Genomic DNA, 284,052 nt, shown 5'->3' on the forward strand with positions numbered 1-284,052 from the left:
GGTATTAGGAGTGGACTGGCTGCAGAATGGTACTTCAAAGCTACAGTGGCTAAGTGGGACGATAGTGTGGATTTCACTGGAACTGCTCAAGCACTGCCATTTTCTGCACATATTAGGGGTCTCCTGACTCAGATAATGGGCTGGATCTTCAGCTGGTGTAGATCAGCAAGGCTAATGTCCCTGGAGCTGCACCAAATTACCCAGCTGGCAATGTGTCCCTCTACGTTTTCAGGCAAGTTTCCTCCAGGACCTTCGCCCCCTCAGCAACGTCCCTGCGCTCTCATTCCTGCAGCGTGTTTGTTTGTATCAGCCCCCAAACACCGGGCAGCATGTGAAAGCCTATTTTTAAACCTTGAAAATAATCTTCTGGTGCTGACAAGGACCAAGGATTTCCCTCCTGACAAAGCCCCGAGCTGTGCCCACAGACAGACACGAAAGGGGGCTGGAACAAGCCTGGCATTAGGTTCAAATCCCTCATTCGATGGTGGGTATTTATTAGGAAAATCATGGACAAGGCTCCATCTGAAAGCAAAACGCTGGAGGGACTCAGACCTTTCTAAAGTAGCGTTGAAACACAAAGGCCTTGTCTCCTGTAGTACAATAGTGCTGCTCCCCAGAGCTGCCCCCATCAGGAAAGCTTGAAGGGCATTCCTCAGAGCTGGGATTCAGCTTCATTAGCAGCCCTCTGCAGCAAAATCTATAGCCAAGGTTAACATCCTCACCTCCTCCCCACGTTGAAGCTTCCTCCGGAGAGGCAGGCAGCACTGTGTGCTGAAGCTCTACAAGTGATGCCGTGGAGGAGGTGATGCACGGGGTGATCCATTCAAATGGGGTCTGTGAATTGGTGGGAGTCTCTCTTGGAGGAAGGGTGGGGCTGGGGCTGTGTTTCCTAGCTCCAGGATCACCTCACCCTGTGACAGTATCCATCCCTTCAGGCGTGTCTAGTTCAACGCATGGCTCTGGGCTCCAAGGCTGTTTTTATACGCACAGACCCAGGACCGCTCCAGCACAGCTCATAGCAGGTTTGGAGCCAAGAGTCTTGGGTCCTCAGAACCAAACTCCCAGCCCTTTGAGGGGGGAGCTACTCATCACTCTCAGAAATGTACCATCTTTCTTACAATGCCCTTATCAACAAGCTACTCTTAGGCAGTCACATCTGATTTAATTATGGTAATTGTGATTTTACATTATAATCTTTTATTAATGTCAATCTTAAATGTGAAACATCTGCATTTTTCAGTGCACGTATTGATTTTTTTCTGTTAATCAAAGATCTGGGGTAAATATAAATGAACATGGTGCTAATGAAAGCCTTGCCCAGTAACACGGCTGCAGTTAATGTTGATAAGCATTTCTCTTAAAATCTTGCTGTTTTCTGACCATTAAAATGTGCCTGAACCCGAAGCTCAATGTAGAAGGCCTAAGTGTGACAACACTTTTAATTCTTTTTTCCCTCCCAAATTGAAAATCGAAGAGTCCTGTGCTTCCCCTGTGCAGGTAACAGGCAAGGGTCCAGCCTAGCATGCAGGCAATCCCAACATGCCCTGATGCTACAAAACCTTATCCATGTGCTTCAAATTCCTCCATTGGCCCACCCTGGACTGCCCATATGAACCAGACTGAGCTTGTATGTAAGTGTTGGCATGATCAGTGCCTACAAGAGTGCCATGGCACCAGGAGGGCAGTCAGGACCCCCACTACCATGCATGCTGAGATGAGAGGCACCTTCTCAAGAAGGTGCACGCTCCATCTGAGAGCTGCAGTCAGGTGTCCCCAGCAGCACATCACTTTTGCTGCCGGTATGAGCCGAATGGCTCTGGTGTCATTCGTGCCTGGCACCACTCCACTCCCCCTCACCAGTGTGGCCTCAGTTCTGAAGAGCAGGATTGTGTAAACAGCTGTGAATGTGGTTTCCAGTGGCCTTTGGCTTCCCTGCCAAACAAGTCACAAATGGTCTTAGGCCAAGGCTACACTGGCACTTTACAGCGCTGCAACTTTCGCGTTCAGTGGTGTGAAAAAACACCCCCCTGAGTGCTGCAAGATACAGCGCTGTAAAGCCTCAGTGTAATCAGTGCCGCAGCGCTGGGAGCGCGGCTCCCAGCGCTGCAAGCTACACCCGTAGAGGATGTGGAGTACGTGCAGCGCTGGGAGAGCTCTCTCCCAGCGCTGGCGCTCCGACCACACTCACACTTCAAAGTGCGGGAGCGCTGCCGCGGCAGCGCTTTGAAATTTCAAGTGTAGCCATACCCTCAGTCTTTCAAACTGAAATTTCACAGGCCATTACATTAAGCCACGGTGTTGGCTGGCTGTTGCACAGGGAGACTTACGGAGGAAAAAAAATTAAATAATTCTGATAGATAATGTTTATCTGTGCAAAGGGACTTTCTCAGTATAATGTCATTCATAGTCTCATCCTACAGGCTCAGCCCTGCTTCTAAGCTTACATACAGATCCTATGGATTCCCAGGCCAGAAGAGACCATTGAGTTTGTGTAGTCTGATCTCCACTATAGAACAGGCCAGAGACTGTCCCCCATAATGCTTAGAGCAGAGCTTTTAGGAAAAATACATCCAATCTTGATTTTAAAATTGCCAATGATGGAGAATCCACCACAACCCTTGGCCAATTGTTCCAGTGGTTAATTACCCTCACTGTTAAAAAGGTACACCTTATATTCAGCATGAATTTGTCTAGCTTCAACTGCCATTGGATCATGTTGTACCTTGACCTGCTAGACTGAAGAGCTCATTATCAAATTTTAGTTCCCTGAAGTACTTAGATACTGTAATCAAGTCATACCTTAACCGTCTCTTTGTTAAGCTAAATAGATTGCGCTACGACTAAAAAGCATCTTTAATATCTCGTGGCTCTTCTTTGAACTCTCTCCAATTCATCAACATCCTTTTTGAATTATGGGCACCGGAGCTGGACACAGTATTCCAGCATCAGTCGCACCACTGCCAGATACAGAGGTAAAATAACCTGATCCTGAGAATTAGCAAAGGAATGGGGAGTGGGGCACACTAAGTCCGTTGCATGAAGTGTGCGGTGGTTAGGTCAACCAGATGCCCTAAGCAGCACCATCCATACCAGATGTGCATATGCTCACCCCATGGGAATGGGCACCACCAATGTATAAAAAGTAAATTCAAACAGGTCATTGGCCTGATCCTCTTGAAGCCAATGGCAAAACACCCATTGATATCAAAGGTGAAAGACAGGACTGATGCACAGCTGAGGCCATTTCCAACCCCTCAGAGAGCAGGGGGCTGTTTATTATGATCACTAATCCAGGTCAACTTGCTGAGATTTTAACCTAATGCTGCTTATCTCCATAGACAACAGATTGTGCAGTTTTGTGGACATTTTAACATAACAAATAAACAAGTTGTTCTTCCCCTCCCTCCTGTTACCATGGCAGTGATGTTATTATCTCCATATCTTAGGAGTGTCTACAATGCAAATGAAGACAATAAAAATCACTCAAGGAAAACTGCTAAATGAAAGACAACTTTGATCTTTAACAACTGCAGTTTGGGAGCCAAAGTGGGAGACAGGAGCAAGTCCTAAATGAAGCAGCTAGTACAAACTTGCCTTGAATGTATTTGTCAGGCCAAAAGCAATCTGTGAGCAAGTGAGTCCTGCCTTTTCTTCCAAACTGAGGATGTTATAATACATTTTGTGCCTCTCATTGGTTTATTTTCCTTTCTTAATTCTTCCTTCTCTCTTCTGCTTTCCAACCACTCCTGGCTGCATCAGCACAGAGGGCTACAAAGAATGCAAATAACCCTGCTGTGCACACGGGGCTGCTTCAGACTCCTAAAAAATTGGGCCTGTTTCTCCTTTCACTTAGGCCAGTGTCAGCCAGAAGTAACTCCATGAAAGACAACAGTGCACATGAGAACAGAATCGGACCGTGCAGTTGGAAACTATTACATTGGTTCGTGACTTCATGTGGTCTTTGTATTGATGTTTTTCATGAAGCTGATTTGTGATTATTGTTGCTGAGGTAACCAAATCACACTTCCTTTTTTCAAGGTAATACAGCTGTGTTGGAGGGTAGCACCAGCCCCGCCGATATGATGATGAAATTCTGGTCCTGGTGTGATATTCAGCAGAGTATCACGTTTAACTGCATTGCTCATGCAGCTGGGTTTCCCAGCCAGAAAGGACGGGGTGGATCAGCATGGTTAGCGAAAGATGACTTACAGGAAAATCTCAGGCTCTGAATTTGTAATTTCAAAAGAACAAAGGCCTCCTTCCTGTTCTTACTGAAGCCAGTGAGAATTTCTCCACTCACTTCAATGGGATTAAGATTGGCCTCCAAAAGCTCTACTGCTGATTTCACCTACCAGCTAACTTTGGGAAAGCAGATTGTGGGCCCTGACCCTGTGTAGTCTGGAATTCCCTCTTCTCCGGGACCTGCATTGCATATGGTGTTTTCAGTTTTAACCTGTGTGTACAGAAGTCAATGGGAGATAGTTGCTTTCGGTGAGGAGCAAAGTCTGGCCCTGTGGCATGCCTTACCTTTATAAACACTGTGAGTTACACATGTACCACCAGCTTCCACGCTCCAGTCACAGCATCATGCCCAGACACACAGTGATGGGTGGGAACAAGGGATATGGATAGGAGAGGCTGGGGATAGGATGGGGAGGTTGGGGGAGGTGATTATTTGGGGAGTCTGGGTGGGGGCTGAGAGAGAGGATGAGGGCTGGAGGAGGGGTTATTTGGGGGTCTATGGCAAGAGTTGGATGGGAGATAGGATGAGGATGCAGGAAGTTGTGGGAGGGCAGGGAGTGGGGGTGGTGGGAGCACAGGGCTGTGGGGAGGCTGAGAGTGCAGGGCTCTGGGGGAGCAGGGAGCTGGAGGGGCAGAGCTCTGTAGGGGGAACTGGGAGTGCAGGACTGTGGAGGGATGGGGGCAAAGCACTGTGGAGGGAGCTGGGGGCTGGAAGTGCAGGGCTGTGTGGGGCAGGGCTCTGTGTGGGTGGAGCCGTGGGGGGACAAGAATCTGTATGAGGGGGGCTGGGACGCAGGGCTTCATGTGTGGGGGGCAGGGCTGTGGGGGAAATTGGGGGGCAGGGCTCTGTGGAGGAGAGTGGGGGTGGGGGCTGCTAGCACTGGACTGGGGGCAAGGCTCTGTGTGGAGGGGGCTGGAGGAAAATGGGGGCAGAGATCAGTAGAAGGGAGCTGGGCACACAGGGTTGGGAGGGCAAGGAGCTGGGGGGCAGAGCTCTGTTGGGGGGAGCTGTGGTGGGATAGGAGCCTGTGTGAGGGGGACTGGGAGCGCCGGGCATGGGGGGCAGGGGACTGGGTGGCAGAGCTCTGTGGAGAGGGGCTGTGGGGCGGGGAGCACAGGACTTTGTGGAGGGTGCGGGGGCAGGTCTCCACACGGGGACAGGAGTCTGGCTGGGAGCGCAGGGCTGGGGGCAGGGAACTGGGGGTTGGGAGCTGGGGGGCAGAGCTCTGGGAGGCGGGGAGCACAGGGATGAGGGGCAGAGCTCTGGGGGGCTCTGGAAAGGTGGGAGAGTGGGAGCTGGGGGGTCAGGGCTCTGGGGGTGCCGGGATCACAGGGCTGTAGGGGACAGGAGCTGTGGGGGCAGAGCTCTGTGGGAGGCTGGGCTTTGGAGGGGGTGAGAGCTGGTGGGGCTCTGGGGGGCGTGCGCAGGGCTTTGGGGGAGCTCTGGGGAGCGGGAGCTGAGGGGCAGGGCTATGGAGGGGCTATGGGGGCTGGGAGAGCAGGAAGTACAGGGAGCTCAGGGGGTTATGGGGGTGGGAGCTCGGTGGGCTATGGGGGTCAGGGAGTGCAGGGATCTGGGGGGGCTATGGAGGGTGGGGGGGCAGAGAGCACAGGGTGCTGGGGGAGTTATGGGGGATGGGAGCTGGAGGGCTATGGTGGGGCGGGGAGTGCAGAGCATTGGGGGGTGGGGAGTGCAGGGCTGTGGGGGGGCTATAGGGGGCAGGGAGTGCAGGGCTCAGGGGGCTCTGGGGGGCAGAGAGTGCAGGGAAATGGGGGGCTGGGGGCAGGGAGCGCAGGGCTGTGGGAGCTATGGGGGGTGGTGGGCAGGGCTGCAGGGACTCTGGGAGGGCTGGGGGCAAGGCTATGGAGAGCTCGGGGTGGGGCAAGTGCAGGGCTCTGGGGGTCTCTGGGGGTGGGGGCAGGGCTTGGGGGGTTCTGGTAGGCTTTGGGGGTGGGGTTCTGGGGGGAGCACAGGGCTCTGGGACAGCTCTGGGGCGGGGGGCAGGGTTGGGAGAGTAGGGTTCTGGGGGGGCTGAGGGAGAGCGCAGGGCTCTGGGAGGGATATGGGGGGCTGGGGAGTGCAGGGCTGTGGGGAAGCTATGGGGGGTGGGGTGTGAGGCTATGGGGTGGAGGTGGGGCTATGGCGGGTCTGGGGGGGTGGGAAGCGGAGGGCTGGGGAGGCTAGGGGGTGGGGAGAGCGCAGGGCTATGGGGAGTCTCTGGGAGGGATATGTGGGGGCCTGGGGGGGCAGGGCTCGGGGGGGCTGTGGGGAATGCAGGGCTCTGGGAGGGATATGGGGGGCTCGGGGGGGTGGGGAGCAAGGGGCTGTGGGGAGGCTATGGGGAGCGGGGGGTGGGGCTATGGGGGATCTGGGGGGTGGGGAATGAAGGGCTGTGGGGGCTAGGCGGGGGGGGAGCGCAGGGCTATGAGAGGTCTCTGGGAGGGATATGTGGGGGGCTGGGGGTGGGGGAAGTGCAGGGACATGGGGGGCTGGGAACATGGGGGGCGGGGGGAGCACAGGGCTCTGGGAGGCCTGGGGGTGGGGAGCGCAGGGCTGTGGGGGATCTCTGGGAGGGATATGTGGGGGGCTGCGGGTGGGGAATGCAGGGCTCTGGGAGGGATATGGGGGGTAGGGCTCGGGGGGGCTGGGGAGAGCGCAGGGCTCTGGGAGGGATATGGGGGGCTTGAGGGCGGGCTGGGGGGAGTGCAGGGCTCTGGGAGGGATATGGGGGGCTCGGGGGCAGACTGGGGGGAGCGCAGGGCTCTGGGAGGGATATGAGGGCTGGGGGGCAGGGCTCAGGGGGGTCCTGGGGGCGGGGAGCACAGGGCTATTGGGAGGCAGGGCTCAGGGGCAGCGCAGGGCTCTGGGAGGGGTATGGGGGGCTGGGGGGGAAAGGCTATGGGGGGCAGGGATCGGGGGGACTTGGGGGAGCGCAGGGCTCTGGGAAGGATATGAGGGCTGGGGGGCAGGGCTCGGGGGGGTCCTGGGGGTGGGGAGTGCAGGGCTATGGGGGGCAGGGCTCTGGGAGGGATATGGGGAGCTCGGGGGGGCTGGGGGAGTGCAGGGCTCTGGGAGGGATATGGGGGGCTGGGGGGCAAGGCTATGGGGGGCAGGGCTCGGGGGGGCTGGGGAGAGCGCAGGGCTCTTGGAGGGATATGGGGGACTGGGGGGGAAAGGCTATGGGGGGCAGGGATCGGGGGGACTTGGGGGAGCGCAGGGCTCTGGGAAGGATATGAGGGCTGGGAGGCAGGGCTCGGGGGGGTCCTGGGGGCGGGGAGCGCAGGGCTATGGGGGGCAGGGCTCTGGGAGGGATATGGGGAGCTCGGGGGGGCTGGGGGAGTGTAGGGCTCTGGGAGGGATATGGGGGGCTGGGGGGCAAGGCTATGGGGGGCAGGGCTCGGGGGGGCTGGGGAGAGCGCAGGGCTCTTGGAGGGATATGGGGGGCTGGGGGGAAAGGCTATGGGGGGCAGGGATCGGGGGGACCTGGGGGAGCGCAGGGCTCTGGGAAGGATATGAGGGCTGGGGGGCAGGGCTCGGGGGGGTCCTGGGGGCGGGGAGCGCAGGGCTATGGGGGCAGGGCTCTGGGAGGGATATGGGGGGCTCGGGGGGGCTGGGGGAGTGCAGGGCTCTGGGAGGGATATGGGGGGCTGGGGGGCAAGGCTATGGGGGGGCAAGGCTCGGGCGGGCTGGGGGGAGCGCAGGGCTCTGGGAGGGATATGGGGGGCTGGGGGGCAAGGCTATGGGGGGCCAGGGCTCGGGCGGGCTGGGGGGAGCGCAGGGCTCTGGGAGGGATATGAGGGCTGTGGGGCAGGGCTCGGGGGGGTCCTGGGGGCGGGGAGCGCAGGGCTCTGGGGGGTAGGGCTCTGGGGGGGCGCAGGGCTCTGGGAGGGATATGGGGGGCTTGGGGGGGCTGGGGGGAGTGCAGGGCTCTGGGAGGGATATGGGGGGCTGGGGGGCAAGGCTATGGGGGGGCAAGGCTCGGGCGGGCTGGGGGGAGCGCAGGGCTCTGGGAGGGATATGAGGGCTGTGGGGCAGGGCTCGAGGGGGTCCTGGGGGCGGGGAGCGCAGGGCTCTGGGGGGCAGGGCTCTGGGGGGGCGCAGGGCTCTGGGAGGGATATGGGGGTCTCGGGGGGGCTGGGGGGAGTGCAGGGCTCTGGGAGGGATATGGGGGGCTGGAGGGCAAGGCTATGGGGGGCCAGGGCTCGGGCGGGCTGGGGGGAGCGCAGGGCTCTGGGAGGGATATGGGGGGCTGGGGGGCAAGGCTATGGGGGGGCAAGGCTCGGGGGGGGCTGGGGAGAGCGCAGGGCTCTGGGAGGGATATGGGGGTTCGGGGGGGCTGGGGGAGCGCAGGGCTCTGGGAGGGATATGAGGGCTGGGGGGCAGGGCTCGGGGGGGTCCTGGGGGCGGGGAGCGCAGGGCTCTGTGGGGCAGGGCTCTGGGGGGGCGCAGGGCTCTGGGAGGGATATGGGGGGCTCGGGGGGGCTGAGGGGAGCGCAGGGCTCTGGGAGGGATATGGGGGGCTGGGGGGCAAGGCTCGGGGGGGTCCGGGGGGCGGGGAGCGCAGGGCTCGGGCGGGCTGGGGGGAGCGCAGGGCTCCGTGCGGCGGGGCCGGTGGCCGCAGCCGGCTCTGGCGGTGTTTGGCTCCCTCCCCTCCCCGCTCGGCTCCGCTCCCCGCCCCGCCCTCGCTGCGCCCGCCCAGCCCCGCTCGCTGCACCGCCGGGGACCGACTCGCCGCCGCGCCAGGGCCGGGCTGGCCGCACCGGGGACGGACTCTGCCCGCAGCGCCATGCGGGGGCCCCGCGCTCTGCCCGCGCCGCCCGCCGGGCTCCGGGGACTCTCGCTGCTGGTGCTGCTGCTGGGCAGCCAGGCGGCGCGGCGCCCAGGTAGGAGCGGGCGGCGGGGCGGGGGCCGGGGGCGCCGCGATCCCGGGGGGCCGGGGCCCCGCTCGCTCTGCCCGCAGGGGCCGGTCGCGGACCTCTACCCAGCCGGGCGCGTCTCGCCCCGGGGCGCTGCCTCAGCCCGGGCGGGCTCGGGTCCCGGAGCTTTGGCTGAGTTGGATGCGCTGGGCGGGGAAGCCCCCGGGCTGGGGGTGCCATGGGGCGCTTCTCTCCCCTCCACCGGGCCCGGGCTGGGGGTGCCATGGGGCGCTGCCCCCCCCGGCCCGGGCTGGGGGTGCCATGGGGCCCTGCCCCCCCGCCCAGGATAGGGGTGCCATGGGGCGCTTCTCTCCCCCGACCGGGCCCGGGCTGGGGGTGCCATGGGGCGCTGCCCCCCCCGGGCTGGGGGTGCCGTGGGGCGCTGCCCCCCACACTCTTGGGCACCCAACGGCCCGGCCCTTGCGAGCGCAGCTCCCCGCTGAGCGCTCGGGCACAGCTCGCGGGGCAGCCGGGGAACTGGCCCCTGACGTGTGGGCCCCCCAGCCTGAGCCGAGCCATTGTCGGGGACTGCGGGACCAGCCTCTGCTTTGCCCGGTGGGGCCGGGGTGGGTCCAGGTCCCGGCCCAGTCTCCCGGGAGCCTTTGTTCTCTGCTGCCCGGTGCGGGTCCCGGGGCGCTGGGGAACCAGCGGGTTTCTGGCCGGCTGCGTCCGTCCCGTAGTGTCCGGGGCTGAGCCTGTCTCGCTGGGGAGCGGGGGCTGCAGTGTCCATGTGCCGCGTGTGGCCCCGGGAGGGAGCCCGGTGCCGGCGTGTGGACAGGGCACAGGTGGCTCCCAATAGATCCAGGGCTGCAGTTTGGCTCGGTGGCTCTAGGCAGCCCCTGTACACAGACTGTCCCAGCAGCCCGGCCGGCAGGGACCCGGGGAGAACGCGGGGCCGCCGAGAAGCTACTGGGTTTGGTTTGGGCAGACGGGACCGTGCACTTGCAGCCGCGCTAAGCAGCCAGTCCCCTCCGCTCATCACACTTCGCTTATGAGCATGGAGTAGTTTTAAGAAAGAGGTGAGGGGCAGGGAGCCTTCAGCAGCCCCCGACTCTGCCCTGCCTCGCTTACCCGCGCCCCCTCCGCTCCTGGCCTGAGAGGCGCCTCTTGCTACCTGTATAACGCACCAGCAAAGCGCAGGAGGTGTGCGGGGAACCCGGCTCCCAGAGCGGCCGGGCAGCCACGGGGCGCGGGCTGGCAGCAGGTACAGCCTGAGGCTGGGGCGCTCACGCTGATCCTTCCCAAAATCACCTGTTTGTGCTGGGGCAGCCTAGCGGCCCGGCCAGAGCCGCCGCCAGCCCCCTGGGCAGTACCAGGCTTGTCATTTCAGCACCGACTCTGGGAACAGCTCCCGGAGCAGAACAGATGCCTCCTGGCTTCTGGCACAGGCCCTTGCCCCCTTTTGTGGGTCTCCAGACTGCATTGTCAATGCCCCTGGGGGTACATGGCCACTTGCAAAGGGAGGGCCCGATCCTGCTCAATTTACTCCGGGGCGTCTGTATGACTCAGACCCTTTATTTTATAGCTGGATGATATTCAGAGTAAAGAAAATAACTTCCAACCCCTTGTTTAACAAAGCTTATCATTAAACAGTGAGCGTTCCAGTCAGTAATGTTCCCCATTTACACCTAACCTGGACAAAATAATGAAACCCTGTATTTAAATGAATGGCTCCTTCCTACACCCTGCCCTTTCTTAATGAGCCTCCCTTAAAAAATACCCCGGAGAGGGTCCCTGGCTTCCTGTAGATTGGCTTCTGTTATACACATATGGCAAAGAAAAACAGTACAAGGCTGCAGAATGTCAGATGCTGGAATTGCATTAAGGACTTGGGGGATGTCAGACTGATGATATTTCAGTGTTGCTGGTCAGGCATGGGACATGGGCTGAAATGACAGTTGTTGTGATTTACCAAAAGGCTGCATTTAATTGTGTGTGTTTGTTAAACATTTTCACACTGAATGGCTCTCTTCTTTTCTCATCACACTAATACCATAGTGAATAATATGCTTTGCAATTCATTTGAGGGTGACATAACAAAGTCATAGCAAATTAATACAGTTAGGGCCAAAAGCCACTCTCTGAACTCTAGCAAGTGTCCCACAGATTGTAATGGGAAATCTCTTGCGGGCAAGGCAGTCAGGATTTGACCCCCAACTTAAAATCAATTAATAACCATCAGGGAGAGAACAGGAGTGGCCAATAGGTGTTTCTGTTGTGACAGCTGTAAAAGGGATGGGCTGGAAAATTGACCTTCAATACTGCCCTTGTATTTTTATCAAAGATTAACAGCTATTGTTGGCAGGATGGTGGTATAATGGAAAAATAAGCTTGTAGCTGCACTCTTGATACTTTCTTCTGCCCATATTCCTATAGAAAACTGCATTAAAGAATCTTGTTTTACATTTTAAATTCAAATCCATGTCTTCTTAGACAGTTTATTTTTTGTTTCACAGCAAGAAGGGTTAGATTTCCTTTCTAAAGAGAAAAGACTAGTGGATATATATAGCCACAGATATATGAGATAAGAAGTGCATGTACATATGGGGATGAGCATAATAAAAGACGATGTATTGATGAGGTCTCCATGGGCAGATGACTAACTGTAACTTCAGCATCAGGCACAACATGTCAAGAGGAAGTTGCTCCATTCCTTCACTGTTTTATACAACTGACTGCTGTCCCCTATTCTGCTCATTGGCTAGCCACACCTTGGGACCTGTGGAAGGGCCAAAACCCAGCCATGACTGTGCTCTGTGTTCTCCGTGTCCCTGTACAGATGGGTTTGGAGGACATGGCCAGTGGATCCATAACTGTGTGAAAATACTGGCCAATCCCAGGGTGGAATGCAGGGACCACGGGAGTTTCTGAAGCTCTTCTGCTTCCCCTCTGCCTGGGGGAACAACTTGCTTTATCTCCAGCCCCTTTAGGGAGCACTGGTGTGCAGCCCCTTTCCTCAGGATCAGGATTTAGCCCTCAGTGCAAGAGTGACAGGTAATCAATCAAGAGAGGGAACACACTGTACGGAACTCCTCTTGGTTGGCAGAGTGGGAGCTGATAATTAGTTGACCCTTTACAAGGCTCAGTGAATTATTGCTGTAAAATCCCAAAGTTGTGCACACAAGAGCCATGAAGCCAGGGACAGTTTGGCAGTTTCCATTGCTTATAGGATGAGGTTCTTTGCCATGTGTCATGAATTGGGCCTTCTGGCCTTAATCTATGAGTGGGAGCAGGCCTGGGCCACGCACAAAAAATCGTTTGCTTCTGTCTGCTTCAGTTTTCAGTTCACTTTTGCAAAGTAACAGCTGGTTTTAAGTCAGCTGCACCAACCAATCACTAGTCTGCACGAGTCCCGGTAGCTTTGCCCCTTGTGGTGTCCTTTACACTGAGGAAGAATGGGGGTGAAGTTCTGCCATACTGATCCGTAGGAACCGTTCTGTTCCTGAGGTACCAGTACTGGGTGCAGGGCAATGGAGAATCATGTCCTCTGTTTGAAAATCTTCCATGAGAAAACTCTGGATGCCAGAATGCAAAGAGCATGTGAATCAAAATCCAGTTCATTGCAGCACTGTGTGTCTGGTATGCAAATAAGGAGACAAGACAACAGTGACAGGTATTGTTAGCACTAATAATGTTCAGTCCTAGATGACAGTCAGAGCTTGGAGCCTTATCTTGCGGTCTTTCCACCTGCAGAGCTCTCACTGCAGTTGGTCCTTGTGGTGCCAACATACATCTATTCCAGGGATGCTCGGAGCCGCATACAACGATCTTCAGAAGTTCAAGAACTGGGGCAGGAGATGCCTGCCGGGGCTCCTGGCTTCAGCCAGGGTTTGCTGGCCTCACTTGGTCACATGATGCTGCTGGGCCCCCTCCCAGCACAGGAGCTGCTGGAGCCAGCAAGCTGGGAGCTGCAGCCACAGGGAGAGGCAGCAGCCCTTCTGTGCAGCTCCCAGCTGTTTGCCACTGCCTCTCCAGGTGGAACTAACACCTGGGAGCTGCAGGGAGGGGCTGTTGAGGGGTGTGTGACTCAAGCTATTCGGGGGGTGGGTGAACCTTACATTGTGCCCCCTCAGTCTTAGCAGGCACCAGTCATCTCTGGCAGATGACCCACCACCCCGACACATGGCAGAAGCCCCGAGCTCCCCCTCCTCCCAGTCTGGCTGAGAATGGGATGAGGATGGGGGTCTCTGCCAGCCACATTTTAACTGTAAAAGAGCTGTGGTTTGGCCACCCCTGCTCTATTCCCTGTAGTCGTATAGTGGGAACTAATATTGAGACGGATAAGTCATTCTGTTTTGTTCAGAGAAATCCTACAAGTTACTGAGCCCCCCCAAGCCCCTTTTAGTCAATGGGAGTAGCGTACCTCAAAGGATTTGGCCCACCAAAAACGAAATGTGTAAATACATCATCTGTTGAACCACTGTGGCAATGTGGACTGTTGTCCGCTAGAGGTTGTGATGAGACCACTAAATACTTCTTATAGCCTCATGAATCTATAACACGAATGAGATGGAGGTATTGTGGAGCTGTTGACTGACTCTGCATTTAATCAAAAATATTGTATTCTTTGGCGTCTCTACATTTACCCCAGTGACTTGTTCAAGCAGTGTAATATGCCGCAGGGAATGCTCTACTCATAAAACTATAGGAGACTTTTTAAAAAATAAATTGAGTGTGTCACCCAAAAGGCTAAACTGTGTATGAACTTAGCAAGATATGCAAAACGTTGCCATTGTGTCCCCTCTGGAATCAGCAGCAATCCCAGTGGTATCATCTCAAGAAATTAGATCCGCATAAATGCTTCGTTTGTCAGCAGCCTGTGCAGCCTGTGATAACAATGGAATGGAACTTGCCTTATCAAAAGATATCAGAGGCCACATTAAACATCTATTTTTCTCCTTCATAGAAAGAACCAGTCGGACCATGTTCAGAAGCTATACAATGAAATGAGCAACACAGTATTATTATTATTATTATTGGTGTTTATGTAGCACTAAGGAGCTTCAGTCATGGCCCAGGGTTCCATAGCACCAGGCGCTGTACAGACACCCTACTTCTTTGAAATTATTGCCTCATAATGTACAAATATGGTATCTGACATTTAAACTTCCCATGCAGTTGACAATGTGTGATGATGCTTCTTTCTTTATCCCTGCTTGTTTGTGTTCCAAAGGACAGTGTTGCAGGAAGCTACACAACTGAATATGCAGTTAGGTACCTTGTATATATTCCTGAATGACACTATATGCACAAATGTTGTAAGATTAGCTGCAGAAGAAGATGAATTAAGTTCTTATACAGGCAAATGATGTAAACAAGGAAGATGCATAGATATATTATCCATCCATTGTTCCACTGATAGTTGAAAGTCAAGCGGCTACTGGGGGCAATACATCAATATGTAAACAAATAGCAGGTGAGCTAATTTATATAGAGGGTGGGGCAGCATCATTCTGCATGAGCAGGCACAGAACACCTTTGCTGTGACTATGTCAGTTTGTCCTGGAAGGGCAGAATTGTTTGTGCAGGTATTTCAGTTCAGAGCCCAGGTTGTATGTATTGTGTGTGTCAGTCTTTGCAATTCTTTTTTACAAACAGACAATTTTGAAAAGTTAATGTTATCTATATGATTAAATATTGTGTAGCTTTCAAACGAGAATGGCTACAGCTTAAGGTATCAATTTATTTTACTCCTTGTGCCGGGGCAACATGTATTTTCAGTTCCAGTGGCTTTTTTCAATTATGTTGCATTCACAATCCAAAAGTTGTTTACCAGTGTGTTTGTATTTGTCAAGTGTATACATGAGATTTATTATTGAACAGTAAAGGGAAAAATTTCAGGACAATCCTGTTACAAAATACCAGCTATATTCTTATTAACAATGTGCGGCTCATGTCTGGGGGTGAAAACTGCCAGCAAAGTATCTTTGTGGGATTTAGATGCATGTTTAAAGAAAAGGAAAATACTGTGTAAGTGGCAGGATTAGTCACCTTCCAATTCTCCAGTCTATCAAGTTAGTTTTACAGACTTACAAGAGTCAGAAATTGTTGATTTGAGGAGTGACGTAGTTCTCCATGTTTAACTGCTTGAATTGCAAGATATAGCAGCTGAAAGCTTCTGTGCATCACAAACACATCTGACTTTGGTCCAAAATCCCCAGCATGTCTCTGTAGTAAGTCAGAAGAGCAGACTGGATATTGGCATGCAAATGAGGATGCTAGCCTCCCACTTTTCTTCTGAGCTTCTGCAAAACAAGTAGCTTTGTAAGTGGGGCAGGGATTGTATAAAATGTACATTATACTGTGTGATGTAATCCACAGTGCAACACCATTGGAGCAAACCCTCCCCCCAAAGATAACTTTGCACATTAATACTAATCAGTAGCATTGTGTGTGCAGCCAAAGCACAAGGGCTGGCATTTCTTCAGAGACAGAAATTCCATAGTGTATCTGAACACAATGTTTGTACTTATGCGATTGGAATGAAGACAAAGACAAGCCTGGAGAGAGAGATGCATTAACCTTTCCAGGTGCATGACAGATGCCGCTAGTGCACTGGACTAGCAATTTGCGTAGGCTGTTCCCAGGGGGCACAGCGCTAAATTGGTTCCATATAATTCTAGGGCCTTTTATCACCCATGCAGCCAGACACAAGGATGAGATACTTTAATATCACATATCCAAGGGGTAGCCGTGTTAGTCTGGATCTGTAAAAGCAGCAAAGAGTCCTGTGGCACCTTATAGACTAACAGACGTTTTGGAGCATCTGACGAAGTGGGTATTCACCCACGAAAGCGCATGCTCCAAAACGTCTGTTAGTCTATAAGGTGCCACAGGACTCTTTGCTGCTTGAATATCACATATTGTCCATATTCCTATGTGGAAAGTTACTGTCATGAATTGCATAACATTGGGGTTAAATAATAACTGAACTCTCCAAGCTGTGGCCACAGGGGTGATCTCTTAAATTTTTCTGGTGTTTTGTCTCATTGACTAGAATAGGACTGCACTTTAATGCCAGTATTCCTGAAAGGGAGAGGCCAGGTTTGCAGCCTTGCCATAACTTTCAAACCAAATGTGGTTTGTTTACAAGTGCAAAGATGTGTTTTCTAACTGCTGGCCTTGCAAACTCAGCCTGGGATCTGAAAGCTGAGATAGACTTTCTGTTCTTCACATTGCCCAAAAGGTCCTCCAAGCCAAATGAGGTCCAGTGAGACACTTGTACAGCCCCATTGTCTGCAAATTAAGTGCTCATTGGCACCTGTGCCTACCCCTGTGCCTTCAGAGGTCTGAGTTGGCACTGCTGCATAACTGATTGGCATTCTGCTAATCATTCTGTTCCTGAGGCACCAGCCAAAATAGAATCCAGCTCACTCTCTCTTAGCTCTGCTGGCCCTGCAGCATTAGCAGGAGGGAGAAAACCACATAGATGCATGTTTTTCATGCTCAACAGCACATCTTAATGCATCCATAGGGAGAGAACAGGTCTGCTGTTATACATTGTCATTTTTCACAAAAGACCCTCCCTTCTGGGCTCTCACCCTCGCAGGGGACCCATGTGTTCATTCAGAAAACACATTCAGCACTTGCCAGGCTTACATACCCCTCAATCCAGCTACACACTGTAAAGTGCACGGGTGTGACATGTGCCTTTGCCCCTTTGAGCTGAGCATCTCCGTGGTTGAGTTTGTCAGCAGTTCACTTTCCCACAACAGCACTTCCGTGCAAGGTGCTGGCTGGCTAAACCTTTGTGCAGTGTATATTTTGAGACAGGTTTCCCAGGCAACTTCAGCAACACAACTTGCCTCTCTGGCAATGACACATTCATGCGCAATTGCCAATATGCTTCATTTTTGGCTCAGAGGTGTTAACTAGTGTAAAGAAGCAATAGTTCCACAGAAAAGGAACTGCTCACAGGAGGGCAAACACTTGAAGCAACTGATGTCTGTTCTAAACCCCTATTTGCTCAGCAAACATGCATGCACATGGGCACACATACACACATTGGAGCCACTGGGCCATCTTGGGAACAGTGCCCTTCAATGGCGGGCCAGAGCACAAGCAGGCAGGGAGGAGTGCATACGAGCACCACGCATAGTTTTCAGAGTTGGGTTCTGAGCCAGGGATGTCAAAACAGGCATCTGTCCAGAGCTTGCTCTTCTCCAGTTAAGACAATGTACCCCTGCTACGGCAGCTATGGCTGCAGACAGAGAATAGTTGTGAGCACCCTGTTTCTTGCTCTCATGAGCCAGGACTCGGTCCCTCGGGGCATTAAGAGAAGGATTCCAATGAAGTCCTTACTCCACTGCTGCTTTCAGAGGAAGTTCACACCTCTGCCCCTGAACTGGCTAAAACAAATTCTGTGTGACAGTCAGATTGCTGCCAAGTAGATGTGAAGGGGCAACGAACCCTACTTTGTGGCCTCAGGCAGGTTCTGTATGTGGAACTATCATGTCTTATTTCTGCTGACTAGGACTTAAGTGGCACTGGCAAACACCACTCTTTAAAGAGCTCCGGGGTGGAGGACAAACCCTGTAGTCATTCAGAGAGGAGTCACCCTACGATCCCATTGAGGGTTCGGTCTTGCTGCCATGCTAGGGTAGAATACGGAGTTTTCAGCTGAGCTCATGGAGCAATACCACGGTCCAGTTTATTCCAGCACTGAGAGTTTTCCGATTCAGAAACAAGAAAGCTGTCGGCTGATACACACCAGCATTGGTGCCACCACAGAAATGCAAAGCCTAGTTGTCACTATCATTCCCACATCAAATCTTCTCTGAACTGAGCAGCTCAAGCTTTATGTGTTATCAGATGTAGCACCGATGAAAACAACTATTTCTATCTAAAGGACATGGTGGTGAGATCCCTGCAAGAGTGAAGGAGCACACAGCACATGTCAGGGACGGAGGTGGTGGAAAGCTGACATTTGCGTCCCCTGGACCACTTTGTACAGGGCTGGTCCCACCATGCTGTGAGAGAGCAGCCTATGGGCTGCTCTAACTTACATCAGCTCAAACCATCCCACTGGGCTGAAACTACAGCTGGGGAATGATGGGGCACAGTGATGTCCCTGTCAAACCTCTACATTGGGTGTGTGGCATAGGAGCTCCTGCACAACTGTACATCAAGCATTGGGGTGATCCTCCCAGACCCAGTATGCCAGCCTGGAGACTCACATTCTGGTGGTGGTGCAGCAAAGCAGCTACACCACAGCCCAGGATCCAGCCTGTCATTCTGAGTCAGCAGAGACTAGGCGTGTGAGCAGGAAAGCTTTTAACACAATTTTTCCACCATTTCAAACCTTGATGTCCCACCACAGGCTTTAGCACACTGCAGTAGCTTAACAAACCTTTACTATTTCAGTAATGGTCTATCATAATGGCAACAGGAATTCTCAGCACAGTGTCACTAGTTCATAAAGCATATTTGTGTCTGAAAATGTTGTAGAGGGAGCAACAGTGTATAATACAATTATAGAGCTACAGAAACCACTGGCTGGGATAGAAAGAAAGGGAGGGCGTAAACCAGGGGAAAGGGGAGCACATTCGGCAGAGATTACAGGCAGGAAGGAGAGCTGAGGGTGGAGAATAGAGAGGAAGAAGTGCCACAGGAGAGGCTGGAGGCAGAGAGGATTTAAAACCCAGTATGAATCCAGTGCCAATAACCCTTCTACTATTTACATCCAGCTTACACGGCTTTGATAAAGTTCACCCATTGCTTTCAGTGCCCAGCACTTCATGAGTGTCAAGGTTTTCACCCTCATTAGCACATCCTTTGGTAAGTGATCTGCATTTGAGTCCTTGAGGAGGAATGGCCAGTAACTGCTGTTTGGAGAGAATAAAGGAAGCATCTGCTCCCAGTCTCTAGTAAGGGCTGATCTGAGTTAGGGATATTTGTACCTACTGGGTTTCTGGGAAGTGGGCGGACGGAAGCCCACCCACTGCTAAAGGATCCCCCGCAGCCTAAGGAGAGAATCTACAGGACCTCAAAACCCAACTGAGTTCAGGGGACAACTAATAAAAGAACAGGGACAGGAGTGCGGTCAGAGGGTCAAAAGAAGGGAGCCTGATGGGGACACCGAGCAGAGAACCCCGGACAGCGCCCACTGTGCCTTGAAGGCGTCAAGGGAGCCAGTGGACGCCGCCCAGAGGAACTCTGCCCGGATACGTGAACGGACAGAGGATCGGAAACAAGCCCTACAGTCACAGGAGTCTCCATTGGCCAACCTCCTCTCCCTGGTTTTTTAGATGGTTCTTTTAGCCAGGGCTAAGAGGAGGTTGACCAGGAGGTCCCATGACTTTGTGGGGCCACGGATAGGGACATTTGTACTGAGGTAGCTACCCTGAAACCACCAACCCTATCCCACTGCTATGACTGAGTAAGCAAGCCCCGAGGCGCTCCATTCACCTGGTGTCTCTGCCATCCCGAGTTTGAACTCAGCAGCCAAATAACGGGTACTATGCACGTTCCAGTACAAAAACAATTAATTAAAATGCTTTCCTGAATATAGCTCTTTTCCACTTCCATGCTAGTAAACAAGGAAACACCTCCAAATGTCTTTCTCCTTTCACAGCTTGTTAACAAGTAAGTTGTTAAAAATGGTCTTGTAAAGCCCCTTGGGGCCACTCTACTGGCTTTTGCTTCTGGGGGCCGAGCCATCCATTTTAACTGCTCATGTTAAGTAAGCAGAGCCTACTCCATTAGGCTGGTTCAAAAACATGCAGCCATTTATCTGGGGTGATTGCTACTGGACTGCATCATGGGGATGATTAACAGAAGGTATAAATAATTCTGTTACTCAGATCCCCTTCTCTCCCAGCCCACCATCCTTCCCTGCCCTCGCACACTTTAGTCATAAGGATTTTAGAAATTTGACAAGACCTACAATGTTCAGCAGTCAGAGATGGCAGGACACTGAGCCAGGAAAGTGTTATAAAATAGAGAATGAGGCCTTGTCATTATTACTATTGTCTTATGTTTATAGACTATCAGCACCTTCCAGCCTGGAGAATCCCAGTGCATCTCAGAGAGACTTCACACTGAGACTACATCTCCTAGAGTCTGACCCTGTATCCCTAGGAAGTTGCTGGCAATTTTGGAATCATGGGGGTGCAGAATTTGGTCTGACATATTACGAAGTTGTTGAGATGGCCCTCTAGGTAAGAGGACCACACACAGCATTGCAAAGGTTACAAAAGCCCAGAACAAGAGCACAACTTGAATACCCTTACAAAAAGTGCCATATGACATTTAATGTCTATGCAGAGCAGACACAACCTTATTTTTTAAGGTCTCTGACAGCCCCATTCAGAGTCACTTAGTTCATCTGCATTGGAGGTTGAAGTGGTGTAATAATAAAAAGTGAATCATCCAACTGACAACTGAGGGGAATTTTTAAATAAACTACTTGGAAGCGTGAGGTAGTGTTGTAGCCGTGTTGGTCCCAGGATATGAGAAACAAAGAGGATGAAGTAATATATTTTACTAGACCAACTTCTGCTGGTGAACGAGATGAGCTTTTGAGTTCCACAGAGCTCGTCCCCAGACCTGAGAAACTGAATCATCAGTCCTGAAGAACAGCTCCATAGAACATGGTAGCTTCTCTGTTTCACCATCAGAAGTTGGTCTGATAAAAGATATGACCTCACCCAACTAGCCTCTCTGGAAAAAATGAAGTCACACTGGAACTTCAGCCCATGGTTATGCTCTCCCTCCCCCCTCCAGTTTAATAACTAGAACCCATTGAAAAATCAAATTTCTGTCCCATGGGAAATTCTGATATTTCAGCATTTGGTTATTCATCCTAATTCCAGGTGCAGTCAAAATATCAAAATATCAAAATGTTCCATTGACCTGGGCATCCATCTGAACTGCTGGCTTGCCTCATGGGAAATTGTAGTTCCATGTCCTTCCCATGTCCATGCTACCCTTTGGCCTGCACTTCAGCTCCCATAATGCACCATGGTCCTTCCCTGAGGCTGAGCCACTGTGATTCCTCATGGGAGTTGTAGTTTCTTGTCCCATGAGGCACTACAGTGACTCAACTAGAGGGAGAGACTGGGGTGAGAAATGGAGTCTGGCTCCGTCGTTGGGCCATGGGGACATGAAGGACCAGGAACTACAAATTCCGTGAGGCACCTTGGATGCAAGTGGATGCAGAGCTTCCTGTCAATTTAAAATTAAATGTTTTGTTTCCTTCACAAAGGAAAATTGAGATGAAATCAATCTTTTCTGAGAAAATTTTTGGCTCTGATGAAATCCCATTTTCCATCAGGAAAATGTTTCATTTGAAATTTTTCAACCAGCCCTATTGCTAACCCATCTTTCATTTCTCTTTGTCTTATAAAGCAGAAAGGGTCTGACATCCTCTGGAGTCTGTGTCCCCCCCACAGAGAGATGAGATGTGCCACTGAGTCAAACCTTGCCCACTATCATTTGCATGTCAGCCCCATTCACGATATTCCAACGGTTGGATAAAGATGTTAATGTGACATAATCCTAATAAACTAGGGGCCTGGAAATGAGACGAAAAAGCCAACTCTTAAGTAGTGGTGATGTCTAAAGTGCTGGCATCTGTGAATGTCCTTCTCCTGGGTGTCTGCGTCACAGCGGGTGACGTTTCTGCCGTGCTGCTTCATAAGAACTTGAGACAGAGGAGAAAGGAATGTCCAGCCTTAGACAACATGTAAACTGCACAGCCTGCACTTTCTGTGGCATAGCAGGACCACACGTCTCTGCGTTATTATTCACCTTGCCCTTGGAATATCAGCAGGCCTGTATTTTCTAGCAACTGTGCCTGTTTATTTTTTCCAAAGGGAAAAACTGGGCAGAGTCACATTGTCCAAGGTTTCCGTGATGAGGAATTGTCCTTAGCAATTAAGTTTCCCTAATCCAATAATAAAATAATTCCCACAGACAAACCGGAGAAGAAGCTACAGGTGTATGTATATTAGCGAGCGCTGTTTAGTATGGGAAAAGGCTTGCTTTCCAGCATCCGAATGGACCTTCCCTATCTATGCCTCTGGGCCACTTGCTCACCCTCTAACTTTATGTAGAAAAGCAGGACGATGGGGAGCTTTGCTAAAGAAACCTGGGCACACAAAAGGAGAGAAAGAGAAACAACATACTTTTAGAAAGCTGTTAGAGAATGAGCATAAGCTAATTTCCAAGGGCCCAGGTGAAACATGGCAGGTTTTTAAGAGAGTTTAGAATTTGGGTCTGATACTCAGGTACAAGTGTTTATTTATTTACCTGAGAGTTTAAACATATATATAATTTCTAAGACCTAGCTCATATTCTAGCAACTGCATTCAATGTATTCAATCCTTGAGAACTATTCTATCAAGTCTTCTCAGAACATCATGCCCATAGGAACACACTCCCCACGCTGCTCGTTGGAGGCAGCATTCCTTACTCTACTTCCTCCTCTCTCACGGAAATGGCCTTTCCACATGCCAGAGCTGTTTTGTGCTCTGCATACTATTTAATTTGTGTTTTGCCTCAGAGGTGCCTGGAGGATACTAGGAAATTGGATATTAGGGTGACCTGAAAGAAACCTACTAAATCCTCCTCATCTTACTAAATCCTTATTTCTCAGCTAGCACAGAATATAGAGGGAGATTGTTCTTCCAGATATTTCATCCTTTGCCCTAAATCTTTTCCCAGACTGCTTGCACCACAGCAGGCCAGGTTCTTAGATGATGTAAATTGGCATCACACCATTAAAGTAGATGGGGCTACACTGATTTACACCAGCTAAGAATCTGGCCTAGTGGCCCCAATCCATGGCTGTGACCAAAGAGCTCACAGCCCAAATAACCAGAGAATCACAAAAGAGGCTTTAAATTACCTCTGTACTCTCAAGATCCTGGGCCAGTTGTGCACTGGGGTGGTCACTCAGTATAAATTAGAACCACCTAAAAGCAGCTCTAAATTACACTGGCTGCCAGTGGCCTGAAGGATCCATTATGGCAGCTGGGGATTGCTGAGGTGCAGAGAAGGGCTGCCCATGTTCCCTATGCTGGTCACAAAGGATGTGGGGGGGGTGATGTAAGAGTAGTTGTATCAACTCTATGTCACCTGAGGAGATTTCCACCATGGAGCGATCCTCCCATGCTAGGCCATGCTGGTGCGGAGACAACTCTGGTGCAACATTGTCCTAATGCAGCTAAGGACTGGGGCCAACACCTCGATGATAAATTAGTTTGCAGACTCCTCAGGGCAGGGCCTGTGTTTGTGAAGCACTGAGTACAATGTGGCTCTGATCCTGACTCTAAAGTCTGGGGACTACCACCGTACAAACAATAAAAATAGACATTTTCATGTCTAACCTGAGCTCATTCCGGATCTCCAGCTGCATTTGCATAATCAGCCCAAAGTGCAGTGCACTTTAAACTGAGATATTCAGTATGTAGGTGAGACATCAGAGCCCAGAGTTTATAAATCCCTTGTTTGCTTGGCATAAATCAGAAAAGCAAAGCCACTGGCAGCAGAGAAAGAGCACCTGAAACAGTACTAAACCGATTCTTTGAATTTCTGAGGGGTTTTGCATCCCATAAAGAAAAGCACATATTACCCCAACTCCTGATCTCAACTTACTCCAGCTCTCCCAGTGTCTGCAGTAAGGGCCTGATCCAAAGTCTAGTGAAGTCAGTGGAAAGACTCCTACCAACTGTAGTGAAAGTGGGCTCAGGAACTTGGCTTACTGCGTTTTCTAAGAGGAAAAGTAAAAGAGAGAGCAAACCAAGCCCTAACCAGCCAGAAAGGAAGGCGAAGCTAGCAAGGTAGGATTAAAGCCTGAGTAACGAAAGCCATGCTCCTGACAGTGTGAAAAGGGCAAATATCTGACAGCGGCACTGTACTCAACGTAGACAGCATTCCCATCTGAAATCAGAACTAAGAGCATTTCTAATATCGACTACCTATTAAAACTGGCTCTGGGGTGTAATTTGCCACAGAGTCATAGCCATGAAGAGAACTTTGGATCCATATTTAAAGGCCTCCAAAACAATTAAAATTTGAGTGGTTTTAATGGAAGGAAAACAAGTGGGACTGAACACCTGAGAACCATAATCAGATCAGCAAGAAAAGATTTTCATTTTCCAATTCATATAACCCTGCCTCACATTATTTCACATTATATGCACCAGCAAGTACCATGATGCTTCAGGAGGGTGTTAGTACAGGATTTAGGCCTATGGATTAACAAACCTATTAAAGGGCTCCATCATGCCACTTAGGCCCAGAATTTAGGAAGTGAGAGCCCCAGGAGGAATTCTTTCTACGTAGGCAGTGATATTCCTGCCATGTCGTTTAGAACATGGGCACTCCAAGGAGGACTGGCCATTTCACATAAAGGACTCTGGCTTTCCCCGATGGGGAGTGTTTTCAAGAGTAGAGAAGAGCCCAAAGTTACGTGGCAGGGAATAGGTTGGAATAATCACTGTGAGCTGTAACTAAAAATCTGAGCTGGCACCATGGATGTCAATGGGAGTTTTGCCACTCAAGTCAAAGAGCACAGGATGGAGACCCTACCCTGCAAATGGTGGCATTGATTATAACAAGGTTACTTGCAGAATAAATAACTGTGCGTTGCAGGTAAGGGTGGCAGAACTTGGCCCTAAGTTGGTAGCGAGGCCTTTAAATATTGCAAGGCCATAAGGGGGGGGCCCAAAGAATGGCTAACAGAGGACTGTTGGGGTAACATCAAATTCTCACATCGCAATTTCTGAGGCAACCTCTGACCCCTTCATGGCCTCCTTGAGGGCATCTCACTCAGGTCTTGAGCTCTAGCTGTCACCTTTCTCAGAGCAGGAACTTGCCTCCCTCTCCCTCCAGACTGGGTACTAGGCTGCCAGACTCCTGAAGTTCACTGTGATTACCTCAGCAGGTCTGACTTTAATTCTTCTCCAGATCTGGGGTTCCGGGTAAGTTACACACAGATCAAGGGAGAAACTTTGAATCCAAAGTGTTTCAGCAGGTTTGTGAGATTCTAGGGATCCACAAAAAATCTCCCCACATCAGCACACCCACAGTCCGACAGGGTGGTGGAAAGCTTCGGTAGGACTTTTGAGGGTTCAGCTGGCTCCTTATGTAGAACAGCACCAAAGAGACGGGTGTTATCAAATGTTCGGCTGTGTGTGAGTGTGTTCTTCCTGCACAGATAGCTGGCACAGCAGATCTCGAGCGAACCACCCAATGACCACAAAATCTGTTAAGGTGCGAAGGCGTTTGGTCAGGTTTATTGTCAGTAAAGCATGGTCCTAGCTCCCCGGATCAATGTCTACAGCTACACTAGCACCTGGATGCCCGTGACAATGGATGCAGCTCAGTCAGTGGCAGGACTTTCCACTGTCCCCTCGGCTGGACAAAGACACTCCCTCTGAGATACATCTTTATACACCAATACAAACAAGTGACATATCACCCTTGACATATCAAGGTGCCCCCCATTGCCTTGTAGCTGGAGGTTTAATCAAATCATCTCCATTCATCATGTTGTCATCCTGACCTTATCCTTAAGATGAGTCAACATGTTCCTGTTATCTTTGGGGAATGTGTTTATCGGGGTGTTCTGGTACCACTCTTTTGGAATGTGCTTGTGTGAGTGTTTTGTGCCTACCATCTCTTAGGAATATGTGTTTTTACAGTATCAACCCTATGCTTGCCAAATTCTGTGAGCAGGGCCTGCCTCTTGGTCACAGCTTAACTTTGCTTTATGTCAGCAAGGTTTTGACTACTTTAGCCCAGGCCTCAGGCCTCATACCAGGCCTCTGATACATGGGCTTATGTTTCAGACCCTCTTCTTACTATAACGAGGACCAGAATATCCCATTGCCCTTAACAGCTTATAGAACAGCAGCCAATGAGAGCACAAAGTGCATCCCAGCACTCCTTATGGTTGGTTATGAGCTAAGACCCCAACAACCCTCCTGCATGCAATTCCTGAAAAGGAACAAAGCGGTCTGAACCATTTTGGACTATGTGAGGATAGCCTCTGATAAAATGAAAAGACTCTCAGATGTAAGGTCAGATGGGGAAACTTTTGAAGAGGGACCTCGTCTGGTTTGACAATTCTAAGAGAAAGAAGAGTAGGAGTCCTAGGCTTGATAAACCTTGGGAGGGACCCTGTACAGTACTGACCCAAATCAGTGAAGTGATGTACAGGATACATACAGTTGGATCCCAGGACTAAACCAAAAGTTATCCATAAGGTCCATCTGAGGTTGTGTCAGGAGGACAGGATTTCAGCATGGCTGCCCCTCAAATCTGAGAATGCTGCTGTGGATACTGAGGCTGGGAAAGTTGTGACAGTAATGAGTCCCCCATTCAAACATACTGGGCAGGACCGGTCACAGCTGGCAAGTGCCACAGAAACAACAGGCACATCTCAGGAGCACATTGAAAGGAAATCCAGGGAGAAAAGAACCCCAAAGATACTTGGGTGAAGATAAAATTCTTGTATGTCAGTGATGTGAAGCTATCCTGACAGATAGGCACTATACATATTATGGCAGTGTACTCCATAAGGCTTTATGGGGTGAGGGTGCTCATAAATGTATGTATGATATAACTGGAATAGGGTTTTGCTACATATGTCATGTAACATATCTATGTAAAAGTTATGATCTATTGGTTATGTTCATCCTAGTTGTATGCAGGCACCATTTGTGTGTTCAAAGTTATGAACATTGGCTGTATAATTGCTTGATTTCTAAGTAGTCTTAGTTAGAACATTTGGTCACTTCTTGGGAAAGGAATGTGCAAATTAGGTGCTCAGTCAAGCAACACTTAACAGACAAAAGAGCTTGGAAGGCTCCAATCCACATAAGAAGTCTTCCTGGAGACATACAGAGACATACAAGATACCATGTGGACAATGGAGTTCTGGAGTCACCTGGAGTCACCTGGGCAAGTCACATGTCCATGCATGACTCAGTCTTTACAAGCAGAAGAACATACAGAAACTGAGAGCAGACAGGAATAGAGAGTCAAAGAATGGAAGAGGCAAGAAGGAGCCTGTGAACACACTATGACTCGTTGGACCTGGTATTGGCTGAAGAGGCTTGAGGCTGTAAACCAAGAAACTGCTCCATTTGTTCTAGATTCCGACTGCTGGGTTCAGAAACTTGGGACTTTCTACATTCCTTGTAAGTAAATAAGATTGCATCAAAGAAAATACCCAACTCTATCCACTACCATTTCCAGCTGGAACACCCAATCGTTGACTAGCCACTTGGGTCGAAAAGGGGCAACACTGATGTCTCAGGAACGTTAGGGCTAACCAGTGACCAAACAACCTTCACAGAGCAAAGTACTGTTTATTCAGAACAAAAGCACTACCACAAAAACATATCATGAAAACAATGAACAGCTTATCCTTATGTCTAGTTTACCGGCAATCATCCATTTTGCACCTGGAGAGCCTGACTGGGCTAAAATACTTCAGGTCCTTTCTGCAGGTCTGTCTCTTTTGGTCACAGTTTCATGTCGATTCTTGTAGCGAGGATGCATGACCTCTCTCCCTAGGTCAGGGAAGTCAATTTATACAGTTTTAGCTTCTGGTTCTTTGTCTGTCAGGTTTCTAACCCAGGTCAAACCAGCACATGCTATTTCCTCAGAGGTGAAACTTCCATAGACTTGTTACTTGCCTTGTTTCAGGATTAAGAATTTGCATTAATTAGTCTCTTCCGCTCTCCCCCGAGTGAATTGAATTCCTGGCAGATACCGTTAGCTCCTCCACTGAGCCAGGCATATAGTCACTAGCCTGCCCATAAAGATACATGTAATATTTATTAAGTCAGTATAGTACTCTGAATAGTCCATATTTCCAAAGTATTGCACCTGTCACACCTCCCTCTCACTAAGTTCTCTCTGATACTCCCACCACTGTCACTCCTGATAGCCCCGTTATCACTCAGAATGGCACCATGTATTGACACCTCTCTGATTTCAAAGGAGAGTAAAACTCACCAGTTTAGAAACAAGTGGTCATGGAAGATGGGGTTCAGAAACAATAACATATGGGCCTGGGCAGGAGGCATGAGTCACTGGGGGAGGAGCCAAAGGAAGAAAATGTTAAAATATAGAAAAGAACTTTCATTGTGGAGCTCTGGGGTGAATCCTACCAGCTCCACAATGGTGATTTGAGTGTACAGAGAAAAGGGGATGGCTAGGTCAGAGTTGGGTATTACAGCCTGCTGCTGCTCAGGACAGAGGGTAGTTTATGTGAGATCACTAAAGAAATGTAAGAGGAGGGATTAGAAATTCTGTCCGAAGGGGATTTTGCAGAAGAAACTTGTAAAAGAGGGGTTGCATGTGGGGCTGAGTAAAAACTTCAGAATCAGACCTGAGCTCTTTCAGAAAATTTAGCCTAGGTCTTACTGCTCTTCCATCCAGCCCAGCGTCCTGCCCCCAGCTATGGCTAACAACTGCTTCACAAGGAGGGTAAGGAAAAGCCCATCATGCACCACGCCAACTGAGTGGTGATAGGAGAGAGGATCCTACAGCAATTCCCATGTCATCCTAATTCGCAGAGCTGAGGATGTTCCTAATGGTCATTAAAAACGATCCAGTTCTTTAAAACAGCCAGCCAGTGTCTGGCCCGGAAGGCAGCTGGATGGATGGGGCGTGGTGCTGATTTTCATGACAAATTGTACCAGAATAGTGTAGGGTTGGGTGTCCTGCTGCAATCTGGGTATAGGTGTATAGTGCCCTTTGCTGGTTGGAATGTATATTACACCCACTCCACTGTGTATCACACCCCAAGCACATGCCATGACTAGCCCCGTCCCATAGCTGGATCGGGCCAGTGAGCTCAGCACCTTGCAGGACTGAACCCTAAACTGCTCCACTGTTTAGTGAATAGCCATGGGGTGGAGACCCCAGACAGACTGAGCCGCTTTGTCAATCTATAATTAGAAAATTATGGACAAAGGGGACACAGTGGATGCAATAGCTCTGGAATTCTATGTGATTTGAAACTAGCTGCAAACCAAAGGTGAGCAGCACGTGCCTGGCTTTGGAGGGGAGCTGTCAAATGGGGTCCCACAGAAATCGGGATTAGGCCCAGTTTAACCCTTGCTGTTAATGAGCTAGTAAATCAACAAATTGATGACATTTGTTCGTGATTCTAAATTGGGCAGAGTTGCTAAATACTATTGAGGACAGAGAAATAATCCAGAGGGATCTAGGTAGATTTGGACTGTGCTCAGGAAAAGGATAATTCCAGACTATTAGAGCTGGTCAGAATGTTCTAGAATTTTTAAATTTCAATGAACATTTGCATCAAAATTTCAATAACAAACGAAAAGGGAACATTTCAACATTTCTTCCTTTTGCTTTTTCAACCAGTTGAACTGATAATTAAGTGAGGGTCCTTTATACACTGTAGAATCATGTTTGTGGGGGATGGAATCTATGATTTCTGAGTCTCCTCCTTCTCTAAGCTCTGTGAGTCTCTCCACTCATCATCTCTCTAAATGTCAACAGAGAGACAATTAAAATAAGCATATTTTCAGATGGGAATTTAAATGAAATCTTAATAAAAATGCTACATTTCCATTTTTAAAGATATTGAAATCCCAAATGGAAAGAACAATCCCATATGAATGATAAAGGCATTTCAGAACTCTTCTGATAAATTGGAATAAGGACTGACTGCAGTCAGAAGCTTCTCTATTAACTGGAAAACATTAAGTAGCAGATCTCTCTGCTTGAATATATCAGCTCCATATTTTTCCAAATAAAGAGGGATACAAAATAGAGAAGAGTTTAAAACAATGTAAATTGCTCTTTCAACCATTTGAGAATGTGAGCAATATGTTTCTTCTTTAACATACAAAAGTGATCTGTCCCTGTATATATCAACTCTGCACAGCCATTAAGAGAGCCAGACAATTGCCATGTAGCTGGGCTCAGACTCCAGATAGGTAAAAACTGTTTTTACAACTTATTGTAAACAAGTTCTTCTGTGTTGTTTTAGGTCACTGAGCTATTTCCTTGCTTTGGAAAATGTTCAGCTGGCTTTTTTTTTAAATCAAACTTTGATTATTCATATTATTGCATCTAAATCCTTTCATTGTTGCCATTAAATTCTGTCTGGGATGAGTTAAATTTAAGAACATAAGAATGGTCTCAGTGGTTCATTTAGCTCAGTATCCTGTCTCTGGCAATGGCCAGTGCTGCATGCTTCAGAGAGAATGAAGAGAAAACGACAATAATCAAGTGATCCATCCCCTGTCATCCAGTCCCAGCTTCTGGCAGACACTAGCAATGGAATTTAGACTTAGCGGGCTGTTTTGCCCACCCCACTGCCAGTGCAGGCTTGTTCTCTGTTAAATAATTCTACAGTGATCTGTCCAGGCCAGTTTTCAGCTAAGGTTTGAAACTATGCTCCTGACTTCTAATGGTCATTAAAGATCCCAGATTGAAGTGTTCACAAGAGAAGAAGGGTTGGCTTTGGTGTCCTTCTAAAATTTTAGTGCCTTACATTCTGCCCATTTGAAATTCCATCCATAGTTTCAAATGGGGAGCATTCTCTCTATCCAACATGAGTAACAGGATTGGAATCAGGTCCTCTATGACTTACAGAAGTCAGCCAGCCTCCATTAGGTCTGGTGGATGGGATCAGTTTGATTCAGAATAGAGAGGGCAAAACAGACAAGCATGACGAGCCAGGTCATAAAGGACTGCCACCAGATGAACCTCTGGCTGGAAGGCCAATGTTTCAGGGGTATCTGCCACCCCCAAATGAAGTGAAGGGGAGCTCTGAGAGCTCAGTGCCTCTAGAATTCAGGCCCTGGATATCTCGAGCAATATCATGTCTGGGAGAGGAAAGAATCTTCAAAACCACAGGTACCACAGGCGCCCCTTCCCAATTAAAATAAGAACCCAAACCATATTACAAGCATCTGAGGGGTTTTCCCTCAAAACAAATGTGTGTGTATGTGTGTGTGTATACGTGTGTGCGTCTGTGTGCACACGCACTCGCCTGTGCATGTCTCCCCGTTCCCGAGGAAGAGGGATTGATCAGAAGAAGAAATGCTGTTGTCTCCCTCCCGGCTTCCCTGGCTGCCTCTCAAAGTGAATGTCTGGAGCCCACAGCGGAATGTCACTCTCCTGCTCTGAGGTGCTGATTGCTCTTTATCTCTTAGGGCCCTAACGAGTGCACAGCCAGCCCCGAAAGACAAGGCAGGACGAGAACTCCCAGAGAAGGCAGGTCCAGGGAGCCACTGGGGTTCTGGTCATTTCCTCTAGGGCAGCCAGGTGCACAAGGGGCTGACTGACTGTCTCCCTCAGGTTACAAAGGGCTGATTCTGCTTCAGCACGAGTGGGCAAAACTGCAGTGATTCAATGGAGACGGATCTGATTGCGCTGGGGCCAGGTTTGGCACAAACACGCCCTGGGCTAACCCATCTGGCAGCCCCTAGCCACCGTGTCTGTGAAAGTGGCCAAAGAATGATTTCAAAATAGCTCTGCAGCAAGCTGGTAAAACTGCATGCCAGGAGCTTGTGTTTGGTGGACTGCGCCCTCTGAGAGGCCGACAAGTCCTGCCGGCTACAGGCAGGCATGGCTCACAGGACCATTTAATGCCTACAGGCCTCGCCAAAAAATCATCTGACAAAAGCAGCAAGACCCCTGCAGCCTGGCAATGCCCCAGATTCCTCGCCCTCCCCTCAGGTTCAAGGGGCTCTGAGTGATGCCTCATCCTGGGGCTGGCCCTCTGCCCAGAACTGAATTTCACCCCTAGTGTCTACATTCCTTTCGGACCTCCTGCATCTGCAGGGCAGATAGGCCTGGTCTGGCTGACGCTGGGGACAGCAAACAGCCATTTCAGGCCTTGGCTCTTTCTTTCTGCAGGATCACGGCAACAGGGTGGAGGGTCGCTGCACCAGTCAACCCTCTCTGATGAACTAATTCCATTTCCAGCTCTCTGCGTAAATAGAGAAAGCCCTCAGGCCCAGAGCTGCTCTCTGTGTGATGCAGCAGGGCCATTTGCAGTTCCCTGTTCTGCAGTAGGGCAGCTCAGTTGTCACTTCTCTCTCTTTAAGATGATGCAGGAGCAAAGTCCGGTGACATCCCCGAGTTGGATTCATTGATGGCTATAGAGCCCTGCCTATCTGCACCAGCTGAGGAGCTGGCCAGGTGTCGTGCACCTGTATCTCCATTGAGTCCATCTCTGATGGCTGTGATTGGAACCCTAGGGTCAGGCTGTTCCTTCCCAGGGAGGAATTTGTCAAGGGCGGCAGCACTCTGGGGAGGGTCCCAGACCTTTCTGCGGGGAGGAGTGCAGGATACACAGCTAAATGAGCAGGCCCCGTTCTCCAGGTTCTGAGCAACTTGGAGGATTGCTTGGGTTTCTCCTTCCTTTCCACAGCTCCCTGAGGGCTACAACACTGCCCGGAGGCCACAGCGATGCTTCTCAGAGCTTCGTCTCCCTCAGTTCTGCCCCAAGCAGGCAGAGGTGCGGAGTGATTTGTCAAGACAATGCCATCATCTGAACAACCAGCTCAGAGAAGCCAGGTCTGATTAAAGCCATTCACAGTCTACAAATAAATGAAATGACATTTTTTTCACAAGGTTATTTGTCAGATTGGCCAAGCAGTTCTGTGATGTTTCATTATCCACATGGAGAGTCACAGCACACCCATTGTTCCACCAAGTCTTTTCTCCCTGGCTGTGGATTTTAGGAGAACTCAGATGTTTGCATGGTTAGTGGTGCAGGGAAATCCAAAACGGCTTGGGCAACCAAAACATTGTGCAGATCCTGTTCTGTGCAGCTGTAAGAACACCCCACCTTGAGTCCCTCTTCCGACATTAGAGAGCAGGGGAAGTTCCCTTTAGGAGGAAGTGCACTTAGAAAATGAACAGACTGGCATTCAGGTGTTCATCTTCATGCTGCCTTTGTAAAACCAGTGGCACAGCATGAGGTTTTGAAAGGATTCTGTGTTCCTCTATAAATGTCACCGAGACCTCAAAATATGAAAACATGTCAAATGGAAACCCCACTCTCTTTAATACAAGCCTGAGTCAGATAAATTAGTTCCCCTCGTTTCTTATCACCCTCTCTCCATCCCATTCATGCAGCACTTTTTAAATTGCTGTTGGACAATATATTTACGTAAATATGTGACCCAAAGAGGTTTAAAGCCCTGGTGAGTTCTAAACGGCATATTAGATTGGGGAAAGAGGATTTTATCAATTTACTGAGAGTACAAATCAGTGGAGCAGAATTTACAAACCCAACAAAAAACGAAGTGACAGTCTGGAATTAATCTCCTGCCTTGGGCATACAGTGTACCTTTGCAAACATTTTACAGCAAAAGAAAATGTAACTTCTTATCATGCTTTTGTGTCGTGTCTACTAAATGGCTGTACCATTCCAAACAGGATCAGAGAGAGGACTGGAACTAATGTAATTGGAAAGATGCTTTGGCACCCTGTTTAATTTTTGTTTCCCAGTCCCCTAACTTGTGTTGTTACAGTAAAACATTTAAACATGTTTATAATCATGGTTGAACTTTCCCCAGGATAAAGTTTTGCCCATAATCTTCACTCCTTGTTCTTTCTTCCAGCAACACTAAATCTAGTTTCTTGGCGTGCTTAGAATAGATACACAGGCAGCAGGTGCAGCGCAAGCTTCTTCTGAACACCAACCTACTGGATGACAGATGAGAATCTGGTCACTGTCAAGCCCATCCAGGGCCTGATCCAAAGCCCACCCAAGTCAGTGGGAATCTTTCCACTGACTTCAATGGTTTTGGAAGGGCTCGACATCCTTAGCTTCTCTACAGACAGGGCCAATTGTAATAATTCTTAGTGCTGGGCTTTAAATGCATATTTTATTGGATTACCACTGTAGTACTGGGATCAAGGCAAGAACAGGCAGGAATGAGCTAATAGGGAAAAGTGGAGTTCAGTTGGCGGGGGGGCGGGGGTGTCACAGATCAGCAGGGGAGACCTTTGGGATAGGCTCAGGGTGTTCCTTGGGTAGCGTAGGATGTGCCATGTACTGTATACTGTGAATCAAACCACACCTGGACGTGTCCTGCCTTTAGTTTCCATATGCTGAGCAACATTAGCATTAAACAGTCTCTTCGCACAGGGTGGTCATGGTACACTCATTCCTCCTTTGGACTTCAATCTCATTTTGTAAACATGAATGTGTCTAGAATTCACTCCAGAATGGAGTGGGTGTCAGTGACCAAGCCATGGCCAACACGTTGTTGAACTAGTTTTGGCAATGGGATTAGTCTCATTTCATAACATGTGTAATTGCATCTGATGGTAGGAACTGCAGAATATCCAAGTGCCAGTAGAGTGATGATACAATGAGGTCCTGGCCATGTCCTCAACCCAGCTGAATCTTGTCCTATCCCGGACAGATTAGTGATTGGTCTCCCTTTGCTAACCTTGGATGCAAGCTGGTGGCAAGGAGCTATACACAGCCATTCAGCTTTAACTCCTGGCTTTTGTCTGTGTGATGGGCAATAACAGTGCTCACTGCATGAAGGCAAAGCCCTTTGCTTATCCCCAACTGAGCCCAGAACCCCGGCAGTGCCAGAGGCACATAAACCGCCTTTTCCCCATCCCCCAGGAGCTGCATCTCCAGAGACGACAGAGACAAATTTGGGCCTTCATCTCTAGCAGCCGGTCTCATTTGTGATAAGCCAGAGCTGCTACCCATGTGGGGGTTTTATAGCTCACACTTAGCTAAAATCACTGAGCCAATTTCAATTAAAAACAAACTTTTCCAGCTATCTAATCAAAAACATAAAGCCTTCTCTTGTGTCTTTGTTCTCTGCGCACAGGGGAGACCATGGCTGCCGGGGTGAAATGGCTGTCTCTAGTGTGTTGATGACTGTGAAGGATGTAACATTGTGTTTTCCTTTTAAGAACACACTCAGGCTTTCTTGGAATTCATTAGGAAACTTCGGAGTGCAATGAACAACAAAACAAGAAACTCTTACAGCTGCATTTAGTGTCCTCCTTGTGACAGCGACACATGGGAGGATTAGCCCATTTCCCTGGGACCAGTCCTTTGTATTTGGCTATTTCCAGCACACAATGTCTTTTACAGGCTTTAATGTCAACATGATTTTCATCTCTGTGACCCAGCCTATCAAAAGTGTCTGAGGTGAAGGACAAGTTGCTACAGTCAGTAATGCAGAGACTTGCTCTCCCTGGATGGCTTTGTTTTGCATTGCGTGTGGAATCCATCTTCCCTTCTAGTTACGATTTGTCTGCTGTAAGGCTTTTGAAGGGATCTGCTCTATCTCGCCAGGGCACGTTCTGACATTTGAAAGACTCTTTCTCTCTCTCTCTCTCTCTCACACACACACACACACACACACACTTTTGTTAACTTGGAGTTGAGGTTGCTAGGCTGCATAGCCCACTGATGTGAGGTGTAAAAATGAGGGAAATGAGCAGTAGAGTCATTTAACACCCTCTCCACACTCCACTTGTCAGGACCCCCCCTCAGCCTCATCTGCTTGCTTTCCAGCAGCCCTCGCTCACATACCTCCACCTGCATTCAGGAGTGAGGAACACATGAGGGACCATGTCGCCGTGACACACCAGCAGAATATCTGGGGGCAAGTAGGTAGGTGCCAAATGAAAGTTGCACATACCGTAATACCACAGGAGCAGCACTGACTCAGATCAGCCCACTGGGCTCAGCTGGCAGACTCTGAAGGAGACAGGAGTCAAATCCTGCTCTCATTTACACTGGTGTACATCCAGACCAACTCCACGGTGTTCCTAGTCTGGAGTTATACTGGGATATCCGGGGTGCTGGAACAATTCTCAAAGTGGGGCTGCTGCTGATGGAAACCACGTATTGGGTGCCTGTTATTACTACTTCAAGCCAGGTGGTACATCAGCACCCCAGCAGCAGCCCTAGTTCTAGCATCATGGGGGATATCTCGGATCAAAATCAAATTCCCATGTATTTACAGTGACAAGGTCATTCCCCACCAAACTGTAACAATTTTTAGGAAGGTCAAACCACGGACCTGAACTATTTGACAATGAACTTCTGACTCCAGCTGAGTTCAACGAGCATTGGACCAGGCCCTTAGCGATGGGATTTCGAACAGTGCTCAGCATGGCCCTTACCCCGTTGCACTGAAGTCAGGTGCTAAATCTCCCATTGACTTCAGTGTGAGTAGAATTAGGCCGTACTCCCGAAAATCCCACCCTCTGCTCCAAGGACCAAGGACTTGGATTCTAGAGATTTTCTTCCAGGCTTCTAGCACTCCTTTTTCCCCACCGGAAAGGAATATGCTTTTGTTAATCCTTAGGCTCCCTACTTGGAATTGCATTTAACTGAGCTGTGTTGCTCATGCACAGAAGGGATGTATGTTCTGTATATATTTTTCAAGTAGTCCCTGAGTAGTACCAACATGTATACATCATATACATAAGGTTCCAGAAGATTTAATAGAAGTTGCCCAGAAACTAGTTCATTTTTGTTGGTCTTTTGAAAGAGGTCTTCTAACTCTTGGGTAGTGTAAAATGAGTGCTAAGTGCTGCGTGGGTGAAATGGACAAGCTAGGTAAGCTGAAAGACTGTCCTACAAATTCCTGGTTCTTACCAGTAGCCTCTTGTGAGTGGGGTGTGATAAAAGAGGCATAGCAGAAGAGTGGACTTTTTGATGACAAGAGGGTGAGATCAGAGCTAATGCTGAGTGCTTCTCATCTCATCAGCTGACGTCTGCCAGACGACAGTAGCTAAATGCATTACAAAATGCTACGGCTTTCTGTATTCTGAACCTGCTCTGACTTCTTGCTGACAGGAGGCAAAGCAAGGGTGACTGCAATTAATTATCGCTCATAGGTAGAGCATCAGTGGACCATACAAACTGAATTTGAGGAATGGCAAATATCATCTACTCCAACGATTCAGATTATCCCAGCTAGTTTAAATGGGCAGCGTTTGTATTTTTCCACATTTTTGCTCCACGTGCATTACACCACACACACAAGCTTAGTCCCTCTCGAATTATATGGCCGTGTGTTCTCAGAAACATCACTAAAGGCAAAGCTCTGCTCAGGGACACTGGTGTGAACCCAGAGTAATTCCTTTACAGTCAACAGGAAAAAATGGTACCCCGCCCCCCGGTGCTTTCCTACAGCTGCCCAGGGTGCTGACAGGCAAAGACAGTGCACACGGATAAGAAGAAGATTCCTACCCATGAGCCTGAATTTACTGCCACTTTACTGCTCATTTCTCCTGAAATCGAGCTGAATCTGATTCTCAGTTAATGCATGCCTGTCTCTGCCTCCATGCAGAATGAGGCCTGACTCTGGTCCATCATTCCTTTGAGAGGCCATTCCTAGAAATGCTCCATTTCAGTGCCAAGGAATCAGCCAATCCTGCCCAGAGTGCCGTGGTTAGGAAAGCCACCAGGAAATGTGTGTCCGTCCCTCCTGGGCAAGAACAGTGGCCCATCCACCTCCCTGAGGATTTGTGAGGTTCTTTATTTCCATCACAAAGAGACATAAACAAGGAAGCCCAGAATAGTGGGTAAAATCTACACAGTGCCTGTGCGTGAATCAGAAACCAGGACAAACGGGTGAAGACAAAGACAAACTTCTAACAAGCCTAGTCTTATTGAGCTGGACCTTCCCTGTGCCACAGCAGACCAGACTCATGGCCTAGCTAGTCCAGTCTCCTTCCTCAGGTAAAATGGCTTTATTAAGCCTTTCAGATGCAGGCAAAAGCCTCTCAATAATACACCTGACCCTGCAACGTCATGGCAGGGGAGAAACTTCTCCCTAGTGCCAAGTGTAGCGATGAGTCTTGTCACTATAATCACTTGGGGTTTCTACACACACAGAGATAATGGTGCAATATTTGCTACTAGCATTTTTATGTGTCGTTTACACAACCTTTAGCCTGGAATATAGGTTGCAGAGAATGCAGTCTGCTGTTGCGTTGGGAAAGCCAGCCCAAGGGAGATATTGACGAGGAGTTTGTCATTATCAGTCCTAGCAATCAGAGATGCCATAGCCTGCCGCAGTGGACTAAGAAATGAGTAAGAGAAATGTTTACTGCAAATCTCTGGCTGTGGCGGGGGTGGGTCAGAACACCTTCCCCCAAGCATCATTACCGGACACCACTGAGAAAGTCCAGGTCTGTGAGTGAACTTGTCAATAGTGGCTCACTGGAATTGTCATCGACAGAGGCACTTCTCCAGACGGAGTTTTTTCAGGCGAGCCAGTTCTTTCATTTGGCTTGTGATTTTTTTCCAGTTTTGCTCATTCCAAATGCGCTTTTATCTCATGGACTCCCAGAAATGTTCTTATGCTTGTCAGTCAAATTCTGCATTGTTTACATTCCTTTTTTGCTTTTTAGAGCTTTGATTGAAGCTGTCTCTGCCACTGCACACACTAATTTATCCTAGCCTCACTGCTTTGTTCAGAGATATACCTGTAAATATTAATCTCAACCTCTGGGATAAACTCCTCGTTTCTCTATACCCAGAGATATTAATCTCAACCTTCTGGGATAAATACCCCAAATGCATCTATTTTAATCACTGCATGACGGCTACAAAAAGTACATAAAAAAACTTTTATTGCCCTATGGGAACATAAACAATATCAACAGTGAAAAAAAGTGACTCAAGACAGACCCCATGCTGTTCGTCATAATTTGCTGATTATTCACCTGCTGGGAAGAACAGAGACAGGTACTTTTTCACCGCATCTCTCAATCAGCAGGGTCTATCAGAAACAATTATATGGCCAGAAAACATGCACAAACCCTAAGGAAATGACATGTTTTTTACAAGAATAAGTCAGGAAAGTCTGATAAAGCCTCCTCTGCATGTTGGTTCCAATATCAAAACATTTCTAGATTGGCTTGTTTTGTAGTATTCTTTCCGGAAGCAATAATAGAGAGGGGATGGCACAACTCCTCTTTTAATGGGACCAACTGCCTTAAGTCACAAAGGGCCCAGTCCTTTCACCCCCTCGGTACACACCTAATCCAGACTCAGGTGAGCAGTCTCTTTGATCTCCCTGGGATGAGTCTCTTGAATAGGGCCTCCTTGGGTGAGGGAGAGTTTACAGTGGAAAGGGGTCTCAAGATATGGGAGTTTAATGGATTCTTCAGTTCAATCAATCCAGCTGTAATTAATACACAGAAACACACAAATATTTAAATGATTTTTTTTTCTGATTTTCTCTTGAAAAAAATCTTCAGAGATTTATTGGGAGGGGAAATGCTTCCAAATCCTGTAGCGTATTCTAAGGTGAATCGTGTTCCCCTGACAGTCTTAACCACACGCAACGCATCAGACCAAAGTGAAGGAGAAATAGCAATCTCATTTGGTTCTCTACTTTCACATTAGGGTGGAACCTCTTCTAGATGTGGGTGTCTACATGTTACCATGATAAACATGGTGGTTTTTCTGGGTGTGAAATACTCCTAGCTTGCATCTGTCTCTCAGTCCAGGCGTAATTTTTACTTTTGTTTTTACAAAAAAGAAGTGTACTACTGTACTGAGCTTGTATCAAAGCGGGTATATAATTATAGTCATTACCTAGAGGCCTGCTAAAACTAGCTACAAATGAACCAGAAAACTACTTGAGAGCCTACTTCTGTTCCCACTGCCATCAACAGCAAGACTCTCATTGACTTAAATGGTGCAGGATCAATCCCTGGGAGAAACAGTAGCATCCTGGCTACTAATGTTATTTTACAAGCAAAAGCACTTTCCTGCCTGACATGTGTATCTAACAGGATGAGAGAGGGAGAAGGGATGGGGCGGTTATTTCTGGCAGAGGGAATATTAAGTCAGATCAAGAAAGGATCAGATAATCCTGAATCTGATATTAACAATTCTGAATTTCTGAAACAGTGACACCCTGGGAGATGGTGAAAAGGGATTTTTAATGTGCAGCACAACTGGTGAGTCAACAAACTCTTGCTGCTCCAGATTCACACAGGGACAGGACCAGACTAAGCAATCCAGAGGCTTGGTGTCAGCTGAGGGCAGACCAGAGGTACAAAGCATTACCAACGTTAATGGGAGCAAAGAGAAAGCTGTTTTGAGAGTAGGGTTTCCTCTGTTCACTAGAACCTCCCCCCTACTGTCTCTCAGGGCCCATACAGCCGCTGATGAGCTGAAGACTAAAGGAAAGAAAGAACAGTTGCCCTGTGATGGTAGCTCGGCTCTGTGGCTGCACCGAGGAAGCGCATTAAGGGGACGTGTCTGAGGGGAGATTAATGGCATTGGATGTGACAGCTCTTCTGGGTACAGTGAGTCCAAAGGTGAATTCCCTTCACAACCAAAACTCCCATTTGCTTCTGAGAGGCTTCAGTGAAGGCAGGAGGCAAGGTGTGGGGTCTAGGACCCTGATACAGCACAGTAAAATATTCATGCATCAGCATAAACTCCTTTTCTTAACTACTGCTCCCATTCACCTGTCCCCAACACTAGTACGTTCGCACAGCCAAATCCCCTGCCAGCCTAGGAGAATGTTAATTACAATTGTAATGTTGCTTAAAGGGACTTTGGTGAAACACAAATTCAGCATGAATCCAGATATGCTGGTATGTTTCTAATGAGACAAACTGAGGGGGGAAGCTAGGGACCAAATCCTGCAGCCCTGTGGGAGGGCTCAGTAAATTGCTGTTCGAGGGCGACTGGGCAGCATAGGAAAACAGAGGCAGATGTTTATGAGCAGTGGAGGCAAAAGTCCTGCTATCTGTATGGGTCAGATTGGGTGGCCCAAATTCCCTTTGCTTGCTTTAGTATCTGTATTTTATCCTCTGCCATTTAGACATTTTCATAGGCTCTCTGATTTCCAGAGGGATAGAGAATTCGAATTTGGAGGATGCTTCTTGCCATGTGTTGCCTGTGGCATTAAAGGCAGCGTGTTGAATTGAATAGGGCCATTCCTGCAGATTGTTCACATTAGCCCGCTGTATGGTAAACATACCATACTGGTAGAGCCGCATGCCTTGGTGGGGGTAGGGGGTTTTCTCTAAAGTTGATTCCCAGAAATGCTCGATATCGTTAACTCTGGATAGCCTACTAATAGGTTGCAGATGCCATGCAAAATACCAGCGATGCTGGGTCACATTAGCCTAGCCCAGATTTAACCCCTGAGAAGGGCTGGTGGCTACTAACAAGGCTCATGTTTAGGGGGTAGGAGTTTCTCATGCAGGAGCAGCTGATTCTTCTCCTTCCCTAGCTATACATGTTGCAGACCTTAGCTTCGGAGTCTCATATCTACAGTAGTTTCTACTTCGCCAGTGGAGGGATATGAAATATTTGTAGCTAAGAGGCAAATCACAGCATTTCCAGGGGCTGAATGAGTCTCTTGAGTACAATAGAAAGGGGCCCAGCTAGGAGTAGTGGCTGCACACATACGCATGTTAAACAAAACGGCCCCTTTCTATGCCAGAGAGGGCACATGCCTGAGCCTCTGTGGGCAAGGTGAGCAGCTGTGCTCTGTGAAGGGAAAAGGGTGTAACGATGCACAGACCTTGTGCCGGGCTCTGAAGAGACGTGAATGTCACCCAACGTGGAAGTGGGGGTGCTTGCACATATGTGTGCGCGCACACACATGTGCACGTACCCACACACGTACATACTATCACATGAAAAGAAGCAATCATATGTACTCACAAAATGAAAGCAGTAAAGTTTGCTCATTCTTACTCCTCATCTAATGAATAGCAACGTGCAGAGAAGCTGTATTTTACGAGAATGAGCTATTTAGCCTGCTGTTGTCATTACACCCCCTTCATTTTACTGGCTATGCTCAACAAAGAGTCTTCATCATTTTCATTCCAAATGTACTTGTACCCTATAAAGACTTGTCATTATCCTTTCTAACATAATTGAGATTGGTTGAATGGAATAATAAAGCATAGGTCATAAAGGCTATTACTTCCATGGGGAATTTGGGGCTGCATTCATCAGAGAAATAACAGGAAGCTGGTTTGATTATTTTAACTTTCAGAAACTACTGGCATGACTGATAATTGTATCTGGGTTTTTGAGTCTTACCAAAGAGGTGTAGTGAGAAATCCTTTGTTTTACGTAACTGTCACTTTTGAGTCCCACATCCAGGACCTTGGATTTCTTGTGCAAGTTGATCACAGCGACCAGCTTAGACTGACTGTGCTGAGTGAACTCCCACAGCACCTTTAAGCTCATACACAATACTGGAAATTGTTACTATGGAAAAGCTGCATCGGTAGGTGGATCTGCTGCTTCGTTCCCAGGAAACGACCCTTTTGGTTTGTAGAATGCAAGGCCTCTGTGCACAGCAGATGCACGACCTCCTCCACTGTTAGTAGCTGAGAAAACAGGATCTCTCAGTCACGTGGCCCACTGTGATATTCTCTCCCTTTGCTTTAAATGCACTTGGCAGAACAATGAATGGAAGCTGATGGCCTCTTACTAGTAGGGAGGTGAGAAAAAAGCTGCTGCAACATGGTTCTAAATGTTGACAGCACAGCTCTGCACTGCAGAGTGACAGTAGAAACGCACAGTGGCACCCCATGCGTATTGCTTCGCAGGGGCTGCCATTGCAAATCTGCTTTGTTTACAAGAAAGACACAAGAGTCTGGTCTAACCACCCGCTCTGCACATCACACTGGGCCCTAAGCATACGTCTACCCAGGGATAAAAACTGTGGCTGCTCTGTCAGGCTCGCTCGGACTGCAGGGCTGAAAATGGCTGGAGCCCAGACTCTGGGGCCCTCTTCTTGCTGGGGCCAGCTGCAGGTTTTTATCCCTGTTTAGACATAACTACACATTGACTCTCAGGGGAAGTGTAGATTCGCAGTCCTCTAGTTATTTCACGCTGCTCTGGAAGGAAGTCCAAGGGTCATGTGCCTTTTGGAAAAGGAGCTTTTAAAAGCTGGACTTGAAAGCGCACACCTCATTGTAATTGCTGCAGTCTGCCATGAAGATACGTTTAAATTCTCTGTTAGTGCCTGTAGTGTTTCCGACATGGCTGGCTCTGTGAAGCTGCCCTCTTTGTCTGGGGTCTCCTGGGTAGAATCTCTTGGGTTACTGGCCACATTTCTAGCAAATTTGTGCCATTCTTGTAAACTGAGCAAAGAATCCTGTGGCACCTTATAGACTAACAGACGTTTTGGAGCATGAGCTTTCATGGGTGAATACCCACTTCCTCAGATGCATGACACCCATGAAAGCTCATGCTCCAAAACGTCTGTTAGTCTATAAGGTGCCACAGGATTCTTTGCTGATTTTACAGATCCATACTAACATGGCTACCCCTCTGATACTTGTAAACTGAGCAGATTTGCAATGGCAGCCCCTGCGAAGCAATGCACATGGGACCCCACTGTGCATTTCTACAGTCACTCTGCAGTGTAGAACCGGACTGTAAAAGTTTCTCGTTTATAATTATTGGGCTGAGTCTCCCCCCGCCCCAACCTCCCCAGCCTTTGCAGCTTGAAAACCTGGAAACATTAATTCCACCATCAAACTAAAGAGACAGAATTGGCATGGGGCCCACTGACCTATGCCAGGTCCTGGAGGCGTGTGAGGATTAACTAGACCATGTGACAACCAAAAGGCTGGAGGGATCCTGCTGTTCACAATTCAGAGAGGCCTGTGCTGCTCCCATGATATTGGGGTGATTAATGACAATACAGTCACTATCCACGTTAAATCAAATCAAGTGCCACGACTCGTCATGATGTTCTCTGGGATAAATGGTACCTAGGAGGATCATTATCTAGCAAGACACTGCAGAAATGGAATTCCTTCTGCCAGCCTAGGTTCTACACACAAATCGCTGACGATTGACACTGTTGACAATTCAGTAGAAAAAATGGTGTCACTATAAATTGGATGAGGAGTGATAGAAATGCCAGGCTAGAGCCAGTCTCTCCCATAACACTGATCCCTGTACACAGCCCCGAGTTCTCTGCATGAGGGCCAGAAAATGGGCGATAGCCAATAATAGTGACTGAAAAATAAGCCTGTATGCTGCAGGGAACAGGGTCAGCAGACTGTTCTCCACCGCTGGAAAGCCAGAACAAGAACGCTCGAGTTTCAGTGCCCAAAACACAGACCTCTGCCACTTAAGCAAAAGGAGATTGCAAACAGAGGTCAGGATTAGTAGTTGTCATACGCTCCCTGTGGGAGAGGACTAGAGGGCAACATTACACACACATGCTCTGGAGCTAGGTGAGCAATTTATATTGTGTAATTTACACATGACATTGAGCTCTTTTTTCTGTTGGAGAGTTATCCATAAACAGAGTTTTGTGGACTCATTTTTAAAAAATGTTTATGCAGCTGATGCAAACAGGGTTCAGCCCAGGGACTGTTCTGTGTGGCTATCCAGTAGCCACGGTGATTTCAGGATGGGCAGGCGAACACGTCCATTGGAGTGAAGGATGCTGGTGTTTGTAGAACCCCGGCTCATTGGTGCAGAGATTGGAAGTTGTGTAATGAAGGGAGCTGGGGATAGCCAGAAGAGAAAGGCCGGTCTCAGGACTAAGGCAGTTGAATACCACGCTGGAGAACTGGATTCTATCCCTGCCTCTGCCACTGTGTAGTCCTCGTTTTCTGGGTGCCTGACTTGAGACCTTGATTTGCAGAAATGCTGAGCTCTCTCAGCCACAGCTGAGGCCATGGGGTGTGCTCTGACCGGGTAAAGGGCTATATAACGCTAAGTACAGTGAAAGGGGTTGGAAATATTTTTGTCCATGTGTGTGTGTGTGTGTGTGCGCAGTGAAATACACATTAAACAACATTTAATTATAAAAATCTAATCCTTCCAAAGCTATAGGTAGCTGAGGGATTCTGTTCTAGAGAAAGATTGGATTTCTCATATGGTGAAAATAAAAGGTTTCTCTGTTAAATTTCCCCCAGGACAATGATTGTATAGACATGGCTGTGCAACCAGGGCAGTGCTGTCTGCTACACACGTGAGCAGGCAGACACGCGCAAGCTAGGTTTCGGATTGAAAAAAAAGAAAAGAAAAGCCTGCTGAGGCCATAACTGTCAAGCAGAAAAATCAAATATTTTCTTTATTTTTCCATCCCTACCTTACCAAATGAGCTTGCTACCAGTAGACTTGGTGACTGAGGGGAGATTTACCTGTTGACCACTCTGGCAGTGTTGTTTTAGACTCTCTTGATCGAGGGGAGCAACCCATCTAGCATGAGGAAACTCACACAGCAATTTGCCACCTCCTGCCTAGAGCTGGGCAGGAAATGGTTTTCCTAGGAAATTTTTTTTGAGATTTCAAAAATAATTTCCTTTCCCATTTTGGGACAAAAAGTTGAAATCTCAAAATTATTCATGAACCAACAATCCAAAAAAGTTCAGGCTGAGTCCAACTGAAACATTTTGTTTCAAGATTTTCCAAATGTTTCATCTTTATTTTGCCTGTTTGTTTGTTTTACTATAAGTAGCTTAAATTTTGAAATAAAATCTAGGTGCAAACCAAAATAATGGCATGATTTAGTTAGAAATGTCCCATTCTGACATTTCTGAAACTTTTTCCTCAAGCATTTTTCAAACTGAGAATTTTATTGAAACCAACCCTGTGCAGTGAACAACTTCAGTTTTGACAAATGGCCATTTTCTAATGCAAAATCTGTTGGTGAAAAATTCCCACTCAGCTCTGTTCCAGCCTTTGTAGCCCTCAGCGTGCATGCTCCTACATGAAGCTGGAGACAAAGGATGTTTTTCACAGCCCAAACCTTGGAGAGCTTTTTGCTTTCCACAGAAACTAGAGTTCCCTCCATCCTCTTCTAGCCAAGCTCCAGTTATGCTAAAGCTCTCAGGAACGTTCAAGATTTTTCACAGTTTGAGGTTGAAATAAGAACATGTTGCATCTGTTAATCTCGCTGCACAGCTGCATATGGCAGGGCTGGACTCACACAAGTGACATATTGGTGCTGCGTTTCCTGTAATGAGTTTAGTAACAGGCTGTACTGTGTGGCACAAGGAAATTGTTGTGCTGCCAAATCTGAAGTTGTTTTGACATAATGAGCATCAGGCAGCTGAAGTAGAGTTTTTTACTTTCTTTTGAAGGAAAATATTATGTAATGAAGGAGGTGACTCGCTGCCGAAGTGATTCACACTGTCTAGCAGTATTTTAGACTATTAAATGATGTATGTGAACAGAACAAATTCTGTCCTCCAGCCACATGTAATTCAAATTTCCCTGGTTTGCTGAGAGTTTGCCAAACATGCAGGTAGTCAACACATAACTAGGGAATAGCAGGCCTTGGCTGGGTTACCAACAGCAGCCATTTCCCCCCATCATCAAAGATGTCCAATAACTGTAATAACCCCAAACATCAGCAAGGCAATACTTCCCTTGCTTTCTCATTGCTAGCAGCAGGACCATTCACAATCTGTCAGAAATCATCAGATTCCAGAGCTACATCATTTGAGAGCGATACAACAGAGGGTTTTTGAAGGACAAACTTGTATGAGAGAGTAGGCCAGGAGGTTTCTGCCCAGTCTCGGTGCCAGAGGAAAGCGTGAAGGAAAACGCTTTATGAGAAAGTTTGAGCATTCAGAACAGTTCCTTCAGGGAAAAGCATATGGTAAAATCTACACAGCACACCTGGAAACATGGGCAGGAAATACCTAACTTGAGATTCAGCCTGAAAAAATGCAAACAAGTTAATTGGAGGGGAATATCATCTGAAACACAGAGATGTTTGGGGAGCAGCAGTGCTGATAGGACCTAGGGGTGAAAGCAGAGAGCAAACGGAATGGGAGCTGGAAATGTGTGATGGAAGGCGGGGTGTTAAAAGCCCTTGCAGTTTGGAGCTGCTGACAGAAGGGCACTGAGGACATAGCACAGGTGAGATTGCATTGACTATACCCCATATGCCTGAACTCCTGAAAGAGGTTGACTAGTTGAAGGGAGTTTACAGCAAAGCAACAGAACTGACCAAAGAGTGGGATGTTGGAGGTTATCAAACAATACCAATAACTCGCTCTTACCTCGTGTTTTCCATCTGCATCTCTCAGTGAAGTAAGCGGTAAATATTGCTGGGATGAACAAGGCCTGATGAGAGGGAGGAACACGCAGTAATGCAGCAACTAGATACCGAACAATGAACGAAGGGCCTGGTTTTCAAAAGCACTTAGCATTGGCCTAACACTGTTTCCATTGAAGTCAGTCGTAAAATGCCCTGAAGTTGTTTGGGCCTCTGATTCTAATCACCCAAATTTTAGTTTCCTTTTATTCCCAGTGGGGTTTGGGCAATAAACCACTCTCTGCTCTTCCCTGGGGCAAACTCCGAGTAACTAGGGCAAATTACATTAACCATCTTCTGTGCAATATCTGGAGCTATAGGCTTCTCCTGAAAAGAGGATTTACTTATGCTGTGCAGACTGACACTTCATGGATGATGAGTTGTGCACTGGAAGGAAGAAAAACACCTTCATCCCCTGCCTACCTGGCCCGTGTGTTGAGAAGGACCTGCCCTTTGCTGAGACAATTCCGTTAACCTCTAAGACGAATTAAATCTTTTTAATAGTGTAGACACAGAACATTTAATTTAACACAAAGAGCTGCTCTCGTCCTCTGCTCCCAGATGAGTCTCAGAGACAGACTCACGTCCTGCCTCCTGAAGAGACAGACAGAACCAAGGTGCCCAATTAGAACTCATGGACATGGTGAATATGGACAAAGGAAGCAGGCAGCAAGTCAGAAGTGGAACGACTGGAGGTGCTGGGTATCCCTAATAGCCTTTAGGTACAGTAAACTGGCTGCTTCAGTCCTTTCGGAGAGCTCAGGATTTCATTCTTGTTACTGCAGAGGGATGCGGAATGTCTCGCGTGTGATTCTAATGTTTTATTTTCAAAAAAATTATGGTAATGCAACAAACTACAGAAGATAGAATGTTGCCCATGTACCCATTAAATAAGGGCATAGCCTCAGAAACCCTAGGGACAGAGCACAGAGGAACAGAATGTGGTGGCAAACTATGTATTTAATTGGGTCACACAATCGATGGAATTTAACTAGTTTACATGAGCCGAGTACTGGGCTATTGGTCAGTGACCTAGAGAGAGAAACCAGCAACCCATCAACAGAGCAAATTCCCTTTTGCACCAGCAGAGAATCTGGCCCCTCTTGGCTAGTGTTTTGGGAAGGGGATTTATGGGACTTTCAAGGAATTGCTGTCACATTTGTGGGAAGAGTTTTTAATTATCAAGTGCCATGGAAATACTCCTCAGCGGTGATGTTAAATATGTTTGTCTGCATTAGTTCAACAGCAAACTACAGCATGTATAGACACACTCTGCTGCAGTGCTGAAATGGGTGGTGCTGGCTATGAACTTGTGAGTTTGTATCTGCCTTAGAACAAACTCCTTCCCTCAGAAGTGATCCAGAATTATGGTTTGGTTTAATTGATAAGTTCCCTCCATCCTCTTCTCTCTCTACCCCCCCACCTCCCACCCTCAGTCCCTCTCATTCTCCAGCTCCTACCCACCCCCTACTTGCCCTGTCACAGATTCCGGATTCATTTCCCACTTGCTGTTCCCTGTGTTTCCAGTATTGCTAGGGCAGTCTCAGCTGGGGAGCAGCAGAAAATAGTAATGGAAGATGCTGCAGACCCACAGCACAAGGCTTTATCTGCAGCGTCTTTGTTCTTCTCCACTCTGCTTCATGTGGTGCCATGTAAACCCTTAGCAGATGCCAAGGGAATAATGGACTTTAATTACTTTAATGGGCCTCTCTGTGGTGCTGGGATTCTCGTGCCTGTTGTTCTCGGCACTGGGCATGGAGCTGTGTCAGCAAAGTGCCGGAACTGAACGCACAGCAGGTGGCAAAATGCACGTGTGTGCTGAGGGGGAGATGGTGTCACAGGGATTGAAGTGGAAGGTGGAAGCTGTCTCTGCCAGGGCGCCGGGTTCCATTCACGTAGTGCCGATTGGCAGTCTTAGCAGAGAGGCAGAGGACTGATTGAGTGAGCCAGGGTTGTTGTGAATATGCCCTCTGGGGGTGCCTGTTCCTTGAAGGGAAGTCTCTCTTCTCAAAGTCTCAGTGATCACTGCCTCCTAGTGGCATGCATGGCTGAAAGGGGTTAGGCCTAGTGCAGCCTGCAGCAGAGGACATGTTCTCTCGTGCTGCATGGTGCAATGTGACTGTATCCTGGACTCCCTGCACCCAGGGGGGCACACTCTGGTGAACCTTCCCCTGCTGCTGCAAGAACCAGAAAGTAAAGGAGAGCGACTCCTTCTGGCGCGACTGTCCAGGAAGCCCACTCCCACAATGAACGGGTGGAGACCAGCTCTCTGCTCCCCCTGGATGGACTGAACGCTCCACCTCAGACTGGTCTCTCTGGGCAGGATGGAATCTCACTCACAGAGCAGCAGAGGAGATGCTTGCAGTGCTGCTGCCTGTGTGTTTACCTGCTTGGTGGTTTCACAGAGACGCTTCCCACCACTACAGTCAGTCCAGCACTGAACACAAACACGGAAAGGCCGTGGAGCACAGTATGTTTTATGCCTAGCCACTGATCGTGTGCAGCAGGGTTATGGGACTTCAAGGTGGAACTGGTATCTCTGGCATGTTGTACAGCACCCATGACTGAGCCAGTCTGATTCACTGAGCAGCTGAGCTATCCCTGGAATAGGTTTAGTTTATCCTGTGAAAGGGAATTCACCATGGTTTCATTTTCAGACCTGCTGTTGGGGCCCAGATTTGATTGCCTTAGGCAGGTCGTTCCTCCTCCACCCACTCGTGGAAGCAGGTGATGCAATGGACAAGAGTGCTGCAGTTATAATCCTTGGTGTTTCCTTGGCAAAGCCCTACAGCACATCCTAACGCTGCCATTCCTCCTTCACTGTTCCAAAGGCCGAGCTGAGCAGCACAGGCAGAGCTCAGACAGGAGCAGCCATGGACAAGGAGGAGCAGAAGAACCATTTTCTATAATGGTGTCATCCAGGACCCATGGGGAGAGCGCTGCATTGCTCTGATGGTTCCAGCTTAGGGGACTTTAATGAAAAAGGAGTCCTTTAGACTGTCACTGGAGAATAGAACAGCCCACCAGCTATGGCACCACCGCTATTTGTTACTTGTGTCTAGGATGGGAGACCAGAATTATCTGGGCTACATCTCTCATTCCTTAACGTGACCTCATGACTTTCCCAGCTGCCCACTCACTTCTCTGGGCCTGTGTAGTCAGCCAGCACCGCCTGGCCAGCGGTAGGCCCAGACTCCCGAGAACAGATTCCGAGGGGCTTCGGTGACTGTTCTGAGGAGCAGCACAGGAGCAGAAGCAGCAAATAATTGTCAAGACTCCTGGCTCCCGCTGTCTCTAGATGCCAGGGCACTAGGAAACCTTTATTTTAATCCTGCTAGAGTCCAGCTGAGCTCTGAGCTCGTTTTTCACGCAGTCACATTGCTCAGCACTGTACTGTGCGTTCCCTTAGAAGAAAGACCTAGAAACCACACATTGCTTCCTACACCTACCACAGAGGAGATTATACGGCATCCCCAAAAGCCGTTTCAATGTCTCCACTTGGCCCATGGCAACAAGGTGTTAAATGAAATGTAGCGGCTGTGCAGCTGGCTGGGACAGAAATCTAATCCTCTGTGACACACACCGTGCAGGGTGTGTGTACTGCAAGCCATAGATGCACTCTGGTCACACAGCACTTCAATGCAATATATTGTAATTTCATATTTTCAATTCCAGAACAGAAATCAAATCAAACCAAGCAGCAGAACACACTCCAGACAGTTAGAGCAAACTCGGGAGATTTGGAATAGTCAGATAAACCAGGGATCTAATTGTCTGAAATGAGGACAGGAATGATTTACAGCTGGGCAAGGAAACATTCATCCATTACATTTCACTGAAACCTCACTCCCCAGGCTGTTTTAGAGGGTTACCTCTCTTCATGGCTCTCCAGCATCCCCTAGAAGCAGCCTGCGGCAGCTCAGTTAAATTAACATTTGTTTATTTTATTCTGAGGCATAGAGAACAAAATCTCAACTGCCCTGTGCTCTGGGCTCCGGAGCCACAAGAACCACAAGCCATAGCTACAACTCCAGCTGCCTGTCTCCACAGCCTGCAACAATAAAAGCAGTGAAACAGAACTGCACTCCCCAGAGCCTCAGGACACACGCCAAGGAGCTCTGCAGCAGGGCCTGAAGGTCAACAGGTTTGGGCTCTTCACAACCCCGGAGAGTTGTGCATTCCCGGTCCCCGCCATGGGCCCCCATGGCAAACAGTTCCTTCAGAGTCACGCCCAAGGGAGCCCAGCTCAAGTGCTTCTCCTGGTCTCCATTCCAGCCACATGTCGCCAGGAAAGATGTGTTTCCCAAATAGGCAGGTCCCAAGCCATGGAGGGCATCATCTGTCACAACCAACATCTTCAGCTCAACCCAGAAGTAGACAGACAGCCAGCACAGGTCCCAGGGCATTGGGGTCATGCACTTCTGCAAGCTACGCCATTTGCAAGGCACTGCAGCTGCTGGAGTTTCTGGATTTAAGGTGCAGCCCCAGCTAGGGGTGTATTACAGCCATCTAATCTCAGAGGGAGCGAGATGTGAAAACACAGCAGCGATGTCTCCATAGAGGGTCCTGTTGTAGAAGGACCCAGCCCCATTGAAGTAAGGGGAGGTTGCCTGAGGAAGGACAAGAAGACTGAGACACAAGTCTGACCTTCTCCTGACACTTTCACGTGATCCATCACACGGGCAAACTCACTTCATCACGTGCCAAATTCTGCCAAGCTTCTTCCCCTCGCTCTGACCTGTATTGTCCTCCATTCCCCCATCCCTCCTCAAACACCTCCTCAATGAGATGTACTAACACTTGACTTCCTGTCCTAAGAGGAGCATTATCCAGCTAAAGAGTGGGGAATCTTTACCCGAAGCAGACGAAGCCAGCGATACAAAAATCACACAACTTCTCAGCTACACCTGGGGCTGCTAAAACTCAGGCTGCATTTGTGCTTCCTTCAGCATTCCTGTGCTCCCGCATCCTCTGTCTGGATAGCTCCGTGGCAGGGTCCATGTCTTCACATGTGTCTCAACAGCACCTACCACTGCGCAGAAGACAATGGAGGAAACTCAAATGACTTACTCAACACACAGGGTTACTTTAATACTCACCTCCCTGGTTCTTTGGACAAAGAATTGCTTTGTTGTAGGTCCCAGCCAAAACCTCTCTTGTGTAGTGGGGACACAGATGTACACTACGAGCATCTCTCTGCAGGTCCTTTCCTGAGTTTTGAGCGGGCCCCCGGCTTCCTCACTGATGCTCTGTGCTACATGGCCTTTGCCTCATTCCACCCCATTGCTTGATGCAACCGTCTGTGACAGACTGAAAACACCCCAGCTGCCATGTCAGTTGGTACAATGAATCAGGAAGAGAGCATTTCTGGGGAACTGCAGGAACTGGTGGAAAAATTATCTTCAAAAAACAAACCAACCAACCCAACCTCAGCTAATGCAAGAGTTTTAATTTAAACACTAAAGGGCGAGTAATCCTCTCCCACAATCTGAGAGGCCAAAAGCAACAGCTCCATGGCAGTTAGAAGCCCAGCGCTGAGCTAATTCACACATAAGGATGTTAAGGGTTGAACGTTGAACGTTTATTTTCTATGTCAGAAGAAAGGTCAGCAGAGAAAAAAAACATGGAGAAGGGTCAATTTTGGTGACAAATGTGATCTCCCGGAGTCACTCCTGTTCCAAGCATTGAGGGATATTAACCCGCATACAGACCTGGCTGTCCAACAAGACAACCCCACCTGCAGAGCTAGTGAAAAAATTCAACACAACTGTTCTCCATTGGAAAGTGCTGTTTCATAAACACAGAAAAATTCACGGGAACTTGGTGATTTTGAGGAAATTTCCGCTGGGGACATTTCTCAGGGCCAGGTTGGGGGTTGGGAGGGAAAAAAGAGAGAGTGGGAGAACCCAAGGACAGCTTGGTGGTAAGGGCACGATGTTGGGATGTGGGAGACCCAGGGTTGGGCCCACCTCCAAATCACACATAAACATGTTGAGGGTTGAATGTTTATTTCCTGTCAAGAGAAATGTCAGCAAAGAAAAAACATTGAGAACATCAGGTTGGCATATTTGATATTCTGGAGCGTCCTCTCTCTTCTTCTCATGAAAACATTTGAAAATTCCCAGGCTCGTGACACAACAGAAGAAAAACAGAATTCCCCAGTGACATTATTTGCATAATGACAGTGTTTTCCTGCTCACCTGTGTGTCCAGGTTAACTCAGCCAGGGTGACAACATCCCCTTGCAATGAAAACCTCGGGGCATTTCTCCATGTGCTGTGTGCAAGGCCCACACCATCCCACCCAGCGCAGTCTGACAGCTGGGCTGAGCAGCAGAGAGCTCTGCGGGCAGGTGAGCTGGACCGTTCCTACACCTCACACTGCACAGTGGCTCTCCCACAACTGCAGCACTGGGGCTGAAATGTGCCCGGACCCTAAGGCCCCTCCCCTCCTCCAGGTGTGGGTGTGCACTAGGGGACAGGAGGATCCTGAGGGCAGTGTGATCTCCAGTCCCAGCCCACCTGTCCCATGCACTGGCACACAGCTGAGCTCAGTCTGGGGGCTGCCCCTCCCTGGAATTCTGCTCCTCGACTTGTGCAGCAGAACAGTGCCAGTCCCACTTCTGGGGGCATCTGCACCCTGCGGGGGAAGGGGCTGGGCTTGCCCCAGTTCGAAGACTATTACAGGAAACAGTCCAGAGAAGGTCACTTTAATCTCAGTCAAGTCCTGGATGAGTCAGGGATCTTTTCATGGGCCGAGACTAAGGACTGGGAGCCAGGACTCCTGGGTTCTAATTCCAGTTCTGCCACTAACTCCTTGTGCCACTATGGTCTAGTCACTTGACTTCTCTGGGACTCAGCTCAGCTGTTTGTAACATGGCATGATTAGAGGGACCTCACAAATGTTTGGTGGTTTAATTAATCTGTGTGAAGCACTTCCCAGGTTTAGAGGGAAATGCAGGAGCTCAGCCCTGCCAAGGGGCTGCCTGTGCTCTGGACCCCATCCAGCTGAGTTCCTTGGCGTGTGCCTGGCGGAAGCTAAGCTAAGCATCTGCTTGTGTGTGGTGCCATTTGGGGGCAGAGTGCTCAGCACCTCGCAAGACTGAGCTCGATGCAGCCTGAGGTTTTTGTGGGTACAACTCCCATGTCAACAGGCCCAGTCGCCGCCCAAAGAAAGAATTCCCCATCTCCCGAGATCTGCACAGTGCATTTCAATTGGGATGGGAGACTGCCATTCCCCAGGGTGCAGTCTGGACTGCCAAACATCTCCAAGCTGGGCCTTGGACACTGCTCTGCTGTGAGATCAACCACTCCTGGTCTGCTCACACCCAGCCTCCAGCATGTAAATCACCCCCAGCCATAGGTGCTTCCACACCCCCTGGCTTGAAGTGGTTTCCATTGTATACAGGGTTTACAGTTTGATTCAATAGCTCTCAGCAATGCCACTATAAAAATTGTTCCAGCACCCCTTGCCACAGCTACACAGTATGAGTGCTATTAGCCAGCCATTCCTGAATTACATTGTAGAGCGACACCAGCAAACTCTCCAGTTCCAGACTTTCCCCAGAAATGTGCATCTTGTTCTGCCCAGCACTGCACTGGACAACGCAAGCTGATGGAAAGTCCGTCATTTGATCAGTGGAAAATGATATGCACAAGCCTTGTTATCCCAAATGGAGTTTCCCTACACACTTTAATCCAAACACACTGATTAGGTAAAACAATAAAATAAGTTTATTAACTACAGAAAGAAAAGATTTGAAGTGACTTCAAGTTAACGAGGCATAAAAGAAAGAATTGGTTACAAAACAAATAAAGGATCAGTCACAGCTAGAATCTAACTTAACAAGCTACAATTGATTCAAAGCAAATGTCTCTCCCTCACCAGAGGGCTGCAACACTTCACAGGCTGGATTTCCATTCAGCTCAGGACTCCTCCCCCACTTCAGTCTTTCTTTGTTGTTCGAGTGCTGTTGAAGCAGTGAGCAGAGAAGAACAGAGACGCGATTTGTGGGATTTGTTCTCTATTCTTATACCTTTCTCCTCTCCTTGAGGGTCATCTCCCGCTGGGGTTCAGGCAACAGGAGCTCTGTAGGATGGGAACCCCCAGCTGTGTCTTTGCCAAAATGTAAATTTCTCACTTATTTCCTTCTTCCTGCCACTTACCCAAGTGATAGCCCACTTGATTATGTTGACACCTGGCTGAAGTGTCTGTTTGCCTGTCGTTTCTAAGGAACTCATCTATGCCTGCTTTTCTAAACTTAGTAATTCCATACAGTAGAATCATATAACTTAACATACAATGTAACCACACACATTTACCAGGACAATAATGTTCAGCAGATTATGAATTTTCAAATGATACCTGTCAAGACATACTTTGTACAAGATTTATCACAGTCTTGTGAAAAGAGTGAACACAAGAGTACAGACTGTCACAGGAGACTAATTATTTTAGTCTCAGGAGCTGCCTACCATGGGCTTTTAATATCAAAATATAGGCTACATCTCCATTACGATCTAGGGGGTGAGTCCCAGCTCACATACACATACTCACACCAGTGTGAGTATAAATAGTAGTGCAGCCACAGTCCATGAGCAGCTATGCTGAGTGTAAACCTGCCTGAACCCTGTGGGAACATACTTGGCACTGCTGAGCCACGCTACCATTGCCACTACCATGGCTGCACAGCTGTCATGCTAGTTCTTATCAAGATGCTGAAAGTAGGTGTACATGAGCTGGGAATCGTACCCCTCTCTTGTAGTGTAGACACAGACATACTCTTCCATGGAATTTTATAGCCCAGTATAGTTGACTGGGTCAGATGATTGGCTGAGATGTAAGGAGCTTCTGCTACCCCTGGTTCAACTGGTATCCTGAAAAGCTGCCAAAACATTCAATCTCCTGTATCAAGGCAGGATTACACATCAGCGAGGTGGAGAGTGATAGTGATGGGCAGAGGCTCACAGGGATAAGAACGATTTCTCCTTTACTGTATTGCCCTGGTTGACAGTCAAAACTTTAACCCTACATATGGATAGTTTATGTTTTCCAAAGTAAAGGTGGTTGGGGCCAGGATCGGGATGGCAGAAGACTGGGCATATGACTATTCTAGAGCGTGCTGATTTCATAGGGGGTTTGGGCAGTGGGCAAAAGGAAGGACACAGTCTGCAGCACTTTGTTTATGCAGGTTTCTAGTGACTCGTATTTGCATGATGTGGGAATGTGGGATCTGCTTGGCCCAAGCCCAGTGGTTCATGTTTTGTAGTTTACAAAGAAAAACAGACTAACTTGTATGCGTTGGTTTTGCATCTGAGTGAGACTGGACTTTCAAGGTTGGTTGGCAACATCCTGAGGTATTTTCAAGGTCACAGTGTTAAGTTTTCCAGAAGGGGCTTATCTGATCCTTATATGGTAGAAACAATTCCCTGCTTATATGCCTGAAATAAAAATAATAAGACATGTTGAGATTAAGTTGATATGTCTGTGTCAATGGAACGTTACCTATGTCACAGAGTCACTTACCCGCTCTGTGATCTGGACCAGCTTATTGTATTTTCACAGAAATATCAGGATAATTAATTTCACTGATTAATTGGGGAAATGTCTCCTATGGATATGGACACTGATGGAACTGGATGATTCAGCTCACAGAGATCTGGAGGTCTTTGCTGCGGTGCTTGGGATCTGTTTGAATACGACGTGTCAGCAGAGCGTAGGTTGGGTGTTACAGCACCGTTCTGTCACCATCAGTTATGCCAGGCCTGGTGTTGTGGTATTGAAGCACAGATATGTGTCAGATCACACTCAAAGCTCAGACCTCTACAATAACTGGGGCAAACTGGGTTAGAAACACAAGTGTAGCTGTCTGCTGCTCTCAGGCCACAGACATTGACAAATCCATGACCTGGAGCCCCAGCAAACACCACTAAAGCCATGGGAGCTGCCGCCGGCCAGGCTGGCTTTTGCCAGAGTTGGGCTGACATGGCTGATGTGAATCCATGAGAAAGAGTCAGAGGCATGTTCATTTGGGCTTCATTTAGCAACACGGGGGAAAGAATCTATGATCCCAATTGTAATGGTGGTGCGGGAGGAGAACTGGAAGGGAAGTGTATCATTTTCAGGCATCTGTCAGGCTGCAGCCCAGCAGTGGAACACAGACCTGAGACGTGTATCCGAGAGCATTCCGTGAAGATGAAGATTGGAAGGATCCTGTATTCCTGAAAACTCCTCCTGTGTCTCAGGAGGGCAACGCTAATGCTGCAGGTTACACCAAAAAACAGCAAAGTGGCATGAAAGGGGAGTGCACAGTGAATGTTTACTCAAGATAGAGGTAAGACGAGGGACAAAGAGGAGCCTGGCTGCACGTTTCAGTCTCTGAGATGTGACTGTTTGGCACAGAGCATTTGAGAGAGCTAAACTCTTCCTTTAAGACCATTTCACTAGTCTCCCTAGACCAGTTGTTTCCATTTCCAGTCTGGGTCGATAATTCCTCTAATCCCTTGTGAAGAGGTTTGTTCCCTTCCAGTTCTTTCACATCTTCATTTATTCTCAGCATCAGCTCTCAAAAACTTTGGCCAGTAACACCATTCCTCCCCCAGTTTTCTTCTTGAAAATCCTCGGGTGTCATTTATTTGCACCTGGCGCGCTGCTGGCTTTGAAGAGTTCCAGCTTTCTCACTGCTCTGCGGTGATCAGGAAGCATTTCACTTCCCTGCCTAGGAAATTGTAGCCCAGTCTTTAGGATACGAGCAGAGAAGCCAAGAATTCATTCATCTCCACTGTCACTTTCTTCCTATTGCTTTCTTCTTAATGGCTCCAGTGACTCCTTGCCTGCCCTCTGGCTTTATACGCTCTCCTACACTGCATACAATGCATTCCGATTCATTGAGTCTCTTTCTATTGTTAGCCTTTTAACTTGTAAACATGTTCCCATGGTCTTTTTAAATGAGCCTGTCAAGGTTTCTTTCCCCACTCTGAACTTTAGGGTACAGATGTGGGGGACCTGCATGGACACTTCTAAGTTTAATTACTAGCTTAGATCTGGTAACCCTGCCACCACCCAGAATTTCAGTGTCTGGGGCACTTTTTGTTTCCCTCTGGGTTGCCTTGAGGGACTTCACCAATTCACTGGTGAACACAGATCCAAATCCCTTGGATCTTAAAACAAGGAGAAATTAACCATCTCCCTCCTTTCCCCCCACCAATCCCTGGTGAGTCCAGATCCAATCCCTTTGGATCTTAAAACAAGGAAAAATCAATCAGGTTCTTAAAAAGAAAGCTTTTAATTTTAAAAAAAGAAAAGGTAAAAATTATCTCTGTAAAATCAGGATGGAAAACGCTTTACAGGGTAATCAGATTCCTATAGACCAGAGGGCCCCCCCGCTAGCCTTAGGTTCAAAGTTACAGCAAACAGAGGTAAAATCCTTCCAGCAAAAAGAAACATTTACAAGTTGAGAAAACAAACATAAGACTAACATGCCTTGCCTGGCTAATTACTTACAAGTTTGAAACATGAGAGACTGATTCAGAAAGATTTGGAGAGCCTGGATTGATGTCCCGTCCCTCTCAGTCCTGAGAGCGAACAACAACAACACAAAGAGCACAAACAAAGACTTCCTTCCACCAAGATTTGAAAGTATCTTGTCCCTTTATTGGTCCTCTGGTCAGGTGTCAGCCAGGTTTACTGAGCTTCTTAACCCTTTACAGGCAAAAGAGACGTTAACCCTTAACTATCTGTTTATGACAGAGCCATTCCAAAATAATGATGTGCTTGCTGGTCAGATGCCTCTAACGCAATCCAATTATTATTTCTGTGGGCCACAAGGAAAGTGGATCTGAGATGTGCAAAGATGTTGGGATTCTGCTCTTTTTCCAGGACTGGGTAGCAAGGAGGGTCATTGTGAAAATGGCTCTCTCTTCATACTTCCTCCTTCTCTAAAGATATAAATGTATTTGTCTTACTAGTACAGTAATAGCGTTGGCAATCTCACCAAGGAGCCATCTCTGATTAAGTACAGAAGATATGGGAGAAAATTTATTTCCTCTTGTATTTCTCTGCAGATAACTAGAAACAAGAGATACAGATCAGATAAAACCCAACCCACATTACATCCCTCTCCTATACATAGTGTTTGATGTAATCTCCTTAATACACTGTAATTACCCAATGCTTTATTGCCATTAATAGGAAACTGAAATGCAAGGGAACAGGTTTCCCAAAATGCCAGGCACTCAACTCCAGAGGAAAACAATGGAAACTGCCGGTGCTCAGGCCCCAGAAAACCTACTTTCTGCAATGAACATTAATCCCGTTGGGTGCGTTAGGACCCCATTTACAGATCCACATTGCTGGTCTTATACAAACAGATCCCAGCCCTTTAATCAAATGATCAGGATAGCAACATGTCAGTGGGAGAAATGCCTAGAGAGGCACCCTGACTGCACCTCTCTTCTTCTCTGCTAGACATTGCCCTGTACTATGTCCCTCTGCCCTGTAGGTAAGTGCAAGCCCGCACCCAGATTATCTTGTTGACAGCAGAGGTCACTAGACAGCAGGCAGGAGGATGAACTTCGGGGAACATTTATTCTCTCTTGCCTTGCCGTTGTCCATCTCAGTCCTTTTGTGTGTGGTTAACTTGACGTCATTAGTGAGGGTAAGACAATGGCCTGCTTTGTGCATAGCATAAATGTATTCTTTAAATTAATCATAGTTGGGGACTGTGACAGTCTGTATCCCTATGTTCACCCTTTATACAAGACTATAATAGATTTTGTACAAAGTGTGCCTTCTAGGGTATCATCTGAAAACTCATAATTTGTTGATCATTATTGTCCCGGTAAAAATGTTTGGCAGCATTGTATGTAAAGTTATAAGCTTCTATTGTATGACATATTCCAAGTCTGCAAACACAGACACAAACCAATTCCTCAGAAACAAAAGCAAACTGACATCTCAGCCAGGTGTCAACAAAATCAAATGGACTATCATCTGGTTAAGGGGTAATTTTTTGGCAGGAAAAAGAGTATAAGCAAGAAACTTACACATTGGTAAAGAAACAGTTGGAGGGTCCTGTCCCCACAGCCTTTCAGTCCCCTGAACCCCAGCTGGAGATGATTCTCAAAGAAAAGGAAATGTGATAAAAATGAGGAACAGATGCCCCAAAACGTATCTCCCTTCACCTCTACTCACGGTATTGACAACACTTGAAGGACAAAGGAAGCACCATTGGACTAAGGAGGGATCCTGGCCGAAAGATTCATCAAGTCAGACAGGTAGAACATGTGGTGAGAGAGACCTTTTGTTTTAAATTCATTTAGCTTGTTAGGTTAGGGCTTGTCTACATTGGCACTTTACAGCACTGCAACTTTTTCATTCAAGGGTGTGAAAAAACACCCCCCAGAGCACTGCAAGTTTTAGCACTGTAAAGTGGCAGTGTAGACAGTGCACCAGTGCTGGGAACTACTCCCCTAGTGTTTTTTTATAGTGCTAATAGAGCTGTGGTGTCACGGCAGCGCTTTAACGTTGCTAGCGAAGAAGACATGCCTTTAGATATTAATGTGATTTACCTTTTATTTTCTTCTAACCAGTTCTGACTCTTATGCCTCATTACTTGTAATCACTTAAAATCTGTCCCTTTGCAGTTAATAACTTGGTTTTATCTAAACCAGTGTGTTTGGACTGATGTGTTTGGGAAACTTCAATTGGGGTAATGAGATTTGTGCGTATCATTTTCTATTACTGAAATGACGGGCTTTCTATGAGCTTGTATTGTCCAGGAAGGTGCTGGGCAGTACAAGATGCACGTTTCTGGGGGAAGTCTGAGACTGGAAGTTTGCTGGTCTTGCTGTGCAGTGTAATTCCTGGGGGGGCTGGCCATGGCACTCATATCGTATAGCTGGGAGAGATTTACATGCTGGAGGCTGGGTGTGAGCAGACCAGGAGTGGATGCTCGCACAACAAAGCAGTGTAGAAGGCACCCCTGGCTACAGAATTGAGGGGACACAGCTGTTGAGTGGTCCAGATGGTACTCTGGGGAATGTCACAGAGACATTAGGCTGATCGCCCAGAGCGAGGCAGGTGAGGTTTTACATGTTCTGTCACTAGCACAGGTGTCTCAGCCACGCCTGACAGGCTGTGGGGAAAGAACATGCATTCGCCTCCCATTAGTCAAGGGGCTTCCATTCTACACATTTCTGAACTTGCTGCTAGCATCCTTGCCATGTAATGGGGGGTTTCTATGGCAACCTTAGTTGAGTGTTGCTAGTGACACAGATGTAAATTTTAAAATAAAATATTCAGGCAACAATAGTTTGAGCATAAAAACCCTGCACCTGGCCAATTTAACAGCATTTAAAAATATTTCAGATTGCCTCTGGGGAGTCATGATGGTCCCTTCTGGCCTTAAAGTCTATGAATCTATGTAGGTCTTTGTGCTATTTGAAAATTCATGGGGAAGTTGGAGGGAGAAGTGGGAGAGAGAGAGAGAGAGAGACTGAAGAACACAAGATCCTGCTCTTTTATTCCTTTAAATGTTGATTATCGAGTAAGCTTCCTTACTGATAGCCCTCTTAACACAGCACCAGCACTACAGACTCTTCTCGGCCACGCTGCTGTGCAGAGATTTCGCTTGGCTGTAAAATAAACTGTAGGAGAATTATTTTGGAGTGCCTAATGTTGTGCACGGAGACACTGCCTCCTCCTTCAGCAAAGAAACCTACTGTACCTCCCATGCTGGCTACAGGCTGCAGGAGCAACCTTCACTGATGACAATGGGTCACAAATTCAGCAACCCAGAGGCAGACATGCACCTGGCTGAACTGCTCTGTGTGCCCCATGTGTGCAGATTGGGAACATAATCAGCCCCTGCACGATCACTGTTTTACCTGTTCATAATGAGAGCTGGTCAGGAATGTTAAACAATGTGTTTTTTCATTGGAGAATGCTGACTTGTCAAAACCAAAACTATTCACAGAAAGGGCCAGTTTAGACAAATTTCCCATTTCAAAAACATCTTGAAAAAAGTTTTTCAAAATGCCTTGTTCTGACATTTTCAAAAGGAAGAATTTCCTCTTTATTTTTTATTATTATTATTTGGCGCAAACTAACTTTTTTATTTGAAAATTTTTAAGGTTAAAAAACTAAAATCAATGAAAAAGGTGCCTGCGACCCTAATCAGTGTGGAGGCATTTTGGTGTGGTTTTCGGTGTCAGTGGGGTTGGTGTGTGGTGTTAATCACACTACTGACTTGCTGTGGAGTGTAGAGAGTCAGGAGGAATTCTGGTTACCAGACAGTGTGTTTCAGCAGAGGCTAAGAGCACCATCTCTCATTGTGCAGGATAACGGAGCAAAGGGCATCCCACGTGCTCCTGGAGTGATAGTGTCAACAGGCCCCTAAGTCAGTTTTTAGATAGGAAAAAAAGTATCCTTGTTAACCATCTCTGTTTACAGTAGGTTATGTATTGTAGCAATGCACAGCACTCCGTGTGCAAGTACTGACGTCTTCCCGTGCACATATGATCTGATCTCTTCCCTGGCTGGAAGTGATGGTGCGCGTGTACACTCATTCATTGTCCTGGCAGTAACTGCTAGTTCTGTGCCGTCAGCCAGCGCATTCATCTGCTCTAATGTTATTGCAGACTTTAGATTAGCTCTGTGTCCAGACACACTGGAGGCTCTGCGGCGATAAGGGAAGAAAACACTGTCTTTGAGAAGAGTGAGTCAGTCTCATTAAAAGTGGCCGCAGTATTCCAACCAGCCAGGCCTCTCCTGAGGCCACTTGGTCTTTTTCAGCCCCTGTCATCAGGCTCTCAAGTAGAATTACAGTAACCGCTGAAAACAGCTGTGCAGGGGGCTGGTCGTAACACAGCCGTGACACACGGGAGGTCAGCTTAGAATGCTGACAGTATTTAAATGTAATAAATCCGTGGCTTTGAACTAACACCTCTCTCAAGTCACACATATGGGCCAGCAGGGGTAAAGTTCAGAGGGTCATTTCTTATTACATTGTTTTGTGGCTTCACGCAGAGGAAGACTGTTGTAATGTGTAAAGATGAACCATCATTGAACTGGCCTGGACTACCATTCCCATAGCTGTCAGCCTCCAGCTCCTGGCCCTGGGTAGTTTATCTGTCTAGACAGCACCCTGCACCCAGCCCAAGGAGCCCGTTACTGGCCTTGCTGCGATTGATTCCTGTATCCCCCTGCCAGTGCTGCACACAGCTAGGCTCAGCTGGGAGCTTTGTGACTGGCCATCCTCTCCTCCCTCCACCAGGACCAGCTGCTCTTTTGACCTGTAAATCTGTGAGAGCAGGGCCTGGCAGCTGTGTCTGTGTCTCTACAGCACCTCGGACAATGGGGACAAACAGGTGGGAGGCCCTTAGGGTCTCTTGCAATAATAATTAAATCAAACCCCCATCCCAGTCAGACCATCCATTTATTTTGGGTCCCCGCACAGTTTACGTGACTGGCCCAGCCAGTGCAAAATGCTCATGTAGTGCAGCTGGACTTCTCCAGGGAGCTTTGCACATAGCAACGCATGGCTGAGTTCTGGACAGCACCCCAGCCAGCTCTTCGCTTCCTGTCTTGCACTCCGGGGGTAGCTGGGGTGGAGAGAAGGCCCAGAGACACTCGGCTCAGTCCGAGTCTGCTCAGGATTCTGGAAACGGGCTTCTTTAAGACTGGCTCATGGTGCCGCCTCCTTTAGAAGGGTGCTAGGAAGAATGCGGGGTGGGGTGTTGCCATCCACCCAAAACAACATCCCATGTTAAAGCAGGGCGGGGCGGGTGGGACAGTATTCTGTGTGTAGCCCTCAGAACTGTCCTAGCAAACTGTGGAGTTCTGTGTTTCATCCACAGCCTCCCGCTTGTTCACGACAGCCACAGAGGCTCACTTCACGTTAAAGATGCATATAACCAGGGTGTCTTCTTTGTTGTCTTCTGTTTGTAGTGTGGACTCTGGGAAGAGATTCACTCTCTTCCAGAGCATTTTCGGGGCATTGCTTTTGTGACTCTGACCTGCCTCCCTCCGAGGGCCAGGCTGAATGGATGCAGCCCATGTGCATCTGGAGCAGGGTGGAGGGAATGGAGCATTGCTCACAGCACAGCCTCATGCCTCCTTTCTGATGATTATTTGTGCTCACACGGGCACTGTTTGAGAGCAGAGCCCACAGAGCACTGGGCGCCACAGAAACACATGGTAAAGAGACAGTCCCTGCCCCCAGGAGCTTACAATGTAACTAGACCAGGCAGGCAAAAGGGATGTAATATACAAGCTCAAGAACCACCTCCTAGTGGCGGTGTCTCCCAGTCGTGGTACTTCAGCATGCAACTGGCTTAGTGTGCCCATTGATCTTAGCAAACAGGAGCCGTTTTGAAGCCATTCAACATTCCCCTCCTTCCAGTGGAAACCATGAAAATCCTGAAAAGGTATCTCTGCTAGTAGCCACGAATGGTCCGCTACGTGTTGGGAATCAAGAATTCGAAATGGAAGGTGCAGAAGCTGTGCAGAAAAATGGTCCTGCAGCATTTGCTGAGAGTCAGTCTCCTAGAACAGGCATCAAGGCCACCCTAACAAATGGCAAAGAGTCATTACAATCATTATCAGGATGACAGGTCTAGCTGGGTGTGCAGCATGATGCCAGGCTGATCCATCTGGGATGCAGCCCATAAACCAGCCACCCAGCTAGAGCGTAGGCCCCCACTACAGGGCTAAACTTTGCCATTAAGTGTCACACATTTAAGCAAGATTTAGGCATCTCAAGCTCTGAATGAAACTGCTAAAAAAGGATTGTAGCCATTTAACTCGAACCAGCACATCCAGAATCCTGCAGCAGCCACGGAGACATTTGTTAGTGCCTAGGAACTTGATAGCATCTGTATTAGTAATGGGAATCCAGCAAGGTGGCTACTTAATTAGATTTAGTTCTTTCAGGAGGATGGCTTGGAATGGATGCTTTATGATGCTGTCACTACCCTTTTATCAAGAGTTTGCAGCTCTATTTCTTTGTAATTTCTACACATTCATCTGAGCAGATCTCTGCAGCAATCCGAATTATGTCGCTCTGCCCCAGGCCAGTGCCTTTGGAGTAGGCTGTGAAATGTGAGGATGGTTCTTAGTCTGGGAATGACCCTCCAACCTTTAGTATTTCAAGGCTAAAATAACCGGGGGTCAAATCTACGGGTTGGGAATGTTTCCCAGCCAATTCTGCTTTAAAATCTGTTGGGCTGTCGAGTTGCCCAAGGCATTCCTTCTGAGCGTCTGGGGAAGGAAGGATTTGTTATTTCCTAACACTAGTGGTTACTTCAGGTCTGATTTGAGGCGATGTGTGTGGAAGTTTATCCTTTTGTGCATCATACCCAGCTAATGGTCAGGGAGGATGTGAGGACCATGTTTCATTGGGTCTTTAACTTTCACCACTCATAATATTAATACCCCAGAGGTTAAAAATAAGACAGTAGCTAAATTATGCATTTTTCTGCTTGCAGTGCAAAATAATCTACTTCCATCGTTGCGAATGAGAGAATCCACCATCATTAATTAGCAAGTGGACCTCCAAAGAGAATGCATCATACATGAAGGGCAGTGCATTAACTCATGTCACCTGGGTTCCTGAAAACACCACGCTCTGATGAGGAAGGATGTACTGCACACAGATCGCTCCATCCTGTCCCAGCCCAATAATTAAAATAAGTATCTAATACTCCTATGCAGGGAAGGTGATATTGCAAAAATAACAGCTGCTGGGATTCTTCTTGAGAAACTACCAGCTTGGAATCATAGAAGATAAGGGTTGGAAGAGACCTCAGGAGGTCATCTAGTCCAACCCCCTGCTCAAAGCAGGCCCAATACCTTGGTGGGAGAGATAGCTCAGTGGTTTGAGCATTAGCCTGCTAAGCTCAGGGTTGTGAATTCAGTCCTTAAAGGGGGGCATTTAGGGATCTGGGGCAAAAATCTGTTGGGGGATTGGCCCTGCTTTGAGCAGGGGGTTGGACTAGATACCTCCTGAGGTCCCTTCCAACCCTGACATTCTATGATTAACACCAAATCATTCAAGCCAGGGCTCTGTCAAGGTGGGCCTTAAAAACCTCTAAGGAAGGAGATTCCACCACCTCCATAGGTAACCCATCCCAGTGCATCACCACCCTCCTAGTGAAATAGTTTTTCTAGACCTCACCCACTGCAACTTGAGACCATTGCTCCTTGTTCTGTCAACAACTTGTACCTTTGCAGGGCTCGGTGGTGAGGTTCAGCCGAGTGTAATGGGACATCATTCCCTCCCCAGGTGATCTAAGGAGATTGGTGGTTATAAATGAGGACTCATGCATTGCAATGCTGTGTATGCTGCTGCCTGCTGAGAGGCAGCCAATGTGGACAATGCCCTGGTGAGTTAAATAAAGTACCAGAAAACGTGGCTCATTTCTAGGAGTGCAGAGAGGTGTTTTAGGGACTCGGGGGATACCAATCCAAGGTGGGGGGTGCAGTTTGGATTCCTTAGACCAACCAACCACCTCTCTCTCCTAACTCTAGTGCAGCGGCAGGGCCCAGGAAAGCCTCAGGACCTGTTTACTGAGCCCCAAACTGAAGCATTTCCTGCACTAGTCCATTCTATAGCTCCTCTGCAGCTCTGGGTGCTGAGGGTTTGGGCACCTGTCAGGGCAGCAATAAGGAACTAATGCCCAGCAATAGAGACAGGGCAGCTAGGTGCGGAGACCCAGCCACAGCACACTCAGGTTCCAGGCTAGTTAACCCAACCTCATGATAATGATACAGGGTCAAGTCTCCGTTACACCAGGTCCCCTTTATGCAGCTCTGGGAAGGGTGGGGGGATGTCTTAGAGCAAGTGGAAATGGCCCTCTGCCAACACCTGCTGCACCTGGGGTCCCCACTTGGTGGGGAAGTGGAGTAAGGGCTCCTTGCCTCACCTGTGCCCAACATAGGGGGTGCATTCAGGGAGAAGCTGATATGACCAAGCCCCCTGCTCTGCAGTGACTGTCCCACAGGCCACAGAACCACAGCATGTTGTAGCTGCCACCCCAGCGCCTTCCTCCCCATAGTCCAGGGCAGGCTAAGATGAAAGTAAAAATCTCTCCCAGCTCCAGCCCCATTCAGTGGGGAGCAGCTCTAGCCTTCCCTGACTGGGCCCCTAGTGCTCTCCAATGGAGACCAGAGCAGGAGACCTCACAGGACCTCCCCTCCCTCTGGCAGGCCCTGACTTAGGACACTGATGGACATGCCTTTCTCCTGAGCATCCTGCTATAACTCCAGCAGTGACCCTGGGGAGCCACAGCCCTTCCCACAGGCAGCCAGAGCTCACTTGTCTGCTCCTGCCTCAGCTCTTTCCAAACCCACCAGCCCTTTCCTCTGGTCACAAATTTAGCTTCAGTTCCCCCACAAACAGCACTTCTGCTGCTGCACCAAGGCAGGGGACTCTCATAAGTGCTGCTAAAGCACCAACCTGCACCCTGTTTGCTTTCACTCCCTGCTAACACTCTTCCCCTCCCATTAAATCCCCAACAGCACAGGGCTAGTTAGCCCTGCTGCCAGCCCTCCCTATTAAACTGAGCAGCTCCTCGCTCGTTAGACTCGCCCCTTCCCCAGAGCCAGTCAGGTGGCTCGTTAGGCTCAGCTGGGAGAAGCCAGGCTGCTCACAGTAGTGAGGCCAGTTGGCAGCAGCCTCATCCCATCTCCTAGTAATAGCTGCAGAACCTGTTCCCAACACCAGCCCCAGGCGTTGGGAAATGGAGCCAGGCTCTGCTCTGATTTGCACAACCAGCTCCCATGAAAGCTGCTGGGTGTTGTTCCTGTGCACAAGTGGGCACCATTTGGCCACAGTAAAAATCTGTTACGTGCATTTCTCCAGTGCCCTTTTCCTGTGTGTTGGGGGTGTATTAGATTGTGCTGCAGGCTCAGCTTGTTGTGTCCCAGTGCTCACATTGTCTGCCCTTCACTGCACATTTCTTTCCTGGCTGTGGGTCTAAGCAGAAGCATTGGCAGGGGAAAGAGAAAAGCCTGTTTAACTCCTGAGTTTCACTCAGTGTCTCAGTGTGCCTGGGTAGCAGCCCTGTTACTGCCCTGCATGGGACCAGCTGATTCTGGCTGTGTTCCTAAAGTGAGTTAAATGCTGAATCCTTTGGGAAAAAACAAAACAAGAACCTTAGGGCCAGCTCAGTGACATCAATCGGAGTTTTGCTTCTGACTTGGGCGAGACTCTTTTCAAGTTGTGCATCAGCATGTTAGAAAATAGATCCTAGGCAAACAGTGTATCCACAGGGTTCTGACCAGCGGTTTTGAGAATGGTTTGGTTCCAGTGCTTGAAATACTTTCCCCTTAGCCCTCGTGCTGTTCCTCAAAGAATTTCTGAGATAAAACAAGCTCTTCATTGCACTTCTAATTCAAAAGCTGTCCTACTTGCTAAGGGTTCATTCCGTATTTCAATAACTTCCTTAGATACAAGGAACTCTCCAGCACCAGACGTGCTAGAAAAGAGAATTAAATATGTTGGTGGCATCACTCAGAGAAGATGCAAAACACTTTGGTACTTATCTCTATGAAGTGGAACTGTTTGCACAGTGACATAGCGCACAGGTGAGAAACGGCACCTTCTGTTCTGCAAGGTGAACAGACAGGTGAGAGGGCTCCCTTCGGCTGCCGGGGCTGAATATAACGTTCAGGATCAGTGCCTGGCACGTGGGAGGTGTTGCCAGAAACAAATAAGCAATAACAGGAAGAGAAGGAGGTTTGAAGTCCAGTAGAGAATATCATGTAGAATCTGCACAGTGAGTCAGACAAAAAGGATAACAAAGCGATGATTAACTGTCAGGAACACCATCTCCTTGTGCTAATAATGTGGTTAAAGGTGAGAAGTCAGCTCCATTGCACACAGCTTTCTGGGGGGAGGGGGGAGTCTGATGAGGAGAATGACTATACTGATGCATTGCCTTTACTGAGCCCACCCTGCCACAGTGATCTTGTCCAGCAGTAACTGAGCAATGTGTCGGTCACGTTCAAGGCAGCTACATGGCTAGAAGGACCCTCTGCATCGGTGGCAGTGGGGATTTCAGACTGGGCTGGCTGGACAGGTTCCAGCATATCTGAAATGTCACAGAGTGAAGAGGGTTCTTCACCTGAAGAACATGCAAAAATAACAAAACATCATTATCAACAACTAAGGTACCAAACAATACCATGTGCCGGGCATTGCCTCACCTGGCCATGGCACCGGCTAGCTCTCACCAGCTCTGCAGGTTTGAATCTGTTCTAGCACCTGGACGGGAGGAGACCACAAAGAAAATCCCAGACTGGTCCAGGATTTGGGGTTGGCATCCACCCCTTGGAGGCCCTATTCCTGCAAACACTGGCACAGATGAGAGCAACGGAGATTCCTGGGTGCATATCGTCACCCTCTTGTGTGTTTGAAAGGATCAGGCCCCAGGGGTAGGTGTTGCTTTGTTGTTGGGGTTGCAGGGCCAGAGGCTCAGCTGGTGTACAGCAGTATCTATGTGGCGCTACACTGATTTACACCAGCTGAGAATTTGCCCCATTGTCTTTGGAATGAGCTCTGAAGCCCATGGAAAGGTGCAGTCGTATTATTTGCATCCTTTGCGCTTATCGCCAGAACAATGGCAGCAAAGCAGGCCATGCTATGGGCCCAGCACATCTGAGTACCTTGAATCCTGTGAGTATAATACCAGTCCCTCGCTTGTCCTTAGCCCACAAAGTGCTTTGCAAAGGACAGAACCATTGTCCCCATGCTACAGAGGGGGAAACTAAGGCACAAAGCGGGGCAGTGATTTGCCCATAGTCACTTAGCAGCCTAGTTGCTGAGCCAGGACTCCTCCTCTAGGCCACTCTAGATGGTGGTCAGGGCGCTCCTCGGCGGCCAGTCCCCCTGGTCCAGCCACTCTCCCAACCACAGCCCAGCACTGGGCTGAGAGCGAGAAGTGAGAGCGCCTCCTCCTCTGGCTGACTCATTCCTCCAAAGGGGGCTCAGGCTCCTGGCTCCCAGCACCAGGTTCCCATTCATGGATCACTCACTGACTTGGGCACTTGGATCCGAGAGGGGCAGGGCTGTGCGCACACCCCTGTGGTCAGTGTCTCCCACTGGCTAGCTCAGGCAGCTCCCCGCCTATCATGCTGGCATTTGGGGATATCACTCTTAGCACCCATCTCTCCCCCCTATGCCCAGCGCAGGGAGCCTGGGCGCTTAACTCAGCCTGGGGGATCGCAGCGCTGTTCTGGGATTGTCGCAGCAGCAGGACACTCACCCGTGCAATGCCTGAGTCCCTTCGCCGCTCCCACCCACTGCCTCCTCCAGTTTACTGAGCCTGCACCCAGCAGTAGTCACTGCGCCTGAGGAGTTGTGTCTGTAGGACCGAGTCCTGGGGTCCCCAGTCCAGTAATGCACCTACTCAGCTCTACACGAGCATGTCATCCTACTCACATGTTTGAACTTCAACACGTGGGAAAGGGTTGGAAGGACTGGGGCCTAGGACTGCACCACACTCCCGGGCAGGGTCATGCTGGGAGCAGAGCATCAGGGCAGGAAAGGGCATTTCAAAAAATGATTTTTTCCATAGCACTAAGAGATCATCAGAGCTGGTTGGAATAATACGGTGCAGGGATTTTTTTATTTTATTTTATTTTTAGATTCTTTACTAGCTTTTCAAAATGTCAAAGTTTTGAAAAATGTTGAAATTTCATTGAATTTCTTTTTTTATAGTTAATGAAAAAGTTTGACCTGTTCAGTTGCTGTCTGGAAACCTGATCTGCAGTGGAAATTCCTGAGGTGGGGCTGGGGTGCTGAATCAAAATGTTGAGGGGAAAAATCAAAAACTCAAAATCCAGGAAATTTCAACCAGCTGTAGATATTCCTATGGAGAGTGTGACACAGTGCCCTCTTGTGGCTCCAGCAGGAATCTAAAATGAAGTAGGCTAGAGAGAAAGTGAAGGATAAAGAGATTTGGCAGTAGGACATTGAATGTGTCGTCATTCACTATGTTCATCATCTGACAGCTAAATAAAAGCCTGTTATTGATACCTGAGACTCCCTGATGCCTCGGGAATATTACAAAGGTGCTACAGCAGCTCCTTAGTTAATGTTGTGTTGACATTTGCACTTAAAGCAGGGATTAAATCACTCTGTCAGGTCTGAATAATACAGCGTCTTCTCACCTGCCAGCATTTACTCTGAGTTCAGAATTAATTTTCTAGGCATTTTCAAGAAAATACGTTAGTTTTTAAGTTGCAATTATTTCAAAATGGGTCTGCTAGAGGCCCCCTCCCATCTCTAACTCTCTTTTCCAGCTCCCACTAACATAGAACACCCTGATTTTGTTTAGCTAGTATGAAAACTGACACAATTCCCAGACTGGAGGCAGAGACTATGTTTTTAAAGTGCTGATGTGTTCATTGGTGATCTATTAACACTGTTGATTTAGAATTTCTATGTCACTGATGAATAGCTCTGTCATCAGATAGACGCTCCAGACTCTAAGCTTTGTGATTTTCTGTTCTGTGACATGCGTGCTGAGGAGGTTGCATTAAAGTGAGCATGTTAGAAAGCAGTAATGTATTGGTCTCGTTGCATGTCATGGAGGTCAGGGGGCAAATGCTTGGAAATTGGGAAGGTGTTGGTGTAAAAAGTGCTTTAATTTAGGATTTCTCTGGTTTTTAGTGTTTTGTGTTGAGAGGGGGAAAAAACCCTGAGCTGTTTTTTTGTGTGAGAATATAAATTAAAGCCTATTGCCTTGTTGCTAAGAATAAGAGTATTAACTTGTGGCAAAGAGGGCAGCCTTTGCTTCCATTTAATTAGTTCTCTTTTAGTCACTCCACTTTGTAATCTCATTCGTGGTTCTCGCTTTATAGGTTTAATTTCATAAAGTTAATATATCTGCATCATACCAAAAAATTCCAGGTCATAACCTGAAAATTGTTGCTACGTGTACATAAGGCAGACACTGCACGCAGATTCCTCAGAGAAAAAGCCCAAGATCTTCTAATTTGGTATTAGGTAAAGACTCTGCCTAAAGAACATGAGGCCAGACTGTTTCGTTTCATTCTTTTTATGTACAGAGTTCCCTCAAGAAGAGATTTTCAATTATTCTTGTAAGTAGCAACATTTCCCCTCTTTAACAGGTGCACAAAGGATTTTGTTTTTAAGAGGCACTGAGAGGAAGGATGGTCATGTTGTTAAGACACAGGACATGGATTCTGATCAGGTCCCATCTCTACTACTGATTCACTATGTGATCTGGGGAAAGTCACTTAATGGCAGTGACTCAGTTATCCCAGCTGTAAAATGGGAAAAGTAATTGTGCCCTACACCACATTGGGTGCTGCAAGGTTTAGTTAGTGAATTAATGATTCTGAGGTGCTCAGACCCAGCAGGGATAGGAACCATCACTAACCAAGTCAGGTAATAGCAGAACCTAATCTGGGCTAAATATGTACTTATCAGCCCATAAAGTGCAAAGATTGTTCTGGGTTGGGATTTTTCCTTTTCTTGTGTTTCCTTTAGGAATGCTCCAAAACTGGTCTAGGGCTGGCTGCTGGTGATTTCTTCCCTCACACCCACACACTCAGCTGTTGCCTGCCTGCCATCTCAGCAGCTGATCTCAGCCCACCATGGGTCCCCAAAGCAAAAGACATCTGCATCCCCTTCTACCCCGCCCCCATGTGCTTCTATTCAGAGGCCATGCCTATGCCTCACTCCTTATGGCTTCAAAACAACCTGCTTATTGAGATGCCAGAATATGGGATGAAAGACACCGTAAAAATATATTGTATCCTGAGCTCCATTATGTCCAGATCCATCACTAGTCCAGTCCTCCTCCCACTGAGGTCAGTGGCATTTGGGCCAGGGCATTACAATACCCAATGTTACTCATCATGTCAGAGACAGAGCGATCTAGGGAAAGAGCCCTTGGCACAAAAAGAACGAGGTGGTTTAGACCGGTGACTTGACCCGTCTGAATGATACTTATTGACCAATGGTATTCCAGTCTGACACTCGGTGCACAGGAATTACCTTCAAAAGCCCTTGATTGGCTCTCACCTTCTGACCTTTGAGTTCTCAGCACAGGGTCCAAATCCATCACCACCAGTTGTGAACTCTTATAGACAAGTTTTTAAGCTACCTTTTCTGCTCTGGATTTGCTGAGTATCAGACTCCCTAATGCTAACATTTGATTTCTAAATTGTCGAAACTGGCCACTGCTGCATACTCAAGAAACACAACAGAGAAATCTCATTGTCCCAGGCATAGGGAACAATCTGCATGGAAAGCGGCTCTCTTCATTCTGAGTCTTGTTCTCCTGCTCACTGAGATATCCTATGGCATTTCTTCAAAATGGGAAAAGGAGCCAGAGTGAAACAGAGGGAGAACTGTAGAAACCTGCAGAAATCAGTTGGAAAACATCAATTATACTTTCAATTCACCATAGCACCTATTGTCCATCTGAATACACTCTGTTGTGCACGTTAATGGTTAGAAAATATGGTCTCTTTGGGGAATCCTCAGGCTGCTTAAAACATGGCTATTTAATCTCTCAGAATGGAACTGCCTATCAAACATGTCCTTGAGAAGTGTAGAGGGGTGCTATTGCTGGTCGTTAATGAAGAAAAGCAGTTCTGCAAAATTATTTATAAACCACCACTGCCGCTCAGAAGATTAGTGGGAGAGGAACAATAAGAATGTTACATCTTCAAAACTCAGAATCAATCAAACAGATCTCTCAGGTCCAAATTACCAAAGATCTTGTCTACGTGGTGAAACTGACCAGCATAACTATTCTGAAATTCCTCCCAGTGTGGACACTGTATTTCAGAATAAAAGTGATTTTATTCCACAATAATTACTCTGCTTTGGAAACACATCAGGTGACTTTTATTCTGGAACACAGTGTCCATACGCAGAGCTACTCCAGTCGTTTTCCCTGTGAAGATAAGCACTTAGATGTTGAGCTAGTTGAGAAATATTTTAGAAAAAATGTTGCCAAAAATGCTGATTTGTCAAAAACAAAACTGTTTATGTGAAAGGGTCGGTTTTGATGAATTTTCCAACTCAAAAAATGTTTGAAATTTTTTTTGATTGTCAAAACAGCCTGTCTTGACATTTTGGAAATGAAGAGTTTTGTTTTTCAGTTCAAAATGACTTTTTGTTTAGACATTTAACTTAATTTATACTAAAAATGTTTTTAAAAGGGAAAAAGGTCAACATCAAAATGAAATGTTTCAAAATTATCAAAACAAAATGTTTTGATTGACCTGAACTGATTTTTTTCCATGAATTTTTTCAACTTTTCATCCTGATTTAGGACAGGAAAAATGTTGAGTGTCAAAAAATTCTTGTGGGAGAGGAAAAGCGTTTCCTGCTCTGCTCTGCTTAGATGCTTCCTGCACAGATGTCCATACTGCACAGCTCTCCGGATAAATCCTGTGTTGTCTGGGGCTACTTTAGTGGCATTTGTTACTAGAGACAACTTCATGAAAGTAAAAGTTCTGCTGAGGAGTTCAGGAATGACAATATTTATTTGTTTGGGCTTTTTTGCACATGACTTCAGAACTTTCTCAGTCACTCATTCTGTGACATACTAATCTGCATTCAGACAGTGAGTGCTGATCAAAAGGTTATTAATTAGGAGACCTCAGATCATTTCTCCCAACCCATTTTTGGAAGTTTTATGGAAACTTACAGCAGAGATGGAAATAAGTGTACAGGCTGGCACTGAACACAATGGGCTCTGGCAGCTCCCAGCAGCAGACCTGGAATAACAATAAAAAACTGAGACAAACACATGACTAATGGTCTTTCAAGCAAACTTAAATTAGAAACAGAAAAGTGTGGCTGCAGAGAACCATAGGTCTGTGCAGTCCATCCTTCCGGCCTTCCAGAGGGAAGGCCTATATTTCAGCAGGTACACAATGCCTAGGAATATTATTGCTAATGGGATGCCAGTGCCAATCCATCACCAATGGGCCTTTACTCACCCCAGTAGCCCATCCTCTGTCACTAGGCTGCCTGGGGCATACACTAAGTGTCACCTGCTCTTTGCATATTTCACATTAGTGAGCCTGGAGGAGAGAAAGCGCTGTCTGATTGTACCTAAGCAGCATAAGATGTGGAGGAGTGACAGTTCTTTAGAGTCTTCCTCCCCGGCACCTAGCTCTCTCTGTCTGTTTTCAGTAGATCGCAGGATGGCAGAGAGAGTGTGTGTGTGTGTGTGTGTGTGTGTGTGTGCGTGTGTGTAAGTAAAATAGGCTCACTTTTGCTCTGATCTTGCCCTAAAATTTCCAGCCCACTATAATAAATGTCTTATGTGAGCATTTCCTCTTACTAGAGTTTGATAAATGTCCTGCCTGCTTTGTATCAGCTCAACAGGGAAGTTTACAGCTGAACTGTAGCCAACACAGAGAGAGTTAATGCTTTTTCTGTCATCTGCACGAAATGAAATGTGTTACATTTTGAGTAGAGAGCCTGATGATTTCCCATTGGTTTAATTGCTAAGCAATCCTCTAGGTTACCAATGAGTTGCTGTGCACACTTCCACGAATTGCAATAATCCCTTTAGTAGCCAAACATGTATAACAAATGTAACTGATTCAGTTACAAGATAAATTGATTGTAGCATCTTGATGACATTTCCTGTACTTTACCCAGAGCTAGTTTAGCAGATAGGGTTGCGCTAGCGGTTGATCTTTCTCCTCCCTTTGCTCAGTATCTCTTACCAATTCTGGGGAACAGAGATTTAGCAAAGTAGAAACATGTTTATTCCTCTTAGCTCCTCTCCCCCACCCCAGCCCGTCACACACCACTGTAGAGGCATCATACTGCAGGCCAAAAGAGACGTTAGGAAACCTGCACCTTGCTGGTCTAACCTCTTTCATGTAATTTCTGATTTGACACCAGATACTTTGCATCGTCGCGCACTGGGCTTTGGGAGAGTGCCCCCTGCTGGAGAGTATGTGATAGAAACAGCTCTGCCTGGCACATTCTGGCATAAACATGCTGGCTGATCTATCTGGCTCTTCTCTTTGGACAGAATGGGAGGAGAATGTCCTTTTCTTCACTGGAAAGATAACTTCGCCCTATGAGTGATTTTTACATGATATCGCACTAGATATTGCTCAGAGTTTCAGGATGACGGGGGGACTGAGTCATGTCTTTGCTTCATGATTGCTGAACACTATTCATGTGCCTCTAGCATAATTCTGCAAGGAGCCTTTCACATCTAGCTTGGCCTACATGCTCGTCTTGGCTTGGTACGTTACTGAGCAAGGTTATTCCTCTCCCTTTCAGACACCATCTAGCCTGAGAATACAGGGCCAAGATTCTAACACGTTCAATAGCGAACAGGTATCCTGTTCTACAGCGCCTCCTGCGTGGGCTGGATCTTGGCACCCTCACAGTTGTGCAGGCCTGAGGCCTCAATGCGCCGCTAAGAATGTCACAGATGCTTGCAAGAAACAAAATCCTGTCTGAATCCCTGTTGTCCTCAGTCAGTTGGGGACACGTTCTTCTGAAGGACTCTGCTTCACTGCCAAGTCCTCGGTCTTGTTATTGCACCATCAAGCTAAAAATCCAATCACCCAGGAAGTGCAGCTGGAGGGGAGCTCGAGTGACCATGGACGTCTCTAGTTTGCTTTTCAGTCCATTGACATTAGTGATGCATATTGCCTTCTCCTGTGCACATTCATTGCTTGTACAGTGGGACTTTGGCAAATTGAAGTTAACTTTAATCTCTGATCTGCCAGGCTCTGTTACAGATTTTATTTTTCACTTACTCCTTAAGCAGCACTGTTTGCACCAAAATACGTTTTGATGCTAAAATTGCCCAGCCTGTGATGGAAAAAGGTTGTGAAACATAGTGTGATCATAAAACTAATAAAGCATGTTATCTCCTCGTCTGGCAGCTAACACGCTGCAGATGCTGTCTGCCTATACAATGGGCCTCAGTTTTCCTCTTCCTTTTACTAGCTGACGAGGAATAGAGCTGGCTCTGGAATCTCTCTGAGAGACAGAGCCATGCAGTTATGGAATGATGAGAGAGAATTTTCCATACCTTCCAGCTGTGCCTGAGCCGAAGGTACCTTCACCACTATCTGGTTGTGTCATTTGTGTCCTTCTTCTGCTTCCTATTGAAACGATGGAATTCAAAGCTGCTTTGGAACAAAGGAAATGTTAGCGAACCCCAAGCAAGGCTGAGATTTGGTTCTAAGATTAGGCAGAGGTTTGGGCAGGATTTTATCTACATCAGTTCACCTTGCTGACAGCAGGACATTCCAACTTGTCACTGGTAGACGTGTAGGGACATAGGGTACCCTGCTTTGTTCCAAGCGCAGCCCCAGTGGCAGGTTGTTCCACAACTGCCTGCTGCCTGGCTCCTTCCACGGCCAGACACAGGACACTGGACTTGCTGTTTAATCCAGCCGGGCTTCACTGAAATGCAAGTGACTTTCAATCATTTGTTTACTTCCACCTTCATACCATTCCCTTCTGCACTTTGTATTTTCTTCCCAGCCGCTAACACACCTCCCCCAAACCTCACTCAGCCTAAGCTGAAAAGTTCCCTGTAGCGATTTTGCTCATTACAAATCAAAGGCCATTACTGCTACTGATTACAAAGACGTCTCGGAGTTTCTTAAGGAGTAACTGACTCACTGGGTGACGTGGATCCTTGCAGCAGGTGCTCTGTTTTTCCCTGTAATAGAACCCAAATCTGCACAGCAACAAACTTGCCATCTTGAATGTGTTTTGCAAGTGAACTAAACATTTGTATCCTTCTATGGGTACACCTTAGTGCCTGGGCCCAGACTCAGGGTTCATGTCCATGGACGGATTAGGAATAAGTCCAGTTCAGGACTGGGTTCCCTCATTCTGGTTTGGGGTCTCTGGGAATTGTTGGGCCACATCTTGGTCTCAGGATGCATTTTGATACCAGCTGCCAAACCCCTGGTAAAGGTGCTTATCAGCATTGTGGTAAACCAAAGAAAACAGCTAAAGCTGAGAACAATCCTCAAGACTAGAGGTCAGAGACCAGCATGAGACCTGTGTGGGCCAGATGATCCCACGTCTGCTGAATATGAGGTACTTAAACCTGCCTCTGAAGCATCTGGCACTGGCCACTGGCTGAGGCAGGACACTGGGCTAGACAGATCTGGGCTCTGATCCAGTCTGGCAGTTCCTGTGTTTTTATGTTCCTAGGATTTTTTTAAGAGATTTCTTTCCATGCCCTCTCCTCTTTTTTTAACCGTAAAGCCCAGGTTGTTCCTGCCCCAGGTGACAGGAGGGCTAGTGACTTGGTGACATCACAAGAGGCAATAGCGAGGTCACAGCAGCGGCAGAGGGGCAGAACTGCCACTCAAACTGTTCCAAACTCTGTTTTCATTCCCATGACTTCTATCTCAATGACCAATTAACATTTTGGAGATGGACCGTTTTGTTAAAGGTTCCCCATCCCCATCTCTTCAGTTAAGGTGTGAGAACTCCAGCAAAAGTAGGCCAGAGCAGCAGCGACATTCCTGAGGAGGAAAAAAACTAGCAGGAAGGTAACTTCTATCCCCACTGCCCCTGCATACTCCTGAAGACCTGGTCAGGCCTGCAGAAAGAAGCTGCAAAGGGCACAGGCCCAATTTTTGAAAAGTCTTTCAGGCAAACTCTAAGCCATATGACAACAAAGCAAGGGCCAGTGTATGCTTGCCCAGACCCTGTGCACTTCAGAGCCACAGCTCCAGTTTCAGCACTTGACCCCCATCCCCAGGTGTGATTCCAGTACCTGGGCTGGTGTAGCCCTAGGCCTGGTCTACACTACGCTGTTAAACCGATTTTAACAGCGTTAAATCGAGGTAACGCTGCACCCGTCCACACTACACTGCCCTTTATATCAATTTAAAGGGCTCTTTAAATCAATTTCTGTACTCCTACAAAATTAGAGGAGTAACGCTAAAATCGATATTACTATATCGGATTAGGGTTAGTGTGGACGCAAATCAACGTTATTGGCCTCATTATTTTACAGTAGCTACCCACAGTGCACCGCTCCAGAAATCGACGCTAGCCTCGGACCATGGACGCACACCACCGAATTAATGTGCCTAGTGTGGACGCGCACAATCAACTTTATAATATCTGTTTTATAAAATCGGTTTAAGCTCATTCGAATTTATCCTGTAGTGTAGACGTAGCCCTAGACCGAGAGATGTTTCCATCAGATCACCTAGTCTGACCTCCTGCCAACCCCGAGCACAGGCTCCAGAGAACCTTGCCCATTGCCCCTGCAATCCACTGCTCACTCATCCCCTCAGCCAAGTGCCTGTAAAGGTTCCTTACCGCCCAGCAAAAGAAAGTCAGTTTCTCTGCTGAGCAGAGCCGTTATGTGCTGTCAGTGGCATGTCATTGAAGTGATCTCACAGACTCTGGGGTCTGGCTATAAACATATTCCCATTCATTTCTCCTGCACTGCTAACACTGCAGCCCCATGTCGTAATATTTTTTACTAGTACAATTCAAAGTAAATCTCCAAAACAAATTATAAATAATTCACGGTGAGTGTAGTGCTCCGTGGACACTAGCCCCGTGCACTGGGTGGCCAGTCTCGGAGGACATAGGGAGTCTTTCACAATTTTTAATTGACAAACGCAAGCTGTGAAAATCCCCCAGCTCCCGTTTTACCTCTTTGATGAAATGTTCCATGTGAAGTCTTGAAATTTCAGACCCCAGATCCAGGCGTGTTTAGGTTTGTCAGCAACAGCCAGCCACTGCCCCATGCAGCTCGGAGATGAAAGAATTGGTGCTTGGATTCAGAGTACTCAGAAAAAACGTCTTTGAAAGCCTTCATTAGCCTGACACCACTATTGAAATCTTCTTGCAATGAAGAACAGGCTGCCTTTGGTTTAGCCTTGTTATTTATTTATTTTTTAATGCCCTGCTCAGGGTACAGACAAGATGAATGCAGGGTGAAATGCATTCCTGTGCAGAAACCCGGCACTACTTCAGGACTGCTTCAGCTCAAGCGTGCACACACCCATTCCTCCCAGGTTACTGCCATCCAATACAAAATAATCACTGTCTTGCTTGTCACTTGTATTCCTCCCCCGCCCACCACACACATTCTGTAAGCTTTTTGGGGTAGAGACTGTCTCGTACTATATGTTACTATAATGTCCAGTTCATTGGGCCTCTATGCACTACAAATAATACATAAAGCAATAATCTTCTATTGCACTCTGTGTGCTGACAGCACTATGCAGACACTAGCCAATTAATCACCTTTCACAGATAGGGAAACTGAGGCAGAGAGGCATGTTTATGGGCACATAACACATCAGTGACAGAGCTGGGATTAGAACTCAGAGATTTCTGGCTTCTGTTCTTTGATGCCCCCTACCCCTGAGATCTCTCTAGCACAGAGGGGATGCAGAACTTGCCCCTATGCACTGTCATCGAGGTAGGACAAGAAGTCCAGAAAGGGGTGTGGAAATTTCTTTCCTGGCAACATGTCAGGAACAGCAGCATGACCATTGCTTAGTGCTTCTGGCATGACTTTGTGGGCTTGCCGTACCAGGGCACCAGTTTGCTGGGTGGTTGATTCAGTTCTGAGCTCAGATCATTAATCACTTTTTAAATTGTAGAAAATTCCTTTGTGGATTGTAGCAGCCGGAGCCGGTACTGTGCTTGTATCTCCCAGCCCAGACCTGGGAAATCTGCATTTCACTGAGGGAACCATTTGCCCTTTAGACATTAAGGCATTTTAAATATCTCATTACGGAGTCACAATACTGTGTTTCGTTTCATGCTTTGTTAAGGGAAGAAGCATTTCAATGCATTCTTGTGGAGGAGCTAATGGGAAACTAGTCAATGTTCCGGAAACACAAAATGTAGTTTAATAGCAACAACCATTTTAAAAACTAAGGTATAAATTACAATACAAATGACCTTGGGATGCTCCTTCTTTAATATACTATGTTAAATGCTAGACACTCGGTACTAATTTCCCAGCCATCCCTAGTGAACAACAAATACAGAGGTGACGGGATAGCAAGTCTTTTCTTCCTCCCTGGACGTTACTGTCTCTTATGTGTCTAATATATTGTTTTTGTTCCCTGAAGGAGGAACCCGTGTAGAACATTAAAATAGAGCAAACAAACAGGTGCCTAGTCACCGACAGGGTGCGTGGGAGTGGGACTGTCACCAGCCTGTCCTGGGAATGGAGGAGGAAACAAGTTAGCAGGCAAAGAGCCAGTGAAACTTTGCAGCTCAGACAGAAAAGCAGCTGTTGACACCGCCAAAGGGGGAAAGGGGCCGAATCCTCATTTCAGTCAAGTCAAAGGCAAAATTCCCAGTGACACCAACAGGGCCTGGATTTGGCCCAGTAAGAGGGGCGTTAGAGAGAAAGTAGAGCCATTAATAAACGAGTGTGAGATTAAAATCCGTGATAAATCTACAAGAGCTGAGCAACTGAGCCACTTCTTTCTAACGTGTCTCAACAAGAAACAAGTCCTGGGCAGCCAGGAGGCGACAGTGACCCTGCTGGGAAGAAGCAGGAAAAAGAACCTTTGGAGACTGACCAAATTACTCCATCCAGATGACGTGTGAAATGTGCTAAGGGAATTGGCTAATGAATTTACTGAACTGTGGCTAATTCAGGGATTCATCTTTAAAAGTTGTGGAAAACTAACCTGTGATGCTAAGTTGAGCCCAATGACCTCTCCACAGTATAGGGACTGGCAGGTTAGTCTGCTGCTAGTTTGCATATTAGTGACCTGTCCTGTTCAGCAGAGCTGGCGAGGCAATGCTGTTCCCACCCCATGAGAATTCGAGATCTGTCCCATCCCAAATCGGGACAAAAGTTGAAACCTCGATGTTTTTGTGAAGATTGGGTCAGTCGAAGCATTTCCATTTCACCTTTAAAAAACCCCACCTAAAATTAACTTAGATTGTGAATGAAAAGTCATTTCAACTGAAAGATGAAACTTTCAATAATTTCAAAACTTTTCAATTTTTTTCCCATCTGAAAAGGCAACAAGAACAGCGGGTTTTCAATCTTCACAAAGCGAGTTGAATGGACAGCAAATGTGTCACTGCTCTAAAATGACACAACTCAACAAAGACATCATCCTGCAACTTGATCTCACCCCGACGCCCAATGCTCCCGCCTTACTCATGCTGCATGGTACCATATTCTGATTTCAGTTTGACTCCTCTCGGAGTAAGGCACTGCTCAGTGTGAGTAAGGAAAGCAAAACCTATGGCCCGATCGTGGTGGGAACATCAGAAACCATTAGAGGCAGATCTTTAGCTGAGACAATTCAGCTCTCAGTTCACATAGTCACTCAGTTCATGCAGCAGAGAGGCATGTACCACAATTGTTCTTAGTATCGGCATTTCCTCACATTATTCTAGAATAGAGCCAGTGCATTAGCTGCTGTCCCCTTGGGCTGAGCTATGAGGCTCAGGAAAAGCAATTTAACATTCTCTGCAGCTTGAATCTAAATGAACAAAGTCTCTGTTTAGATTAATCTCCTCTAAAGCTGGACTAAATTCATTTTTTCACATTAGCTATTCAAACAGGTTGAAAAGAAAACAAACAGCAACAATCTTACCGCAGTGCCAGCCCAGACTGTATTTTTCTTATTGAAAGATCGGGTCAAACAACAGCAGAACCGAAGTTTGTCCCGAGTACACAAAAAACATTTACTGCACTAAATATAGGGGGTAAAGAAATTTTAACTGACACAGATTTATGACATTTCTAAGAGCCTGTTCAGCTTCAGAAAAGCAGTTGCGTGTAACTCTCTCCTCTCTGGCTAGGTCCTGGGCTTTGCCTTTTGCGTTGTACTGTCTCTTGTTCTGCTGAGACTTCCCAGAGGGCTAAGATGAGTAAGAAGTGCGAACCCTTTATCTCCCCTGTGCAGTGGGATATTCAGCCCTTGTCTCCATGAGCTAGGACGCACCTGCCTTCTGCTTTGCCTTTTCCAGTGATATTCGTGCTGTCGAGTGGTTATTATGTGCATGGGAACACCAGGGTTTTTTTAACTGAGTGATTGCTTGAAGCATGGATCCCCTATGTGAGTCAGAGAGCAACGACTGCCTGGAATCACAAAAGCCTGGCTAGAAGGGCACTCTTCCATCTGTCCCCAGTGCTGGTCTGCTCTGTGCCCTGTCTCCCCGAGCACATCAGCTAAGCCTATGCCCCAGCACTGTGGTTATTGTCATTTGAACTATGGCAGAGCTTAAGGGATGTCCGCTGCCTCTTCCAGTCCCAGGCCTTGAGCCTGCAAACTGTTATGCACCTGCTTAATTTAAAAACACATGCCGTTAATCTCCAAATGCGGCCATTCGCTTGCAGAAATCTAAGCACATGCATGACTCTTTCCTAAGCATCCAGCGAGAGACAATAGAGGGATATGGCAAATAGAGCGGGGAAGTGGAAGTAACAGCAAGATGATCCTGAGCTGTGTAACGAGCAGCACTTGCAGCACACCAGCATCTCAGCCATTGTTAATTGTTCTGTGGACATTTTAAAGTTCATAGTTTCTCCACAACTTCTCTTGGGGTCAGGGCTTCTCCTTGTTCAAAACAAATTCAGAGAAGCACATTCTACATCTCGGCATGCAAATACACTCCAGCAGGGCTTTGGAGGGGAAGAGAGTTTAATTGTAGTCCTGGTCTTTAATGCCAAATAAATCCTTTACTGCACTGCCTAAAAGCTGGGCTGCCAATCTTGTCAACATTTGCCTGGATTCTGATGATCTGTCCAATTCTCATTGCAACTAATTGCATAAACAGCAGGATAGATTATGATTCAGTGCTTAAGAGTAATGAGATAAAGCAGCTTTTACACAACACACAGCAAAATGTCCCTTCTGCTCCCAGTGGGTAAATCCTGAGTACCTGCAATTTTATAGGAGCGTGTACAAAATGCATGAGAGAAAATATTTCATGGAGCCAAAATTGCCTTTTTGCACAATGCTTAAGATCATGTATGACAGTGAGATCAATGATTAAGTTAGGCCTTGGATGTAAACAGTCATGTGCCTTGAAACCACCTAAGCTCCCTTTTCTTGATTCTTAGTGGTCCTGCTTGCAGGTTAGGGGACTGTGGGGCAGAGACAATCCAGAAAGAGCCAGCTTACAGCAAGGTGGAGTGAGTTGTGCCCCATTGCCTTAGGGAGCAGCCTGTTTTCTCAGTCTCTGTTTCTGGGGTTTTATGTGTCGTGGCTCTGAATTCTAACTAGTGTTACGTTGCAACCTTCCAGCAAGAGTATTTATGTTTTTTATTTAACGTCTCTGCATGTGTGCTGTGAACGTAACAGGTCACACTCACATGACACGGGACTGTATCCTGGAATGCAGCAACTCTGAAAAAGACTCAAGGGTCCTGTGGAAATCAACCAATCATGAGCTCCCAGTCAGATGTGGTGGCTAAGAGGGTAATTCAGTGTTGATGCAGGTAAATAGAGTGAAAATAGGGAAGAATTATCACTAAACAGAGTTAGTGAGACTGTTCCTGGGAGAGCTTGTCCAGTGCTGGTGTCTGCACTGTAAAAAGATGTTGGCAAACTAAAGAGTTCAGAAAAGAGCCATGAGAACGAGTCAAGGTTGGGAAAAGCTGTTTTACAATGAGAGGCTAAAGAAGCTCCATGTGTGTAGTTTATCTTAGAGAAAGTTCAGAGGTGACTTGGTTGCAGTCTGTCAGCACCTCCATGGGGCGCTTTCATCCAGCAGATAAAGGCAGAGCAAGAGCCAGTGGTTGGAACCTGACGCTGCAAAAATTCAGCCTGGCATTAAGGTGCAAATTTCTAATGGTGAGGGGTAGTTAACTAACGGATCAACTCCCCGAGGGGTGGAGGAAAGTTCTCCAGCACTCGGGGTGTTTAAATCAAGAGTAGAGGTCTTTTCAAAAGCAATGGAATAGCTCAATACTGGCAGCAATCCCTGGGTGAAGTCTCTGGCCCATGCTGTGAAAGAAGTCAGAACACATGAGTGTCTCTGGGCTCCGTGGCCTTGATATGGAATCTTGTCATGAGGCTTTTGCAATCTTTTATCAGTGCTCGTGGTGTTGTTTTTATTTATCACCATCATAGGCTAACAATTGTCACACATTTCTGGCCACTACGCTACCCAGCTAGTTAGAAAGCCTTTCAGCTGGTTTCCTCTGGCTGTCGATACCATCAGACCCTGCCAATTTCTTGCCTTTATCCTCTGCCAGTTTTGATTGTGCAGGCAGCATCTTTAGTTCCATGCAGAAATCCCCAGGGCTAACATTTGAAATAATCACAACCAGCGTCCAGGGGAAGAGAAAGGACAGCGAGCTGGGGAAAACGGAAGGAAGTGCACAGTTGTTAGCATGGAGCACCTAGCTTCTCAGCCAGCCCCTTCCTCGGAGCTTTTGTGTTAGTCCTAAGCAGCTCCAAGCCCTCTGGGAGCATTCGGAAGGATGCGATTTACATTCAGTGTCATTCCCCTTTACTGTCTCTCTAAGTACGAACTCCCCCTTTTAGTGCTCAGGAGTGACTGACGTAATAGGCATGGAATTAAAAAAAGGGACAAGTCCCAGATCCTGCACTTCTTGTCTGTTCATTCCTCCCCCGCCAAGTGATGGGCTGCCTCACCCCTCTCCTCCCCATGAGGAGCTGTTACCCTCTGGCACTCCCTTAGCTAGCTCACAGCACATGGCCTCCTGGCTTCCTTGTGCCCACGGACGCACTTGTGTTAACCAATCAAAAACAATCTCCCTATTGTCCCATGCCCTGAGAAAAAGCCACCATATTCTCTGTCCTCTGTACAGTGTAGAAGGCACAGCGCTATGTCCTCAAGTGATCGCTAATCCACGGTTCCTCTACTTCTGTCTGTCTGACTGTATCAGCCTCAGGAACTCATGACCATGGGATCTAAGCACCAAGCTAGCTGATACTTCAAACAGAAGTGAATTGACAGTTCTCCTCCACCTATAACATCTCCCAGTCTAGCGGATTGTCTTGATAGGTGGGTCCCTCTGAACTGGCAGAAAGATTCCAGACCAATTTCATGGCAAGGCAAGTTGTTCAGTAATATGTGGCTCTAAGAAATCTGGGAATGTGTCTGAATCCATTCCAGACCCATGTCTGTTCATCTGGCCAAACTGCAGCGCTGGTGTTTTCCTTCCCGAGCTGTCAGCTTGTTATTTACTTGGGACTTTCTTGGGGTGCTTATGAGTGACTCACCCCACACAAAGGTCAATTTTCCATACCAATAAGCCTTGCTGTGTCACTCTCCCACGCCACTGCTGTGCAATCAGTCACTCTCCAACCTCGGATGAGAGGAGAGAGAGGAGCTTAAAGTGCTAACAGGGGGAGCTGCTGCTAGCCTCACTTCATCAGATTGTTAAATATACACAGAGGAGACTAGCGCCTCCACTGAGATGATGGGCAGAGAAGAGAGGCCAGGAGTGGAGGAGATTTAACCAGACCCAGAAGAATCCTAAAGAATATTCTACCAAAGTCAGCATGCGCTGCAGGATAACTTGTTAGTGAGTGAGAACATGATGCACCAGAACAAGTACTCTTATGTCTTTGCATTTAAATACAACATAAAAGTGTGTTTGTCTGACACTGCTGACACCCTCTCCTTGAGCAAAAGCCACAGTACAAAGTCATTGCAAAGTCAAAACAGCAGCACATTTCTCTGCCCAGCCTCTGCCCCCATGCAATGACTTCCAGATGGCAGCACATGGGTCGAAATCTCCCACCCAGCAGAAACAGAAATCCCACCCCAGCTGCCTCGGCCCTCCCCAAATGCCCACTCAAACAGTTGGGCTCCTCCAGTGTGCAACAGATCGAGGCTGCATCAGGGTCAGGAGGGTTTGAAAGAGCAGCCCTTGCAGACAATGCGCTGTCTGCAGCTGCCTGGCTCTTGTGGGGAGGCGGAGGGTGACCAGACAGCATATGTGAAAAATCAGGACAGGGGGTGGGGAGTAATAGGAGCCTATATAAGAAAAATACCCCCAAATCGGGACTGTCCCTATAAAATCGGGACATCTGGTCACCCTGGGGTGGGAGTGGGGGCAGGACTGGCTCCAGGCACCAGCTCAGCAAGCAGGTGCTTGGGGCGGCCACGGGGAGGGGGCTGCAGGTCCGGCTTTTCGGCAGCAATTTGGCAGCAGGTCCCTCAGTCCCTCTCAGAGCAAAGGACCTGCCGCCGAAGACTGAAGCAGCAGCGGTAGTGCCGCAGATCGCGACCACGGCGTGTTTTTGTTTTTGTTTTTGTTTTTTTGCTGCTTGGGGCCACAAAAACCCTGGAGCTGGCCCGTGGGGTTGGGCGGGGGTCTCTTGGGAACCTCCACTGATCTCACCTGCAGCAGCACGGCCTGGGGGCAGAGGAGGAATCCAGGCCGTGCAGGCCTTGTCTTTACTAGGGAAAAAGGGGGATGTTACCACATTAGTGAACACATGGTAAAGTCCTAGTGAAGACGGGGCAGTTTGCAGTCTTGGTGTAGTATCAGGTAAACACTAGGGGCAGCCTTGTCCACACTAGGCATTTACCACAGTGCCAGGTTGTAAAAGCCTGGTGTGGATGCACCCTTAGAACCCTTAATGCTCTTGTGTTTCTACGTCACCTTTCATCCAAACGTATCCCAAATCGCTTTCCAAACTTTGCTAAATGATTGTCAGCAACTCCGTATTGCAAAAAAACAAAACAAAACCCCAGCACTGGGGCCACTAACACAATGTAGAGGGAATTCAGGTCAATGTAAAATCTTTAAGCCAACTGAAATCTGGCCAAGACACCACAGATAGCTTCCCAGGTCTTTCAGAAGAGCCAGGGGGTCTTGAATGACCACAAATAGTCATAATTACATGCATGCTCTTCAGTATGGAAACTGAACAAGTCACGAAGAATTACATTTCATTTCCTGTCATCCTTTATTTTGATTGCTCCAAGCCTTCAAAACAAAAACAACGACTTTATATTTCAAATCCCTGATTATAGATTGAAAGAAAAGAAGGTGGCACATCTCCAGCAAACACTCCTGCACTTATCAGCCATCTCTTACGTCTGATGGTAACAGAAACCTAAAACTACTGTCAATCAGAACAGGGTTGTCAGCTTTTGATTTAAAGTGACAGATGTTGGTAAACGTCAATTTCAGCTGCCACATTGAAACCAGTGAAAAGACGCATTGATCAGTGACAGTCAGAAGGAAAGCAGCCTCCCCCAACATAACGGAGCAAATCAGGTGTCACCTGCCCTGCAGCCATGCAGGGAGCCCTCTGCTACCCCTCAGTCATGGTCCCACTCGTCAACCAGGAGTGTGGGAGCCCTTCTCGGGCAAGAGCTGTTCAGCAGCACCACCCCGCCGGGGGGGGGGTCCTCCTCCCTGCAGTCCTGGCTCGGGGTCTCTACTTCAGTGGGCCAGGACCACACCCTCCTGTGCATCTTGCACCTCAGCGTCTGGGGCAGAAGACCCCAACAGCCCTACTATCAGTGCTGGGAGCCCTCTGCAACCTCGCTGTCAGCGCTGCCCTAACCCCAGCCCCAAACCTACTCCCTCCTTAAATTTCCAGCATCTGTAAAAATAAAAATAGTTAAAAATAAAAAATATTCTTAAATAAAAATCAATATTAATCATCAAAATTAGAAAAAATTGAATTCTGCCAGCCCGAAGTTAGAGACCAACTAAGACCCCAGTCGTGCAGACGTGGTTAACATGACAGTGGGTGAACAGTGCCACTGACGTCCATAGAACTACTCAGAGTGCAGAATGTTAATACTCGCATACGTCTTGGCAGCCTCAAGGCCTAAGAGTTCGATCCCACAAGGTGCTGAGTGCTGCCCAAGGAGAGTTGAGGGAGTTTCGCACTTCAAATGAACATCCCTAGGAACACAGAATGCTGCTAACTAGGCAGTCTCTGTATTCAAGTCCACTAGCCCCCAGTTTCCCTAGGAACCTGTCCCTCTTGAGCTGGGAAGCTAAATGTCTGACATCCCCTGCTGCTCCATCTGTTGGCTGTTGATCAGATGGTGTGTGGGAAGATTAACCAGCTGAGCACTTGGTCGCTGTGGGCTGGTATACGTGGCAGGTGGGAGACTGTGTCTGAGGAGACTGCATATAGAGATCAGGCCTTGGATAAAGATGCGTATCCCCCATTGTATAATTCAGGAGCTGTTGCATGAATTGCTGGATTCACCATCAGCTCTGAAACATACCAGAGTTTTAACAGTTATCTGATATTTCCATCAGCTATGAAATTCATCAATGTCGTTAGGCTTCATCCTGCTGCCCTGAGTTTTACCCTAGTTATTCCTATTCCACCAGCTAGATGAGCACACCCAGGGTGAAACCGCCTCTGCAGAGGCCTGTACAAAGTTTCTGCACCACATAAATCCTGTAAGGGTTTGGAGCGGTGTGTGAACCTTGTGCAGAGGTGATTGTCACCCTGGGAGCATAGTTTCACCCAAGCAGCAGTCATGTGGCCATAGGGCACATGAGGTCCATTCTCCATGGCCACTGGCTGACTCACTGGAGGGGGCGTTTGGATGGATATAGCTGGAGGGTTGCCTGAGGAAGTGGTGCTGGGTGTGGCTTAGTTTTCCATATTTCAGTTATGGAGTCACTTGTTTTTAGTGCACCAGCCACAGACATAAATAATCCCTGGGCACCATGCAAAGCGAGTGTGGATGAGACGTTAAAGCAAATACAGGACAAAACTCCCTTCACCTCTTCTTCTGTAATGAATACCTTGGCTGCTGATAACCTTGCACCGTCTCTATTGTTACCAGCTATGCTGCAGAGTCCAGGACTGGCAGATCCGCTTTTTAGCTTGCCCAGTCTTCCACCCATCTGTCCATCACCCCTCACCCTTCTTTCCGCTGCCTGCTGGCCAAGTACCAGACAGTGACCAGCAACGAACCAGGCCTTTCTCCTTGGGGTTTAGGGTTTCTGTAGTTGTCACGGAGTGTGGGGGAGTCCGGCCCTGCACCCCTCTTCCTGGGACCCACAGTGACTCTTAGCCAGCCAGTAAAACAGAAGGTTTATTGGACAACAGGAACACAGGTTACAGCAGAGCTTGCAGGCACAGTCAGGACCCCTCCACCGAGTCCTTCTGGGCTTTCAGGGTGCTTGGATCCTAGCTAGGATACCCTGAATTCCACCCACACAGCCCCAAGCCCAAACTCAAACTGCTTCCCTCCTGCCACTCCCTTCCTTTGACCCCCTTCCCGGGCAAAGGTGTTGACCTTTCCCCTCCCTTACCTAGCTCAGGTTACAGGCCCTGGCATCGTCCATCCCTAAAGTCCTCCCCTGCTCTCCCGCTCCCCACACAGATAGCCCCTACTGCATCACATCTCTCCCCCCTTCGAGACTGAACTGAGCGGGGTCACTCTGCCCAGTGACCTGGGGAAGTTCAGGGCCCCCTCTCCGGGACAACGCATCCGCTGTCAGGTTGGCACTTCCCTTCACATGGACCACGTCCATGTCATAGTCCTGCAGGAGCAGGCTCCACCTCAGGAGCTTGGCGTTGGCTCCTTTCATCTGGTGCAGCCAGGTCAGGGGAGAGTGGTCGGTGTACACGGTGAAGTGTCGCCCAAAGAGATATGGCTCTAGCTTCTTAAGGGCCCACACATGGCCAGCCATTCCTTCTCGATGGCCGCGTAGCTTTGTTCCCGGGGTAGCAGCTTCTTACTCAGGTACACGATGGGGTGTCTCTCCCCCTTTTCATCCTCCTGCATTAACACCGCCCCCAGTCCCGTGTCTGAGGCATCGGTGAACACCATAAAGGGTTTGTCAAAATCTGGGTTTGCCAGAACTGGGCCACTAACCAGAGCCTCCTTCAGCGCCCGGAAAGCCTTCTGGCACTGCTCAGTCCAGATCACCTTGTCTGGCTTCCCCTTTTTGCACAGTTCAGTGATGGGGCCGGCTATGGCACTGAAGTGGGGCACGAACCTTCGATAGTACCCCGCCATCCCAATAAAGGCCTGGACCTGTTTTTTGGTTTGGGGAGCAGGCCAGTCTCTGATCACCTCCACCTTGGCTGGTTCCGGCTTCAGGCAGCCGCTCCCCACCCGATGGCCCAGGTAAGATACTTCAGCCATCCCCACCTTGCACTTCTCAGCCTTTACTGTTAACCCAGCCTTTCGGAGTCGGTCCAGGACTTGTTTAACCTGGGACACGTGGTCCTCCCAGGTCTGGCTGAAGACTCAGATGTCGTCAATATACGCCACGGCAAAACTCTCCATCCCCCTCAGTAGCTGATCCACCAGGCGCTGGAAGGTGGCCGGCACTCCCTTGAGGCCGAAGGGCAGGGTCAAAAACTCATAGAGCCCCAGAGGGGTGATAAAGGCCGATTTCAACCTGGCATCTGCGTCCAGTGGCACTTGCCAGTAGCCTTTGGTAAGATCCATAGTGGTGAGGTACCGAGCACCTCCCAGCTTGTCTAGGAGCTCGTCAGGCCTGGGCATAGGGTAGGCATCAGATACGGTGATGGCATTGAGCTTTCGATAGTCCACACAGAACCGGATTGACCCATCCTTCTTGGGAACCAGCACTACTGGCGAGGCCCAAGGGCTGGAAGACGGCTGGATCACCCCCAAAGCCAGCATGTCCCTGACCTCTCTTTCAAGATCCTGGGCAGTTTTACCAGTGACCCGAAAAGGGGAGCATCTTATAGGGGGGTGTGCCCCGGTCTCCACCCGGTGGACAGTCAAATTAGTGCGTCCAGGCTGGTTGGAAAACAGCTGTCGGTATAGATGCAGCACCCCTCTGATCTCAGCGTGCTGGCCCGGGGTCAGTTGCTCAGAGAGGGGAATCGCCTCCAGGGGGGAACCAGCTTTTGTCCCAGGGAATAGATCCACTAAGGGGTCATCTCCCTGCCCCTCCCAATGTCCACACACGGCCAACACCACATTCCCCCTGTCATAGTATGGTTTCATCATGTTCACATGGTACACCCGACGGTGATGTGCCCGGTTTGACAGCTCCACCACATAGTTTACCTCATTCAGTTGCTTGATAACCTTGAAGGGCCCTTCCCAGGCGGCCTGGAGTTTGTTTCTCCTCACGGGGATAAGAACCATCACCTGATCCCCGGTGGCGAAGGCACGGGCTCGTGCCGTGCGGTCATACCAGACCTTCTGCCTCCTCTGGGCTCGGGTCAGATTCTCCCTGGCCAGGCCCATGAGCTCGGCCAGTCTTTCCCGGAAGGTCAGGACATACTCCACCACTGACTCTCCCTCGGGAGCGGCCTTCCCCTCCCATTCGTCCCTCATCAGGTCTAGGGGCCCCCTCACCCGCCTTCCATACAACAGTTTGAAAGGTGAAAACCCGGTAGATTCCTGGGGTACCTCCCTGTACGCAAACAGCAGGTGAGGTAAGTACTTGTCCCAATCTTGCGGATGCTGGTTCATAAATGTTTTTAGCATCATCTTCAGCGTCCCGTTGAACCTTTCTACCAGCCCGTTGGACTGGGGGTGATACGCTGAGGCCCAGTTGTGCTGGACCCCACATTTCTGCCATAAGGACCGGAGCAGGGCCGACATGAAGTTGGACCCCTGGTCCGTTAAGACCTCCTTGGGGAACCCCACCCGGCTGAAAATTGTCAGCAGCGCATCTGCCACTGTGTCTGCTTCGATAGAGGACAAGGCCACCGCCTCGGGGTAGCGAGTGGCAAAATCCACCACCACCAGGATGTATTTCTTCCCTGACCGGGTCGTCTTGCTGAGGGGTCCCACTATGTCCATGGCCACCTTCTGGAAAGGTTCTTCTATGATGGGTAAAGGCCTCAAAGCCGCTTTCCCCTTGTCCCAGGCCTTCCCCACCCTCTGGCAGGGGTCACAGGATTGTCAGTACTGTCGGACATGGGTAAAGACCCCAGGCCAGTAAAAGTTCTGTAGCAGCCTCTGCCTGGTGCGCCGGATTCCCTGGTGCCCTGCGAGAGGGATGTCATGGGCCAGGTACAACAGCTTGTGACGGAACTTCTGGGGAACCACCAGCTGCCTCCTGATCCCCCATGACTCTACTTCCCCTGGGGGAGCCCATTCTCGGTACAGGAACCCCTTCTCCCACAGGAACCTCTCCTTGCAACCTCTCCTCATGGTCTGTACCACACTAAGGTCAGCCCGGTCCCTGTGCTTCCGCAAGGAGGGATCTTTCTGCAACTCGGCCTGGAACTCAGCAGCTGGGACAGGAATGGGGACCGGCTCTCTCTTGCTGGCTGGGTCTGAGGCCGCAGCCTCTCTGAACCGTGCCCCTGGGCGTTCCCCGCTCCCTGAGTTAGGGTCCTGCACCTCAGGTCGAGTACCTTCCCCGTTGTCGGGGAGCAGTGCCATTTGCCGACTCTGACTACGAGTCACGACCAGGGCACTCTGGGTGTTACTAGGCCAGTCTTCAAGGTCCCCTCCCATTAACACATCAGTGGGCAAATATTGGTGTACCCCCACATCGTTGGGGCCCTCCTTGGCCCCCCATTTCAGGTGTACCCTTGCCACGGGTACCTTGAATGGGGTCCCGCCCACGCCCATCAGGGTCAGGTAGGTGTCGGGCACCATCCGATCTGAGGCCACCACCTCGGGCCGGGCCAGCGTCACCTCTGCGCCCGTGTCCCAGTACCCAGTGACCTTCCTTCCATCCACTTCCAGGGAAACAATGCACTCTTTCCGGAGGGGCAGCCCCGCGCCCACTCGGTAAACCAAAAACCCGGAACCGGGAGCATCCATAGGTGGTATGTTGCCAACCCCCCTTTCCTGGGAATGTAGCCCCTCCTCCGATTGGGTTTTTACCCAGTCCACCCTCTGCGGGTTGGGTCTGCTTGGTCTGTCCCTGAGCTTGGGGCACTGGGCCCGTATGTGACCTCGTTGGCCACAGCGATAGCAGCCCATATCTCGTGGGTCCCCTTGAGTGGGTCGGAGGGACCTGCCGCTGGATGTTCCCCTTTTGGGGGGGTTCTCCATAGGCCCCCTTTGGGAGGTCCCATGTTGACTCTCTCTTTGCGTTGAGGCAGGCCTGCTCCTTCGAGACTCCTCCCTGCCATCCCCTGCCCGACTGTCCACAAATTGGTCAGCCAGCTGGCCTGCATGCTGCGGGTTCTCCGGCTTCTGGTCCATCAACCACAGCCTCAGGTCGGACGGGCACTGCTCATACAGGTGCTCCAGTATGAATAGGTCAAGCAGGTCCTCTTTAGTTTGGGCCCCAGCTGTCCACTTGCGGGCATACCCCTGCGCCCGGTTGACCAGTTGTAGGTATGTGACCTCACGGGTTTTACGCTGGCTCCGGAACTTTTTCCGGTACATCTCAGGAGTCAGCCCAAACTCGCGGAGCAGGGCCTGTTTGAACAGTTCGTAGTCCCCTGCCTCCGCCCCTTTCAGTCGGCTGTACACCTCCACGGCTGTGGAGTCCAGTAAGGGGGTGAGAACTGCGATCCTGTCTGCAGGGTCAACCCTGTGCAGCTCGCAGGCATTCTCAAAGGCCGTCAGGAAGGTATCTATGTCCTCCCCCTCCTTACGCCGGGGCAGCAAGTGCTTATCAAAGCTCTTTGTAGGCTTGGGTCCCCCCTCACTCACCGCAGCTGGAGCCTCACTGCTCCTCAGCCGGGCCAGGTCCAGCTCATGTTTACGCTGTTTCTCCTTCTCCTCCCACTCACGCTGGCGCTGGTTCTCCTCATGTTTACGCTGGTTCTCCTCATGTTTACGCTGGTTCTCCTCATGTTCACGCTGTTTCGCCTTCTCCTCCAGCTCTTGCCTCTTTAACTCGAGCTCTTCCCGTCTCAGCTCCCTTTCATATTCCAGCCGCATCCGCTCCACGGATGCCGAGCGTTGCCGGGAGGATCCCCTGCTGGGGGGTGAGCTTCGCCGTGAGGCTCCCCTGCTGGCCGGGGGTGTCACGGTGCCCTCGGTATACACCGGGCTCCTCCCCGCCCTTCCTCTACGCCTAGGAAGGGGGGGTCTCGGGAAGCCCTCGTCTGCCGGCTGACCACTCCCAGCGGGGACAGACACTGGTGCCTGCGCTGCAACTGCTCGGCTGCTTCCCTCAGAGACAGGGCTCCGTTCATCCATGCGGTCTCCCTGCTCCAGCTGGGCAATCAGCTGGTCCTTGGTGCGTCTCCCCGGGCGCAACCCCCTCTGCTTACACAGCTCCACCAGGTCACACTTGCGCCGCTTGGCATACATCTTCCTGCTGGCCACTCACAGGCCGGGGTGCTCGCCGCTCCCCACGGTTTCCAGGGGGACCCCTAGTGCACCAGCCCTTCTTGAGGTCACCACCTCTCTGCCAGGGTCGAGCTGCAGACTCCTCCGCCCCTGGGACCGCTCGCTGCAATCCCCCGGGGGACCCTGTTACTGCAAAGTCCTTCTCACTGGGCACACACTCCCAGGGGTTAACCACCCCTTCGTTTTACTGCTCCCCAGTCACTTACTGCAGGAAGCGCCGTCCACGGGGTGCAGTATCTCCCGCCGCTGCCACCAGTTGTCACGGAGTGTGGGGGAGTCCGGCCCTGCACCCCTCTTCCTGGGACCCACAGTGACTCTCAGCCAGCCAGTAAAACAGAAGGTTTATTGGACAACAGGAACACCGGTTACAGCAGAGCTTGCAGGCACAGTCAGGACCCCTCCACCGAGTCCTTCTGGGCTTTCAGGGTGCTTGGATCCTAGCTAGGATACCCTGAATTCCGCCCACACAGCCCCAAGCCCAAACTCAAACTGCTTCCCTCCTGCCACTCCCTTCCTTTGTCCCCTTCCCGGGCAAAGGTGTTTGACCTTTCCCCTCCCTTACCTAGCTCAGGTTACAGGCCCTGGCATCGTCCATCCCCTAAAGTCCTCCCCTGCTCTCCCGCTCCTCACACAGACAGTCCCTACTGCATCACAGTAGTACAGTTGCTGTATGAGATGAGGCATTGTGTTACAGTCACACACACGCACACACACAGGATTCAGATTGGAGAGCAATAAAGGGGTTCTGTTTTGTGAACTTCTCCTCAATGCCCATCTTCTCTGCTCAGCCACAGCGAGAGCCCCCTACACGGGGGACTGCACACACTAGTGTCCAAAGGCTTAGTCAGCTGGACAGCACCAGCACCCCAGAGCTTCACCCTCAGTCCCTGGTTAGAAGTTCCTAGCCTTCCCCTAGTTTTTTTTTCACACAGCTATCGAAGTCCTGCCGTGCTAAACACTGTTTTTTTAGAATACAATGTGAAGGCCAGTTCAGTCTAGGCAGAATCAAATATCAGATCAGCCTGTATCCTCGAGGCCTGCATTCTGTCCCCAACCCTGAAGAGTGTCTATATTAAACACAAAAACCCGCATTTCAGCATGTTACTCTCTTCACAGCAGAATGCTTCCTTGTGCTGACTCATGCACTTCCCTGTACCCCAGGGAATGGAGAGAGGACTGGTTTTGTCAGTGTAAGGGCAATCTAGACGCAGGCTCTATATTTATTTAAATATCTGTAGTCACTTCTGCCCTTTTTCAGTTTAAATTACTTGGGATACCAGCACAGATGATGAAACGCTCTCTCCGTGGAGTGGTGCTAGGAACTCTGCAGGGATCTCTGCTTGCTTGAGGGTAACGCTGTCATCCAAAGTGTAATGGCAAATTAGCGCCGTTTTCTCTGACGGATATGGAGGCAGGAACGTGCACTGTAAATACAAGTAGTTTTCATTGCCACTTTAGCATCACTGGAAGCCTGATCTCCAGCTCTGTCTATGTTGTTATAGGATTATCTGCTCAGGTGCCCATCAATGCCCTGGGGATATCAGTCCTCACTGAACAGGTGAAAACTATTGTACATGGTAGATTTCTGGCACTTGTCTTGTAACCTTTGTAACAAGGTGGCCTGCCCTCTAAGGGCTGGAGGGTCTGGGGACCTGAGTCCTGAGAGAGGCCACCTGAGAGGGATCAGGTGATCCTCCTAGAGAGCAGCTGGAAGCTGCAATGAGGGGTGGGAGGAGAGGGGAGAAGGGAAAGGCAAGGCCAAGCCAAGCCTACTAGGAGTGAGCAGACTCCAGCAGAGCCCTGGGATTTCAGACAATTAAGTCTCAGGCTCGGAAGGGTTAGCTGAGGAGTAGCCTGCTATGATAGGAGAGACCTTAAACAAGCAGGGGAGAGACTGCAGAGCTCGCCAGGCAGCAAGACCTGACAGCAGGAAGAGCAACATTGGTTTGTTGGACTTTAACTTGGGACTTTGAGTTTATTTTCGGTGAATAAACCCAGGCTCTAAAGAGGGGGTATTTTGACCACTGGAAAAGCATGTGGAGTCTGTGAAACGGCGCTCAGGAGGCAGCTGACGCTGTTACAGTGTTTCTCTTAAATTACTGTCCCTGTTCGCTGCATTTGTACATTCCAGCTACACTGCTAATGGGCTATTTTCATTGTGTTCAGCTCATGTAACTTCTCATGCCTAGTTCAAAGACTCTGTAATAGCAAAACTAATGCTAAAACTTCAGAAGCAAGAAGTTCAAAGGCCTTAAAATCATGGATTATTATAGATAATGGTTAAATTCCAGAGAGGTTGTACTCACCTATGCTAATAACCCTGAACTGGCCCTACATTTCAGATTTCACATCAAAGAGTCTCTTTGTTCCTTTTCACTCTGGTCCTGGATTATTTCCTGGAAACTCAAGGGCAGGAGATAATGTCAAATGTAAAAATAACTATAGTGCTTTTATTTTAAGTGCCATTAATCTTAATTTGAATGAAATGTTCAGGGTAATTTAGGGCTTCAAGCCACTTGTCACAGACAGAGGCTGTTTTGTGAAATAGCGTTAAATCCCAGGAGCTGCCTGGGCATATCAGACCACTGGGGAGGTCAGAAGAACCTCTCCCTACCCCAGTGCATTTGGCCTGGCTGTGCAGTGCTGGGGAAATGCCTTTGTGGGCCCTGGAACGACCAACTTACCCCCATTCCATTGATCTTACCATAGTTTCAGTGTCAGCAAAAGCAAATTAAAGACTTTCTGGGCAAACGCGGCTCAGAAACAACACCATGTGACTCATCTAACCAGTACCGCTTGGCTGACAACTGCTCAGTGCTCTGCTAGTGGGTTAGTTTGTGCAACCCAAAAATGTTTGCTGTCTGATTTAGAATAATGCAAATGCAGGGAACTACATTTGGAACTGGGATATTCTGTAAGCAGAAACAGACCCTGAATATATTAGAGAAATTGTTATTCACCCCGTCTAGTCAAATGGTAATAAAATCCCATGCCCCATTGCCTAATTCGTCCTGGCTGTTTTCCTCTGACTGACCTCCAGTGGTCATAGTTTGCATGTGTTGATTATAAATTGCATAAAATGGAATTTCCTTGTATTTGTTTGGAATTTACTGTCCTTGAAATTTCAAGGAATCACTGTTGTGATGGATCTGAATATATTTAACCCTTATACAAAAAAATCTATATCTGAGCAAAATCTACATTACACTATTGAAAGCTTCGGTGGCTCTAATTTATCCCAGATACTGGGAAGCTGCAGGAACAGGGTGCTGCAAAGGCATTTCTGCCCCTTCCCCTCTGCTATCGCTGTGATACAAGTCCTGTGCTTGACGTGGTGAACTTCAGTGATAACTTTGCACGGCTGATTTCACACCATTTTTCATGCACTTTAGTTCTGATTATAAAAATGAACCTGGAAGTAGCTTTACACCCATCCATGCTCACCTCTGTCTGTCACAACTCAGTTTAGCCTGATGCAGTATGGCGGGGGAGGAAGTTTTGTATACTAAAATCCCTGATGCTTTACAAAATCCTGTCTGTGTTCTACAGCAGTGCAGATCTGACTGTGCCCTGGGCTTTGTCTGACAGATTCCTTCTTTACTGACACTCACCTCGGTGTGAAATTGTAAAGAGCCCACTTGAGTTCTCTGCCCCTCTAGTTCCACTGACGGTCAGAAGAGGAAGCAGGACTTTTGTGGACCTAGATGGGCCTTTGGCTGGCTCTTAGCACAGGGGTGGATTTCACCCTTCGAGGATTCATGCTCATAAACCCTGGCTTTTCCAATGATCAGTGATACTGTGGGTGCAGTGCCATCGAATGTGACTGCAGTTGACATGGCAGGAGCCAAAAAGCACAAGAAAAATCTCTGTAAGGAGCTCAGAGAAGCCGTGAGATGACTGAGTCAGTCTGTCATTGTCCCTGAGACCAGTGTCTGAAGCTGCGCTTCTATAACTGCTAAGCAGCGTGTAGGTACTTGAAGGCAACACAGGAAGCGCAGGCGCTTTCATATCTGATGTGGCTGATGTCTGCAGCTGTGAAGGAGTCAGTCACATTTCAAACACATTCCCCTATTCTAACAACAGAAACAGGGCAGACTCTATGTGTTTTTCTGCCCCAAGCACAGCAGTCAGGCGGCCTTCAGTGGCAGTTCTGCGGGAGGTCTGCCGGTCACGCGGATTCAGCGGCGGTCCTGCGGGAGTTCTGCCGGTCACGCGGATTCAGCGGTGGTTCTGCGGGAGGTCCGCCGGTCACGCGGATTCAGCGGCGGTTCTGCGGGAGGCCCGCCGGTCACGCGGATTCAGCGGCGGTTCTGCGGGAGGCCCGCCGGTCACGCGGATTCAGCGGCGGTTCTGCGGGAGGCCCGCCGGTCACGCGGATTCAGCGGCGGTTCTGCGGGAGGTCCGCCGGTCACGCGGATTCAGCGGCGGTTCTGCGGGAGGTCCGCCGGTCACGCGGATTCAGCGGCGGTTCTGCGGGAGGTCCGCCGGTCACGCGGATTCAGCGGCGGTTCTGCGGGAGGTCCGCCGGTCACGCGGATTCAGCGGCGGTTCTGCGGGAGGTCTGCCGGTCACGCGGATTCAGCGGCGGTTCTGCGGGAGGTCCGCCGGTCACGCGGATTCAGCGGCGGTTCTGCGGGAGGTCCGCCGGTCACGTGGATTCAGCGGTGGTTCTGCGGGAGGTCCGCCGGTCACGCGGATTCAGCGGTGGTTCTGCGGGAGGTCCGCCGGTCCTGCGCCTTCACCATGCCCGTCGCCGAATTACTGCCGAAACCACGGGACTGGCAGACCTCCCGCAGAAACGCCGCCGAAGGCTGCCTGACTGCCGCCCTCACAGCGACTGGCAGGCCACCCCTTGCGGGCTTGCCACCCCAGGCACGTGCTTGCTGTGCTGGTGCCTGGAGCTGCCCCTGAATAGAAAAGATCTCATTTGCACTGTGTTTAACCTTTAGTTTGGAGGATTTGGACTCCAAATGTGCTTGTGAGATAGGAGAGGGGTTTGCATTACATTTCTTAAGTAAAGTGTATTAAGTACCTTCCCGAGCAATCACTGCTTTCATGGAAAGTGTTTATTCTGTTTGATTTTACATTATGCTACTTTTTATGTAGCTGTTTTTCCACAGACCATTTTACCCTGAGGACTACAGCAGAATCAGATAAATTGTCATAAATAAATCTCTATTTCAGACCAGTCTCCACAGCTAAACTCTGGGGATATAGCTTTGACTAATCTTTTCTGTCTTTTCCTTTGCCTAATTTTTGCCAGAAGCTGGGGATGGGTGATAGGGGATGGATGACTTGATAATTCCCTGTTCTGTTCATTCCCTCTGAGGCACCTGGCATTGGCCACTGCAGCCATTGACTGGCCCAGTCTGGCTGTTCTGATGTTCTTCGCACAAGAGTGTATTGGCTGTGCTGTCTAAACACGACAGTAGTTTTACGTGGTTAGAAAGTAGGAGATCAGCTTGATTAGGTGTCTGTCCTCCATTGGGCATGCAGTACCGTACATGCGTGACAATAGCAAGGAACAAAAGCACAATCTATCTCTTCCAAGTAAACCTATTTGCTGATGCGGATTGTAAAATTGTCTCAGTTCACAGAGACTGAGCTACAGCAGTAAACTCAGCATAAGCAAATGAACCTTTTGAACCACTGACTTTTAGCGAAAGGGACTCAGAGAGAAGCACTGAATTGAGCTGTGAGATAAGGCTCTCTGGGTTTGGCAAAAATCTCAGTGTGTCAGTCAGTCAGTGCAGGGTCCTTCTTGCTCTGCCATGATCAGAATGTTTGTGAGTGCGGTGGGGTGCTCAGGCAGCCGCTGTTCTCCCCGGGAGTTGATTTAATGCAGTTAGGTACAGTGCATAATTTCATGCCCAGAATTTTCAGTGCATCTCTTTCCCCTCCCTCTCTTGCAGACATTAACTCAGAGGGGAAGAATGCCCCTTCAAGTTCCTACCCACTCGGCTCTGATGAACTCCCAAACAACACGACTGGCAAAGAGAAGGGAGAGCTCCCCCACACCACAGCTCACAACCTTGTTCAGTCGGGAGAAGACTTCTTTGATTCTGTGACTGAGAAGACGACTCTGTTGCCTCTACAAGCCCCTGAAGCCCATACAAAACAAACTTTCCCTTCCAAGAAGAAGCCACCTTCTCTGAAGCAAGTAAACACTGCAAGGAAGCACCTGAGACCCCAAACTACCCCATCAATGCTTCAGAGAGCTGCCTCTCAGCCAAAGCTGTCAGGCGCCAGGGCCTTCACCTCTGCTGAAGAGCCTCATGCACTTGGGAATGGGATTACTATGGCTACTGAAGCCAAGCAAGCAACCCCTGAGCTGCCATTGTGGGGTGGCAGGAAAGGAAGCAATGGCACAACCAGCCAGTCTCCGCTGCAGATTTCTCCTTTTACGTTATGGCCTGTGATCCGCCAGCCCACTTCCCAAAGTCCAGAGACAGTAAAGCAGCCTGTGGTTGCTGCGGCTGCTGTAGAAGGTGATACAATCGGTCCCAGTGCCAACAAGACAAGCAGTGCAGAGAACGAGATGAATGGATCTGCTTCCGAAGAAAGTCAAGAAACAACCACTTCCACCATCATCACCACCACAGTCATCACCACCGAGCACACGCCAGGTAAGCCCCCTCTCTGCACGGCCACAGCCCCACAAACCCTGAGCCGCAGCAAGAGGCAGGTGGAGTCACCAGGCTGTGAAGCGAGAGAGGACACACTTCCTGTGTCTGCAAATGCAGCGTGCGCTTTTGGAGCTGCCCAAGAGCTTGCACGTTTCATTGGTGTCAAAAATCTGCACCAGTACAATGGCATGGCCACTTTCAGGAGAGAGTGCACTTGACTCTTGTACGAAAGGCAGCCTGGCGCATAACGCAGGAGAGGGAGAGGGAGCCAGCTAGCAATGCAATGGCATAGACACCGAGATTGTAACCCAAAGTCAAATCTTTGAGGTATCCTTGGGGATCAGGAAGGCGGTTCTAGTGGGACCAGCAGAACTTAGTGAATGTGGAGCAGGAAACTGAGGGTTTAGAACAACCCAGGATACAGCCAAGGAGGAAGTCTCTGCTCACAAGGAAGTGCCTGGCATGTGCCACCTCCATCCATTGAGTGAGCAGCATTGCTCCAGCTCATGGGGGTTAGCTATCTTCTCTGCAGTGTGAGATGGGCCCAGGAGCCAGAGGCCATGGGCTGCCAGCAGGGATGCACATGGTGGTATCAGGGGTAGCCCACAGGGAAATAGGTTTGTGGCATAAAACCAGGGATTTTTCCATCTGTCATGGGGGGCTCGACTCACCACAGGGACACGGCACTGTCTCCTGTCACTGTGGGGAATTGCTCACCAGGTCGACACTCCAGCCAGCAGTTACTCTCTGAGCCTGCACCCCTTCTCACTCCAGGAACCACAGCATCTTCTTCCGTGTGACTCAGCCCTCCGGCCAGGTCCCTATATACGTGGTTTCCCCTTCCGGGGATGTGTATCAAGGTCCCTGCTCACCAGCCGTCTCTGTCAGTTCGCCCATTCACTGCCACAGGGCCTGCTCCCTGAGTGGCTGGCAGGGGAATCCAGGCCTGTTGTCTACTCCAGGTTCTGGCTCTGGCCCTCTGAACAGCAGCCCAGGTGTGGTTCCCTCCTGCACCCTGCTGCCTTTCCCTGAGCCTCTTCCTCGCTTCCTGGCCCTCCCCATGCCTCTGGGTTTGCCAGCCTGAGCTCTGGGCTACTTGTTCCTATGGCCCCCCAAGTGCACCTCCTTCCTCCTGGGGAATGCCTGCAGCCCCTCTGCTGCCAACTTTCCACCTTTATAGAAGTCCCACCTCTCCCCACACAGATGAGCTTTCCCCAATCAGGGCTTTCCTCCCAGGCTTAATTCTCCCCTATTGCATCTTCATTGGCTGACTGGGCCCACTTGAGCTCTTGCAGGGCCAGTGTGGGGAGTGCACCCATCACCTCATCAGCAGGGCTGTCTGGGCCCCATCCTGGCACTAGTGAGAGTCGTGTTGTGTAGGGGAGGCAGGAGGTGGCGCTTCATTGTGCACTTGTATCTAACCTTCCTCACACACGTCACTGCTGTTAGGATGTTACTAGCCTGCTGTCCTCCCTCAGGGTCAAGCTCCTGCCAGTCAAATAACAACCAGACTTCCAGGTAGGCTACTAGAAAAAGCTACGGTCTATAGGCCTGATCCAAAGTCTTTCACTGGGAGTCGTTCCATTGACTGCCGGGGGCGTTGGAGCAGGTGTCTGAATGAGCCATGCTATGCGGTGCATTTAAAAGGTGCAGGTGCTGTGCTCATTCCAGAAGAGTTCAGATGGTTGGCAAGGTCAGTCTGGGAACGACGTTGTGGCCTGCAGTGAACCACCTCAGTCAGGGTCACTGTTTGTTCGTATGCAGAAATGAAACAGGAGTGACTGCCTGAATCTGACGCCTGAATAGACTTTGGTGCTGTCTCAGTCTCTGATTCCCTCTCGCCTGTCAGTCACCTGCAGGAATGGGCTGGGCTTTTTTGGTCAGAGATCTCTTTTAAAAAAAGAAAAAGGGAAACAAAAATTTTTCTTAGCTCTTTCCCCATCCAAAACCCGACGTGTGGAAGAGGAGCTGTGACTGCCAACAAGGCTTGTTCCTCACAGTTCATTATTAATTCATGTGGCTTTGCCTCCAGTTATCTGCAGCGTTAGTTTCTACGACCCAGAAGGCTACATTGACTCGACGGACTATCCCCCGCTTCCTGTGCCCAACTTCCTGGAGTGCACCTATAACGTGACAGTCTACATGGGCTATGGAGTGGAGCTCCAGGTAAGAATACGGTGGCACTTCAGGGTTGCTGTTTCCCAGGTGCCATCCCACTGGGGTCAGCCGCAGAACAGTCACTGACGCGGCATGGAAACAGCTCTTGCTCCTTGCTTAGTGTGTGCAGCTGAAATGAGCTGTTCCTGGGAAAACGTGCTAATATTTCCCTGAGTTAGAAGCATCTGGGAAGCCTGGACAGGTAACTGATAAATAAACCCCAGAAGGAGAAGAGCAGTCACTACCTGTCCTTGAAACATGATTAAAACAGCATCGGTGTAGTCTGTGCACTAGACTAGAGTTCTCCTTGGGCCCTTTTTCTTCTTCAGTTTTCCCCATGTTACAATTTGTTTCTTATTAAGCTACATCCCCTTTTAATCTCTGTAATTAGCAATGTGCACTCAAAGGAACGGGAGACCTTGTTCCCACCGTTGGGTGTGGCTGGACTGAAGAAGAGGGGTCACCTTGTTGCAGCCTGATGGTGCAAGCAAATCCGTGATGGAAAGGGTTCTCATGGAATTCAGTGTAGCACGGTAGTTAAGTGGAGTGAGCATCAGGGCAAACACTGAAACGCTGGCATTTTATGCATATTTTAAAAACTTTTCTCTAACAATGACTCTGTCTCCTGAATCGAGAGGGTGCTAAAGACAAACTGTTCTGCTGTAAATTTGCCTCCCTTTGTAATCCATCCAGTGACATCATTCCTGACCTTGCTCCATTGTAGGTCAGGGTTTTAATGGAGCATAAAATTAGCCACTCCGCCTTCAGAACTCCCCTTTTCACTTTGCTGATGTTTTTGAGGCTCTTTGCCATTATATTACAAAAGCAGATCTGCATCTGCTGAGCACAACCTTGCCTGGCCAGGAGTCATGGCGGCATGACACGCAGGTACACCCAGATCTGCTAAGCCACTGGGGGTCTCTGAATGTAAAGCAAGTCAGTCAGTAGGTTTGAATGTACACGCAGGCCGGCTAGGTAGCAGCAGGGGAATGTAGGGAGCCTCCCACCCCCCATACACACACCCCTCGCTAACTCTTTCCACTGTGCCCAGCCCAGGCCTGGGCACAATGATCTGATCACAGATGACGGGGGTAGGTTTGAGTTGGGGGGGCTGGGGGATGTATGGGGGGAGAATTTGTTTCACAGCCCCATACAACAATGTGAAAGCTGGCTGCCCTTGCTAAAATACTCAGCCCACTCTAAGCAACATCCTTAGAGCAAGAGGAACAGCCAGGCCTGAAGTGTCCAAGAATGGGGAGTTTTCCACCGTAATAGGCACATTTTGGAGAGCAGGATGGGGGTGGGGCAGATGCTTGGAAAGAAAAGCTCTGTAAAGAAAGCATGTCTGAGCCTAGCACTCTGGAGACATTGCTGGAAAATGGTTAATCTCTGATAGCATATAACCTCTGCAGAGCAGTACGTGGAAAGAGGGCAACATTTGGAGTAATCTGTGCAAAGCCGCATAGGGACAGCTCTAACTTTGGACTTTTGAAGCCAAGAATATAACTTACTGTTTCGGGCCAGCAGCCCCTCTTTCCCGGTTTCCCCCTCACCTAGGTGAGCCGTGCTCACATCCCTTCACGTGTGCGGCTTATTCCTGCCTGCTGGCCCAGCCTCAGGCTGAAGTGTGGGGTAGCTAGAGAGTGGAGCTGTCCCTTCTGCTATGGACTGGGAAAGTCCCATTGCTAGGCTGGGCCGCAGGAATGCCCAGGGGACACATACAGCTGTTAAAGGGACTCAGCTAACCCTGTTCTGTTGCCTGGCTGAAGGCTGACGAACAGGGCCCTGAGCAGGTCCTGATGGAAAGGGAGCCGGGGGGGCCATTTTTCCATATTACGGAGCAGGACACTGCTGTACAAGTGTCCCAAGTACAGGCAGGCTGGAACCCACCTGCATAACTTTGTCTCCTGCCTCCTCAATATCAGCTGCCTGGAGATGAAAACAGCAAGAAACTCTTCCCCTCCGTCCAGCCTCTAATGATCTCCCTGGCAGAGGGGCTAGAATCTATGAGCAAACTGAAGGGAAATAAGGAGAAATGGGAAATCCTTGCTCCTAGGATCCTCATGTTGGAGGATCCTCTCCTGGGATCACTGAATCGGACGTAGGGCATCATGCTTTGGTGTCAAAAGCTGGCTCACCTATCATCAAGGGCAGCAAGCTCTGTGGAAGACTCTTTAACCAGCTTTCCAATTTATTTCAGATGGAGGCTGGAAATAGCATGCAGGACACGAGACATTTGATCTCTTTTCATGCTTTAACCTCTATATGGCATGTAGTGTATGAAATACACAGGTGAATGCGACGGGAACGTGGCTGCACGGAAGGATAGTCCTTACGCCCGGAATATCACCAAAGACACAGAGCACTAGTGTGTGCAGCTAGAATAGTGCAGGCGGAAACGCCCCTGCGATTCCAGGTGTCACTGTTATCCTGTCACTCCAGTTTAGAAGGAGATAAAAGGGAAGTCGCTGAGCTGACCCCTGGATAGGTCACGAGACCAACATGAAGGTCAATTACCTTAGAGAGACAATCAGCAGGAGGGAATTAAATGCCCTAATTGTCACGTGAGGTCCATGCAAATCATCAGTAACTGCAGAAAATAAACAAACACTCAAAATATGAGAAGCCTTTGATTCTCCTTCATACCAAGGGCTTTTGGCACAGGGCTAGTGAGGTGAAAATGTCTACCAAGTGCATTGCTGGGTAGAGACACCATCCAAGGGCTAATCATGATTAAAGATGTAGACGAGGAAGCAGGCTGTCAGTGTTTGGACTGTCCCTGGCCCACGGCCCCTCCATTCTCAGGGGAGCGCTGTGGTCTAATGATTCAAGCACAGGAGATCCTGACCTCTAATCTCAGCTCTCACACCAACTCCCCGTGAAGCCCAGAGTGTGTCACATCCCTGCTCCATGCCTCAGTTTCCCCTCTGTAGAATGAGGGTCATTGTCTATTTAAATGCCTCCCTTGGACTGGTATTTTAAGGATTAATTATCCAGTGTTTTAAAGTGATCAGACGATGGAAAGTGCCAGCTAAGCATCATTTATTATTTGCACAGCCCTATCAGAAGCTGTTGAGGATGGGCTTGTTAGCCACACACTACTCACGGAAGGAAATAACATGGGATTTTAGGATGGCTTGAATGGCTGATCAAAGCACTGATGAAGATTATCTTTACCCGTCCCTGAGGGATCCTGGCCTCACACATCTAGTCTGAAGGAGAAGAGAGCAGCCCAGCATGATGGCCTGATGAAAAGATTAATGGCTTTCCTGCTGCTCCCTCTTGTTTTGCCAGCTTGTCATTTAGAATCCCTGTTCCATCCTCCTCTAATTATTTTACATGTACAGATGCTCCCAGCTTCACCGGCTACAAAGCTAATTACATGAGTCAGGTGCGGAAATAGTGTGATGCCATTCTTTTCCCCCGCCATGTAGTCACTCGTGCTGGTAATTGCTGGCATTTAAAGTGAGTTTGATTGAATTCCTGACTCCTGTAACGGAGAGAAGCAGAAGAGGCCTTGCTGAAAATGGTCACAGTGATGGAGTGGCAGGGGAGAGAGACAGAGAACCCCACCTAGGATATTGGATATTAGGAAACACTATTTCACTAAGGCCTGGTCCACACTACAGCGTTAAATCGATTTAAACAGCGTTAAATCGATTTAACGCTGTACCCGTCCACACTACAAAGCACTTAAAATCAGTTTTAAGGGGTCTTAAAATCGATTTCTGTACTCCTGCTCAACAAGAGGAGTAACCCTAAAATCGATATTACTATATCGATTTAGGGTTAGTGTGGACGGAAATCGAAGTTATTGGTCCCATTCTTTTACTGAGCTACCCAGAGTGCACCTCTCTGGAAATCGATGGTAGCCTGGGACCATGGACGCACACCACCGAAGTAATGTGCCCTAGTGTGGACGCATAAAATCGATTTTATAAAACCTGTTTTATAAAAACAATTTTATTAATTTCGATTTTACTCTGTAGTGTGGACGTGGCCTAAGAGGGTGGTGAAGCACTGGAATGGGTTACCTAGGGAGGTGGTGGAATTTCCTGCCTTAGAGGTTTTTAAGGCCCAGCTTGACAAAACCCTGGCTGGGATGATTTAGTTGGGGTTGGACCTGCCATGAGCAGGGGGTTGGACTAGATGACCTCCTGAGGTCCCTTCCAACCCTGATATTCTGTGATTCTAAAACACCATTAGGGCTGCATCAGCTACACCGGGAAACCCCATTCATGTTATGCAACTTTGCAGTGGCTCCTTTTTTGGTCTCTAAGTGGCTTTTGTGCTGGTGCCTGGTTTCCTGGGCTGGAGACTGCACAGCCATATCATGGGCAGCAGCTGTGAAAACTCCCTACCCCAGCCTGGAAGGGTCGCCGAATAGCTGAGCATACATCTGCATTGCAGCTGCTACAGTAGCCCGGCTCCAGCGCTGCAGCCGCTGTCGTGTAGACACTCCCTGCATTGCAGAAGGGTTTCTCCGTCGAGGCAGGTGATCCACCTCTCCGAGAGGCAGGAACTAGGTCAGCAGAAGGAACCTTCCATTGATCTAGCTGTGTCTACAGTGGGACGTAGGTCAACCTGACGACGGCACTCAGAGCACAGGGCTTTCCATAGCCCTGGGCGAGGTACTTAGGTTGACTACATTTTAAGGGTAGGCCAGGCCTTAGTCCCCTGCCCACTGCAAGCTTTGGCAGCCTTTCTAGGAGTATCAGTGGAGAGACCAGGCCCTGCGAGTTGCAGCAGAGGCTTTTGACATGGACACACACACATCTCTCCAGTGCAACAGAGCTGGGTTCCGAAGTCGAACCCCTATGGACGGTCCAGGGGATTCAGGGGCTGGTCCAGCCCCCACCAGACACAATGGAGGGGCTCCCTCTGGTCAGGCCTAGTGGTCAGAGCCAAGAGCCAGTCAGGAGTCAGAAAGTGAGCCGGGCTGGAGCAGGGCAAGGAACAAGGCAGGCAAAGGAGCGATCGCAGGTGTGGGCCAAGTGCTGCTGCTGGGCTGAAGAGCAGTCCTGGCAGTGCCACTCAGCCACGCTGGTGCTGTGGTTAGGCAGCTGACCCCAGGCCCCTCATTTCTGACATTAGGCCCCACTGGTATTGGGAACTGTCCCTTTAAGTGGTTTAGCTGCCCAGACAGGAAGGCTGCGGGAGGGGTGCTGCTGAAGCCTGTGTTCTGTTCTGCAGAGGTACTTGGGAACTACATCACTGAATAAAGGGGATCTCTTCCCAGCCCCCGGGGCCCCGCCTGCTTACTGACCAGCACGGCCCCTGCCCCAGCGCACACTGTTGTGTTCTGCGCTCTGAAGGGACGGCCTGTGCAGAGCACAGAACTAAACACGGCCCTTTGACCCTGTGTCAGTAGCATTGACGGGAATGTCTAGTTCAGAAACACACAGGAAAAGATCTCCCTGTTTAAGCCTTTTAATGGCATCACAGCAGCAGCAGATGAGAAGGCAGAAAAACTGAATCTGAATTTAAACAAAAGCCGTTCTCGGTGATGCATTACACCTTTGGATAGAGTAATAACCGTTAAATGGGTTGATGAAAGGAAAAAAAATCCCAAAGAGTGACGATTCGGTACTACATTAATAACATCTTGTAACATAGATTAAGAGACAAAGAGCAGCGTAAAAGAGAAAAGCTCATTACCATGTCACTGTGCTGCAGTTAAAAAAAGAGAAAGAAAATGAAAGTCCCTGGCAAGTTCTAATAACTTCTCTCGAGCAATTCGCTTCTGCACATGCCCCTGAATGGAGAACCCCTCTGCACACCTCAGCAGCTCTGTCATCCTGACCGTACCCCAGCCTGAACGCGTTGAAGTCAATGCAAACTTTCCCATTGACGTCAGTGGCCTGTGAATCCGGCCCTTAATGAATTATAGGGGAAATTCACCTCTGTGCATAAGGCCTAGGTACCAAACACAGGACTGAAGCGGGATTTAAGTGCTACCTCAACCTTGTGGAATATAAGTGGCTCCTAACTAGGCTTTATGCTGGCGCTCTGCCCAGGGTGAATCTCACCTTATTAGACGTTTCAGACCCTGGTCCTCCTACCGAGCCCACTGCAAGCTGCCCAGCATGTCAAGCCCTGAGCCACTGACACGCTGCAAATTAAGTCCCCACATCACAGCAATAAGGACAGAGCAGCTAATTATAATAAAATTACATTTATAAAAAACTCTTGACATTTCTTGGCAAAAAACATCATTTCCTTATAGAGATTTCAGCTGAAATGTAAAGGTGTTTGGATTTTTTCTAGGAGGCGAACGAGCCTGTTAGTTTGGGTTTGAAGGATTCTTCCCCCTGCCCCCGTCTTAATGACACATGTTCCAGGAGCTTAAATTAGTTCACTCTTTGATTTCCCTTTGCAGTTCCTGGCAGGAAGCTGCACATATGGTACCTTTCTCCCTGGCTGATGATCCCTGGCACAAGTCCACTGTATTAGTGTGTAGCTGACAGTTATCCCAGACACAGAGGGGAGTCCCCAGGACTGTGCTGTTTACCTACCTCCCAGTGATAAAGGAGAAATCTGCTTCAAGAGAGCAGTAACCCCACCCCCAACTCTTTCTTTCATCCTCTTCTGTGCATTTCCCAAGTACGGACTAACTCAAGACAGAATTTAAATAGCTGGAAAGTGACCGCTGCCACGCAGGCTGCCAGATAGAGCGAGAGCTCTGCAAAGCCTTCCCTTGCACAGGGCCTGCTGCTGACACACTTCAGGAATGCCTGCAAGTAAGATTTCTGGGTAAGCGCTGCAATGCATTAATCAGCACCTGCCCCCTTCAGAGATCTGTCTCCAGCCTACATCCTAGTCTGAAATTTCTCCTCTGCAGACAGGCCCTGAAAACAGGGAAAGCAGCCATAAAGCCGAGCAGCTCAATTCTCATTCTGCTCCAATGACTGTTCCTTTAATATTTCCCTTCTTAATTTGTCAACATGACTTTGGGGCTGGCCTTCACCTGCCAAACCTGGTTTGGAAACAGAACCATCCTTGAGTGATTTCAGCACAACGCATGTCAGGAAGACTCTGGATTTTTTCAGTGATTCAGAACAGACACAACGAGCTAAATCCAGCCCAGGTGAAAACCCAACAGAAGTCAGTGGAGTTGCATTAATTTATACAAAGGCTGAGTTTGACTGTGTTCATATCAGCTGTTCCAGTCAATCCACCCCTAATCAACAAGGAATTAATGTTTAAATCTGCAGGTCTCTGTCTGCCTAGAGAGGTTTTTCATTGGGGCGTTTGGCACTGGAGACTGGAACAAACAAGGCAAGTGTGTACAGGTTAGGCACATGTTCGTTGCATGCTCCTGTGCAGGTAGGAATTGAGCTCTCAGTTCTTGCCTCTCATCCAGGAAGCCCAAGAAAAAGTTAATTGCCCCTCAAAACAGGCACATGTGCAGGAGTGTCCACGCCCCCCTCCCACATGCCAACACCTGGCACAGAGCCCTAATGCTGCTCCTTCCCTTCTGAGAGCCCCCTGGATTGGAGTCTCCTCTCCCACCCATTTCACAATGGTTTCAATGAGGTGTCCCCTGATTTACACTGGGATCAGGGAATGGAGAATCTACCTGCCCTCTCCTCCCCCAGCCCAGACTGTTAGGGAGCCAGGACCCAACCCATCACAGCCAACCCATTGGCTCCAGTCTGGAAGTGAAGTGGACCTGGTGGGGGCCATGCATTCCCTGCAGCTAATGCTGCCGGAGGGAATGCACCATGGGCCAGCAGCACCCGGGGGTATCTCCAAGCTCTCAGTCAAGACATCACCAAGGCAGGGCTCACTGTGGCCAGGTCTGGAGCCTAAAGAGAACTCTACAAAGACCTAGCCGGGGCCCATTTGGTCAGCCATGCCTGCTAGGCCTTCAGAAGCAACTGGGGAGGGAGAGACCCAAGATCACCTCCATACTGTGAGCAAAAAGGACACTGGTCCAGTAGTTAAGGTGATGAGACTTAGGAGAGCCAGGTTCAACTCCCTGCTCTGCTTCAGACTTCCTGTATAACCCTGCGCAAATTACTTAGCCTCTGTGCCTCAGTTTCCCCATCTATAAACACAAGCCAGATTGCAAAGTGCTTTCACATCTACAGATGAACAGTGCTACATGGGGACCAGAGATCCTTCCCCAACCAAGCCGCTTCACTTCCTGCTGGCTGGCTAGGACTTGACCTCAGGTAGCTCATGCTCCCAATGCTGGCCAGGCCCTGGGAGAGCCAGCTTGCCAGTGGAGTCTGAAGTGCTGAGTGATGCTGAAGGTGGCTTGGATAGGGAGCACAGCCTCTCCTGGGCCAGTACAGTTGCTTTTGTTGTTCTGTTTCCAGGCTGAAAAAGGGAGCTGCCAATTTGTTTTCCATTGAAAAATTAGAGAAGAAAGCAGCCTATAGGTCAGTGGCGGTGACCTAGAATTGCTGGCATTATCTGTCTTGCGGATAAGTTCAGCTGTTATTACCCCAAGTTATAAAGCATGGCCCTTGCTCATAACTTCCCAGTGATCGTAAAACCTGGCCAGAACTTGTGACTAGTCCCATAAAGTGCATTATTGCTCAGCACCAGCAGGCTAAAGGCATTCGCTCCTCAGCCTTCACATGGAGCAATGTGGCTGTTGACAGCGGGGCTGGTCTGCAATGCCTGGCTGCAGTGATCAGACTGGTGCCATTGCTGAGGGCAGTGAGCAGCTGGCAGAGCCCTCAAAGTAAAGCAAAGTGGCTCTGGCCTTTGTCCCTTCTCTCTAGTGAAGAGTCTTGCCTACTTCCTCACTTGCTTCCTCTAAAACAGGACCCCTTCTAAACTAAACTCCTGCTCTCCTCATTTGATCCTCCAGTTCCTCCTGCCTCCAAAGGGTTCCAGCAGCACTCGCTCGCTCATCGCACAGCCTTGAAACTTGGGCCTTATGCTGGGATGTTGCTGCTCACTCTCATAATCAGGACATCTCTGGTAACCTGGCAGAGCCATAGAGCCTTGCAGCTACAAACTGCACTGGACACAAGCTCTCGGAGAGCCTCTGTACTGCAGCCGAGTTTATTCAGAATGGCAATAAGGGAGCAAGGAGAAAAGAGGAACATTGATTTTCTACAGCTCTTGCTTTGTCAGCATTAGAGGTTCAATGCGGGAACATCATGAATACAGGAGAGGGGTTGAAAGGCATCTGGAAAATTACATAAAATATGTAAATTTCAGGGTCCCCATCCAGCCATGCTCTTAAGCAGATGCTTAATTTTAAGCAGGTGAATAATCAAGTTGACGACTCACCTCCTGAAAGGTAAGCACATCCTGAAGAGATCATGTGGATCATGGCCTCAAGGCATATTTTCCTCCTGTGTTTAAGGAGTCTAGTGAGACAATAACAAGGCTCTGTTCTGAGCTTGATTTTCACATATATCCCCTGAGATAGGAGCTATTGACCTTGCTGATGCCAGGACAGACGTACAGTCTATGCACCAACTTGCATCATGAAACCCATCTTTGTTTTTAAAAAATTAAACCAGAACTTCTCCTGGCAACCAATAGCTGTCAAGGTTTCTTTTTGGTTAGAAATGATCATTTTCTCACTCAGGGTCTTCTCTAGCATCTGTCAAAGTCAATGGAAAGGTGCCCACGCATGGCAGCAGGAGTTGGTTGAGGGCTTTAGACAACAAAGGTAGATTTTTAATGGCACAGGTGACAGGTGCCCGACTCTTCTTCAAAGTCAGCAAGAATTGGTCACCTCAGTCTACTGGTGCCTTTGCAATCTCCCCCCAAGTCAGCAAGGCAGGAAACAGATAATTCTGCTGGGGCCAAGGAAACCAAGTGGTGAGAGTTTTAGAATGTGTACTGCCCACTACTGGCCAAAATATGTACCCACACATGTATATATGTCACCTTCTGTTCCCGTTCATCAGTTGGTCTTACAGCTCATCAGGCAAAGGGCTGTATTAAGTCGAATCTGCCCAAAGCATTGTGGAGACTCACTGGCCTGCTAGGGATTGTTTAGAGGGGAGGTAACAGGTGAAGAAGCGCTTTGCATCCTTCAGGCCCAATCCTGTAGTCCTGAATCGTGAGAATTTGGCACTGAATTAGGAAAAGGTTTATGGGTATTTGGGGATGGGAAGTAGTTTCATTGTTCATCAACTTTGGTGTCATTTCTCCTGAGGAAATCTAGCTCCTTGCAGAGAACAGATCAAAAGGCTCAAAGTGCTGCAAATTGCGTTACGAAGCTCCTATCAATGTGATATCTGAGGGCTGCTGGGGCTCCTGCCCTGGGTGTTACAGCACATCTGATGGTGTTTTGAAGATGATCATTCTTATGTGATGAGAAATCAAGCAAATTTTATAACAACAACAACAACAACAAATTCTTCTAGTCACCACATCATCACAAGCACATGCAATTAGAAGCTAATGCTTTGGGAAGTGCTAAATATAGGGCCTTGGTCTTCACATCCTTAAGAAAACAAATGGCAGCTGTTGAGTATCTCATTGCTGAAATACCAGCCTCTTTATTATGCTAAAAGAACATGGAAAACAAATGTGGGGTTACTTGTTAACTACCAGGTTTCAAGCACTAATTAAAAGGCTTTTCTACTGCTCACTGGAAATATTAGTTGCTTTCTTTTCTGTAAATGGCCATCTGTGGAAGCAGTGGTACCTACAAGAAGATGCCTTGTGCAAAGAGCTTATTGTAAACAACAATTTAGCTTACAAAGAAACCTGCTTTTCTCTCAGCTCTCTGGGCCACCTATTTCAGTCCTAGAGCAGTTGCTTTTGCACCTTCTTCCCCAGGGTAGAAGCTAGACTTTCTTATGCTGCATTCCCCCTGTGCAGTTTTCATTTTCAGAGTTCTCTGTCACTGACTTTTAATTCCTTCAGGCTTTCTCTGTGACCAAGGGCATTGTTGGAGCAGGTCACTTCCTGCTAGTGGCACTTCAGTGAAGGATTCCAGCCAGATTAAATAATAAGCCACATTTTTTCTGTCGTAGTAGGAAACCAGACCAGGAGAGGAGGATGGCTGTTGTATCATTCAGCAGTGATCACTGCAGGAATGGAACCAATGGCTGCGCTGACAGGTCTCTAGTAAGCCCGACCCAGTTCACCTTGGCTTAGTTGCTGGGACAGTGACCTTTAAGGAGCCCGGGGTTGTAGGAGCTCCATGACTGTTGCAGAAAGAATGAGGAGTCCTTGTGGCACCTTAGAGACTAACAAATTATTTGGGCATAAGCTTTCATGGGCTAAAACCCACTTCATCAGATGCAGGGAGTGGAAAATACAGTAGGAAGATATATATATACACACAAAGAACATGAAAAAATGGGTGTTGCCATACCAACTCTAACAAGACTAACCAATTCAGGTGGGCTGTTATCAGCAGGAGAAAAAAGGCTTTTGTGGTGATAATCAGGATGGCCCATTTCCAACAGTTGACAAGAAGGTGTGAGTAACAGTAGGGGAAAAAGATTTTACTTTGTGTAATGACCCATCCACTCCCAGTTTTTATTCAAGCCTAATTTAATGGTGTCCAGTTTGCAAATTAATTACAATTCTACTCTGATGACTGTTGCAGTTGGCTCTGTAATGTATGTGCTGTGGGCACTTTCCAGAGGAGACACAACAGCCCAGATGTCCAGGGCTGACAGGAACCCTGTGGGCACTTGTCAGCCATTGGCATCTACAAATTTAGGTGTTCCACGCATTGCATCAAAGCCATCCTGTGCAGAGAGCAGACATTAGTCTCAACGCAGCCTTCTACATGGGGCAATGTCACAGTGCTCTGGCACAGTTCAAGTTCCTTCCCTTGAAAATGTGGCCCTATTATTTCAAGGCCTCTAGGGAGCTGCTTCCAGTTACAGCAGATTTGCCCGAACCAATGCAATGGCACTTCCTCCTGAGGCAGATCCTGTCACAATATGACAAAAGCTTTCTGTAGGCAGGGCCATATGGGAGGAGGGATGTGCATGGAGAGTGAAGGTCCTCGCTGGGAAAGAACCTGTCTGAGAACATCCACCAAGCTCAGGTTCACCGCATGGAGGGCAGTCAATGCACACCAAGTTACTATGGAAACATAGCAAAATGCACCTTCTGAGAGCTGGAGCTGGCTGGGAGTGCAGTGATGAGACCATGTGCATTGCTCAGGGGGCTATATAGCCATGGCTTAGGGGTGATGTGCTATTCTGCCTACTAACTTCCAGTCACATTATCACATTTGTCCTCTTCAGTCACTCAAATAATTAACAGTCTTAAAGTATAACACACTCTCATTCACCATACCGGCACCTTCGAAGCAGCTGTCCTCTCCAGAATCTCAGCTTGCTTGCTTCCTTGCTTTGAGTCCATAGCTGTTCTGGGTGATGAAGAAAACCTTAGCCCTGGGTGTAACAGAGTCAGCTGAAACTCTCCCTGAGCATGACACATTTCTCCAGTTATCTCAGCAGGCGGGTAACAGATACCCTGTGACCACGCAGCCATGGAATCACAGAAGTGTAAGGCTGGACGAGACCTCAAGAGGTCATCTAGTCCAGTTCCCTGCATTAAGGCAGGACCAAGCAAATCTTTTTCATCCTGACAGATGTCTGTCTGTCTCTAACCCATTCTTTAAAACCTCCAATGACAGGGATACACAACCTCCCTTGGAAGCCTGTTCCAGAGCTTAACTGTCCCTATAGTTAGAAAGATTTTCCTACTATCTAACCTAAATCTCCCGTGCTGCAGATTAAGCCCATGACTTCTTGTTCCACCTTCAGTGGACATGGAGAACAATTGATCACCCTCCTCTTTATAACAGGACTTAGTGTATTTGAAGACAGTTATCAGGTTCCCCCTCTGTCTTCTTTTCTCAGCACTAAACATGCCCAGTTCTTTTTAACTTTCCCTCACAGGGCAGGTTTTCTAAACCTTTGATCATTTTTGTTGCTCTCCTCTGGACTCTCTCCAATGTGTCCATGTCTTTCTTCAGGTGTGGTGCCCAGAACTGGACATAGTGCCCAGTTGAGGTCTCACCAGTGCTGAGCAGAGCAGGACTGTTACTTCCTGTGTCTCACATACAGCACTCCTGTTAATCCTCCCAAGAATGATACTAGCCTTTTTTTCAAATGCATCACATTGTTGACTCATCTTCAATTTGTGATTCATTCTAACCCTCAGGTCCTTTTCATCCAGCGAGGTAGTCCCCATTTTGTAGTTGTCTGTTTGATTTTTTTTTTCCTAAGTATAGCACTTTGCACTTGTCTGTACTGCATTTCATCTTTTTGATTTCAGACCAATTCTCCAATTTGTCAGTGTCATTTTGGATTCGAATCCTGTCTTCCAAAGAACTTTCAACCCCTCTCAGCTTGGTGTCATCCAGAGATTTTATAAGCACACTCTCCACTCCATTACCCAAGTCATTAATGAAAATATTGAATAGTACCAGACCCAGGATGGACCCCCTAGAGACGCCCTCTCAGTCTGATAGTGAACCATTGATAACTACTCTTTGAGTACAGTTTCTCAACTGCTTTTTCACCCACTTCATAGTAGGTTCATAGTAATGTAGGTAATAGTAATAGTAGGTTTCATAGTAATGAAAATAGTAATAGTAGGTTTCATAGTAATGAAAATATTGAATAGTACCAGACCCAGGATGGACCCCCTAGAGACGCCCTCTCAGTCTGATAGTGAACCATTGATAACTACTCTTTGAGTACAGTTTCTCAACTGCTTTTTCACCCACTTCATAGTAGGTTCATCTAGACCACATTTCCCTAGTTTGCTCTTAAGAATGTCATGTGGGACTGTGTCAAAAACCATACTAAAAATCAAGCTATATCACCTCTACTGCTCCCCGTCCCCACGTAGTAGGCCAGTAACTCTGTCAAAGAAGGAAATTAGATTGGTTTGGCCTGACTGATCTTGCCAAATCCATGTTGGCTACTACAGTATTTATAGTCCTATTATCTAGGTGCTTATGATGATGATGGTAATAATCACTTAAAAGGCAAGAAAAGAGAGGGAGGGTCACAGATATGCACAATTGATGCTGAGTGATGGTTCATTTGGAGCCAAAAGTGGGCGGAGGTTCGTAGGTACCACCACTAATTTCCCCCCAATTAAGGGGAAGCCCAGTGGTACTTGGGGAGCAGCAGGATCCTATTTTGAACATTTCCACAATCTACTGTCATTCTGATTACTCACATGGACGGAGCTTATTTTATGGGTGGAGCTCAGAATAGTACCCCTGTACCCTCCACCTTCTTTTTTCCCCAGTATGACCCTGATAATAACAGCATAATTTAACAGTGCAGTAAATTCATGTTGGCACAAAGATCCCTTTCCAGCCTGAGTGTACATGTCTAAAGCACTATGTACTCCAGGTGCCATGTAAATCACAATACCCCCGAGGCAGCTCTCCATGCAGGACAAGGACCAAGTAAGAAGCACAGTGGAGTGGGGGTTGAATCAGGGAGCTGGGAAGCAGGGGACCTGGGTACTGCTACTGACTCAGCCAGCAGCTTCCTTTGGCAGGTCACCAGAGTGTCCCCAGCTGTGTAGTGGGAATATCACTTTCCAGGCGTGGTGCAGCACTTTGGGCTACTCAGCTGACAGGCCCTATCAGTGCAGAACAGGACCATGCTACGCAGCCGAGAAGGGAGATGTCCACATTGCGTAGGTGACCTGGGAGCTTGGTGCTTGAGCGCTGGGCCAGAGCAAAGCTCACAGTGTGTTGTTTGTCTGCTGTAAGGTGAAGAGTGTGAACCTGTCAGAGGGCGAGGTGCTCGCCATTCGTGGAGTGGACGATGACAACTTGGTGATCTTAGCCAATCAGACACTTTTGGTGGAGGGTCAGGTGATTCGCAGCCCAACCAACACCATTTCCGTTTACTTCCGGACATTCCAAGACGATGTGGTTGGGACATTTCAGCTTCATTATCAGGGTATGTGTTCATTACCCGAAACTAGTGAGCCCCTCCCAGTCCCGGGGGTGAGAACCCAGCGGGGGCCTTGCACACCAGCCCCCCGGCACAGCCAGGCCAGCAGCATGGTCGAGTGGCTGGGGCAGTGGGCTGCAACCCAGGAGACTTGGGTTTTGTTCCTGACTCTCTCACTGATTCGCTGTGTGACCTTGGGCAAACCACCTCACCTGTCCTGTGCACGGGGCTGCTCCATTGCAGTCGGGAGACGGAGGGGAGGAGGGAATGAGACGCTGGGTGTTGTCTTTGCAGAATCCTTTCAGACCCCTGGCTAAAGATGCTACGTGAGCGGGACTTGTTAGAAGATTAAAGGTCCTTCCCCACCTACCGTGCCAATCCCTCTGCCACTGGCACGGTAGAAGGGGAAGGACCTTTAATGGCTGCACTTGTGGCTATTGGGCCACAAGTGCAGCCATTACAAGCATGGGCAGAAGCACGTTTGCTTGATATTATGTGGTAGCTCCCAAGCTCAAGGTGAACACAGGGACTGAGAGGTGAAATACCTCAGCCCCCATTCAGCCTAAGGCCTCTGAATAAAACCAGTTCGTATCCATTGTAGCTGAACACAATCTGCCCTCTGCACAAGCCTTTGCCCGCTTAGGAGAGGAATTAATAATCAAACACTAACTGCAGGCTTCTGCCCCTTGTGGGATGTGGCTGTGTTCTGTGGGACTGTGCTCAGAGGGTCTGCTCCAGCAAAGCAGGTAGGCATGTAAATAAACCCATTGTCTTCCTGTTCTTAGAGTTAGGCTCATGCTTGAATGCTTTGCTGGATCAGGGCCAGAGTGAGCAGACGTCTCTATTCTGGGACGCTTCCCGCACAGACACAGGTTAGTTATTTGTACGGGCCTTGAGAAGTCTAGTCTTTCTGGCACATTTCCAGTGGTTTTATTTTCCCCTAGGTCCACTGCGTTCTGTTTCTGTTCCCATAGAGAAGCCCAACCTACAGAGACAAGTACAGAATCTTTATTTTTCCCTGGGACAGCTACAGAAAAATAAACGACTACAAGTGAATTCTTGTTAGAAACAAGACTTAGAAAGGACGTCTAATCAAAAGCATGAACAGGTGAAAAGTCATTCATCAATGGTTCAATGGCACAGACACGCAAGTCTCCAACAATGTTGTGTCTGCACTAGTGTGACCAGGTTCTAGCACCTCTTCAGCTTTCACCCACTCTTCCTGTTGTAGAATTAGGCAGAGAAGACAGTGGTGATGCTTGAAATCTCGCTGTGTGTTTGTTCTAGTGTTCATGCTGAGCTGCAGCTTTCCGCGGAGGCCTGACTTTGGAGATGTCACCGTAATGGATCTGCATTCTGGTGGAGTCGCCCATTTCCATTGTTACCTGGGATATGAACTCCAAGGCCCCAAACTGCTTACATGCATCAATGCATCGAGGCCTCACTGGAGCAGCCCCGAACCTGTCTGTTCAGGTACAGTATCTGATCAGCAACACAGGTGCTAAGACAAACTGGACTCCAGAATAATTTAGTGTTAAAAGTTGAGTGTGAGCCTGGGAGAGGGGAAAACTGTACCAAATTCTGCTCCCATTTACATCAGTGTGCATCCAGAGTAACTATCCGAGTCGATGGAGTGACACTTCATTCGAGTAAAGCGTGACCGAACGGACCCCTGCCTGGGTGCGGAACAGCTGGCACGGCACCAGCCATGCTGGGTTGTCAAGAATCCACAGTGCTGAAAGGCAGAGACGTTACTGCCCTCTGCTTCCCTCTTGCTTTTTAGTGGCAAGTTGGAGGCATTTTCACTCTGCCTGGGGCCTGGTGACGAGGAAGGAGCTGCTCCCTGGACAGAAATGTCTGACTAGGGGCAGAACTGACCCACTGTTAGGCAAGTAACAAAAAGGAAATGGCGATTTAAAAAACAAAGAGAGAAAACAATGAGCAAAGCTCCTTTATCAAGTTGTTCCTGGGTTTCTCAGTACATATTTGTGATGCAGTAGGGACTGTCTGTGTGGGGAGTGGGAGAGCAGGGGAGGACTTTAGGAGATGGACGATGCCAGGGCCTGTAACCTGAGCTAGGTAAGGGAGGGGAAAGGTCAACACCTTTGCCCGGGAAGGGGTCAAAGGAAGGGAGTGGCAGGAGGGAAGCAGTTTGAGTTTGGGCTTGGGGCTGTGTGGGCGGAATTCAGGGTATCCTAGCTAGGATCCAAGCACCCTGAAAGCCCAGAAGGACTCGGTGGAGGGGTCCTGACTGTGCCTGCAAGCCCTGCTGTAACCTGTGTTCCTGTTGTCCGATAAACCTTCTGTTTTACTGGCTGGCTAAGAGTCACTGTGGGTCCCAGGAAGAGGGGTGCAGGGCCGGACTCCCCCACACTCCGTGACAACTGGTGGCAGCGGCGGGAGATACTGCACCCCGTGGACGGCGCTTCCTGCAGTAAGTGACTGGGGAGCAGTAAAACGAAGGGGTGGTTAACCCCTGGGAGTGTGTGCCCAGTGAGAAGGACTTTGCAGTAACAGGGTCCCTCGGGGGATTGCAGCGAGCGGTCCCAGGGGCGGAGGAGTCTGCAGCTCGACCCTGGCAGAGAGGTGGTGACCTCAAGAAGGGCTGGTGCACTAGGGGTCCCCCTGGAAACCGTGGGGAGCGGCGAACACCCCGGCCTGTGAGTGGCCAGCAGGAAGATGTATGCCAAGCGGCGCAAGTGTGACCTGGTGGAGCTGTGCAAGCAGAGGGGGCTGCACCCAGGGAGACGCACCAAGGACCAGCTGATTGCCCAGCTGGAGCAGGGAGACCGCATGAATGAACGGAGCCCTGTCTCTGAGGGAAGCAGCCGAGCAGATGCAGCGCAGGCACCAGTGACTGTCCCTGCTGGGAGTGGTCAGCCGGCAGACGAGGGCTTCCCGAGACCCCCCCTTCCTAGGCGTAGAGGAAGGGCAGGGAGGAGCCCAGTGTATACCGAGGGCACCGTGACACCCCCGGCCAGCAGGGGAGCCCCACGGCGAAGCCCACCCCCCAGCAGGGGATCCTCCCAGCAACGCTCGGCATCCGTGGAGCGGATGCGGCTGGAATATGAAAGGGAGCTGAGACGGGAAGAGCTCGAGTTAAAGAGGCGAGAGCTGGAGGAGAAGGCGAAACAGCGTGAACATGAGGAGAACCAGCGCCAGCGTGAGTGGGAGGAGAAGGAGAAAAGCGTAAACATGAGCTGGACCTGGCCCGGCTGAGGAGAAGTGAGGCCCCGGCTGCGGTGAGTGAGGGGGGACCCAAGCCTACAAAGAGCTTTGATAAGCACTTGCTGCCCCGGCGTAAGGTGGGGGAGGACATAGATACCTTCCTGACGGCCTTTGAGAATGCCTGCGAGCTGCACAGGGTTGACCCTGCAGACAGGATCGCAGTTCTCACCCCCTTACTGGACTCCACAGCCGTGGAGGTGTACAGCCGACTGAAAGGGGCGGAGGCAGGGGACTATGAACTGTTCAAACAGGCCCTGCTCCGCGAGTTTGGGCTGAATCCTGAGATGTACCGGAAAAAGTTCCGGAGCCAGCGTAAAACCCGTGAGGTTACATACCTACAACTGGCCAGCCGGGCGCAGGGGTATGCCCGCAAGTGGACAGCTGGGGCCCAAACTAAAGAGGACCTGCTTGACCTATTCATACTGGAGCACCTGTACGAGCAGTGCCCGTCCGACCTGAGGCTGTGGTTGATGGACCAGAAGCCGGAGAACCCGCAGCATGCAGGCCAGCTGGCCAACCAATTTGTGGACAGTCGGGCAGGGGATGGCAGGGAGGAGTCTCGAAGGAGCAGGCCTGCCTCAACGCAGAGAGAGAGTCATCATGGGACCTCCCAAAGGGGGCCTATGGAGAACCCACCCAAAAGGGGAACATCCAGCGGCAGGTCCCTCTGACCCACTCAAGGGGACCCACGAGATATGGGCTGCTATCGCTGTGGCCAACGAGGTCACATACGGGCCCAGTGCCCCAAGCTCAGGGACAGACCAAGCAGACCCAACCCGCAGAGGGTGGACTGGGTAAAAACCCAATCGGAGGAGGGGCTACATTCCCAGGAAAGGGGGGTTGGCAACATACCACCTGTGGATGCTCCCGGTTCCGGGTTTTTGGTTTACCGGGTGGGCGCGGGGCTGCCCCTCCGGAAGGAGTGCATTGTTTCCCTGGAAGTGGATGGGAGGAAGGTCACTGGGTACTGGGACACGGGCGCAGAGGTGACGCTGGCCCGGCCCGAGGTGGTGGCCTCAGATCGGATGGTGCCCGACACCTACCTGACCCTGATGGGCGTGGGCGGGACCCCATTCAAGGTACCCGTGGCAAGGGTACACCTGAAATGGGGGGCCAAGGAGGGCCCCAAGGATGTGGGGGTACACCAATATTTGCCCACTGACGTGTTAATGGGAGGGGACCTTGAGGACTGGCCTAGTAACACCCAGAGTGCCCTGGTCGTGACTCGTAGTCAGAGTCGGCAAATGGCACTGCTCCCCGACAACGGGGAAGGTACTCGACCTGAGGTGCAGGCCCCTAACTCAGGGAGCGGGGAACGCCCAGGGGCACGGTGCAGAGAGGCTGCGGCCTCAGACCCAGCCAGCAAGAGAGAGCCGGTCCCCATTCCTGTCCCAGCTGCTGAGTTCCAGGCCGAGTTGCAGAAAGATCCCTCCTTGCGGAAGCACAGGGACCGGGCTGACCTTAGTGCGGTACAGACCATGAGGAGAGGTTGCAAGGAGAGGTTCCTGTGGGAGAAGGGGTTCCTGTACCGAGAATGGGCTCCCCCAGGGGAAGTAGAGTCATGGGGGATCAGGAGGCAGCTGGTGGTTCCCCAGAAGTTCCGTCACAAGCTGTTGTACCTGGCCCATGACATCCCTCTCGCAGGGCACCAGGGAATCTGGCGCACCAGGCAGAGGCTGCTACAGAACTTTTACTGGCCTGGGGTCTTTACCCATGTCCGACAGTACTGCCAATCCTGTGACCCCTGCCAGAGGGTGGGGAAGGCCCGGGACAAGGGGAAAGCGGCTTTGAGGCCTTTACCCATCATAGAAGAACCTTTCCAGAAGGTGGCCATGGACATAGTGGGACCCCTCAGCAAGACGACCCGGTCAGAAAAGAAATACATCCTGGTGGTGGTGGATTTTGCCACTCGCTACCCCGAGGCGGTGGCCTTGTCCTCTATCGAAGCAGACACAGTGGCAGATGCGCTGCTGACAATTTTCAGCCGGGTGGGGTTCCCCAAGGAGGTCTTAACGGACCAGGGGTCCAACTTCATGTCGGCCCTGCTCCGGTCCTTATGGCAGAAATGTGGGGTCCAGCACAACTGGGCCTCAGCGTATCACCCCCAGTCCAACGGGCTGGTAGAAAGGTTCAACGGGACGCTGAAGATGATGCTAAAAACATTTATGAACCAGCATCCGCAAGATTGGGACAAGTACTTACCTCACCTGCTGTTTGCGTACAGGGAGGTACCCCAGGAATCTACCGGGTTTTCACCTTTCGAACTGTTGTATGGAAGGCGGGTGAGGGGGCCCCTAGACCTGATGAGGGACGAATGGGAGGGGAAGGCCGCTCCCGAGGGAGAGTCAGTGGTGGAGTATGTCCTGACCTTCCGGGAAAGACTGGCCGAGCTCATGGGCCTGGCCAGGGAGAATCTGGCCCGAGCCCAGAGGAGGCAGAAGGTCTGGTATGACCGCACAGCACGAGCCCGTGCCTTCGCCACCGGGGATCAGGTGATGGTTCTCATCCCCGTGAGGAGAAACAAACTCCAGGCCGCCTGGGAAGGGCCCTTCAAGGTTATCAAGCAACTGAATGAGGTAAACTATGTGGTGGAGCTGTCAAACCGGGCACATCACTGTCGGGTGTACCATGTGAACATGATGAAACCATACTATGACAGGGGGAATGTGGTGTTGGCCGTATGTGGACATTGGGAGGGGCAGGGAGATGACCCCTTAGTGGATCTATTCCCTGGGACAAAAACTGGTTCCCCCCTGGAGGCGATTCCCCTCTCTGAGCAACTGACCCCGGGCCAGCACGCTGAGATCAGAGGGGTGCTGCATCTATACCGACAGCTGTTTTCCAACCAGCCTGGATGCACTAATTTGACTGTCCACCGGGTGGAGACCGGGTCACATCCCCCTATAAGATGCTCCCCTTTTCGGGTCACTGGTAAAACTGCCCAGGATCTTGAAAGAGAGGTCAGGGACATGCTGGCTTTGGGGGTGATCCAGCCGTCTTCCAGCCCTTGGGCCTCGCCAGTAGTGCTGGTTCCCAAGAAGGATGGGTCAATCCGGTTCTGTGTGGACTATCGAAAGCTCAATGCCATCACCGTATCTGATGCCTACCCTATGCCCAGGCCTGATGAGCTCCTAGACAAGCTGGGAGGTGCTCGGTACCTCACCACTATGGATCTTACCAAAGGCTACTGGCAAGTGCCGCTGGACGCAGATGCCAGGCTGAAATCGGCCTTTATCACCCCTCTGGGGCTCTATGAGTTTTTGACCCTGCCCTTCGGCCTCAAGGGAGCGCCGGCCACCTTCCAGCGCCTGGTGGATCAGCTACTGAGGGGGATGGAGAGTTTTGCCGTGGCGTATATTGACGACATCTGCGTCTTCAGCCAGACCTGGGAGGACCACGTGTCCCAGGTTAAACAAGTCCTGGACCGACTCCGAAAGGCTGGGTTAACAGTAAAGGCTGAGAAGTGCAAGGTGGGGATGGCTGAAGTATCTTACCTGGGCCATCGGGTGGGGAGCGGCTGCCTGAAGCCGGAACCAGCCAAGGTGGAGGTGATCAGAGACTGGCCTGCTCCCCAAACCAAAAAGCAGGTCCAGGCCTTTATTGGGATGGCGGGGTACTATCGAAGGTTCGTGCCCCACTTTAGTGCCATAGCCGGCCCCATCACTGAACTATACAAAAAGGGGAAGCCAGACAAGGTGATCTGGACTGAGCAGTGCCAGGAGGCTTTCCGGGTGCTGAAGGAGGCTCTGGTTAGTGGCCTAGTTCTAGCAAACCCAAATTTTGACAAACCCTTTATGGTGTTCACTGATGCCTCAGATACGGGACTGGGGGCAGTGTTAATGCAGGAGGATGAAAAGGGGGAGAGACACCCCATCGTGTACCTGAGTAAGAAGCTGCTACCCCGGGAACAAAGCTACGCGGCCATCGAGAAGGAATGCCTGGCCATGCTGTGGGCCCTTAAGAAGCTAGAGCCATATCTCTTTGGGCGACACTTCACCGTGTACACCGACCACTCTCCCCTGACCTGGCTGCACCAGATGAAAGGAGCCAACGCCAAGCTCCTGAGGTGGATCCTGCTCCTGCAGGACTATGACATGGACGTGGTCCATGTGAAGGGAAGTGCCAACCTGACAGCGGATGCGTTGTCCCGGAGAGGGGACCCTGAACTTCCCCAGGTCACTGGGCAGAGTGACCCCGCTCAGTTCAGTCTCGAAGGGGGGAGAGATGTGATGCAGTAGGGACTGTCTGTGTGGGGAGTGGGAGAGCAGGGGAGGACTTTAGGGGATGGACGATGCCAGGGCCTGTAACCTGAGCTAGGTAAGGGAGGGGAAAGGTCAAACACCTTTGCCCGGGAAGGGGAACAAAGGAAGGGAGTGGCAGGAGGGAAGCAGTTTGAGTTTGGGCTTGGGGCTGTGTGGGCGGAATTCAGGGTATCCTAGCTAGGATCCAAGCACCCTGAAAGCCCAGAAGGACTCGGTGGAGGGGTCCTGACTGTGCCTGCAAGCTCTGCTGTAACCTGTGTTCCTGTTGTCCAATAAACCTTCTGTTTTACTGGCTGGCTAAGAGTCACTGTGGGTCCCAGGAAGAGGGGTGCAGGACCGGACTCCCCACACTCTGTGACAATATTAGATTGCCAGGGAAAGCAAGGCCCTGCACCACTAATCTACATACAGGTTCTCCTCATGTTTCATTTGGCAAGAGTACAGAAGCACGGGGGCTGTACAAGCCAGTAATAAAAAGCCCCAGAGAGCCATCTGCCTTGGTTTATAACAAGACACAATAAGTGAATGAACAGACACTTATGGGGACAGTAACAATGAAATCGGCCTGATCCCATTTCTGCACTATCAGCAGCAGTCACAGTTCATCTGTTTTTCTCTGGGGGAGTAAAATTCCTCTTTGGACAGAAACCAGATGTGGCAAATCTCAGCCTCAAAGACAAATAAATGTTTCAGCAAGTCACAGGCACGTGAAAGCAGAGAGTGCTAACAGTAACTGGCTAGCAATCTGTGCAGTCACTGGTGTGCCCAGCACCCAGTGGAATGAGATCCTTCTAGGGAAGTTGTATCTGTTTGCTCCTTTGCATGCACCACAAGCTGCGTTCCGGGCACTTTTTGAGATGTCTTCTTGTCTGTCAGCTTCTTAATGTGCTGCTGGGCTGTCAGAATGGCCAGGTCTCATCACCTTCCCTCAGACTCAAGGAGGCACAGCCTCATCAGTGGCTTCTGGCAGAGGTAGAATGCAAATCCCCCGGGAGCCGATATATCTGCTCAGCTCATCTCAAAAAGCTTTTCCTTCTGCCTCTACCCTCCTCTGGCTTCAGCTATTTCCAGTTGTGTTCAGAGCCACCCAGCTTGTGTGTGAAAATCACTCATGCAAAGCACAGCTTCCCTCACTACATTATACAGCCTCCTTCCTACATATTCCCTCTCCCATGCTTGCAGGGATTTCCCTGTCTGCACCATGCAGAGCTGCACACATCTGTACATTTGCAGTGCAGGATGGGGCAGTTTCAGTTGAAATTGGGTTTGGGGGTTGTCACGGAGTCCCCGGGTGATGCTCTGGAACTGCTCCCCACCAAGCCAGTCAGGACTCTGGGGAGCCTCCTCTCCCTTGGAGCAGACTTGTTCAGGGCAAGAAGCTCACACGGCTTCACCTCCTGGGTCTCTCCTTGGAGCATTTAGCATCCTCTGCCCCTCCGTGCGCTTCCCACAACGAGTCCACCCCAGCGGGGTCCTGGGGAAGCCACCGGGTCCTGCACCCCCACTTTGCAGTCAGACGTGACTCAGCCAGCCAGTAAAACAGAGGTTTATTCGATGACAGGAACAGGGTCTAAAACAGAGCTTGTAGATCCAGAGAACCGGACCCCTCGGCCGGGTCCATTCTGGGGGTCAGTGAGCCAGACCCCCACGTCTGCCCTCAGCCAGCTCCAGACTAACAACCCCTCCCAGCCCCTCCTCTCTCCTCAGCCCCTTTCCCGGGCCAGGAGGTCACCTGATCCCTTTGTCTCCAACACCTTCAGCTGGCACCTTTGCAGAGGAGGGGCCCAGGCCATCAGTTGCTAGGAGACAGAGTGTCAGGCATTTAGGTGCACTGGCCCTTTGCTCTGCCAGATACTTAAGAACTGCCATGGGGACACTGAGGCACCAACACAGTATTCAGAGAAAACATTAAGAACTTTCCCAGTTCGTCACAGGGGTCTATCCCTCGCTCCTAGTTTTCCTTTCCCAAGTTAAATGAACCTAAAATGTCAAAGAGAAACCCAGTGGAAAGCAGAGCATCCCCTGATCTGGGGTCAAACCCACACAAAGCCACGAGCGTCACATGGTTTGAACCTGCAGCTGCAATAAATCAACCTAGTGTCCCTCCAGCACACTGTGCCATGCTGGGAAGGAAATGCAAAACCAGGGAAGAGCTTGCATGCTTTGGGGATTCATAACAAGAGTGGATTCTGCTCTAAGTTATACTGGTGTAAATCCACTTCTTTGGAGTCAGTGGAGTCACTCCAGTTTACCCTGGTGCAGTTGAGAGTAGAATCTGCCCTGATTTGGCAGCCCATTTCTCGGGGAAGAGGCCCTTCTTAGCATACACTCATTTGTCAGTACAGAGCTCATGACCCACTTTATGTGGCTGGGACCGAAGCTCTGAATGGTCGTGTGCTCCAGTCTCACCGTCTCTGTGCTTTCCTCGCCAGCACCCTGCGGTGGCATGGTGCATAATGCCACGATTGGACGAGTTCTCTCACCGAGCTACCCTGGGAACCACAGTAACATGCACTGCGTGTGGACCATCACCGCTCCCCAGGGCCAGAAGCTGCACCTGCACTTTGAGAGGCTTCTGCTGAGTGAAAAGGACAGGTGAGGAGTCGCTCGCAGAGACGCAGGCTTGCTGACCCCAGAGCCCAGAATCTGAGCTGACCTGTGCAGGGAGATTAGCTTTGCCATTGCTGCCAGGGCTACTGCTGGCATTCAGGGGTGCCAGGTCTCAGCACCCTGCTCTTCCCACCATATGCCATCAGAGTGAGGAAGACCTGGCAGCCTCCTACCCCATCCAGAGGAGTCTCAAGGGTCTCGCAAGCGGTTTTCCTCAGGACTGACTGGACAGTGTATTCCGTCACTCCAACCCGGGTGGGCCTTACCCAGTCACCTTTCAGTCGGCCCGAGCCAGGTGTAGATCTCCCATCTCCAGGGCTTGCTGGGAGCAGGACACTTTCCATCTAGTTACAGTGGGAGCCGGTGAGTTGGCTAGGGATTTCGATGGCCCTGGGTGGTGAAGTGTAATTCCCACACCAGGGGTTCAGACCTCTAGCGGGTCTTGTGTGCGTGGGAGGGGGCAGGGAGCATCACCCTTTTGGGGATTTCATTGTAGGCCAGCACTCTCTAGGGCAAGCGTCTCCAGTGTGCGGGGTGGGGGGAGGGGAGCTGGATCACCTGCAGATCGTCACAATGGTCCCTTCTGGCCTTAAACATCTACGGTTACCCCCACTCACCATGTGATTTAGCATGGGGCCTCTATAATGACACTGGGTCTCATCATCAGTAGCCCAATCCACAGACTGCCCCCCCCGGCTCCCCAAAACCCCAAATGCCCATGGCTGCATCTCACCCACAAATCACAGTCTGTTGGCATCATAACGCAGAGCACACATTCATGGGGCTGATGTTTGTGTTTAAGTGGCATTACAAATTCAGTCTGGTAACAGGCAATAAAGCCAGTTTATGGCTTGTAGTAAAAGCAGAGAATAAAGCACCTGTTTACTACACAATAAAACAGACGTAGCCGTTTTATGAATTGGTTTTTGCATCATTTCTTTCAAACGCTGCCCTCCGAATGCATGACCAAACGGGCCCCTGCCTGGGTGCAGAATGACTGGCATGGCACCTGCCATGCTGGGTTGTCGAGAATCCACGGTGCTGAAAGGCAGAGACGTTGCTGCCTCCTGCTTCTCTGTTTTTAGTGGCAAGTTGGAAGCATTTTCACTCTTCCAGGGGCCTGGTGAGGAGGAAGGAGCAGCTCCCTGTACAGAAACATTTCACATTGTTGCCATATACTCATTTCACCCTCTTCCTTCCTGTGCTTCCAGCTCCTCACTCTGATCCTGGGCTGTGCCGGTAAATGAACCGGGGCGGGGGTGTGTGGAGTGAGCGATTACCAGCCTGTGCTGGCTCGGTCCCTGCCCAGGCAGAAAGGTGGCCAGCAGAGGAGACAAGCCTTTGCTAACATGCCATGTCCTCTCTGAACAGAATGGTGGTGTACAGCGGAGAGACAAACCACTCAGCCATCCTCTACGATTCCCTCCGGACAGAGAGCGTCCCCTTTGAAGGCGTGATCAGCGACGGCTCCGCCATCCGCATTGACTTCATGGCGGATGAGGCGAGGGCCACCACAGCTTTCAACATTCGATTTGAAGGTGACTCTCCCTTTAATTTTGGATCTGGCTGGTGGGTAGCAGCAGGCAGACACTAGCCAACGTTGCTTGTGCTCAGTGGAATCAGGCAATTAAGGGATGTACTGATTACAGTGACTTTAGCAGGGGTTACCCTTCGTAGCACTAGGAAGCTGCATGCCCCTGGCACCAAGAGAATTCAATAGCCACCCTGCCCCTTGTCCCTGCGTTATTGGAGGCATCGACTGAACCTGGTGCTGAGTCTGCCAGCAGACTGGTAGTCAACTCGCTCATATCTCTAGGCCAGTAGAGACAGGCCAGTGTCTGCCCATGCGGCTCCCATGAATTACAGAAGGAAAGTCAGGGCAGTTCCTATCCCCTCCCAGCCTGGCTGCTGCAAATGTGACAACAGCATGATCCCGTCCGGGAGGATTTACCTCCTAGCTGCAAACGTATCACTGGTGATTCATGGTCGGCTGCAGCTTCTAGTTCTCCCCAAAGTGAACAGGAATCAAGGCAAAAGAAACGAGGGTTCATTTCTGCGGTACAGATAGTCTGGGAAATGGGGTTCTTTTCCCTTCATTCTCTGTGAGGAGCAAATCGGACCAATGTTTACAAGCCAGAGAGCATTCCCCGACCCCAGGGGAGAGTCAAGCCAGAAATGTTAGTCTGACAGCAGGACGCTACTTCCTCCCCATGCTTCAGATTTACTTTGATTTAGCTTTGAGTTTGACAAGTGACTGCTCCAGAGGTGAGCCCCGTTCCAGTTGCTAGGGTCCCACTGTCCAGAGGAATCAGGAAAAAGCCAGCCTGTACCCGGGATGGCAGGCAGCACTGCAGATACATCCTGCTAGATGGACACACCAGGTGCAGTCAGATTAAAGCAGTGGCAGTTTAGATCTACATATTTTTAAAAGGTGGGGCGGGAATGGAGAAATCACAGTTCCTCCAGTGTCATTGAAAACTGAAAATCAAACCTCCCATTTGTTCCCAGTTTCCCTTTTGCTTCCCCCTGGCCTGGCACCATCCGACATCAGAATCTATTTCCTTACTGAGGATGCAAAGACGCTGAACATTCAGTCTTCTGCTTTGTCCCCTTGTTCTGCAGGCACTTTAAATGTTTCCCTACAGTCCCAGCTTTCCCAAACAGCTGTTTTATTTTATAGGCTTTTTTCCTTCAAAAGTTTTTGTGGGGTTTGGTGCCAAAGCTCCGCGGTGACTGTTAGAAGCTATAATAATCCCACCCATGTCACTCACTTGGCTACTATTTAAGTCCCACTTACCCCAGACCTAATCATCTGTGCTTAGAGTTAAGAGCAATTTCTTTACATTTGAAAAGTGTCATGATGCGTAATTAAACTACATTATACAAAGAGTGTCTGTGCTAACCACAAATAACCCCTGCTCACTTTAACTAAGAAGTGCGCTGGAAGTACAGAGGGCCAGATCCTCAGCAACTGGTAAAATCAGGGAAGCTGCACTGACATCACCAGAACTGACTTCAGTGGCGCTATCCTTGTTTGCACAAGCTGGGGGTCTGGCCCTGCTCTCTATATTTTGCAGTTCAGTGACTGTCTAGTCAGCAGTTGGGGGTTCCAATAGACCAGATATGTCTGAGCCTTTGAGACTTAGCTCAATCTCCCTTCATCAGACCTGCTGTTGGTTCAATCAAACCCAAACCGTTCCTTCCTGCTCCCAGCCTTTGAAGACAGAATGGTGCGGCTCCCCTTCCTCGGGGTATGTGCAGTAGGAAACCCGGATGGACAGCTCTACAGGAGCTCTGTCCAGCACGGCTGCATTGCTACCCGGGCTGGTCTGAGGAGCTGGGGGTGTTAAGTACCAGAGAGCACTAACTAGACTTCACTGTAACAGGGGCTGCCACCCAAGTGCCCCTCAGGGCCTGGACACCTCTGCTATCCCCTGCCTGGTTTTCCCCTTCAGCAAACTCCGCCGTCTCTGTCAGCCAGGGCCAGTTCTAGCAGTTTTGCTGCCCCAAGCGGCAAGAAAAAAAAAGCCGCGATCGGCGGCACTTCGGCAGCAGCTCTGTTGCTGCTGCTTTATTCTTCGGCGGCTGGTCCTTCCCTCTGAGGGGGACTGAGGGAGCCGTCACCGAATTGCCACTGAAGAGCTGGACGTACCGCCCCTTTCCATAGGCTGCCACAAGCACGTGCTTCCTGCACTGGTGCCTGGAGCCGGCCCTGCTGTCAGCCGCAGCCCCGCTTAGCATCTGGGGGGTTTCTTACATTCACAGAGTTCGCAGACAAACACAAAAGCAATCTTCCACCCAGGCTTACCCTGGGCATGGTCCTTCCTCCAGGACCACAGCAAGAGACCCTCTTTCCATGCAGCTCCACACTGCCAGTACCTCACTATAGGAACCCCTCCCTGCAGCTTCCTGCTGCCTTTTACCCTGGGATCACCGTGATTCAACCCAGCTGAGGCCCCTCCTGTAACCAGGGCTGGCTTAGCCCCTGGCTCTCCAGTCCTGTTACAATCGCCTAACACAATCCAGGACTCTCTGACTTAGAAGGCAAAGTAATAAAGTCAAAGTCATAAGCAGATTCTCCCGGAGAGGTTTTGTGTGGGCGAGAGGGCTGCGGATGGTGGAATAAGTCAGATGTGTCCAGATACATGGGTGGAGCAGAGTGAGCGTTACTTACAGGTTGGCTGGTGATCTGACCCCTCTAGCCCAGAGGTCGGCAACCTATGGCACGCGTGCCAAAGATGGCACGCGAGCCAATTTTTAATGGCACGCAGCTACCTGTTGGGACTCCGAGTGTCATTAAAAATCCTGCCGAGGCGGCAAGTCGCGGGGTACGCGGTCCCGGGCCGGAGTGCTGGCCCGTGCGCAGCAAGCCGCTGCCCCTGCCCCGCCTTCCCCTAGACCCCTGCTGCCGCATGTGCAGCGCTCTGGGGGCTGGGGCTAGAGGCTCCCGCGGGGCAGCGTTTGGCTCCGTGGGGAGGGAAAGATGCTCCCCGCTCATCGGGAGCCCTGCCACCACGTGCTTAGCGCTCTGAGGGGCGGGGCGGAGCAGGGCTGCACGCGGGGGTGGTGGTGGCAGCGGCAGGCTCCGGATGAGCGAGGAGCCTCATGGTAAGGGGGCCGGCTCCGGGGCCGCGGGGCAGGGGGTGGGTAAGGAGTGGGGGCAGTCAAGGGACAGGGAGCAGGTTGGGTGGGATGGGGGGGTGGTATATTGGGGGGTGGTTAGGGAACAGGGGGGGTTGGATTGGGCATGGGAGTCCCGGGATCTGTTTAGGGGGTGGATTAGGAGTCAGGGCAGTCAGGGGACAGGGAGCAAAGAGGATCCTGGGGCAGCAGTTAAGGTGTGGGGGGGGTCTCTGGAGGGGGTGGTCAGGAGACAAGGAGCTGCGGGGGTTGGATGAGTCAGGAGTTCTGGGGGGACTGTCAGGCGATAGGGGTGTGGAGAGGGGTTGGGGCAGGCAGGGAACAGGGGCGGGTTGTATGGGTCCAGAGTTCTGGGGATCCTGTCAGGGGGCGGGGAGAGGTTAGATAGGCACGGGAGTCCAGGGGGTGTGGATAAGGGTTGGGGCAGTCAGGGGACAGGTAGAGGGTAGGGTCCTGGGGGGCAGTCAGGGGATAAGGGGCAGGGAGGCTTAGATAGGGGGTGGGGTCCCAGGAGGGGGTAGTCGGGACAAGGAGCATGGGGGGTTGAGGGTTTGGGGGGGCAGTCACCTAGCCCTCTGCCCTGAGCCCTGACCCCCCACACACCCCCAGGCCCCTGCCCTGAGCCCTGTACCACCCAGCCCTCTGTTGACTCCTTCACCCCCCCATGACCCCAGCCCTGACTGGCACCCCCCACACATACCCGGCCCCCCTACCCTGACACCTGCACTCCCCTCACATGCCCCCAGCTTTCTGCCCTGACTCTTGCACTCCACACATCCCCAGCCCCCCCACATCCCATGCACCCTGCACATCCCCACCCCCACCCTGAGCACCAAACGGGAGCTCCTGCACCCCCACTCACATTCCCACCTGCACCCCTCACACCACATGGGACCTGCCCAGGTAAGTGCCCCCACACCCAAACCTCCTGCCCCAACCCTAAGCCCCCTCCCTCATTCTAGCTCCTGGCCAGACCCTTCACCCCCAGCCCTGTGCTCGGTCTGCTCCCAACCTCAGCTCAGTGCAGAGAGAGGAAGAGATGGGCCAGAACCAGGGAGAAGGTAGGTACCCACTGTATGTGGGCAGGGCTGGGACCCCAGACCGGCAGCGGGCTGAGCGGGTCCGGCAGCCAGGATCCTGGCTGGCAGGAGCCGGAGGATGGAACACCTGAGCGGCAGTAGGCTGAGCCACTCAGTCCACTGCCAGTCTGGGGTCCCGGCCACCAGCCCCACACAGCCTGCTGCCGGTCTGGGGTTCTGGCTGCCAGACCCTTCCCACCTGGGGTCCCGGCCGCAGGCCCCACTCAGCCCACTGCCGGCCTAGGTGAACAGAACCCCAGACCAGCAGCAGGCTGAGTGAGTCGGTGGCGTAAGATCAACATTTTAATTTAATTTTAAATGAAGCTTCTTAAACACTTTGAAAACCTTGTTTATTTTACGATACAACACTAGTTTAGTTATATAATGTATAGACTAGTAGAGAGAGACCTTCTAAAAACATAAAAATGTATGGCTGGCACGCAAAACCTTTAATTAGAGTGAATAAATGAAGACTCGGCACACCACTTCTGAAAGGTTGCAGACCCCTGCTCTAGCCCATAGAATAGGGCCTGGGGCCTGCAGCTTCATTGTACTGGACCCCCTTCTGACCACAAAAACTACTACCCGGCCCCAAGAAGGGGGACTGAAGCCTGAGTCTGCCTGAGCCCTGCTGCTCTGGGCAGGGGGGCCTGTAACCTGAGCCCTGCTGTCCAGGACTGAGCCAAAGCCTGCACCCCAGGTTGGCTTTTGCCCCGAGCCCCAGCCAGCCCTGGTGACCCCACTGAAATGGAGTCACAACCCACTTTGGGGTCCCAGCCTGCAGTTTGAGAGCTGCTAGAATAGGGGCTGATATGTTCCCCAGTTAAACTTCCTGTGCAGATCCACGCAATACAGCCCCTGGTGACTGCAGAAAATGCCTAACTTGGAACCTCTCCAAGATAACAGAGAAGTAATCTTACTCCAGTAATTTGCCTTCTGCCTGCGAAGTGTCATGCAGCAGGCCGAGCAGCTGTCAATCTGACTGAGGAATGGCCTGCATTTGTGAACCAGTTAATATCCAAGAGCGTCTCCTTTGGAGAATGAGAGGTTCAGGGACATGCCAGGTGAATCCCAGGGAGCTCCAAGAGATTTGCCACAATTGTCATTTAAATACATGCTGCTGTCAGGATCAGTCTAAGACCTCGGGTCTCTGACCAGACTCAATAACATGCAATAATCCCAGGGAAGAAGATTGCTCAGTGAATATATAAACTGGCAGAATGGCTTATATATTACTGTTGATAATACACAAAGGAAGTGGGGCTTGGCTAAGCCTTAAAAGCTCAGAGCAGATAAACCATTGTTAATCCTAATTGCCTGTAAATAAGCTACGGGACAGGGCTGCAACATCCCCATACAGGAGCCCGGTTCAGCAGTGGCCATGCTATGAAGCAGATGCCAGGCGCCTGCAGTTTGGGAAGGGTTTCCACATCAGACCCAAACTCTTCTTCTAGTAACATGTTAAGTGATAAAAACGTCCAGACCAGCCCTGACTAGAACATGCTCAGTTACAGGCAATTGACAGCTTTCAATTTCGGCTTCCGCACATTGTTTCCCAGCTCACAGTCACTGGGCACTAGCTCTGTTTGCTCAGCGCTGGCTGGGGATTGGGCTGCCCGGGAAACCTTTAACCAGAATTGCCACCCTCGATGCTGTCATAACATTTTTTCCCAGATTTGGACCTTAGCGTCCAAAATATGGGTGTTAGCATGAAAGCCTCCAAGCTTAGTTACCAGCTTGGACCTGGTATTGCTGCCACCAGCCAGGAATTATACAATGCCTAGCTCACTGTGGTCTCCCCAAAACCTTCCCTGGGGGACCCCCAGACTCAGATGCCTTGAGTCTTACAACAAAGGGAAATAACCCCCTCCCCTTGTTTCCTTGTTACTTCCTCTCAGGCTCCCCTCCCTGGAGGACCCTAGGAGATTCCCTGCTTCCAGTCCTGGAAACACAAGTACCAAGAGATCTAATCTCTCCCCTTTACCCAGAGGGTATGCAAAGTCAGACTTAGTAAATCTAACACAAAGAGATTTTCCCCCTAACTTTTTCCTTCCACCAATTCCCTGGTGAGCTGCAGACTCAATTCCCTGGAGTCCCCGCTAAAGAAAAACTCCAACAGGTCTTAAAAAGAAAGCTTTATATAAAAAAAAGAAAGAAAAAGACATTAAAAATAGTCTCTGTAATAAGATGACAATATACAGCGTCAATTGCTTAAAGGAAAAAAATGAATAAACAGCCTTATCCAAAAAGAATACAATTTAACACATTCCAGCAACTACACTCATGTAAATACAAAAGAAAACAATATAAACCTATTGTCTTACTATCCTTGTACTTACAACTTGGAAACAGAAGATTAGAAAGCCAGGAGATAGAAAGATCACTCTCAGAGCCGAGAGGGTCAGACCCAAGACAAAGAACAAAGAACTCACACCCAAAACTTCCCTCTACTCAGATTTGAAAAAGTCTTGTTTCCTGATTGGTCCTCTGGTCAGGTGTTTGGTTCCCTGTGTTAACCCTTTACAGGTAAAAGAACATTAACCCTTAGCTATCTGTTTATGACAGATGTAAAACAGATGTGACTGGAATGGAATTTATTCGACAGGCAGATTTCTCCCTCCCACATGCCCCCGCACATGGCACAGTGCCAGGGAGCCCAATGCATTCCAGACCGTGGCACAAGCTACACTGGCATCCAGACTGTGCCAGGCTCACTGCTGCTGGGACGTACCAGTCCTGACTGCCGGAGAGGCCCTGCCAGGGAGATAAGCACTGACTCGGGCTGGTTCTTATTCTTCCTAGAGCAGCTCACTGCTCCCTAGCGCTACCACAGAGAGGTTATGTAACACTGATCTGTACAATGGATAACAGCCTACTACTGCTAATGGACTTACACCTTTAGCTCAGCTGTTGCTTTGGAGCTGATGGCCCAGAGTGCAGACTCTGTTGATTACCTGTGGTGAGAGTTGTTACAGTTGCACAAAGACTAGAAAAGGAGACGGTGACAGGTGCTGTCTCCTCCCCAGAGCAGGGTCTGTGCTGCGTCTGTCCAATTAACATGGTGTTTCTCCTCAAGCTTTCGAGCGAGGCCATTGCTATGAACCCTACATTCAAAATGGGAATTTTACCACCTCTGATCCTACCTACAACCTGGGAACGATGGTAGAGTTCACCTGTGACCCTGGCCATTCTCTGGAGCAGGGACCTGCCATAATCGAGTGTATCAACGTCAGGGACCCCTACTGGAATGACACCGAGCCACTGTGCAGAGGTCAGTTACCCGCAGCCAGCTGGGGTCGCTATGCCTTGCGCTGGTACTGCACGTAGGAGAACATACAAAAATAAAAACTCTCCAGCGTTAGTGACCGCGCTGTCAGAGAAAGCGACTGCATGTGAGTGAGGATAACGTAGCCAAGTTCAGGCATATATCTGTGAGCCCTTGCACAGCCTTCAGAGACAGGACAGCAAATGCAAAGAGGGCCTTAGCCTCCATGGGCCTGTTGACTGCACTGGAAGAGTGGGGGGCTTGATCTTTCTCAAAGTTGGCCGCCAGAGCTCCCCCTGTGCCAGGCAGAGCTCCCACCGCACTGCAGGCAGCATTCCCTCAGCCCCCAGGACTGCTGCTGCACATTGAGTGGATGTTTTCAGAGAACTATTCACAATGACTCCAAGATCTCTTCCCTGAGTGGGGTCTAAATGAGCTGTTACCACTCAAGAAAGATCTTGGAGTCATTGTGGGTAGTTCTCTGAAAACATCCACTCAATGTGCAGAGGCGTCAAAAAAGCGAACAGAATGTTGGGAATCATTAAGAAAGGGCTAGATAATAAGACAGAAAATATCGTATTGCCTCTCTGTAAATCCATGGTAGGCCCACATCTTGAATACTGCTTGCAGATGTGGTCGCCCCATCTCAAAAAAGATATATTGGAATTGGAAAAGGTGCAGAAAAGGGCAACAAAAATGATTAGGGGTATGGAACGGCTTCCGTATGAGGAGAGATTAATAATAAGACTGGGACTTTTCAGCTTGGAAAAGAGACTAATAAGGGGGGATGTGATAGAGGTCTATAAAATCATGAGTGATGTGGAGAAAGTACATAAGAAAGCGTTATTTACTCCTTCTCATAACACCAGAACTAGGGGTCACCATATGAAATTAACAGACAGCAGGTTTAAAACAAACAAAAGGAAATATTTTTTTCACACAATGCACAGTCAACCTGTGGAACTCCTTGCCAGAGGATGTTGTGAAGGCCAAGACCATAACAGGGCTCAAAAAACAACTAGATAAATTCATGGAGGATAGGTCCATCAATGGCTATGAGCCGGGATGGTGTCCCTCGCCTCTGTTTGCCAGAAGCTGGGAATGGGAGACAGGGAATGGCTCGCTTGATGATTGCCTGTTCTGTTCATTTCCCTCTGGGGCACCTGGCATTGGTCACTGTCAGTAGACAGGATACTGGGCTAGCTGGACCTTTGGTCTGACTCAGTATGGCAGTTCTTATGAGTCACCTCTCTCTGTCTCTCGCTATTTCAGCAATGTGTGGAGGGGAGCTCTCTGCCATGGCAGGAGTCATCCTGTCCCCCAACTGGCCAGAGCCCTATGATGAGGGAGAGGACTGCATCTGGAGGGTACACGTTGGGGAGGAAAAGCGGCTTTTCCTGGACATCCAGCTGTGAGTACTTTGCAGGAGCCTGACCCAGGCTGGGCTGATCCCTTTCCTCCAGCAGCTGGTTTATCATGTGTGATTGCTCTGCTGACACCAGAAATTGTTACAAGGCCCTGGGTGTGTTTGTGGGATGTGCTGCCCTTTGCTGTGCTTAGACCTCCGCAGGAGGGCTACGCACAAAGTGACCACAGATAGCACTTACTGTGCCAAGACCGGCTACCTACTAGCTGCCTCCGTCACAGAGAAAAGCACGTCTGTGTCCCAAAAGTTCTAATCCTGCTTCTGTCTCTGAAACTGCTGGTCATCTTCAGCGAATCACTGAACCTCTGTGCCTCAGTTTCCCCACCCATCTGAGGGATTGGGATATTAATGGGAGCAATATGAATAATGCCATAATTTTAGATGCAGATCGGACAGGGACAATGATCTCCCCCGGCCAGGCAGAGGTGCTAAAAGAACTAGAGATTGCAAAGCATTTTGAAGATGAAAAATATTACATGAGTGTCATTTGATTTATAACCCTAGATCGCACCCTGTGGAAATCTGCTGGGCTCATGGATGAAGGTTCTTAGCACAAATTCTGCCTCCTTTTGCAGAATCTCAGTTTTAAACAGTGGAGCTTGCTGGCCCATTTTGACAAGAGTCTTCATGCCAATGTGTTGCCACTCGATCTGCAGCATGACACTCGTGTGTCTGCTCTAGATCATGTGGGTGAGCGAGAAAGCCCCTCAAGGGAGGTGTGTGCTCCCTGGCCCTGACAAAGGGCTACCCCAGCATGCATAGGGAGAAGGCAGATGAAACTCCTGCTGCTGTGGGGTTCTCTAAGGTGCAGAAATCTCCATCCGCCACCCAGCCTTGCCCTCTCTGAAACATTCTCTTTCAGTGCCAGCCCCAGCTGGGCTCTGGATAGGACCCTACTGGCTGGCTCTGGCCTAGGCTCTCCTTCTTGGCTGGGTTCTTTTAAGCTCTTTTCACTAGCACAGGATGAAATCCTTTGTGACGCACTCTGGGCTCGCTGCTCTGGTGATGAGGAGGGCTGCTCCAGAAGGGAAACGTGCTCTTCCCGTCGTTTCACTAGCTAATGGTTCTGGAGAGGGCTGTTGTGCTTGCAAGGCCTACTGCTGGAGGGAGCAATACCAGGCCTGCATGAGATCAGCCTCAGCAAGAATCGTTTTGGCAGGGATCAGCTCCATAGCTAGCTGAAAATCAGGTACTGGATCGTATTCCAGCCCAGCTCTGCAGTGCCATTATGGTGCTATATTAACTCGCTGGGTCTCTTACCTTGCAGAAAAGCATTTACTGACTCCCCTGTGGCTCACTGACATTCAGACAGTGTCCAAAAGAACCGTGCAACAGTCTCAGCTTGAGGGCCTGGCAGAGCCAACAGAACACGCTGCTTTCAGGGAGCATCCCAGACTCCAGAGCGTCTGGGCTTTTGCTGCTAATGAACCCGTCTAGAGGACGCTCAGAAAAGGGCTCTAGAGCAGGCAGAATGCTATTTTGTGGAGACCTCCCTGCCAGCTCTGCAGCTCGTGCAGTCTTGGATATCAAGGGAACTTGCGGTCTACAGAGGGAAGAGCTTCAGTTTAAAATAGCATTAAAAAACGGGAATGTGGATATGGAAGTGGATATTACCGCAACTGAGGTAGAGGCCGTACTTGAACAGCTCGATGGGACGAAGTTGGAGGGCCCGGACAATCTCCATCCCAGGATATTAAAGGAACTGGCGCGTGAAATTGCGAGCCCGTTAGCGAGAATTTTTAAGCAATCGATAAACTCAGGGGTTGTGCCATATGACTGGAGGATTGCTAATGTAGTTCCTATTTTTAAGAAAGGGAATAAGAGTGATCCGGGTAATTATAGGCCTGTTAGCTTGACATCTGTAGTATGTAAGGTCTTGGAAAAAATTTTAAGGGAGAAAGTAGTTAAGGACATAGAGGTCAATGGTAATTGTGACGAATTGCAACACGGATTTACTAAAGGTAGATCGTGCCAAACCAATCTGATCTCCTTCTTTGAGAAGGTGACGGATTACTTAGATAAAGGAAATGCGGTAGATATAATTTACCGAGATTTCAGTAAGGCGTTCGACACGGTTCCGCACAGGGAGCTGTTAGTTAAATTGGAAAAGCTGGGAGTGAATATGAAAGTTGTAAGGTGGATAAGGAACTGGTTAAAGGGGAGACTCCAGAGGGTCATATTGAAAGGTGAACTGTCAGGCTGGAAGGAGGTCACCAGTGGAGTCCCTCAAGGATCGGTTTTGGGACCGATCTTATTTAACCTTTTTATTACTGACCTTGGCACAAAGAGCGGGAATGTGCTAATAAAGTTCGCGGATGACACGAAGCTGGGGGGTATTGCTAACATGGAGAAGGACAGGGATACTATTCAGGAAGATCTGAACCACCTTGTAAACTGGAGTAATAGAAATAGGATGAAATACAATAGTGAAAAGTGCAAGGTCATGCATTTAGGAATTAATAATAAGAATTTTGGATATACGTTGGGGGCGCATCAGTTGGAAGCGACGGAGGAGGAGAAGGACCTTGGGGTACTGGTTGATAGCAGGATGACTATGAGTCGCCAATGTGATACGGCTGTTAAAAAAGCAAATGCGATTTTGGGATGCATCAGGCGGGGTATTTCCTGCAAGGATAAGGATGTGTTAGTACCGTTATATAAGGCATTGGTGAGACCCCATCTGGAATACTGTGTGCAGTTCTGGTGTCCCAAGTTCAAGAAGGATGAATTCAAACTGGAACAGGTTCAGAGACGGGCTACAAGGATGATCCGAGGAATGGAAAAACTGCCTTATGAAAGGAGACTCAAAGAGCTTGGCTTGTTTAGCCTGGCCAAAAGAAGGCTGAGGGGGGATATGCTCGCTCTATATAAATATATCAAGGGGGTTAACGTTAGGGAGGGAGAGGAATTATTTAAGTTTAGTACTAATGTAGACACGAGGACGAATGGGTATAAACTGGATATTAGGAAGTTTAGACTTGAAATTAGACGAAGGTTTCTGACCATTAGGGGAGTGAAGTTCTGGAATAGCCTTCCGAGGGAAGTAGTAGGAGCAAAAGACTTTCCTGGCTTTAAGACAAAGCTTGATAAGTATATGGAGGGGATGTTATGATAAGATCGTTAATTTGGGCAATTGATCTTGAATTACCACCAGACAGGTCTGCTCAATGGTCTGCAGGGAGATGTTGGATGCGATGGGTACTGAGTTGCTGCAGAGAATTCCTTCTTGGGTGCTAGCTGGTGACTCTTGCCCACATGCTCAGGGTTTAGCTGATCGCCATATTTGGGGTCGGGAAGGAATTTTCCTCCAGGGCGGATTGGCAGGTGCCCTGGAGGTTTTTCGCCTTCCCCTGCAGTGTGGGGCACAGGTCACTTGCTGGTGGTTTCTCTGCAGCTTGAGGTCTTCAAACCATTTTTGAGGATTTCAATAACTCGGTCCTGGGATAGGGGTTGTTATAAAATTGGATGGGTGGGGTTCTGTGGCCTGCCTTGTGCAGGAGGTCAGACTAGATGATCAGATTGGTCCCTTCTGACCTATGAGTCTATGAGTCTATAAAATAGCCTTCTGGGGGCCTGGCCTTGTGTTCTGTACAACTCAGCCCCTATCAGAAGGAGCAAAAGTATCCCACGCTCACGTCCACGGCAATGTCTTAGGGCTGGTCCAGACTAGGGGAGGAAAATCGATCTTAGATACGCAACTTCAGCTACGTGAATAACGTAGCTGAAGTCGAATATCTAAGATCGAATTACTCACCCGTCCACACCGCGCGGGATCGATGTCCGCGGCTCCCCCTGTCGATTCCGCAACTCCGTTCGGGTTGGTGGAGTTACGGAATCGATATAAGCGCGCTCGGGGATCGATATATCGCGTCTAGATTAGACGCGATATATCGATCCCCGAGCAATCGATTTTAATCCGCCGATACGGCAGGGTAGTCTGGACGTGGGCTTAGAAGCGGACGCCAGTGCTCTAGGCGAGCTGGGCTACAGGCAGAGCCCGCTGTCACTGGAGTAATTAGCTGGGTCTATGCTTCAGACTCCAGAGCAAGGTATTAAACTTTCCGCCTGGGCCTCAGACTTTTCTGTGTCGCAAGTCTGGCTGGGGAAGCATGTGCAGGAAATGGCAGGTACTTGTGCAGGCTCTCATGCACTGGGGTTTTCTCGGTCATTGCTGGCACACAGTGTACTGCAGTTCGAAGAGAGTTTGGGCCTGTGCAGCCCTGAGAGCAGAGGCAGGTTGGCTGGGAAGCTGAGGAATGAGGAGGAATTTTCTTGCTGTCTTTTCTCCCTTTGAAACTATTAAACGCTGGTGGAATTTAAGACGTCATCATTCCCCACATTACCAGCAGTAAAAGTCTGCTTTCCGAAATGTGGCTGCAGCCCCAGGGAAGGCAGATGGGCCCAGTCTGTGACATCCTTTCAGGCCTGGCCTGATCATTACTGGCCCAGAACACCCATGGGTGAGACAGTTTGAAACTATATGCAGGTGTTTGGGTGTATCTGTTGCTAATCAAAATTCAGAGCAAATAAACACAAGACGCCACTCCCAAGCAATGCCCTCTGCAACTTTGGTTCTGCAAAAAAACATGCCGAGAACAGCCATAAACACTGAGAACATCCATGAACACTTCACCAGATGCTGTTCCCTGGTTGTTTTCATTAGCCTTTTAATTCCTACTTCAATGCTTTTAGAACAGATTTGAGAACCTGGAAACAGCTGTGGTAAAAATGGACTGTTAGGGCAGATGTTGTATTTACAAGGGCTTAGATAGCTTCAGAGCGAGTGACCCTTCCGTAGGCATGAGATGCAGAGGGGCTGCAGAGGGCAGCGTGTAAACACAGCATCCTCCTCTGACCTGGTACTTTTAACTCAGTCAAATGTCCAGCAGATGGAGACACGCAATAAATAATGACTTACCTACACTCTGGTAATCATGCAAGTGAGAGCCAATCGCAATTTCCCTGTACTATTGATAGGAACATAGGATTCGTATAGCAAAAGAGGCCCATGGCCTATCCAGTGTGATCCCCTGTCTCCTTGATGCTATGCCTGATGCTTTGCAGGAGGGCAAAAACTCCTGATGCTCCTATCTGGATATGTAACACCTCACATAAGGCAAAGCCACTTCTTCTTCACTGTGGTGACCTGCTAATGCTCTAAGATGTACTCAGAGCTCCCCTTGTGTTCTGCAAACACTCCATCATGGCCATAACGTTGGGCAGCAGGGGGGAACCTACTGGATGGTTCCTGGGAGCAGAGGGAGATTGACACAGGTTGGAAAGCAGGTGGGTTGAGTGTCCCTTTCACAAGCCTTGTCCTCGACAAACATGACTCATTCCAGGTCACAAATTGCACTTGACCTCCTGCTTCCTCTGTCATTCAGTTGCTCAATGGTCTACTCTAGACTGTGAGAAAGTGTGACTGGGCGGGATGTCTTCGTATGTGCCTGTTCCGCAAGTCGTTCCTTGGCTCTGTGCATGACTCACTTGGTCACTTAGCTCAGAGGCAACCAAGACTTTGGTGGGAACTTAACAGAGGAAAAAGAGAACATGCTTGGTTTGGAAAAAGACTGAAGTGAGACTATGTAATAGAACATCTCACCCAGACACGCATGCACATACCCATGCAAGTGTGTTTATTGTGTGGAGAGTGGGCCGGTTCTGTCTGGCTTTCTGCAAACCTGCTTCCAGATTTAGAAGCCTGCGTGGTCATTCACTGATGTAATGATCCCTTCCATCCTGTTTGCAAACAGCTTTTACTTCTCTTTCGGGTGGATCCAAGAAGTGTTCCCCAAAACAGGGGGAAGGTTTTATTAAAGACAAATGAGCTGGGGACTGAAGCTGGTCTCTGCCATGAATGAACCCCCTGCTAACACATGCTTGTCCAGGGCAGTCCAAAGCTACAAACTAACTTGCATTATTTCCTGTATTCTTCTGGCCCAGTGTGCTCTGAGGCTCACCGCCGGCCCTGACCCTCAGACATGTCGCTTTATGGAAGCCCAAGTTAGCAGGGCTGCAGTCACTGGCACTCTCACCTGTGGCTGTAGTTAAACTCCAGGACATTCTCTTTGAATGGGAACTTGATGAGGTCCAGGCAATAGAAACAGCATAATTCCATGGCACCTAATATTTTCTCTAGGTGCTTATTGTCTAGGTAGGACACTTCCGAGACCTTTGTGTAACTTTGAGAGACAGAGCACAACTTACAGCCTACAGACAGCATCCAGTCTACACAGCTCCCCACCCCATGGCTGCCCCAGCTGGTGAGGGCATAGTGCCACAGCCAGAGAGGCAGCAGTGAGGCTGCGTGCCTCTCGGGAATGCTCAGCACAGCTCCAGCTTTGTAAGGAATTGTGTTTGATGCTTTAAAAACCACCAAGTACGAGCCTCTGAACTGTGGTGTGGCTGCCACTCGATCACTCATCTGACAGAGCAAACGAGACAGTGTTGTGTGCATGCACACTTCAGCAGAGCGCAACACATCTCAGTCAGCAAACAAGCGCATGTGCCAATAACTACATCCATTTCCAGGCTCAGTACAGAGCTCTGGACTAGAAACTGGGCGCTCAGCATTTCTAGCTGAGAGCTCTGCTGTTAAGCTAAGTGCCAGGACAGACTCACACTCATCACACTGCCTGCAAATCCTTTGGCCTGTTTCACAGCTGTCAGAGCAAGTGGTGTCAGAATCACTGGATTCAGAGTGGTAGCCGTATTAGTCTGTATCAGCAATAAGAACGGGGAGTACCTGTGGCGCCTTAGAGACTAACACATTTATTTAAACATAAGCTTTTGTGGGCTAAAACCCACTTCGTCGGATGCATGGAGTGGAAAATACAGTAGTAACATATATACTGCATACACAGAGAACATGAAAAAATAGGTGTTGCCATGCACACTATAACAAGAGTGAGCAGTTAAGGTGGGCTGTTCCCAGCAGGAGAAAAAAAGCTTTTGTGGTGATAATCAGGATGGCCCATTTCCAACAGTTGACAAGAAGGTGTGAGTAACAGTAGGGGGAAAAATAGCCTGGGGAAACAGGTTTGACTTTGTGTAATGACCCATCCACTCCCAGTCTTTATTCAAGCCTAATTTAATGGTGTGCAGTTTGCAAATTAATTCCAATTCTTCACTTTTCATTGGAGTCTGTTTTTGAAGTTTTTTTGTTGGAGTATTGACGTTGAGGTCTGTAATCCAGTGGCCAGGGAGATTGAAGTGTTCTCTGACTGGTTTTTGAATGTTATAATTCTTGACGTCTGATCTGCGTCCATTTATTCTTTTCCGTAGAGACTGTCCAGTTTGGCCAATGTACGTGGCAGAGGGGCATTGCTGGCACATGATGGCATATATCACATTGGTAGATGTGCAGGTGACTGAGCCCTTGATGGCGTGGCTGATGTGGTTAGGTGCTATGATGGTGTCCCCTGAATAGATATGTGGACAGAGTTGGCATCGGGCTTTGTTGCAGGGACAGGTTCGTGGGTTAGTGTGTCTGTTGTGTGGTGTGTGGTTCCTGGAGGTGCCCAATGTTTGCCCTCCGTGCATGAAACTCAGTGTGTGGGAGAGTTCGCTTGCCTTGTGCACCATTGTTATGGGGATTGTTTCTGGGGCTGAATACACCCAAGAGAGGCAAGCATTGGTGTGACTTTCTTTGTCAGGAAATCGTCACAGCGGGACCCTCTCTGCTCAGGTTTGAGGCATGGAAGCCTGGAGCAAATCTGGCTTGTGTGTGAAGCAGAAGATTGGGAAGACAGGGTTTCTCAGGGAGGCATCAGAGGGATTTTTCTGCTTTTCCTGCCTGGCTTAATGTCGTTGCTGGGTTTGCTTGGCCTGTTAGAGCTGCTCAGGCAGGAGGCTGTTTGTAATGTAACCGCAGCTTTGTTAGAACTGGCCACTGATGAGCCATACACTCTGATGGCTGCGCCACTAGGTGGCGCTCTTTGGACATGCTGTGACACACATACACACATGTTCTGCATGGGCTCCAGGACATGCAGAACAGAGCAGGGAGGCAGGCGGCCTCAGAGCCAGGGAGAGCAGCTACTGTCAGCCGTGGGGCCCAGTTCGTGGGGCCTGGCTGCTAGCGTCCGGCAGTGGAATAGTGTTAGTGCTGGTCACTCACTACTGTGCATGTCACAGAATCATACAAATGTAGAATATCAGGGTTGGAGGGACCTCCGGAGGTATCTAGTCAGGAGGGCTGCATGCTGCTTTGTCAAGGGGACGCTGTCTCAAGTGGGTCCGTAGGCCCTTTCTCTAGCACGGCTGCTAAGAGCTCAGCATGAGCTGCGCCTGGCACTGAGCTCCCCTGATCTCTCTCCATTAGCGTGTGTGGAGACCAGTCCGGAATTTCCCCTCACAAGTTATTTCCCCCACAGCTGCCATGCACTGCAGACAGAGCGCACGTGGGCACCTGGCACCATCTCAGGCTGCACGCTACCAGAATAACCTTGCCACAGACAGGGCTGTGACTCCGCCTTCACAGCTGTTGGGAGGGCGAGGAAGGACCGCAAGCCCTAGTGACCTCTGAGGCAAAAGGCACAACCCATCACCTCGCTGTCGCTTGCCCACAGTGGTAGCTATGGGGCTAAAAAGAAGGAAAATTAATAATGAGAGAAACCTACACCTGGGCTGGAGAAGTGTGTGGGGGCGGACGGACCCAAAGGAGAAATTGTCATTGGAGGATCTGTTGAAATGATGGAACTGGGAGAGGTACCAGAGAAAGGAACGAGGGATAAAATCCTCTCCTCCTCTGTCCTCCCTAGGCTCAGCTGTGGTAACCATCTCCAGTTCCCTTGTCCTCGATTTTCTTTCTTTTGTGGGTTCCAGACATCTGCATAAAATGCATCCACTCTCCTGCCTGATTCCATCAGACCCACTGTGTGCTGAGGATTGAATTCCAGGGCCACCTGAGACCAGAGACGTGAAATAGGATTGGCCCCTCGCTGCCTCATGCAGCACACATACAAGCTGGCAGCCTCACTGCACGGTCAGGGGCTCGCGAGTAAGACAGGATTTCTCTGAAAGCTGCCTGTGCTGAGAGCCACTGCCATGGGGATACTGCCAATGCGGAGAGAAGCTCTTGTGATGCTCTTTGAGGATTCCCAGAGACGATTCCACAGAACATCAAGGACCAGTTTAGAGTCAAAACAGCTTTAAAGCTTTCAGTGAACATTCGAAGGCAGGGTTTTGTGGGGGCTGGGGCGGGGCAGAACTGGAGGCCAGACAATTTGAAGGAATCAAACAGAAGTGTCACTGTGACAATGGTGTTTCCTGGAAAGCAGAGATTTGCTCCAAGTGCCAGCGTTCTGCTGGGGTTGGCTGGATAGCTTCCACCAAGAACCTTACTCAGACATTTGCATTTGCATCTCGAAGCAAAGCTGCACTAGGCTGGGGTGGGCATGAGGCAGGTGCCCCAACTGAGTGGCAGCAGCGATGGGACACTGCCTGCATAGGGCAAGAGAAAGCATAGTAAAACCAGGGCACTCTCCAGCAGGGGCAGCTTCTCTCTGCCCAGTGTGCCTGTGCGGGGGATGTGGGCACTGCCATCTCCTGACCCTGCCTGGGCACACCAGTCCCTGGAGATTTCCATGCTGTGAGACGCTATCAAAAGACTTACTAAAGTCAAGAGACAGCACATGGCCTCCTTCTGCACTGCCCACCAGGCTTGTTATCCCAGCAAAGAAGGATGTTAGGCTGGTTTGAACAATCTGTTCTTGACAAATCCCTGCTGACTGTTATTTATCACCTATTGTCTGCTTGGTGCTTATAAAGCCTTTGTTTGCTCCATTATCTTTCCGGTACCAAAGTGAAGCTGATTCATCTGCAATTCCCTGGGTTGTCCTTCCTCCCCTTTTCATAGAGCGGTGCTATACTTGCCCCTTTCCAGTCCTCTGAGCTGTCTCCCATGCTCCATGAGTTCCCAAAGAGCATCGCGAATGGCTTAGCAAACTATTAAGCCATAGCTGGGCATTTAAAACTGGCACCAGCTGTACAGATCCACTAGGCATTTGCAGCAGCAGCTTCCATTTCTGGTTCAGGGCTTGCATGTACCTGAGGAACCAGTCCCAAAGATGGGAGCTGGAAAAGCGAAGTCCTGGTGAAAACACCAGCCAGGCACAGCAGGGAGTGTCTCTCTGAAGAGAGCCGGCTGCCTCATGGAGGAGAGCTAGAATTGCTTGGTACTGATCCGAGCATGACAGCATGGCAGAAGGTGTTGTTTATTTATCAGTTTCTTCTGGGTTGATTTGTCACTTAGTGCGTCTCAGCTCGTCTCTGTTCAGGCTGGCCCTGGTGGGAGATTTCACAGCCCTGGGCTGACAGCTTGGGAGACGAGCTGTCTCTGTTCATCCCCAGATATAGCTGCGCTCCCTTCCTCCCCATCCGTTTGCCCTGGAGGCAGGGGAGATGATAGGGACTTCGGCTTCCAGGTGCCAATCAGCCGTGAGCCTCTGCTACCAAACGAGGAGGTGGTTGGAGGACCTTTCTCAGCGTGGCGTGTTCCTCGGATCTCCCCTGCAATCCCAGACCCTGCATCCCACAGACAGCAGCTCCCCTTTGACCTGTCCAGAGCAGCACTCGATTAGCAGAGACATTGAGAGGCCAACGAACCCTGCTGTCTGCTGTGTTCCCTGATCCTCCTGCCCTCAGGTGCCTGAGGTGCTGGGATCTCTGTTGGGAGGGCTTGGCATGGGTCTCCCTTGCGAGTAGTGTGAATGGCTTCCTGGCTACAGACACACACACCTCCTGTTAACCTGAAGACAGGATGGCCAGTTATACTGGCTTGACTGCTGTGTGATAAGCCATGAGGAGAGCCAGACCAGCAAAGGACCTTCAGAGAGGCAGGAGCTTGCAAGGATGAAGGTGCGACCCTGAGCATAGCCAGGTGACCTATTGTTCTCTGCAAAGGAGTCTGCGGAATTTGAATTTCTCCTAGTTGGTCACAGAGTGACATTCATCACAGATTTCTGACCCTCCAAGAGCCTGCCCCCGCCCCACCTGTAGATTTCAGTCTCAGGGAGAGCAGTGCACTCTGCTGGCAAGGAAAACTAAACACTGGACTGACCTGGCCAAAAGGTTTGTTTGGATGCAGTGAAGTGCCCTGATTCTGGAAAGCCAAATGAGGGCCTTTGCCTGGGAAAAGCCAGGCTGCTGATCCCGGGAGTGCTCACGCACCCACTGCAGAATGTGGTCATGCGGCAAGAGTTTTCTCACTTGGTTACCTCAGCCATTTTATATGTAAAACATGAGGGAGAAATGATCAAATGTATCTTTTCCAATGGAACCCTGTGGGATGGACTTTACTCAGGAATTCAACCCCATCCTTTCCAAAGGGCTGAATGAAATTGCTTGAACTGGGTCTCCCTCCATTCATAATCCCAAGCTGGAAAAGCTTCACACCAGTTGTGAAGTGCTGTGATGCATCAGACACAGAATTAACATGCCCCCCACACAGCTGTGATCTCTTTAGTGAAGAATGATCAAGTTGTGCCCCCTTTTCCTGGGGTTTTGGCAGGCTGTGAGTTTGCCAATGGCCAGTCACTCCAAGCCGTTTCAGGCACTGAGGCAAATATCACTGGTAGGAGACAAATAACAGTTCAGCTTGTTTTTAAACCCTCTTTTGACTTTCGTTGTTAGTTTTGCATCATTTCATGTCCACTACATGCCACATGTACCATAGGCCAATACCCATGAGCCAACCAGATTCTGTGACTGTTCTCTCTCTCTACGGAGTGGTTGTAGCTGGGTCTGTCCCAGGATATTAGAGAGACAAGGTGGGGGAGGTGATAGTTTTCATTGGACCAGCTTCCACTGGTGAGAGAGACACACTTCTGAGCTACGCAGTGATGTGCTGCTGATAGCCTAATATGGGCCTACTTCAAATAGTTCTCCCACCAGCCCTGACAGCCCCTCTTTTGTCCTGCGGGGCATGAGCTCTCCAAGGGGACAGGGAGGAACTTCTGGCCAAGCTATGGTTTTCTCACAGCCCTGAGATGGAGGCACCCTGTTTGGCAAATGACTGTCTGTCAATGGACTTGTCTAGAGACACAGAGACTTTGCCACTGAAAGCCCCCGAGAGACCACTGCTCTGCTGGTGTGATTTGGGGAGGGGAGGGGAAAGCTGAGGGTCTCCTTCCCTGGGGAGAGGTTTGGAAAATACCTGCTGTCTGGTGCGTTCTGGTCCATTTTACAGGCTTGTCCTTCAGAAACACATGTCTGAGCTCTGGGAATAAAGCCTTGTCTACACTGGCAGCTTTCTGCACAGTAAAGCAGCTTTCTGCGTTGTACACATGGCCAAGCCACTTAGAGTGCAGAAACTGCACAGTTTCAGCACTGTAAAAAAAACACCCCGATAAGAGGCGTAGAGCTGTCTGCACCAGGGCTACAGGGCTGTGGTGCCAGTGTAGACACCCTGGTCGATGACAGCACTGCGATTGGCACCCGGGAGGTGTCCCACAATGCCTGTTCTCGCCTCTCTGGTCATCGGTTTGAATTCTACTGCCCTGCCCTCGGGTGACCAACCATGAGCCCCACCCCTTAAATTCCTTGGGAATTTTGAACATCCCCTTCTTGTTTGCTAAGTGATGCGTGCAGTGGTCTTGGCGCATCTTTCCAGGTGGCTCTGCCTACTCCATGCTTTCTGGGCCAGGTTTAAATTGCCCCGGAATGCAGTGGAGCTGCACTGATTTACACCAGCTCAGGCTGTGAGCCCCTGGCCATTGCTGCTGCTTGGTTCCAGGCCAGGCCAGCAGCAGCCATGCCCCAAGGACTTGTTAGAGCGAGCTCTTCCTAGCGATTCTCCTGCTCCTCACTGGAAAACTGGACACTCAGCGTGGTCAGAGGGTGGGGGGCTGAGCAGATGCTGGCTGTGGGAAGGGAGGGAGGCAGCAGTGACAGAGGGAGGCAGTGCCCCAGGGGGAGGGCGAGAGTTAGGTACACACTGACCCAGAAGCAGGACCAGAGGAGGCCCCGATGCAGGCCTGCGGCAAGCCACTGCTAGCTACGCAGGGACCCTGCCTATTGCCCACCTCGTTCCGGCACCTGCTCCCTGCTGCTCCCAGAGCCGCCTGCCTGTGAGGCTTCGGTTCCAGCGGGAACGTCGGTGGTGGGGGGTGTTGTGACATGATAACATTAATTCCCCTTCCGAGCAGGAGCCAGTTATCTCATCTCCATGTCCTACAGCACTGAGCTTTCTGCCGTACGAAAGGAACAAAGAATTCAGTTCAGTTAAGCTGTGGGAAATCCAGCCGTGCCGTCAGAAGGCAGCCAACGCTGGCAGCGGGTGAAGGGGGTGACGGTTGCTCATGGCACCACTATGAAAAAGCCCGAAGACGCAGACATGTTCTGTGCTTCGTCCAGTCAGAAATCAGCCCACGCCCCCCGTGCCATCTGTGCATCGTGCAGACACGGGCGCAGCCCACAGGCTTTCAGGTTCACCTCAGCTCTGCAATGCACAGAGCAGCGCTCCCTGTCCCATGTCTCGCTCACTGGTGCCGGATCGGCCCCTGTGTTAATTCAAACGATAGCAGGCCCCTGTGCAAGCTGTTCCCTCTGTCTGCGGCAGGGATCCCCAACGCGGGGGCATCTAAATGCACCCATGTCCTGGCCGGCGGACAAGCAGCCGCCAAAATGCCACTGAATTTCTGCGGCATTTCGGCAGCGACGCCTCTCGATGATGCCGCTTGCCGCCGACAAACGACGTCATTGAGAGGTGTTGCCGCTGAAATGCTGCAGAAATTCGGTGGCATTTCGGCAGATGCTCCACCGCCGCCATGGTCCTTTGTCTGGCGCCCGCCAGACGAAAATGTTGGGGACCACTGGTCTGCAGAGTCCTCCAAGAGCAGAGATTTCTCCAGGCACTCATCAGAACATTGGGTCCACACACTTCACTTCCATACCCAAGTCCTGGGAGTGGAACAAGTGAGATGAGTCTGCTGGAGGGTGGTTATGGGCCTCACAGACATGTCCGGTCGTGTTATGGTCTGGAACTGGCACGGTCCATTACCCATGTCCCCTGAGTCTGACTCAGTAACATGCCGGCTGGATCCCCTGTGCGCCCGACCTGACCAGCCTCCTCTCTGCGCTTCCCTTCCCAGCCTGAACCTGAGCGACAGCGACATCCTGACCATTTACGACGGGGACGAGCTCACGGCCCGGATCCTGGGGCAGTACATTGGCAGTAGTGGTCCCCAGAAGCTCTACTCCTCCACCCCCGACCTCACCATCCAGTTCCACTCCGACCCTGCGGGTCTCATCTTCGGGAAGGGGCAGGGATTCATCATGAACTACATAGGTAGGTGTGCTGGGGGAGCTGCCCCGTCCAGCCAGGGCCTCCACTGTGATCTACCCTTGGGGCAGTGCAGATGGCACTGCGATCTGCTCTTGGGGCAGTGCAGGTGACACTGCAATCTGCTCTTGAGGCAGTGAGGCTGGACACGTTGCATCTGGGTGTGGCGTCTGCCAGGGCCGTGACTCAGTGAATTCTAACCCAGAATTTGGGGTGGTGAGTGAGGGGATGCAGGTTTTCCGATGCTGAGCTAAGTCACCCAGCGCAGACAATGGGCCCCAGGGCTCCAGTTCAGCTCAGCCGATGCCATGCGCTAGCTCTGGGCAGGCAGCTAGAGCAGCATAGGCTCCCTGTGCTCCTCTGAAACCCATAGCTGCTATTACCTACATCCCCCAGGCAATGGCCACCTGCTACAGCCCTCTGTGGCTACTGTCCCTGGACTTCGCCAGCCCTTGCAGCATTCTCCAGCCCTACAGGTCCCCATGGGCTGGGCTAGACAGCGCTGCCAAACTGCAGCATGGCACCGGCCATGGGGAAAGGCCAGAGTGACACTCACTGTCTCAGAATTGGGGGTGGGAGGTGCTTGGTGCCTACTGCCGGCTCCGTGGGGATAGCCTGGCCCCATGGCCTTAGCTGGGGCCGGTCACTCATTCCCACCTTCTGTTTAAATGGCACCTTGGGACAGGATCCCTCTAACTCCCTCATTCTGCACACCCCACCTAGTGTCCTCCTGGCTTCCCCGATGCATGGTGGGGGCTGGCCCACGGCACGGGGTGGGTTGCACTAGCATGGCTGTGGGAGTGCTTTGGTCAGGCTCAGCTGCTGGTCCCTCAGCACTGACCCAGAGTGGCAATGGGCTACCCAGTACAACGTGTGCATTGCAGTGCTCCAGCTGCATCCAGAGCCCCGTTTATGCATACACAGAGTGCCCAGATTGCACACACACAGAGCACCTGGCTTGTGCACATGCAGAGCGCCCGGCTTGCACACACGCAGAATGCCTGGCTTGCGCACACGCAGAATGCCTGGCTTGCGCATATGCAGAGCACCTGGCTTGTGCACTCACAGAGTGCCCGGCTTGTGAACAGACAGAACACCCGGCTTGTGCACAGACAGAGCGCCCAGCTAGGGCACACACAGAATGCCCGGCTTGCAGACACGCAGAGTGCCTGGCTTGCGCACACGCAGAATGCCTGGCTTGCGCATATGCAGAGCACCTGGCTTGTGCACTCACAGAGTGCCCGGCTTGTGAACAGACAGAACACCCGGCTTGTGCACAGACAGAGCGCCTGGCTTGCTCACACGCAGAATGCCTGGCTTGCGCATATGCAGAGCACCTGGCTTGTGCACTCACAGAGTGCCCGGCTTGTGAACAGACAGAACACCCGGCTTGCGCACAGACAGAGCGCCCAGCTACGGCACACGCAGAACGCCCGGCTTGCAGACACGCAGAGCGCCTGGCTTGCGCACAGACAGAGCGCCCGGCTTGCACACATGCAGAGCACCCAGCACTCCCCCAGAAGCTGGCAGTGGGGCCCAGTGAGCATTTCTCCTTCCCACCTGCATGTACTGCATGCACCATAACAGCAGCAGAGAATAAGATGCAGTGCAGGTCAGCTGTGATCTGCAGGGCTCCTTCCGTAAAGCACCACACTGCATCTGTGCACACAGCTATCAGTTTATGAGTGTTTTAAAGTCACAGACCTTAGGAACATAGCGGGCAGGAAATAATATGCTGGAGCAAATTAGCCCTGAACTGTAAGTACAGTGCTCAGACATCGCTGCTTTAATAGTATGTGTGAAAAATCAAACCCTTCGGGATCAAATGCCTGCAGCTGGCTTCTGCTAAAATTATACTAATGCTGACAAACTGTGTTTAGCATCCAAATCAAGGCAAATGTACCAGACGGCTCTGGTTAGCCGGGAATTCCCCAGGGCCAGCCCAGGGCATTATACTTCCCATCCTTTGGGGATCTGGGCCCAGGAGGATATTTCAACTCCTTGTTAACGATGGGACAGATTGAGTTTCTAACTCAAGCAGAAGGGCAGCAATAGTTAGGTGTAAAGGCCCAGGCACACCGCTTGCCTGGGCAGAGAAGGGACGCTTAGGAAGCGCTGCCTATTTCTGAAACTCGTTAGGGTCTAGCGGGATTTTGAAGCCTCTAAATCCAGCCCTAACCCGGTGCTGTGCTGATCACACTGTGCCATGACGCTCCCTCTGCAGACCATGGCACGGCACCGCCAGGGCTAGCCAATGGCCAACTGAATGCTTTTCACATTCAGAGCTGGAAGGCGTCTAGGTCGTCAGCTTCACTTTGTGAATCAAATAATCCCTCTCCGGGCACCTGTGCAGCACCTGGAAAGGTCGCCCCCTGTTGGTGAGGAAACAAGCAGGCAGGCCAGGGGGCAATCTATGCAGATCGTTAAGTACTAGCCAGCATCTTTCTGTGGCTACAGAGGTCTCAAGGAACGACTCGTGTTCAGACCTGCCGGAGATTCAGAATGGGTGGAAGACCACATCACACACCGCGCTAGTGAGAGGGGCCAAGATCACCTACCAGTGTGATCCAGGATATGACATCGTAGGAAGTGACACGCTCACCTGCCAATGGGACCTCACCTGGAGCAGCGACCCTCCGTTTTGTGAAAAAAGTAAGACAGCCCGCCCCCCACACACACATTGCTTGGTATTGCTGGGTTCATGCATGCAGTCAGCCAGGTCCAAAGCCCATTCAATCAATGGGGAGCTTCCCTTTGGCATCTCTTTACTCTGGATCAGACCCATTTCATGTCACAGTGCATGTGAAATGGGACTCGGTTGTGCTGAACACATGCCAAATAAACCATTTTCCAACCTCCTTCATGTGACTCCTCCACTCCAGTCCATTTCAGAGCTCCTGAGCTGTTTATCTGCCCCACTGCCTGCCTCTCTGTTTTGCTGCTTGTTCCTGGGAGGAGTTACAGAACCTGTTTGTCTCTAGTTATGTACTGCACAGACCCTGGGGAAGTGGACCACTCGACCCGTTTAATTTCTGATCCAGTGCTGCTGGTTGGAACCACCATTCAATACACGTGTAACCCAGGCTTTGTACTGGAAGGAAGTTCCCTTCTTACGTGTTACAGCCGTGAAACAGGAACTCCAATCTGGACATCAAGGCTACCCCACTGTGTCTGTAAGTTGGGCTCAGTTCTCTACAGTGTTGCAATTATTTCTCTTCTTGCGGCTGCAGTTTTACTTTACTCCTTGTTATCTGAATTGATCTGCGAGTTTCCATTGGAAATTCAGAAGCTGCTGGAGGAAGCAGCGGATGAGCCCAGGGTCCCAGCAGACAGTCCATTCTGTAAGTACCAGACATCAGAAACCATTGCTCCTATTCTTTCACCTCCAGTTTCCTCCAGGCTTTTTCCTCCTTTCAACAGCTAGATCTTTAGGGGTGTTCTCCCTGCTATAGCCACAGATGCTGCACGCTAGATACCATGTGAGCTGCACTGGTCCCGTCCATCCACGAGGCCTTTTCTTTGTTGCCGGAAGTTTGAAGAATCCCTTCCTGCACACCAGCAATTCAAAGCAGTTAATAACAATTCAATTAACCAAGGTCTAGAATGAGAGGCTAAATAAAAGCTCGTTAAAAAGGCTGACGAGCAGCAGTGTAATAGAAACACCCCTGCTAGCAGGTCTTTCTGCAACAGCAGAACAGGCAGTGCCTGCTGCTGAAATCACTGTGGGTTTTGTTCTGTGGCTTCCCATCTCATTTGCAGGAGCTGAGTTCTCATCTGGAGACCTGTGTCACCCCATCTCCCTCCAGGGGTGCTACCAGCTCCTGATCCTGCCTGCTAATGGGTTCATATACTGCCAGAGCGGAAGGCAACACTGACTGGTGCAAGGAAGGTGAAGAAACACAATATCTTCCCTGCTCAGCAGCTCTGCCACTTTGTCCCCCAGCTCCTGATCTAGAGCAAAGGCCGCCTCAGCTGTACGCTGGCTGTTACCACCAGCAGAGCTGGTCAAATCCCTATTACTGCAAGAAAGTGCCACCTTGATTTCATTTTGCAGGGTTCAAAATTGACCCATTTTTCAGTTTTCCCACATTTGTCATTAATATTACTTTCAAAATTGGGGAGGTGTCAATGTTCTTTGTCATTTCAATGGCCATTGCCAAGATTGTTCAATCAAAGCTTGCGAAAGGTGGCCAGAAGATGGTAGGCCCTTTTGTAGGTGCTGACCATGTCAGCTGTTCTCATGAAAAGATCAGTGGTGTCTTTTTTTTTTTTAAAGGCCATTTTCAATGAAAAAAACGTATTGAAATGATTCAAGCAGTGCAAGCTCCAACAAGGGGGGTGAAAAGCCTACTCGCCCCAGGGGAGGTATTCCTCACCCCCAGGGAGAACGCTACTTCAGCGAGCCAGTGCCCTTGTCCCCACAGGCACCGTTCTCTGGCCGTACGGGACGACTCTTCCCTTCAGTGATCCAGCCACGCCTCTAAGGCACCAAGTAGCACCAGCCCCAGCTACTCAAAATCATAAGCTGGACCCCAAAGATCATGAGACTGGCTTAAAAATCATGAGGTTTTAAAAGACAATAAATGGGGGAGGAGTGTTTTTAACGGTTACCAGGACTTTGAAAAATGCAAGCTGAGATTCTCGTGTAAATCACCTGAGTCCGGGAGCTGGGGCTTGTAAGAGGAGTGCCAAATACCATGAGAGACATGATCAAATCACGTGAATTGGCAGCACTGACACTGCATATTACTTCTCTTGGGAATCTTTCTGGAGGCCATGTCGTGTATTGGTTGGGGGAGGGGTGGCGGGCGATGCATGAACTCCTGTTATTTGCTGGGGAGGGTGCCAGATCTGCGCAAGTGTCTGTGATTTTGCCATGCTCTAGCTCCTGCAGGATATAAACCCAGTAACCAGGACCATAAATGGCAAATTTCCTTTAGCTGGAGGAGGCCTGTAATATGACGTGGAAGATCCTGAGCTTGCACCTTGCTACTGACCAGGCAGCTGTGCAACCACAGGCTCCTTACACGAGGGAGCTAGGAGAAGCGCTGTCACCCCCCCCATTGGCTGCTGCCTGGCTGCCTCCTCCTAGCATGTGGCTGGACAAGTCAGTGAGCTAATGGCAACTATCACCTCCCCCTGCCGGCGTTCTGCAGCCACTAGAGTTTGTCCAAAAGCCGTCACTGCCTTTCTGGAGTTCTCGGCTCTGCCCTGCATCCTGGGGAGCACAAGGGGACGGGGCAGCATCCTGGACCCTGGGTGACAGTCAGTGGTTGGCCTGGCACCAGAAATGCTGGTGTTGGGTCAACACCCAGTCTGGGCAGAGCACAGGTCTGGGGTTAGCTCCTGCTTCAGCCCCACTCAGAACTGGGAGAAAATAAAACCATAAGTAAATATAAATTTACCTCCATCCCAACTCTCTGTGCCCTTCCCTGTGCCTGGGCCAGAACTGCTCTCCTGTGGGAGCAGCTGCCCCAGTGCCGCAGACTGCACAGTGCAAGCCCACGGGGCTCTGAGCACCTTTGCAGGGACACACAGGGCGCCCCAGAAACTGAGAGCTGGCTAAGAGCTGACGATGCCCTTGCCCCGCTCACTTGCAACCTGCCTGTTCCATGCAGCACCCAGTCTCTGCTCCCTCTGCTAGACACTTAGACCAAGCTAGCTTCCCCCCTACATGTCTGATTTCATAGCGAGAGACAAGGGGGAGGAAATATCTTTCACTGGACCCACTTCTGTTGGTGAGAGAGATGAACTTTCAAGGGGCAAGGTATTCCCGGCGTCACAGCTAAGTGCAAGGTGGAACAGATAGTCCAGCGTAAGAAGTTAGCCCATATTATGGATTGTAAACAGTTGTGTAAAAAACTAAGGAAAAGCTTTGGGCCAGATCCCCAGCCAGTGTCAATCAGCCATCGCTCCACTGTGGTCAACAGAGCAAAGTCTCTTTGCAGTCACACTGCTCTGGTGGCTGGGCACATCTGGCAGGGCTGCCCGCTCTCTGTCTCTCATGCCCTTTCCCTGCAGAATGCCACCTTGGGCTTGTCTGAAACCTCATCTCTTCCTGGAGTTTGCTGTGTTGTTTTAAGTAGCTTCAGCTCCCCCCATCATCCTCCGGGCAGAGGCAAGACCCGCCCCCCCTGCCTTATGAGACCCTTGGCATTCTGCAAAGGCTGCGCAGGCTGGGTGGGCTCTCACAGTGCTCATCGCTCTGCAGGGCCCAGAGACCAGAAGCTGCAGTGGGTTTGTTTCTGCTCTATGGAGGCCCGGCCTGTAGACAGAGTCCCAGGCTGTTCTCTGACATGCCTTTCAGTTCTGCCTTGGCATTTCCGCTGAGTAGCCACTTCCTGCAACCCTTGTTTGGATCAGGTTTGTTGTTATTGCACATCCTGAAATTCAGGAGTTTGCTCCATAGCCAGTGTGAGGAAGAGAGAGCAGCACTGGGAAATCACAGCTCCATTTGCCAGCGCTCTTGTTGTTTTAGTCCTGTGTGTTCTGGAGGAGGGTTTTTGCTGGCGTTCCTAGTTCTCCTGCTCATCCTTTCTCTGGTGCCATGACAGAGAACAGCGATGCTGGATTATTGCCAGAGAGCTCAGAATTAATGCTTCAGGTTCCACTATTTCCTCTGGGAATAAGTCTGTGCCCAGCTCTGGAGTGGTGATGTGACTGTATGATACCAGTACGCAGTGGACTTGTAGTTGTGTTAGTCCCAGGATATTAGCAAGACAAGGTTGGGGAGGTAATATCTTGTATTGGACCAACTTCTGCTGGTGAATACCAGAGCACAAAGTTCACCTTCTTAGACACTTAACAGCTGTTGAACAGGCTAATATGCCAGGCTATTGCCTGACGTACTGTTCCTCTTTAACCAAATCTAGTTGGTGAAGGTGTGGAAAAAATAAATCCAGTAATTACTGTGGCTATGGCTTAGATCCTACAGTACTGGACTGGTAAACGCTCGGGACAGGCAGAAAAAGCATGACTCACACTGGGGATGTTTCTTTTCAGCTGAAGAGTCCCTTGCCTGTGACAATCCAGGATTACCTGAAAATGGCTACCAAATCCTCTACAAACGCCTTTACTTGCCAGGCGAATCCCTGACGTTCATGTGTTATGAAGGCTTTGAGCTAATGGGCGAGGTTACTATCAAATGCATTCTGGGCCAGCCATCCCACTGGAGTGGACCCCTGCCCATCTGCAAAGGTAATGAGCTTTCCAAGACAGCTGGAAAACAAGACCACACTTTGGGAAGGGGCTGGAATCCACAGGGATTTTGCAGGTGTCCTCAGCTAGCTCCCGCCACACCAGAGAATTAGCTCGGAGCAGCAACCTCCTCCAGCGTGGAGATCTGCCCCCATTCTCAGCGCCATTCAAAGGCAGCCGAGCATGTCACTGTGGTCCCCTCCTTAAGAGCTCCTTCTTTTTTACCATCAGCCCTTAAAACAAAGAGCTCTCCGGGTGTCACCCAGGCCCTCTGATGCATTGGTGTCACCAGGTTTCCAGCCACGGGTAGTGGAGATTTTGGTGGCTGTTATGGATTTATCTCTAAGAGGTTCTGCCCACCCGGGGGAGGGAATCCATCTCAATCCCTTCCTAGTGAACTGTGTCGGAAGCTGCTGACTAGCGGCAGTTGCCTAGCACGTGTGCAGACAGGGCTGGGGGAAGCAGGAATGGTCCCCAGAGTGTCCAGAGGGGTCTGGATGCTGCCCCGAGTCCGGTGAACACTTTGTTCCTGCATTTAACATTTATCTACATGTACCATTGTGGTTCTGTCTTGGGTCATGAGTTAGTGACAATGGCCATGACCCTTGGCCCAGAGGAAGCCCTGCTTGGTGAACTGGCTGGTTTTCAGTTTGAGTCTATTTCATGGACACAAGCAGGGACCTCCTGGTAACACTTTAAAGGGCAGGGAATAACCACCACTTAATTTCTTGTGAATTGCACAGTAACAGTGTCCTGGAAGAGCAGCGTATTTTCAGGCTTTTGCAAATTGCTCAGGAGAGGATAATGTAATTCCCCTGACTCCAGGCTTCGCTTTGCAGCTGATTTGCCCTGTAGTTATGCAGCGCTTGCTGTAAGGCCAGACCGAGAATGCCTTAGATGGGTGCAGAAAGGCCAAAAGCACCCAAAGAGCTCAGTGTTGGTGGCACGGTTTGGGGTCTGTGGAGAGAAGCAGAGACTCCAGATTGGGGGACTCCCCATGCCCACGTGCTGATGGAAGAGACCTCTGGGGTGTGTCACTCAAAGGGCAGGGGCATGGGTGTGAATGGGAGGGGAAGCTGAGAAGGATGCACAGGGACACTCATGCGGGATGCCCACCAGAACTTTATTTCCTCTCTCTCCTAAACCAAGGACGAGAGGATATTCAATGCAGTTGAAAGGCAGCAAATTTAAAATTGATGCAAGGAAATCTCCTTTTACCCAATATGGGATTAGCCTTTGGAACGCATTGTCACAAGATGCCATTAAGACCCAGGGTAGATCAGGATTCAAGAAAGAAACAGACACTGATGTGGGTAATGTGAGCAGCCACAGTTAAATTAGACAGGGCTGAAAATATTAATGAAGGTTACAAACTCTTGTGCTCAGCACATGAGGCGACTGCTCCTGACGGGGTTGCAGGAAATGTCCCCAAAGGGCAAATCATTCCATAATCACCCACTATGGGCTTCTGCCACCGTTCTTGGAAGCATTTGAAACAAGCCACTCTTGAAGAAAAGAGAGCAGACGATGGCCCATCAGATGTTCCTATGAAAGTGTTCAGCGAGCTTCCCCTGAAGGAGGAGATCCAGGGGGTTTCCTGATGCTGCTGGGAACCACCTTCTGGATAGTTCTAATTTCTGGCCTGGGGCACTAGAGTTTTCACAAAGAGGGAAAACAGTAAATCACCTGAGGAAATGTGGGTATTTTTCATGTTTCACATGAGGCTGCCACCCCCATGACCATCTCGAACCCTGTCAACAATTCCCAATTTCTCTTGCAGTGAATCAAGACAGTTTTGAACACGCTTTAGAAGGTGAGTGAAATGCATCTGCAGGAAAATCCCAGTCAGGCAGAGCATATGTCTGGCACTGCCCTCTGGAGTGTGCAGTGCCTGCCTTTGGTCAGAGAAGGCAAACAAATTTGCAACAAGTATGCATTGCAGCGTTGACATTGCTCTTCGGTTCAGAAATTAGGGACTATGGAATGCAGCTGGGCTGACCACTCTGCATGGGAGGATGTCACATGCCCTCAGTGCAGGACTCTTCAGAGGGATGGAATATTTGGGGAGGTCCTCTGGGCAGAAGGGCTTGATCTGAGGCTTTGAGTACTTGTGGTCACCCATTGGGGCCTGCAGCTGGGACCACTGGATAGCAATTGCATTTCAGACAATAAAATCTCTCTTTCACCTGCCCGTCTCCTGCAGGGCTCCTCGAGGCCCCACTTTGTGCTCCCAGCTGGTATGGGACACTAGACAATAGATGGGGTTGGTTTGAGCTTGTGAAGAAACCTGGTCTTACGGTTACATTTCAAACAAGCATCATTCTGCAGCTGGCCACGGAAACAAGGCAGCATCATGAGGGGAGGGAAAGGTTAGGAGGGAAGCAGAGCCCAAGGGTGGAGGGGGGATCCCAAATGTTTGCCTATGGGAACATAATGAATGTTGTGTTTTCAGTAGCAGAAGCTGCCGCAGAGACGTCGCTCGAAGGGGGAAACATGGCGCTAGCCATATTCATCCCAGTGCTGATCATCTCACTACTGCTGGGAGGCGCATACATCTATATCACAAGGTGGGGACCCACTGTAACAGCAACACTGGGCACTTCTCCAGGGCCTCTAAGCAGAGATCTCAGAGTGCTGCCAGTGCCCTCTGCCCAGTGTGTGTTCCTCACGAGAGGGAGCACCCAGCAGCTACCCCTGGACCCTGTGGGTGCTGAGCGGCCAGGCACCTCTGATAATTAGCCCCTTACCTCGCAGTATTTGCTGCCGGTATTGCGTGATCTCCGTGCTGAGCAGTGAATGCAGGTGGGAGAGCAAAGGGGAATGGCTGATTTGGGAGCATGAGTGAGGGTTGCCTTGCTCGGTGCATGTCACTCCATTGTGACTCCATTGGCTTTATCACTCCACGTGCGCAAGCCACTGGGTTCTGCGTTGTTCTGACCCAGTGAGGTGACTTCTCTCTCTTGTGTCTCTTTTTCTCAGATGTCGGTACTACTCCAACTTGCGCTTGCCCCTCATGTACTCCCACCCATACAGCCAGATCACCGTAGAGACGGAGTTTGACAACCCAATTTACGAGACAGGGGTGAGTTGGCCTTTGGGTGCCTCAGTTCTCTCCATCCGTACGTTACGTTAAACTGAAGATGAAGGCTTGGCACAAACTCACAGCAAGAGGGAAGGTTATGAACCCCCCTCAAGATCCCTCATGAGAGAACATCTCTGCTTCTTATCTCCCTCTGTGTCCCGATGGGCAAATGATGCAGCAGGTCAGCCAGAAAATCAGTCTTTAGGGGAGTTTCAATGGCACCTGAGGACAGGGTGAGCCGGACAATCAGAGAGAGGGGCGGGGGGCATTAGAGTTTAGCCAAGGAGGGTCTGACAGGGGTCTCCCTGCTTCTGTCTCTTTTCTCACCACAAACCCTCAGAGACCTGCTCCTGGTCAAACCCTCTATGCAGTATGTTTACAGTGTTCTGTCCAGATGTGTGCGGCTCTGTATTTACAGTAGCAGACACTTCTTAGCTCGCTCAGCCAAGGAGGGGACAGGGTCAGCTCTAGCCATTTTGCTGCCCCAAGCACGGCGACATGGCGACACGCCACAGGGGACGCTCTGCCACTCGCTGGTCCCGGTCCCGTGGCTCCGGTGGACCTCCCACAGGCGTCCCTGCGGGAGGTTCACCGGAGCCGCCTGCCGCCCTCCCGGCAACCAACAGAGCGCTCCCCCCCCCCCGTGGCATGCGCTTGGCGCGCTGTGGCCTGGAGCCGGCCCTGGGAGGGGAGAAATAAACGGTATCTTCCCCCCGAAAGCTCTCTCCTGGCTCTGACTCCCCAAAGCCTGCCAGTCCCTCTCTTCCCCCCAGACACGTCCTTCTTGTGCCTTTTCTACCTGCTGGGTTGATGGGTTAATTAGCCGTGTATCATAGAATATCAGGATTAGAAGGGACCTCAGGAGGTATCTAGTCCACCCCCCCTGCTCAAAGTAGGACCAACCACAACTAAATCATCGCAGCCAGGGCTTTGTCAAGCCAGGCCTTAAAAACCTCTAAGGAGGGAGCAGCAAAGAATCCTGTGGCACCTTATAGACTAACAGACGTTTTGGAGCATGAGCTTTCATGGGAGAATACCCACTTCATGCATTTGACGAAGTGGGTATTCACCCACGAAAGCTCATGCTCCAAAACGTCTGTTAGTCTATAAGGTGCCACAGGATTCTTTGCTGCTTTTACAGATCCAGACTAACACGGCTACCCCTCTGATCTAAGGAGGGAGATTCCACCACCTCCCTAGGTAACCCATGCCAGTGCTTCACCACCCTCCTAGTGAAATAGTGTTTCCTAATATCCAACCTAAACCTCCCCCACTGCAACTTGAGACCATTGCTCCTTGTTCTGTCATCTGCCACCACTGAGAACAGCCGAGCTCCATCCTCTTTGGAACCCCCTTCAGGTAGTTGAAGGTACTATCAAATCCCCCCTCACTCTTCTCTTCTGTAGACTAAACAAGCCCAGATCCCTCAGCCTCTTCTCATAACTCATGTGCCCCTGCACCCTGATCTTTTTCGTTGCTCTCTGCTGGACTCTCTCCAATTTGTCTAGATCCCTTCTGTAGTGGGGGGACCAAAACTGGATACAGTACTCCAGATGTGGCCTCACCAGTGCCGAACAGAGGGGAATAATCACTTCCCTCAATCTGCTGGCAATTCTCCTACTAATGCAGCTCAATATGCCGTTAGCCTTCTTGTCAACAAGGGCACACTGCTGACTCATATCCAATGGACTTCTGGTCCACTGTAATCCACAGGTCCTTTTCTGCAGAACTGCTGCTTAGCCAGTCGGTCCCCAGCCTGTAGCAGTGCATGGGATTCCTCCGTCCTAAGTGCAGGACTTTGCACTTGTCCTTGTTGAACCTCATTAGATTTCTTTTGGCCCAATCCTCTAATTTGTCTAGGTCCCTCTTTATCCTATCCCTACCCTCCAGCGTATCTACCACTCCTCCAAGTTTTGTGTCATCTGCAAACTTGCTGAGAGTGCAGTCCATGCCATCCTCCAGATCATTAATGAAGATATTGAACAAAACTGGCCCCAGGACCGACCTCGCTCCAGTACGACCCCAATCCATCAGGCCCAGCTCTGCCTCACAGGTTTGCTCTGGGGGATGGAACTGGTGATGCTGTTATCAGAGTGCAGGTCCAGCTGCTGTTGCCCAGCAGGGCCTGGCAAAGGAAGATGTAGAGGAAGCCGTTCAGAAATGATGATAAGCCCCTTGCAGAGGTGGGAAGGGGAAGCTGCTCTGCCATGGAATGGAGTCACAGGGAGTCCTCCAGAGACAGCATGGCTCTGTGCGAGCCCCTGGGCCACAATGGTACCACATTGACTCATGCCAGGAGAAAGGGGCTCACAGAAGTTCTGTTCAATGCAGCATCCTCTGCTCCTCTCCCTGCCCTCTGGGCGGCTGTGCAGGGCACATCAGAACCCTGCTGTCTAGTGCGAGGGAGCTAGAGGCTGCAAGTTACCCACGCAGGGGCAAGAAGAGGTGCTGGCTTAACGCAGGGGGGTTGCCTTAATTTGACTAATACCCTCCTGCTGACTGCTGGGCTCCCCTCTCCTAGCCCTTTGGCATGTGAGACTCCCACAGGCGCAGCTAGGAGCCCTGATCCCACTCAGAGCTGAGGTATAAAGCTGGGGATGTGAGTAGCTCTGTGGAGTCAGCAGTGACACGACAGGCACGTTGTGGGGCAGGTACAGCAGTTACACTGAACTAGTCTCCCCCAAGGTGTCTCTGGGCTAAGCCCAGTGCCAAGGGAAACTGTGGGGCCTGCTCAAAGTCCTGTCCTCACCTCCTGCAGCTGCTTTACACAATGGCTTCTATGGGAAGACTTTATGGCAGCAACCAAACCACAACGTTCCTGTCATTCTAAACCCATTCCAGGGCACTGCCACCACTCCGTGGCAGAAAACAGTGTCCAGTAAGCATTGTCCATTAACAGCTGCACTGTTCAGCTTTGAGCTAAGAACTTCTAACTAGGAGAGGGCCAGATCCTGCCAGCTGCTGAGCACCCCAGCTCCCGTTACGTGCAAGAAAAGGGGGGTGAGAGTTGAGGGTGCTCAGCATGTCTCACGGCCAAGCTCTGAGTTCAATGTTAGGACAATGAGCATGTTTGAGCAGCCAGGTGTGTGTGTCTGGGGGCATGAGAAATAAGGCAGTGCATTGGCGTGAGTTAGGTCTTCAAATCAGTCTTGCCTACTCTCAGTTTTATCACGAGCCTCACAATATTTGGTATTTGACGCAGAGCCCCAGCTCCCACAGCAACAGATTGCATGAGAATCTCAGCTTTCGCTTTAAAAAGTCAGTTTCCAGCCCCTTTGGTTGTGAAGAAAAGCTGGGAAATGTGACCCAAGTGTGACCCAAAGGCTCCGAAACCGGAAGAGTAAAAGACCCCAAATGTATTATTTGTTTAAACCTCATGATTTTTAAACCAACCTTGTGATTTTTGGGACCTGATTTATGATTTCTGAATGTCTGGGGTTGGCCATACTGTTGTCTCCATGAGAAAACTGTACCAAATAATGAATCGATTTAGAAACAGTTCTAGTTACATTGACACAGCCCTCTTGCACGGACCTTCTTAAATAGAAATCAAAGGGAGACACCTGGGGTTTTGAACCCTTTAACTACAGCAACTTCTAAACCAATTTAGTGAAATCAAGCCAGTTTCTTGCGTTGACAAGGCCTAGGTGTCACCTGGGTCTGATCTACATAGACCAGGGCTGATTAATGTGGGTGGAAACCCACCATTCCTTTAAATGTGTGTTTTCTTCTTTTTAGGAAACAAGAGAATATGAAGTTTCAATATAAAGACAATGATACGAGAGTCTCCAAATGTGAACTTAATTCACTCCAATAGAACTTCCTCCGTGACTAATCCAGAGACCATGTGGAGTTTAACTGGAATCCTGGACCTACTCTTGTTTGTCCTTTTGCCTCTTTATTGATGATTTCACTGTTTTCTTCACTGTATTTATTCTATTTAACTTGAGATAGGTGTGTTCAAAGTGTTACCGGCAGGCTGTGCTCCGCTCCCTGGGTGTACCAGCGCACAGCTACCAGTCCACACAGGAAGGTGGGGAGGTGCAGGGATCAGCTGGCCCCATCTCGCAGCAGCGACAGTCTCCAGCTCTGCACTGGCCACACGCAAAGAGATTTTACGATTTTTATGGTGTTAAAAATTAATATGTCTCCATGCAAGATCCTGCAGTTAACTGTCAAGAGCTGGGTTAGACACAGAGCTTGATTCCTTGGTATTATACATAGAGAGTCTTTCTGAGCACTGTCCTAAGCCTAACTACTGCCCGCACATTTCCGGTTCTCCTAGAGTTTGATCAGGCATCTGGTGCTACACTCTCTGATTCAAAGTAGAGGGAGCAGCCTCTTTCCTGGGGCCCATCTCAGGAAAGTTGCCAAGCAGGTACAGTGTGATGCCCTCGGGTGTCTGGGGAGAAAGGGGAAGCAGAGACCAAACAAGCAGGTTACATGCTACTTGCTTGGCCCAGTTTGTTTTTAATCCTGGAGAGGCACATGCAAGAACATGTGAGCTGTTGCAGAAAAGCCTTAACGTGTGCAACCAGCGATTGCTGAGCATATCGACCCCAGTCTGAGAGACCTTGGCAGCATTGCAAGGGGACATGGGTAAAATCTTCTAGGGCTGTGTTTCTGCTACACTGGGAACAAACAGGCTTGCATGTCTTTTGCTCACACCTGTTGTTATAACATTTACTGTGGCCATTGCAAGGAATATGTAGTCTCTCAAAGTCTGAGTTCACCTTTTGCCCACTTTATTGTAAATATCTCAGGGTAATAACGATAGAATACAGGATCCTATTACACACTCTGGTTAATTTTGGAGCATTCGCCCTTCAAGGTTATGGTGCCCTCATGCAACTGGAAGAGTCCATTGTTCTTCTGGAATAGCTGCTCTGGAAAGGGCAGGTGGGGTGACTAGTTAGCCACAACTCTGCATGGGAAGAGCCAGAGTCAGTCCTTCTTCTCATCTTCCCGGAGCATGCAAAACCAGCAGAGTGCATTTGATTGGATCTCAGCAGCATGGGAAGACTTTATGGCAGCAACCAAACCACAACGTTCCCGTCATTCTAAACCGATTCCAGGGCACTGCCACCACTCCGTGGCAGAAAACAGTGTCCAGTAAGCATTGTCCATTAAGAGCTGCACTGTTCAGCTTTGAGCTAAGAACGGGAAATCAACTAGATTTGAGCTCTGCTTGTGAGTCGAGATTGGGCAGACCCCACTGGGGAAAGAGAGAATAGACTAAGGGGGAAGAAAGCCAGGTAGCAAACCTTCCCTGACTGGAGAACAGGAGCCCAATCGCTGGAGGAACATAGCAGGCAAAACAGAGCCTTTAGTAGCCACTTCCATCTTGATCTAACCCTGTGACAACTGGAATTCAAGCACCACATTCATATTCTTTGGTTCTGGGGAATAACGTGTTCACATTAACAAAACAAATGCTCAAATGTTTTCTTTTCATGGAAGCATAAAGGTTCACAAAAGGCTCCAGTGACTTAGTTACCAGTACTTCTCTTCACAAAACTGGCGGTCACACAGGACCCTTCCTGCTATCGTTGGAGGGCCAGCGACATTGTTGATGTTTCTTTGGCTGCTGGTGTCTTTTTTCGGTCTTTGTAGAATGGCAGTTGTAACCATGACAAAGTTTTCACGTCCGTTTTAGTTTAGAGAAGTTAGTGCATCTCTGCAGTTGTATGACTGAGACATTAGATCTTTTTTCCCTTTGAAAAAACAAACAACTGAATGTGTATTTGTAATTTGTAAAGTTTAAAAAAAAAGAAAAACAAAAACAAAAAAAGGTGCCAGAAATGTACCAGGTATTTCATTTCTGTTCATATATGTCTGTTTTTATAAGAACAATGTGAAAATTGTTGGGATTAAATATTTTTGAACATGATACTTCCCTGGGAAGCTCTAGAATTTAGTGTAACCTTAATACAAATTGTGCTCTATTTTTTAATGGTTGAAAATAAGATTAAGAAACATTTGAGCCACAGAATATGCCTGTGATTCAGCCTGTATTACATGCTGCATACACTTCAACGCTATCTGCCATGTGATCCGCAGGTCTCCATGGTTACACACACACACTTCAGTTTAGACACAGACTCTTACATTGTCACGTTCTTGAATGAGTCTGATCTGAAATGAGTGAATGGTGCAGAAGATTCTCCCTGGACCCAAGCCGTGAAGATTGATGTGTTGGGTCCATCTTACAGTATTTCAGCTGTGGAGTTTTTCTCCAGAAAATGGGCACAGGTTATCCCTTGCAGCATATGAGCCTTGTGGCTCTCAGGGGCGCCTAAAGGCTAGATTCTAGTCCCTCAGAAGTCATTGGCATGAGATTTGGCTCTCTGTGTTCTCTAAAGCCTACCCAGCCCAAATGAATCTTCAGTTTCCTTGAGATTTGGTTTTACAAACTATTGAGATGCAGATCTCTTCATTTCCCCCTGGGAAGAAATACAGGAGCAACTGCAGAAGAACTCTCATGAGCTCCTCTGTATTACCATGCGATCGGGGCAATATGCCACCCTCTTTAGAACAAGCCTGCTGTGCTAAATAAATTCAGAGCATCGGGGCAGGCGGAAGAACGGCAGGTAACCAGGAATGGAAGTGACCCCTTAGTTAGTTACTATTTTCTTTCTATACATATATAAATATGAAAGGATGGAGAGGTGGAAGGCCTAGTGGCCGCTCACTTTAAAATGCCTTCCCTTGCCTCCTGCTGTGTAACTTTAGTGCATTATTTAGCATGTTAAACCAAGCCTTCTGAGCAATGGAAGCAAAGGGACCCTACCAGACGCATCTGTTTTCTGGGGCACAGAGCCTCTGCATTGGTGGTCTGGGCTCATCTGGAGGCAGTTTCCACTGGCTGAAGACTGGGGAGAAATTTTAACCCTGCAGTAAACAGGCCCCACTCCCAGGGAAGAGATGGGGAGACGCATCTGCTTCCTGGGCTGGTTGGCTGTGGATCTTTTACTGCAGGTGCCGTTAGCTAAGAGGCGTCTGCACTTGGTCCCGGGGAAGAATGAAAGCAAGTGGGAAATGAGACAAATGCCTTTGCCTTATTCATGGATGAAAACAACAGAACTTCCTCGTTCTCCTTACTATTGAACATCACAACGTCCTGCCCCATGGGGCAGGGGCAGGGAAACACCCTTCGAGCATGGAGACTGGCTCTCTCTGGGCATCAGTGTGGCCCAAACCATCCAACCCTGTGGGATCAGAGATTTGCACTAGCCCTGGCAGAGTCCAGAACATTCTCCTCAGTTGAGCTGAGACTCTGGTTTGGGCACAGAGTTCAGAACATCTGCCGATAGAGCACATACTCCATGAGGTCTGTGTTTCTACTGTCCGCAGTCAGTTTCCAGACTCTGTCTGAACATACAGGACAGAGATCACTGACTGGGAACAATGCCAAGGAGCCAGTCTGGAGAAGACTCCACAGGAAGACCAGAAGGGTCAGTGGAGATAAAAGAGATCGACTGTCCTGAGGAGTAAGCATGTAGCAAGCAGTACGTTCAACACAACTGTTCCTCTAAGGGCAGAATGACGTAGGACACTCTGCCCTCCTCAGCCAAAGTCTGTCCAAGTCAATGGAAAGCCTCTCACCAACTTCACAGACTTTTGGATCAGGCCCTTAAAGCATAATGTTGACTAGGGAGGGATAGCAAAGTGTCTAAGGCAAATTCCACCAGTCTAGATTCTTTTGCTGTTTTCATGTTGGTCCCCATTTTGTATGTTCACAGTTTCAAAAACAAAACCCAGTGTGGGACTGGATGGAAAAATGAAAACATTTTCTTATCTCATTATTTTTTGTTGATCTGGCGGCTTTAAAGGGAGAAGAGGGGCATATGCAGAACAGGGGAGTTCTAATGCACAGCTCCCAACGTTCCTCGTATGCCAGCAGGGACAGGTCAAACCCAAACTGTGCCACAGGTTTGTGTAGCGTTGTCTGTACTCGTGTACATCTTTACAAGTGGTGTGCATGCAGTACAGCTACATCACGGCTGCTCACCTGTCTATGATGCCTCCTGGTATTTTTTCATCCCAGCCATCAGAATATCCTACTTTTGTTCACATGAACAATAACAGATTTGTAGGGTGACATAATGTATATTTTTCATGCTATTTTCTTGAAGGTAAACTACAATTTCTTAAATCTTATTCTTAAATCTTCATATGGATGAACATACTGTGTTAAGAGAAGCATTCTGGAAATCATAACTCTCCCTCCATATTAATGTACAAACATACTTCAGCTCTGTCTGTGGTACTGTATCCTGAGTGCAATAAATTCCTCATTTTGCGTCAGGTCTGACCTCTCCTCATTTATACAACTGTTGAGAATAACCATTTGCCCTTCTCATGCCTCTTTCATCTGAAGATCTCAAAGTGCTGGATGAATATTAATGAATTAAGTCTCACAACCCCTGTAGGTAGCTACTTTACTATCCCATGTTTCACAGGGAAACTAAGGCATGGAGACATTAAGCATCTTACTCAAGATCACCCAGCTGGGAATAGAATTCACATGTCCTGTCTCCTGGTTCTGGGCTCTGATAACTAGGCACTGGAATCCATCCTATAGCTTCTCATAAGTGTGGACAATAGGAGTGTTGTCGCTGCTTTTGTAAGTTGGTGCTTCGTGACTTCTTTATTGTTGGCTGGCTTCCAGGTTTGGTAAAAATACTCAGCCCTACACCCTGAAAAATAATGAGCCTTGTGGGAGATGGCCCTGTAACTTGGCAGGCGGAATAATTGAAAGGCTGATAAGGGACTTGAGTAACAAAGAATTAAAAGGAGAGTAATATAGTCAACAGGCTTATAGAAAAGAGATCTTGTCAATCTAATTTGATTTTTTTTAATGAGATGACAAAGTTTGGTTGATAAAGATACTAGTATCGATGTAATAGACTTCTGTCAGGATTTGACTTGGTACCACATGGCATTTTGATTACTAAACTAGAACGATACAGAATCAACATGGCTCATGTGAAATGGTTTAAAAACTGGCTAATTGATAGGCCTCAAAATGTAATTGTAAATGGGAAATCATCATCATGTGGGGTCCCACAGGTATTGACTCTTGGCCCTCCACTAGTTAACGCTTTTATCCATGGTAATGTTTGCAGGTGACACAAAAGTTCGGCGCAATGGCAAATAATGAAGAGAACAGCTCATGGATACAAAGCAATCTGGCTCAGCTAGTAAGCTGGGCACAAGCAAACAAATGTGTTTTAATCTGGAACTAAGAATGTACACCACACTCACAGAATGGGGGATGCTCTCCTGGGAAGCAGGCAGACTTGGGGGTCATGGTGGATAATCAGCTAAACATCAGCTCCCAGTGCGAGTTTGTGGCCAAAAGGGCTAATGCGATTCTTGGATGTATAAACAGGGGAATCTTGAGCAGCAGTAAGACAATTCCATTAACTCTCTGTATGGCACTGGTGAGACTGCTGCTGGAATGCTGTGTCCAGTCCTAGCGTGGGCAGTTCAAGGAGGATGCAGATAAATTGGAACAGGGTTCAGAGAAGGGTCACAGGAATGATTAAAGGATTAGAAAACCTGTTTTACAGTGATAGACTCAAACAGTTCAATCGATTTAGTTTAACAAAGAGAAGGTTAAGGGGTCACTTGATCCATTCTGTAAGTACCTACACAGGGAACCGAAATTTGAAAATAGAGGGCTCTTAATCCAGCAGATAAAGGTATAACGAGATCCAGTGACTGGAAGTTGAATGTAGACATTGAGATTAGAAATACGTGAGTGTAATTAACCATTGGCTACCAAGGTTCGTGGTAAAGTCTCCATCACTGGCAATTTCTCAAAGCCAGGTTGGCTGTTTTTCTAAAAGAGCTGCTCTAGTTCAAACAGGAATGAGCCCAGGGAAGTCCAATGGCCTGGGTTATGAAGGAGGTCGGATTTAGGTGATCACAATGATCCCTTCTGGCTTTATAATCTATCCCCCAAACCTGGCGTGTCTGACTGCATTGCCCCCAGGCCGCACATCACCACTAGCCTGGCCAAATTACCAGTGTGGGAGGGCAGGAGGCCCAGGGGATTTGGGACAGGGACATTGTGCAGTTTTCGTTACACACAGATGTGCTGGACACGGTACAGGACCGAATACGGACAGCCCCTGCCCACAGTGCTTGGCACGGTTTGGAAGGAGTTGGGGGTTTGGGGCGGGGGGATTTGACTGGTAATGTTGGTAGTTGGGTTCCAGAGTCCTCACACTCACAGGAGTAGGATTGGAGCAATCAGAGTGCCGGGGAGGAGAACTCTGCCCCTTGGCTCTCTGGACCTGAGCTAATTCCCAGGCCACAGACATCTGGGGCCTGGCCAAAGGCTGAGGATTTGGTGGAGGCTGCCAGGGAGCCAGGCCAGGGAGGGTTTCTGGCTGCTTTTTCTTGGGGTTCCCCCCTCAGCTCCTGGCTTGAACTCCCACAGGGCTTGTGGCCTGTCCCAAGTTCCCAGCCAGCGGAGGGAGGTGGGTCCCTTGGGCCCCGGGGAAGGAGGAGAGCGGGAAAGCATGTCTGATGTCAGGGAACCCCCAGCCCCAGAGAGTAAACATGTCCCAGTGCTCAGTGTGGGGCAGCAGGAGGGGGCTTGGCTTGTCATGGGGAGGCCGAAGGGTGGTTCCTGCTCGGGGAAGGGAGAGCGTCCATCCCCAGTGCAGAACACCACAGCCAGGCAGCTAGGCTGGTCCCAACGATCACGGCAACGGGTGCATCTCAACGGCAGCTTCAGCTGAGAGGCTGGACGGTGGAGCTGACAGGCTTAAAGCTGGCAGGGAGCCGCTGTGTCCTGTCAGTGAGACCATCTAGGGAAATCGATGAGGCACCAGCATTTGGGTCCCGGGATCTCAGACAAACGAGAATGGGCCTAGCCAGATGCACACGTTGCTCCCCCGCAGGAGGGAGCCTCTTTTTAGACCCCTCTGCCCCAGCAATGGCCCAGCCATCGAGGCTGATCCTGGGATGGCTACGGCTCTGACAACTAGGAGGGTGGGGAGCTCTCACGCACACAGAACCCACATGAGGGTTGAGGGAACTTGGCAAGCGCTGTCCTTACAGCCACCAAATGTCCTGAGCAGCTCAGCCTAGGAGGCCTGAGCCCTGGCCCGTCCCACCTGCATGAGTGGGATTCCAGGGCTGTGTGGCTCGATTCCTCCCCCTCCAGCGGCCCTAGGGCTAGGATTCCCCCTTCTCACATGCTGGGGCTTTCTCGAATCTGGCACTGTCCGTAATTTCTGCCAGTCACTGCACTGCCGGCCAGATCCTGCCACCCTTCCCCAGGCTGAGTGGTACCGGGCTCTGCCGTGGCTGGTTGACCCCCGGGGGGAAGGCGCTATCGAACATGGCCATGGAACGAGGGGCAGGGCCTGGCCAGTCAGAGAAGCTCTTTGGAGGGGGAGGGAAATCTCATCGCACCGGAGAAGGGGTGTGGGTGTCTCAACTGCAGGGCTTTTCCTCTTCCCCACCAGTAAAGCAGCCTGGTGCGGAGGCCTCAAGGCAGCCAGAACAATGGCAGCGAGCTCTCCATTACACCACAGCGTCACCTCGTCTTGCCAGAGCCCCAGCCTGGCCCCTACCGCTCCTTGGCAGGCTTTAGCTGGAAGTTTTCTCCTGAGAATGATCTGTTGGGGCAACAGCTGCACAGGGCGGAATTCCAGGTATTGCTCTGACTCCCAAATCCGGCTCTTGAGGTCAGTGTCCGGCCGGAGGCACTGAGGTGCGCAAGGGCCTGACTACGAAGCCACTGCTCTCTGGTACACAGCTCGGACAGCGCCTGCTGCCCACGGCGTCTCTCACCCACGTGCTGCAGAAGTGCCTTTCCCTCTATTTCGGAGTGGCACTAAAATTCCTCCTGGTAAAGTCACTGCCTGCGATTCCCATCCTGCCCCTATGCAGCCAAGTGAGCAGCTCTTCTGCTGCTCCTGCTGTCTCCAGCTCCTTGGGTCAGCGCTGCAGCTAGGAAGGGAGGGGGTTGCTGTTATTTCTCCTTCTGCACAAAATGCCCCAATGTATCAAACGTCGGGAGAGAGAGAACCAGTCTCAGAAACACAAGCCACTGTTCCTAATGCAGAGTAGGGCACTAGCCTGTCTACCTCTCTGCAGAGCCCTGAGACACGGCGCACCGTGGAGTTATGGGTATGCAATGTGTAGCGTCAGCCTCAGAGCAGCATTGCTGGCTGGCTGCCCACAGAGCTGGCTCCCCCTGCCCTGAGCTGCCCCAGACTCTGTGGAGTTGATTACATGGCCCATGTGTGGGTAGATGCTCCTGCACAAGCTGTGTGCAGGCTGAGCTGGTGCTGGAGGTCTGACGACCAGCTGCCCATAGCTGGGGAGGGTGAGGTGAGCAGCAGTGCGCCTGGGTCGTGCAGGGAGTGGCTGCCCCACTTCCAGGCTGGAGAGCTGCCTGCCAGTGCTGCAGTGCAGAGCGCGCACAGCCAGTGCTCCCCAGCCACGTGATAGGATTGTCAGGCACTGTGAGTGACTGTGACTCAGAGGGAAATCTATTGCCCTTATCACTGGTGCCAATGAGCCCAGCCAGGCGCTGGCTGGTGGCCATAAGGGGGAGGGAGCTCTGCCCAGCTCTGCAGCCCCTTGGAGGAGTCGGAGGAATTGAGATCCCGGGTGTTCCGCTCACCCGGGGACCATACGCTGCCCCTGCCTGATGAGCTGTGACTATTCAAATTGTTCCCTAGCCCCCATAGTCTGCTGGGTGCTGCACAGGGTCCCATCAACTGAGACCCTGGATCTAACCCAGGAGTGCTATGCCTCCTCGTGCCCCACACCGCAGGGAGCTCACTGCTGACCCTCATTAGCCCTCAGCCAGCTCTCAGGTGCTCCCCCTTTTCACTGAGGGACTTAAAGCATTGCTGCCCATTTTTGCCCAGAATCCTGCCTGTACCTTCTAGCTAACTGCTTTCATGCTCCTCTTCGTGCCGGCTCAGGCCCTGGGTCCTGGCTGTACGAAGTGGCTGGATACCCTCCCAGCACCCGGGGGTGTCTGTGCCAAGCAAGCTTTCAGGCTTGGGCTCCTTGCACTGTGCGTGCTGCAAGCCAGGAAGATGGGGGAGGGACCTGGGTGCAGGGCCCAGCAGTGACTGTAGCTGAGTAGATTCTTACATCAGTAGGGCCTAAGGAATCACAGCCTTGTCTGCGCTCTTCCCAGCCAGCGAGAGGGGCTGATGCCAAGTCAGAGCTGCTTGGCAGGAGCTTTATTTATTTGGATTTACATACAACATCAAAGCAGTACTGGCCAAATGAGTCCAGTGATAATTACTCATAATCCTCTTCCAGCGTTTACAACCCTCCGAGTTGTTGGGTATTTAGTACTAATCTGCAAAGGGGCAGCATATTGCTCTGTCACTAGCCAACCTGGTACGAGGCACATTCTTCTGCTCACCCAGCCCCTCAACTCTAATGTGCTGACCAATGAGCTGCAAGAGTCCATCTGTGTCAGTGCATCTCAGTCCTGACCCACAGCCACCACTGCCATGCCAGAGATGGGCTCCCACACACAGCTCTGATGATGCAGCTCATTCCCCAGGCAGAGACATCCCTGCTATTGCAGTCCTGGGGCTCCCCCACCCACAGCTCTGTTGATGCATCATCATCCTGATATACAGTCCCCACTATTCCAGTCAAGAGTCTCCCACACAGAGCTCTGCTGATGCATCTCAATCCCAACTCGCACGCTGTGCAAACCTCCCCCTATTCCAGCCCTCGGCTCCCACACACCATTCTGCCAATGCACCTCAATCTCAACCCACTGCCCCCCCGGTATTCCAGTCTTGGATGCCCACGGCTCTGCTGCTGCCCCTCAATCCTGACCCCCCAGCAATCTCCTGAGCTGGAAACAGATATTTACACATAACACAATCTGCACATTGAATCTGGAATTTACAAAATGATGGTGTTCTAGGGGAGACCTATTTCCTCCTCTCCCTGCTCTGATGATAGTGCTGGAAGGACGTAGCATCATTAGCTACCAATTCTGCAACCTGTCCTTTGCTTTTCTTCCATGCAGCAGTTCCAAGGTTCAGAGCTGAGTCCCCTGGGCCCTATGGACACCTGGGGTGAATCGCCCCAAAGTCTATGACGGTGAGACAATCCAGGACATTCCCATGAAGCGTGAAGGCCACTTAGGAAGATGAGGCTGAGTGGGGCTTTGACGAGATGTATTTATTTATATGCTGTAGCTACAAAGCAGCATAAATTGGCTCAGATTCATGAGGTCGCATCCATTGTTTGTCTCTGTCCCCATGTGGACTTATCACCGCTACCCAGCCCGCCTCTCCTTTTGTTTTTTAAGACTACTTGTTGTGTCCTGGCTTAAATAAGATTGTAAGGTCTTCAGGATCAGTGTCTTCCCATGTATCCATACCAGTGGTTCTCAACCCATGGGTCACTTGCAGGCCAATCGGCACACAGTGGTGGCCCATGTGACATCCTCAGAGCCATAAAGGCCATATATCTATAGTGTGGGTGCAGCCCACATACCACATAGAGAGCTGTATCTGCAGCCCACAGTGATAAATAACTTGAGAACCTTGATCTATACAGGACCCAGCGGAGTCTTGATCCAGCTTGGAGCCCCATGAATGCTACTTCAACACAAATAATGAGCGGATCTAGATCTGATTAGCGGACTGGACAATGAATTCTTCAATTTTGTATCCCACCAGGCCCAGACTAGGCTGTACAAGACAGCCTGGAAGGGGGAAGAGGTGGGTAAAACACCAGATGCCACTGGAAAAGTCTGCATGCAGTTCAGAAGCTCTGGTATTTCTGTGCTATCACTAATTCAGAAATGCCCCTGGTGCTCAGTCAATTACCTTCTGAGATGGCACTTCAGAGAATGGCTGGGCCCTGACAATGTGTCCTAGAAAATTCAGGAGTTAGTGACTTTTAAACTGTAAACTGAAAACCACCCTCTGTGGCTGGGGCAAGGAGCCTGACACCTTAGAAGTTAGCAACCTAGATTGTGCATGCAGAGCTGCAAAGCCACCAGCAGCCCCCGCTCCAGAGCCCTGCGAGCAGCATGGGGCCTTGCAGAACGCATTCTGGGATGGCAGGTGACACACAGGTGCTGGGAGGGGAAAGGGCCTGATGCTATTGCCGCTGACTCAGAAGGCGAGTCAGGGAGAGGAAAAGAGTTTTGTGGATGCTGGAAAAGTCAGAAAGCAAAACAGGCCTGTTTGCTAAACACCAGCAGAGCTCCAGGTGGGATCTCGAGCTGCCTATGTCACACGAGGAGGCAGCGTCACTTCACCGGCACACCCTGATGAAGTGCAGCACAGAACCAGGATCCCAGCTCAGTGACAGCACAATCCACAGTCACTCTGGGCCAAGCCCAGACAGGTCCCCAATCAAGTGCAAAAGATGGGATGTTCCAAGCAGAAAGCCCTGGGACACAATAATGCCTCCTCTGCAACACCCAGTGAGAAACTTGACCCAACAGGTGTCAGTGCCAGCCGGCTGCTTGAGGATTTCAGTGCACTTTCTAACCAGTCATTCAGGCTTGGAAAGCCAGAATATCTTTAGCATCCCTAGCATATAAAGAAGCAATCCCAGTCTGAAAGAGGTTAGGCAACCTGTCCGATGACATAGGGAGTCAGCGAATAGAACCCAGGCATCCTGGACCATGGGCCTGTGCTCTAACCACTAGACCCCACTTCCCCTCCCATAGGCATGAAGAGGGAAAAGTGTGGTTCTGTGATCGCCCTGCATTTGTCACTCCACAAAGGCCAGGCTGATACAGGCACATGCTGGCTCATGCTGACTGGCACAGGAATGAGGTGGGCAAGGGCCTGCACAACTCTGCCACATGCTGCCCGTCACAGCTTTGCTGGTGACCAGGGTGACAAGATAAGCCTCTTTCTGAGGGAAAGCTTTGGGGCCTGATTTCCCGAAGTGCTGGTGGCAGGCAGGAGGTAAGCTCCTTGGGGGAGCTGGCCCAGCCTGGCCTCTTTCGCTGCCACAGAAAAGGGGCTAGGTTATTGACCGAGGGACAGGCCCCAGGCCTGCGCACTGTTCCCCCATCTTTGGTCCTTCTCTCAGCCCTTGCACCCCCAGGGCTGCCCAGGGACGAACTGGAAGAGAAGCCTGAAACACAGAGCACTCTGGGCTCTGGTCACAGCCAAGGTGCCAACACCAGAGGGGCACAAAACCATGGCAAGTGCTGGCAGTGAAACTGCCAAGCCAGCCCGAGGCTGCCTGCATCCCAGGGTGCCTCCCCCACCCGAGTCTAACACAATAATCTTGCATGCTGGAGCTGTGCATTTAAAGCAGGCTGTAATGGGAAATAGGAGGATAGCCTCATTAACAGCTGTCAGACGAATGTGCTGGAGGGGGAACCGAAACTGATGCTCAAACATGGAACGCTCCCGGGGGAGGCAAATTAGGGTTATTTTTACTCACAGATTGGGAATATAGGAGGAATAAGGAGAAAAATATCAATGTTCTCAGTTCTCCAGGGTGACGTCAAATAGGAACTAATCTCCTGCCTTGTGCCGTGGCTTAGCCTTTGTTTTGACACCAGCAAAAATGGGGATTGGCCTCTGGATTCTCCTTCTGTTTCACACTTCACCTGAAGTGGAGAATCTCAGAGCATTTATCTGCCAGCAATCTTGTAGGCAATGGGGCCCTGTGCTGGGTCCAGGAAAAGCGACTGCATGGCTACAGGAGTCCCCCACAGGTCTAGTGGTGATGGGAGATCTCCTGGGACCTCATCTCCCCCAAAAGGGTTGTGCTGCATTGGTACAGAGGTCATGGCAAACTATGCAAGGTCTCAGCTGTATGTGCCCTGCACACCTCAGGCAACTGATAACTAACTGCCTATAACCCCTGGAATTCAGTTGCATCAGGCGGGCCCCAGCTGCTCTACCTAGAGCAAGTGGTGCCCATCCTTCTCCTCTGCCTGGGGTCTCCACAGAGAAAGCAGAACCTGACATAGAAACAGCAAAATGCTGGCCTACAGAGCCACCCCAAGAGCCACCAGGGGGAAACCCTTTGTGGGGAGCTGAGGGAAAGAGAACCAGTAAAGAGATGCAACTGGCAGGTGGCTGGTTTGTCAGCCATGTCAGCAAAAGCCGTGGCTTAGGAGGAACCTTCCCTGCAGACTGCAGAGAGGCATTCAGCAGATGCTACCTCTGTACAATTCCTTTGCTTTAACCAGCTACCCCTTAGCCGGGGCTGAGGACAGTTCATTGTCTCCTGCATGTCGGACACCTTGTGGTTTTACCCCTTATTAATCTTTGGCAGCTGTTTGCCTCCTGCCTGTAAACCAGATCCTGCCATGCAAGAGGCTGGGTGTCTTGGATAGACTGCCTCGGGCTTGGGCAGCTCTCTGCAGAAGAGCAGTGGCTGTCGCTGTCTTTAGCGGGTGTACTTTGAAAATCTCACTTGCCATAATGAGCATGAGCTAAGCATGGGCCTCCCACCACTCCACCAGGGCATCAGTCAATGGAATAATCTTCCACTCACTCCTTCACATGCTCACAAAGCTTCTCCTGACAGACTGCCTAAAGCCCCCCCCCCTTTCATAAATTCATCCAGTTATTCCTAGTTACTCTCCCCCAATGTGCTGCCATAGTCAGCAATCCCACTACCCCCACAGTGATGTAACTTGGGCTGCCAGATGCTTTGCCTAGGCATCATCCAGCTAAGTGACATGTATTTAGCTTTTCCAGTCATTCCTTCATAACAGCCCCTGGAGTGTTTCCGTCATTCTTCTGCAAGAACCCTCTCATCTGCCAAAACCTTGGTGCCCAGAACTGGATGCATGGCCTCATTACAGCTCAGGAGCTGACACTGGAGCATTTAATTCTTTCCCCTTCTGCCCAGCATCCCCAAATACAAATAAAAGTACAAACATGTAGATCCAAAGTAATCCCCACATTCCAGGCATGGGGAAGAAGCTGCAACCAGCCCTGTAACTGCCAGCCCCTATGAGTAGGCTCCTTCCCCCCCTCCATTCCTCCCAGATCAGCTCATTCCTCAGCAAGCATTGCTTAGGTTAGCTCCATTTCTAGCTAAAAGAAGGAAGTCTCGAGGACCCCAGCCACCCTCCCACAGTTACGTTCTGCCTGCAAGAATTGGATTTGCTTTCCCCACCCAACTGGAGCCTGAATGGCTGGTGGTGCTGCTCAGGCTAACCAAGTGCACCTGAGTGATCTAGCAGCCATGAGTTACTAACTGAACTCAGCTGCCAGCCACTTTCAGCAGGGCGGGGGCCAGTACTGCTCCCAGCCGCTGAAGGAGGCCATGATTCACCCTGGCCTTATGCCTGTTTTTCCAAGGTGCTTCAGTGAGCACCTGTGGCTCCCAGTGACTTTAGCAGGAGTTATGGGTGCTCAGCACTGCTGAAAAGCAGGTCCAAGGGGGTCTCAAGTTGGGCTTCCCAAAACAGAGGCCCCAGACCCTGGGGCTGCTTTTCAGACAGTGGCTGCAGATGAGTCTCATTGTTCCCTCCATACTTCCCAGGCAGCTTAATGAGTAACAGCCACCAGCACACAGGGACTAAAACAGGCAGTTGGGGGTGAGGTGCCCTAGGCAGTGACTGAACAAGAGATGAGGCTGAGAAGGGTTTAACTCCTGGTCACGTCATGGTAAACTCTTTTGGAAGAAGGGGGGTGTGCTGCTGTAAGAAATCCATGCAATGCAAACAACAGTCTCCTAAGTACTAATAAATCACACTACAGAAAAGCTCCTTTACAGGTGCTAGTAGCAAGTTCCTTATCCTCTCTGGCCGGTCCACTAGAGGCCCCATCACCCAGCCTCAGAGCCGGTGCATTAGCCGCTGCAAGATGGAATACGATCTTCCCCAAACCCTGCCTCCTTGGGCAGCCCCAGTAGGTGTGAGTCAGTCTGCCACGAAGCAAGGCTGTGGACTGCGTTGCTAGTGGAAATGTCATACGGGTTCTTCAGGGTGCTTTGTAACTTTCATCCAAGTGACTCACTGAGAGAGTGCGCCCCAGGATTCGATCTGCTGTGAGTTATTCATATTGGCTGCTGTGCCGGCTATTGGGATGTTTACTGCATGAGCACAATGGTTTAGTTTAATGGAAGCTGTAAGGAAAAACAAACAGGAAGGACAAACAAAGGCCACTTCTCCACAAACTCCTGAGGGTTGTTAAGCAACAATGCCCAGATCATTATCTATGGATGATTTTACCTCCTCCCTAGCCAACCCAGAAGGGCAAAAGCCTGGGAACAGTCAAGATCAAAAGGACTATGGCAGTTTAAGAAGGAACCTGAGAGGAAGAAAGCTGTTCTAGGGGGGGTTGTTTGGGAGAATCAGAGTAGGACACAGGCACCTGCTTGCACATCTGAAGAAGCCAGGTTACGTTGGGGAAAGATAAACCATTACGTACAATAGACCTGTGTATAGGTTCGTTGCTGTTTTAAAATCCTTTTTTCTCTAGTGTTTTGGTCCTACTGCTAAACTATACAGTGCTTTTGGTGTAAGACAGCTGTTCAGTGACCACAAACACCACTGGTCACAGCCACCCAAGAAGTGCAGGTGCCAGAACTCCGTGGGAGGGCTGGGTAAGCATGGTGGATACACAGGGTGCTGTATCCCAGGGCCTGGTCTAAGAGTGGGAGAATGCTGGAATTCCAGCCCAAGAGAGGTGAAGGCACCAGGCTTGACACCTGAGGGGATGCACTCAGAGACCAGAAGGGGCAGAGGTACAGCTAGCCCTGTAACTACGGCAGATGGGACAGAGGGGGATTGGCATGTCTGGGGAAAACTCAACTAGAAAAGTACCAGGACTGTCCATTCATGCTTCAGGAAACACCTTGTCTTTCACCTTTTTCCTACCTCATGTTACCCAATTGTCAGAGCGGGGTCAGCTCCTGTATGGACTGGCTTGGTTGGTCCCATGCTGAAGCACCAGATTCTGATAAGTACTTGGGATTGGAATCATACTATTTAGGAGTCTATTTGGAGCTAGAATTTCCTAAAAGTGAAGGACTCAGAAGTCAGAATATGTCTAGATTGTCAGTGAATGCATAACATCCCCCACTCACCATGCATCATCCATAGGGTTTGAACTCAGGTTACGTCCAGACTACACGCCTTGTCGGCGGGTAGCGGTCGATTTCTCGGGGATCAATATATCGTGTCTCATCTAGATGCAATATATCAATCCCTGAATGCGCTCCCCGTCGACTCCGGAACTCCACCAGTGCGAATGGCGGTAATGGAGTAGATGGGGGAGCCGCGCACGTCGATCCCGAACTGTGAGGACCCAAGGTAAATCGATCTGAGATACTTCAACTTCAGCTACGCTATTCACATAGCTGAAGTTGCATATCTTAGATTGATCCCCACCCTTAGCGTAGACCAGCCCTCGGGCCCTTCAGCACAGACCTCAGTCCTGTGAGAACTGAGATAAAGGAGGAAGCACATTTGCTACCAGGAACATAAAAATTGCCAGAATGGATCAGACCTATCGTCCATCTACTCCTGTATCTTGTCTCCAACAGTGACTGGCACAAAGTGCTTTAGAGGAAGGAGCAAGGAACCCCGCAGCAGATACTTGTGTGATTATTTACTCACTCGGGAAGTCCCCTTTTAGGGATTTATCATTTAGAACTAACTGTTACAATACTGTAAAAGCAGCAAAGAGTCCTGTGGCACCTTATAGACTAACAGACATATAGGAGCATGTGACGCATCCGACGAAGTGGGTATTCACCCATGAAAGCTCATGCTCCAATACGTCTGTTAGTCTATAAGGTGCTACAGGACTCTGCCGCTTTTACAGATCCAGAGTAACATGGCTACCTCTCTGATACTTGTTACAACACTGAATATTCTTGATAGCCTCCAGTCCCTCTCTGAATCTAGCAACGTTCTTGACCTTGACTATGTCCCGTGGCAGAGGGTTGCACAGTGGAATCACACACTGAGTGAAAGTATTTCCTTTCATCAGTTTTGAATTTGCCGCCTTTTTGTTCAGTTGAACATTCCCTGCCAGCTGAGCTCTTACATGCTAGGTGGGTAGGCACTAGAAAGACCTCCCCAGTGCATTACATGTGGAGTCCCAGGCTGGGCTCTACTACTCTCAGGAACATCAAAAGCTGCCCATGATGTGGTGAGACCAAGGGTCCAGTAACCACTCTGGCCATCTGGCTCCCAGTGCTCATCGCTCAGGTCCCCTCACGCAGTCAACTGCGGACGAATTCATTCCAACAAGCCACCGCTGGGACCTGTTCCTGTTCACTTCCAGCCTGGGGCTCAGGCCATGGTTGATATAGGACATGGCTGCTGTGCACTGTTCTGCCTAGACCTGCCAAGCCACATGCCCAGGGCCTACTGGATCTTCATACTCACAGCTTCGTGCTGGGGATTCCCACAGCGACTCCTCCCTGGATGCTGTGGTACCCCCCTCCCATGGCTCCCTGCAGCCCCAAAGGGGACAGTGTCTTGCAGCCAGGGGATGGGCTGGGAGCCAGGAGACTGGGGTTGTGTCCTGGAGGGAAGGGGACCCACTCACTGGAAAAGCTATTGTGGGGCCGGGCTCCTGCTCCCCTGTGGGACTCGCTGTCATGGGCAAGGAGCGTCACAGGGGAGCCCAGCAGCTTGGCCTGCCCTACAGGGGCTGTTCCATGGGTGAGTCAGAGAACAGGAAAATTAGGCTGATCTCTACCCCAAAGGCGACTGTGGGGGATGTGAACTGAGCTCTGCCCCCAGGGAGGGGATGGAGGGAACGGGGATGGGGATTCTGAGCTCTGCTGGGGGGGGGGGGGGGGCAAGAGCAATAGGGGGCCAAGCTCTGTCCTCGGGGGGGGGGGGGAATAGGGTAGGGGAAATGAGGGGCCGAGATCTGTTCCTGGGGGGAGGACAGAGGTAATGGGGGGCCGAGCTCTGATGGGGGGATAGGGGGAATGGGGGGCTGAGCTCCACCCGGGGGGATATGGCCTGGGGGAAGGGGGGGCCGAGCTCTGATGGGGGGGGATGGGGCAGTGGGGGGCCGAGCTCCGCCCGGGGGGGATGGGGCAGTGGGGGGCCGAGCTCTGATGGGGGGATAGGGGCAGTGGGGGGCCGAGCTCCGCCCGGGGGGGGGATGGGGCAGTGGGGGGCCGAGCTCCGCCCGGGGGGGGGGGATGGGGCAGTGGGGGGCCGAGCTCCGCCCGGGGGGGGGGATGGGGCAGTGGGGGGCCGAGCTCTGATGGGGGGATAGGGGCAGTGGGGGGCCGAGCTCCACCCGGGGGGGGGATGGGGCAGTGGGGGGCCGAGCTCCGCCCGGGGGGGGGGATGGGGCAGTGGGGGGCCGAGCTCTGATGGGGGGATAGGGGCAGTGGGGGGCCGAGCTCCGCCCGGGGGGGGATGGGGCAGTGGGGGGCCGAGCTCCGCCCGGGGGGGGGGATGGGGCAGTGGGGGGGCCGAGCTCCGCCCGGGGGGGATGGGGCAGTGGGGGGCCGAGCTCTGATGGGGGGATAGGGGCAGTGGGGGGCCGAGCTCCGCCCGGGGGGGGATGGGGCAGTGGGGGGCCGAGCTCCGCCCGGGGGGGGATGGGGTAGTGGGGGGCCGAGCTCTGCCCGTGGCCGGGGCTCAGGGAGCTCCCCGAGGTCTCTGCCCGGCCCCGGAGCGGAGGCGGCGGCGGTGTCGGTGTCGGTGTCGCTGCGGCCCCGCCCGCGCGGGCTGCCTGCCGGGAGTTGTGGTCCGCGCTGCCGGCGGAGCGGGCTGGAGCCGGGGCCGAGCCGAGCCCGGGAGCGGCCGCGGGCGGCAGGTTGGTGGCGGGCGGCGCGGGGAGCCCGGGGGCTGCGGGGGAGCTGGGCCCGGCCCCGCTGCGGAGCGGAGCCCGCGGGCCGCGCCTCCCTCCGGGCCGGCCGCGCAGATGTGGGGCTCGGGCAGCGCCCCCCGGTCACCCCCGCCCGGAGCCTGGCCGGCTGGGGGGCTGCCCCCCACTCTGTGCCTAGGGGGGGCGCTGGCTGGGGGGGGGCTGCCCCCCACTCTGTGCCTAGGGCAGGGGGTGCTGGCTGGGGGGGGCCGGCTGGGGGGCTGCCCCCCACTCTGTGTCTAGGGTAGGGGGTGCTGGCTGGGGGGTGCTGGCTGGGGGGGGCTGGTTGGGGGGGCTGCCCCCGGGGGGCTGCCCCCAACTCTGTCTAGGGCAGGGGGTGCTGGCTAGAGAAAGATGTCCATGCCTCAGGGTCCCCAGCCTACGGCAGGGGCACTGGCTGGAGGAGGACTCTGCCCCCCACTCTGTGTCTAGGGTAGGGAGTGCTGACTGGAAGGAAGGGGCTGCACCCCAGGTCCCCCCAGCACAGTGTCTAGGGAAGGGGGCATTGGCTGGAGGAAGATGTCCGTGCCCCCAGGGTCCCCAACCTAGGGCAGGGGCACTGGCTGGAGCGGGGTGCTTGTGCCCCCAGGGTCTCTGCATGGTGCCTAGGGCAGGGAGCCCTGGCAGTCAGGCAGCTCTGAAGCAGGGGGTCAGGGCTGCCAAGGGATACCCGTCAAGGCCAGGGGCTGGCTCGTCCTGTCCGGGTGTTAACCTGGCAGTGCCAGTGCCCTGCCTGAGGCAGGGGGAGAAGTGGGAGCTGGGGCTGCCGATACCGTAGGTGCTGCCCCGGTTAATTGTCTCCTGACCTCCTGTGCCTCCAGTGAGAGACACCGGCAAATGGGGCAGCAGGTTGGCCGACAGGTGCCCCAGAGCAAAGGAGAAGGCTGTGCCTCATACTCAGGCTGTGGTTTCAGATTCCCACGCTGAATGAAGGCTGCAACGCCTGCTAACAGGGTATCAGGGTCGTGACCCGCCTTCTGGCAAGCAGCCACACGAACACAGGTGGCTGCTGTAACCCTGCATTGTACCGGAGCATCTTCATGCCTGGGGGTGATGCTAGTGAATCTGTGTCATGCATTCCTCCATCAGAGACTGGTAGCTCACAAGACAGGTGTCAATCTGCTTTTCTGCAGTGGATGCAGGATGTTAATGGGGCCTTAATATAGGCCCTGCAGGTGTAAATCAGAGGAAAACCCAGAAGAGAGTTCCTTTAAGCTGTTGTTTGAGGCTGGAGAGTTGTGAATGTGTCTGCCATCAGCATATGTCTTGCTGAGGCTTATCATCCCATGCTTGGCTGGGCACTTCATGACACCAGCACAATAGAGACGTTTTGAAAAACAACCCTGCTGTTTCCAGCACTGTGGTAACAGACAGCCTTCCCTGCCTCACCCCAACCCTTGTTTATGGTGAGGAGGTTCCCTCCTCACAGCGAGAACAGAAGATTCCTCGGATGCGGGGCCTGGGACAGCATAGCAAATGACAACAAAATGCTCTTTGCTCCACGGCGATCAGATCCAGAACCCACCAAAGTTGAGACCATGCTTGGTGCAAAGGCCAGTCTGTCTGAAAACTGCCTATCGCTCCCATAAGAATCCTTTAGTTTAACTTCTGCGGCCTCTAATCCTGCCTTGATTTGTTATGTAACACTTGACAGCAAAGCTACATTTTACAACATGTGCAGCTTCCATGTAATTTTAAATTGATTGTCTCTATTTTGAACTGATTCTGTGGTTTATTATTAACTGATGCTGAAGCTGCTGGATCTCAGGCCACCAGGTGCCTTTAATTAATAGACTGAGACTCAGTATTAAGGTAAAGAACTTGCAGTTTCATTGGATGCATCCAGCCACCCCTTAGGCAGTGGTTCCTGTGTGGTCACCCGGTTTTAGTGGTTCCAAATCCTGTTCTGAAATAGAAAGGAGGTTCTCCTGGCCTACCAGTGGCACACATGCTTGGGAAATGGTTCTGAAGGCATTTTCTGCTGAGCAGGATGCTCTATTGGGGGTGTGGCTGAAGGGTTATCCTTGAGGGGCAGGGCTACGGGTGACTTTTCTCTGTGGTGAGAGCGATGCCCATGGGTTCCGGTTTGGGTGGTGTCTGCATGGGATAGTGCATTGTGATACCTGGAGCAGGCACTTGTACCAGTCCAGGGAGAGGCGTGTTTTTAACTCTGTTGATCAGACTGTGACAGTTAGTGGGCATGGGTGGGGATATGCTGCCAATGGGCCACTGGCATAAGTGTGCCAGGTGATCACCCTGTAGTAGTCAGATGGACACCTCCGCCCTTTGCCTCCTCTGAGATATTAACTTTATCAACCCATTTGTTAAAGAAAAGCTTTGCAGTTATCTTTAACCAGCAACTTCTGAAGATGTCACCTTGAAACATAACAAAAATGCTTTCAGTACAAATCCCTCCTATGCCAAGTGCACCTGCTCACCACACACCCCAGGCAGCCCCTGAACACAATTACTGATTTAAAGCCAAGACCTGTGTTCTGGGAGTCAGTATTTCAAAGGGATACAACTTGTGCCTGCTCCAGCCCATCACAATACACAGTTCCTTTGCAGACACTACGAGGTGCCATATGCACGCTGAGGAATTCCCATTAAAGCCCCGTGGCTGCACACAGTGTGAAAACTGGGAAACGGAGTGGATGGAAGTTAGTTTTGCAAATGTACTTGTTCTAAAAGTGCCTTTTTCTAGTTTGGTTTAGAGCTGCCTCAGCCTTGTGCCCAAGCCTGCCAGGACCACAGCAACAGCATCACCGGGCAGCCAAAGCACGTAGCCTGCTAGGCCATTTCAGCAAGGGATAAGCAGTTTGTGCCTTACATATAACTTGCTTTGGAAGATAACAGCACAAACACCCTCCTGCTCCTCTGTACTGTTTCACCACTGCTGGCACAAGAACCTTCTCCCCTGCAACTTTTGCCAGACTCTCTGTCTCCATCTACTTTAAAATATTTTCAGACAGCCCATCTCTCAATATGTACATCTACTGGTGGCTCTTACATTTGGTTGAAGCTTTGGGGGGATATAGTTTGTACAGAAAATACTATTACAAGATAAATCATCTCAGTATAGTTGAGTAAAGTTATCAGCCACTTTATCCTCCAGCTGCTTTATGGCATCTAGATGGCTAATTGCAGTGGATACACGTCCATTCTCTGCTCTGGTACTGCACTTCCTTTCCCACTAATAGGAGTTACATTTTTGAAAACCCCAGTTGTGCTTGTGCCTTCCTTCCCCCCTCCCCTTCCTGCTCCAAGATTCCCAGGGAGAGAATTCAGAGCAAACCAATGTTATAGTCAGAGTTGTTCTCTCCTGCTAAAGGGAACACTTACACTCAGACCCACTTTGTAAAGTCTCCATTCCATTTTTCTATCTGGTGCCTTCAAAAGATCCTTGACAAAAGTACAGGAACAGAGCAGCCATCTGGCCTGGAACTTTGTAAGTGTTGACCTTTAAAAACCTTGGTTCTTTGTTGGTTTGCCAAAATAATTCTCAGCTGCCCCTCTCCCTTGGTGTGATAGTATGAAGGGGCATAGCCTTCCATGAATGCACCTAGGCATCTTTTCAGCTTCCATTTACTGAACAGGGGCTGCAGCCCCACAGGATGTTTAAAGGGCAGGGAACTGCGATCGGCCTGCCTAAGACAGTAACTGTGTGTTGTGGTGGAGAGAGTTACAGAGTGGAATAGCACCTTCGGCCTGGCGGAATGGTTGGACTTTGGAGGCAGTCTGGCACAGTGGGCCCTAGATTTGCCCTAACCCCAAAGTGCAGAGAACCCCAGTCCAGGATTATGTATATTGTGGCAACTCCCAGAGGCCCTAGTCAAGATCACTGCCCCGCAGTGTGGGGTGCTATATAAAATATTGTGTATAATAAGATAGGTCCTGCCACAAAGAGCCTACAGTCTAATTAAAGACAATGCAACAAGCGAGTAACAGATAGAGGAAATGGGGAAGGAAGAATAGATGGTGGCAGAGACGTACTATGGGCACACACAGCAGGATGGCGTCAGAGAAATTAAATGAAACTGAGATTTTTAAAATAAGATATAAACAAAATAGGTCTCAAGTCTGATTACCAAGCAGGTGGGAATGAGGTTCCTATGACCCAGTTCTGGTGTGAACCCTTGCCCAGGGTGCACAGAAAACCCGACACCTGGTTGGCACTTAGATAAGTTTGGTTAATTAGATGAAAAGGAAAAAAAACAACCTCCACCCCTCACCCACACTCACCAATTTATTCTTCTGCCCTTTCTGGTGTCCCCTGGTCGCAGCAGTGCCCAGCTCTGTCAGAGTGACTGTTCGTTCCCGTGGCATTTCTAGCCCGCCCAAAACAGGCAGTATTGGGATCCTGTGAAAGAGCCTCGTGACTTCTGCAGATTACAGCTTTGGGTACTTCCTGAAGAGCACAGACATCAGGGGTTTGTCCGAACAGACCCTCTGATCTTTGAGGAGCTCACCTGTTTGGTAACTTCAATCCCTGCTTTGCTATGCAGAGCCAAGGAGCGCGGTATGCTCCACGGCGTCCCTCTCCCTGCTGCCCTACAGGGGGCACTCATTTCCACTTTGTGTGTCTAAAACGAGAAAGGCTGGCGTTCCACCAACATGGATTCTGTTTAGTAACCACCTGAGCGGTATCATCTGTTCTCAGTGGAAAGCGCTCTATTCCCTGAAAGGCGTGTCATTTCAGAGCATTTAGATCAAGGTATAATCTGTGATGTGGCACGAGATACATCTGTTAAAAGAACATTTCCAGCTTCAACCCAGCTATGCATCAACCAGATTGTAGAAGTGATGCTGTAGCAGGCAGGAAGAACGGATCGGGGAGCAGCACTGGTTACTGCACAGCGCTCCAGGAGAGAATGGACGAATGTGCACCAGTAACGAGGACAGGAGGGACAGAGGCTTGGCTGGGTAATTACGTGATGCTCCCCCAATCGGGTTCACATCCTGGAATAAAATGTGGGTGGGAGGGATGGAGAAAACACAGCACAAGACAATGTCCATCATCTGGTTAAGATACTTGGCAGGGTTGGGTAGGGGCCTCATTTCCTGTTCTATCTTTATTGGTCCAAATACTTTCACTTAAATGACCCTTCCTCCTTTGCTGAGTTCCTGCAGCTTGTGGAATGGGATGCAGATCTCCTGCTCAGAACAGCAAGCAGATGCTGAATCCGACACACAGTGAGTAATTCCAGACTGAGAAAGCCCTAATGCCCATCTGGGTTCTTATTTTTTTTCAGACCCTGCCTATCTGCTGCCTTTGAGAGCGAATGACCTCAGAACGTTGGCAGGGATGCCACAGCTGATGCTTCACTAACGATAACAGCACCATAGGACTTCCTGGTCCTCTGAGGCACAGGCCTTGTCAAACATGTAGATGTGAACACTAACAACTCGCCACTCACTAATGCAGTGCTTGCAAGTGGCCAGGGAGCAGGTACAACTGTGCTTCCCCATGGCAAGCCCTTCCCTCCGTGCCCCTACTAACCTGCATGGTGTGGGTGCCTTTAAGAACCACGAGGACTGATCACCTGGCCCTTTTATACACCTCTAAGAACAGCTTCACAAAAATGTCTTTGGAGTGGCTGATGGACTGGAGCTGGTCACTGGATGGACTCCGGGACTTTATAGCTACAGGGATCCAGTCCTTCCGGGACTGTGACACCACTGCACTCACTGCTGTTGCTTGCCTCTTGGTGCTGTTTGTTTGGTACTGTTACCACGTTGGCAGGGAGCAGCCCCGCACGTATGTCACTGTGAATTCCCTCATGCAGAGCTCTGATGCCAGTGGCTTACAGAATGGGTATGCTTACTGCCACTCCCCCGAGTGTGTGCGCTGCACACGTAACGACGGGCTTAACCAGAAACTCTATCACAATCTGCAGGAATATGCCAAGCGCTACTCCTGGTCCGGCATGGGCAGGATCCACAAGGGCATCCGAGAGCAAGGGCGCTACCTAAACAGCCGACCATCCATCCAGAAGCCAGAAGTCTTCTTCTTACCAGACTTACCAACAATGCCCTATTTCTCACGGGACGCTCAAAAACATGACGTGGAGTTACTGGAACGCAACTTCCAGACCATCCTGTGCGAATTCGAGACCCTCTACAAAGCCTTCTCAAACTGCAGCCTCCCGCAAGGATGGAAAATGAACAGCACGCCCAGTGGGGAGTGGTTCACCTTTTACCTGGTGAACCAGGGCACGTGCATTCCCAAGAACTGCAGGAAATGCCCACGGACGTATCGCTTACTTGGGAGCCTCCGCACCTGCATTGGCAACAATGTCTTTGGGAATGCATGCATCTCTGTGCTGACCCCGGGCACGGTCATTGCGGAGCACTATGGACCAACCAACATCCGCATACGATGCCATTTAGGTATGTATCCAGCAGAAGCAGAGAAGAGCTACAGGTATTTTTCTTCCTTCTTTCTTGCTAAAACTGATAGTAGTTCTTCCAGGGCTGTGGAAGTCAGTGAAGAGCCTGCTGTATTTTCAAGGTACTGAGTTCAAATTCTGGCACATTTAGTCTGTTCTCATCAAAGTTTGAGGAGGATTTAGAGACCATCCTATGAAGGGTAAAAAAATTATACAAGGATTAGACCTGTATAATAATAAGGATTATCCTAAACCAGGTAGTCACAGAGGGGTCATGATGGCAGTCTAAAGGGAAAGGAGGGAATAATTCAGTCTCGGAAGATGCCGCTCAAGGCACAGTGGCCCGGAGCTAAGGAAGGAAATGAAAGCTCAGATTTTAGGAAACTGGAGCCAGAGAAACTGGGCAATAAAGAAGCGACTCTCTGGGTGAGGGAGCGTCACTGCAAACACTCCCGAACCAGTGAGATTAACTGTTAGGATGGATGGAAGGGTCGTGCACGAGGCTCAGCTTTTCTCTCTACTAGCTCTGAGGCTGCTCTCAGATTGCACACGACACCAAAGCCACTGAGGAGCCAGACATTGGTATCTGTGTCTCCAGGAGCTGATCCTGGTGTTTTGCGTGCACCATAGGAACGTTATGTAGGCCAGAGCTCCCACTGGGTGCTGCACCTTCCCTGTGAAATACAGGAAGGGCTCCGGCCACCCCATTCTGATGAGAACTCTCCATGGCCTCTAGCTCAGCAGCCAGGGGGATTTCTCCTCTCCCCCCACCCCCCCATTTTTTTCAGACCTTTTAAAATGGTATGGATAGACAACGCTTAGCTTGACTGCAGGCAGGGAGTGGGGGTAGGGGATGACACGCTCACTGCCTAGGAGGCTCTGACGTGACGGGGCCTTTCTGGGCTGCCCCAAACACTCCAGCTACTTCCACCTGACCCATGAGGGAACTCTGAACTGGCAGGGAAACTGGCAAACCATGGCTTTAGATACCATCCCTCCTGGGCCATGTGCACGAGAACAGGATCTTAGTTGCTTCAGAGCCTGTGCCCCTCCTGCAGCTTCATCATCTGGAGTGGGGCTGCTGGTAGTGACTCAGGTTTTGCTGCTGTGAGATGACTGTCATGCAGAAGGGTCTGCCTCCACGCAGCAGCCTCAGCGGGGCAGCTCTAACCAAAGCTGCAGGAGCCTGTTTTTGTGCACATCAGCCATCCTTTTGAAAAGCAAGGGGAAGAGAGGCCCAGACAACATCTGGCCTCTGCAGATTTGTCTCCGAGCAGAGCCCAGTAGCTACAGCTCAAGAAGCTGAAAGCCTGGATTGCTGACAGTTCTTGGGAGCCCTCTAGCCCTTGGGAGAGCCTGGCTGGGAAAGTGTGTCTGCTGCGCACAGCCAGGTTTCTGGAACATAGAAAGCTATAATATTTGTGGTGGGGGAAGAATCTGCTTGGGCCCTGCTGGCACACCCCACACGACTGGTCAGCCACCTCTGCCAGGCACACGCACACTGGCACTTGCGTGTTAAGCTAGAGGCAAGCTTCGAAGCAGCTCTCTAGCCCCAGAGCTTCACCAGATCAGCTAGAGCCATGCTCCCCTTCCCTAGGCTAGTTGGGGAGGAGGAACAGGTAGGGCTCTTCATCAACTTCCCCATCTCCTCTCCTCTGGAAGGGACAGGCCTAGGCACCTAGGAGCAATGCAACTATTAGACACCACCTGCCTAGGCTCCCACCTGCTCAGCCTTGCTGGCTGTTTATCCCCTCCCAGAAAGTCAGGGCCACAGCGAGGGGCCCGGCTATTGGCACTACCCAACCCACCTTTGTCAGGCCTCGGCCCTGGAGTCCAGGCCTCACTGTGCCCCCAGGGTTGGAGCAACATGCCCAGCACTGCCTCAGGCTGGCCTCCAGGCTTCTGAACTTTAGCTCATCTGACTTGTGCACAAGCCAAGGGCCACTTGCAGTTTAAGCCGGTCTGCCCAGAGCCACTCGGCAGGGGAATAGCCCAGCAGGGAATGGGCTAGCTCTGACACCGGGGAACCAGTGAGCAGGGCAGCACAGCCTGGGTTGTGGGCTCGCTAGTGGCTCACCTCCACCTGGAGTTGAACAGTGGGGAAGAGTGCACCGGTAGGGCTGGGCTATTCTCCCCCTCCCCTTTGGCATTTCCCAGACTCCCACTCCACACGCTCTAAGGTGTGAGCACAAGCCACTGTGCCTAGGTCAGGGCACCCCAGAGTGCTCTTTCCCTGCCTCAGTGCTAAGGTCCCAGCTCCCCCAGTGGAGAGCAGAGACTTGTGTGTGTTTAAAGCCCCCTGGGAGACCCTACCTTGCTTTTGTTCACTGGTCAGCTTGCTGTAGCGCCCCGGTGTGCCCTGCCTCGAGGAGCCTGCCACTGGGGGAGCTGAACCTCTGGTTAGAGTCAGCTTCTTGCACCATCTCTAGGCACAGGTTCCCCGGCTCCCGTCCCTGGATGCCCAGTGCCAAGAGTGGTGCATTGGTTCAGCCTGTCCCCTCCAGCCCAGAGGGGGTCAGCTAGACATTGCTAACCCAGTGCCCATGCAATGATCAACTCTCTTCCTCATGCCCATCTTATAGGATGGAGCTTCTGCACTCAGGACAGTTTGTGTGGAGGGAACCAGGTTTTGTTTTGCAGTCTGTGAAACATACATCAAAGAAACATAAACAAGCCTCGCTCTCCTGGGCGGCTAGGAGCCCCTGCTGTGCCCACGTGTTTTTGGCACCAAAGTCAGTCTCCTGCTGTGGGTGTTCTGAATGCCTGGGGCTCCGAGCAGCAGCGGAACACATGCCATATGTTACCATTCAAGACTCACAAGTCTCCCCGCAGTTATACACGGTCTATTGGCCCCATTGTAGCAGCTTGATCCCCAGTCTGTAATGAGGGACGTTACTTTCACAAACCAAAAGGTATCCTCAAGGAGCCAGCTGCTTGCTGGGGGGCCTTGGTGTATTAATATCTCAATAAAAGTACAGTTTTCTCAGTGGCATTGGTCAGTCCATAATAGCCAGTTTAGCTGGGGCTGCCTGGATTCCTACCCATCTCGGTATATGTAAGGCCACTGTCACCAGAGTATCTGAGCACCTGGGAATCATGACTGGATGTTGTCCTCATGGAACCCCTGGGAGGTGGGGCACCGCTAGCCCCATGGTACAGAAGGGATCTGAGCCACCAAGCAGATTAAATGACTTGGCCAAGGGCACACTGGGAGTCTATGGTTGAACCAGGAACTGAATCCAGGTCTCTCGAGAGCCCCAGTCCAGCGCCCTCCCCATCAGACCAGTGGAGAACATCTCTGCTTCCCTCACATTTCAGATCCAAAGCCAGATAAATGCCTCAGTATTCCTGTGCCTTTGCTTTGGGCACTTTGCGGCCTCAAGGCTCCCCCCAAGGAAATGGGTCTGGGTATCACGCTAGTTCATGGCAGGCACTGAATACAATACACACAGGGTTGTATGGCTGTCAGGCACTGGACTGAGGGGAAAGCAGTGCAGGGAGCGAGGGAAGCCCTTGCTGAGCTGGGGGGAGCCAGACCTGGGATCGGATGTGGAAGCCCACCTGGGCACGGAGTACATGCCCGAGTTCCAAGCACTGCAGGTGGAGTGCAGCATTTCTGTCAAGCTGAATTCTGGCTCAGCACCAGCCCTGCTGAGAGCTGTATACATTTGGGACACAGAAGGAAGTGGCTCCTGCCTCTTCACCCCCACTGCAGCACAAGCCACATCACCATTCACCACTCACATGCAGCTCACTGCTTGGATTTCATTCCTGGGGGTGAGAGTTAAAAACCTCACAGGATCTCCGAAATGTGGCTCGCTAACACGGCCATTAACTGCCAGGGCAGGCTGCGCTGGGCAGCTGCTTGTGTCTACGCACTGCACCTCCCAGCTCTGGCTTCAGGCTGGTGAAGCTCAGCATGATGGGAAAGTGATGCAAACTCCAGGGCTTGGCCCTGTATTGCCATCGCTCAGCCCATGGCTCAGACAAAGGGTTCCCCTGGTCCCTAAAGAAAAGGGAGGCCTTGGCCACCTAGAAACAGCTCCCCTGACCCACACCTGTCCTCTTTTGTCTCCTGTGTTTCCTGCCTGAAGGTCTGAAGACTCCCAGCAACTGCGAGCTGGTGGTGGGTGGCGAGCCCCAGTGCTGGGCTGAAGGCCGATGCCTCCTGTTTGACGATTCCTTTCTGCACACTGCATTTCACGAAGGCAAGTACAGCATGCCCAGCTCCTGCCAGGCTCACGCCTTCTAGACGCCCCTGCCGCCTCGCCTCATCTCACTCAGCTATTGGCAGCCTTGAAAACATGTTTACAGTCAGGCTCCTCCAACCCCAGAAAGGGAGGGATAAGCTGGGGCAGGTACAGCAGCCCCTCCTCCAAGGCCTGGAAAAGGTTTGGATCAATGGTTTGGCTTTCCCTCTGTCTCCCTGCACTCAAAACCCTGAGAAAAGGCAGGTCGCCGCTCCTAGCCAAATAACCAGAAGGAATCTCAATGAGGCCTCTTCCAGATTCTGCACCCAGCCCCCTCCCGCAAAGAGGTGTTAGGTATTTCTCCAACCCAAGCCTTTTGGGGCTTGCACATCACTAACCCCCAGCTGCTCCTGAAGAGGGGTGGCACACACAGCTTCCAAAGAGCCCTGGGCCCTCTCCACCTCACAGTCAGCTGCTTGGCCTGACTTGTGTTTGTGACTTTATTTCAGCCTTGCAAAATTGTCACAAGCATTTACCAGCCCAGGCCTGAGGCCTCCTTGTCTCTTTCCCATGGTGACCGGGAGCATGAAAACCAGCATGTTGCTCTGCAGGTGGACAGACGGTTTTGCAAAGCTGCTATAATATAAATGCAAAGGGTAGCTGTGTCCTGATTCCCCACTTCCCCGGAGCAAGGTTCCTTGCCTCGGAGCCACCCAGTGCCACACAAGCCACTTTTATGGCAGCTAACAGTAACAAACAGCATTACTGACAAGTCAGGATGTGGCAGATGGTGTGAAGTGTTTGATATGCTTTGTGCCAGGCAGTCTCTTTGCCTCAGTACAGGGAGGGAAGCTCAGACTCTACCCACTACATCCCACCCAGCCTCAGTGAACACACTTTCCCAACCAGTTATCCAGATCTTCTGCCATTTCCCAAGTACTCACACTTGGTAGCAGGAAGCAGAGTTTCCTGGTAGGTCTGGTCTGACTCCTGCTTCAGGCACAGGTGCTCCTGTGGAATCTATCTTCTCCTCCTCGGGTCAGGTGTCCTCTGACTCCTCCTCTCTGACTTCAGGCTGGTGCGGCGGGAAGTAGGGCTGGGTCTGCTGCTGGAGCTCTCTTTCCCCTGCTCAGGCCTGTTTGTGCGCTCATGGTGCTCACTGCCCCAGGGGAAGGGATGGGAGCTCTGTACCTGATTTATGTCCCTTTCCCCCCACTTGGGCAGAGCTGCATCTCGGTACTGTTTCACTGATGGGAGCTCTGCTGAATGAACATGTATGAGTGGGTGATGGCATAGGAACAGCTGTCATGTGTTTTACACAGGGAGTACTCCCCACATACACTCTCCTGCAGCAGTGGGAAAACAGCCCATTCCCAGAGACCTGGGGGATTGCCAAGGGCAGATTAGCATGCTGAGGTTCCCAGGGCATTGCTCATTTTATGGGACTGGTCTTGGGACAAAGCAAGGGTCTTGGAATTTGCATGCTAAGCAGCACCAGGTGCACTCAGCGTTTGGCTGGGAAACCTCCAAGGACATTCGCTGTGGTGCTGGTGACTCAGTAGGGGGCACCTTTCCCACCCAGTCAGCACTGAACCAATTCCACCAGCTGGGGCAGGAGGGGGGCACTGTGCTGCTGGCAGGGCTCTGTTTCAGATGAGAGCCTAGCCAATGGTCAGTAAATAACTTCTGTCCCTTTCGGTTGGACAGATGGCACAGTGGGCACAGCGCTAGCACCTCACTGGAATAGACACCCTTTCCCTACCCCCCCCAGCCTTCTGGCCATAATCTAGAGGGTCATTACATGCTGCCTCATTCAAATGCCCTATGCAGTTCCATGGACAGGTGGAGTTTCATGTCCTGTTCCCAGTGGTTCTGTGGCACTGCCGGGCATTGTACATGTGGCTGAGCATACCCACCCCTGTGGAGTGGAGGAAGCAGGGCCATGGTGCAACCATTAGCTTGAAGCTGTTGGGCTCCCTGTGGCTGAAGGACCCTCTCAAAAGTCTGGGGTGGCAGCTGAGACAGGGGCCCTGTGGTACAGACTCGTGGGGCGGGGGCAGGGGCAGGGGCAGAGGCAGAGCCATCTCTGTTGCCCCATGAGTACCCAGTCACTGTACCAAGAACGAGAAGGGAGATGTGTACGTGGGGGTTCCTGAAGCCAGCACAGTGCAGCACCGTGGCCTGAGCACCAGGACCCCTGCTCGTGCCTCATGGCTGGGCTCTTGTGTTCTGTGTAGGTCCCCCCGAAGAGGGCCCTCGTGTGATCTTTATGGTGGATTTGTGGCACCCGAATGTTGCAGCTGCCGAGCGCCAAGCCCTTGATTTTATCTTTGCTCCAGGACGATGATCGTGCTTCTTTGCCCTAGTGGGTTTAAGGGCAAGTGGCAGGCCTGCCGGGGCTTTGCCTCATGCAGCTCCACTGCGGTTCCATCTCCACCCGTGGAAGCCTCTCATAGCACATCCGGTGTTGGATTTTCCCCTCTCGGGAGTTATTGTAAATGGAAGCTTCTAGCTTGCATTAACTTACAGTCTCTTTCTTTCCATCATTGCTTCAGGGATTTCTTTCCGCCATGAGAGTGCATTATTTTCACTCCGTGATTTAGCTGCGGTACCACTGTAGTATGTGTTATGTTGCTACTGTGTTTGCAGTGTTCAGACTTAAGAGTAACAAAATCAAGGGTGTTTGAATGTAATAATGTAACATTTCTTGTGGTCACCAAAAAACGTCAGCAAAGTGCTGTGCTCAGCCTGTCTTTGTCACTGTTTACAGTCACCGCGTGGACAACTCGGACAGCCAGATGGAAATGGCCGAGGAGCATGGTGGTTTCCCTGCTCCTTTGTGCAGAATAACTTCCCTGGGGCAGAGAGCGTTCAGACCCATTGCAGACCCAAAGCTGCCGAGGGTGATGGTGCTTTGCAAACACAAGCTCTGTGCTAGCACATGGCATTGGGGCCAGAGGCTTTTAAAAACATTTTCCTCCAGTGTGTGACTAGCACGGCAGGTGGCTGCCTAGGGCTGGGATGATGGCTCCAGTGCATTCAAGCAGAAGGTGTCTGTCCCTGAGCCTGCTGCCACAAGCCCTTGCTTGGGCAGAGTGGTTGGGAACACACACAACAGCAGTTCTGGTGCTTTCAGCTGAGCTGAAAGTGACCAAGGGGCTCCGCCCCAGGCAGCTGAGTAACAGACTCCGCCAGGGAGAGTTACACAGAAACCTGAACCTTAAGTTTGACTGAAGGTGTTTGTTAATTGGCCCAAAGCCCTCATAGAGCTGTTAACTTACACTCTCAGAGCCCTGGGCTGGGATATACACGCCAGCTGGTGGGACGAAGGGATGAGTTGTATGAAAGTAGAGTGTAACCGCATGAGTTGCCCAAGCACTCAAGGAAGTTGGTCTGCATCTGGTTCTGTCTTCTCTCCCAGTGCACGGAATGGTAGAGCATCAACCTGCCCTCCGCAGGCGGGGTTTAATACTTCTCCTAGTTCTAGAGCAGAAGTGAAATAGTCTTCTGCCTACCTGTAAGAGTTATGTCCACCAGCTCAACTGTGTGTTTTTCTTGGAGAGTATCTAATTGTCTGTGTGTCTCAGTACAGAGCTAATGTCAGGTGTATAATGTGTAACACAGCATGTCATGTATACAGCCAAATGTACTTACTGTTCTGACTGGAAAGCAAATGTGATGACAGGTAACTGCTGGAGGAGGAAAATGAGTCCACAAGGGTCCCTGGATTACCCACTACTGAATGATGTACAGGAGAAAGTATACACCTGACTTCAAATGAGTTTTCTACACAGATCTTTTCAGTGATTAAATTGCAAGATAAGGCAGAAGTTTCAAATACATGAAGTATTTTTACACAAATATCTTAAAAGAATATGTGACGTGCATGATTTCTACGCACATTGAATACTTTGTGATAGAATTACAAAGGAAAGGCTGACCCGGTAACTGTTACAGTTTGGTGCCATTCGTACCAGTACATAAGGAAGACTATCAATAAACAATTGTGCTGAAAAATCGAACAGGCTGTGTGCGTGCTGTGGGGGTGGGGCGGGGGAGGTCCTCCACTTGCCACTGAGATGGCTCTTTTGCAGTGAAAGCCTGGGACTTTGGATCCTTGCTATGGTGCTGGCAGGTGGGAGGTATTGTACTAGGGAGAGAAGCAAGACCAGATTTGGAGCAGAAGCTCTAGGAGGAAAGACTACAGGGAAGCAGGGGTGGCTAGGACAGAGACAAGGCCGCCACGCGGGGCTACACCTGTACCAAGATGCCGTAAAGGGGACAGAGCAGCTGTCAGGCAGCGGACAGAAGAAACAGACAGATTTAGTCCAATACCGAACACTGCTAAGAGGAGCATGGGCTAAGGAGCAAGCTCAGGGTAGGGCCAACACCGCAGCTCCCCTTGAGCTGTGCCAGGCGAGAGCAGACACCGGTCAGCCTGCTGAGGCGAAGCCTAGATACCACTGACTGGCACAGAACTGTCCAGACTAGCGCCAACTGTTTCAGAGGAGTTGGTTTTTGCAGGAGCAGGAAAACCTCCAACCCCCATCTTCATCAGTGCTGAATAGGGCTGATGTTTGATTGCAACCCTTCCAACATGCAGGATGGCAGCCACAAGGTGGGGTTTGCTGTTTGGGGCAGGAGCAGGGCCAGCACAGCTCCCCTCCTCCACGTGCTGTGGTGCTGCTGCTTAGCAGCTGGTGCAGGAACAGCACATCCAGTGTCGGGTCCCGCTGCCAGCACTGTGGCTGTGAATCCCAGTGCGCTGCTAGCTAAGTGTCAGGACAGGCATGTGAGGGCAAATGAAGCAGGACAGCACCAACTCGGCCTGCCCCTGGAATTACCTCGAGGGGCTGTGGGAAATGGCAGCAGGGCCCAGGGCAGGAAGTAATTCAATCTACAGCAGTAAATAAATCTTGTTTCACTGCTGCCCCAGCTCATCTGAGCACATTTGCACCTGGTTACCCTCTGGCAGGCCACCCCACATGCACCAGCCCAGACACACTCAGAGCGTGTCACCCTCTGGACTCCTGGGGCTGTGGCTGCCTCAGCCTGCTGCGAGCTACAGTGACTCTCGGGGGCAAATGCTGGGAGCCCCCCGAGTCTTCTGCTGGGGAGCACCTGCTTCCCTCCCTATCACCCCCCACTGCACTTATTCCCCAAATGCAAGCCGTTGCCCCGCCCACGGCCAGCTGCCCCAAGGCCCTCAGATTGCTGGGGAAGCTTGTACTCAGCTTGACGTGCCTAGGCACTCTTGGCAGCATAGCTCGAACCCTGCCATTCGTGCCTAGCTGGGCGCCTCAGACAAGAGCTGGCCATGAGTGCCCAGTATTTGCTTGCACTGGCTGGGCAGCCTGTGCCAGGACCTGGGACTCAGGACAGAGCTGCCAGTGTGGAGTGCGCCCCGTACCTGGCTGCCACAGCTAAGAGGTTACACCACCCTGCCCAAAAGCAGCAGTGCCCATGGACTTAGGGCTGTGTGAACTCCCTGGACAGCCGTGGTACAGTCCAGCACCCTCCGCTACCCCCCCACCCCCCAGCTCAGAGAGCTATTATCATGCCCAGCAGGAACGACATGACCCAGCCCTGGAGCTGCTGCCCCGGCAGCCTCTGCAGAGGCATATGGCGTTACACAGACAGGGCTGGAAATGGCCAGGCGCGGCGCAGCTCCAAGGGAAGCTCAAACAGCTGAGTGGATGGAGAATCCCAAATTTTTCCACTTGCCGTTCAGGGAGGGTGAATAGCAGCTCTGCTTCAACAGTCACTCAACGCCTGTGTCCCAAAAGATCCAAACAGACACGAGAATCACTGTAATCCAAAATGCAGCCAGCTCTAGGGTAGAACACGGCAGCAGCACTACTACACGTCAGATGAGACTATACTGCTCTTCAGGATTCCAGCATCCACTATACCATGCTAGTCACCACCAATACAAGTACCAGCATCACCTGACACTGCAGGAGAGCAGAGGGAGGCAGAAGGCAGTTACTCGACTGGAATCCAGCAGGGCTGATGCACACTCTTCTTAGAGGCATCACTGGCAAGTCTGCCCGTGCCTGTTAAATTTAATGACACTCAGATGTGCACCAGCCCTGCCTGTCCTCTGTCAACTGCACAGACGAGATCAGACACCATGTCCGTCAGAAACCAGCCTGAAGTCCACAGACCCTGAAGTCAATGCAAACTGCAGTCCAGGGACTGTGTTGTGAACTGGCAGAGTCAGACAGATCTAGCGGTTAGCGTTTGGAATTGAATGCCAAATCTGACTTCCACCCACCTGCTGTGTGACCTTGGAAAGTCAGCCCCTCCCTGCATCACTGACCACTGAAACCACCCAGGACTTGCATTTCAGTTCACTAGGCAAGGGATGGGCCTAGCTCCCTAGACAGGTTCCACTGCTCCTTGTGTTTGGGGCCAGGAGGAAGGCTACAGACTGAGCCCTCTGCCCTGAGAGCAGCCCACTTCCCAAGGGGCAAGGACCCAAACCAAGCCCATCTCATTCTCCCAAGAGCACGCACACCCATCGATACAGTACCTGGCTGCTGCGCACTGCACATTACCACAGAGAGCATCAAGAGCCCATGGCTTGCCTCACCCTGCACTGTGGCCCCGAGTGACAAACCCACTCGCAGCCTCTTCTGAAGGCCAAGCCACTGAGATGTGGGGCTCGTCTGCTCCCAGTTGGGTAGGGCTCAAATGCACTCCAAGAGGCAGAAAACTGCTGCTGGACCCACCTGCCGCAGCCTGTGACTTAAAGCAACACCATGGCATGTGCCTGAAGTGGTGCAGAGCATCTCAGCGACAGCCACACAGAACGCAGTCAGCAGCAGATGCAGAGCTAGAGGGCAGGGGAACTTACCAGCTACCCCAATTTGTGTTCTCCATGCTTAGTGGAAGGGCCACCAGCTTGCAGGGAAGGGTTTCCCAAAACCATTTGGGGAAGCATGTCCAGCCCCCTGCTACACTGCTTAAAGTCCATCAGTGGCCTTGGGTAGGGGAAACCTTAGGAAGCAGCTTGCTACATTGCTGGTCAAGCATCTGCTACTGAACAGTGAATGATCCAAAGTACATGGGCAACGAGGTGAAGTGTCCCACACATCACTCAGCTCCAGAGGCACCAGGCTCATTAGCACTGCTCCACAGGCCGGGAAGCACTTGGACCACTCTCTGTCCTTGCAGCAGCCGCTTTTTAGTGGGTTTTTTAACACCACTATTTTTTCATTTTCTCGAAGCACAGCAAACTCCAACTCGACAACCCAGCATTATGCTGCTGCTGAGACAAGTGTCCTCTCCATAATCACATGCCTGGGATGCGCCTCACTGTCCAGACACAAGGAGTAACGGAAAACAAGGGCATCACCGCTCTGAGCGTGGCTGACAGATGGCACAGCAGCTTGTAGCAGACGATTTCTGAAGACAGCAAATTCATGTATTTACTTTCTGTTTCCTTACTGTGCAAGAGCTCCTGTCTGTCTCTAGTCAGGCCTTTTACACAGCCCCTCTCCAGGACATCGGTCCCTGGCTTTTCATAGATCTCAGTCACCCACTTACCAAAACTCCCAGGGTGGGAGGCTGCATGACGGAGTGTTCTGACAATCCCTAGCAGCTCAGCTTGCTGTCACACAGCTGCTTCGGCCAGACTCAGAGACTTCCCTGCCTCATGCCTCAGAGAAAATCTGGCTAATTTGTTGGGGAGCAGCAAGGCTGTGGAAAGACACAGAGTGACCAATGTCTGTGCGGCATCAGGACACCATTTGGCTGAATACAGGCAGCAGCCCTTCAGCCCAGAATGTCAGAGGAATGCTGCCTATGGCGCTAGGGCTGAGACAGACACAGGATTCTTTGCTCACCTGCAGGATGGTCTGTGCTCTTTCTGGCTCCAGGACGCGAACAACGTGCAGGCTGGTTGCAGTGCAGGGAGCAGTGCCTTGGCACTGTGCCGACCTCACATCAGTCATCACTGCACGTGGAAGATCAGCTTTTCAGCCCATGCCAGGAACCACAGCAGATTAGCTGCTGCTAACATTTCTACACAAGGCACTTTCTACTCCAACTCTCCCAGCTATTGGACCAGTGTTAGTGGGGAGCTTGGCAGCGTGTGGAGCAGAGAAGCCTGGCCATGGTTACCTGGCTGCCCTCCTGTCTGCTGAAATGCTTTTCTGCTGACAAAGTGGGAGCCAGACTACACCACACCCAGCAAGCCAGGAGCTGATTCTTCCCAGAGCTCACTGAGCTACTCAGCTAAGGGCTGCACAAAGATGCCCTGTCAACAGGCAACAAGGAAAATGGGGAGGGGGCCCCACTGGAAATCATGATTGTTCCAGCAGAGCCTGAGCCTGGGCTGAGATTCACCGGGGCAGCATTTACCTACCTAGCTCAGAGGGGAAGAGAGCAAACAGGACTGGCCAGAGCAAGGTTCCCAGCACAGCTCTGGCCCGGCACCTCAGTACTGGCCTGCAGCCCACACTAGCAGGCCAGTAACACCTCTGTCCACACCCACTGCCACACAGTGCTGGGCTCCCACACTCCGCCACGCCTTCAAGAGGAAAGGCCACCAAAGAGTGATTTCAGGTGGTGTCTAAGCAGCAGACACACCCCACTGAACTTGCATAGAACGAGAGTGCAGCGCTGGAGACACGTGGTACTATGGGAGTCCACTGGTCAGCCTGCCACCAGAGTTAGAAGTCACAGGTGAGAGGATTGTGCAATAAACAGGAGTCTACCATTAGTGACTAGTAGTGAATGGATGAGTCCTGGGGTCTCCTCTTTATTTTGCTTTTTTATTTCAACTGCCACCCAGATGTTCATGCACAGAGCAGCTGCAATCTTTGAAATACACAAAATGTATCAGAGAAACGACAGGTGTCAGTCACATAGCTCAGGTCTACGCTGCCGTAATTGCTAATCTGATGCAATCCAAAAAGTTGCCAAAAATGGAGTTCAGTTTGTTTCAGCAAAGATGGCAGCTGCAGAGGAGCTGTAAAGCTTTTTGGTGTGACCAGCTAATGGGCTCTCGCCTTTTCTGCAAATACAGTACAGCAGAATTCAGGGAGGTAGCACGAAAGCAAGGAGGTACGGTCAGCTTTGGCAGGAAAAGCTTCTCCATAGGAGGACTGGCAGACAGACAGACAAGTCCTGGATGCAGGTACAGCGCAGGGCTGGGCTCTGCACCACAGGCAGCGAGTGCAGCGTGTTCAGGCCTGTGAACTGATATCGTAATGGCACTCATGGAAGGCAGGGATGCTGCAGGGAGTCTGCAGGTTACAGTGGGTTTCTGCTCTTGGTGGGCAGTCTGGAGGGACAGCATTAAGCAGCTCACCAAAGGAAGGAATGCTGAAGACAGATGGAGGGAGTAGGAGACCTCCCAGACATTGCTATTATAAAACCCTAAGTGCTTCGTGTTACTGCGAGAGAGTTGTTTGCTCTTCTTCTATTCCTGTCAGTCTGACACTAGGCAGAGCACTGTAAATTCAAGGTGAGGCACTACCTGGTGACAGGATCATTTCCGTAGCTCCAGAGATGTAAATAATTCTAAGTCTGACTGACTAGGAACGTAGGCACAGGAATCCCGCAGCAAAAATCAGTCCCCGACAGACATCTCACAAAGCAGGTATTGCACAGCAACCCTTCACCATGTGCAGCTGAGAGCAAGCAAATCGTTGGCTTTCAGTCAAGGCACTCCAGGTGCGTCACGCGAAAGGAGGCAGAGGTGAGTCATGAGCAGCACTGTGCCACTGCAATAATCTGCCTCCTTAATTCTTTGGAAACAGTCAACATTTCCCACCATCCCTCGACAATACAAAGTGGCGCATAACAAGCGCACAGCATGCTGGGTTACCTGGCAGTACAGACCATCACCCAAGGGCTGAGCACTCAGTGGCTCCAGGTTACTCACTGTTTAACCAACCAAGGATATGACACGCAAATAATGCTTTGTGCCCCAGGTTCTTTGAAGAGCAGCTGGCATGGAATAAAAGTCTTGGCATCTTAGCTTATTAGAGACAGAGCGTCTTCTGGCTTGGATTTGGGCAGGCCATTCCAGGGAGTCAAACCACACTCAGAGTAGATTCACCCCATGCTTCAGCAGCTTTTGTTTGGCCTTGCTTGGTAAGCTGAACGCACTGTCATGAGGGTTGGGAACCCCTGAGTTGCGCAGTGGGGTGGCCAGCTGCTGGAAGAACGTTTCCTGGACTGGGTTCTGGCAGGCATAGACAGCAGTGGAGGCGTTCCTATTGGGGCAGGAAGGAGAGCAAAGGTCAAGGCTCTGGGAGGCAGAAGCAAGCACCCTGATGTTCTTTGCAAGTTCCATGAGAACACGTGGGGGCGTGACGCTAAACAGCCAGCTCCTAGGACTAGAATAAAGGGTGCGCTCAGAGGCACGGGCAGCCCTGACTGGCTCTCCTCCTGCTGGCCCACTTCATCAGAGCAGGGTGCTTCCATGTCTGACAGCGTGAGCAACAAACATTGGGTACTAAACCCTGGGAAAACAAAACAAAAGGCTGACAAGGTGCCCCATCATCAGACATGCCCTGATCTCCTCCCAGAAAAAAGCCCACCTCCCCTCCTCACCCTTGTCAGCTGGGATTAAACCTTCCAATGCCACAGCTACACCACATATTCACCCCTCCGAAGCATTCATTTGGCTAGCTGGCAGGCAAACCTAGCACACCGAGGGCTGATGGATAAACACTGCCCACATGTCTCAGCCTCCTTCTCTGGAGAAGGCAGAGTCCCTATTGCTGGCTGAGAGCAGCTCCCCCGCATAGTAACCCTGAAGCAGGGAGGTGCCAGCATGAATATGTCAGCCAGCTGTTCCAAGGGACACTATGCCCCAAGGCTGGTCTGACTCAGCCAGCCAGTTCGAGGTGGCAGCCCCCCTCTCCATGGGGTCTGTAGCCAGCGAATGATGTGGTCTCTCTGCGCATGCTGTCCCCATAGTAACAGAGTCCTGGATTCCGAGGCCAGAAGGGACCATTGGATCATCTAGTCTGACCTCCTGGGTAGCTCAGGCCAGAGACCTGCTCCAAAGTCATTCCTAGAGCAGAGCGTTTAGAAAGACACACAGCCATGATTTAAACATGGCCAGTGATGGAGACTCCACTCTCACTTGGAGAATTGTTCAGGGGGTAATTACTCTCACTGCTCAACATTTACACCCTGTTTCCAGTCTGATTTTGTCTAGCTTCAGCTTCCAGCCACTGGATCATGTTACCTTTCCCTGCTAGCCTGAAGAGTCTCATTAAATATCTGTTCCCCAGAGGTACCCACAGACTGATCAAGTCACCCCTTCACCTTCCCTTTGTTAAGCTAAACAGACCGAGCCCCTTGAGTCTATCACTAGAAGGCAGGTTTTCTAACCCTTCCGTAACTCTCGTGGCTCTTCTCTGACCCCTCACCCATTTACCAACTGAACGTGCTGACCCCACTGGTGGCAGCCATGGCAGCTCAGCATGTCCCCAGCAGAGGCCTGGGCTGGCTCACAGTTTGCTGCCTGAAACCATCTAATACACAGGGGTTGGTTTGTTGCAGTGGGGACAGGCCACCCACCCACACCTGTGTAACTCAATTGCCTGGATCCTCCTCCTTCCCACAGTGCACTGCCGTTCTCACTGTGTGCATCCCCTCTGGGCAGGGGCAGCCGAGGAGAGCTGCTTGGAGTCTCCCAGGACGCCCAAGGCAGCAGAGTAGCCGTGGGAGTGCAGGCATGGCTGTGAAGGCCAAACAGAACCAGTTCCTTGGGATCAGTTACAGGACAGGCTGGAGGCAGTGACTGTGACACTGTGAAAGGCTCTGACTGCAATAAGACCATCTTGCTTGCAGCATCAGAATTTAGTTTGCCACACACATTACAGCTTGTTTCCAACCCAACAAGCCTTGCATGAAAACAAATCTAGACTGCCAATTTCAGGCGCCTCTGGCTCTAAGCCAAGACCCACGTTTACTAGGAACAACTATATTTAAAGCTGTAGCTTAGAACCTTATGATGCCAGGAGATGGCAACATTCTATCACTATGTCTTCATCCAAACCTTTGGCACTACTCACTCTGCTGGGAAGATCAGGCCTAGATACACAGCACCTGGCCCAACTTGTGAGTGACAAATCAAACGGCTTGTGTTTAATTACTGAGCATCAGGAAATGGTCTTTGGTGGGAGCCAGCTCTAGGATTATGGAGCATGCAGAAGAACACAGCGAGCCTCAGAACAGAGTTTGTAAGGTCGCCTTGCCTGGCTCTCCTGGGTCCTACAAGGAGCTCATGGGCCGGGATTTCCAACCAGCACTATTGTGCCTCTTGCAGACAAGTAGCTTCAAGCGCCTCATCTAAAATGCAAGTGTGTTCTGAAGTGCTCCCTGCTTTCCTCCGAGCGGCTCTCATGGCTGAGGAGAGGAGGGGGCACCAGGCAGCCCTTACCTGATTATCATTTCAGAAACAGTTGGGAGCTGGTTGAAGTCAGCATGGATCAGACTAGCAGCTCTCAGGAAGTGCTGATCCTGAGCGCCCAGTACCTGGGGCAGGTTTGCTGCAGAGAAGGAGGAGGGATAGGTTAGGAAGCTGCCTGGGCAGGATAATTTGCCCCAGCTGGGTCCGCAGGAGAGGACGCTGGATTTCTGCACCCTGCTGGGGCAGTCGGAGAACAGAGCCAAAGGACACCCCATGTGACTCAACACTGGCATGATGGTGATGAAGGTGTGTTACTGGCTCACAGTGTGCTCATGCACTGCACAAATATAAAGCCAAAGAAATTCCCCGAAGAGACTGTGATCCAAGAGGCATGGACAGAGTGGAAAGGTGACCAGGAAATCTTCAGGCAGAGATTGCCAAGACTCATTTGGGTCTCTCTCTTTCCTAGTCCCTCTTTTCTGGGCTGGAGAAGGCGTGTGGTGTCTGTGGGGCTGGCAGGAGAAGGGAGACACAAGGATGGACTGGAACGAGGAGAGGTGGTCTAGGATCTATACATTGGCCTAAGGGGACATCTACACAGCCCAGGCTACAGTCTCCGAGCCTGGCTTGACAACTAACACTGTGTAGACAGTGCAGCTTGGGCTCTGAAGCCTAGAGAGTGGGGCAATATGCCTGTCTGAGCGGTAACATCTAGAAGGCTGTTTATAGGACTGTAGCTGAAGCCCTGCAAGCCAGAGTCTGTCAACCCGGGCTCTGAGCCTTGCTGTCATGGGCTGCTGCTCACTATGTAAGACATCAGTCCCATATCACTGTTCCATCAGCTGCTTCCTACATCCAGCATCATCCCTTCTCACAGCCAGAGACTTGCTGACAAGTGCCCTTTGCTGCTATACTCAGGAGCTGGGAGGGAAGTTACACCACTGGGGGAAGAGATGCTTTTGAGACATATTAGTGATCAAGCCCTCAGGAGATGGTCAGGCAGAATCTTTACTGCCCTGGAAAGGACACTGCCCAGAAGCAGATCCCTTCCCACTATCCCATTGGCACTTAGCTTGAGCCTGATGCAGGTTGATCACTGGTGATCAGAACTTCTGACTGTGATCACGGTGTATAAGGCACAGGAAGAACACGCCCCACACAAGCAGGACAGAGCTCTGTGCCAGTGGGATCTTAAACCCAGCAGGAACCCAGGCTGTTTTGGAAGGAAGGATGAGCATGGCTGTGCTAACTGCAAACAGTGTTTCAGGCAAATGTCTGGAGATGTGAACACATGGAAGTTAAAGCAAAGCCTGCTTTCACATCTAAGTCCTCTTCTGGGTGTGCTGCAAAACGGCAAGCCCTCGAACCATGAAGACAAGCCCTCACCTGTGAGTACGTTCTGAATGCAGTCGTAGTGAGTAAAGCTGTAGGTGGCTTTGGCTGTTGACGAATGGTCTTTCGGCAAAGTCTCCTTCAGGTGAACCTCCAGGCCATTGAGAGAAGCCAGACTGCTGTGATACTGCAAATAGTGCAACACAAACGTGCATCAGAGCAGAGTTCACTGTTTAACAAGAGCTGTTAACCCACCTGGACAACAAACATGGATGACATGCAAACAACCCCAGGGACTGCGAGAAGAACTGAAATGCTGGGTCTGATCCGGTCCAGGTTGCCAACACCTGGAAGCATTATCACCTCAAGCCTGTGTGGTGTTAACTGGTGGATCTCCGTCCATTCATTGGCCCACAACTCAGTGATGCAAGCGTTTGGCAAAGGACACTACAGCACCAATTGCAATTCACCAATGGGAGGATGCAAGATTGAATTTACTACCTTCCAGTGCTGTTCTATGGGGCTCCCATTTTCACAAGGCACTGTCAATTACTTTTTGTAGCAGTAACCGAATAGCCTATTGATCACTGGGATGGCAGAAGCCACCTGCTACTGTAACTGAAAATTAGCGTTAGGTGGGTTACAATGTAATACAGTTGAACTGTGTTTAATTGCAGAAGCCAGGTGGTAGATACGCCCTGTCCCTGGATGTCCCACTGCACCCACTCTCCCTCCAGACAACGGAGCTTTTCACAGTTTCAAAGGTGGTTTCAATCCTCCCCCCACTGAGCTGGATGGGCTTCTGGAAACAGCTCTTCTGCCCCCAACTCCATTCAAACCACAACACTTCAGACTAAGATCCTCTACAAATAACTCACGGGCTACCACTGATCCCAAGAACACGCTGCCTCAGACTGGGCATTAGCCGATGGGACTGCTGCCCAACAAGGCACTGGAGGACCCCTCTGTCTCTTACTGCAGTGGGGTGCACAGACAGGCTGAACTGCCTGGATGAGGCAAGGTGGACGAGATCTCCCACTGCAGTCTGCTGGTTGTCAAGTGCTAGGAAGATTAGTTTTCTAATCCCCAAGGCTGTCCCTGTTCTTTCCTCAGCCGCAGGGAGGATTAAGCCTCCATTCAACATGCTGGTGATACCAACCCTGCTCCTGACCCTCCTGGTCTCAGAACAGGTTCTCTTTTCTGTACAACAGAATGAAGGGATAAACGCAAAGTTGCTTCCAATTGTCTGCACAGCGAAAGACCTTGCATGACACTTTCTGCTCTGCTCCGAGGGTCTGTGTTGCAGAAACACCCTCCCACCTGAAACAGAATGGTCCACACTTCCTGTGCCTATCAAGCTACGTGATTAGAATGCTCTGGCCTTCTCTGGTGTCTGCATTCAAAGGCTTTCACAGAGCAATCCACATGCTCATTCATTCAGGCTCCATGCCCCTGGGAGCTGCGTGTTAGTCTATTTTACAGATGGAGAAATAGTACAGAGAGACTGAGTGGTTTGCCAACAGTCAGAGAGGGTGATGGAGCCAATGCTAGGACCCAGGAGTGCTGACTGACAGTCCCCCAATCCCACCTAAAACAGCAGCTGGGAGGGTGCATTTCTTCCAGCAGGGCCCAACATGTATCCTGCACCTAGAGGAAGGGTCCAGCCAAAGGGACCTCATCACATCAGATCTGGCCCAAAATTTAAGCTGTGTAAAAATAAGCTCTTGCAGCTGCAAAGCATAAGATCAAACCCAACGTTTAAATGATTCAACTCCAACAGGAAGAGCTTTGGTAAACAGCTCTCTACAACATCCATCACCCATCCAAAATAGCAGTGCAGAACTGCAGGAGAGCCAGAAAGGGAAACGGACTCGTCCATATTCACCGCCCAACAGAAATGCAACCCACCCAGCTTAAATAGCGCATATGGGGATACTGATTATTCGATGCCTCCCACTCAACCACAGGCTTTAATGCGTGGGAAAGGCACTTTGGACCCCACATAGGCCCCATCTCTTGCCTTAGGAAGTTTTGCTTGGACTCCAAGGGGAGAAGTGGGCAAGGTATCTCTTCAGCTAGCAAGTGGCAATTTAAAAACAAAGGAACAAAGGGGCAGGGTTAGCTGGGCCTGATTTTCCTTTCAACTGCTCTCTCTCTCACTGAAGAGTGAGACAAACAGACCAGGAGGCAGTGGGGAGCAGACAGAGGTCTCCAGCCAGCCGGGTTGTGGTCAAGCAGTATAGGATCGGAATTGCAGAGCTGTGGAGCTGGTGAACACGCACTCCCTCAGAGCCATCTGCAGAACTGCAGTACCAGCTTGCAGAGCCACAGCACCCCTGGCAAATGGGAATCAGAAGCGAGGCTCAGATACCATAGGTGGGGTGGCATCTGCCTGAAAGGTAGCACTGCCCTTGCCAACCACTTGGCTGGTTTTGCAGCATGTCCCTTTCTTGGCGAGTCACTCCTCATTTACTGCACTGAGGTGGTGCCCCTGTTTACAAGGTGACAACCAGAAGGTCACAAGTCCTGCATCTTACTGAGCACAGCTCAGAATGAAAACAGCAACTGACAGTGGGAGCTGGCTTAACAGTCTGGGCTGGAGTCTGACCGCTAAAGAAATGAGCTTGATACTAATGGACAAGGTCTCTGTGGAAGGGAGCAGCACAGAGTCTGCAGGGCTAACACCCAGGCTAATGCCTTAGGGAGATGGCATCAGCTGGTGTCCCCTTCCCCAGCAGCCCAGAGCATTTCACTGGATCTCACCACTGGACAGTACAGCCTGCACACTAACCAAAGCCAGCAGAAGGAGCAAGAGAGGTATATGGCTTTGGCACTGGATCCTGGTACCCCACCTTGCTGACGCTGAGTGCCCTCACGATGCCCTCTGTTCATGTGTCACAGCTCCCCTGTAGAATGACACCAACCTGCCAGGTCCCGTGGGTAAGGAAGTCAGCTGCATGGGGCTTTGAGCTGTCACCATTTCAAACACTGTTTCTTTTTAGATGGACTCAGCGCCAGACACACAACTCACTGGTATCTCAGAGAATCTCAGGGTTGGAAGAGACCTCAGGAGGCATCTAGTCCAACCCCCTGCTCAAAGCAGGACCCCAACTCAATCATCCCAGCCAGGGCTTTGTCAAGCCTGACCTGATCTCTAGAGTCACAAGCTGTAACGCGGAAGGTGCAAATTAAACTTCAGAAGCAGGGCTAGCTCTCTGCTGCTGCTCTCCCTGCATGAACACCGGGCACGTGGTTAAACCCTCCCAGAAGAACACAGGCCAGGAATCCAGTATGAGCCATCTTGTGATCTCTGCTTGGGAACACTGGAGCAAGGCTGGCTATTTAGTCAGCGGTTACAATTACTGGCACAGCAACATTCATACTTTGCTCACCTATAAGCACTAATTAGGGAAGGTCTGGACCCTTGTGAGGTAAGCTAGAGGAAGCTGAAGCACATGCAGGTAAAGGAACTTGTCTCCAAGGTCACAGAGGAACCAATGGGAGAGCTAGGAACAGGATTCAGGGGTCTAACTCCCATTCGTCAGCTCTGGCCACCATCCCACACTGCCACAAGACAGGAAGTATATGAAACATTTTCTAATGTAAAAAGGCAACCTTTTTCTTACTTACCACATCTTCAATGGATCCCTGGTCATCCTTAAACTGCTCCTCCGCCAGCAGCAAGAGCACTAACTCTTTAATTCTGTGAACATACAAGATCATCTTAACCAGCGTGGCCTGCTTGACTGACACTGTGCAATCTACTGCTGCTAGACAGTCCATCCCGGTAGTTACTGGCATAGGCAAACTCTTCTCTCTGCCCTTGGGAGAGCCTGGGCCTTCTGCAGTGCCACTGGGTAGGCTCCCCTGGACTTCAGCAACAGGAAACTGATTCCTACCACAATCTTCAGCAGGGAACTGCTGCCCCACCCATACAGCACTGGGCAGAGGCTCCTGCTCGGAAGCGTCATCCCTGGCTGCTGCATCTCCTCTTTTGAATGTTCTGTTTTGCCTGCTGGTGTCTTGACTGTCTACACTTGACAGACTGTCACGTTCGCTTGAGCTGCTTCTCCTCCTCGTCTCTTTGGATGGACAGCAGGTGGGAAGGCTGCCACTGGCTGTGTGACGCCTCTGGAGGCTGCGGCATTCGGACTTCATCTGCTCACTGCTTACAGGTTCCGTAGTGCTTCGACCCTCCTGCCCCAGGGCACAAGGCTTTGGAAAGTCAGAGGACCCTGAGGCTGCACCTGTGTCTCGAGTGCACTCTGCAGCAGGCAGTCTGGAATTGCTGGGCAGGGCTCCCAGCTCTCTCTGCGATGGAGGGGATGGTTTCAGGGGGGTAGAACTCAACACTGGGCTTTTGCTGCCTGGGCTGCTCCGTGCTCCAGCTGGGGGATTCAGAGCATCCTTTGCTCTGGCCGCGCCTGAGGCCTGTGTGGGGGGCTCTCTCACCAGCAGGGCATGCTGGCCTCGACCTTCATCAACCCGGGCCGAATCCGAGAATGCCCGTGAGCGGAGGGTGTTCTTAGATCCTTTAGGGTTTGCTGGAGATGTGGGCAACCTAACAGGAGACAAGAGTAGACACTTGGTTAACCAGTGAGTAGCAGTCACTTGGGGAATCGGGACAGGAATGATCAGAAAAATAAACCACCATCTCCTGTTCAAAACCTGATCCACCCTCCATCGGAGACTAAATCCTGTCCCAGGACTGGAGGGGCTGGCTGATCTCATACGTTGTGCTCACCTCCAACTCTAGCATCCTCACTGTAAGGTTAGGTGGGGAGTGAGGGACGTGCAGAGTGTCCCTTACACTCAAGCAGAAAGCACAGTGGGCTGAGAGATGATAGCACAGTCAGTCAGTCAGTCTGAGACAGGGAGGTGGTTTTGCTTCACATAGAGCGCAGCAGCAGAGAGCAGCACAAGTCCTTTCCTCAGAGGGTGGAATATGGACAGTTAGAGCTATCCAGCGTGACAAGCAGACGCCGGTAGTTTTAACAACTTGACAGTACCCCCTTATCTGGGGCTCATGTTATTCCTAGGGGAAATGGCAGCAGAAGCTGGTGAGCCCTGGTTCTGCAGTGGGATGAGCTCAGCTGCTGAAAAGACCCTTTGCTACGTCAGAAATTCACATCCTACCTAGTCATCCACTCTACTGGAAAGTCCCGGAGTGCGGTGGCTTCGTCTTCCGTTAGGAAAACTGGAACGATGCAGACATCCTGAGGCAGTGGGGGATCTGCAAGAGCAAAACCGCACGCAGATCCAGCGAGATGAAATTAAAATGTTTGTACAGATACCAAAGACGCCCTGTGGGAGGAGAGGAAGGAGGCCTCTGGCCCAGGCCTGCAGCCTGGGTGCGTGGGCTATGGCACAGGATTAACCAGGCAGCCTTTTCCTGATCACTTTAGCAAACAGTGCCAGGAACAGTTGAATACCCTGTCACTCTTCTGACTGTCCCAGAGACACCGCAGGGGATGCGAGGAGTGGGCACAGGAAGAGCTGCCTGACACGAGCTGAACATTCTCAGCTCTAACTCAGCAAAGGGACTAGGGACAGAGTTAAGAAGTCACAAGTCACTGTTTGGAACTCGAACTCCTGCCTTACGCCCTAAGCTCTGCTTTCATGGTTTCATCACTGACCAAGTCAGCACACACCACCGTGTGGGACTGAAGTTACACACATCTGCTGTTAAGGAGTCCACACAATTTGTGGGAGAACTTGCCCCTAGATGAGGAAATAGTGCCTAGATTCACCTCACGGTACCCACTTCACACGCTCCGGGCGGGAACTGTCCTACCCAAGTGGATGCACATGGAACTTTAGCTGGGGCTTTAACAGAAGCAGCATGAAGATCTGCCCTGTGATGTTTTAATTGCAGTAGAGGGTAAAATTGGGCTCTCTGAGGGAAACCAGGCCTGGAAAGAGCTGTATGCTCCTGGGATGCTGCTCCCTATTTACACTGTCTAGTGTGGCTTACCATGTTCCTGCAGCACCTCCCCGCCTCCAGGTATGCTCTGAAAGTAAAGCATAGTTATCACTGGCCTACAGTAAGACTGCGTTCAACATTAGCCACCAGGCCATCACACAGGCCCAATCCCAGGGTCCCTGAAATCACTGGGGATCTTCCCACTGGCTGCAGTGGGCTCTGGATCAGGCCCTGAGGGCAATACTGTGCTAAGGCTACTCATGGTCTGCAGTGACTTACTCCTCCAGGAGCCATGCTGAGCTCCGTGGAGCTACCCAGAAAGCAAACATAGGATACAAGATGAGGGAGAGTATCACAGCCTCACCCAGACTGTCTCTGCATGAATATGGCAGGGCACAGTCCTTGTTCATTCCCGGAACCAATGTCAAAGCAGATGCAACAGATGCTTTCCTAATCCCGTGGCATAATGCAACTGCACACAGATCTGCAAGCATGTGGTCTCTTGAAAACTGTATTAATTTAGTAACAAACAGAACAAGTAAACAAAGGGATTACACATGAATAGCAAACGCTGAAGACAACTTACCATCAGTGTAACATATCAATAATAGCAGGGTCAAGTTAAGAGTTATTTTGATGCAAGAGCTGGGATACTCACCTAGGAAGTTACTATACAGAACAAGGAATAGGTCTATTTATTTAATATATTCTTATCAAATTGTGTTAGGCCATACATTTACAATTCAGCAAGGGACATTTTCCACATTCCCATTATTATTTTAAGAACAATGAGCACTGAATTAGCTATGAGCATTTCCCCCTTGTTTCTTGGGAAGAAGAATTGAAATCACATAATAAGCATTTAATTTTTCAGCCAATGTAAGTGGTGATCTCTATGTTCATTCATTCTGCATGCTGCTCAACAGCAATCTTGGGCCAGGTTAATCGCAGGGTGACAGGAAAAAGATCCCAAGAGCAGCAGCACTGACTTGATTCCTGAGCGTCAACAAGAATTTTGAATTTCATTAGACAGTAGAACCATTTAACATCAGCATCAAGCAGCCCCGTAAGTGCTGGCTGGACCTATGGTGCGAGTAACACGCAGATTAGGTCCTGATGCTGCTGGGCTTGGGTTTACCACCATACCTTGTCTGCAGCTTCAGTTCCTTGAAGGAGAACCTTGGCAGTGAGAGGCGGTGGAAGCTGCGTGCTCACAATCCTAGCAGGGTAGAACAAACACAACCAGCCCTGAGCAGAGTCACTTGCTGAAGCTCAGGCCCCCTTCCCCGTTAGTTTAATGGAGCAGGCAGGTGCAAGGTGCCACTCCAAGTGGGCAGCCACAGATGTTCAGAGCAGAGTTTCAGGTGCTGCTCAGATCTGTTTCATGCCTATGCAGTCCCAGTAGGATCCAAAGCCTACACTGTATCATCTCTCCAGGGCTGTGGTTCTTGCTCTCACAGCCCCAGTACACTCACTGGGGGGAGCTGTGCTCTGCTCTTGCCCCACCCTGACAGCAGATTCCAAACCCCCTTCTTCCCGACACCCCAGCTGAACCCAAGGGGTTTCATGGAATTGAGTCACACACTGACAAGTATGTTCTGAGGTCAAACTAGCACCTGCAGGCAGCAGTAACAGCCCGTGGATCTGCGAGGCCCCGAGACACTCCTGCGAGTCCCAGGGCACCTCCTGGAGACGAGTAAGGGGAAGCCACATTCCCCTAGCAAAGCACACAGGAACTCATTGCACGCGCACAACAGTCTGTGCGCAGGGCCCAGATCCCAGTGCTGCTAGGATGTGCCTATGAGCTGACAGAGCATTCTAGGTAATAACATAGAGAGTCCTACCCAGCACCCCCTGTCCTGCAAACCTGTGTCTTTTTGTCCCCTGCACTGGGGGCCTCCTCACATTGCATGACACACAAATGTTCCAGAGAACTTCCTGTGGACTGACAGGCCATGGCAAAGAGGTTCCAGGACAAAACCAGACAAGACAATAGATCGGGGCTGCCGGCTCTCGGGAAACATTTTGTCTGGCGGGCAGGTGAGGGGATGGGGTATTTAATGTATAGTACTATAGTCAGGTGGGCAGGGCAGCCCTTTAAGGATAGTTTGCTGTTATTGAACACTGGGGCAGTTCCACGCTGGATCAGCAAAAGCAAAACTTGCCTGCTGGGTATTTACCCTTCGTTGGGGTGCCTGGTTTTGGTGAGTGAAGAGTAACAGTGATCCAAGGCAAATAAAACCCTGTGCAGGCAAAGCCCTCCCCACTCCCACTGCAGCGCAGGGCAAGGGTAGAGGAAAGGAGCAGGAAAAGCAGCACTAATGCTGTTGTGACACTGGCCTCTCCGGCAGGCACACCAGCAAGCCCAGAGAAAGGACCAGTCTGGTCCCTTCACTTATCCCCAGCAGAGATGCAGGTTCTGCAAGAGACTCAAACACAAGGCGCTCTCTCTCTGTGGCACGGGGGTGAGGCTTGCAGGTTCCCAGGGGTCTGTTTGGGGATTCCTAGAAGATGTTGCAAGGAACTTGGTGGCCAAGTGGCCCAGCGTCTTTCTGGTTAAAGGAGTTTTGCACAAGAGAAGAGCTTCTGCCCACGAGAAAAATCAATATGCTGGAGAAGACGGAGGCACATATCAGTGATGGGACCACATGGGGAGTTCAAGGGCACCCAGGCTCTGCGCAACTCACACATGCCTGCAGGACACAGCACATGAACGTAAGGCCCAGTTTCAAGCCAGACTTCCACTCCCATAAGGGTTTTGCACTTGCAACAAGATGCCTGGATGCTAAGAACTACAAGGCAAACATCACCCATGTGATTTGCTGTGCGTGTGAAGCCACCCCTATAAAAAGGATGACCTGGCTCTGAGATCACTCAGACTTGGTCAGATGCACTTACTGCAAAGCAAGTTTCCACGTCTTGCCAGATGTGTCACTGACACACATGACACAGAGGTCTTCTAGCAGCACCCAAAGAAGGACTTACTGACTTCTGCCACAAAGAACTGCCTGAACTCCCTAATCCCCTGGCTCTGTAGGATGTTCTCTGTCCCCAGAGGCTCTCTTTGCCCTGGCACAATGCCACAGCTGTAGAGCCTTCAACTGTCCACAGATAATCTTTGGCTGAATAAAGCCAGCATTTCTCATCCCTTTTCCTGCATCCATTTCGGTCAGTGTGGATAGTGTCACCTGGCCAGCAAGCCAGTCATTTTAAGAAAACAAAATCATTATTGGCAAGGCAGGGGAACAGCAGGCTAAGAAAGGGGAAAGGGCAGATCTGAGGTACAGTCGCTGCCCCTCCTCTGCCGAGAGTTTGGGAAAGCAGCACGGGACTGTACAACCCAAGGAGGGGTTGCCTGCAGTCGACTCAGTTTGAGAACTGACGATCTGTGACTGCCTGCAAGTCCTTGGCTACTCACCGGCCTTTGTAGAGGATGCAACCTGCCAACACTTGGGGCGAACGCTGGCAGGTCTGCAAGATGAGAGCTGCTTTCAGTAACAGCAGGGGTTCCACCTGTGCAGGGAGAGGAAGACAATTAAACCATCAAACCCCAGGGAATAATCCAAGGAGCAAACAGAACTAGATAGGGCACGTCTCAGTATAACAAGCTAACCCTGCAGAGATCAGGAGAGCTACCTTGGTTTTGTCCAAGTTCCAAAGGGAATTGAAGATCTTGTGCAGGTCACTGGTGTTTTTCTGAATATGTTCGATGTACTTATCCCACTGCGAGCTCAGCTCCTCCCAAGAAAACACCTGAAGAAGAAAGAATCCCCATGGTTAGACAACGCATGGCTGGAGTCGACACAGGATCCATAGTGCCCAAGGTGGTTAGGTGTCATTAGTTCAGGGAAGCATGTCTCTAAGCAGCAACTCTTCAATGAAACTTCAACCAAAACACTAAACCAAGATCAGGAACTGAATCCAGTCTGCCCAACAGCAAAAGCCCAGCCTAGAGAGGATTTACTGTTGCTGGACGAGAGAGGGCAGATAGTACAGGCCGGATACCATAGAAACCCTGCAGCTTAGCCCTCAATCTCAGCTGTCTGCACTGTGCTTTACATTATTGAAAAGAGAGCCCAGCTGGAGAAAGACCCCTCCAACCTGGGATGGGATGCTGAGAGCCTCGCTAGACAGACAGAGGGAAGAGAGAGCTCAGACATGATCCAGTTCACCCTCGCAGTCCAGTGACAAGGGGACAGCCCATAAGACCCCAGTGTCCAACATGGATGGCAGCAAGATGAGTGCATGTGACTTTCGGTTGCACCTTGGCATGCAGCAGCAGTTTGTCCTGGGGCAGGAAGTTGCCAGATTTTCTCTACATGCCTCTGGAATACTGCATTCAGGTCTGGGAACACCATTCCCAAATCTGAAGGTATCTAAGAGGCAGAAAGATATGCAGAAGTGAAGCGAGGCTAGAGAAACAAAGTTAGGTTTGCATAGCTAGGCTGAGGGGAATGGAAACCACCTGCACATTATTTGAGAGGCCTAAATTCTAAGGAGCAAGAGGAATGATGTACACTGGGGTTGGGAAAGTGAGGGGACAGGATGAGGGAACAAGAGAAGGATACCTCAGGCTGAACACAAAGAATCTTCCTTTGACGGCATATGTGGGGTCATCTCCCAAGGGAAGTGGGGAGATCCTCATCACTTGGGATGCCGATGACAACAACACAGAAAAGAGATTCTAGGCACTGATCTTGCCTTGTGGAGATGGAACCTAAGGACTTTCCTAGCTCGTGTTCCTGTGATCTCAGAGCTGCACTGGTGCAGGAGGGGCAGAGGGAATATGCAAGCCTCCACATAACTGGGCAGGCTTCAGCTGTTCCCAGAGAGGTTCATGCCCTCATCATGATCAGGGAGAAACCCTCAACACTGTTAATCAGCAATTACCATGTAAGCATGACACACAGATCCATTGTAAAATCTGAAGAGTCCAATCAGTAGATCCAGAAATTGTCCACAGCTGACATCAGGGAGTTCAATGGTACAGCCCAGCACCTTCAACACACAAGGTTACAGAAAAAACGTTCCTGAAGCAGCCAGGTGACAGGAGAAGCAAACAGCTGCTGCACTCCCCAAAACTCAGTTTGGGAAGCCTCCTAGGTAGCCATATATCTGGGGAAAAGCAAGGGGCAATGCACGAGAGCCAGGAGGGTCCCTGGCAGCAGAGGTAGAAAGCCAGAGCTCAAGACACACACTTTCTATTCCCTCACAATCTCAGGGCCCTGACCTCTAGTTTAATGGCTGAGAACATTGTCCCCAAATGGAATATTTCAAGGCTCAGTTCACTAGTTAATGAACTCGAGAAGAGGGTTTCCACTTCTTCCACCAGGGAGCAACGCGGTGCATCAAACTTCTCAGAATCCATGAAAGTATCTAGACTGTCGGGGGGGGGTTCTGCCTGTTCAGGAGAGCTTCCTGCAGCGTGGCTTTACCCCACCTGAGTGGGTCTACCCACTGAACGAGTGGAGAACGAGCCAGTTCTCAGAGCATGTGACCACATCACATCAGAGAAACCAGATCTGTCCCTAAAATGGGAAGTCCACCATCACTGCCAATGAACTTTGTAGCAGGGAATGAGCATCCCAAGCTCTTTGTTGTAAGCTACATTCCATGGAGCTCTGTTTTCACACTTTTCCGCTGGCCCACAAACTCTCTCTAGTTGTCAAATCCTACAGCTGCAGGTCTCTGCTGAATGCTGCCAGGCCATTGCCACTAGCACCCTAAGAACATAAGACCGGCCAAACTAGACCAGACCAAAGGTCCAACTAGCCCAGTATCCTGTCTGCTGACTGTGGCCAATGCCAGATACCCCAGAGGGAATGAACAGAACAGGGAATCATCAAGTGACCCATTCCCTGTTGTCCATTGCCAGCTTCTGGCGAAGAGGCTAGAGACACCATCCCTGCCCATCCTAGCTAATAGCCATCGCTGGACCTATCAAACAATACAAGTACTTAGTTTGATACAATAGCAGATACTTTCTCTTACTATTCGAGCTCCTCACAAGCCTCCTGTTCGCTGTAACTCACCCAGAGATACTCTCCATCCACCCTTACTGCAAACTTGAGCTTTCTCAGCCGAATGAGACTGGGGGGAGCACTGGAGATCTCCGTTACGCAGCGCACCACTCCTGCAATCTGTCCACACAGCAGTTCCTGCTGGTCAAGGAGAGTCTGTGAGAGGAGAGGGAAGAGGAAAGAGTGAATTCTGTAGCATTCCTGGCAAACTGGAAAGGCACACATTTACACAGAGCATGATGGAACTGGTGATGATAAAGTAACCGACTGTGTTTACTATACTATATGGAACAAAGGCTTGATAACACCATGCAAAATGCACTGCCTTTTCATCCCAGTCTGAGGCTGAAGTCTTATTTAAGCACAAGTAACCCTACCAAGAGAACAAGAATTAGTGAGTCTTATCCCTAGGGGATATTTGTCCATATCCCCACCATAGAATGGGGCATTATGAAGAGGCCCATAACTGAAATAGCAGAGTGCTAAAGAACAGTGTAAGGTGCGCTGCACAGAGCCATATAGAGTATGTCTACACTGCAATAAAATCCAGGGGCTCGGAGTCTTAGATCCTGAGAGAGCTGGCTCAGACTGCAGGGCTAAAAACAGCCATGTAGACACTCGGGCTGAAGCCTGGGTTCGGAGACCCACCCCGCATCCCTGGGTTTCAGAGTCCAGGCTCCAGCCTGAGCCCCACCCTCTACACTGCTATTTTCACTCCCACAGCCTGAGCTCCATGAGCCTGAGTCACGTGACCTAGACCAGCTGTGGCTGTGCCATGGTCTTTTACTGCACTGAAGGTGAACCCATAGGGGCCTAAGGCTGGAAAACAAGAAGTGCTGTGGATCAAGACTAAGGTATGTTGGCAGAGGTGCACTATACATGGCCTTAAAAATACAAATAAAATATAAAAAGTTTCTTTATTTTTAAACACCAAAGTTACAAATTTAACAAAACCCTGATATTTGCAAGCCCCACCATTCCAAGAACAGAAGGTTGGCTTTGCATGTACTTTAGAGTTGCAAACAATTTTATATATACAGAGACAGACAGACATTTGGGAAAAAAATCAAAAAGCAGGCATTACCTGAGAGGGATAAAAGTAGCAAATGCCAGCTCTTGTGGGATCCCCTTCTTCCTTTACCTTTGAGCCATCATAAAGGAAAAAGTAGTTCCACCTGCAAAACCAAAGTATTGACACGATGGAAGATATTTGCTGTCTCCAACCAAGTCAAATTGATATTTCTTCCCACCCCCCAGTTCTCTCAAGCAGAGCGCTGCTATTTACGATGCAATACACAAGTGTTTAAAAAAAACATGAATGGCAGATGTGCATCATTCCTGGATGGAGCCTCACCCGCTGATTTTGGAGATGGAATCGGGGTGGAGAAGGAAGACTCTAAGGATCTGGGCTATTAAACTGTCCCAACTTTCTGGGTTTAAAATAGAGGACAGGAAAGCTGTGCTAAGCCTAGAGAAGCAGGATCACATATCCAGGCCTATTTTCCAAGTCTGATAACACAGAGCATTGATCACTACGTATTTGGGAAAAATTCTCAACTACACGCAGCTCGGAATGGTTTCCAATAGCTTAACTGGCTCTTACTTCATGGTGAACCATCTCCACATGTGCAAAAAAGCACTAAAATGGGAGGTTCCTCCTGACCGGTGACGGTCTTAGTTTTGGGTCCTTACTGATTTACTAGACATCTTTTAGCTACTGTTTTCATTGGAAGCTGCATATTCCAGTCATAAACATTGTGCACAACAGCCCACAAGCAAGAGTGCTAACTAAATCTCATGAAGTCTGGAATGAGACAACTGTGCAATTCAAAAGGTAAAGCTAAAGAACACAAATTATTCTCCACCAAAAAGCAGAGACTAAACTTGGGCTCTTAGAGCATTCCTGGAATGCCCCACCAGTGAGACAGGAAGGTTGGTAAGGTATTGCTTTAGAAATCAGATCTCAGTTCTATCCTTGGCTCTATCACAGATTCCCTACGACACCTAAGGCCAGTCGTTTAATCTCTCTGCCTCAGTTTCCCACCTGTATAATGGTGACAATGTCCCTGTGAGGATAAAATTCATCAGTGTTTATGTGGCATTCACATATTACTGGGACGAGCACATTAGAGCCCATAATTGATAATCCTGCATAATCCATAATTGTGATCCTGCAGCAACTAGCCAGAGACTGGGGGATTCTTGCACCAACACCTCAGGGAGTCTCTCTCCCATTCTGATGGCATGTGGGCACTATACATGACTCAAACATGCTAGGATGATGTGCATGCACATCTGTTGGCATGTTGTTGACAGGCCCATTCTGGCCTCCATGTCAGTCATGCAACATTCCCTTGCAACTCTAGAGGAATGATGAGTGCTACTCACCAAGAAGCTGAGTTTGGTTCTGATAAAATGGGGCTGGCCATTTACATCAGATTATCTTAATCATGTCTTGTTGCCCTCACTTTCTCCTCCGAAGCAACTGATACAAACAACTCATTTTTTTCAGCAGTAAATGTATTGTTCCACAAATGCAGACTGTGGAAACTTCAGTGGGTTTTGGCTTTACGTGATGAATATGTTGGAGATTTTCTTAAAATACTGATGTCAACAGTGTTCCTCGTGGCTTATTTACATGAGGAGTAAATCCACCAAAGTGCCTTCATTTTGGAGGTTATCCCACAACTACATGGAAACCTTGCAGAGCTTAGGCAACGTTAAAGTCTCTTCAAAACTTGTGCTCATCAATTCTGAGACTGAACCAACAAAGCTACTTTATGAGAATGTTCCAAACAGGAGGAAAACCACCTTAGTGCCTGCAATGAATGAGAAAGCTCAGAAAGCATGAATATGGTCATCAGAAACAAAGAGCTACAAGAGGCAGATCTCAAGACACTGCACTGGTTCTTTCAAGTTTATTATTTTGTATTTAAGTAGCTATCTGTGCAAAAAGTCATCACTACACAGAGATTACTCTCAGAAGAGCTCCCATTTAGGGACCTTCTGCTGAAGATACAGTTCCTTGAATATGTCTTTGCTTGTGCAATACAAAGCTGAATGGTTTCCTGTGGTCTCCAGTGTTGATGTTGCTCTTCTAATCCTAGAATAAAGAATGAATGGATTAACGCTCGGATGCCTTTGCTCAACTGACATGTGATCCTACAGAGAGCAGCTGACAAGCATTCAACAACAAAACTAACTTGTGCATGAGTGACACATGGGACAGAAACAAGCCTTCCATTTAAACAGCAAAATTACATTTAATACACTTGGAATATCACCTGGTTATATCTGGGCTTAATCATGTATGTCACTGACAATCTGATAGAAAGATCCTAACAGGAATACAAGGAGCTAGGAAAATGATGGAATAGCTAATATAAGGGCTGCACTGGTCACTTAATTGAACCAAATTTTATTTTTTATCTTAATAACAGGAACATAGGGATTGCTATAGCAGATCAGATCAGTAATTTAGTTTGCTATCCTGTGTACAACAGTAGCCAGTATCAGATTCTTCAGAACAGGCACAAAACCCCTGTAATAGAAAAGCCTGCTCACAGGAGAAGTTTTTTCCTAACTCCCATTAGTTAGTAGTTGCCCTTCGTTGTTGCCTCTCATCCAAGGGCCTGAAAGGGCTCTGTCAAAAGTTATGCCTCACGTCAGGATTGAGGCAAGTAAGAGAGGCACTGTATAGCAACCCCTTCCCCCCTCAACCTCTGAAAGTCAGCAGCCTCCAGGATAAAAGCGTTACAGCCCGACTAGGACAGGAAGTGAACCAACACCCACCAACAAACCGAAGAGGGAAGTTAGGGAGCAGAGTGGAGTTAACCACATCGGAATGGTCAGAACAAGAGGCCTGGTGCACAGCAGCTAAGGTGCTGGTGACCTCGGCTTTACTACCCCGCTGCGGCGGGGCCTCGGCACTAGCAGAATTCGCCCATCAGCCCTGACCTGGGCACTGCTCGGAACTGCCCCGAGGAGAGACGCGCCACGACGGCATCACTGACCCGAGCTCTCCCGCCCGGGCCCGGCCCAGCCGCTCCGGCAGGACGGGGGCGCTGCCCGGAGACCCGCCGGGTACCAAGGAACGGCTCCACAGCCCGCGGGAAAGGGCACTTCGCCGCCCCGCCGCGACTCATCCGCAGCCTCGGCAGCTCCGCTGCTGCCCCATCTCCGCGGCGCGGCGGCGGGGGCAGGAGTCCCGCCCGGCCCCAGCACCCACCTGAGCGAAGCCACTTCCGGGCTGGACCCGCCGATCACATGACACCGACACGTGACCGCCTCCCCTACGGGTGCTGGGCGGGGACAGCGCCGGGATGGAGCAGGCCGGGCCCTGGCGCTGCGCGGGCCGCTTGAGGCGAGGCCGGGCCCGCGGGCAGCGGGCGAGATCGGGGAGCGAGGCTGGGCCCAGCGGGGCGGTGCAGCGGCGGCTCCGGGAGGCCCGGTGAGTGCGGGGCCGCGGCCAGCGCCGCTCCCAGCCCGGGTCATCGGCGGCCTCGGAGCCCCCGCGGGGCAAACAGCCCTTCCTGGCCCCTCCGAACACCTCCCCCAGCCCCGGGCCCTGCGGCCCTTCCTGGCCCCTCCCCCCTCCGGGCACCTCCCCCAGCCCCGGGCCCTACGGCCCTTCCTGGCCCCTCCCCCAGCCCCGGGCCCTGCGGCCCTTCCTGGCCCCTCCCCCAGCCCCGGGCCCTGCGGCCCTTCCTGGCCCCTCCCCCAGCCCCGGGCCCTGCGGCCCTTCCTGGCCCCTCCCCCAGCCCCGGGCCCTACGGCCCTTCCTGGCCCCTCCCCCCTCCGGGCCCCTCCCCCAGCCCCGGGCCCTACAGCCCTTCCTGGCCCCTCCCCCAGCCCCGGGCCCTACGGCCCTTCCTGGCCCCTCCCCCCTCCGGACACCTCCCCCAGCCCCGGGCCCTACAGCCCTTCCTGGCCCCTCCCCCAGCCCCGGGCCCTACGGCCCTTCCTGGCCCCTCCCCCAGCCCCGGGCCCTACGGCCCTTCCTGGCCCCTCCCCCCTCCGGGCCCCTCCCCCAGCCCCGGGCCCTACAGCCCTTCCTGGCCCCTCCCCCAGCCCCGGGCCCTACGGCCCTTCCTGGCCCCTCCCCCCTCCGGACACCTCCCCCAGCCCCGGGCCCTACAGCCCTTCCTGGCCCCTCCCCCAGTCCCGGGCCCTACGGCCCTTCCTGGCCCCTCCCCCCCTCCGAACACCTCCCCCAGCCCCGGGCCCTACAGCCCTTCCTGGCCCCTCCCCCAGCCCCGGGCCCTACGGCCCTTCCTGGCCCCTCCCCCCTCCGGACACCTCCCCCAGCCCCGGGCCCTACAGCCCTTCCTGGCCCCTCCCCCCCTCCAAACACCTCCCCCAGCCCCGGGCCCTGCGGCCCTTCCTGGCCCCTCCCCCAGCCCCGGGCCCTACGGCCCTTCCTGGCCCCTCCCCCCCTCCGAACACCTCCCCCAGCCCCGGGCCCTACAGCCCTTCCTGGCCCCTCCCCCAGCCCCGGGCCCTACGGCCCTTCCTGGCCCCTCCCCCCCTCCGAACACCTCCCCCAGCCCCGGGCCCTACAGCCCTTCCTGGCCCCTCCCCCAGCCCCGGGCCCTACGGCCCTTCCTGGCCCCTCCCCCCCTCCGAACACCTCCCCCAGCCCCGGGCCCTACAGCCCTTCCTGGCCCCTCCCCCAGCCCCGGGCCCTACGGCCCTTCCTGGCCCCTCCCCCCCTCCGAACACCTCCCCCAGCCCCGGGCCCTACAGCCCTTCCTGGCCCCTCCCCCAGCCCCGGGCCCTACGGCCCTTCCTGGCCCCTCCCCCCCTCCGAACACCTCCCCCAGCCCCGGGCCCTACAGCCCTTCCTGGCCCCTCCCCCAGCCCCGGGCCCTTCCTGGCCCCTCCCCCAGCCCCGGGCCCTGCGGCCCTTCCTGGCCCCTCCCCCAGCCCCGGGCCTTACAGCCCTTCCTGGCCCTTCCCCCAGGCCATACGGACCTTCCTGGCCTCTCCCCCCTCCGGGCCCCTCCCCCAGCCCCGGGCCCTACGGCCCTTCCTGGCCCCTCCCCCAGCCCCGGGCCCTACGGCCCTTCCTGGCCCCTCCCCCCTCCGGACACCTCCCCCAGCCCCGGGCCTTACAGCCCTTCCTGGCCCCTCCCCCCTCCGAACACTTCCCCCAGCCCCGGGCCCTACGGCCCTTCCTGGCCCCTCCCCCCTCCGGACACCTCCCCCAGCCCCGGGCCTTACAGCCCTTCCTGGCCCCTCCCCCCTCCGAACACTTCCCCCAGCCCCGGGCCCTACAGCCCTTCCTGGCCCCTCCACCCTCCGGGCCCCTCCCCCAGCCCCTTCCCCCAGCCCCGGGCCCTACGGCCCTTCCTGGCCCCTCCCCCAGCCCCGGGCCCTACGGCCCTTCCTGGCCCCTCCCCCAGCCCCGGGCCCTACGGCCCTTCCTGGCCCCTCCCCCCTCCGGACACCTCCCCCAGCCCCGGGCCCTACGGCCCTTCCTGGCCCCTCCCCCAGCCCCGGGCCCTACGGCCCTTCCTGGCCCCTCCCCCCTCCGGGCCCCTCCCCCAGCCCTGGGCCATACAGCCCTTCCTGGCCCCTCCCCCAGCCCCGGGCCTTACAGCCCTTCCTGGCCCCTCCCCCTCCGGACACCTCCCCCAGCCCCGGGCCATACAGCCCTTCCTGGCCCCTCCCCCCTCCGGACACCTCCCCCAGCCCCGGGCCCTACAGCCCTTCCTGGCCCCTCCCCCAGCCCCGGGCCATACAGCCCTTCCTGGCCCCTCCCCCAGCCCTGGGCCTTACAGCCCTTCCTGGCCCCTCCCCCCTCCGAACACTTCCCCCAGCCCCGGGCCCTACAGCCCTTCCTGGCCCCTCCCCCAGCCCCGGGCCCTACGGCCCTTCCTGGCCCCTCCCCCAGCCCCGGGCCCTACGGCCCTTCCTGGCCCCTCCCCCCTCCGGACACCTCCCCCAGCCCCGGGCCCTACGGCCCTTCCTGGCCCCTCCCCCAGCCCCGGGCCCTACGGCCCTTCCTGGCCCCTCCCCCCTCCGGACACCTCCCCCAGCCCCGGGCCCTACGGCCCTTCCTGGCCCCTCCCCCAGCCCCGGGCCCTACGGCCCTTCCTGGCCCCTCCCCCGGGCCCTACGGCCCTTCCTGGCCCCTCCCCCCTCCGGGCACCTCCCCCAGCCCTGGGCCCTACGGCCCTTCCTGGCCCCTCCCCCCTCCGGGCACCTCCCCCAGCCCTGGGCCATACAGCCCTTCCTGGCCCCTCCCCCAGCCCCAGGCCTTACAGCCCTTCCTGGCCCCTCCCCCTCCGGACACCTCCCCCAGCCCCGGGCCCTACGGCCCTTCCTGGCCCCTCCCCCTGCTCCAGGCCATGCTGCTTCCCCCGACGACATTCCTCCCTGCTCCGGGCCACGCAGCCCTTCCTTCACCCCTCCCCGCCCCAGGCCATACAGCCTCCTTCTCTCTCCTCCCTCCTCCGGCCACCTCTCTCTGCTCTGGGCCATGCAGTCCCCTCTCCCCCCCAACATCTCCCCCCTGCTCTGGGCCATGCAGCTGTTCCTCCGCCTTCCCCCGCCAACACCCTTGTGCCCTGCCATACCCTGCCCCGCCTCCGGGCCATACTCCCTGGCAGCTCTTCCTCTGCCCCCACCCCCCCAGCACCCTGGGCCAATCCCCCCTACACCTCCTCCCTGCCATGCATCCCTTCCTCTGCCCCCCCCCTTGCCACAGGGCCCCAGGACTCCCCCTCTGCGCCAGCTCCCTCTCCTCTGCACACTCCCCACAGAGCAGCCCCCCAGGCACACAAGTGGGTCCCCACTAGCTCAGCCTGACTCTCCATTCACCCCGCCGGCCCAGGCCTGCTCCTCCTGCCCTGCTAGGTTGCCCCAGACCCATGGCCACCCTGCCCCCTCCAGCACCCTGCCCCCGCCGCCCGTGACAGCTGCACTTTCCCTCTCCCAGAGAAGAGTTGCTGAGCTCCCTGTTCTGGGCCTGCGGTCAGAGTAAGTAGAACCCGCTGGAGTCGGTCACTGCAGGCTGGCCCAGTTCTCTCGCTGCCTGGTGCTGGGTTGCTGGCTGGGGAGAAGAGTCTGCAGCGGGAACTGATGGCTGAACTAGGAACGGTGTCCCTAGCCTCTCTTTGTCAGAGGGTGGAGATGGATGGCAGGAGGGAGATCACTTATGTTCTTTAAACCAGGCCCAGGCTCCTTCCAGCCCAAAACTCCTGTAGCTGGCTGCTGTGGTGGAGTGGCCCCATGGAGAATGGGAGATGGCTAATGTGTGATGGTCCTGCTTCAGACTCATGTCACCAGCAGGACAGGTTGAAATGAGTGCACTTGAGGGCTAGATGTAGAACTGACTGAGCCCATACCTTTCTCCTGCAGTTCTTGTTTGACTCTGTCATCTGTGGGGTCACTTCTGAATTTAGACCACAAGCTCTTCGGGCCAGGTTCTGTAACTTGCTTCATTTCTGTGAAGCACCTACCATGTTCTTGCATGTGGCTCTATTCTGCAACCGCTCTTACAGGGATGTGCTAACTTATTCACTGACTCAAACTGTTTTGGGTTGGGAAATTAAGAAGTTTTCCTCACTTGCTGCCCATCCATCTATTTTGTGCCCTACTCCCTGAGACAGTGAATCATATCAATATTCTTTCTACCAGCGAGAACTGGGATGGTCCCAACAGTGCAGTGAGTGGGGCTTCCTTCTGGAAAAAGTGTGCGCTGCCTCAGCAGCAAATGTGAGGTTTAAAGATATACATTAGAACAGGATATATTTAAGCACATCTCATACTTCTGCATTTCTGACACCTGCCTGACATTCACTTTCTCCAGGAGCCATCCAAGAATCCCTCAGCAAATGCTTAGTGCAAGGGGAAGAAACACCAGGGTCTATGTCAGAAGTCCTGTGTTCATTTGAAAACCTGCAACTCGAACCATCCCATCGGTCAGTTACGAAACCCAGTTCGCATTCAGGAGAGGCAGCTTGCAAAAGCGGTCACTTGCGGTGTGTATGTTATGGCATTGGAAGCTTTTCCTCGTGTGTCATTTCTCGCTACCAACTAGCATTCTTGCTTTTGTTACTGGAGAAGTTACAGGTAAGAACTATACCCTATGTTTAAATAGCTGGATACTTGGCCCTGTAACTTCTAACACTTTTTTTCTTTCTTGCAGATTCCCAAAAGTCGGTGCTATATTTTTGATCCTTTATTTTCCGAATTGGAAATTAGTGTTCTGAATGACCTCGGTGTAACAGTTGTCCTGGAGAATGAGGTAAGGTGGATTAAGGCTGGGATTTCTAAAATGTAAGTAACATTTATTCAATGAACAGAAAAAAGGTGCACTCCAGAGAAATTAAAAACAGTCCTTCCTACATGTGCATTTGATGCAGACATATTGCAGGGTTTTTGCCTTTCACTTAATTCTAGTCTGGTCAATGCAAAGTTTCTCCTGTAGCCATTTTATGGTTCTGACAGAGGGTCTAAGTGTCACATTTTAGTTATGCAGCACTTCTATGAAAGTGTCATGTTTCCCATGTCATCCACTTTTCCCTGGGAGATGCGTTGGAACTTTCAGCCAGCCAAGAAATCTGTTGGGCTTAAACAATGTTGAGCACTTTTAAATGACCTTTGAGTGCCACTGAGTGGCCCTAGTGCTTACAGAACCAGGGAAGCTGATCGAGTAACCTTAAGGAATGCTGTTTATCTGCAGGAGGGAAAACACCACATTCATGAATTCACCATCTTTTATATGATCCACTGTGGAAAGGCGTTGTATAACAATCTGCTCTGGAGTAACTGGTCTGTAGATGCACTGTCCAAAATGATCATTATTGGAAACAGTTTTAAAGGGATTGAGGAAAGGTAGGTACCCAAAACAATTAATGTCCTCCCATCTAAGGCAGAATTTCATTCACGAACTCTCACTATAACAGTAATCCTTTGTGCTTACCTGCTTCTGTGATATCTTCACAAACACTAGACGAGCTGTCTTTTCATACAGAACTTAAAATCATCAATGCAAATGTCTTCTGCAGCTTAAGGTTTTAAGGTTCAATCCATCAACAAAGCTTTGACTTGCTGCCAAGTCTGTGGCCTTTCAGATAAGATCTAGTCAATTAAACTTCCATGCACCCTGCTTTGGGGATTACAACACTGCTGAGGTGAGAGGCTCTTTTCTGTAGAGCAGTGACAATTTGGGAGGCTTCTGGCTTCCTGTTTGAGACTGGGCAAGGTTCGGTCACCGGAGCAGTGCAGGTCTCAATGTTTATACATTTCACTTTTCTGCTTGTAGGCAGGCACAGCAGGAAAAGATTAATAATGTATTTGTGATTGAAAACGGATCCTGAAGTGTTGTGTTATAAACCAGTTTTAGCCACAGAGCTAAACCTTGCTCCTCTGGCTGATGGGATGTGGCCATTGATTCAGTTGGAACAGAACTAGGCTTCAGTGGGCATGAGCAGGCCCTCCAGTGAAGTCTGGGAGTGTCTACACTGTACCTCCAAACTGACTGTTTTGCAAGATACAAGCAGCATCACAAGGGCAGATAAAGAAATTGTTTATCCTATTACATTACCTCAACCTTCCCCACTGGAGTTGCCAGATGTCTAGACCACTTCTTTACTACTCCTCACACTGGACAGGTTATGGGCGAAGATCACCACCTGGAGAGCAAGACCATGCGCTTGTAAACTTGTGACATGTCACTTTCTAAACATGCAGCCTCTGCCTTATTGCTGACTTTCTCTGTGACTTGTTCTTTTTCTCCATACTCCTGTAAGGTCTGAGCAGTCCTCAGAATAACCTGAGTTCATTACAAACCAATATTTAAATGTGTTCAAAATTGCCCCTTGTACAGGCCCAGTTGCTTTTGCTAGTTTTCACATGCACACAGAAATAAGTAGTGAGGTAGACTCCATCAAGCTAAACTAAGCATGATGCTAAGGGCTTCATCTGTGCTTTCCTTCCTATAGACACTTCACACATTCTGTACAACTTGCCTTGTGTGTTAACTAACTTCCTGTTCTCTCTTAATACAACATGCTTCCAACAGTAAAGTCAATTGGTTCCAGTGCTAATGTTTGTCTTTGTTTCTAGGTTGTTGGCAAGAATATTAGAGCGAGATTATTTGTACATAGCAAAGGTACAATTTACTATTTTAAGAAACATGAATATATTGTATTGGATAGTCACCTCAGTCTCTAGATATTGAAGATAAATTAATGAGAACAGTTACATAATTTGTGATAATCCCTTTTGTTGGTTCTCCCATGCCAGAGCAGTGCTTTTCAACCTGTGGAAGTCCACAGATTGTTTGAGGTTTCACACCTCAAATAAAAAATGTTTAGGGGTCCGTAAATGGGAAAAAAGGCTAGAAAACCACTGTGCTACAGCTAAAGGGGTCTGGCAGGAGCCCAGCTTAGCTGTTTAAGGGTTGGATGATGCATTGCATGCAAGATTTTAGCTTGGCTTCCCGGAGTTTCATGTGTTCTAGTTTCCACACATTTTACCAAGATTGATTTTGATTATGGAAACCATGTTCTATTGTATCTTGCATAATTATGCTCTTCAACCATGTCTAGGTTTTAAAAGGGACAGAGGAAGCTGCATTTCCAATTCATCCTCAGTATATGGATATATTTAATGACACCTCCATCCACTGGTTTCCTTTACAAAAACTCAAGGAGCTCCCAACAGAAACCTGGCAGTTTCAGGAAGAGCCAGTGTACCAGGAATGTGATGACCTGGAGATTATCAGGAAATAGGACAAATGGAGTTGTTTCATGCTAGGACCAGACTGAAATGGAACCTTTAATTACTCCCTGGAGTTTGTGCCTGTTTTTACAGGGCTACATTCACTTATAGTAAGGGGATGTTAAGTTCACTTACCACAGCTATCTATATAAAGTGTGGGCTGGCTAACACATTTAGCCAGAAATCTTGAAGGCAGCAGCAGTGTCTGCAACCAGAGCTTAATGCGACAGATGTTTCTCAGAGGTAGTGACCTTTTTTAAAAAGTAAAAACTGTATGTTAGCTTACACTCTATTTTATTATTCACTAAATAAAGTCATACTAGTTCTTTTTTCATTTTGCTTAACATCTGTGTCTTGTGCTTTAAAAAGTGACAGGCTGTGTTGAACTGACCAGTTCCTAGAAGACTGGGCCTGCTTTCTATAACCTCCCCAGAAAAAGGCTGGCCTTCAGTGAGGTAGAAGTTTAGATTTATATTTTGTATCAGCCCCCCTACAGAACAGAGAAAATGAGATGCTAAGGGGATCTCAACCACAGTTAAAAATACTGCATCAAGAAGCCATGGACTACAGGGGGGCTTTCCCTGTTCACTGCCTTGGAAAGTCAGCTATTGACTGCATTCTTGCATGATGATCCAGATCTTGAGTACCTCTAGACAGGAAGAGTTAGGCCTAAAACAACTCATCACTAATATGTATACAGATACTGAGCAAGTTCTTCCAGGCAGATGTCCTTTAAGTTTGCTGAAGCATCACCACCCACCCACTCTGAGGCCTGTGTATGACATTACCTATCATAAGGCTTTGCCTGTAGGATTCCAGTGCAAGGATGAAGCTAAAACCAGAAAGAAATGCTGAGTTACCAGCACACTGAATTGGAATTCAGGAAGCATGATTTTGTCAGCCAAGCAAGTTGCAGAAACATTTTTCTTGAGGGTTTTATCGGTGCAGCTGTTGCCTCATGGGGAAACTGAGTTAGGTGACAGGTTTCAGAGTAGCAGCAGTGTTAGTCTGTATCCACAAAAAGAACAGGAGTACTTGTGGCACCTTAGAGACTAACAGATTTAAATTTGTTAGTCTCTAAGGTGCCACAAGTACTCCTGTTCTTTTTGAGTTAGGTGAGAAATTCTTAATACATTTTTTGCATAGCTGATACGCTTGCTAATCTAGTTTAAAGTGTGACAACTGTTTGTATCTCTCTCAACAGCACCTTTTAAATGCTATCTTTACCAACGTGTGCTGTCTGAACAGCACTGTTAAAAAAAATATCTTACAAAGGAACTGAAAAATCCATCAGATCTACAAAGTCAAGTCACCTCTTTATTGTTAGACAGTCACACTAAACAGCTGTTAGCATGTGAATCCTGACAGTACTTTCTATGTACAACGCTCCTGGCACAGAGGAAGATCCTTATTTAGCCATATCAATGAGACTCTGAAGAGAAGTTGGCACCCATGTCTTTTCTCCTTGTACAAACACAACGCCCCTGTCAATGTAAATCACAATTCGTCCAAATGTGTACAATTGTTTTCCTTCATGCCGCTTCCCGATCACAGGCATGAAGACGATATTGTGTTCTTCTGCTTTTGTTTGAATGAGGTCTTTAAAATTCATTGGCACAGAGCTAGCAGCCATGCCTATGCCCCGTTGGGCCATGTTCTCAGCCTCTCGCCGCTCCTGCATAGCTTCGTACTGGAAGTCTTTCCTCCGCTCTGTGTGAGTGAGATAGGCAATGTTTTCCCGAGCACCTGGTTGCATGTAGCCACCTGTTTGAGGAAAAAGTGGAATAGGTGAAGGCAAGGTTCCAATCCATTTTTGAACAGGATACAGTGATGAACCTAAATGCTGAATGTCAGGGGTGCAGCATACACCTAGTCCAGTGGGACAGAGTCAGAGGGGCAGTCGTAAATACTGTTGTGCATCTTTTACAGTATTTGATGCTAAAGAGAGAGAGAATGTTTCACCTCTGCTAAATCAATTCTATTGAACTATGACAAATGGCAAGATTTAAAACAAGCCTTTGTCACTGAATCTCGCCAGAGTGTCTAGAACAGTTTGGACATGGACGCTTGTAGGAAGTTGCTCCACTGCAATGCCATTAGACACGGAGGGAAATCTGGGCAAAGATGCCATGCTCCATCCAAACCCCCAAGTCCCTGCAATCAGACTAGCTGTCTATTAGCAGGTTAGACAGAGTGACTGCTGAAAAGCCAGACAGTTCAGTAGCCTTAAAGAGCTCAACATCAATCATCAATTCCACACACAGAGAGAGGCTTTATGTCACTTGGTGGCTGTTCTGAGTACCATGCTAGGAGTGTCTCAGAGGCGGTGAATTTCCAGTATGGTACAATGTATGCCTATAGTTGTGTATCTGGTTCATTATTTTACTATAGGAATATAATGCAGCCTTCAAGACTGACTCTGTGGACTACCTTCTGTACTGTGCCATGGGCCCACAGTCCTTCCACAGGACTTTAAAACACTTTAAATAACACTTTAAAAGAAGCAGGGTAAGAAGTTGATTCACTGCTGAGGCAGGACACACACAGGGAAGTGGGTTTCGGAGACAGTTTATTCGTCTCTTAAGTTCTGCACTTTTATGTGTCTAGTTCTCCCTGTACAATCCTGTCAGCTGCCAACAAGCTTACTAATTCCCAAGAGTACTTCCTACTGGACGCTTCCATAGTGCTGGGAAGAAGCACCAATTTTCACCACAAAGCTAAGATCACAGACTGTAGCTTTAGAAACCAAGTATTTGAACAGTGGCCCCTCAGGGATGGTGGCCCTGGCCAGTTTGCCAGAAGCTGGGAATGGGATGGATCACTTGAGGATTACCTGTTCTGTTCATTCCCTCTGGGGCACCTGGCACTGGCCACTGTCAGTAGACAGGATACTGGGCTAGATGGACCTTTGGTCTGAACCAGTCTGGCCGTTCTTATGTTAATCACTGACATCCAAACACACAGATACAAGACACCTAACATCTCTATACCTCTGCCCTTTAAATATGAAAACAGCAACTGTACAAAAAAAATTATTTCAGTCAACTGCAGCTATCAGAAGAGCAGTCTAGTGCCACACATTTCTGGAACAGAAGTAAAAGCATTTTTGCATGAGTGGTGGCAGGATCTATGGACATTGTAGTTAGCAGGGGTTCTGACTGAATGCAAGAATCAAGTACTGCTATACTGGGAAGCACCAGTTAGGACAGAAATGGTGAAGCCTTCACAACAAGTTACTTACCGACATTGGAAGAGACAGCCCGGTTCATGATATCAAGAGCTTCATTAAATTTGTCCTTAATCGAAGGATGTGCTAACACCTGGTCTGAGAACATAGACTTCCAACCAAGGTACCACTTGGTGATCTCTTCATAATTGGGGCTGTTACTTAGCCAGGAGCACAGCACCTGCAAAGAAATTGAAAAACACACATCAATGGGGTGGCACAAACATGGATCAACGCCTCCCCCCAGTATCAGTTAGTTTGATTCTAAATGTGCTTATACTAAGAAGAAAAGACTGTAAATCTGTGTCTGCTAAAGAAGCACAGTCTCCATCTGATATACACGGAGCCATCACTAAGAAATGTCTGCATTTAACATTCAAGCCATTTCTGCCATGCAATATACACTGGGCAGGAATTGGAATTCTGAGCTGAACCAATAAAATATTTCACCTGGCAACAGCCAGAGAGCCAAGTCCCTCACAGCCATTCACCACCACCTTATCATTGGTTAGTCTCTGAACTACACACCTGCAACCATTTGGGGAAGAAGTGTTTCTCCAGAATTCCAACAAGGCTGGACACAGAGACCATCCCCTCCCAGTCGATCACCCAGTAAAACGCATCCATATGCTGCTGGTGCGGGTTGATGACGAGCTCATTGAGACACATCCCTGGGGACAGAAGAGAGAAGTCAGAATAGGAACTGCTCTGCTGGCACACTGGCTGTTTTAAACTGCAGGAAGTACTTCAACCTATTCAGCTAGCAGTTTAAGTGGTCAAAGAGGACTTAAATCAAAGATGCTGCCTAACAGGGTTCAGACTCCATCCTTGGCTCCAAAAAGGCAAGTATGCTAAATCTCCACTGGGTGCTACTCTCTGCTAGAAGCATACATCTTAAAACAGTACACTGAGCTTTACTTTAGGCTAGAGAGCCTTTAAACCAGTTTGGATGGCATCAGCGGGGTTGTGGGGGACTGTTCTTTGGCTTGCCTCACCGAGTTTAGGCACAATGTTTTTGACCATGAAAGCCTCCCAAGATCCTGGTGTAAACACTTCTTTCCAGGGCTGAAGGATCAGTTTGGCTGAGGAGTCACTGGGGTGCCATTTCTGCAGTGCATTTGCCAACTTGTTTCGGATTGGAGAATATAATGGCTCTAATCGAGACTGCATCAGTGGAAGCCAGGGGTGAATCCAAGAGTGGATTGGGACAGTGTCTGTCAGAGGGTTCCAGTTTTCAACCTTGAAACAAACAAAAAGTTACTGCAATAGAAATAAATCTACCCAGTGACTCCTAAGCAGCTGAGCCCCTCTCCACCAAATGCACACACAATTATAATGAAAGCATCCCACTGTTGTTAATGCTGCCCTGAGGCTCCAAAATGAAAAAGTTATCCAATATTCGTAACTCACGGTGGTTTGAACATTGGTTCAGAGTGTGGCTTCAGTGTAAATGGATCTCTCATCTTACCTCCTTCTGTAGTTTGGGGAAGATAAGCTGATCCAGAATATTATCCAATATCCAAACAGGAATAACATGCACCCAGCTGTCCAAGAAATCTACCATTGGTCCACAGTTTCTCGGCTGCCACTGTGTTATTATGTTTCTTACATACGGCATCCACATTTCCCACATAAGCCTGGAAAAATCAAAGTCAAGATTAAGCTACAGCCTAGGTTTGGCAGAAGTGAATGTTAAACATTTGCTTTGTCTTTTATAGAGGACTTCAAGGAATTAAAAAGGCTACTTTGTTTACATTTGACAGCTGGATTTTAACAGACACTTCAGTTCATTAAAGGGCATCATCTGGAAAGTACATTTCCTCCCACTTTTCTCCATCCCAAGAGACCATCATTTGAGAGTGTTGCATACAAGTACCATTGGTTACCTGTGAAAAGCATCCGTTGCTAGATCCTGCCCACTATGCGATAACAACTGATCATTTTCTAAAAGCCTTTTCCACTTGGCTATAATTTCTGTGCCATACATACAGTCCTGAAAAGAAAAAATGAGCCAGGGCAACATTTACTACTTTCATGGTTGCCCATTAGCATGTAAAGCAGAGGGGTGGTAATGTGCTGAGGGAGAGAGACCTTTTCCCTGCCTCCCCTCTGCCAACAAACAGCAAGCTGACAGGATGTGGCAGTCAGTCTCTCACCAGAGTATAACCCTGGAGTGGATTTAATATAAACCAAAGACACCAGGGCAAAGAGAAATAAGATTTGTAAACGCTAAAGCTACATATTACAGATATGATACTGTATGTTTTATCTATATGTGCTTTATTTATCTATGCTAAATGGCATGACTTGCTGGACAGCACACCCTTTCATTGCCAAGTTAGGCAGACTTCCCATGCAATAAAAAGAAAGGGACCTGTCTCGCCATTTACTGTTTCTTCTGAGCACCACCAGCCTCTGAAAATCAGGCCCCTTGATAATGGGTCTCCAGGCAGGCACCCAAACATTGAGACTCCCACAATCTCCAGTCACTTTAGAAAATCTTGGCCTTCAGCTTTAGCGAGTAATGTCAGCAGCTCTCGAGTGCTCCCACATTTTGCATGCATACATTTACCGCAACAGACCATGAACAAACTGTATGATTTCCTATGGTTGTTTAGTCAACTTTTCAATCAAAGCAAACTACAAAAATCTTTTCAGTCCTAACTGATAAAATACTGAAGCCAAACCCAGTACTCACCTTGAGGGGATCCCAGTTCTTGAAGTAATCTTTCATGAGAGGAAAGACGATAGCTACTGCCAGGTCCACTCTATCGGACATCCTGTATTCCTCATAATACTTATCTTGGAGGGTCTCAAAAATCTTTGCACATTCATCCAAGGTAAGTGGATTGTCACAGTTAGGCTGCATTCGCCTCTCGCATTCCTCCACCAATTCCAGGACCTTGCTGAGGTTGCTAATTGCTGTCTCCTCATGCGAGAGGACTTCAGACATCTTCTGTATCTCATGGGTCAGGTTGACAACCATGTCTCTCTCATACTGCAGCTGCCGGTCATTCTGGATGATCTCCTGCTCTGTGATATCGATGAGAAGTTGCAGGTTGTGCTCCAGTTCTGGCAAGGCAAATGCTTGGGGCTTGGAGTCTTTGCCCAGTGGCTGCTGAGGATTGTCATCTGGGATATTGTGCTTATGGCTGATTTGACTGTAACTGTAATAAACCCTTTGTTCCCGGCCAGTCATGTCTATAACCTTCCAATAAACAAAAACAAATGTGTCTAAACAGCCAGAGTTCAATACTACTATTCAAAGGAAACCCATTACCCAGGATTGAGACTGGAAGCTATCTTGGTAATTCAGCAGCTTCCAGTTGTTATTAACATAACCAAGTTATTTGAGCAAGAAGACTGAAACTGAGGATGCAGCAGTTTGGGTCTCTCTCAAAAGCAACTGCACTCCATGCAGTTACAGCCTTGCTAAGGATTTGGTGTCACAGGAAATTAGGGGCTGGAGGCAGAAATAAGAGCAGAGAAAAGGTCTTTTCTATCTGCCTATATCTGGAGAGAAAGGACTATGTTTTCCCCTCTACCATTGCACAAGACCATAAATACAAGTCACTTTATAACGTAAGGAGCTGCATGCTGCATCTGGAGGAAAGTCTTAAGCAATTCTGTTACCTCAAGAACTGTGATTTCAGACAAGCAGACCAAGGACAAGTCCAGTCACTATCCCTCAGGGGGTTGAGAATTTGGTTCTCATTAGCCTGTCAATAACCAAAGCTTCTGATTCTTAAGTACTCGCAGAACCAGCACTTTTGCTGAAAGAGGCAACAAGATCCTGCCACATGTTCTGCAGATTTTCTGCTAAGTATCTTCGTTCTGTCTTGTATGGATGATAATGAGGATGATGCACCTTAGACAGATGCAAATCTCCTAGAGATTTAAACATATCATTGCTTTGGATATTGGTCTTACCTTAACTTGGGATAGTTCCTTTTGAGGAGTTGTGAGCTGCTTGCCAAGCCTGCCTTTGGCCTTCAATTCTTCTACTGTCTTGTAGGCGTATTTGGGTTTTTTCTTGCCTCCATTAGGATCCTTCCTCCACTGACTGAGCTCTTTCTGAAATTCCTAAATAAAAAGCCAAAGTCAGACCAGAGATTCAGGTTGCTGGCTAGCCATGCAAGTCTGTCATAGGATTCTTTATACAAGAATATTTCAGCTCAGGTCCTTTAAAGAATGCAGTATATAAAAACAATGGGCAAAGATTAAAGCTTAATGGCAGGTTACTGGCTGAAATTCTGTGGCCGAGTCAAACATATTACAGATGGTCCTAACCAGTACATTTCTGGATCTTATTCCCAGGACAGAGGGAAAAAACCCCTTCAAATGTTCCTATTAGCCCAGCCAAACAAACAGGCTTTACAGTCCCAGAGCATTAGCAAGTCAGATTCCAGCAGCAAGGGCAAACCCATTAGCATAAGTCTCTCTTTCAAGGGATAGGGAGAAAAAACAAAAAAACCCACAAGGAGAGGAATGGAATCTGTAACTTCAGCTTCCTGCATGCCAGTGAGCTGAATGGCTTCCCCGACATGGGACAATGCCCTAGTACTGCACATTGCGATAGGAGTCTTCAACACAGAGGGAGCCCTTAACCCTGTGACACAGACAGACCAAGAGTCCTACCTCTTCAGCCTCTTCCTCGGAGTCAACAACAGGGAAGTCCTGCAAGGACTGACTGGTTCGTTCAGAGCCATATGCTCCCAAGGCCCCTTTGCCTTTCCTTTGCTTGGCCTCAATCGGATTGATGATACCTGGGGGTGGGATTCAGAACAGTCTGTGAATGTCAGCTAGGAAGTGGGGTCTAACCATTTGAACAGGAAAAGCTGTAAATAGGTCACCATAGGAAAAAGAGAGTTATCAGACTGGCACAGATCATCCAGTCTGGCATTCTGTCTTCAGCAGTGTCAGTATTTTGCAGTTACACATTGTTATTGGTGGCCCTAAAATTTTCAGGCACTTTTAAAAACCTGCTGTAGCATGTTCCTCTAACCACCGATGCTAATGAATTCTATACACTGCACAAAATAGCATTTCTTTTGATTGTTCCAAGTTGAATGCCTTTTAATTTAATCTCCCTCCAATTGTCTCCTCCTCATGCTACATAATCAGAGATTGTACACTCTCCCACCATATGTCAATTTCATCTAATTACTGCTGTAATTATTTAAAACTAATACAACTGGATTTGATCTTGATGATCCAACTTGTCTGAAGAAGAGGTGGGCAAACAAGAACCAAGTGTGCAGTTTCCTTAAAGAATCCCCATCTCAGGCCCACGCTCTTGGGGAAAACACACAGTACCTTGAGCATTCTTTCCAAGCCCTCTGCCAGGGACATAACCCATTTTCTGAAGAAGCTTCTGCCCTATTCCCTTGGTGTGTCTCTCCCAGCTGCCGAAGTCCATGAAAGATTTGGTCCCTCCTATAAATCCTTTCTGGCTGGGTTTGAAATTACCACCCTGTGAAAAAGAAAAAGAAACCAATACCAGATAAGTGATATAATCACCAAGCTCCTGGCCAGCTGTCTCAAGATGAGGCTGCCCCTGAGGAGCCTCACCAGCCTGCACTCTGTGCTGCTCTTCGAACTCTCTGTCAGAGAGACCCCCAGGCCCACTGCTGGAGTTGGGGGTTTGTAGCCCTGTTCCCATTATGGGCTGATCTGTAAGGCTCTATTGTGGGCGGAAATAAGTTGGTTCCTGATATTTTGCACCTGAACAGTCGAAAAATGGATTTGGATTTTTAATCCATTTAATTGATAATTTGCTTATGCTAATCACATTTAGTTCTGTGAAAAAAAATAATTTGAAAAAATATTTATCATTGATGGGTAGAAGCAAAACCTGGATATTCATTTACTTCAACCTCATTCAACTCAAAATGAGTATTAATGAAGGGAAGGGGCTTAAGAGGCCTGGGGAGGAGTGAAGCTCCCAAGAACATATGCAGTCCATCAAAATACACTAAGAAAAGCCAAGGGAAACTCCTCCCTCCACTGCAAACCAGTATCACAAGTAGCTCTGTGATCTTACTCAGCCATTGTTCTCCCTTCTCAGCTGCTGTATTACTGAGCCAGTACCTAGACTATACCATGGCTAATACTCCGTAAATAACTTAAATAGGTCTGGTAGGTACTTTTATGAATAACTCACTGTTTTTAATTTCTTTGGTACAAACTCTTTAGGGAATTCTTCCTGCTTAATGGGCTTCTCATCCTCATCTGAATCTTCTTCTATCACTTCCTCAGCTGCAGCTTTTCTTAGTCCCGCACTGATGAAATTAACAGGGGCTGAGTAGTCCCGAGAGCTGCACAAAAAAGGGATTTCACGGTCATGCTGTTGTAACACTGTTCCATTGAATCAGAACTTGAAATGCACACACTCAGAAAAACCTTGGTGCAGATTTTCCTGATTTCAAAATAAACTCAGTGTTAAGAAATAGCATTACAAGCTGTTAAATTCAAACTTCTGATATTTCAGCTATGGAAAATGTTGGTTTTGAGTGTGCACGCAAGGCTTTCTCTAATGAGTTGTGACCTAGCACACTGGTGATCTCCCTCACAAACCACTTACTAACTGGGCAATAAGGAAACAAATCTTGGACTCAAACTACACCTCTACCTCGATTTAATGCTGTCCTCGGGAGCCAAAAAAATCTTACTGCGTTATAGGTGAAACCGCGTTATATCAAACTTGCTTTGATCTGCCAGAGTGCGCGGCCCCCCACCTCGCCAGAGCCCTGCTTTACCGCATTATATCCGAATTCGTGTTATATTGGGTCACATTACATTGAGGTAGAGGTGTATATATGAAGAATACAGTCCATTTGATAACACACTGAACTAAATATTAACCCCTCTCCTCTCCACACAGATACCCTCCAAAGCCATTACAATCTCAAACTGGCCACAGTAGCACAATTTCCTAGAGAGCTTTGCCTTCTGAATCAGGCTCTTTACATCAAGTCACTGAGTTACATTTATAGGAAAACACATAAAATCAAATATCCTATAGAACTTGTAAAGGAGTCGCCCTAATAGTTCTTTGCAGACTGACAAAGAATCAAGTTAAAAGTGAGAAATCGGTTGGTACTGCATTAAGGAATCAGTCTCTCATTTGGACTGTTATTTTAGCTTATCAGCTACGCTAACAACAAAGAGACGATTCTGTGTGTTCACAGTACTGCCAAAGCTTGCAGGGCACTGGTACCTGCCCGTACCGTTTGCCTCCAAAGCTGGGCCTCTCGTCGTCCGAGTCATGCTCGGCCCACACGCCATAGGTGGCCTCCTCCTTGGTCTGCCAGTGGCGCTGGCGGTTGGGGTTGAACTCGTTCTGCAGGTCCCAGTCCGTGATTTCAAATTTCTCCATCTCCACATCACCATCATCATCTTTGCCATAGAGATGGGACATCGACATGATGGGCTGGGAGAGAGCAACATCCCGGGAGAGTCAGCGAGCTGGCAGCAGGGTGGGCATGATGACCGGGGGGGGGGGGGCAGGGGAGCAGGGCACCGCCCGTGCGAGGCAGTGACACGGGGGGTGGGGGGTGGAAATGGCACAGCCCGCGTGAGGCGGTGACACGGGGGGGAGGAAATGGCACAGCCCGCGCGAGGCGGTGACACGGGGGGGAGGGGCAGGGCACAGCCCGCGCGAGGCGGTGACACGGGGGGGAGGGGCAGGGCACAGCCCGCGCGAGGCGGTGACACGGGGGGGAGGGGCAGGGCACAGCCCGCGCGAGGCGGTGACACGGGGGGGGAGGGGCAGGGCACAGCCCGCGCGAGGCGGTGACACGGGGGGGGAGGGGCAGGGCACAGCCCGCGCGAGGCGGTGACACGGGGGGGTGGAAATGGCACAGCCCGCGCGAGGCGGTGACACGGGGGGGGAGGGGCAGGGCACAGCCCGCGCGAGGCGGTGACACGGGGGGGGAGGGGCAGGGCACAGCCCGCGCGAGGCGGTGACACGGGGGGGAGGGGCAGGGCACAGCCCGCGCGAGGCGGTGACACGGGGGGAGGGGTGGGGCGCTAGTGACGCCCCGTTACGAGCCGTGGGGGCAGCGCGAGGACAGACCACTAGCGGGGGGGGGGTGAGGGGACCGCGTCTACCCCGAGTGCCGGCCGCTCACCGCGCCGGCAGAGCGGGCTCCGCCTGCGGTCACACGGGCCTCGGGACTCCGGCTTCCCGCCAGCACTCGGCTCCGCGGCGCGAAGGCGACCAGCGCTGCTGACCCGGAAACAGGAAGCGGTGGCCTTTACTTCCGGGCTGCGCCGCGATTGCCCAAGCCACGCCCCTGACCATAGAGACATGGAGGCAGAGCGGCCAGCCCAGCTGTCCGTGGTGGCCTCGCCTCTCTATGGTGCTGGCTGACTGCGGCGGGAGGCGGAGCAGCCTGGCCCCGCCCCTAGGGATCCAGCCCCGCCCTGCTGAGCAGCGCGGCCGGGGGCCGCCAGGGGGCACCAGCCACTGCCCCAGGTGCCACTGCACGTGGTCTCGCACCCACAGGCTGGGGGCACCCAGCTGCCCCCCCCTGGACACACCCCCAGCCAGGCTCACAGGCCAGGGGCACCCAGCTGCCCCCCAGGGTCCCACAGGCCCTGCACCCCCGCGTGCCCCTGCCCTGGCCCATCCCCTGGACGCACCCCCAGCCAGGCTCACAGGCCAGGGGCACCCAGCTGCCCCCCAGGGTCCCACAGGCCCTGCACCCCCGCGTGCCCCTGCCCTGGCCCATCCCCTGGACGCACCCCCAGCCAGGCTCACAGGCCGGGGCACCCAGCTGCCCCCCAGGGTCCCACAGGCCCTGCACCCCCGCGTGCCCCTGCCCTGGCCCATCCCCTGGACACACCCCCAGCCAGGCTCACAGGCCAGGGGCACCCAGCTGCCCCCCAGGGTCCCACAGGCCCTGCACCCCCGCGTGCCCCTGCCCTGGCCCATCCCCTGGACACACCCCCAGCCAGGCTCACAGGCCAGGGGCACCCAGCTGCTCCCCAGGGTCCCACGGGCCCTGCACCCCCATAGGCCCCTGCCCTGGGTCACACAGGCCTGGCCCTGCTCCAGGCCCATCACCTGGGCGCACCTCAGGAGAGCGAGCAGCGGCATGGGGGCTTGGCCCAGCACACCTGGGACACTTTCTTCTGTACTGGAGAACACTCGCATCACAGGAAATAAACCAGACTGAGCCATGCCTGAAACAGAACAGCCTCATATATTAACTCTTCAATAGATTCTGTACGTTACCAGTGAAGGAATGATAGACAGCAGGTCTCCGATTGTCACTTGTACAACAAAGGCTCTATGCGGTTATTACACCTATTTCTGGTTTCAAATTAGAGAACAAAATTACAAGACAATTTTAATGCAACTTTAAAAAGTTCTCAAGTAACTGAATATAAAATCTCTTTCCAATGCACTTCTAAGGTTCAGTCCGAAAATTCATTTCCACAGATTTTTCTCTTTACCACATAGTGTTCGGAAAAGGTAGACAACTGGTACTTGAAGTGTGAAATGTCTGACCTTTGCAAATAAATGCAAATACATTCTTGGTACAGCAGTCACATTTTGGCAATATTAGTAGCAAGCAATATGCTTGGATAACAGATTTCCACTTCTGCATTTGCAAATTCCTTCTCTGCTGGGCAATGAAAGGCCACTTGCAACATCCTGCAGGGGGAAAAAGCATTTTAGACAGAGAAATGAGCTATATACCTAACACAGCAAATCTATGATCATTTGTACCCAGGGCTCTTACAAATGACTTTGTGAGAGACCTACAAACTCCCAATCAGGAACCAAGACTGGTGCTACATCTCCACAACAGAGCCTATTCCTCAGTGTAGATGCACCGCATACAGACAGGAGGAGAGCCGCCACTATAGGAACTCCTCAAACTGCTGCTTCTCTTGTCAGCATAGCTCCGTTTCGGAGGGGGGAGGGATTCAAACCCCTGACTGACAGCACTATGCCAGTGTAAGCTGGAAGTGTAGACCAGGCCTAATATACTCTCTGTTCCTGTTCAATGGTTTTGTTCCCTTTATCACAATCATCATGATGTTGATTTGTGTCTCAAACTCAGAACCAGACAACATTTCCAATTCAATGGACATTTGAAATGTCAGGCCATGTCTACACTAGAACTTATGTCAACACTTCTGTCGCTCAAGGGTGTGAAAAAATACCCCACCGAGTAACAAATTTTGATGGCATAAGTGCTCACGTGCACAGTGCTATGTAGGCAGAAGACGCTCTCCCTCCCCCCAACATAAAACCAACTCAACAAGCTGTGGTAGCTATTATGTCAACGGGAGAGCTCTCTCCCATCAGCACTACACGAGGGCTCGTACAGCTGTGCCGCTGTCAACTTGTAAGTGTAGACGTGGCCTTAGATTTTACAAGTGCTTACAATTGTTTTTACAACACAGTGTAGGGATTATTGTGTAAAAACATGGACCTTAAGCTTTGTCTCAGAAGAAGAGGGGAAAGCAAGAACTACAGAGATGTTCTGCTTGTTTTGTTTCGTTAATTAAAAAATAGTCTGACTTTTTTTTATTATTAATCCATGGAGGCCAATGGCACATCCTAGAGCAGGGGTAGGCAACCTATGGCATGCGTGCCAAAGGCGGCATGCAAGCTGATTTTCAGTGGCACTCACACTGCCCGGGTCCTAGCCACTGGGCCGGGGGGCTCTGCATTTTAATTTAATTTTAAATGAAGCTTCTTAAACATTTTAAAAACTTTATTTCCTTTACATACAACAATAGTTTAGTTATGTATTATAGACTTGTAGAAAGAGACCTTCTAAGAACGTTAAAATGTATTACTGGCACCCGAAACCTTAAATTCGAGTGAATAAATGAAGACTCGGCACACCGCTTCTGAAAGGTTGCCAACCCCTGTTCTAGAGGGTTATCAGAGTTTCTCCTCCTGCAACACAGAACTACTGCTTAGTTCATCTGGACATTTCCATGTTCTCAGCAATCCTACAGACTGGTGATGTTCCCGAGTAGATTATATACATTTTGGGCAAGTAAACATGTTTTCACAGGAAAGGCAAGAAATCAATTTTGAAACTCATCTGGCAAAATAACAGTATTATTCTGGCAAACTGGAGCAATAAACTGAACACAGAGTTGATGTGTCTCAGGGGCACACCTAGAGCCACTGAACTCTAAGCAACAGGCACTAGAAATTATGCAGGCAAAACCCCACCCCAGAGCAATGCAGATGGACCTGCAGGATTTCCAAGTAAAGCACAAGTACCTACCTGGAAATCATTAATTTTCAGTGAGAAGCAGACGTATTCTGAGTCACCTAAAACAATCCAAGAAAAATGATGATTAGTATTAAGTCACATACAAAACACAAACTCTCCCACTGCACTTCTCAGGGTACGTCTGTACTACCTGCCGGATCGGCAGGTAGTGTTCGATGTATCGGGGATTGATTTATTGCACCTCGTCTGGACACAATAAATAGATCCGCTAACCGCCGCCCGTACTCCACCTCGGCAGGAGGAGTAAGCAGCGTCAGCGGGGGAGCCGCAGCAGTTGACCCGCCACCGTGAGGACAGTCAGGTAAGTCGAACTAAGATACTTCGACTTCAGCTACGCGAATAGTTTAGCTGACGTTGCATACCTTAGTTGGAACCCCCCCGCTAGTGTAGCCCAGCCCTCAGAGTAAGTTGAGAGGGTGATCTCCTAGCAAAAGTACAACCTCTCCTATATATGTAGGCTTCCCCAGTGACCCAGACCTTCATCACTGCAATGGGACTACACCTGACAACCATTCAGGATCTGCAGCTGGTGCCTCTTGCAGGGAGCACAATTACACCCCTGCCCGGCAGGCTGCACAAGTTTCTGAGTCTGCTAATTCAAAGCAATGGTTTTCACTTGTGAATCTCTACATGCTTTTAATGCTGGCTACCTGAGAGGTGCCTCTCTCCCCACATGCTACTGTGATAGCCAAAATCACAGCTTACTTTAACATTTCCCATATTAAATAGGCAGTCTTGGTTGCCCAAGCCCCCTGCTTGGACACAGCCCTAGTGTGTTGACCATTAGGTTATTGTGTGTCATAAGAACATGAGAATGCCTGTGCTGGGTCAGACCAATGGTCTTTCTAGGCCAGCACTGGCCAATGCCGGGTGTTTCAGAGGGAATGAACAGAACAGGGTAATTTATCTCGTGATCCACCCCATCGTCCAGGCCCAGCTTCTGGCAGTAATAGGTTTAGGAACACACAGAGCACGGGCTCTCTCACCTGAAGATGCCCTTTCAGATTGGCTGGTGTTTTAAAATCCCCCTTCATAACCTATGGAAGGAATGAAACCAGAGTGACTCCACTTTGTACAGACTAGCTGATGCTTAAGCAGCCCTTCTGCCTCATTAGCTTCCTGGCATGTCACAGTGTGTCTGAACCAGAAGCAAACCTCGAAGGCCTGAGCAATAGCCTGGTGTGATTTGGTTCTGCCCTGCTGGGCTGATCGCTAGCGTTCTGGGCGTCAGATGGTGGCTGCAGTGCTGTCCTCAGGACTTCTGCTAAAAGTGGTTTCTCTGGGCTGCGCCACGCTCCCTCCCTTCTCACCCAAGGGGGCATTTTGTTAAAATGGCACTAAGAAGGGATCTTTTGTACAATGACCATTTTCCATGTTCACACTGGCAAAAACGGAAGGGCTCCACTTTGCGGAACTGAGGATTCCTGCAGGGTCTGGATCCTGGGAGAGCCTCTCACCCCACTTTCCACTGCTGTTAACAGCTTGCAGGGACTGGAACAGTCCTCAAAGCCAGTGCCACAATCAGAGCAAGCCAGGTCCAGGGGCAGGGGCTGGGATTTCAATGGGTCATGCACAGAGATGGCACCAGACCTCCTAGAACATGAAAACAGTCTGCCCTGGGTTCCGTGTGTGCCATAACTGTGCCCCCTGGGCACCACTGCAATAAACCACCAGCACCACCTCATTGCAGTCGCTGGGCCAGTTCTCCTAGTACAGGAGTTGCCTGGTCCTCCTGGAGTCCTTTCTTTGAGGGAAGAGAGTTTGACCTGGCCCACGCAGAAACAAGGACATGAGAAGAGTCCCTTCCTTCAGTACAGGGGTGGGCAAACTACAGCCTGCGGAGGACCATCCTGCCCAGCCCCTGAGCTCCTGGCCCAGGAGGCTTGCCCCCAGCCCCTCCCCCCGCAGCCTCAGCTGGCTCGCTCCGCTGCCGGCGCAATGCTCTGGGCGGTGGGGCTGCGAGCTCCTGGGGCAGTGCCGCTGCAGAGCCCAGTGACCCAGTCTCTGTGCTGCGTGGTGGCAGTGTGGCCTGGCTCCAGCTGGGCAGCGTGGCTGTAGCGCCACCAGCCACCAGTGCGCCAGGCAGTGCAGTAAGGAGACACGGAGCAGGAGGGGTTAGATAGAGGGCAGAGGAGTTCAGGGTGGTGATCATGGGGAAGGGGTATGGATGGGGGTAGGGGGGAACAGGGGGTTGAATGGGGGCAGAGGTCCCGGGGGAGTCAGGAAGGAGGTGGGGTTGGATGGGGCAGTGGGGGGCAGTCAGAGGACAGGGAGAAGGGTGGTTGGATGGGCAGGGATCCCTGGACGGCAGTCAGGAAGGAATGGGGGGTGGAAGGGGCGGCAGGCGGATGGGGTTCCAGGAGGGGACAAGGAGAAGGGGTGGTTGGATGGGCAGGGATCCCCGGTGGGGCCATCAGGAAGGAGGGATGGTTGGATGAGGCGGCAGGGTAGCAGTCAGGGGACAGAGAGAAGGGGTGGTTGGATGGGGCAGTCAGGAAGGAGTGGGGGTTGGATGGGGCAGTGGGAGGCAGTCAGGGGCAGCTGGGGGCAGTCAGGGAACAGGGAGAAGGGGTGGTTGGATGGGGCAGGGGACCGCGGGCGGCAGTCAGGAATGAGAGGACGGGTTGGATGGGGCGGCGGTCAAGGAACAGGCAGCGGGGGTGTGTGGATGGGGCAGGGGTCCCGGGGGAGGGAGGGCAGATGGGAGGTGGGGGCCAGGCCACCACCCCCTCCCCTAACCGGCCCTCCACACAATTTCCGAAACCCAATGCAGCCTTCAGGCCAAAAAGTCCCCCCCCCCCCGCTTTAGTAACTGGCTCGTGGCTCTGCAGCGCCCCCTAGTAGGGGCTGTAATTTCCAGAGCAGCACACGTAAACGTCTCCAAGACCTTAGCACAGCCTGAGTAGGAGCACTGTCCCAGGACATGACCTTGCATCTCTTCTGCACCCAGCCTCCCCTTGACTTGAGTGAGTTTGGGGTGAGCTAAGGAATGAAGCATCAGTTTCTAGGTCTGCCACTGGGTAGAGACCAGAGTTTTCTAGCTTTGCATTTAGGTGACTTTTAACTTGATCTTAATTAAAAAAAAACCCAATACACTCCTGAGGCTTCCAGAATTAGCTGGCCAGGACGGAGTAGTGCAATATCTGCCCTGCAGAGGCACAAGACCAAAAGGAATTTCATCTCTCTCATGTCACAGAATCTGTCATCTGAACCAACGTTATGAAAATAAGGAAAATGTATCTGGCACGTCCCCTTCTGTAGTTTTATCATCTTTTAAAGAGGGGCAGTGGTTTTTAAAGAGTTCTCTTTGGTATGATTGAGTGACTTCTACAACCCTGGAGAGATATGTAAGTCAGAATTACATATAGTAAATCCACATTTTTGTGGCTATTTTGTATTTGTAACTTGCGCCACTCCCACCATCATCCAGTGACACTCAGCATTCTAAGCAGACAGTAGCAATACTCACCCTCTGGGTGTTGTTGATTACCAAGGGGTCTGGGTTGCCATAGTTGGGTGGATTTGCGTATGGGTCATAGCCAAGCCTAGCGAGCATTGGTGCTATCTGGGCCATGTCTTGCAATACGTCCCCTGGAATGTGCCCGATCCATTTAGACAAAGCTTCCAAGTTTACAGGCTTAATAACCTGGTCTGTTGATCTTTCTATCCTGAAAAGAGAGTAGAAATGAGTCGCTTGGGTTTTGGATGTATGTTGCATTCATACGTAGGAGCCTGCAGCTGGGTTATTGCCATTTGAATTCTCATTCTCAATGCCTGAGAAACGCATGTAGCTCAGATATTTTCCGCGTCTTCAGGATACAAAGCTCATAAAACAGAGGCTTTAAATCTATCGGTAAAGCACCAGTGCCTTCACTAGGATGGTAGAGTTGCAGGACCAAAGACCTAACACTAACACTCCTAAGGGGTCGGCTCCACGTGTTTCAATACCCAAGCGCCACGCATCCTTCCCCACTCTGCCTGGCCTAGGGACACTCCCGTCCATCCTGCCCACCTTGCTGTGCCTTCTGTGTTAGATCATCTACAGTTTCTGTTTTCACTACAGAAGGAAAGTGTGTCCCACTGCAATCCAAGCATCGCTGCAGGCAGGGACAGTCTGCACCCTGCAGTCAAAGCAGAGCAGCAGCCTGTCACTGCGCAAACTGTCCTTTTATATTTTGAGACAGCAAAGTTAACGTCTTGTAATTAGGCAGATTTACATAATTAGCATGAAATTAGAGCCCTCCCTAGAGACAATTCTGTTTATTCAGGACACGTAAATCTCTGGCTCACGCACGAGGAGCAGAGGCTGCAGCAGGAGTGCGGCAGGCGCCGCCAAACCATGAAGGATCCAGGGAGCCTGAGGCTCTAGAGGTTAAGCCTCCCATACCCGACCTGTCTCACGTCAGGCCTTGGCAGGCAGTCACTGATTTCTACCCTCCTCTGAAGGGACGGGCATTCCTATGGCCAAACCTCTCACCCCAGTTACTGCAAGAGAAAAATCAAAGGAATTTGTGGCTACCTGCCACATGGTCCTTGGGAACTGGGCAGCATTAACAGATTAATCGGCTATTCGTTAGTCAGTTAATGGGCTATTTGCTCTCAGTAGATTTTTAAAGATACAAAGCCCAACAGAGGCCATCAGTTCGCCTAAGAAATATGCCTGCATCTACCACAGTAGCTGCTCTCTCCTTCCCTCGCTACCACAAACCACAATTCCTTTGGCTGGGGAGGGTTTGGAGCTAATGAAAGACAAGGCCATAAAGGAGAAAAGCTCTAGCCCAAGTCATGAGTGAACTGCATGCTCTGCATTCCCCCTGCTCAGCTGCGCCCAGTTCCTGCACAGCACACCTGCAGTGTTCACGCCTTCCACACCATGGAGAGCCAGACTCGAAGAGGCTCTCCAGACTCATGACAGCCACTGGTCAAACACCCCCATTCATGCGCATCAGCAATGTAGTGACTTGCCTTGGAATTGACCACCAGAGCCAGAGCTCCTAATTCTGGAAAATAAAAGTACTCTTCTGTTTGTACAGCACCCAGGACAATGAGGCCCTAATGCCCCTTTGCAGTCCTTAAATAATATGGGACTCTAATCACTCTTGCCGTCTCTCCTGCCCTCCCTCCACTAAGTAGCCAGGGCTCAGTTCCACAGCGTGGCACACTGGGGCATCGGTTCAGCTGTGACTCAAAGAGAACCACACCCAGGAAAATGCTGACTAGCGTGAGCCAGCATTTTGCAAGGGTACTGAATCACAAATCACATGCAGCGCGCTTCCCCTGCTCCTCTCTCTTTGGGAAAAACTTCTTGGGTAAGTCTACACTGCAATGAGGCCCCTGCCAGCCGACTCAGGCTCCGGGGGCTCGGGCTGCAGGCTGTTTAACTGCAGTGTAGACCTCTGGGGCTCAGGCTGGAGGCCAGGCTCTAGGGTCCTGCAGGTGGGAGGGTCCCAAAGCTCGGGGCCTCCCGAACATCTACATCACAATTAAACAGCCCGGCAGCCAGAGCCCCCTGAGCCCGAGTCAGCTGGCACAGGCCAGCCACGGGTGTCCCACTGCAGTGCAGACATACCCTTGGTGTTGATGAAAATATGGCCTGACAATGACCTCCCCTTCCCTTGCTCAGACAAAAACCGTACAGTGGGTTCTTCCTCCTCCACCTCCCCGTTCTGGATGCACAGAACTAACAGAAAAAGACTGTTAGAAGACAGACTTGTCTGGCTCCTTCCCATATATCCGTGTTTACAGTCAGCGGTTGGGTTCGGTTAATCTAAAGTTACCAAGTAGCCAAAACGATCACTACAAACAACAACAGCAAGAAGCTCAAAATCTGGCACAGCTCTCGAAGACGCACGCTGTGCGTACACAGTTCTTCGTGCCAGGACCGTGTCAGAACTACGTGTGGGAAGTCAGGGAACCTCACCTGCATGCTACCTCAAATCACTCAGTGCTAGCTGGAACGTAATCCAATGTTTAAAGAAATATTTGGGAATGGGTAGAAAAAGAGAAAGGAGACAGATTACCCCGAAACTGGAGCTCCTTAAATAGGACTCTGCCAAAGCAGAGCCTGAAATCATCTCCTTATTTACAAGTCGGATGACTGAGACCTCAGCATTCTTAAAAATCCTCACCTAAGCGGCCAACTGCCATTGTGACCCTCACGACGTTCTTTACTTAGACACACACCAATACTCTAAAGCAGAGTTGGGTGCATCGATCCCTCTGCTCCTGAGAACCAGGCATGAAAATAAACAACATGGCCATGCCCCAAGGAGGTTTGGCAAGAACCCGCTCTGTCTAGTCAGGAGTCTCTTTGGAAAGCAGCGGCAGCCATACAGACACTCACTTGGAAAGGGAGACTCCACCTGGTTTCCCTATTAACTCTTCATGGTGCAGCACTGCGTCGCTCCAGGAAATGTCTAGGAACTGCATGATGACACGCATGGACTGCTCAGGGTGCAGCACCAGCTGCTCATAGTAGACGGGCAGGCACCTGGACTGCCCAATCTCTGCGCACTGGGAATACATCACCTCGATCGCTTTGTTCCACTTGGTAAGGCAGTCTCGGTAGCTGTTCAAGTCAAAGCCTGCAATCGTTACCTTCCTTGTGATCATGGAATGGACAGAAGCCCGGCCATCTCGAACCATCAGCAGAAATTTGGAATTGGGAAAGAGTCTGGAAAGGTAGACAGAGGATTTTAATGTGAAGGGGTCCTTGTTACATAGATATCTGGCTGGCTCCCCATGCTTGGCGATGACTTCCAGGATAAAAGCCTGCATGGCAGAGTCCAGGACTTGGTCCGTCACTCCAGCTTCATCCAAGCGCATCTTTTCGCGCCCAGATTTGGACCAGGCCTGGCGCATGGCCAGCACCCGGGGAATAATGCGAGTCTCTTCTCCACAGCGGACCTCTGGATGCGCATCCAGCATGGCTCTCATGAGAGTCGTGCCGCTCCGCGGAACCCCACCAATAAAGATCAGCGGCATCTCCTTGCTGTACCGGTACTCAATGTGACTGGAGTCCACCATAACCAGTTCTTCGTTTTCTGGTCTCATCAGCCCATGCGTCCGCTTGCCATAGCCCCTGCCCAGCAGCTCCTGGCACTCCAACATCTGCTGGCCAAGGTGCACAGTCACCATCAGGGCAACAGCAAAGCCAAGCCCCAGCAACACTCGCCTCATGGTGACCCGCATTCTGTTCCTCTGCACAGAGGCTAAGAGACCTTCAGCTTCCAGTTAGTAAGCAGCCAAGCCGGTGCGCATCTGCAAAGAAAACAGCACACGTTCAAAGAAGTCAGTGGCACACATCTGGTTCCCTGGCCCATCTCCTACTGAGCCACCTGACACCAGGAGAGTCTCAGCCTCCAATAAATCACACAAAGACCTACTGATCACCTCAACTGGCCCTGGAGAGAACAGCCAAGCCATCTGTCTTGTCTGCTTGGAACTAACTCCAGCTTCCACTACAACTCCTGAGAGACCATTCCAGGGTCTAATCAACCTCATGATTTATCACCATCCTACATCCCCAAAAGAAGTGCAAAGTGATTTTCAGACTGCGTAAAGAGATCGTTTCTTACTGCTGGAGATGAAGGCATCTTTTACCAGCACTGCTGCACAGCAGTTCAGGAGAGTATCAGAGGGGTAGCCATGTTAGTCTGGATCTGTAAAAGCAGCCAAGAGTCCTGTGGCACCTTATAGACTAACAGACGTATTGGAGCACGAGCTGTCGTGGGTGAATACCTACTTAGTCGGATGCATGTACGACGAAGTGGGTATTCACCCATGAAAGCTCATGCTCCAATACGTCTGTTAGTCTATAAGGTGCCACAGGACTCTTGGCTGCTTTTACAGTTTATGAGAGAAAATTAAGAATCACATATCCAGGAAATCCTTAGGGAATTACTTTCAAAACATCCAGACCAAATTTTCCTTGGCTTATCTTCATTCTACTACTTCCTTCTATTAAATGTGTGTTGCTTTGAAGCAAGGCCTTCCACCAAAACAGAGAGGAACTGAAGGAAAAGCAGAATAGAAGCCTCCAAGCTCTCAGTACTCCATGCGAGCAATTCTAGAAGAGTAGGAGTGCAGCAAAAGCGCCAGCCTTGCTTTACTAGTCAATGGCAGAGCTTTTGTACGTACAGCCAGGGGCATTTTGGCTTAGCCAGGCTTTTCCCTCCTCATGAAGGCCAAGAAAACATCAACCTCCAAGGTGACAGACTGATTTACTGCCCTCCACCCCAGATGCCTCCCCAATCCTTTCTTGCAGTTTTCTTTTGTTGTATTACACGTATTCACTGAGCTACACAACACGACCCTTCTATCAGTTCCATAAACAAGAAGTTTCCTCTATGCATTTGTTTACATTGATTAGAAATGAGCTAAGACATGAGAAAACTCTTCTGGTTTGATTTCCAGGAGGTTGGTGGGTTTGCTTCAGCAGAAGCGATGGCCAATGAGCATCAAATTGGGTTTATTATTAAACAAACTATGTATTTGAAGGTTTAGTGTAAATACTAGCAACAAGCATTGCCAATATGAATACTCCCCTGCCAGAAACTGATGGTAAATAAAGTTTCCTCTTGAAACACTGAAGATTTCATTTGGCTCTGCCATGAAGACGTAACTGCTCCATAGGAGATTCCAGCAGGCAAATCTGTCTCTTGCTTTGCTGATTCCACAAAGCTCCTATTAAAACTGGCCAACCATCCCTCTCCCTTTCCCGGCTGAACCCACTAGTGCAGGGTTTGCAATCCCGCCTTTAGGTCACAGAGGGCTTTTGGGGTAAATTCCTTGCAATGCATGGAGCTGGGCAGAAGTTGAACGTGGGAAAGGGGAAGGGGACCACTGTGCATTTTATTTCACTGCCAATCCAAAATGCTGCCGAAGAAAAATATTTTCTCCTCATAAATTTCTTAATGGAAGCAACATTTACCCGTGGCCCGTGTGCCCATGGAGAGCAGTCCATTCTCACACCCAGCAGGGCACTGGCTGTGTCCCAGGAGCTGAGTCAGGCATTCTGCTTTTCTTGACATCATTACATGTTCCGCACTGACTGTGCGTGGTACTGTACGAAGAGCAGCAGTTCTGCGCTCAGGGACTTTACAATCTAGTTACAGGTCTTTGAAGTGAGGAATTGGTCATCTGACTTTTTTAATGTATATTCCTCTCCAAAAGCAATTTAAAATGCCCACTAGCCTCTGGCCTCCACAGCATTTACAGCTGGAATGGACAAATTCAGACTAACCGGACTGTAATAGGATGCAGTTCAGAAATCTAAGGAGCGGTAAAACATTTATTTTAAAGGGAGGCTAGAAGTTTGCACTAAATGGGGTAGGAGAATATGGTTTATGGTTAATATTTCCTCCCGGGATTCCCTGGCAGCCCCACGTGCTCATCAAGGTCACTCAGAGGTGAGGACATGGCTCATCTGGGCATCTGAAATGAATCTGACAACACAAATACGGGATTCCAGGACAACGGACCAGACGGAACGTGCCACCCGTCAGATTCCTGAAGTGAAACCTGCCGCATACGTTCTGGGCCCTCCACTGCCCAGGCAGCAGGGGGTGCCGGACAAAGTCGCTTTAAGAGACTGTGATCTCAAATGTTATTCAGCTCTGCTCCTGCCCAGCCATGTGCTTGTTCAACTACTGCCAAGGCAGATGGCAAATATGCAGCATTTACAGAGACTGTTTGGCCTCTAATTTTGCCTGTTAGCCATTTAAAAAGAAAGAAGAGCTCTTAAAATACTGGGTCTATCAGCTTCAGGGTGACAGACACGCAGATAGCCTGCTGTCTGGGCAGACTAGGGAACAAGAACCCTGATCTGACACTGACGCCAGCTGTGTCTGGAACATGTCACTTCTCTCCCTGCTTCCCCAACAGTAACAAAGGGAATACTTGCTGGGCAGCCAGAGGGGTTGTTGCCAAGACCGGACTGCTACCCAAAGTGCTACCTGCTATTAGGTGGTGTCACTAAAACCTCCCGAAACTCAGAGTTCCTAAAGAAGCACAAGTGAGCCTACTCACTAAAGCGAGGTCAAAGCTGCAACTAAGCTCAAGCTGCTTTCTGCAGTCTGCTGCTGCAGAACTCACCAGCAGGTTCTAGGGCTTGGTGTTAATGTCCATCAATTCCCTCCACTGCAGACATTGCTGGATGAAATTCTATGGCCTGTGTCATGCAGGTGGTCAGACTACGTGGTTATAACACAATCCCCGTCGGCCCTAACATCCGTGAAAAAGTCCTGTTACCGTCTTCTCCCTGGCTTCGTCCCTCCCACACAGGATCCAGGGACTTAAAATCATTGTATCTTTCAGGACATAAATTCATCAACAGAAACCAAAAAGCTAAAGGCTTCACCAGCAGCTCAATAAAACCCCAACACACTTACGGCTGGTGCTCGGATCCGTGGGACACACTGACGAAGATGGAGTGCGATCCAGAGAGCCAGAAACTCCATCTTCAACCAGACTGAGAATTTAGTGCTGGCTTTAAAGAAAGCAAAATGCAACATGCAGAGTAACAGCTGAGCTGTGGCCAATGTGGTAATAAGGATCAATACAAATCCAAAATCACAAAAAATCCCTGCAATTAAAAATCTTCCCTGTTTTGCATTCTGATCAGGTATTAATGTCAGCAAGATTTGTAATTGTTTCTAGTAGCTTTTGAGAGTGGTAAAATATTAATAGAGCAGAAGCAGCTTTGCAGACACAAATATGAAATATTCAAGTATCAGAGGGGAGCCGTGTTAGTCTGGATCTGTAAAAGAAGTAAAGAATCCTGTGGCACCTTATAGACTAACAGACGTATTGGAGCATGAGCTTTCATGGATGAATACCCACTTCGTCAGATGCATTCTCCCACGAAAGCTCATGCTCCAAAACGTCTGTTAGTCTATAAGGTGCCACAGGATTCTTTGCTGCTTTTATGAAAGATTCATTAACTCACTCCCAATATGTCATGCAGGATCCCACTGCTCTGACAGATCCTCTTTTGATGCACTTACCTTTCCCTGGTAAATTCATTTTGCCGTTGGCCGATCTTTGCTCAGAAATACAGATGGCCGATGAATACCTAATGGGGAAAAAACCCACAATGCTGATTTGTTCAGAGATAACCGATATTCATCGGAATGGTTAGAAATAAAATGCTCATTCTCAGGATTCCATTTTCAATATTGCAGTTTTAATAGTCTATCGACACACAGATCATTAATCTTTTAATGCTTACCTGAAAGCCAAACGACATGCAGACACAAGATACAACTGTTCTGTTCATCATGCATTGTCTCCACCAAACCTAGCAACTGAAATCAGCCTGAATATCTTAACACACTGGCAGTGTCACTCGGCTATCTCAGTTACAGACAAGGCATTAAAAACAAGACTATACACCTGGCATCATAACCCTGAGCCCATGAAGCAACATTGGCATCATATTCCTCTCATCCCAGGGAAAGGAAACCTTGCAAAGTCCATTGGGTAAATTACAACAAAACTCAGGGAGAGTCTTGGGGCACAGGCCAAGAGGGAAGCAGAAAGCAATTGAAAACATCTCTCAGATGAGGCAGGAGTCTGGCTTCCCAAGACCCGAGACGGAGAGAGCAAGAGCCAGGCAGAAGCAGGCAGGATGCGAGAAGCAAAGGGCATGGCAGACTGAATATAATACAGAGTCCCAGCGGAGCTTTTCTATTTCCCACAGGTAAACAGAACCCCGAAGCCCGCTCCAGAGGACATTGCACAGCACCTGCTTTCCCGTTTCATTACAGACTCTGAAATCACGCAAGAGCGAATGTGCTGCAGAGGTTCACAAGCCTTTCAGACAAACCTGAGCCCAGTGTACGGCTTTGACTGAGGTCATCTGCAATCCTGAACGAGCTCTGCTTTGAAAATTAGGCTCCTTTGAGCATAACACTAAAAACAGAGCAAAAGAAAACGTCAGCATGAGCCCCTGCAAAGCAAGCTGCAAGATTCCCCTGGCTGGGACAAACTCTTCCACCTTTTGCTCAAGGTTGATTCCTCCACCCTGTTGTTGTCTGTGAAACTGACGTTTAGCACATGGAACTCCCTGGGGCCCAGTGGTGTTTGCAATCTACCTGCAGCATGCAGACCCACAAGAAGTGATCCTAACACTGCAAAAGAATGGGCACCCACGTGTGGGACACATGCGCCCCTCCCACTAGGAATCGCCTCCCACCTGTCTCTGGATTTCCAAGGAGCCCTGTCTTCTGCATCTGTGATTGTAAGTTCCCTCTTTTCATATCATACAACAACCTAGTAGATGGAGCTGCCCTCTGAGAACACAAAATCCTGTTCATGCTGGTTCCAGGAGATGCCTCTGAACCAGGGATAAAAACGTTACCAGTGAACTGCTGCAAGAAGTCAGGTGCCTCTGAAGGGCAGCAGCAAGGCTGGCTCCAGTCGCCTGGAGGGTCTGTGGAGAAGGGGCAGAGGAGGGGGCAAAAAGGCACAAGGCAGCACATGACGCTTGGCTGCACACAGCGACCAGGCCTATCAGGCTGGAAGGGGATTTCCACCTGGCTCCAGCATTAGAGGCCACGGGATTCTCTCCACAGTATTTCTGGAGCACCCCCAGGTGCAGATCTAGGCACAGAAGCCAGGAGAGCTCTCCATGTACACTACAGGCCTGGGTCTCTGCGGCTGGCGGCGCTGACGCACTCACCCACAGTCTGGCGAGCACAGCTGGTAACAGTACACCTCCACCCATCACATCACAGCTCTCCGCAGGCAGCTCTCGTGGTCGGAGCACAGCACCGCGCCTCCCTGGCTGGACACTGACAGGTTCCCTCGAGGCCTGGGGCTTGACTGTCAGAAGTGCTGAGCAACCACAGCTCCATTAACTTCAACTGGAATTCTGGGCACTCAGCACCACTGAAAGGCAGGCCCTTGTTTGCTTCAGTTTCCCCCGTACACCAGGGATTTCACTCCCTGCTTCACAGAACGGTGTCAGGACTGACTAGCGTTGGGCCAGTACAGAAGCGCTGGAGAACTGCTAATGATTGGTACTGATGTGTGAGTGGAACAAGGCAATCAGCTCTGTCTCTACTCTAGAGCTAATTAAGAGCCTGGAGCGGAACTCCACCCAGATCAAGTTTCCAGAGAATCCCAGTCTGCCCAGAGGGGCAGGGCTGATTATAACGCATTCCTTCCCAACCAGAATTGCCCTGCATTGAGCCAGGTCCATCAACTGGGCGATTTCAAGTCTGCACTAGGCTGCAGGCTCCCTGGGGCAGGGACCACATTTCCTCAGAGATTTCAGAAGTACCATCGGTGCTCAAATAGCAGCTGTTCACAGCCCACTGCCCACGCTCTTTCCTTAGGAACATAGCCTAACTCCTGCACTTGTGCTGCACGTACGCGCGCACACACACACACGCACACAGACTTCCTTCCTGACACCGCTCATGCAAACCACCACCAGGGAGCTGCTTTGCCAAGCACCCTTCGCACACATAACCAGTGACTTCTCAGAGAGGCAGTGACTTAGCCGAGGGCCTCTCTCTGCAAGAGCCTGACAGTTTTGCCATGTGAGGCGAACAATGAGCCATGAAGCGTGGAGCCGCTATCCACATATGACCATCAACTTTTTAGCCAGCTCTCCAGAAGAGAAGCTGGTGCACTGATCCGCTGAGAACAAAATTAAAATAGGAGTAAGCACTATTGTGGGTCCTGTACAGCTTGCCAGAACACAAGAAGCGGCTGGCGCTAGCTATTAGAGGTTACACGTTTTTTATTTACATCAACGTGACTAGATGTAGTTTTAGATTATTCATGCTCCAGAGATGGTGTTTATCCTTCTGGCTACATGGCTTTGCAAGTACTTCGTGCTAGAAACTGGACTTTTTATACTGCCTAGTTAACTCCAGGTGCCACCGTCCCGAATCACTTCTCTTTCAGATACACAGCAGCCATGGAAAGCAGCTATTCTAGCAACTGAGCACTAGGATTCCAAATTCTAAGTATTGTGCACCATCGCTGGAGTCAGACACTCCAAGCCAGATAGAACCATTGTGATCTCGACCTCCTGCATAACACAGGCCAGAGAAGTTCAGCAAATAATCCCCAGGTCTGGGGGAAGCTGATTGTCATAGTTACTTACCAGCTAGTTTGGCGACAGTTGAGTGGCCTGTGATTAAATGCACACAATAGCTCATAACTGACAGATGGGACATAGTTCATGAAACATGCCTGCCTGTGAGGCACTGTGTTACACAACACAAATGGAACTAGAAATACAGCACTGAGGCACACACACAAACAAATAGCTCATGGCAAACTAGGGCATGAATCTTCACCACTAGAGCCTGCCACGGACCGGAGGTCCACATCAGCAGCTCTCAACCTTTCCAGACTGCTGTACCCTTTCAGGAGTTTGATTTGCCATGTGTACTCCAAGTTTCACCTCACTTAAAAACTACGTGCTTACAAAAATCAGATATAAGAATAAAAAATATCAGAGTACACTATTACTGAAAAATTGCTTAGGTTCTCTATTTTAACATCTATTTATAAAATAAATCGATTGGAATATAAATATTGTACTTCAGTGTATAGTCTCTAGAGCGGTATAAACAAGTCATTGTCTGTATAAAATTTTAGTTTGTACTAACTTCACTAGCACTTTTTATGTGGCCTGTTGTAAAATCAGCCAAATATCGAGATGAGTTGATGTACCCCTGCGGGCAAGCAGAGGTCTTCCCGGGGGTACATGTACCCCTGGTTGTGAACCACTAGTCCACACGGACCCTGCTGACATGCACTAACAGTTCATTAATGCACTTTGATCTAATCTGTTTCAAAGAGGACTAGATCAAAGCGCATTAACGCACTGTTACTGTGCATCAGCAGGGTCCACAACAGTTAGTGCACAGCAGGCTAGTGGGGGGCAGATTCACACCCCAGCTTGCCATGAACCAATTGGTTGTGTAGGAGACAAGCCCCAGGACTGCAGCCGAGGTGAGTATATAGATAATGCTGTTCACTCATCTACTTTTCTTGGAAACCTTGTTATTACAGTGTCTGTGCAAATAAAGAGAAAATCCCTCCAGAGAGGATATTCCAGCTACAGAAATCACACATAAGGGGCTAACATTTGGGTTTCCATAAACTGACCTAAGACATTGGTCTGATTAAAACTGTTTGAATGTAGGGTGCATTCAACAGAATAAGAGGGCCTGAGGCTGAGCAGGGCTGAGTTGCGGAGAGAATTATTTGCATGTCCAGTCCCAAGTCACATGACAAGGATTCAGGCCCCTGTCACCTGAGAAGGGTCAGTGTTCAGACTCTGGTGGCTCAGGGTGCACTGGCCCAGATTCACAGATGGAGCCCAGCACTAGACTAGCAGCAGGGGCTCCAGGACCAGCTGTGGATCTTCAGCAGAGTGGTGTGCAGAGGCCTGCCCCACACCTGCCCAGGCTAAACCAGTCTTTCATTTGCAAGGGCACCAGAAATTAGCAGCAGAGATCTGGGACTCAAGAGTGGAACCTACAGCTTCATGGGCTGTAATTCAACTCTCACCTCCACTTTTAGTGAAATGGTGGATCTGGGGCGGGAGCTGCAGCCTGTCTCTGAAAGGCCCACGGAGCTACAAGGAGCAGCTTTCTGCTGGGGAAGGTGAACAGGTGCACTGCAGACATTCTTCCAGGAATTCCCAGAGCCACCACTCAGGAAAGGCCTTCAGGTTAAAGAGAGCTGCAAGATGAGGAGAGGGAACCGGAAAAAAAATGAAGGGGACAAACATCCATTTACAAAGTTGAAAACTGTTAGAATCTATGAGGCTGAATCTACAAACGTCATAACTGTGATTCAACAGCAATGCAGCTCCTCTGGGACCCTAGGGGTGGAGCATGTAGTGAACACAGGACCTCCAGCAGAAATAGCTATCATCACATCAAGATCTCGCATGCCCTGTCACCCACTGTTGCTATGATCAGTGAGAATTACAGTTCTCAAAGTCCCTCTGCATGGCACATGCTAGTGAATCTTCAGGGAATGTTGCTGTCAAACAAATCCATACCGAGCATGTGCAAACTGTGGTTGCTCAGAACTTGGCTGACCTTTGGGCAAATTTTTATGGAGATGGCACCATGGTAACTCCCCCTGCCAAATTTCAACTCCCTCCTCTGTAGCATGGAAGTGCTAGATCTTCTCAAAATAAAATTTAAAACAAAATCTTACAGCCATTCTGTTATTTTCTAATATGGACAAGACAATGTATTTTTCTCTAACCTTCTTCTCTGGAAAGGCTGAACCATTTCAACTGAAACATCCCAAATAATTCAGACCGTGAAGTCACCCAGCACGGAAAATTTCAGTTTGAATGGTTATAGTTTGACAAAGTTACAAGCAACTGAAAACAGGGTCTTAGAATGGAAAGCATTAGATAACCTTAAGTATAAGCACTGCTACCTGCACTGCCTATAAAAATATAAGAACTATCATCCTGGGTCAGACCAATGGTCCAACTAACCCAGTATCCGGTCTCTGACGTGGTTCATACCAGAGCTTCAGGCACGGCATACAGAACACGGCAACTGGAGATAGCCTCCAGGCTTCTCTTCCCAGCTTCTGGCACTCAGAGGCTTAGGGTCACACTGACCTTGAGGTTGCATCCCTGACCATCTTGGCTAACAGCCATTGATGGACCTACCCTTCATGAACTCATCTAGTTCCTTCTGAACCCAGTTATACTTAGGCCATTATAACATCCCATGGCAATGAGTTCTACAGGTTAACTTTGTTGTTTGAAAAATTACTTCCCCTTGTTTGTATTCAACCTAGTGCCTATTAATTTCATCTGTTTTTTGTATGTTTGGAAAAGATAACGTATCATTTCAGTGTTTGTAAACCACTTTGAAAATGACAAATACTAGATAAGTTATTAGAGAGAAAAGGTGGGTGAGGTAATATCTTTTACTGGACCAACTTCTGTTGGTGAGAGAGACAAGCTTGCGAGTTCACAGTTTCTCAGACATGAAGAAGAGCCCGAAAGCTGCCCTTGGAACCGATATGGCTACAACACCATTGTGTACACAGAGAAGTTATCGTTAAACATAAGGTTTGTTTCTGAAGGGCAGTACTACCACTGAAACATATTTAACTCAAATCTTTGTAATAAACATCATTTAGCACTGGTCAAGGGTGTGTCTGATGCTGGGAAATTCATTAAGGGCTATCTGCATGCAGCAGAGAGGAAACTAATCTATGCCTCATGGAGCTCTCAATCTATTGTTTCAATCCCAGGGAGCCCACCCACAACACACAAGTGAAAGGTCTAATCTTGTACTATTGCAGATAGGTCTGTTCCCACCCCCTTTGGTGGATTAACCGTATAAAGCTTGTTTCAAGAGACCTGAATGAAGAAAGAGAAAGTTGTTTCTGTAACAAGGAAGAGCAGAAGGGAGCAAAGGTGAGCGAGAAAAGGGACAAAAGGATGTTCTGAGGGAGGAAGCAGAGTGGATTAAAGGTGGGGAGGTGGAGTGGGAGACACAGGAGGCAGTGAGTAGAAAGGCATATTTTGTTTTCAAATCTCTGTGCTGATTTCGATGGGCCACCTGAGTCCCAGCCACACACTTCAACAGGGGATTTGAAAATCAGCAAGACTCCTCAAAGGGCCCCTGCATTTGCTGCATACAAAATGCCGTGAGCCCGGCACAGGAGTTCAGAACTAGCAATGCCCTCACCTCACCACTCTGGGCACAGGAGCGCTTGCCGTGCTGCTGCTGACGCACTGACTCTTACCCTGTTTATTCTTGAAAGAAGGGGCTGAGAAAATGCTGACACAGCTCTAGGTCTGCAACTGACTGTGGGGCATCCACTGACAGCAGTGACATTGTACGTAGACCGCGCACCCTTGTCCAGTCAATTGCAGGACTGGGACCTTGGTTTTGAGACTGGATAATTCCTTCTCCATACCCATGGAGAGAAGTTAGCTCTGAATTCTACACTGCCCAACAGCTAACGACCAGGAGCATGTTTGCTGCCTACCCCCAACAAATACTGCAACTAGCTATGTTTTCACTTTCTTCCAGACTTCCAGAGAGATGCACAAATACTGCAACTAGCTACGTTTTCACTTTCTTAGACTTCCAGAGAGATGCACAAAGATTTTCATTCTGATTTAACTGAGCCCAGAGACCGTAAGGATGCCACTCACTGACACAAGGCTGCTTTCATACACATAGAATCAAGCTACAAAGAGGAAAGCCCACAAAGTTCAAATATTCCAGAAAGAAAGTTACTTTCAGGCCATCACCGTGAACAAAAAGTCACGGACACCAGACTGTTTGGTGCCATTCGTACTACATGTAACACTTGACTCTCCTCAGGAAGTTAATGCCCAAACTGGACAGAATTTTCACTGGATTTGGCCACCTATCTGTATTATTTGCCTTCAAAAGCCCCCTCTTAAATTGACAAAGCATTTCTATTTTCCTAGATTGTTGTCTTTCCACCTTCAACAGTATTTGTGGCTAGTCAGTCTCACTGGTTTGTGCATGGACAGTTCCTCTCTGTGTACATCTTTCACACCTTAGACTGGAGGCAAAATAGGATTGTAAAACCATAAAAATCATCAGAGGGCTCAACGGCCTGTTCAGCCCCTGCAACATCCTAATTTTAAAATTAACCAGATTTCAGCTGACAATGTTTATTTACAGCTCTGATTTCGTCTTTTTTCCTTTGAAGCATCACACAAAGATGTCTTAGCCAAATTCCAATTTAAGTAATTACATTCCAGCTACCTAAACCGCCTCCTTTAACTTTCATTAAATGAGGTACTCCTCTTCAGTTCTTGTCCTAAACTGCATAGCAACACTATACAGCAGTCAAATCAATGCAGCGTGACAATCCAGAGGTGGCTGCAATTCAGGGATGTTGGAGCCACACATTCCTATCCTTCAAATGCTCTGCACAAAGGCAGGTGGCTCCCTGTTCATAGCCAGTTGCAGGATTGGGTCCACAACCCATTAAGTGCTCTGGACCACTTCAGGACAGAAGGTGTTACACAATGCAATAACCTCAGTATATTTTTCCTGTTCCATTTCCCTTTGGTCGTATTTATACTTCAGCTGCTTTTCAATATTAACTTTACACTCCAGTCTTGCATCTTGCTGCTCATGCAGGGCACTGGTTCACAACTGCAGAGGCTCAAGAGATTTTAGATTTTAGGACTGTTTCTCTGTGGAAGACTGATCTGAAACCTCAAGCACAATCTTTGACATTGGGACATATGGAGGGGCTTACCTCCATTTTTAAATACTTTGCAAGAACAGGTTTGATGGCTTTGATCTACAGATTACAGAAGAGTGAGCACAGGTTTCAAGTACTTGAGTCTGTTGCTAAAAAATACTGAGAGGTAAAACCCTGAGCCAAGAAGAATGTTCACAGATGAGTGTCTTAGAGCATTACCCAAGCTCCCAGGAGTCTGGTCAGGAAGGCAGGAACAAAGCCAGGCTGCTGTAACAGGCTTTACATTAAATCAGCAAAGATTTGACAGACATTTTATAGCACAAACATACTGTTTGTTTATTGACTCAGGGCTGCTGTGATTAGAAAACATTTTATTATCCTGCTTAATGCTAAAATGTTTTTGAAATAATAAAAAACCCACCAATTTGCAGCATCTTCCATTCTATTTTCTCCTGTTCCAAGTGAAGACAGTGACACTAGTTCATCATGTATGATGCGTGTTCAGAGTATGACTCTGGCATGTTGATTTCCACTTGCCCTCCACCATGCCGACTGTAAGCCTGCTCTTCTTCCAAACCAGGTTATTAATTGTAAAGTACCTACAGTTAAAGAAGTCCCTGGGAGGCCCGCTGTTGGAGCAGCAGACCCAAACTGCTGGAATCAGCTGCCATCCCCCGCTCTGCTGAAATAAACCAAACACAGCATTTGTGTAAGATGTCCTTTAACACTCTCCTGCCCTTTTCTTCTTTTAAAGGTGCTTCATCAGTGTGTTATCACTGCCCCGGAATCGCTCAGGCAACATCACCTGACTAGCACTGCTAGATGTGGCACCTAACCAGCAGTTTGATTTAACTGGTTTCTTGCATAAACACTGGTCACAGCCACTGGGGTCTCTTCCTTTTTGAAATGTTCCCAGAAGAGCCAGCTCTGCCTCATGTTGGGCGCTGGATGCCTTCTCCATAGTGAGAAGCAGGACATACAGCTAAGTTTTGTTTTTATTTTATTTTAAGCTCTCTCTGTACATCTCAGGATAGTTCCAGCAGACAGACAGACACATCAGCCAGTGCATTTGGGAACAAGATATTCAATTACTTCTGCGATCGGAATTGCTTCTCAACTATTAAGTCCTACTGAATCTTTAACTATGTTGAGACTTTACCCACGCTGCCAAAACAATGCATTCAAGTGCAGTCAGCTGTATGAGAAATACACACCAATACGGAAGCTTCAGATTAACAGTTCTGAGAGTCATGCTTCTGGGATTAGCAAGTGCTAAACACGTAGCTACCGAGAAAGGTGAAGAAAGAGAGCATGCTAGGAACACGTCCACCCCATAACACTCTGCTGGAGCAGTTCTGTTCCTGCTCTGGAAGATGAGACGGAGGCAGGAGGCATTTAAGAAAAGAACAAAAAGCCCAATTTCATTCTATTTTAATTATGTATAATTACTGGCGCTCTCACAGCTATATGACTAAGAATAGTCAATAACGAAGGAAAATACTGACTACAGCACAGAGAAATACAAGACACACAAAGTCCACTCCAAGGTCTCAGATGGTATCTTCATGGTGCTCAATGGTCTGGGCTCAGGATACCTAAACAAGCTGGAAACTCTAGGACACGGGTCGGCAGACAACACATCCCTCAGCCCGCAGCGCTTCCCACAGCTCCCATTGGCCTGGAGCAGTGAACCACGGCCAGTGGGAGCTGCGATCAGCCAGACCTGCGGCGTCCCAAGTTTGGGAACCACTGCTTTAAACTGACAGTCAGGTGCAGCATGGGCAGCAGCAAAGCAAGCTACGCAACACCTTCCTCACCAAAGTATCTCAAGCCCTGTGCCACGGGGACCATTGCCAGGAGTTCAATCTGGGCATCTCCCCCGAAATAGCCAGCAAATGTGGCGATGGGGACGGCCGCTAGCATGACGCGAACACCTGCCCACTCAGTAAGGCAGCTGCTGGGTCTGCAGTCTCATATCAACTTTACTCCGGAAATGTTTATAGCATAAAACAACAATGGCAGAGGAAGAGACTCAGATGCAAGCAAGAGCTATGTTCCGGGACCCCCTGAAAGGAAACAGTGTGGCAGGAAGACGGCTCCCTCAGATAGTAATCAGTGTCTCTTGATGAACCTGGAGGTGGCAGAGCTCCACATCCTGTCCCCCAACCCATCCCTGCCCCCTTCATTACAATTATTGTCACTAATGCTGCCTCATGTGTTCCGTCTCTGCATGCTGTTTTGGGGTTTTGTTTTCACGCCGGCACAGCTACTTACGGGTTCTTCAAGATGTTACAATCCCACTTTGCTGGAGGGAGGAAGAGGCAAAGGTACTGAAGCTGAGAGGCATAAAACAAACATAGGTAACACTTAAAAGGAGGCGTGACCTCAAGCAAAGAGGCGCTCCAGTGCCCTGAGGTTTAGATTAGGAGCGTTCAGTGAAAACCGGCCTTAGCACCGCGTCTACAGAACAAGGGCACGTGCTCTATTTTTACCCTTTCACAGCTTCTCATGTGGACCCTGCTGAATTTTAGTCTCTGGCCTGGCCAGTCTGGGCATGGCTCCTGCCAACGGGATCTTTAAAAACTAAAAAGCAATCAAGGGTTTCTGGATACGGAAAGACCCGCAGCCTGAGTCTTGGTGAGGATGCTGACGATGTAGCTCTGTGGACTTAGTAATAGCAGCAGACCACTGCCTTTCAGTGCCCTCATCAAACCAAGCTGGCGAGCGGGCTCTTAAGAAGAATCCACTAGCTTAGACACTGGGTCTGAGGGGATGGGTCCCAAGTAAGCTGGGCCCTCAAGGAATCCAAACAGAAGAGGAGCAGAACTCCCCCTGTGCAAAACCCATGCTCTCCTCAACTCCACTTCCCTGGGGAAATGCAGCAGTCGCACCTGGGGGGCTGGAGAACACAGAAGGGAACAAAGGAGCTGTCACAAGCTTGGGAGTTACCCCAGGCACTTCCAGAGAGTCCAGGATGTAAGTTGTTTGAAGAGCAAAAAGCACGTGTCCAGCTCTGCAAAAAGCTGAAACACACTGTCCCCACAGCACAAGTTTATCTTCAACAAGGCTGCGTCCACAGCAGCGCCTGGCCTGACACGAGGCACCTCCTCATAAAGAATGGATGAGGCAGGAATAGCTTCCTCCATTCGTTGGAGAGAAGCAGGTGACCTTCCAAATGGGAGGAGAGCAATAACAATCACGGCTTTACAGAGCTGTTAGGGGCTTCTTCCTTCACCCTCTCACTTCCCTGGTCCTTCTCGCATGAACAGAGAGCAACAATACCCCAAGTCCAAAGGCGCAAACAATTCGATGTTTATTGGGGTGAACTTCCAGCAAGCATGATTCCAGTTTCCTTCCTCAGTGTACCTCTTCCCAGCTGACACCACAGAGCCTTGCCTGTGTCCCTGTTCCTGTTCCCATCCCGTTCCCATTTCCCCCTTTAGTAAAACATGATCCCAATTCCCCCATCCCCAGTCCCCATCCCCCCTGCTTACTTCCTGATTGACTACAGACTATATAGCAAAACTTGAGTTCTGCTTAGCTATACCCTAAACAATCATTTTATTGACATTTAACTAACCAATCCTAACATACTGCAGCATGATTATTTAACCAATTATATCCCACCACCTTCATTAGTTTACACCCAACAAAATTAATTATCCAGCAGACAGAAACAGTCACAGAACCAGACAGAGATTATACAGACAAACAATAGGGAAGTGGAGACTACAGCAATAGAATACAGAAATGAGGGTTTCACATCCCAGCTATTGATAAGTGAGTTCTTGCCAGACAGGATGCCATCAAACTAAGTTTCCTTTTACATCTTCTAGGCTCTTCCCTGTCTCTGGAGGTGATAGGAGTATCAGGACAGGATTGTATTCCGAACAGCCCAATAGCACCTTATTTCAATGTGACTTGTTTGGAATGTGAGGATGTGACCATACACTTCCCAGCTTATGGCTGCCTCTGCTGCTTAGCTGAAGGCCTTAGCCAGCCACAGAAAGAGAAGGCCATTACACAGACAGTGATTTTGATTCTTTCTTTTATACCTCTATAACTAGCTAAGTGATAAGAATACACCTAAAGTCTTAAAGTCTAGGCCTTTGCAGACAGGCCTGAATATCTATATCCTAACAAGCTGATCAAATCTCTCTGCTCTTGGATTAAACCAAAGCCGGAGAGATGCACCAATGGGGCAAGAGGCAGGAACTAAGTTCCCCCTGACTGCTTGCCTCACTCATGCTCCAAAGGCTATCTGGGCTTTGCAATGCAGCAAAAGAAATGATTGAAGAAGCTGTCAGCCCAGAAATGGATAATAGCTTTTTCCACCTTTACTATCAGTGTGGGAGAAATAATTCTAACACAGTCACCAATCATGCAGGAGGGCTACTTGCTCTCCATGCTTTGGCCTTGAACAGACATTAAAAAGAAAAAAAAAAGCGAAGTTTTGCAGACAATATAATGAAAGCTGCAGACCATTTCTAATTCCCCCAGATCACTCCCTTGCAGTACTAACCCCCAGGACTACGTCACTAGTGCTAAAATCACCCCCAAAAGAGTCAGGTGCCAAAGAGCAGTTACTGGCCATTCATTTTACCAGATTCTTGCTCACAATGGCATATAAAAACCCCTTAATACAGGGGTAATGGCAGCAGCTTACCGGGCATCCAAAGTGTCAGCGTAAAAATTCTAGTCCATAATATTTAAATATTTTCTCTAAACAGTTCAGTCATTGTCAGTATCCAGGCTGAGCGGATCACTCGGAACACCACATTTATGAGCTGAACTTCACTTCCATTTACAAAATGTTCATGAGCAGAGTGTGAAATTCTCGTAAGTATTAGTTATCTGGGAAGTTGCTCCCAAATCTGTGTGACACTTGTCTTCCTATCTGAATGGGTCACAAGCAGTTTGCAGCAAATATTCAATACCTGAACTTCAGAGCCTGGGCCACGTTGCTCACCTTCACAGGCAATACGGTACCATTTCTGTTCCCTCGTGGGATGACAGACGTAGCTAGCCATGGGAGTGCAAATTATATTCAAAAGATGCTAGTCAAATCTGGCTTTTCATGGAACATTTGGTCTGGGCAAGATTTCATGCGAGTTAAGCTGGACTGCTGCATTAGTCACAATGAAGCGACCACAAATTTGTTTTTGAATTTGGATGTTATCAGAAGTCTTCCTCAACTTTTCACTTGAATCTAATCACCACTCTTGTGCGAAACCCCTTCCGACAAGTTTCAAAACTCTGTTGTGTGAAGGGGAGGGGTAAATCTAGGAAATGGCACAGAGTACGTGAGACCAGCTTAGAGTGGGGAAAAGAAGAGGGAACTCAAATTGTGAAGCAGCTTTTAGAGAACAGACAGGAAAATGAATATAGCAGCAGCGACTGTTGTGACAAAGTGCAGGCCCAAATGTCTGAATATCCCCAGTGACCAACAGGCAGTCAGCAGAGAAAAGAGCTGGGAATGTGCCACAGAAGGGCTGTAATTCTGGCCACAGGCACCAGGAATTCGAAGTTGTGGAGGAAATAGATTGAAATTTGTCTCTCATCTCCTTCCTACACAGCATTGCGAGATGCTGGCCAAACAGAGAGCGAGTAGCAGATGCAGGCACAGTTTTAGTGAGAGGTTTAGGGAGGAAGTGGCTGGGGGTGGTGAAAGAGCTCCAAATAGGGGGGGAAGCAGCATGCTCAGTGTTAAAAAACCTCTCAGATGTTCACAGTTGAGTCATGTGAAGGCACAGCACACAAGCTGCCCTGTGTCAACAATCTGCGCGTGAAAGAGGGAAATAGAGACTACAGAGCATTCCTCCATTGCAGGAGGAAAAATTAAGCCCAGATATTTGAGAAGAGTCATTCCGCAGGAGCAACTCAGTATGGTCCATAGCACTGAGCGAGCCCAAACCTAGACAAAGCTTCTCAGCCTCAAGCTTCTTAAATTCGCACTAGGCGAGAGAGAGTTAGGTGATGTCCCACAGATCTGCCAGATCTAGTCTTAGGCCTTGGCTACACTGGTGCTTTACAGCGCTGCAACTTTCGCGCTCAGGGGTGTGAAAACACCCCCCCCCCCTCAAGCGCTGCAAGATACAGCGCTGTAAAGCCTCAGTGTAATCAGTGCCGCAGCGCTGGGAGCGCGGCTCCCAGCGCTGCAAGCTACACCCGTAAGGGATGTGGAGTACGTGCAGCGCTGGGAGAGCTCTCTCCCAGCGCTGGTACCCACACTCGAAACTTCAAAGCACTGCCGCCGTACCCTTAAACCCTGGCCATCTTTGGGCTGCTCTGCTCAGTACGCAGAGTACCACTGGGTATGTGGTCTGGACCTGCGGATTTAGGAGGAAAAAGATGGGCCAGGCACTTCCGCCAAGGTCAAATTTCTATTGTCAAACTTCATCTCCCTGTCCCTCTTGAGCAGAGAGTTAGAACAGTTACCATCAGAAGTTGCACTGATACTCTGAAAAAAGCAGCATGCGAAATAACCTGCCTCCAGCAAGGGAAGGGGTGTTACTCCTTCACCCTTCGGTAACTTGGAAACTAGAATCCTACCTCCACCAAACAGAAGTTTGAGGGTTACCGGTGGGTAATCAAGTGCAAAACTAAACATCTTTCTACAGAAAATCCCGAGTTATGCAAGGCAGGTTTGGTTGGGCTACCACATCACACACGTTCTGGGAACCCTCCTACCCCACTTCAGTTACATGTGTTCACTGCCAAGTTCCAGAGAGCTCGATACCTGAATGCATCACCTGCTAGAGCCAGCCAATCATCTCTCCCCATTTGCAGCAGCATCAGGCAATATTCATTAACTGGCTCTGCTTGTTAGTTAGCTAAACTACATAACAAAGGGCACCAGAGACTGAGTGATGGGCGATGGTGCCCTTCAGACTCTGATCTGCCAGTCCGCAGCTATTCACGCCTGCTTGTACAAAGCCACCAAGAAAGGACGCGTGAGGGTGGAGCGGGAGGGAACGGGAGAAGCAAACTGCAAGGCAGTGTTAATTAGAAAGCCCACGCCCATCACACGATGAATGCTTTATATCATCCTAACCCAAGAACAAAGATTTTCCCCAGCCTGAAGTGGAAAAGGGCAGTGCTCAGAGGCAGCAGAGTGAAAGGAGAGTGATTTGGAGGGATACCACCTCATGTTCTTAGCTCTCTCGCTCTACCAGCATCTGCACATTAGAGTCCTACAGTAAGAATTTCCAGCCTCTCTACCAAGATTCCAATAGGCCCCACTTGGATCACAGATTGTAAAACGTTCCAGAAATATACCGTTACTAGATTTCCAGCCAGGCCCTGGCAATCAGGCTCAAAGACTCATATGGGGGGGGGGGGGTGTATCTGTCAATACCCCAGCCAAGGACATTGGGGAAGCAAAGACACCTGGTGTTAAGACTGAGATTTAAATGAGAGCTCAAGTAAAGCACTGGCTGAATCTACCTACTGTCTCCTGAGATGCTGGTCAGTTTCAGACAACTCCAATCTGGCTTGCAGAGTCTTGTTCTAGGCAGAGGCGACCTGCCGCGCTTCAGAACAGAAGGAACACTGAAGGAAACCAAGTCAAAACACAACTTTGAGGGAAAAGGAAAAGCTCAGGCTTTTTGGCACAGGTCTTACAGCTTCTCAGTTCCTGCCATATTAGAAGCATATCCCAAGAGGTGTGGGAGTTCTCCCTGTCTATGGAAGGGAGGCAGAGCTTTCTTTGCACTAGGGACCGTCCTTCCTGAGATAAGTAAAGTGAAGAATGTTTGCAAGATTGGAGAGTACGGGACTGGCTCTATATTACAACTTACATCAGTTTAACTAATTTTTAAAAAAATATTTTAAATACACCAGAGCAAACCCTTGTGTGGACACACTGAAGATAATTTAAACTTGGCTTATATCAATTTAGCTTAAGTCAGTAAGGAATCTCAGTCTCTTCTGAGAAAGCAGAAGGCGGGGGAGGGAATGGCAGACTGTTGATTTCTGGTCATAGACCTGGAGAACCAATATACATCATCCTGTTTTAAAAAAAATAAGTTAGTCATTTTCTACTCATTTGCACATGCATCAGTCTGCAGTCTGACCCGCAGCAAATGCGTGAAGCTGGGGCTGCAAACTCAATTTGAGGAAGAGGCAACCACAACACCACCCTGTACTTTAAATACATTTACATCAAAAGACTGAGTGGTCTCCTGCCTCCTGTTCAAATCAGCATTTTGCGCTGGAACACTGTTAGGGCTTCAAAGAGACGCACATACACTAAAAACTGTGAGTGTAATGAAACTGAAGGGAATATTACATAAGAGTCAGGTCAGACAACGGATAAAACACACATGCTTGTCTATACTACTGTATTCACTTTGCTACCACCAGTTCTGGGTTATGGCTACCACGTTTGCTACTACAGACGCAGCCTATATGCTACTAGTAAGGCAGTGGAGAAACACCAGGCAATAGCCCAAAACTGAATGATGGGAAGTGTGTTGTCACATTTTGAGATTACATTACTCTTTTTTGCCGCGCCTTCCTCTGCTCACTTTCGGCGCCAGCTGTTAATAAAAGCAACAAAGACAACACTGCTGCACACCGCAATTTGTCAGTCAGAAAAAATACCAACATTATAATATGGATTTAAACCCTCAAAGCCAAAACCAAGTGAATTCACAATCAGGCTCTCGCCTTCATCCTCCCTCCCTGTGCCGCGATATTAAAACGCATGTATTACGTATGCTCTCCTGCTGTTTGAGAGCCCCGGGAATATGGAGGCATGTAGACACTTCAGCCTGACCTGCCAGTGCCACTGACTGCCTGCACCTCAGACAACCCCTAAACACAGCCAGCTTTGGGGAGGAGGGAGACGGAAGGTGCCTCTGTTGCACCAGAGATTTAGGGGAACTGTGCAGCATTCCCCATTCCCAGCCCTTACTCTGAGTGTTGCTGATCTGCATGCACATTAACTGGGTGTGTTAATGCTGGGCCGTAAGGGTGCCAGGGCTGCCCAGGAGAGACTGGCAGCTGCGGGGAGTAGTTATCCCACTCCCACATCTGCACACACGCCAGCCCCGAAGCTGAGCAGGGGCTCTGGGCTTGGCCGTACCCCAAGCCCAGCAGCCTGCCGGGGTCCCTGCCAGGGCAGGGCAGCAGAGGGGGAGGTCCAGCCCGCGGAGCGCTGACAGCCCACGCCAGGCATCAACCCTGCGGCCAGGGTAGCCAGCAGGCGTAGGCGGAGGGACAGCCGCCCCGGCAAGATGAGAGGGGACTAAAACTGACCTAGCAGAGGAAGTGCAGAGGGGGGTGCAGGGAGGTGTGTGGCGCCAGCCCGGGCAGGGGTGCATGGGGGCTCTGCACGGGGGAGGGGGAGAGCACAAGAGAAAGGGTGCAGGGCAGGGGGCACATGGGGCTTCGTGCAGCAGAGGGAATGCAGGGACGCACAGGGCTCTGGGTGGGCGCAGGACTCCGAGGGGGCGCACGGGGGCTCCGCGTGGGGGGACGCGCAGAGCTCGAGGGGGCGCACGGGGAGCGCGCAGGGCTCCGAGGGGCGCAGGGGCGCGCAGGGCTCCCGGCGGGGGGGCGGCGCAGGGACACACAGGGCTCCGGACGGGGGCTCCGCGCAGGGGGGGCGCAGGGCTCCGAGGGGCGCAGGGGCGCGCAGGGCTCCCGGCGGGGGCTCCGCGCAGAGGGGGTGCGCGCAGGGCTCCCGGCGGGGGGGCGGCGCAGGGGCGCGCAGGGCCCCCGGCGGGGGGGCGGCGCAGGGACACACAGGGCTCCGGGAGGGGGCTCCGCGCAGGGGGGGCGCAGGGCTCCCGGCGGGGGGGCGGCGCGGGGGCGCGCAGGGACACACAGGGCTCCGGGAGGGGGCTCCGCGCAGGGGGGGCGCAGGGCTCCCGGCGGGGGGGCGGCGCGGGGGCGCGCAGGGCTCCCGGCGGGGGGGGGGGCTCCCCCTCGCTCGCTCACTCACCAGCCCGGCAGTCGCCGCCGCCCGCAGCCTCCAGTCGCCGGCCCGGAGCAGCGCGAGACGCGCCGACGTCACACGCAGGGGGGCCGGGATCCCCGGGGCAGCCGCCTCCGCCCGGCCGGGCCCGCAGGGGCGGGGGCTGCGCCCGGGGCCGTCGCGTGCGCGCCTTCCGGGGGTGCGCGTCCGTGTGCAGGGCCCCGAGAGTCTTGGGTGTGCGCGCAGTGATAGTGCCGCGCGCGCGCGCAGTGCTTGTGGTGCACGTGCACCGATGCGTGTGCACCTGTGGATGTGTGTGCATGCGGTGTATGTGAGGTGGATGTGTGTGTGCACCGTGCAGTACGTGTGTGTGCACCTGTGGATGTGTGTGCATGCGGTGCATGTGAGGTGTATGTGTGTGTGCACCTGTGGATGTGTGTGCACGCAGTGCATGTGAGGTGGATGTGTGTGTGCACCGTGCAGTACGTGTGTGTGCACCTGTGGATGTGTGTGCATGCGGTGCATGTGAGGTGTATGTGTGTGTGCGCGTGTTGGTTCTGTTCTCCCCCCATGCTGCGTTAGGGGATGAGGAAAAGGGAGCACCCTGCAGCTAACCACACGGCCCATCCAGCTCTCCTGTCTGCCACAATCAAGTAGACCAGCAAGACCTGCCTCTTATTATCGTCCGACGTTGTGGCCTTGCCTCCCCTGCCTGCTGCTGGCTGGCACTGCCCTGGTTCCATCTGCCGGGCAGCAGACACGGTGCCGGGGCCATTCTCACCTCTTGCACTGGCCTCCCCTTCCCCAGGCTGGCCACGCTTCCTCCCCTGGGCCCCACAGACTCAGCTGCAGAGCCCCAAGTGTGACTCCCAGCACCAGGAGCTGCACACATCAGAATGGCCATGGCCATAGGAGCTAAGGGTTGTCTTCACTTCCTGCCCAAAGCAGAGCAGAGAAGCCCTGGCCTGAAGCTGCCCTGACGCCCTCTCTGGGGCTGCCGTCCGCCGCTAAGTGCCATGTGAAGAGCTACCTGAGGCAGCCATTTCCAGGGTACACGTTACGGGTTCCACAACAGCCAGGAACCAGGCTCCTATTCCTGAGAGCCATAGACTGGCCCCTTATCTAAGAACTAATTGTTACCTATGGCCAGATACAGAGCAGGCCCCTAACAATGGATGGGTCCAGGGCTGAATTAACCTTTGGTGGACCTGGTGCAAAACATATTTGTGGGCCTCCATGGGGCAGTGGAGCATGGTGCAGGGGGGTCAGTCCCCAGAGCAAGGGGCCAGCCAGGGGCATGGCACGGCAGGAGCGGCCCCGCTCCACACAGCCCAGGGCGAGGGCACTATTTGCAAACCAGCAGTTGCCAGACGCATAATGGCCGCCCGGTCCTGTGCTGCCAGCGTGCCCCTTCCCCTCGGGGGTGGGCCCGTGCCCGTGCCCGTGCCACACAGCGAACTTCAGCTGAAGAATACACTGCCCCAGCTAGGATGTTTAGTGAGAGGGTGCTGCTGTGCTGGGTGAGCAGCAGGAAGGGGTCGCTACCCCAAGAATGTGTCTAGCATCTCAGACGGGATCATACTCGGGGCAGCTAGCCCCTGCGACCGCCCCCTCCCTGGCAGCTACGCCCATTATCTTTAACACACTGGCTGTAGCTAGCACAGGGCTGTCTCCTCAAGCTGCTCGAAGTGCAGGCGTTCCACAGATAGCGAGATCTCGGCATCCATGACGCTGCATTGCGTAGTGCCCCAGATGCCTGACCAGGGCATTGGAACAAGCAAAGAAGAGACTCCGGCTAGAGCTACATTGCCACTGACGTTGCTACAACTTACATCGCTCCAGGGGGTGAATAAACCACACCCCCCGAGCAAGCTACGTTACCCTGACCTAGGCACCGGTGTGGACAGCGCTATGTCCACAGCACCTAGCTACCGCTGCTCAGAGGGGGTGGATTAATTAAATCAACAGGAGACCTCTCTCCCGTTGGCTTAGAGCAGCTCCACTAGCGAACTTACAGCGATGCAGCTGCAGCACTATAAGCTGTCCAGTGTAGCCATAGTCTGTCAGACAATCCGTCGCGGGTTGTATTCTATACTACGTTTCTCCTGGGGACGGGCCTTGCGGAGCTGAATGGGTTTAGGTGTAATCCGTGAAGCTTATAGCCACATGTCATTCAGTGGAGTTTTAGGCCTGGTCTACACTAGACAATTAGGTCAGTTTAACATAAAAACCACCTCAGTTTTTGCCTTTGGTTGGTATCAACCACCTAGACAGCAACGGTTTAAATCTTGCCTTTGGAACATACAATCAGAAGAGGAATGACATCTGATAACTAAACCCCCTTGTCCAGGTCGTGGTTGCCAAAGGTACTGAGCGTACTATACCACCAGTACTGTCCCTGCGGATTTTGTCTCTCCACTGGATTTCACATACTGTAAGGGCAGCAATTTAACAAGTTTTCCTTTCCCCATCTGCAAGCCTGTCCCTTTTGTGTCACGGTGACAAATTCAATCTTTGCCAACTGCTGCCAAGTGTCTAATTTCTAAGTGCTCTGCTGGCAATAGCAGTGACAGCAATTACCTTTCAGAAAAGCAAACTTGTGCTGCTGGCATGCAGTGTGCGTGCTGGTGAGGAGGAGTTGGACACAGGAGGGGAAAGTGCGGTAAGGCTCAGATGAGATCAAAACCCCTTAAGAACTGAAAAAAAGCTAAAATGGTGACAGACCCAGCTTTGCCACTGACTCACTATGTAACTGTGAGGCCTTTGTTTCAGTTGTCCTCTATAAAATGGGGGTAATACTACTCACCTGCCTCCTCTGGGATTAGTTCGCTAACTCACTGTGAGGATTCAGCTGTTAACGTCTGCACAGTGCTTTGAAGTATTATAAACAGCAATTAAAAAGCTCTCCAGAGAGAAAAGGAAGATGTCACTACACAAAGCACACCAAAAGGGGAGAGGAGGTGACGCTGGAAAAGCAGACTCAGTAGCCACAAACCCATGGTGCTGTGCAGCAAGGGAGAGGAAGGGCTACATCCTGCTCCGGCAGCCTGCACAGCCACCACTGGGCGGAAGCTAGGGCAGAAATTAGTCCCAGTTATGAGAAGCAGAAACACAAGGGACACAAGCTGGAAGAAAAGCCAAAGAAATACAAGGGGGTGTTGGGGTGGAGAGAGCTTAGAATCAAAGAAACAAGAGATTGGCTTAGCAGATGAAACCCAAGTGAGAGAGACACAGGCACAGGATGGGGAATGGGTAGGAGAACAGGTCCCAACTAAACATGAGTTAAGGAAGAAGGCAAAGAAGAGAATAAACCTCAGAAAAGAGGAACCGGAACTGTCTCTGCTCCCTAGAAAAGGGGAAATGGGGCATAAGAAGGCAGGAGGGGAACATTTGGAGAAGAAATAAAAAGTGCTGGGGAAGAAAACTCCTTGGAGAGCAGAATGCTTTCTGACTGATTCTAATGATTAGTGGTACAGTTCATTAGTTATAGTTTTCAGTTTAAATCAGCCCAGCCAGTTACTGCAGATCTGCAGATTATGGGCCAGAAGCTCAGCTGGTGTCAAGTGGCATAGCTCCACTGCGGTCAATACAGCTATGCATTGTTAGCTGAGGATCTAGCTATGAACACCAATTGTGCTTTTGCTGTTGCAGTGGAAGGGAACAGCTGTGGGTGATGCACAGAGGGAGAAACTCACTAACGCATTAGGTTGGGATATCCAGAAAAGTTCACCCGACTGCACATTCCAGGCGGCATTTGGCCATGACCAGATAGCTGCAGAGTGAAAACAGCTTGTTTGCCATCAGCAGCTAAGCACAGCACAGCGAGTTTGACACGACTTGGTGAGCGTTGTCAGAGGACGCATATCACCACGCAGCTATCTTTAACGCTTGCCATTCTGGGAGGAGTGTTTTGGACCAATTATTCTTTCATGTTTGTATTAGTAAGCACAGGAAATCCTGTTGCTATTAAAAACGACAATCGCTGGAGCCCAGGCAGCACTGTCATTATCACTTGCTCAGGTTTTATGGGGGATTTTGCTCATTTCCTAGAATCATAGAATCAGAGGACTGGAAGGGACCTTGAGATGTTATCTAGTCCAGTCCCCTGCATTCAAGGCAGGACTCAGTATTAGACCATCCCTGACACGTGTTTTCTAACCTGCTCTTAAACATCTTCAGTGATGGAGATTCAACAACCCCCCTTGTGTTTCCTAATGTCCAGCCTAAACCGCCCTTGCTGCAGTTTAAACCCATTGCTTCTTGTCCTCTCCTCAGAGGTTAAGGAGAACAATTTTTCTCCTTCCTCCTTGTAACAACCTTTCATGTACTTGAAAACTGTTATCATGTCCCCACTCAGGCTTCTCTTCTCCAGACTAAACAAACCCATTTTTTTCCAATTTTCTCTCACAGCTCATGTTTTCTAGACCTTCCGTAATTTTTGTTGCTTTACTCTGGATTTTTTCCAATTTATCCACATCTTTCCTGAAATGCGGTGCCCAGCACTGGACACAATACTCCAGCTGAGGCCTAATCAGTGCAGAGTAGAGCAGAAGAATTACTTCTCGTGTCTTGCTTACAACAGTCCTGCTAATACATCCCAGAATGATGTTTGCTCTTTTTGCAACACTATTACTTTGTTGACTCATATTTAGCTTGTGATCCACTCTGACCCCCAGATCTCTTTCCGCAGTGCTCCTTCCAAGGCAGTCATTTCCCATTTTGTATCTGTGCAACTGATTGTTCCTTCCTAGTTTACAAGCAGACAGGGCTCCAGCTTTTTTGCCACCCCAAGTGGCGAAGCGAAAAACAAAACAACGACAACAAAATATAAAGCCGCGATTGGCGGCACTTTGGCAGCAGCTCAACCGCGCCTCTTCATTCTTCAGCGGCAATTCAGCGGTGGGTCCTTTGCTCCGAGAGAGACCGAGGGACCCACCGCCAAATTGCTGCAGAAGACCTGGACGTGCCACCTCTTTCCATTGCCCGCCTTCCTTCGCTGGTGCGTGAGGCCGGCCCTGCAAGCAGAGGTGGAAATTTTCAAAAGCCAGACTAGACATTAAAAGTGTTTGCAGCCCTGAGCAGTGAGCACTTCTCAGGACATCTGGAAATATGGCAGCAGTCTTTGCTTTCAGAAAGCTGCACCAAAGCACTCCTGCTGCCACACTCAGAGGGTTCTGTAGCGATGTATATGGAGCACCTGAAGAAACAGTTTGACATTGGATCAAGAATAAATGTTTTACTATATTATTAATTATTCTTATTATTCTTACTATTTTTAATACTTTGACCAATAATTACCAGACAAGAAGGGAGAGCTGTCTTTGTCATCTGCTGATGTGTGAGAGCCTGGCTCTCCTCTTGCTTACCTGTTTCATACTGGTGTAACACCATGCTTTGGGAGGCATTATGCCTGATCCACTCCAGTGTAGCAGAGCAGAGGCCTGCATTCTTCAAAAGAACTGAAGGATGGTGATCAATAGATATATTTTTGGGAGCTTATGAGGCCCCACAACAGCAGACCTGTTGCCAACATGCTGAGTGAGGTTTCATCACACAGCAATGGGATATTG

At 50.3% G+C, this 284,052-nt stretch overlaps 6 protein-coding genes across 11 annotated transcripts; 3 read left to right on the top strand and 3 right to left on the bottom strand.

Annotated features, from left to right (window-relative positions):
* The first annotated feature begins 9,029 nt into the window (after positions 1-9,029).
* SEZ6L (seizure related 6 homolog like) lies at positions 9,030-172,388 on the top strand. Its single transcript, XM_050924391.1, has 17 exons — positions 9,030-9,126; positions 101,258-101,971; positions 104,004-104,137; positions 118,821-119,013; positions 120,295-120,480; positions 128,930-129,092; positions 130,479-130,645; positions 137,904-138,098; positions 139,365-139,503; positions 153,612-153,808; positions 156,260-156,454; positions 156,784-156,975; positions 160,805-160,999; positions 162,780-162,812; positions 163,452-163,566; positions 163,979-164,081; positions 167,820-172,388. The coding sequence occupies exons 1-17, from the start codon at positions 9,030-9,032 to the stop codon at positions 167,847-167,849; spliced, it is 3,048 nt and encodes a 1,015-aa protein (XP_050780348.1). The 3' UTR covers positions 167,850-172,388.
* A 14,389-nt stretch (positions 172,389-186,777) lies between these two features.
* ASPHD2 (aspartate beta-hydroxylase domain containing 2) lies at positions 186,778-201,484 on the top strand. 3 transcript variants are annotated; one of them, XM_050924058.1, is made up of 4 exons: positions 186,778-186,832; positions 192,136-193,273; positions 197,367-197,480; positions 199,700-201,484. In XM_050924058.1, the coding sequence occupies exons 2-4, from the start codon at positions 192,388-192,390 to the stop codon at positions 199,807-199,809; spliced, it is 1,110 nt and encodes a 369-aa protein (XP_050780015.1). In that variant the 5' UTR covers positions 186,778-186,832; positions 192,136-192,387; the 3' UTR covers positions 199,810-201,484. The 3 variants fall into 3 exon arrangements, with proteins under 3 accessions (XP_050780015.1, XP_050780014.1, XP_050780016.1); XM_050924057.1 differs by lacking the exon at positions 186,778-186,832 and adding an exon at positions 187,978-191,806; XM_050924059.1 differs by lacking the exon at positions 186,778-186,832 and adding an exon at positions 187,978-191,806 and having other exon boundaries at positions 199,802-201,484.
* On the bottom strand, positions 201,241-226,797 carry HPS4 (HPS4 biogenesis of lysosomal organelles complex 3 subunit 2). 2 transcript variants are annotated; one of them, XM_050924042.1, is made up of 14 exons: positions 226,684-226,796; positions 225,508-226,222; positions 224,204-224,294; positions 223,132-223,275; positions 221,990-222,097; positions 220,736-220,852; positions 220,518-220,612; positions 218,246-218,318; positions 217,151-217,187; positions 216,313-216,409; positions 214,807-215,737; positions 211,231-211,363; positions 209,875-209,983; positions 201,241-207,691 (listed from the first exon to the last, which is right to left on the bottom strand). In XM_050924042.1, exons 2-14 carry the CDS (start codon positions 225,546-225,548, stop codon positions 207,520-207,522), a joined length of 2,148 nt encoding a protein of 715 aa, XP_050779999.1. In that variant the 5' UTR covers positions 225,549-226,222; positions 226,684-226,796; the 3' UTR covers positions 201,241-207,519. The 2 variants fall into 2 exon arrangements, with proteins under 2 accessions (XP_050779999.1, XP_050780000.1); XM_050924043.1 differs by lacking the exon at positions 221,990-222,097 and having other exon boundaries at positions 226,684-226,797.
* A 644-nt stretch (positions 226,798-227,441) lies between these two features.
* SRRD (SRR1 domain containing) lies at positions 227,442-235,196 on the top strand. Its single transcript, XM_050924062.1, has 7 exons — positions 227,442-227,569; positions 231,062-231,102; positions 231,935-232,197; positions 232,274-232,372; positions 232,811-232,962; positions 234,196-234,241; positions 234,681-235,196. The coding sequence occupies exons 1-7, from the start codon at positions 227,442-227,444 to the stop codon at positions 234,861-234,863; spliced, it is 912 nt and encodes a 303-aa protein (XP_050780019.1). The 3' UTR covers positions 234,864-235,196.
* Positions 235,197-236,005: 809 nt separating this feature from the next.
* TFIP11 (tuftelin interacting protein 11) lies at positions 236,006-246,308 on the bottom strand. 2 transcript variants are annotated; one of them, XM_050924029.1, is made up of 13 exons: positions 246,191-246,308; positions 245,308-245,510; positions 244,242-244,395; positions 243,395-243,551; positions 242,717-242,844; positions 242,009-242,161; positions 240,777-241,286; positions 239,965-240,071; positions 239,547-239,715; positions 239,074-239,317; positions 238,607-238,749; positions 238,094-238,259; positions 236,006-236,616 (listed from the first exon to the last, which is right to left on the bottom strand). In XM_050924029.1, the coding sequence occupies exons 2-13, from the start codon at positions 245,502-245,504 to the stop codon at positions 236,261-236,263; spliced, it is 2,484 nt and encodes an 827-aa protein (XP_050779986.1). In that variant the 5' UTR covers positions 245,505-245,510; positions 246,191-246,308; the 3' UTR covers positions 236,006-236,260. The 2 variants fall into 2 exon arrangements, with proteins under 2 accessions (XP_050779986.1, XP_050779987.1); XM_050924030.1 differs by having other exon boundaries at positions 246,211-246,305.
* A 960-nt stretch (positions 246,309-247,268) lies between these two features.
* TPST2 (tyrosylprotein sulfotransferase 2) lies at positions 247,269-263,791 on the bottom strand. Of its 2 annotated transcripts, none has more exons than XM_050924055.1 (7): positions 261,179-263,791; positions 260,358-260,425; positions 255,695-256,611; positions 252,821-253,019; positions 250,338-250,388; positions 249,343-249,389; positions 247,269-247,742 (listed from the first exon to the last, which is right to left on the bottom strand). In XM_050924055.1, the coding sequence occupies exons 3-6, from the start codon at positions 256,540-256,542 to the stop codon at positions 249,360-249,362; spliced, it is 1,128 nt and encodes a 375-aa protein (XP_050780012.1). In that variant the 5' UTR covers positions 256,543-256,611; positions 260,358-260,425; positions 261,179-263,791; the 3' UTR covers positions 247,269-247,742; positions 249,343-249,359. The 2 variants fall into 2 exon arrangements, with proteins under 2 accessions (XP_050780012.1, XP_050780011.1); XM_050924054.1 differs by lacking the exon at positions 261,179-263,791 and adding an exon at positions 260,582-261,153.
* Positions 263,792-284,052: the final 20,261 nt, after the last annotated feature.

This window comes from Gopherus flavomarginatus, chromosome 15, assembly GCF_025201925.1.
Source record: "Gopherus flavomarginatus isolate rGopFla2 chromosome 15, rGopFla2.mat.asm, whole genome shotgun sequence".
Classification (NCBI taxonomy): domain Eukaryota; kingdom Metazoa; phylum Chordata; order Testudines; family Testudinidae; genus Gopherus; species Gopherus flavomarginatus.

Bases quoted from the DNA above. Each gene is read 5' to 3' on its own strand.
- TFIP11 (XM_050924029.1), bottom strand. From the start codon at position 245,504: ATGTCGATGTCCCATCTCTATGGCAAAGATGATGATGGTGATGTGGAG. The intron at 243,552-244,241 runs GTGAGTTATTCA...TCTTTTTCACAG, and splicing joins TACCAAAGAAATTAAAAACA to GGTGGTAATTTCAAACCCAG. The intron at 242,845-243,394 runs GTACTGTGTGTT...TCCCACCCCCAG, and splicing joins GCTTGGAAAGAATGCTCAAG to GTATCATCAATCCGATTGAG.
- ASPHD2 (XM_050924058.1), top strand. From the start codon at position 192,388: ATGGTGTGGGTGCCTTTAAGAACCACGAGGACTGATCACCTGGCCCTT. The intron at 193,274-197,366 runs GTATGTATCCAG...TCCTGCCTGAAG, and splicing joins CCGCATACGATGCCATTTAG to GTCTGAAGACTCCCAGCAAC. The intron at 197,481-199,699 runs GCAAGTACAGCA...TGTTCTGTGTAG, and splicing joins GCACACTGCATTTCACGAAG to GTCCCCCCGAAGAGGGCCCT.
- SEZ6L (XM_050924391.1), top strand. From the start codon at position 9,030: ATGCGGGGGCCCCGCGCTCTGCCCGCGCCGCCCGCCGGGCTCCGGGGA. The intron at 119,014-120,294 runs GTATGTGTTCAT...TGTTTGTTCTAG, and splicing joins ATTTCAGCTTCATTATCAGG to TGTTCATGCTGAGCTGCAGC. The intron at 162,813-163,451 runs GTGAGTGAAATG...TTGTGTTTTCAG, and splicing joins TTTTGAACACGCTTTAGAAG to TAGCAGAAGCTGCCGCAGAG.
- SRRD (XM_050924062.1), top strand. From the start codon at position 227,442: ATGGAGCAGGCCGGGCCCTGGCGCTGCGCGGGCCGCTTGAGGCGAGGC. The intron at 231,103-231,934 runs GTAAGTAGAACC...CACTTTCTCCAG, and splicing joins GTTCTGGGCCTGCGGTCAGA to GAGCCATCCAAGAATCCCTC. The intron at 232,373-232,810 runs GTAAGGTGGATT...GTTTATCTGCAG, and splicing joins CAGTTGTCCTGGAGAATGAG to GAGGGAAAACACCACATTCA.
- TPST2 (XM_050924055.1), bottom strand. From the start codon at position 256,542: ATGCGGGTCACCATGAGGCGAGTGTTGCTGGGGCTTGGCTTTGCTGTT. The intron at 253,020-255,694 runs GTGAGTGTCTGT...CTCTCTTTTCAG, and splicing joins GGTGGAGTCTCCCTTTCCAA to GATAGAAAGATCAACAGACC. The intron at 249,390-250,337 runs GTGAGAGAGCCC...GGATTGTTTTAG, and splicing joins ATCTGAAAGGGCATCTTCAG to GTGACTCAGAATACGTCTGC.
- HPS4 (XM_050924042.1), bottom strand. From the start codon at position 225,548: ATGGCCAGCCCCATTTTATCAGAACCAAACTCAGCTTCTTG. The intron at 224,295-225,507 runs GTGAGTAGCACT...TTGGTTTTGCAG, and splicing joins GAACCAAACTCAGCTTCTTG to GTGGAACTACTTTTTCCTTT. The intron at 216,410-217,150 runs GTAAGCCACACT...TTGCTCTTGCAG, and splicing joins GGAGGTGCTGCAGGAACATG to ATCCCCCACTGCCTCAGGAT.